The sequence below is a fragment of the Moschus berezovskii genome, chromosome 3, assembly GCF_049115385.1.
Source record: "Moschus berezovskii isolate FMDL1 chromosome 3, NW_MosBer_1.0, whole genome shotgun sequence".
Taxonomy (NCBI): domain Eukaryota; kingdom Metazoa; phylum Chordata; class Mammalia; order Artiodactyla; family Moschidae; genus Moschus; species Moschus berezovskii.
The window spans coordinates 59,834,218-60,087,197 of record NC_142462.1 but is presented as its reverse complement, the minus strand read 5'-3'; the positions used below and the strand labels follow the sequence as shown (position 1 = coordinate 60,087,197).

The window sequence follows — 252,980 nt, the reverse complement described above, 5'->3', positions numbered from 1 at the left end:
GGTTGATTTCTCCAGCTCCATTCTTCTTTCTCAAGACTGCTTTGAATATTTGGGGTCTTTTATGTTTCCATATGAATTGTGAAATTTTTGTTCTAGTTCTGTGAAAAATGCCATTGGTAATTTGATAGGGATCACATTGACTCTGTAGATTGCATTTGGTAGTATAGTCATTTTCACAATATTGATTCTTCCTACCCAAGAACATGGAATATCTCTCCATCTATTGATGTCATTTTTGATTTCTTTCATTAGTGTCATAATTTTCTGTGTGCTGCTGCTGCTGCTGCTGCTGCTGCTGCTGCTAAGTCACTTCAGTCGTGTCCGACTCTGTGTGACCCCATAGACGGAAGCCCACCGGGCTCCCCTGTCCCTGGGATTCTCCAGGCAAGAACACTGGAGTGGGTTGCCATTTCCTTCTCCAATGTGTAAAAGCAAAAAGTGAAAGTGAAGTCGCTCAGTCGTGTCCGACCCTTAACAACCCCACGGACTGCAGCCTACCAGGCTCCTCCATCCATGGGATTTTCTAGGCAAGAGTACTGGAGTGGCTTGTACAGTTCTTTTATCTCAGTTGGGATTAAGTGTGTGATCTAAAGGAAGAGCAAATTTGATCATCCACTGGATATTGTGAGGAAAGTCTTTTGTAGCTAATTTGAAAGACAGACTTAAAAGTAACTGATTTGTGTAAGAATAAGTTATTTACAAACCATATTTTCACTTCCAGTCTTATAGCTTTGTGCCGAATGGTCAAGTGGTAAAACAACCTACTTGTGTTCTAATCCCACTGAATTGTCTATTGGCTAAAAGATTTTGGAGCTCAGTTACCCACTCCAGTACTCTTGCCTAGAAAATCCCATGGACAGAGGAGCCTGGTGCAGGCTACTGTCCATGGGGTCACAAAGAGTCGGACACGACTGAGCGACTTCACTTCACTAACATAAAAAGCACTTTACTTGTTTTTTTACCTGCAAAATGAGGGAATTCTATCTGCCTTGCCTGCTTCCCAGGATGTGGTCAACAGCAAATAAGATTACATGTGTGAAAATATATAATGCTAAGCAAAAGTAGATTAATGTTATTTATTTTGAATTAAGTAACATTTAAAAATAATTATTATAGTAATGATCTTGTGCTATTAGCAAATGATTATATGTACTTTCTTACACAGGAAAAACCTACACGTGCCCTCCAAAAAAGGTCAAATTACTTTTTTCCACTTTGATTTCCACTTTTTTCTCTTCCACTTCCTATCTCATAAGGTCACATCCTGCATGCTGGATGACTTCAAGTGAAAATTCTGCAGTTATTCCTCTCACCCATCGCTCAGCATTATTCGATGTGGCTGTTGCCACAAGAGGGTTGCATTATAGGATCTGTGTTTATAGGGGGAAAAAATTGTATTGGCATATCGTTTCCCCAACAACTCCCCTAAGGGAGCTTCCCCAATGGCTCAGTGGTAAAGAATCCATCTGCCAATGTAGGAGACCCAAGTTTGATCCCTGGGTTAGGAAGATCCCCTGGAGGAGGAAATGGCAACCAACTCCAGTATTCTTGCCTGGGAAATTCCATGGACAGAGGAGCCTGGCAGACTACAGTCCATGGGATTGCAAAGGAGCTGAACACTATTTAGTGTATAACACACACTAGCGACTAAGCAACAACAACTCCCCCAAGGAGGAAATTTCATATTGTGTTTCTGAAAGTGAAGTGAAAATGAAAGTCACTCAGTCGTGTCTGACTCTTTGCGACCCCATGGACTATACAGTCCATGGAATTCTCCAGACCAGAATACTGGAGTGGGTAGCCTTTCCCTTCTCCAGGGGATCTTCCCAACCCAGGGACTGAAACCAGGTCTCCCGCATTGCAGGTGGATTCTTTACCAGCTGAGGGACAAGGGAAGCCCAAGAATACTGGGGTGGGTAGTCTATCCCTTCTTCAGGGGAACTTCCTGACTCAGGAATCAAACAGGGGTCTCCTGCATTGTAGGCAGGTTCTTTACCAACTGAGCTATCAGGGAAGTTTCTGAAGGTCCTCCTGAAAAGTAATTATATGAACTTCTTTCAGAAATGAAAGAAATGGAGAAAGAAACACTGGAAGGCAATCTGGAGAGAATCCTTCAAGATTAGGGAGATAGCAGAGGTGTGTGGACTCCACAAGCACTGGGAGTTCCTCCTCTGAAGTCTTGCAGTGCTTCAACATGTGGTAGGTCCTCCTCAGAAAGGATTAACTACCTATAGATTCCAAGGAGGCAGGACACTGGGCACTTGGCTCCTGGCCTTGGCTAATGATCCCAGTCCCCCAGAAGAATCCCCAACCTTGAGGAATGGTACATATCTGAACATTGACTACTGCCAACAGCTCTGATCTTTAGAGACCAAATACAAGAGACCCATGGGGCGTTCACATGGAACCAAAAAGGACTCTATCATGACAAGGTTTGATATTTCTATTAGTCAGGCTAAATGGGAGCTTGGAGCATATTAAATTTATTTAGAGAAAGGAAAAAATGTAATATTACTCACATCCTGTGTTCCGAAGAAAAATCATGCTGCTATCAACTTTATGACTATGTCTCAAAGCAGGGCTTCCTTCCACTCCACATTTTTTATAGAGGCCCTAGTGAGGTGGCTTTTTGACTCATCCTTTGTCAAAGCCTCTATTTCCACAAAACTATGAGGGCTGAGCTAGAAACAAGCCCATTTATACTCACTAGACTTGTTTCAAAACCACCATTTCTCTTCATGCATGCTCAGTCACTTCAGTTGTGTCTGTCTCTTTGAGACCCTATTGACTATAGCCTGTCAGGCTCTCTGTCCCTGGAAATCTCCAGGCAAGAATACTGGAGTGGGTTGCCATGCCCTCCTCTAGGAGATCTTCCCAACCCAGGGATTGACGCTTAGTCTCCTGCAGCTCCTGCAATGCAGGCAGAATTTTTATCACTGAGCCACCAGGGAAGCCCATTTCTCTTCAACCCTCAAACAATTTCCTTAGATCTAGAGAGTGTATTGATAAGCAAACTGTTTTGCTCATGAGTTTTAAATTATTCTGGCAGATATCAGTTACCTCCGGTAGCTATGGGTGAGAATTGTAATTATCCTCCCCCACAATCTCAGTACCAAATGATATATTATACTGAAAACATTTCAATCAAAAAAGCCACATTTTCAAATACTCAATACAAGAAGGCCCCAAAACATCTAGATAAGCTAAGACATGTGCAAAATCCCAGGAAATATTATATATGTATAAAATGGTCACTCAAGGCAGTGTCCTAGTAAAGAATTCAGCTAAATTTCCAGTCAGAAGTCAAGTCATAGGATTCTATGCTAAGCTGTTGAACAAAGTCTGAATGAAGGTCTGTCCAAGAAGGTTCCTATGAGGCTCTCTCTAGATTCTTACTCCCTGATGTTCATACAAAGGCATGTATAATATTTCCAGCTAATCTACATAACATATCCATCATTCTTTCACTAGTGAAAAATTATTCTAGTATCCCTTATGCAAACTAGCAAATCTTCTTGTCCTTACTGGAGATAAAGTTTTAATAGGATTGTAAGTTATGGTTTTTCAATGCTAACTGACTACCCCAGGGTGTAAATTCCTTAGTCCAGTATTTCAAAAGTTAACTATCCACCACGATCCACTCTAAACACACATGCATACACACACATATCCCTCTGTTAGTACTAAAGAATAACAAAGTAACTCAGATAATATTATAGTACTGCTCTCTCTTCTGAAGAGTTCTCTCCTGGATGGTTGAGAGGTTTGAACTCTTGCTTATTCCCAGTCATAGGGCTTCATTTTAGAGTTCAATGTTTCCCTTCCCTTCAATGTCTTTCCATTAAGACTCCCATACAAATAAGCCTCTGGTGAATCACAGAGCTGGCTATTGATAACCACATCTGTGTGAGACAATTATGATTACACAGCTTATGTATGCCCTGTTCCTGGTTTTTCCAGTTAAAACACTGTAGCCATTCTTAAAAGCAAGGGCAAGCCCTACAGGTGCCATTCCAAAGCTTCAGGAGTCTCCCAATTTCCCATTATTTATTTGTTCCATTTAACACCACAGTGCTTGTTCTCATTGGAATGTTGACACCTGGAAAAATTCTCACAGGAGAATGCCTGCCATGTATTGATTTTTTTCTTTCTTCCAGAACAGAGGATGTTAATAAATTTTGGATTGTATCGCCAAAGGTCACTGCACAGCTATCCTGAAGGACAGAGAATAACAGTTTTGCAAATCCTCTTCTTGAACATTCGTCCTTTGAGGATCCTGTTACACCAGTATCTGCTTTGGAATGTGTCTGTTTCAGCTAGTGTTTCTTAAACTGTGGATGCAGACCTAGCACAGCATTTTAAAATTGATTTAATGGTTAATCGTCTTAATTTTTAAATAAAAATAAGACAGAATAGAATGGGATGGGATGGGATGGCATAGGAAGACATGGGATGAAATGGGATGGCATGAGATGGCATGGGATGGGATAAGACAGGACAGAATAGAAATAACAAAGCAGATCACAGACAGCAAGGGTAATATAATGACTTTAATATGACTTGTTTCAGTTTTATGAGTGTGGGTGAATGTTTGTGTGTGTAGTGAGTTGCAAATTAGAACATATTTCTTACTGAGGATAATACCAAAAAAGTATTTTAAGCCACTATCAAAATTTACATGGAGATAAATTTTCTTTGGGTCTCAAATAAAATAAAAGATAGTTATAATGGGAAGCTTCCATGTACCTACTGAAATTAACTAGGAAGGAAGGTTAGGAGTAAATATCATCATGATCCCAAAATATGTGCCTGGGGAAAAAATGTTATTTTTAAAGTGTCAGAATAAACCCTTCATGCAGCCCAGGCTATTTTCTGGAATAGTAGAGTTTTAGTTTGCTTTTTCCCAGAGGCAGACACTGAGACAAAAGTTCACACGATTTATGTGAGAAAAGCAGGAACCATCAGTTGGGAGCTGTGAGTGATCAACCATGGTCAGTTTAATGCACATGGGAAAACTCAGGGAAATGGTCTACTAGACACCAGAGAATTATCCCACTCAAGGAGCAAGAGAGTAGGCATTTATATTTAATTTTCGATTCTGCTGAAGCCTGCTTCTAGGGCTGGGAGGTGGAAGTGGCAGGTGCTAATTCCCTGGCACTTCCAGGCTGCCCTACTCCTGGGCAAAGCAAGCCAGAGAAGTTTCCACTTTTCCCACCCAAAAAAAAAAAAAAAGCATATACTCTGGACCAAAAAAAAAAAAAAAAAATGCAGATACTGGGACTCTGCCAGCATGAAGTGGAGGAGAATTTGCTGAAGTTCCATAGTCACCTAGATTTCCCTGAGTTAAGATGGACAGAGTCAAAGCATCTCCAAATCCTGGGCAAGGGAAGGCCTCACCGGCAGGGGGTGTTACTCACAGGTGTGGAACAATTCCTCAGGGCTACCCAGGTGACTGGTAATTTCATACTTTTCCATCAATCATTCAGCTGCAGATTCACAAGGTGGCTCCTGGCTCTGCCAAGTTGTCTGGCCAGATAAATAAATGGAAACCAAGATGGGTTTAGATCTGTAGTAAAATAAACCTTGGAGACTCAACCACAATGTCAACTAGACTCAGAGAGAAACTCTATATTCTTCAACTCCAACTAACTGAAGAAACTCAACACCTTTGCCCTAGTCAGCTCCAGGGTTAATTCTATCAAATCTGATAGAGCATCAGAGACTCCTTTCCATCAAGTGGTGTATGTGAGTCTGGACTAGTTTGTGCAGGAGACTCTTTTCCCTTTCCTCCTGGACCCACAATGAGACCAAATTTCCCAACTTTTCTTGCAGTGGTCCTGTGACTCAGATCTGGCATTGAAACGTGGCAAGAAATTATGTGCTCTATTTCCTGGTCTGAGCTATAAAAAGTCTCACATGTTCCTCCATTTTTTAGCTGGATGTCTGTAGACTAAGGGCATCTATGAAAATCACATGTTGAAACAAGATTATCTCTCAGCTTGGGTCCTCCAAAGACTGTGCAGAGGAAAGCACCATCCCCTACCCCTCCCACTCTCCAGCACTAATGGGCATTTACATGAGTAAAATCTGAGTTACCAAAATTTCAGGGTTTATCTGTTACAGCAGCTGCACTTAGATTAAACAACACAGCCACCCATGACAGAGTCTAGGCTCACAGCCAGATTGGTTACTCCAGCTGTTTGCTGCCTGCTCCCCTCTCCCTCACGGTTGTAGGGGTGCCAGTATTCTTTACTGCCCAAGAAGGTAGTTCTAGACATACAGGGTGAGTAAGATGGCTAGGAGACGCTGTCTTGGAGATGTTTCTCAAGGGAAAATCTTTCATTTTTGCATGTTTTGTGACAAGAATTTTCCATGGCCATGCAGTGAGTCAGAAGCAAAGCAAGGATTCATGTTCTCGCCTGCTAGGGCATCTCCCTGCCTCTAGGATGGGGTCTAGGCTCTGTGCTGTGAGATGTGGGGAATAAATCACAATAAGGGTCAGGAAATCAGGATTCTACCTTCTGTCATAGACCACTGAGAAGACTTAAGCCCACCAGCCTCAAATAGTTTAAAATCAGCTGGAAAATCCCTTTTTGGTCTAAATATAGCACCGCTCAAGCCCTCTCCCAAGTAACTGTATCCCATTACTATCTGCTTGTCATTAGAAATGCATATTCTCATTGTTTAATCTCTGAACTACGTATTCTGATTCACTTATACAAAGCAGAAAATTGAAAGTTCTACCCTATAGTGTCATCACACTTAGCAGCTAAGTGCTGCCACCAAGATGTACAAGCAAGTTAGTTTAAGAATTGGGAAGGAAACATGTTCTAACAGACTCTGGACTCTGGGTCTGGTCACCAGGACCAGCTTGTTTCCTCCCGAAAAGAGTTCATGAAGCTTCCGCAGTTTTGTGTGTCCTCAGAGAGTTTAGGAACATTTCTTCAACCCTACCCTGAGGAGAAAGATCGCTCAGAGCAATGTAAAAAGCACAGGGCAAAGAATGGGGGAGGAGGCTCATGACATGTAGCAGGCCTCCGTTTACAGAGAAACAACTAAGCTGGGAGTGCCTTGCTCAGCCTATATTTAGTTCGTCCAGTGACATCTTTGCACCTCAACACCATCTCTCACGCTAGCAAAGGCCAGAGACCAATCATTTTTCTCATTGTAACCAGGCTCTGACTCACTAGTTCTAAAAAGTATATGAGAACAATAAGACCCAAGGGGACAAGAAAATTCAAAAAAATACTGATTAAAAAAACAGCTGAGCATTCCCTGTAGGCTGAATAAAAAATATGATGGTCCTAGTTTTCCAAGAGGCCTCTAACAAGCTCTTTTATCATTAGAGCACAAATTCAAATGGCATCAAACACTAGTTTATAATTTCCAATGATGTATGGAAAACACAAACCTATTTTTATAATGAGTGTTCGCAAAACAAAAAAACTGTTAGCACCAACCACAGACCAACACTGTGTCTCACTGCCAATAGTCTTTGAGGGGCTGACTGCAAATGGGAGAGGTGCCACATTCAAGCCAAGTAGTGGCCTGTTTTGGTTTCGTCTTCACCCCCAAAAATGGTTAGAGACAAACCGAATATTTTTCTACAAAATCTCTTCTAAATCTATGCATAACTTATTGCAGAGGCTGGCAAACTTTTTCTGGACCAGATGGTAAATATTTTTAGGCTTTGCAGGACATAGGGTCTTTGTCACTACTGGTCAACTTTGCCACTCCACACACTGGCTGTGTTCCAAAAATACTCTATTTTATTGGGAAAAAATAGGCAGCAGGCTGAATTTAGCCTGTGGCCATAGTGTGCTAATCTCTGACTTAGTGGTCAGAGCCACCATTGATGAGGCCAGACTCACAAATACTACTAGGGCTTAACCTTGGGTCCTATGGCCAGGTATGTTCCCCCATCCCCACCCCAGTAAGCTCTTTCAAAAACTCTGTCCTGGTCAAGAAAGCCAAGCAAGAGAAAGTGAATCTATCCCTGTTTTTCTATCAGCACCACAATATTATCACTCAAATTCTAACTTTGCAGGAAACAGAAAGTTACTGGAAATCTGAAATAACCATATATTCTTTTAAGTCTGAACCTGAAAAGAGAATGAAATCTCTGGCAACTCCTGCATCCATCAACAGGAATTGGACTCTAAGCCAACTAACTTCTATGAGGTTGGGCCTTTGTAAGACCTGGCTTTTGTGGTGACAGATAGACCAAGTTCCAGGGCCATAATATAAGATTTGGTTTCCAGGAAGGACTGACACCAGAGATGTGCAAGGAATATTTGTGGCATGAGGCACATGGGAGACTTAATTAGTTCTTGCATTAAAAAAAATAAGAAAAGGAATGGTTGAGTGTTCCACCCAAGTGTGGTCATTTCTGATTTCATAGTACTTGATTGAGGTTCTTTAGCAAAATAACAAAAAGAATTACCTACCTGATTACAAAATGCAGGTTTACAAATAATTCATTTAAGCAAGTATAACTAATACCTTTTTCCCAAGGAAGTGGTAAACTCTTAACTTCCGAAGTAAAATCTCAAAATCTAGGTCTTGGTTCTGTCTCTTCTCATAAGGCAAAAAGCATGGAGTTGAATGAGAAAAGAGGAAGGCCTTTTTCTTTTTTAGTCAGAATAATTTTTATAAAACAGGAATTATGAAAGAGATCAGGACCTATACCGTATATATAATAAGGCTGTAAGGATTCAATGAGTTAATTGATATCAAAATCTCAACACAGTTCTTAAACATTATCTCTTAGTACCAATTATCTTCTTCTTGGCTTCTCAGTTTTAGTACTTTCCAAATGGCACTAGTGGTAAAGAACCCGCCTGCCAATGCAGGAGAGACATAAGAGATTATGGTTCAATCCCTGGGTCGGGAAGATTCCCTGGAGGAGGGCATGGCAACCCACTCCAGTATTCTTGCTTGGAGAATTCCCATGGACAGAGGAGCCTGGAAGGCTACAGTCCATGGGATCTCAAAGAGTTAGACACAGCTGAAGTGACTTAGCACAAGCACTCACCTTTCAAACACTTAAGCTTTTCCTCATCTTCTGTGTTCTTCTGTATCAAGTTGCTTTAGGTATGGCTCTTGCACTGCCTCTCACTCTAGGTTGTGCAGCTGGTACTCTGGCCAGGCTCACGCTTGCCTCCACTGAGGGCTATTGGAGGGTCCAGTGCCAAAGAACACACTGACAGACTGAAGATAGTTACACGCAGGATTGCTCAGGACCAAGGAGTCTCACAGGATACGGGGGTTGCAGTGCTAAGACAGAGACAGTCTGGGCTACCCTGGGTGGTTGGTCACCCTAGCTGGAGCATCTGGGAAATCAATGCAGGCAAGAATTATTTTTAAGGAAGTCAATTGGCAGGATGTCAGGGTCTCAATGGAGAAGGCAATGGCAAGCCACTCCAGTACTCTTGCCTGGAAAATCCCATGGATTGAGGAGCCCGGTAGGCTGCAGTCCGCGGGGTCGCTAAGGGTCAGACACGACTGAGCGACTTCACTTTCACTTTTCACTTTCACACACTGGAGAAGGAAATGGCAACCCACTCCAGTGTTCTTGCCTGGAGAATCCCAGGGACGGGGGACCCTGGTGGGCTTCCGTCTATGGGGTCACACAGAGTCGGACACGACTGAAGTGACTTAGCAGCAGTAGCAGCAGCAGCAGGGTCTCAAGGTCAGGCTTCATTTCTGGGCAAGAATGAGGTTTAAGAAGAGAAGGGATGGAAAGAATAACGCAAACCCCAGCCCTAGAGACATTAGGCCAGTGCTTTTTAAGGAAAGCAAGAACCTAGTTAACAAAACTGAAATTCAAGAAGTCAATGTCATAAGGTCAAGGCCCAACTAGAGCATAGGTGGCATGAATATTGTGCTATAAATGCTTAAATCTCAATGATTTCAACAAGGCTGAACTATCTCAGCCCCAAGCAAAACAAAGATGCAGGTGCTGGGTGAGGCAATCTACCCTGCACCATCCTCTTTTTTTTTCTTTTTAACACTCTTAAAATTATGATAAAATACACATAAAAAGTACCTTCTTCACCAGTTTTAAGTGTACAGTTCAATAACATTAAGCATATTCACATTGCCCTCTTCCAATCTCTAGACTCTGTCACCCTGAAAACTGGAATTATGTACCTATTAAGCAACAATTCCTCATTTCCCCCTTCCCCAGCCCCCCAGAATCACCACTTTACTTTCTGTTTCTATGAGCTTGACTACTCTAGATACTTCATTTCAATGGAATCAAACAGTATTTGTCTTTTTGTGACTGGCTTATTTCACTTAGTATAATGTCCTCAAGGTTCATCCATGTTATAGTATGTGTCAGAATTTACTCCTTTTTAAGGCTGAATAATATTCTATGGCACATACCAGATGTTGTTTATCCATTCAAGTGTCAACGGACATTTGGATCACTTCCATCTTTTGTCTATTGTGAAAAATGCTACTATGAATATGAGTGTAAAAATATCTCTTCGAAACCCTGCTTTCAAATTTTTTGGATAAAAACCGGCACATGGAATTCCTTTGATTGCTTCTTAAGCTCTCAACCTGACCTCCACACCTCCTTACAGAATCTCTGTGGCTTTTCTCAGGGTGACAAGAGCTTGGTACCCTTCCCATGGAACAGCTCTGCCATGTTACTGTCACCAAGGCTGTAGTTGCTGCCTCTGCTGTACTTTCAAACTCTTGGGACTGGAATGTTAATTTTTTCTGCATGGTCATCCATTCATTCATTTACTGAAGAAATACTGACGATAAGGCTGAGACATGAAGACTGAGAAGATAACAGCCAGTGAAAAGTAGAGGGGAGAAGAGTATTAGAAGTCAAGCAAGCATCATGTGAGAAGTCAAGCAAGCATCACGTGTGAAGACTTACACCTGATACATCTTTTCTCACCTTCCCTGATTTTCTACTACTCTTCCACATCAGGGCATACCCTCTTTGGCTCCATACAGTCTGCCTCACCTAGTACCTTCCTAATCATTTGGCCAGGAAAGATTCCTCCTTGACCTTCCTTGGACCCTCACCACCAGGCTGCAGCCACCTCATCACCTCCAGCAGCCTCATATCTGCTTATCTCCAGCAAAACCCACAGCAGATTCTCTGAACGCATTGACTCCTGGAAACAATGATTCTTCCTCTCTGCTCTCCAGTGGACTGGGATAGGTTTTTTATCTTGCCCAAGTCTTTTGAGATAGACAAGAACAGCCCCTAAGGCAAAGGACCCTCTGGAAATTCCTGTCCCTTAGGAGAAAACATTCCATTATCATTTCTCTCTCTTTTTAAATTTCCCTTTTATTAAATCATATTGAAACTCTATGTAAGCCAATTTTCAGTATTTAATACTAATAACTCTTCCTACAATTACCTATGAATTGTGTTTTCAACAGATAAGGCATCAGGTGGTATGCTGCTAGTCACATTCAAAAGGAGAGCATCTTGATCTGGAATCACATCCTCTAGTCTGATCCTTTCTAACAAATCAAGAAACTCAGAAAATTTTCTTATTAACTTTATCATTCCAGTTTTTGTGGACCTTTTAATTTAATAATACCTCTTTTTTTATGTCAAAATTGTTTTCAAACAAAATGAAACAAAAAAGCAGGTATATGTTCCATTTATATTGGTCCTCAAATGCCAAAAATGAATCAGGAGGTAGCTTAAAGCTGACTTTCAACTTCATTGTGTGAAACTTCATCAAAATTTCCAAAATGCATATTTTTAACAAGCTGCAATTAGGGTTTAAGAGGATGGTGTTCTGTGAATGCTAGTGCATAGACTGCCATCTACTGGGCATTTGTGATTTAAAAAACTAGCTAAACTGATCTAGGACCAAGGGATTTAATAACAAGCAGGACCTGTAAAAGAAAAATATGTCACAAATATTTTTAATTTAATAACAAGGAAAGTATCTACATGGCTGAATGGAATAAATCAGTAGAATATGCAATCACAGCAATATTCCATATGGAAATACTTGTTACTAAGGAGTTTTCATTTGCCACTCTGATGAAAATAGAATAGCAATGTTCACACTAATAAAACGACTTTCAAAATGTGATACGGCAGACAGCAGAGATAATTCATATCATGCTTCCTGTGGTAAAGTAAAAGTAGAAGCGTGAAACTTCCCTTTTTTCCAAAATGATTGCAGAATAGGACACTGTCTAATCATACATTCTGAAAACATACATTATAAGGATGTACACGTTATAGAAATTTACAGAAGCTTACCATTTTCTAAGAAGTTGAAATTAAATCACATTTACAATGCTGAATTTTTCATAGGTTAAGTTCAACCTTCATTTCAGAAGCCAGTTCTGGGTTTTGTAGTGCTTTGTGATCATTATTAAAAACATTATTTTTTATAATATTGCAAAAAATACATTTAGTTGAGCTTTGACCTGTTGTTACTCTAGATAAGTGCTAGACTGATGGCAGAAAAATACAAGAGTTTTGCATTTTTAAATGCTCAAAGTACATAAACATGGGAGTGACAAGGTGGGTTCTGAATATTTGGCATACAAACGGGAGTAGCAAGGTGGGTTTTTTTGCACAGTAATTTTATAATAAGGGGGAAATTTGGGATAGGGCAGACTTAGGGATGAAAAACATAAAACTCATTATAGATACTACAACCAATTTTTATAAGTCACATATCATTTTTCTACTTATTTTGGAGCAAATCTTCCCATGCATTTGTACCTTGTTAGAGAGGTCCTTTCAAAGACAATATAGTAAGTTGCTCCCAGTCATCCTAAGTCTTAGAAAGATGTGTGTATGAGTGTATATATGTCTATGTGTTTGTGAATATGTATGTGTAATATGTGGGGCTTCTCAGGTAGCTTGGTGATAAAGAATCTGCCTGCCAATGCAGGAGACGCTGGAGATGTGGGTTCAATCCCTGGGTTGGGAAGATCCCCTGGAGGAGGAAATGGCAACCCTCTCTAGTATTCTTGCCTGGGAAATCCCATGGACAGAGGAGCCTGCCTATCTGGTGGAAAAGAGTCAGACACGACTGAGTGATTGAACATGCACCTGTGTAATATGTATGTCTGTATGTATGGGTGTTTGTGTGTTGTTGGAGGTGTTGCTTTATCCGGCAATAGCGGTTACATTAAAATATGTTCTATGATGCCATAGAAATCAAGATATTATACACTAGTGAAAGAGTTAGATGAGTAGGTTAAATTTTAACTGCAAGAGCACAAGAGAAAGTATATCTAATGATAAATAATTTGGAATGAATAAAATGGGATGAAGTTTCTATTCAAAATCTTTTAGTATTTTCAGAGTAGAATTCAAAAAAACTAAAATTTAAGTTAATCAACTTTTTAAAAAATCTGTCCATTTTTTCTTTGCAGACACTATAATAAAAAGAAAAGCCTATGTTTCAATATCTCATGGGGCTCCTGAGCTTTTTTTTAACCTGAACTTTCAAACACAAAAAATTCGCTTAGAAAAATAATTATAGGGGCTGGGCACTGAAATTCATGCTTACTAATTGTTACAAAGTGTTCTCTGTTTTTTAAAGTTTTCATCCTTGTTGTGAACCAGAAGGAAAAAAAAATCTTCGCTTTACCTTAATTCTATTAAATCAGACTCCTAAAGCACTTGTATAGTGAAATCTGCACCCCCCCAAAAAAATGGGAGTGGTGAATATGAAATAACAAGAGTCACATATAGTCAATCAGCATACAAAGCACCAATTTAAGTATATTGGTGAACATCACTCCAAATTTATCAAGAAGTTCCCATATTTCCTACACTCTATAAATCTATATGGTCTAAGATGGCAACCACTAGTCATATATGACTATTTAAATTTAAATTAAACTTGTTATTTGTTGTTGTTTCACCACTAAGTCGTGTCTGACTTTTTTGCAAACCCATGGGTTGTAGCCTGCCAGGCTCCTCTGTCCATTGGATTCTCCAGGCAAGAATACTAGAGTGGGTTACCATGCCCTTCTCCAGAGGATCTTCCCAACCCAAAGATTGAAACCAGGCCTCCTGCATTGCAGGCAGATTCTTTACCCTTTGAACTACAGCAAAGATCTAAAAGTACTTGAGGAGATTGCCATTTCCTTTTCCAGGAGGTCTTCCCGACCCAGGGATCAAACCTGTGTCTCCTGCAGTGGCAGGCATATTCTTTACCAGTGAGCCACTTAAAATTAAAATTTAGTTCCTCAGTCTCACTAGCTTCATTTCAAGTTTCAAGTATTGGGTTGGCAAAAAAGTTCATAAGATAGTACAGAAAAACTCAAACTTTTAGGCCATCTCAATATTAAGCAAAGCAGATATAGATTAGACAGTGTTACTACAAATCATTAAAATTCTTAGTTTTCGTTAAAACTTGTAACATCAGTTTTTTTTTTTTTTTTATCAAAAGAATAACAATACTCCTCCAACTAACAACTGTTTTATTTACTGGTTTATTGGGTAGACATATTCCAAACTTCAAAATGGAGTTGGCTGGCATACATATCCAATGCTTAAGAGATCTTACAGGGTACTAGAGTTTGAAAGAGCCTAGAGATACATAAGATCCATCCCTCTCATTTTACCAATGAGGTTATTCAGACAGATTTGAAGAGGCAAACAGTTTGCACAAGAACACAGGAGCTACAATGTTATGTGGCAACCTGGAGAGGAGGGGAGTTTGGCAGAGCATGGACACGTGTTTATGTATGGCTGACTCCCCTTTGCTGTTCAGCTGAAACTATCACAACATTGTTAATTGGCTATACATGCATGCTAAGTCAGTCGTGTCGACTCTTTGGGACCCCATGGACTGTACCCCACCAGGCTTCTATGCCCATGAGATTCTCCAGTCAAGAATACTCGAGTGGGTTGTCATGCCTTCCTCCAGGAGATCTTCCTGACCCAGGGATTGAAACTGCGTCTCTTATGTCTTCTGCTTCGGCAGGCAGATTCTTTACCACTAGCACCACCTAGGAAGCCCATTAATTGGCTATACCCCAACACAAAATTAAAAGTTAAAACACACACACACACACACAGGAGCTACCCAGCTGCATATCTAGAATCCAGCCTTCTGACTTCAAATCCCATTCTACAATTTGGATACCAAAGAGTAAGTTATAGCTTTCCTGAGACTATATCATAACCTGAATAAATCTCACAAGGTATATAAAGAAATTAAATGAAATTTTTTTAATGGAGACTCAATACTTTGTATTCAGCAGTACTCAAAACTAACACTAGGTGTCATATCATTAAATTTGAAAAGCTAAACCTGATGAACACACGGTTATATATTTGATCAAAAATTATCTGTCTTCTAAAACTCACTACAAAATTATATATATTGCATGGTAAAGTGGCTTTGCTTGACTTGGTTGTCCCTACAGATTGGGCCAATATAATCAGTCAGTCCCTACCTCTGATTTGTGTTCTTAGAAGAGAATCAGTTCAGTTCATTCGCTCAGTCGTGTCTGACTCTTTGCGACCCCATGAATCACAGCACGCCAGGCCTCCCTGTCCATCACCAACTCCCGGAGTTCACTCAAACTCACATCCATAGAGTCGGTGATGCCATCTAGCCATCTCATCCTCTGTCGTCCCATTCTCTTCATGCCCCAATCCCTTACTAAATTGATTTTTGTTAGCTATTTGGGAACATCTTTAATTGTTCTCTGCATTTGAGAAGAAACCAAAATATCCAATGCTTCTTAACTGTAAAGAGACTTAGAGTGGCATAATAATTCACCTTTATGTTGTGTGCTTAATATCTGAAAGGTAGCATAGCTCCACAGCAAACATAGAAAGTCTCTCCTTTAGATGATTTACAGAAACAGATACAAATATAAGCCAATAAATAGAGCTCTAACCCCAGCTGGCAAAAGACAACATAGCAGGTTGAAGACCAGGGACACTGGGGAAGGATTTAAGCAGAGGAAGGAGACAATCCATGGCAAACAAATTAGGATGTGGGCTTAACATGCAGGGCATGTGGCAGAAAAGCTTATGAGTCCAAAGCCAGTTCAGGGACTGAAGGGCAAAGTGAGGAGTGAAGCCTGGCAAGAGAAGGAAACAGGAAGGAGTGTAGGTAGAGATAAGGGCTACAATCTAGCCAGCCATGACTTTGCTCCTCCCTCTGAAGATGAGAACTTGATATAAGGGAAATTAGGGGACAAAGTCAAGGAAAGAGGCAATAGAATTAGAAAACCTTGAAAGGAAAATGAACCAATGAACTCACTGTAATTCTAGGGAAAATGGGAAGAGTGAGAGTAAAGAAATCAGAGTCCAGATCACAAGAGAAATCAGATGAAAATATTAAAACCAAAATATGGGCACATGATATCACTTTAGCATTTGAGAACAGGAATTCCACAATCTGTGATAAAGTTAACTTGGTAAGTTTTACAGCAGATCATGTCATGCATGCTCCTGTTTTCTGATGTATAGACACTCTGGAAACATCAAGGGCACCTCAAACATATCACTCTAGATGCCTAGACTTATGCCTGACAGTCTATGAGCCTATGACCCTAATGATCCTCCTAGGGGAGTTTTCAGATACTATAGGAAACAGGTCATGCACCTGAAAAAAACAAGTGGACAAAGTTTGCCCTTGGGGAGTTATCCTTTTAAAGCCCTCTCACCATTTTTAGGAGCCCATCCAAAAGTCCGTGAATCATTTAAAACTGTCTTTCCATAGCCCTTACTCCACACATGACAACATTCCACCAAATCTTATTCCCTCAGGGTATCGAGTTTCTAGTCTAACAAAGAAAAAGAAAGGTAATATGCTAATGGAAAGGTCTGAGGTTTATAGCATGTAAACCTATGACTACACATCGGGCTAGCCCTGCATTACAAGAGAAAAACCACAATTACATTAAGAACACTTACAAAGTTAGGAAACTCATTGTTTCCTATGAGTTTCCTATGTGCATTTCTTTTTGTATTTATACGAATCAGATTTCCAATGTTCTCAGACTGATCCCTTTGGCTTTGCATTTTAAAGACAATCTTATAAAACTGGAGGAAACCCTGCTGTTTTCTGTCTGTATTCTTAGATCTAGGAAAATTAAAATAATGGCTAAAAGAATGCAGTCATAGTGTGAGTAAAAAGGATTATCTTCCCAGAGGTTTTTAAATCCCATGGAGTTACAGGGTGCCACAGAGAAGCCTTAGAGCCTTTTACTGGGGAAATAAGCACCCTGGCAAGAAGGGAAGATCAGTGGGTATGGCTTATGGCCCCATTCCCCTAGCTTTATTCTTCATTTATCTGTTTTATGCACCGAAATTCACATAAAAAAATTTTTTTAATCGTTCTACAGGTAAATGTTTAACAGACAACTTTCCAGACAATGCAAAAAACCCTGATCTTTAGTGTTTTTCCATTTTTCATGCTGTAAGTAATCCCAGTATGGCCAGTTTCAAGCTGCCAACATGAAGGCTCTGAATGCAAACTTGGGAAGAAATGCACACAGTCAACTTGCACAAGCTGGTATGAGTCAGTTCCAATACACTTCTATATACCTCATTAATGAATGGACTAGAACTGGAACTCAGAACAATCACAATAAAGCACAATACCATTACACACTCCAATAACCTTGGGCTAAAATCACCCAGATCAATGTCTAAATCTCATATGTAAAAATTTGAATTTGGACCATCTTTGTCATGGTGACTCAAACATTTAACAAGTAAACAAATGTGTAATTAGGCAAGTAAATGTAAGAATCATGTATTTAGGATTTTCAGCTTCAATAGGAGCTTGGAGTTTGTTAGCCCAATAATGCTTATTAAGCCTAAATCCCTACAGTAATTGATTTTTTTCAGCTTATGAGTAAATCCTCCCAATGACAGAAAATTTACTACCTCTCAGATTACCCATTCCATCTTTAGTTATGAAACACCTTTTCTTAAGTAAACCAAATATTTATCACCTTGAAGCTTTACCCATTTGTCATTATCAACCATATGGAGCCAAGCAGAATAAGTAAAATTAAACATTCACATTAACAGTCTCTTGGCTGGAACATAACATGAATATGAGTTTTCTCTTTCCAGTTCAAAAACCCTTGATTTCTTTTAATTTTAAGCCCTATAGGACTTCCCCAGTAGCTCAGCTAGTAGAGAATGTGCCTGCAATGCAGGAGACCCTTGTTCAGTTCCTGGGTTTGGAAGATCCACTGGAGAAGGGATAGGCTACCAATTCCAGTATACTGTCCTGGAGAATTCCATAGACAGAGGAGACTGGCAGGCTACAGACCGTGGGGTCGCAGAGTCAGACACAACTAAGCAACAAAACTACCACCACCTCCATCTGCATGAATAAGTCAGCAATTCGCACTATCTCAGGGTAGTTGCATTTGGTCAGGAGTCAGAACAAATGCCAGAAGATGAATGCCCACTAGCCTCAATTTCATGCTACATAACAAACCTGGTCCAAGGGTAGGGTGACTAGAGAAAGCTCTAAAACAACTCAAGGGTTTCAAACAGAGAATTCAAAAATCTGAGTGGATTTTGTATCATTATGAGGCACTAGGGTCTGGAGTGCAGCTTCTTTAAGTTCAAGGAAACCTTTGGGTGCAGCAGAGGTTGAACCAGGTAAACGCTGAGGCTAGTCTGAGCTCTTAGATTTAAGCACTTTGATCACAGGGAGCCCTTTAGTTCCTGGTCAACCAATACATACTGACTGTGACATATGCTGAGAACTTGGGTGCTCCTTGTGGGATACCTAATTGTTTCCCTGGAGGTAGTGATGCTTTACCAACCAATGAAAACAAGATAAAACGCTTAAGCTTAACTGTTCTCTAAACTTATCCAGTTCCTCCAAGGTGGAAGTTGAGTGATGAACATAAAGGCAGAGCAGGCCTCAAATGGACACACTCCAAAATTTACAGGAGGTGACCTTGTTCCTGGATAAAGGAAGGAAGTGAGTATGGCCTCTTGTGTTCAGGGAGATTTGGGGAAATTCAGTCTAGGAAATGTGGACAGTCCCAAAGAAATCCTTGTCAAGGACAGTGTCACTCAGGAAAGGTAGAGAGGAATACATTTGAAATTCCCCAGGAAGTTGGAACTATAAAATGACCATGTATTTTTGATGAGTGTGTAGTAAAGGGAAGATAAAAAGGATATTTAGAAAATGGGTGGAAATATCATTTTATTCAGTTTTTATCATTTTATTTTAATGCTACTAAACTTACAAAATAATCCATTTTGAATCATTTTTTTAATGACAAAACTAAGTCTCAGAAAGGTAAAGACTGACCCAAGATCACAACTAGCAAATAAAAAGTCAGAATTCAAAAATCAGATTTTCTTGACCCCCAAATTAATGCTTTCTTCCCATAAGAAAGAAGAGAGGAGAATGGGAAGGAAAAAATGTTAACTGAGTTCCTCAGGTCAGTTCAGTTGCTCAGTTGTGTCCAAATCTTTGTGATCCCATGGACTGTAGCATGCCAGGCTTCCCTGTCCATCACCAACTCCCAGAGCCTACTCAAACTCATGTCCACCGCATCAGTGATGCCATCCAACCATCTCATCTTCTGTTGTCCCCTTTTCCTCCCACCTTCAATCTTTCCCAGCATTAGGGTCTTTTCCAATGAGTTGGTTCTTCACATCAGGTGGCCAAAGTATCGGCGTTTCAGCTTCAGCATCAGTCCTTACAATGAATATTCAGGACTGATTTCCTTTAGGATTGACTAGTGTAGACCAATTACTATGCTAAGCACTTTACACATATATTAATTTTTATTATGTACTCTTTAAATCAACAGATATATTTGGCATTTTTGTTCTGCTTTACATTTGTGGTTTCCTGTGTAAGTTTGAGAGTCTGACAGCACATTAATCCCCTCCTGTCCCTTTTCACTCACCCCCAGACTCTCTCCCCTGATATGCTCAAGGTTTCTAGTCAGTAGCTAAAATATTCAAAGGCCCAGACCTGTTGATGTCTCTCAGACTACAACTCAAAAGAGCCATCTTTAGGTTGGGGTTCTCATAAGTGACATGAGAAGCACACTGCTCCAGAGTAAACCAGGGCTCCTGGTGCTGCCTCAAAAATGAGAGGCCACTGAACCAAGTAGGCAGACCAAGGGCTTCTCCTCCACCGCTAGAGGGCATTGTTCTTGCTTTGTCCATGGTACTGCCACTGCAGGATGCTCCGCATCCCTAAGCTCTGTTAAGGAACAGCAAAAGATATCTGTCCTCCTCGCCTTTAGTACAAAGTACTACAGTCACTGAGACTCCAAGCCAAACCACCTCGGGCTCAACCTTGCAGCCCTCTCAAGTGGCTCACAGAGAAATCTCGCCAAAGCTAAAGTAAGTTTCCCTTCACTTCCCTGAACCACTGATCATGAACTGCTCAGTAGTCCTCTCTTTCTACACCCATCATTATTTTATTTGAGGAGTTGTATCACGTATTCCCATCCCTGGGCCTTGCTCAAGGAAACCCTGGGCCACTGTGATAGAGTTCGTGACTCGAATCACAGAAAAATTGGAATTGAGTGGGGACAGGGCACGGGCAGTAAGTTATCCTGGTCCCTTCTCTTTCTGGAGTCTTCTGTGCTCCTTATGCAAAATTACAAACTGAGCTACTCTATTCCCAAATAGTCATTTTTCATCTCACAGGGGAAGAAAAAAAGTTGGCCTACCATATTTTCAGATTTTCCAAACATAGATAAAAAAACTGAAGTTATAACAAAAAAAGAAAAAAGGAAGGAGAAAGAAAAAAGCATACCCAAGTTCTTTCAGCTAGTTAGTAGAGATTCAAACCTGTGTCTGACTCCACAGTAACATGTGCCTCAAAGAAAACAATTTTCTGAGATTCAAAATTCAATGTGTACCATTCATTCTTGTGGTACACACCCTGGGAACCCAGCCACCATGCCATGAGAAGCTTAAGTCAATAGAGAGGCCACTGATAGGTACTGTAATCCAAGGTCCCAGCTGAGGCTAGCCTTTCAGTCTTCCAGCCCCGCTACCCGCTAACCCCGCCACCCCTCCGACCCCCGGGCATTCCAGTCACCCTCAGCTATTTGAGTCTTCCCAGCTAAGGCTCCAGACACCAAAGAATAAAGAAACCATCTCTGCTTGTGCCTTATGAATTACTAACCACCACAGAATCAGTGTGTAAGATAGCTGCTGCTTCACCCCCAACCCCAAAGCTTGGCGAGATTTGTTACGCAGCAAAAGGTAACAGGAAATCATCAGAAGGACTAAGAGATCAAAGGCCTTAAAAAGTAAGGTTTTAGATCATCCTAAACAAACAGCATCAAAATGCTGGAAACTGCATTCTGTCACATAAGTTATCCAAGAGCAAGTCTCTCCATTATAACTTTTGGCTGAGGGACTCAATATGCACATTACTAGGTATTGTTACCTAAGTGTTGTTCATGCTGGGCTGGGAAAACCTTTACTGGAAACAGTGGAACATCTGAATGTGGAATTCTCTGCCATGGAAAATACAAAAACCATTCTTCAGTGAAAAACACTGATCATCTGGAAAAAAGCTTTATCAGTATCTTACTGATGTTTTTCACTTTCTTTGAGACAAAAACTGTTTCTCTTAGGTTTATATGACATTCATAACTTTAAATAAAGAGTCCCCTGTGTGCAGAAAACACTGAATAAAAGAAGAGAAACTGTCCAAATTGTGGAAAAGATTAGAAAAATCTATGAAGTGTAAGACAAAGGCCCATAAATATGGAATTGACTTTCATATTTCTTGTTTCCTTAGCATATATGGAGTGTCATATATCACATGTGTTGAATATGTGCATGAATTTATGACTGAAACAAAACAAACAAAATGAACTTCTGCTATTAAATCTCTTGGTTCTGTATAACTGAAATATAAGGATAAAATTTTTGATAGCCCTATTTTCATCATTTCTCTCTCATAGTAGCAAGCAGTTAAAGTCAAGCAGGACAAATAACTTTATATATGTATTTATAGACTTGTAACCATATACATTTATTTACAGACTGTCTCAGTTCATTTATGATGCTGTAACAATACCATTGACTGGAGAGTTCATAATAGAACTTTATTTCTCATAGTTCTAAAGGCTGGGAAGTCCAGGATCAAGACACTGGCAGATTTGGCATCTGGTGAGAGTTCACTTCCTGGTTCATAAATGGCTATCTTTTTATTGTGACCTCACATGGTGGAAGGAGAGAAGCTCTCTGGGGTCTCTTTTATAAGGGCATTAATCTCATTCCTGAGGGGATTAGTGACCTTATCAGATTTCCCAATGGTCCCACCTGCAAATACCCTCATAAAGGGGGTTAGGTTTCCTCACATGAATCTGAGGCATACACAAACATTCAGTCTATAGCAGAGACTGTCTACTGCCCATTTACTCATGTATTTATTATTAAGAAAATATATACTGAACACCAAGCGTGTCAGGCAGTACTGGAGTGGTGAATAAGAGAAACAAGATCCCTCTCCTCATTAAGCTTACATTCTGGAGAAGAGAGTTAAATTACAAATAAGTGAATAAACATATGGCTGCTGAGGATTCAAGAAAAAAGCAGATTAGATACAAAATTTTTGAAACATGACATCACACAGCAGAGAAGTAGAGTAGGTATTTGTTCTTCACCTGTCCAGAATATCACCTCCCTCCCTTTGAGCAGCTTGACTTCCATTTAAGCGAAACCTCTTGATCTTGAAGGAACAGCCACCTCCCACAATTGAAACCAATGGTCAAGAGCCTCCCTCTCCTCACCCTGCTGTAACAGGGAGGTGGGTGTATTACTGAGGTGCTGCCAATCAAGACTTTGATTCTTGATGACAGATTCCTCACAAATCTCAAGGGTGGCAGGCTAACCAGGCCACATCTGTAGAGAGGATTTTATCATTTGTGATGGCTAATTTTATATGTCAACTTAGCTAGGCAATGTTAGCAGATACTGGGTCAAACATTATCCTAGATAGTTCTCTGAAGAGAATTTTTAGATGAGATTAATATTTAAGCTCCAACACTCTGAGTTTCTGAGTAATGTGGGTGCGCCTCACCTAATCCGAAGAAAGCCTACTGACCTCCCATTGAGACAAAAGGAATTCTGCCAGGAGACTGCCTTTGGATTCAAGCTGCAATATCAATATTTTCCTTTATCTCTAGCCTTCTGACCTACCTGCAGATTTTGAACCTGTCAGCCTCCACAGTCATGTGAGTCAAGTCCCTAAAATAAATCTCTCTGGATAGGTGGATAGGCAAGTAGGTAGACAGAGATTTGGATAGATAGATTTCTATCTCTCTTTCTCTGTCTCCTGCTCATGATAGATAGAGGAGCTTGAAACTATGTACCTTGGCTGATGCAGGAAAATTGTAACTTTTGCAGCTTGTGGTCTCTTCAATATCTTTTGTTTAACATCATTTGCCTTATCTTCCTTGGAAAAAGTCTCCTCATACCAGTAAATCACATCCCTACTTAGAACATTTTTAGCAGCCTCACATTAATTCCGTGTAAAAATAAAAGATTTCCTTGTCTCCCCAGCTAGGTCCTTCAGAGCAGAGATCATGTTATATACCCTTCATGCCACCCATGGCAATCCTTCAAGATCTTGCCCGTGGTGGCTTTCCAGCAACAGTCTCTTGAGGTGGTGGAAGTGCATTGCCTGAATGAGAGACCAGCTTTCACTTTGAAAATGCATCTTTGTCCCAATGAATTCTAAACATCTGAGCACATGATTTCATGCATGAAAATAACTTTTTAGCAAATTATTTACAAATAGACATCCAATAAAGGCAAACCATTGCAATGATTTTTACAGGAACACAGTTAGCTAAAAGTAATCTGAGAAAAAGGCTACAATTGTCCTTATATTTAGTAAGCTGTGTTTTAAGCTCTTTGTCTGGGTGATTATCTATAGCCTTTTTCTCTCATTGAGATTACATTTTGTCAATATTTGAGGTGAAGATAAAAAAAGAAACTGGGGTATCTGCCCACATATCCCTTACTGACAGTGAAAGGACAAAGAGAGAGGAAGAGAACAGAAAGTGGGAAGGGCATTAAGGCTATTCATATCCGTTCAGAAGGTCAAGAGACAGAATCAAAGATGCCAAAAGGAGACTGAGCGCACCATCTTGCTAGCTCCAACTCTGTATTGCTATGCATTAAAGAAATCAGGTAAAGGATTGAGGCAAGTGGTAAAGGTTTATAGGCTGAACACAGCTAAGTTGTGACATTTAACACACTAATAATGAAGACCTCTTTATGAATTCCTCTTAAGAACTGTAGTTTTAAAGCATTCCTATTTAGGCAAAAATGTTCCCAAGGCAACTCCCACTTTTCAGTAATTTTTATGAGCTTGAAGTTAAGCTGAAGAATCACAAAATAAGAGGTTGCATATATGAGTCCCACTATTATTTGTTTGTATTTTTTTGAAGTTTTAGAAGTTGGTAAGGGGAAGCAGCAAAGAAAGAGGAATCAGCTAAGGAACTTCAAATTCTTAAGGGTTTATTGCCATCTGCTACTGGCAACTAATTCAAATTTTAATTAGTAAATTATTAATTATAATGGCCAGAAAGTTAAAAGGATCAAGTTGATGAAAATTGCTAGGCCAGAGCCTAAGTAATAATAGTATGATGGTCTTATGCAGCCACTGAAAAAGGAAAATTCAGCCCCCATAGTTTTAAACTCTCTTCTTCAAACTTATTACAGAGACCATTAACCACCAAGCTCAAATGCAAAATGCTATGAGACAACAAAGGTAAAATTTAACACAGCTGAAAGGGAACTTGGCTTCCAGTATAACTTACCCATTAAATTACTACTATCATGGACTCATTTTCACCACAATCCAAGTTACTGGCTTTTACTATGCGATTCTAATAGGCAATATAGGAAAATTCTTATTCTGTTACAGAGTTCCAAACATGGTGATTACACTATTTCAATGTCTTGAACACATCAACAGCAGTCATAAAACCCCATCATGAACGGTTCTCTGCATGCAGTGCCTAATAAGTGTTATACAATGTGAGTTTCTGTAATTGCCTAAAACATGGGCAAAACAAGGAAAGAAATCCAGGTCTTTAATGTGTCACTTCCAATTCTTATCCGAGAAGTAGGGCTTATACCTGGGCTTTAGGTATGTAAGAGCCACTGAGGCTTTGAACAACTAACATTACCTCTCGAGCTTCAGTGCTTTTATGAGCAAAATAAAGAAAGTAGTGATAACAATAACAAAAAGATAATAGTAATAGCCAACACTTATATAGCTGCCACTGTCTGCCAGGCACTGTTCTGTGCAATTCACAGGTATAACTTGACACTCAGAACAACTCTATGAGCCAGGTACTTTTATCAATGGTCCTCCTACCACCACCACTCACCCAGCACCTCCCCACCACCCCTCCCACTATGGCCCTAAATCTCAGGCCACCCTAACTTCACCTCTTATAAATACATGAAGCTGATCTCAAGTGGTGCCAGCTAAAGGAATAGGCCTTAAAATCTAAGAGAGAAAATAGCACCAGCATTCTACAAACAAAATGTATGTCTGTGGTATAATAAAAAAACATATAATTTGGTCTTTGCCCCTGGTTTCTGACACAAAACTCCTAAAACCCTTGGAATTTCCTGAGTGATAGGAGTGCCTTGTTTTTCATAGCCAGCCCCTGTCTACTATACCTGAGTTGGTAAGGAGGTAACTCATAGTGGGCCCTGAGATAGTTTCAGAATGAGAGCTGTTCACCGGGAAGTCCAAGGACATGACTAGAGGATTGAAACTTTCAGCCCCACCCCTCGACCCCTGGGAAAGGGACAGGGACTGGAGACTGAGTGTAATCAGGTCAATGATTTAATTGATCACATTTACACAATGAACCTTGAATAAAAACTCTTAAACAACAAGATTTGGGAAGCTTCCTGGTTGGTGAACACATTGAAGTGCTAGGAGGGTGACATGCCCAGAGGAGTGTGGAAGTTCTAGACCATCCACCCTGATACCTAGCCCTGTGTATCTCTTCCACTTGATGTTCCTGACTTGTATTGATATCTTTGAAAATAAAAATGCAATTGTAAGTATAGAACCTTCCTGAATTCTGTGAGTAGTTCTAGCATATCTGTGAACCTGAGGAGCAGTCATAAGAACCTCTGAACTTGTAGTTAACTGAGCAGAAGTGTAGATAGCCTGAGGGCTCTATTTATAGCTGGTGTCTAAAGTCAGGGCACAAATGTGGGACTGTGATAATTCCTTATAGTTAGTGTCAGAATTGAAATCTAGGACAGATGGTTGGTGTCAAAAAAGCAGAAAGTTGGTTGTTGGTGGAAAAAAACAAAGAATATCCCCAATGACTAATTAATTGGCTAAATCAAGCTCAGTGGCAGAAATAGATAACTAAAATGAAGTGGTATAATTTGCTCTGTAACTTGTGGAATAACAAGTTACAGTAACCTGTATTTCTAGCAATTAGAAAAAAGAAACAGAAAATTCTTACTTATGACAATACAAGAATTTCCCCAGTCTCATTTGCCAAGGTCATCTGACCCTTCTTTCAATGAGAAGACATATCATCTGTTATTAAAGCTATATTTGAAATGTTCCACAAGGAATGTGCGTCTTCTGAAAACATCTATTTAACGACTCATACCTCATGAAAAAACAGATACACATATATTGACATGGTTATAAAAGATTTTATATAGTTATGAAAATTATTACAGCATTTCTTTGTAAAGTGTTCTCTCTACCAACTATTGTCCTATTACCCACTGAAATATACAGCACTCTAAATATCTATAAAAAATAAAGAATACTTGGCCTTAAGTCACCACTTCTATCTAAAATATATTGACAAAATGTGAAATATTAATAGATGAAGGAGAAAAGAAGAAAGAGACAGAGGCAAGGTGGGAGGGAGGTGGGGAAGGGGAAGGAGGAGAGAGTCTGCCTTCCCCTTACACTAACCCACATAGTAGCAGGCTTCCCCATTGATTTGTAGTCATCCTTTTTGTCAGGTATTAATGTGATCTAATGAAACATCAACCTCTATTTTGATCTGTTGCTGCTGCAGCACCCTCAATTTATTAGGTACTTGCTTGCATTTCAAAATACAACAATGCTTTGAAGGATGATTGGCCTCCTCTGATCAAAGCAAATCTCATTAGCTGAAATAACTTGACTTATAGCTGGCCTGTAATCCAGAATTGGAAAAAATTTTAATGTCTGTATAAAAATACCAACAAAGGCCTTTCAATTATGTTTTTCTTCAAAAGACAAAAGGAAGATAGGATAGCTAAATAATTTCTTATCTAATTGAAAAACCTGGTACCTAGAAACCATTCAGAAAATTTTCATATAAACCAAATAAAACACCTTTGAAATACTATCACATAAACTGCAAAATCTTACTTAACAGAACTGAAAATTATTTATAAAAAACAAGGAAACTACAGAGTTAATTCTTTTCAAGCTCACAATTCATAGAATTTAAATACAGTAAGTTCTTGGTGATTTACTAATTGATAATTCAATCAGAGATTTTTTTTTTAAGGCCTTGTTTCTCTGGAATCTTCTTTCCTCGGCTGCATTTTGAGGCATTTTACTGCTTTTAGTCACAACCACTGAGTTTGAATAAGGAGTGCAAGATCTAGTTCAAATTTCCAACTCAGCATTTATTTAATTACTTAGTAACTTGATTGGAAAAGTCCAAACCATGGACTAGCATGGGTTTCTAGATTCTCTGTCTTTATTTCACATTATTTCACTCTTCTTCTGTTACTGTTTGATAAGAAAAGAATGTTGGGGTTATTAGTAATAACTTTACAATGAAAAATCTTAGCTATTTTCCTACTTAGGCAAAATGAAAAAAAAGTGATGTTCAAATAAATTACTCAAATAGTTGATCAGGATAAGTTAAAAAGAAACAAGCGCCTCAATCCAAATGCTAGTTCACCTAAAATATTCTATTACTTGAATTTTTCTGTAATTTTGTCTTCATTTTATACCTTATTTTTGTTAACTGTTTTTTGAAAATATACAATTATGTGAACCTGATGAACACACAGAAATGATTAGCTTTCATCAAATTCTGGCACATGAGATGAGGAGCTATCCCTTGAAACTTGAGAAAGCTGGGACTTTATGACATATCACAACAAAGTTTGATTCATCAAAGTGGAAATAGATTCAAAAAATAAATATTCTTACAGAGCCACTGGCACTTCCCAGGTAGCACTAGCAGTAAAGAACCCACCTGCCAATGCAGATGACGTAAGAGATGTGGGCTCGATTCCTGAGTTGGGAAGAACTCCTGGAGGAAGGCATGGCAACCCACTCCAATTCTCTTGCCTGGAGAATCCAATGGACAGAGGAGCTTGGCAGGCTCTGGTCCATAGGGTCCCAAAGAGTTGGATACAACTGAATCAACTTAGCATGCATGCACAGAGCCATTATATACCACAAGCTAAAGTTATATATGTGTTAGAACATAAATATCTGAATATCTGAGATCTGTTATATATAAGATCATGTCATTCTTTTACAGTTTTCCCCTAGAGAAAATGCAAGAGGTCAGATTCAGACCTGCACATGATACCTTAAATGCTCATCCTGCAATGGATGGCAAAATTAGTAAACAGATAATCTTTGGCTTTGGCAAGTAAAATTCTAAGTTATTTTTTATGTCTCAGACTATTGACACCACTTCATATCAGAAATAGTACACATCTTTTGTCTTGTTAAGGAAAGGGGAAAACAAACTCTAGCAATGAAATTAAAGAGTCTAAGTGATAGGTAACTTAGGAGCATCCAAGAACCGTATGTTTAAAGAAATTTATCACTTAAAGACTTTTCTTAGCCAAGTTATGAACAAGAAAATAATATAAATAAAACTTTTAAAAGAGGTATTTAGAAAACAGAATATTCATTGAACATCTGCTTGATCCTTTAAATTTATGAGCACACTTCTATTTCTTTAGCTTGGAAATAAAGAGAATATCCAAATCTAGTGTATCTCTAATAGAGTACAAAAGAAGCATGATACAAAGTGGTTTTTACATTAAAACTTGTGTATATTTGCCTTTCACATATATTAATCAGGATATTTTACTGGAACTCACATCACTAAATAGCTAAGCATGTTCAGAAAACTAGTCTCCACAAAACTGAAGAATTCTCCAGTTTCTTCATTCTGACTCCAACTACCACAAAATTCCTCTTAATAGCTTGGCCAGTTCTATACTTTATTTTACTTATGCAAATACAACACATACTATGAATTTTTTAAGTTTTTCTCATTTTTAGTAACTTTTGCTATGTGCACTGAAAATTATCAATAATTGGAAAAGTTAGATGACAATTGCATTTAAGTCATTTAATAAAACTGTATTGATTTAAAACCAAATTTGAAAATACATAACCGGGTAAAATCATTTGACGGAGAAGGCAATGGTAACCCACTCCACTACTCTTGCCTGGAAACTCCCATGGACGCAGGAACCTGGTGGGCTGCAGTCCATGGGGTCGGACACAACTGGGCGACTTCACCTTCACTTTTCATTTTCATGCATTGGAGAAGGAAATGGCAACCCACTCCAGTATTCTTGCCTGGAGAATCCCAGGGACAGGGGAGCCTGGTGGGCTGCCGTCTGTGGGGTCGCACAGAGTTGGACAGGACTGAAGCGACTTAGCAGCAGCAGCAGAAGCAAATCATTTGAAGATTTGCCACTGTTCTCATTAATTAAATAACTCAAAATTTAGACCATTAAGAACTCTGCCCATGGACTGCAGCATCAGCTTCTGCCTAATAATTTTCAGTCTGCCCTTCCTGACAGCCAGCCCTACTGATTTAGGATTTGCCTAGTCAGTCCCTACAATTTCATTAGATCAATACCTTGTAATAAGCCTCTTTAAATATTTTTACTGGTTCTGTTTCTCTGCTTAAATCCTGACTGATACGTGCCGCAACACTCTTGCTAACAACTCCCCGCCCTCCCCATTCAAAATTCCCCACCCTATCACCACTTCCACTATTCCTCTCTGAATATGCTCCTTATATCCCATTCTCTGTCTTCCCTGGCACCATAAAGGCAGACATATCATAAAAAAAGAGAAATTCACCACTAATAAAGAAATAGACCAGAAGCCATTTTTAATTCTACCTGCATCTCATTATAAAAATTTTCAAACTATAGAATATTTGAAAATTTTTATGGTAAACACCTGTACACGTTAGATTCTACTATTAACATTATACTGGTAAAGAACCCACCTGCCTGCCAATGAAGGAAATAAAACAGATGCGGCTTTGATCCCAGAGTTGGGAAGATCCCCTGGAGAAGGAAATAGCAATACACTCCAGTATTCTTGTCTGGAAAATTCCATGGACAGAGGAGCCTGATGAGCTATAGTCCATGGAGTCACAAAGAGTCAGACATGAATGAATGCACACACATACACACACATTAACATTTTATTATAGTAACTTCGGGCTTCCCTTGTGGCTCAGCTGGTAAAGAATCCTCCTGCAATGCGGAGACCTGGGTTCAATCCCTGGGTTGGGAAGATCCCCTGGAGAAGAAAAAGGCTACCCACTCCAGTATTCTGGCCTGGAGAATTCTATGGACTGTATAGTCCATGGGGTCGCAAAGAGTCGAACATGACTGAGCAACTTGCACTGCACTTTCACAGTTACTTCATATGTTATCTATTCATCCATGTATCCCTCTGCTCACCTATCAACCCACCTTATTTTTAATGTCTTTCAAAGTAAGTGACAGACACAAACACTCTTTTCCCTAAGTGCTTCAGCATGTACATCATTAATTACAATTGAATATTTATTTATAACTTTTTAAAGGAAGATTTAATATAAAACAAATGTACAAATGTTAAGCGTACCATTTGATGATACTATTTGTTGCTGCTATTGTTTTTAAAGATTTTATTTTTTAGAGCAGTTTTAGGTTCATAGCAAAATGGAGAAGAAGGTAGAGATTTCTCATATCCCCTCTACCCCCACATATGCATAGCCTCCACCATTATGAATTTCCCCCACCAGAGTGGTACATTCATTACAATTGAGCCTACACTGACACATGATAATCACCCAAAGTCCACAGTTTACTGTGTAAATTACCCAAAGTCCATTAGGGTTTACTCTTGGCATTGTATATTCTGTGGGTTTAGACAAAGGTATAATCATGTGTATCCATCATTATAATATCATACAGAGTATTTCCACTGCCCTAAAAATCCTGTGTGCCCCACCTAGTCATCGTTCCTCCTCCCCAATCCCTGGCGACCACTGATCTTTCTACTAGTTTTGCCTTCCTTTCAATGAGTTTTGACATATGTATTCAGCTATGTGATCTGAACTTTATCAGTGAGGCATTTATATGACCTTAGAGTTCCCCTTTGTTTTTCCCAGTTTGTCTCTCCTCCCTAGAAGCAATTATTCATATGATTTCTTTTCATCCAGATACTAGTTTCACTTTTTCAAGAATTTCATAAAAACAAAATCATCAGAAGATCTATTCTTTTGTGTTTGGCTTTTTTAAAAATTAATTTGTTTATTTGGAGGCTAATTACTTTACAATATTGTGGTGGTTTTGGCATGAATCAGCCATGGGTGTACATGTGTCCCCCATCCAAAACCGCCCTCCCCCTCCCTCCCTAACCCATCCCCATGGGTTGTCCCAGTACACTGGCTTTGAGTGCCCTGTTTCATGCATCGAATTTGGACTGGTCATCTATTTCACATATGGTAATATACATGTTTCAATGCTATTCTCTCAAATCATCCCACCCTCACCTTCTCCCACAGAGTCCAAAAGTCTGTTCTTAACATCTGTGTCTCTTGCTGTCTCATGTATGCTGCTGCTGCTAAATCGCTTCAGTCGTGTCCAACTCTGTGTGACCCCATAGACGGCAGCCGACCAGGCTCCCCCGAACCTGGGATTCTCCAGGCAAGAACACTGGAGTGTGTTCTCATTGCCTTCTCCAATGCATGAAAGTGAAAAGTGAAAGTGAATTCACTCAGTCATGTCCAACACTTAGCGACCCCATGGACTGCAGCCCACCAGGCTCCTCCATCCATGGGATTTTCCAGGCAAGAGTATTGGACTGGGTTGCCATTGCCTTCTCTGTCTCATGCATAGGGTCCCATCTTTCTAAATTCCATATAAATTCATTTATATACTGTATTTGTGCTTTTCTTTCTGACTTACCTCACTCTGTATAATAGTCTCCAGTTTCATCCACCTCATTAGAACTGATTCAAATGTGTTCTTTTTAACAGTTGACTAATATTTCATTGTGTATATGTACCACATCTTTGTATCTGGCTTCATTTCATTTGTTCACAGTAATGTGTGGAGATTCATCCATGTGGTTGCATGTATTAGTTGTTTATTCTGTTTTGCTATTGAGATGCAATTCATTGCATGGATAGACCACGGTATGCTTGTACATTCTCCTATTAGTAAATATCTGGTTTGTATCTGGCTATTACAAATAAAGTTGCTATGGACATTCTCATATTAAAAATAAATAAATACATAGAAATCTAAGACCTAATCACACATTCTATTTCTCACATGAACAAATATTTAATAGACATCTACTATGTATAAAGCACTGTTCTAGGTACTAATATCATGGAACTTGAAATCTGACAGTAGAACAAACTATGTACATAGATTATTACTGTTCAGTTCAGTTCAGTTACTCAGTCGTGTCCAACTCTTTGTCATCCCATGAAGTGCAGCACGCCAGGCTTCCCTGTCCTTCACCAACTCCCAGAGTCCACCCAAACCCATGTCCATTGAGTCGGTGATGACATCCAACCATCTCACCTCTGTCGTCCCCTTCTCCTCCTGCCCTCAAACTCCCCAGCATCAGGGTGTTTTCAAATGAGTCAGCTCTTTGCATCAGGTGGCCAAAGTACTGGAGTTTCAGCTTCAACATTAGTCCTTCCAATGAATGCGCAGGACTGATCTCCTTTAGAATGGACTGGCTGGATCTCCTTGCAGTCCAAGGGACTCTCAAGAGTCTACTCCAGCACCACAGTTCAAAAGCATCAATTCTTCGGGGATCAGCTTTCTTTACAGTCCAACTCTCACATCCATACACGACCACTGGGAAAACCATAGCCTTGATTAGATGGACCTTTGTTGGCAAAGTAATGTCTCTGCTTTTTAATATGCTATCTAGGTTGGTCATAACTTTCCTTCCAAGGAGTAAGCATCTTTTAATTTCACGGTTGCAATCAGCATCTGCAGTGATTTGGGGGCCCCCAAAAATAGTCAGCCACTGTTTCCACTGTTTCCTCATCTATTTCACATGAAGTGATGGGACCAGATGCCATGATCTTAGTTTTCTGAATGTTGAGGTTTAAGCCAACTTTTTCATTCTCCTCTTTCACTTTCATCAAGAGGTTCTTTAGTTCTTCTTCACTTTCTGCCATAAGGGTGGTGTCATCTGCATATCTGAGGTTATTGATATTTCTCCTGGCAATCTTGATTCCAGCTGTGCTTCCTCCAGCCCAGTGTTTCTCATGATGTACTCTGCATATGAGTTAAATAAACAGGGTAACAATATATAGCCTTGATGTACTCCTTTTCCTATTTGGAACCAGTCTGTTATTCCATGTCCAGTTCTAACTGTTGCTTCCTGACCTGCAAACAGGTTATTACTGTTAAGAACTTGAAATGCCACAAGAATGATGTGAAACTGAATTCATCTCGAGAGGCCTCAGTAAAAAGAATATCAGTGGATGAGTCTACAGAAGTATATTTGGACCCCATTTCAGAAGGTTTTAACAGAATAGGAGGCTCTCTACTGACTTCAGCAAATATTGAAAGGAAATAACTGAAAGATTTTGAGCAAAGAAGTGATGCTCAGAATTGCATTTTAGCTAGATTCTTCCAGCGGTTATGTCATATTGAAAAGAGGATAGCCTAGAATTAAGATATAAATTTGATATCAATTAACATATCAATATCAATTTATATCAAATATCAATAAATATCTTAATTAAATTAAGAGATCAAGTTGCCAACATCCATAGGATCACAGAAAAAGCAAGAGAGTTCCAGAAAAACATCTACTTCTGCTTTATTGACTACACCAAAGCTTCTGACTGTGTGGATCACAACAAACTGGAAAATTCTTCAAGAGATGGGAATGCCAGACCACCTTACCTGCCTCCTGAGAAATTTGTATGCAGGGCAAAATGCAACATTTAAAACCGGACACGGAACAACAGACTGGTCCCAAATTGGGAAAAGGGGCTGTACAAAAAGGCTATATATTGTCACCCTGCTTACTTAACTTATATGCAGAGTACATCATGTGAAATGCCAGGCTGGATGAAGCACAAGCTGAAATCAAGATTGCTGAGAAATAAAGAACCTCTTGATGAAAGTGAAAGAGAAGAGTGAAAAAGATGGCTTAAAATTCAACATTTTTGCCTGGAGATCCATCTGCTCCACACACTGGGGTGTCCCTCCAGGACTTCAATACAGTAAGGGGAGGTTTCAGTGACAAGTCTGCGGTCTGAAAGAGGGTCTTCACCTGATCATACTGGGCACCTTGATCTCAGACTTTCAGCCTCCAGCACAGCTCTGTTGCAGCTGTGACCTGGACATGTGACCTGGGCCTGACCTATGAGCTGTGTACACACCAGACTTCAAATCAGTAGCTAGAGATGTAAAGAAGCCGAGACTAAGAGATCAAGTCCTGAGCTTCTGGAGTGGGAGCACTGACTCCAACACCCTAGACTATCAGAGAACTAACCTGAGGGAATATCAAATAGTGATAACTCACACAAAGGAAACCACTTGAATACAAGACCCAGCACCACCCAACCACCACTAGCACCCTGTGCAGGATGGCACATCTAAACAACAAACAAAACAAAAATAAAAACCCAACCATCAGCAGATAGGATTACCACCTCACTCAGCCTTGCCCCTCACAGGAAAAATGAACAAACAAGCAAACAAACGAAAACTCAGCACAAATCTCACCCTATATGAAGTTTATACAAACCACTGGGCCAACTTTAGGAGGGCAGAAACCAAAAGGAAGAAAGAATTCAACTTTGAAGCCTAGGTAAAGGAGGCCTCAAATACAATAAATTTAAAAAAATAATAATGAAAAGACAGAGAAATACAACACAAATGAAGGAACAAACATAGAAACATAGAAGTCCAAATAAATGAAGAGGAAAAAGGCAAAATACATGAAAAAGAATTCATAATAATAATAGTAATGATGATCAAAAATCTTGGAAACAAAATGGAGAAAATGCAAGAATCAGTTAACAAAGACCTAGAAGAATTAAAGAATAAACATACAGAGACAAACAACACAATTACTGAAATTAAAAATACTCTAGAAGGAATCAATAGCAGAATATCTGAAGCAGAAGAACAAATCAATGAGCTGGAAGATAAAAGGGTGGAAATAACTTCTGAAGAGCAGAATAAAGTACAAAGAATGAAAACAACTGAGGATAGTCTCAGAGACCTAAGGGACAATATCAAAAGGACCAAAATGTGAATTATCAGGGTCCTAGAAGAAGAAGAGAAAAAGAAAGGGTATGAGAAAAATTTTGAAGAGATTACAGTTGAAAATTTCCCAACATGGAAAAAGAAATAGTCAATCAACTCCAAGAAGCATAGAGTCCCATACAAGATAAATCCAAGGAGAAACACGCCAAGACACATACTAATAAAACTAACAAAGACTAAACAGAAAGAAAGAATATTAAAAGCAGCAAGGGACAAGAAACAAGTAACATACAAGGGAAACCCATATGCTTAACAGCTGATGTTTCAGCAGAAATTCTGCAGACCAGAAGGGAATGGCAGGATATATTTAAAGTACTGAAAGCAAAAAATCTACAACCAAGATTACTGTTCCCAGCAAGTATCTCATTCAAAATTGATGGGGAAATAAAAACCTTTTCAGACTACCAAAAGTTAAGAGAATTCAGTACCACCAAACCAGCTTTACAACAAATGCTAAACAGACTAATATAGTCAAGAAATATGAGAGAAGAAAAATGATCTACAAAATCAACCCCAAACAATTAAGAAAATGAACATATATATCAATAATTACTTTAAATGTAAATGGATTAAATGCTCCAACCAAAAGACACAGAGTGTCTGAATGGGTACAAAAACAAGACCCATATATATGCTGCCTACAATAAACTCACTTCAGGCCTAAAGACACATATAGACTGAAAGTGAGAGAATGCAAAAATATATTCCATGCAAATGGAAAGCAAAAGAAAGCTGGAGTATCAATCCTCATATCAGACAAAGTAAACCTTAAAATAAAGAATACTCCAAGTGAACTCCGGGAGTTGGTGATGGATAGGGAGGCCTGGCATGCTTGATTCATGGGGTCGCGGAGAGTCGGACACGACTGAGCGACTGAACTGAACTGAACTGAACTGAACTGAACAAGAGATAAGGAAGGACACTACATAATGATCAAGGGATCAATCCAAGAGGAAGACATAACAATTGTAAATATCTACGCACCCAACATAGAAGCACCTCAGTAAGTAAGACAAACACTAACAGACATAAAAGGAGAAATAGTAACACAATAATAGTAGGAGACTTTAACACCCCACTCACACCAATGGACAGAACATCAAAACAGAAAATTAATAAGGAAGCACAAGTCTTAAATGATACATTAGAAGAGATGGATCTCATTAATATCTTCAGGACATTCCATTCAAATGCAGAAGAATACACCTTCTTCTTGAGTGCACATGGAACATTCTCCAGGATAGTCCACATCTTGGGTCATAAATCATACCTTAGTAAATTTAAGAAAACTGAAATCGTATCAAGCATTTTTTCTGACCACAACAATATGAGACTAGATTCAATAACAAGAAAAGAACTGTAAGAAACACAAACACATGGAGATTAAACAACATGTTTCTAAATAACCAACAGGTTACTGAAGAAATCAAAAGGGAAATCAAAAAATTTCTAGAAATAAATGACAATGAAAGAGTGACAACGCAAAACCTGAGAGGCAGTAAGGGCAGTTCTAAGAGGGAAGACTGTAGCAATACAATCCTACCTATGTCAAGAAACAAGAAAAACATTGACTAGACAACCCAACTTTACGTCTAAAAAACTAGAAAAAGAAGAACAAAACCCCCAAAATTAGTAGAAAGAAAGAAATCATAAAGATCCGAGCAGAAATAAATGAAAAAGAAATGAAAGAAACAATAGTAAAGATTAATAGATCTAATAGACAGAGTGTCTGATGAACTATAGACAGAGGTTCGTGAAACCATACAGGAGACAGGGAGCAAGACCATCCCCAAGAAAAAGAAATGCATAAAAAGCAAAATGTCTGTCTGAGGAGGCCTTACAAATATCTGTGAAAAGAAGAGAAGCGAAAAGCAAAGGAGAAAAGGAAAGATAGACCCATTTGAATGCAGAGGTCCAAAGAAGAGCAAGGAAAGATAAGAAAGCCTTCCTCAGGGAACAACACAAAGAAATAGAGGAAAATAATAGAATGGAAAAGACTAGAGATCTATTCAAGAAAACTAGAGATACCAAGGGAACATTTCATGCAAAGATGGGCTCAATAAAGGACAGAAATGGTATGGACCTAGAAGAAGCAGAAGATATGAAGAAGAGGTGGCAAGAACACACAGAAGAACTGCACAAAAAGATCTTCATGACCAAGATAATCACAATGGTGTGATCACTCACCTAGAGAAAGATATCCTGGGATGTAAAGTCAAGTGGGCCTTAGGAAGCATCAAGAACAAAGCTAGTGGAGGTGATGGAATTCCAGTTGAGCTATTTCAAATCCTGAAAGATGATGCTGTGAAATTGCTGCACTCAATATGCCAGCAAATTTGGAAAACTCAGCAGTGGCCACAGGACTGGAAAGGTCAATTTTCATTCCAATCCCAAAGAAAGGCAATGCCAAAGAATGCTCAAACTACTACACAATTGCACTCATCTCAAACGCTAGTAAAGTAGTGCTCAAAATTCTCCAAGCCAGGCTTCAGCAATACGTGAATTCTGAACTTCCAGATGTTCAAGCTGGTTTTAGAAAAGGCAGAGGAACCAGAGATCAAATTGCAAACATCTGCTGGATCATGGAAAAAGCAAGAGAGTTCCAGAAAAACATCTATTTCTGCTGTATTGGCTAGGCCAAAGCCTTTGACTATGTGGATCACAATACTGTGGAAAATTCTTAAAGAGATGGGAATACCAGACCACCTGACCTGTCTCTTGAGAAACCTGTATGCTGGTTAGGAAGCAACAGTTAGAACTGGACATGGATCAACAGACTGGTTCCAAATAGGAAAAGGAGTACGTCAAGGCTGTATATTGTCACTCTACTTATTTAACTTATATGCAGAGTACATCATGAGAAACACTGGGCTGGAAGAAGCACAAGCTGGTATCAAGATTGCCAGGAGAAATATCAATAACCTCAGATATGCAGATGACACCACCCTTATGGCAGAAAGTGAAGAAGAACTAAAGAGCCTCATGATCAAAGTGAAAGAGGAGAATGAAAAAGTTGGCTTAAACCTCAACATTCAGAAAACTAAATCATGGCATCCGGTCCCATCACTTCATAGCAAATAGATGGGGAAACAGTGTCAGACTTTATTTTTTTGGGCTCCAAAATCATTGCAGATGCTGATTGCAGCCATGAAATTAAAAGACGCTTACTCCTTGGAAGGAAAGTTATGACCAACCTAGACAGCCTATTAAAAAGCAGAGACATTACTTTGCCAACAAAGGTCCATCTAATCAAGGCTATGGTTTTTCCAGTGGTCGTGTATGGATGTGAGAGTTGGACTGTAAAGAAAGCTGATCCCCGAAGAATTGATGCTTTTGAACTGTGGTGCTGGAGAAGACTCTTGAGAGTCCCTTATACTGCAAGGAGATCCAACCAGTCCATCCTAAAGGAGATCAGTCCTGGGCGTTCATTGGAAGGACTGATGTTGAAGCTGAAACTCCAGTACTTGATGCAAAGAGCTGACTCATTTGAAAACACCCTGATGCTGGGGAGATTGAGGGCAGGAGGAGAAGGGGATGACAGAGGTGAGATGGTTGGATGGCATTGGTGATGGACAGGGAAGCCTGGCATGCTGCGGTTCATGGGGTTGCAAAGTGTCAGACACGACTGAGCAAACTGAACTGAAAAGCTGGTTCTTTGAGAAGATAAAATTGACAAACATTTAGCCAGACTCATCAAGAAAAAAGGAGAGAAGAATCAAATCAACAAAGCTAGAAATGAAAAAGGAGAGGTTACAATGAACAATGCAGAGATACAAAGGATTATATGAGACTATTATAAACAACAATATGGCAATAAAATGGATAATCTGGAAGAAATGGACAGATTCTTAGAAAATTTAAATCTTCCAAAAGTTAACAAGGAAGAAATAGAAATTATGAACAACCCAATTACAAGCACTGAAATTGAAGCTGTGATAAAAAAACAAAAGCCCAGGACCAGATTGCTTCACAGAAATTCTATCAAACACTTAGAGAAGAGTTAATGCCTATCCTTCTAAAACTCTTTCAAAAAATTGCAGAGGAAGGAACACTTCCAAACTCGTTCTATGAGGCCACCATCACCCTGATACCAAAACCAGACAAAGAAAACGCAAAAAAAGAAAACTACAGTCCAATGTCACTGATGAACATAGATGCACAAATCCTCAAGAAAATTTTAGCAAACAGAATTCAGCAACACATCAAAAAGTTCATACACCATGATCAAGTTGGGTTTATTCCAGGGATGCAGGGATTCTTCAATATATGCAAATCAATCAATGTGATATACCATATTAACATTGTATCTGACTCTCTGCAACCAGTTCATGGAATTCTCTAGGCCAGAATACTGGAATACTGGGATACCAGAATACTGGGTAGCCTTTCCCTTCTCCAGGGGATCTTCCCAACCCAGGGATTGAACCCAGGTCTCTCACATTGCAGGCAGATTTTTTACCAGCTGAACCATAAGGGAAGCCCCCATATTAACACATTGAAAAATAAAAACCATATTATAATCTCAATAGATGCATAAAAAGCACTTGACAAAATTCAGCAGCCATTTATGATTAAAACTCTTCAAAAAATGGGCATAGAAAGAACCTACCTCATAATAGTAAGAGCCATATATGATAAGCCTACAGCAAAAATTATTCTCAATGGTGAAAAACTGAAAGCATTTCCCCTAAGATCAGGAACAAGACAAGGGTGTCCACTTTCACCACTATTATTCAACATAGTTCTGGAAGTCCCAGCCACAGAAATCAGAGAAGAAAAAGAAATAAAAGTAATCCAGATCAAAAAAGAAGAAATAAAGCTCTCACTGTTTGCAGATGACATGATACTCTACAAAGAAAACCCTAAAGATAGTATCAGAAAATTACTAGAGTTCATCAGTGACTTTAGCAAAGTTGCAGGATACAAAACCAATACACAGAAATCACTTGCATTGCTATATACCAACAATGAAAAATCAGAGACAGAAATTAAGGAATCAATCTCCATTGCAACAAAAAGAATTAAATATCTAGGAATGAACTTACTTAAGGTGACAAAAGAACTGTATACAGAAAATTATAAGATACTAATGAAAGAAATCAAAGATGACATAAAGAGATGGAGCAATATTCCATGTTCCTCCATAGGAAGAATCAATACTGTGAAAATGACTATACTACCAAATGCAATCTACAGAGTCAATGTGATCCCTATCAAATTACTAATGGCATTTTTCATAAAACTAGAACAAAAAATTTCGCAATTCATATGGAAACACAAAAGACCCCGAATAGCCAAAGCAGTCTTGAGAAAGAAGAATGGAGCTGGAGAAATCAACCTTTCTGACTTCAGATTATACTACAAAGCTACAGTCATCAAGACAGTATGGTACTAGCACAAAAACAGAAATATAGACCAATGGAACAAGATAGAAAGCCCAGAAGTAAACCCATGCACCTATGGGTACCTTATTTTTGATAAATGGTGCTGGGAAAACTGGACAGCTCCATGTGAAAGAATGAAATTAGAACAGTTCCTAACACCATACACAAAGATAAATTCAAAATGCATTAAAGACCTAAATGTAAGACCAGAAACTATAAAACTCAGAGTAAAACATAGAACACTCCATGACATAAATCGAAGCAAGATCCTCTATGACCCACCCACTAGAGTAATGGAAATAAAAACAATACTAAGCAAGTGGGACCTGATTAAACTTATAAGCTTTTGCATAGCAAAGGAAACATTAAGCAAGGTGAAAAGACAACACTCCGAATGGGAGAAAATAATAACAAATGAAACAACTGGCAAAGTATTAATTTCCAAAATATACAAGCAGCTCATACAACTCAATGCCAGAAAAGCAAAAAACCCAATCAAAAAGTGGGAAAAAGACCTAAACAGATATTCCTCCAAAGACATACAAATGGCTAACAAACACATGAAAAGATGCTCAACATCGCTCGTTATTAGAGAAATGCAAATCAAAACTACAATGAGATTCAACTCACACCTGTCAGAATGGCCATCATCAAAAGTCTACAAACAATAAATGCTGGAGAGGGTGTGGAGAAAAGGGAATGCCCTTGCACTGTTGGTGGGGATGTAAGTTGATGACAGCCACTATGGAAGATGATATGGAGATTCCTTTAAAAACTAGGAATAAAGCCATCATATGACCCAGCAATCCCACTCCTAGGCATATTCCCTGAGGAAACCAAAATTGAAAAAGACACATGTATCTCTTTGTTCATTGTAGATTATTTACAATAGCTAGAACATGGAAGCAACCTAAATTCCCATCAACAGATGAAGGATAAAGAAACTGTGGTACATATACACAATGGAATATTACTCAGTCATAAAAAGGAACACATCTTAGTCTGTTCAGATAAGGTGGATGAACCTAGAACCTATTATACAGAGTGAAGTGAGTCAGAAAGAGAAAGATAAATATTATATTCTAACACATATATGGTCATAACTTTCCTTCCAAGGAGTAAGCGTCTTTTAATTTCATGGCTGCAATCAGCATCTGCAGTGATTTTGCAGTCCCAAAAAATAAAGTCTGACACTGTTTCCACTGTTTCCCCATCTATTTCCCATGAAGTGATGGGACCAGATGCCATGATCTTTGTTTTCTGAATGTTGAGCTTCAAGCCAACCTTTTCACCCTCCTCTTTCACTTTCATCAAGAGGCCTTTGAGTTCCTCTTCACTTTCTGCCATAAGGGTGGTGTCATCTGCATTATTGGTATTTCTTCCTGCAATCTTGATTCCAGCTTGTGCTTCTTCCAGCCCAGCGTTCCTCATGATATACTCTGCATATAAGTTAAATAAGCAGGGTGACAATATACAACCTTGACATACTACTTTTCCTATTTGGAACCAGTCTGTTGTTCCATGGCCAGTTCTAACTGTTGCTTCCTGACCTACATACAGGTTTCTCAAGAGGCAGGTCAGGTGGTCTGATATTCCCATCTCTTGAAGTATTTTCCACAGTTTTTTGTGATCCACACAGTCAAAGGCTTTGGCATAGTCAATGAAGCAGAAATAGATGTTTTTCTGGAACTCTCTTGCTTTCTCCATGATCCAGCAGATGTTGGCAATTTGATCTCTGGTGCCTCCTTTCCGTTCCGTTCAGTTCAGTTCAGTTCAGTCGCTCAGTCGTGTCCAACTCTTTGCGACCCCGTGGACTGTAGCCTACCAGGTTTCTCCGTCCATGGGATTCTCCAGGCAAGAATACTGGAGTGGGTTACCATTTCCTTCTCCAGGGGATCTTCCCGACCCAGGGATCAAACCTGCTTGAACATCTGGAAGTTCACGGTTCACATATTGCTGAAGCCTGGCTTGGAGAATTTTGAGCATGACTTTACTAGTGTGGAGATGAGTGCAATTTCCAGTGGTCATGTATGGATGTGAGAGTTGGACTGTGAAGAAAGCTGATCGCCGAAGAATTGATGCTTGTGAAGTGTGGTGCTGGAGAAGACTCTTGAGAGTCCCTTGGACTGCAAGGAGATCCAACCAGTCCATTCTAAAGGAGATCAATCCTGGGTGTTCATTGGAAGGATTGATGCTAAAGCTGAAACTCCAATACTTTGGCCATCTCATGCGAAGAGTTGACTCACTGGAAAAGACTCTGATGCTGGGAAGGATTGGGGGCGGGAGGAGAAAGGGATGACAGAGAATGAGATGGCTGGATGGCATCACCGACTCGGTGGACATGAGTTTGAGTGAACTTCGGGAGTTGGTGATGGACAGGGAGGCCTGCCATGCTGTGATTCATGGGGTCACAAAGAGTCGGACACGACTGAGCAACTGAACTGAACTGAACACATATATATAGAATCTAGAAGAATGGTAGTGAAGAACTTATTTACAGGTCAGTAATGGAAAAACAGACATAGAGAATAGACTTATGGACATGGGGAGAGGGGAGGAGAGGGTGAGATGTATAGAAAGAGTAACATGGAAACTTATATTACCATTTGTAAAATAGATAGCCAATGGGAATTTGCTGTATGACTCAGGAAACTAAAACAGGAGCTCTGTATCAACCTAGAGGGGTGGGATGGGGTGGGAGATGGGAGGGAGCTTTAAAAGGGAGGGGATATATGTATACCTATGGCTGATTCATGTTGAGGTTTGACAGAAAACAACAAAACTCTGTAAAGCAATTATCCTTCCATAAAAAAAGTAAAAAAAAAAAAACACTCAACATTCAAAATATGAAGATCATGGCATCTGGTCCCATCACTTCATGGCAAATAGATGGGGAAACAATGGAAACAGTGAGAACTACTTCTTGGGCTCCAAAATCACTTCAGATGGTGATTGCAGCCATGAAATTAAAAGACGCTTACTCCTTGGAAGAAAAGCTATACCAACCTGCTGCTGCTAAGTCGCTTCAGTCGTGTCCGACTCTGTGCGACCCCACAGATGGCAGCCCAACAGGCTCCACCATCCCTGGGATTCTCCAGGCAAGAACACTGGAGTGGGTTGCCATTTCCTTCTCCAATGCATGAAAATGAAAAGTGAAAGTGAAGTCGCTCAGACGTGTCTGACTAGTAGTGACCCCATGGACTGTAGCCCACCAGGCTCCTCTGTCCACGGGATTGTCCAGGCAAGAGTACTGGAGTGGCTTGCCATTGCCTTCTCTGTATACCAACCTAGACAGCATATTAAAAAGCAGAGACATTACTTTGACAACAGAGGTCCGTCTAGTCAAAGCTATGGTTTTTCTAGTAGTCATGTATGGATGTGAGAGTTGGACTATAGAAAGCTGACCACTGAAGAATACTTTTGAACTGTGGTGTTAGAGAAGACTCTTGAGAGTCCCTTGGACTTCAAGGAGATCAAATCAGTCCATCCTAAAGGAAATCAGTCCTGAATATTCATCAAAGGACTGATGCTGAAGCAGAAGCTCCAATACTTTTGCCACCTGATGTGAAGAACTGACTCACTGAAAAAGACCCTGATGTGGGAAAGATTGAAGGCAGAAGGAGAAGGGGATGACAGAAGATGAGATGGTTGGATGGCATCACCAACTCAATAGACATGAGTTTGAGCAAACTCCGGGAGTTGGTGAAGGACAGGGAAGCCTGGCATGATGGGGCTGCAAAGAGTCAGACATGACTGAGCGACTGAACTGAATTGAACTGAAGATATCAATTATTAATAGAAGGCTGTTATACTCAAGTGAGGTAGTAGATGACCAAAGATGGAGGCAGTGAGAAGGAGAGAATACATTGTTACAAACAGGCCTATAGAACTTGGCCACCATTTTGTAATGTGCCCTCTAATTATATCATAACTCAACACATATACATATGCATAAATAACTAAGAAAAAAAGTTCCACAAAAACATACCCCTTATTATGTTTAATGCACACTAATACTTTCTATTTTCTATTCTCTTCCTTTTCTTTAATTAAAAGCTGAGAATAAACCACTAATCTGATTTCATAATCTGTTGGCTCATGACCTGTGGTTTGCAGAAGGAAATGGCAACCCACTCCAGTACTCTTGACTGGAAAATCCCACGGACAGAGGAGCCTGGTAGGTTACGGTCCATGGGGTTGCAAAGAGTCGGACACGGCTGGGCGACTTCGCTCAGACTGGATAATGGTAGTAAACATGACTCAGATTAAAACGTGGGCAATTGGAAGAATGGTGGTTTCATGCACTTGAAAATATTTTATTGAAAAAGTCTTAACTTGTTGGGGAATGAACGTATGACAATTTAATTTTTTCCAATAAATGCCTTTATCATGATCTGTCACTCACCTTTCATTCTCACTGAATTCATCTCCATCTAACTTTATAACTTTTCTTTTTTATATTTTTAATGGACTTCAGGAGTACACCACTGGAAAAAGCATAATATTTCTTTCATTAAATACTACAATTGTTTATAGCCTTCTTCTTGGTTATTAATTAATAATAAAATAATCAATACCCATAAATCAACCACCCAGTTAGAGAGTTAAAACAGTGAAAAAACTTACATTTATGTTCACTTCCCCATTCTACTTCTTGCCTCCTCTTATCTGACATGACTATTATCCCTCTGATTAAAAAAAAATAATGAATTGCAAATGTTAGCTTAGAACAAAGTAATCAAGCTATATACAGTCTTCTAGGTCTGGCTTTTACTCAACATTATATTATTAGTATTTGTGATAATTTTGGGATATTGCTTTAATTAATTCATTTTGATTGTATAATATTCTTTTGTGTGAACAACTGCCATTTATTTATCCCTTTTTTGCCATAAGTATTTTTGTTAGCCAGAATTTTGTTTGTTTTTGCTACTGAAGTATTGCTACAATCACTTTTACACCTGTGTCCTGGTGTACATATTCACAAGTGATTCTTGGATAAATATCCAGGAATAGAATTACTCAGTCATAGGAATGTGCATATCTTCAACATCATGCGATAATTCTAAATGAGTTTATCAGTTCACTTCCCTCTAGCAAGATATTAGAAATACTGCTGCTTCATATTCTCTCTAACACTTGGTATCTGATTTTTCCCCAATAATTTTCATTCTACTTCTTTAAATTCAGTCCTGGTAATTTAGACACCTTAATGTCAGATGGATTTAGAGATCTTTTTAATATCCCCTTCTATCCATCTTAGATCTGCAACTTTAGAAGTTTGGGGTGGAGGTTGGTGCGTGGTCTCTTTAACATATGTCTCTCACCCCTCATCTCCCATGTTTCTCCTCTGATCTTACAGTGGGGAGGAGGGACAGAGGAGATAGAAGTTTTCTTACTTGATGACTCCAGTCCAAACTTTACACTTTTCTTTTGCTTCCAGGACAAAGATGGAAAAATATCTTAGAGAGAGAAGGAGGCAGGTGAGAGGTTATAGAGTTGGAGAGGACTGGACACACAACAGATTCAGATGAAACCATCTCTCAAGCCCTGAGGAAAAGTGCCTGACTCCTACAATAGTATGCTCTCTGCATTTAGAATGAGGACTACTTAGAATACTCTGTTTCCAGCTTTGAACTTTAATCACAATTTTGAAATAAGTCCCATTCAGCACATTTTACCATCCTATTAAAGAGAAGAAGAAGCAGTCTGAAGAGAGAGAAGATTTACCTTCAGAATGTTCTGAAAACATCCAGTGAGAGGTCTAGGATTACTAGAAATTAGTAACAGAGTCCTTGACCTTAGGGGGATGAGTAGGGCTAGAGAGAAGAACATGGCAATTAGCCACAATGTCAATGTCATTAAAAGGTAATTATTATTATAATCCATTTTACTAATGAAAAAATTGAAGTATTATAGTATAAATAATTTACCCAAGATCTCATAGCTAACCTGAGACAGAAAGAATATTTGCCTCTGAAAACTTGTGACTGAAAACCTATGTTCCTCTGACTACAATGACAACATCACATGAAGGACACCACAAAACAGGAAAAGGGGGACCTATGACCATGATTATTTCTCTTGGAAATCATGGAAATAAGATCACAAATTAAATTTCTAAAAGTTAAATTAGCTATCCTTTATACAGTCTGCTTCTAATAACTCAGAAGATAGAAGGATTTCCATATATGTTAAGATAGGACTGTACTGAAAGAGCATTCATAAGAAACGATGATAGTGTGGGGATATGTACAAGGTGTATGAGGGGCATAAAATGGGACATGGTATGATGGGAATCAGCTAATGAAGCAGAGGTGAAAAAGAGCTACAGAGACAAATAGTGACTGTGCTCACACAACTCTAATCACTACCTATGGGGAGAAAGAACACTGACCCATGAACTCATCCCTTGCCCAGACCAAGACTATATATCCCCATTGGGAAGATCAACTGCATAATCTGTATGTCATTTTCCTGCCCCAGGCTCACTATACAACCTGCTGATGATAATTTGGCTTCCTCACACTTTGTTTTAAAAGAGGGAATACATTGACCAAGAGACAAAAGTATCCAGCACTCAGTGTTCTTCCAAATCTCACTGCAGTTTGACTCAATCAAGGTTATAAGCATGAGTTTCTGGTGACATTTCCTTGGGGATAAGGTTTGGTAAGTCAATTTTGGAAGCTGATACAGATACTAATCTCATAGGACTCTGAGCAATCGTCATTCCACCATGATAAAGATTTGGTAAAGCTCCATGACCATCCAGTGCCCTCCATCCCACTTCTTGCCTTCACCCTGGGCTTCTTGGTCAAGTAAGGAACCACTGTATATAGTCAAAATAATTTTACAAAGGAAGAATAAGAGCCTCAGGACAGAGAAATTAATGGTTAAATGAGCAGAGGGTTGGTATCCACTGTGTAAAATACTACTGAGGTAGTCAGATCTGAGCACAGAGAAAAGAGTTTACTTTCTCTATGTCATACATTTTGATGACTTATATATATAAAGCTAATGGATAGCAATGAAAGAACTGCTTCTGAATGAGGATCTTAAATGAGGATTATTTAAATGTAGTAGGTAATTTAGAAAAATATTATGGATAATCTTTAAAAGAAGGAATTAAAAGGAGTAAAATTAAGTGCTTTGACTTTTTAAAAGTATGAGTTATTAATTCATTCAATTATACACAGGCCGGGCTTGCACATTTAATAACACCATCATGAAACTAGCTCTATAAAATGAAAAGAAACCGAGATGCTCTCCTGAATGTTCATCTTTGTGAAGCCCTTTCATGTGAAAACATGAAATTCCTGCTAAAACTGCACACATTGATCACAAATAGGAATGGTTGGGGGTCATTTTTTTATTGTCAAATTCAGTTCAGTTCAGTTCATTTCAGTCGCTCAGTCATGTCCGACTCTCCGCGACCCCATGAATCACAGCACGCCAGGCCTCCCTGTCCATCACCAACTCCCGGAGTACACTCAAACTCATGTCCACAGAGTCGGTGATGCCATCCAGCCATCTCATTCTCTGTCGTCCCCTTCTTCTCCCACCCCCAACCTTTCCCAGCATCAGAGTCTTTTCCAGTGAGTCAACTCGTCGCATGAGGTGACCAAAGTATTGCAGTTTCAGCTTTAGCATCAGTCCTTCCAACGAACACCCAGGATTGATCTTCTTTAGAATGGACTGGTTGGATCTCCTTGCAGTACAAGGGACTCTCAAGAGTCTTCTCCAACACCACACTTGAAAAGCATCAATTCTTCGGCGCTCAGCTTTCTTCACAGTCCAACTCTCACATCCATACATGACCACGGGAAAAACCATAGCCTTGACTAGACGGACCTTGGTTGGCAAAGTAATGTCTCTGCATTTTCAAATTACTGAGTCCCAAATCACAAAACACAGCTTTCCCCTAAATAACTGTTTTTAAAAAAACTCTGCCCTTGTCTTAGCAGCTCAAATTTTTTCAAAATAATAGCATCTCAAATGCAACTAAAAAAACGTAAGCCATAAGACCACTGATAAATGATGATATGTCCAACAGAACACATACCACCGTCTCTCCTGTGTCCAGTGATTCATATTAAAATCATACATGAGATTTGGATGGGAAACAAATTTTCAGCCCTGATTTCCCTTTCTGATGTATTTGTGATTTTCTCAGATAACCTTTATTTAGAGTGAGGACAGAAACATGAAAAAGGATTACCTAGCAGTCTCAATTAGATAAGAACTGTATAAGACTGTATTTCATTTGCCTAAATGTGTCTTGGATTATCACACTGCCCAGGTTTCAGCTTCTCTGCCAGTTAGTAACAAATGAACTGAGAAAAGTTATGTTCCTTTGTCCCAGCTGAGGTCACAGGGGTAGAGGCTGCTCATGCAAGGGAACCACAGAGCAGAATAGCAAGTGTCCTTTGTGAGCCCCGTGTGTCCTTCGTGCCCACTCACATTTCATGGGAGCCTCCTGTATGACCCAGGGTACACTAGGGGAAACAATACACTTAAATGATGAAGGCAGTGTCAAGATTAAAGGTTATTAACAACCAGGGAAAACTCAATTCTGGGCCTAGTAAACATTACACAGATAGTTCATTTAAGGCAGACACATATGAATATCAAAAAGAAATCTCTGTGATGTCATTTCCCTAGTGTCTGAAACCCAAACAATAGACAAATCAAATGTTTGGCAACCTCAGTAGTGTTTTTTTAATTTGATTTGGATGCTGTACTCTCAATATTGACTTCTGAGCTTTATCTTGACTTTCTTTTATTGGCACAGCCTTCCCAAGGAGCTGGTTGTCTAGGTGATGAATGCTGCACACTATAATAAAATAAAGTACTTTTGAAACAAACAGTAATTATTGCATTTGCTTTGTAAATTTAACCTTTTCCCTGATGGAGAACAGGAACAGGGGCACCTTCCTTGTCAATAGTCAAAATGAGGTTTGGTGTCATTGATAATTTACTCACGTGTTTGTTCGTCTTCAATGGGCTGCAATTAGCCCACATTACGAAAATACTTTCAGTAAGTTCAATTTAAAAAAATAAAAGAATGCTACATCATCTCTTGCCAATTGGCACGTGATGTGTATAAACCATTTCTTTACAATTCTTTTCATAACTTACCAAATTCACATTCTAAGAACTTCCTAGAAGTATACATGCAGCTAGATTTGGATTATTATGCCATTTTCAGTTTCAGCTCAGGTTTCTGTCTTGCCCCAACCTGAGACTGACATGCCAGTCCCCAATTATCAGCAATTCCATCGAGTTAGCATAAAGGGTTCTCTCAGGTACAACTCAGTGATTCAATGACAAGCAGCAGTTTGAGAGAGGTGGGAATGCACAGCAATGCAGTGCCTAACCCTTTTATACTTTTAGAAAAAGTAATGAAACTGAAGAGAAACAAAAGTCATATATAAAAGAATGAAAGTAATACCAGGATGTAGTGGCTGATTAGGCTAGCACAACGGATTTTCACATTTAGGAAAAAAAGAGTTGAAGACCTAGAAATAAATGAAAGGAAATTGTTTTCAATTTCTGTGCTATTATTCACTTATAAGAGTATGTGCACACATACCATACACACACACACACACTCACTCATCCATTCACACCTACGTACACACCAGAGAACTTAGGAAGTTGGTGTGCTGTGCCCAAGAAAGGAAAGGGTAGAAACAGCAGGAACAGGTCCGTTGGCAGAACTACACAACAAAAGACAAATACACACTGCATGCAGTATCTGTGCTTGGCTCAAGTTTGTGCAATTAGCACTGCTATTTACAGCAAACTCCTTGTACCAGAACTTTAAAAGTAAATGACAACTAGATTGAAACTGTTTAATCTGAATGCAAAACTGAATCACGGCAGGTTCCAAAGATGATTAACTGGCTCACTTTTTTTCCCCCTTCTGCTAATTGCTAAGTACATTTGCTGGTTCCTGGCATTGATTTGCTAGATTCTAATTCAGGGTATGAGTTTAAAATATTAATCCACAAACTTCTCATTTTCTATATTGGTCAATACAACTCATGACAAACTATACTCCATAAATTCTTCATCTTAATGCTTCCACTTTGATTTTTTTTCTGATTCTTCCATCAGCAAAAACAAGACCGGGAGCTGACTGTGACTCAGATCATGAACTCCTTATTGCCAAATTCAGACTGAAATTGAAGAAACTGGAGAAGACCACTAGACCATTCAGGTATGACCTAAATCAAATCCCTTATAACTATACAGTTGAAGTGAGAAATAGATTTAAGGGACTAGATCTGATAGAGTGCCTGATGAACTATGGACAGAGATTCATGACACTGTATAGGAAACAGGAATCAAGACCAGGTCCAAGAAAAAGAAATGCAAAAAAGCAAAATGACTGTCTGCGGAGGCCTTACAAATAGCTGTGAAAAGAAGGGAAGCGAAAAACAAGGGAGAAAAGGAAAGATATACTCATTTGAATGCAGAGTTCCAAAAAATAGCAAGGAGAGATAAGAAAGCCTTCCTCAGTGAACAATGCAAAGAAGTATAGGAAAACAACAGAATGGGAAAGACTAGAGATCTCTTCAAGAATATTAGAGATACCAAGGGAACACTTTATGCAAAGATGGGCTCAAAAAAGGACAAAAATGGTAGGGACCTAACAAAGCAGAAGATATTAAGAAGAGGTGGCAAGAATACACAGGAGAACTATACAAAAAAGATCTCCACGACCCACATAATCATGATGGTGTGATCACTCACCTACAGCTAGACATCCTAGAATGTGAAGTCAAGTGGGCCTTAGGAAGAATCACTATTAACAAAGCTAGTGGAGATGATGGAATTCCAGTTAAGCTACTTCAAATCCTAAAAGATGATGCTGTGAAAGTGCTGCATTCAATATGCCAGCAAATTTGGAAAACTGAGCAGTGACAACAGGACTGGAAAAAGTCAGTTTTCATTCCAATCCCAAAGAAAGGCAATGCCAAAGAATGCTCAAACTACCGCACAATTGCACTCATCTCACACACTAGTAAAGTCATGTTCAAAATTCTCCAAGCCAGGCTTCAGCAATATGTGAACCGTGAACTTCCAGATGTTCAAGCTGCTTTTAGGAAAGGCAGAGGAACCAGAGATCAAATGGCCAACATCTGTTCAGTTCAGTTCAGTTGCTCAGTCGTGTCCGATTCTTTGCGACCCCATGAATCACAGCATGCCAGGCCTCCCTGTCCATCACCAAATCCCGGAGTTCACTCAAACTCATGTCCATCGAGTCGGTGATGCCATCCAGCCATCTCATTCTCTGTCATCCCCTTCTCCTCCCGCCCCCAATCCTTCCCTGCATCAGAGTCTTTTCCAGTAAGTCAACTCATCGCATGAGGTGGCCAAAGTATTGCAGTTTCAGCTTTAGCATCAGTCCTTCCAATGAACACCTAAACATTCTCCTTTAGAATGGACTGGTTGGATCTCCTTGCAGTCCAAGGGACTCTCAAGAGTCTTCTCCAATACCACAGTTCAAAAGCATCAATTCTTCAGCACTCAGCTTTCTTCACAGTCCAACTCTCACATCCATACATGACCACTGGAAAAACCATACCCTTGACTAGACAGACCTTGGTTGGCAAAGTAATGTCTCTGCTTTTTAATATCCTATCTATGTTGGTCATAACTTTCCTTCGAAGGAGTAAGCGTCTTTTAATTTCATGGCTGCAATCAGCATTTGGGCTCCAACATCTGTTGGATCATTGAAAAAGCAAGAGAGTTCCAGAAAAACATCTTTTTCTGCTGTGTTGACTATGCCAAAGCCTTTGACTGTGTGCATCACAATAAACTGTGGAACATTCTGAAAGAGATGGGAATCCCAGACCACCTGACCTGCCTCTTGAGAAACCTGTATGCTGGTCAGGAAGCAACAGTTAGAACTGGACATGGAACAACAGACTGGTTCCAAATAGGAAAAGGAGTAGGTCAAGGCTGTATATCGTCACCCTGCTTGTTTAACTTATATGCAGAGTACATCATGAGGAACACTGGGCTGGAAGAAGCACAAGCTGGAATCAAGACTGCTGGGAGAAATATCAATAACCTCAGATATGCAGATGACAAAACCCTTATGGCAGAAAGTGAAGAAGAACTATAGAGCCTATTGAAGTGAAAGAGGAGAGTGAAAAAGTTGGCTTAAACCTCAACTTTCAAAAAACTAAGATCATGGCATCCAGTCCCATCACTTCATGGCAAATAGAAGAGGAAACAGTGGAAACAGTGGCTGACTTTATTTTTCTGGGCTCCAAAATCACTGCAGATGGTGACTGCAGCCATAAAGTTAAAAGACGCTTACTCCTTGGAAAGAAAGTTATAACCAACCTAGATAGCATATTAAAAAGCAGAGACACTGCTTTGCCAACAAAGGTCCGTCTAGTCAAGGCTATGGTTTTTCCAGTAGTCAAGTATGGATGTGAGAGTTGGACTATAAAGAAAGTTGAGCGCCGAAGAATTGATGCTTTTGAACTGTGGTGTTGGAGAAGACTCTTGAGAGTCCCTTGGACTGCAAGGAGATCCAACCAGTCCATCCTAAAGGACATCAGTCCTGGGTGTTCGTTTGAAGGACTGATGTTAAAGCTGAAACTCCAATACTTTGGTCACCTGATGTGAAGAGATAACTCATTGGAAAAGACCCTGATGCTGGGAAAGGCTGAGGGCAGGAGGAGAAGGTTACGACAGAAGATGAGATGGTTGGATGGCATCACCAACTAAATGGACATGGGTTTGGGTGGACTCCGGGAGTTGGTGATGGACAGGGAGGCCTGGCATGCTGCAGTTCATGGGGTCACAAAGAGTCAGACATGACTGAGTGACTGAAATGATCTGAACTATCCCCACATAGTACATTTTTTTCTTTCTTCTGATAAATTTCCTTAGACAAGTCCAACGTCAGTTAGAAAAAATGAGAATATGAGTAACAGAGATTAATAGATACCTGTTATAGCCTAGGGGCTCAGTACAATGGACTTTGCTAAAAATGGAAGCATATTGGAAACCTTAGAGAGACTGGGACCAAAGGTAGATGTGGGCCGATTTCTTCCTTTCTACAAATGCTTCCAAATACTTTATTTAGGAAGCACTGGGTCTTACGTTAATCAACATTTTCTTTTGGAGTTTGTGATCCATCTAATTTTACAAAGCAGCCCCTTCGCCTGTTGGGAAAATGATACTGGTGTGCTATGAAGAGGGTAATTGATCCCAGCAAACATAATGCCTGATCCATTAGTCTATTCTTTACTTACAGGGAATAAGCTAAACTCTGCACTGTATAATGGCTTACAATGATAATTTTTCCAATAGATAATGGCATGAATACTTCTGTATTTCACAGCCCCTTTTGATAAGAGTTATTGTTTGCCAAAGAATTTTAACTGCAATTACACTACATCAGAAAAAAAATAAAATACACCTTTCCCAAATAAAAGCAAAACCATTACAGGAAGTTGTACTTCTAAAACAAATATTTCAGACAGAAAACATAAAACAAAAGTTACTTGGAAAAACTTATCAACCTCTTAAAAGTTATACTTCATATTAATATGATAATGCAGGTTTTTTAAAAGCTACCATTTTATTTACAACAATCTAATTACTCATATCGCTTGCAATTCAGAGAAACTCTGACAAGTTTTGAAAATAAAGAGAGTAGGGTAAGGTATATTTTAAGATCGCCTGTAGGCAAGGTGCTTTACATATTTCAGACATATGATACATGAACAGAACAACCATGTAAGGTCTATATAGAATTACCTGACAGGCAAAAATTGAGACTCAGAGAGACTAAATAAGTTGTCCAAGATCACGCAGACATTAAGTTGTACATTCAAGATTTAAACCAAGGAATATCTGCCCTGAACAGCCATCATAAACTTTCCAGCATATGTATCAGTCCCCAAAGTTGTCTTTTTCCCTTTCCTCTTTTATTGCTAAAGCAAATTTCTCGTATCACAATTACTAGGAAATTATTCAGGGATATATCACTTAACTTAGTAAAGGTGCTCTTATGTATAAATTAAATTAATTTTGATTATAACCAAGAATGATTTTTTCTGCTATAATTTCTTTAACAAATAATTTTAATAATGTTTTGTTTATATTATTAAATCCTCATATTTAAGGCACGTGTACTAATTTGGACTTCAGAATAACAAATTTTAGCAGGGTACAAAATAATTATGAGCAATTCTTCATATGTAAACATAAAGGACACTGGTGAACAGCCATAAGTAGGTAATATTATTCAAGGTGTTTTTCCAACAGCAGTGATGGATTTGCACTGATTCATTCTTTCTCCTTTTTTTTTTTTTTGCTGGTTCCCTTAGGACCATGTGTAGGTACTCACATTTGCTAGAAAATCTGTTTAAGATTGAGAGCATGAAAACAGTGCAAAGTGAACTAGCCCATGAGGGAATTAAACCTATGACCTTGGCCTCATTAGTATCATTCTCAAATCAACTGAGTTAACCAGCTGTGTTTTCTTAAGTCCAAGTACATATTTATTTGGCACACACAGGAGTTCAAACTTCTTCAAGCCCTTTGGGGACCATTATGTGGACTTCAACATTCATTCATTCAACAGATATTAACTGAATACTTAAATTGAGCAATTTGTCCTCAGCAATCTGTGAGCTAGCAAGCAGCGCAAGACATGGTTCCTGGTAACCAGGAATTACAAGTTAGTAGATTAAGGGAAGGAGATATATGCACAAGTAGAGTCTCATGTACTATTAATACTCATGCAATATTAATAGTTAAGAACCTAGGCCTGGAGACAGAGAAACCTGACCTTGAAACCTGGCCATGCCACTTACTGGCTGTACAATATAACAGATTCTTCAAGAGTCCACATCCCTACATGTGAAACAGAAAGAATACTATCACAGGAAGGTCTGAGAACTAGACGGGAGCCCATTCTCAAAGCCCTCCACACAGTTGATGACGTATAAACACCCAATGAATTGTAGCTACTATGTTAAAGACTAGAAAGATGAGAATGACTATTTTCTATTCTCATAAAATTACACAATTTGTCCAGAACCAAATTTGCTCCTCCCAACCCAAACTACCCATATTTTTTTCTCCATTTCTAATGATAATTAATAGTATCACCATTACTTGAATCAATTTCTGTAAACTCTTGTGTTTTTTCTACATTCCGCTTGACCAGATTCCAACATCTCAATATTACTTCTTGTCACTTCTCTTGCAGAACTCCTTTAATTCTCCTCTGAGCCATCTCTTCAACTACTGCCCAATTAAAGCTCTTGATTCCTGGGCAGGGGTAGTCTCTTGCCTACTTTAGTAGCCTCCTGATACAGTATATTTCTTTCCATTTTGCCATGCATTCCATCAGTCCTCTGTGCATCTGTTCCCAGCAATCTCTCTAAGCACAGTGTTGGTCAAGTTCTGATTTAACTTTCATTGGCTTTCCACTGCCTACAGAGTACACGGTAAATAATCAACAACCATATCAATATCCCTCTTTTTTCTGCCCCCATTTCCCGTAGTACCCTCAATATTTGCCATTAGACATATCACAAATAGGTCAAGCTTCACAGCTTCCACCCCCTCACCCGTCCTACATCTTTCCACCTCTGTGTTTTCACCTGCCCCCTGAAACTCTGCCTGTCCTGCAAAGTTCAATTTAAATACATATTTCAAACCAAGCTTCTTATGATATTCTCAGCATGAAATGAGCTCCCCTGATCTCATGTTTCAGCTACACTTCATTTGTAGTTTCACAAAACATTTGCTGAAGTACACTTTGTATTGGAGTTATTTGTATATGCCTTTCTTCCATTTCTAAAGTAAATTGTCTGAAAATAGTCATAGTACCTTATATATATATTTGTATTACAAAATCGTAGAGCAATGACTGGTTCAACCTGCAGGATCCTTACTCCTTTACATATTTTTAGCATTAATGCTATAATTGATAACTTTCTACACAAGTTCTCTCTCTTAGCTCCTAAACCCTATGACACATATTGGTTCTTATTTTTACTTTTTTTTTTAATCTAGCCCCTCTGAAGCACTTGGCATTATTCACTCCTCCTTTCGTTCTTTAAATCTCTTTTCCAATGGCTTCCATAACCCTTGTTGTTGTTTAGTTGCTAAGTCATGTCTGACTCTTTTGCAACCCCAGAGACTTTATTCTGCCAGGTTCCTCTGTCCATGGGAAATCCCATGGTAAGAATACTGGAGTGGGTTGTCATTTCCTTCTCTATCAGCCCTTCCTGACCTAGGGATCAAATCTGCAGCTCCTGCATTGGTAGGTGGATTCTTTACCACTGATCTACCAGGGAAGCCCTCCATAACCCTACTCCCTCTCAATCTTACCCACTATAAACTTTCTTCTTCCAGTTTCTTTCATAGGGGTTACTTCCATGCCTACCCCTAAAATACTGATATTCTCACGTTTCAATGATCAGTTATGTTTCCTTTTCATTTTACATGCAATCTTCAGTTCAGTTCAGTTGCTCAGTCGTGTCTGACTCTTTGCAACCCCATGAAGCACAGCACGCCAGGCCTCCTGTCCATCACCAACTCCCGAAGTTCACTCAGACTCACCTCCATTGAGTCAGTGATGCCATCCAGCCATCTCATCCTCTGTTGTCCCCTTCTCCTCCTGCCCCCAATCCCTCCCAGCATCAGAGTCTTTTCCAGTGAGTCAACTCTTCGCATGAGGTGGCCGAAGTATTGGAGTTTCAGCTTTAGCATCAGTCCCTCCAATGAACACCCAGGACTGATCTCCTTTAGAATGGACTGGTTGGATCTCCTTGCAGTCCAAGAGACTCTCAAGAGTCTTCTCCAATCCATCCAGTTCATCCCTCACCAATCCTATTCCTTCCTTATTGAAAATCTTCAACATAAACTCAATCACACAAACTGAAAACCTATACATCGTCCTAGAGGTTCCTCCACCCTCCATGCCAGCTATCAATGTCTTGCCTTCAAGTTCCAAATTCATCCTTCATTGCTCTGTTTATGATACTGAAGCTGGATTCAGTGAATATTTCTGAAGAAATGTTGGCCCAAAGTTAAACCTCATCACTGGAGGGAAGTGGAGGTACACTGCAGAAGGAAGCAGCTTTTTTTCCTGGCTCCAATTTTCTTTTCTCTCTTCCTACTCCTGTGTTGCCTGTCCAGTGTGAATGACACACAGTGGTGTGCACCCCCAAGAGTTTCAGTAGCCCCCATGTGGACAGTTTTCTAGTAACTTCCACTGGTGCCACAATCAGCTTCCCAATGAGGTCAGCCATGAAGTGGCTTCCCAGCAAGTTAGGCAACAATCCTCCAGATAGCACCCCAGTAAATTTCACCAGAGTCCAGCCTTATGGAAAGCTTTATCAAAAACCTAGCAAGTGGTTTTCTGCTTGCCAGCCTCAGGCTTCTGTACTTCAGCAGACTTCTTCATTATCAGTGGGCCACAGAACCCCTCTCTGCTAAGACTTAAATCTATATTCTATAGAGTTTTCTTTACCTCTTAGTTATTAGTTAATAAAACTTTCCCTGTTTGAATCATTGTGTGGTTTCTGTCTCCTGACTAGAGCTTGATTAATAACCCCTACCCATCTCAATTCCATCTCCTGAGCATCTCTCAGATCTTGACTTCTCTTCAGTCCCAGAGCCCTTGTTTGAGTTTAGACCCCCATCATCCTTAGTATAATTTTTGGCATAAGCTCCCTAAGTAGTTACCTACTTCTGGTTTAGATGTTTTCAAGTACTTCTTCCAAACCAGAGAAATCATGTTATAATGTACAATAGGTGTGAATTTTGACCCACCAATTCAAAAGCAGATGTAATGCCAAATTATTTTCCCTAAAACTAACTCTGAACAAAAAATATAGTTTTTACTGAGTTTCTCCTAATCACTCCAACATTTACTCCAAGACTATATGAGGATTGCAAAAGTCTTGTGTAGATTAAAATATGATCTCTTGATGGTAAGTGGCATAGCTAGTTCTCTCAAAGGATAGGATTTTTGCTGAAGCTGGCCCATTAACCATTGGCCAGACTCATTACCATGAGTTCAACTTTCTAAGGGCACTCCACCCTATCCCCTGCTAAACCACATGCCTTCCTAGGACATTATAAAAGAGTGGAGCACAGGTATGAATGGACCCTGAAGAGGTGCATCCCCTCTCAGGTTGGAAAACCTCTTGCCTCGCTCCTCTTCCCCCGCCCCCCATACTGAACAAGGTGAGGTGTCATTTCAGTAAGGTTTCTTTCTTCTGATAGCCCTACTTTAGGACACTAAGACCCAAAATTCCCTAAGGCCAAGAAATATAAAATCCTGGCCACCTTCAATAAATACAAGAGGAGAAAGAAATATATGGAGAAAAAAAGACTTACCTTAGTATCTCACAGAGGGTTATGATCATATTAGAAAAAAATTTCATCTCTTTGTTTCTGGCCAAAGCATACTGAGTATATGCTGTATCGTCTTAAACTCTTTACCTTTTCTACAAATCCTCTGAAACTTTCAATAAAAGGTTTAGGTTTCAGAGGCAAAGTTTCTTATATTTTTGGTACTTTGTTTCGCACTACAACCCTAAGGCAATGCGGACAGAGGCGGTAGTCTGAATTTGTCAGGTTGGGGTAGACAAGCAGTAGAGAAAGGGAAAATACAGGAAGAAAATAAAACATGAGCTGGTTTCTCATTTTATCCCACCAAATACTAAATAATCATTCTAAAAATTTAACTAACTTGTCCTCCCCTGTTTATCATCCTTCATTATTTCTCAGTTATTGCTAGAACAAAATTCAGTCTCCCTGCATTTGAGCAAGTTCCTTCCCAGTGTGGCTCTTGATGACTTCTCCAGAATCCCCAGGTACTGCCAGTTTCCTGCGAGCACTTTCCCCTCCTCTTGCCTTGTACTTTTACTATTTACATCTTAGAAATGCCTGGATTTGCCTTTTAAAACTCAGTTCAGATGACATCTTCACCAAAAAACCTGTAGGCATTTTCCCCACTAAGTCAGCCAGTCCTTCAGAGTGCGTCTTCATACCCTGTGCATTCCACATCCTGCACTGTGTTTATTATGAACTGCTTTTTTGTTTGTTTGTTTTAACATTCTGTTCACTTTTCCTTTTTGCTTTCCCCTGTAGATTATGAGTTACTTTTGAAGGATAGACACAGTACTTCTGATCTTTGTATCCTAGAGCTAAGAACAAAGATTGTTTTTGAATGTTAGCATGTTTGTTTAAGTCATTTTACAAATTACTTTGGGTTGCTACAAAGAAATCTGATGACAAGGGTGACCTGAAAGATGCATTGTTCCATGAGGTACCAAAACTAAGACGTCAAGTATTTTTTTTTTATCTTTCTAAGAATACACTAAACTCATCTTTAATTTCAGCTATAAAGAAGAGCAAATTAATTACTTAATCTTTTCAATGTTACTTATAACAGCTGCTATGATGTAGTCTTTGGAACCTTCTAAATATGGAAAAGCATGGAATTTCTCATTCTCCACACTTGAAAATCAGGTGTGTGTTATGCCATATGATATTTTAAAAGGGCATGTCTTTTTAAATAATCTAATGACCAATAGGTGAACTTGCTGATGATTTGCATTTTTAGGCTTCCAGAATTTGAATTTTGAGTTTTCAGAAGGAGGAAGATATTTTTCCCTTAAAAATGAGATGTTAATATCTTTATGTTGCTTGTGTATTTTGGCAGTCTCAAGAAATGCCATCTGGATTAACAAAATGAGGTATATTCTTAAGAACTGAAAAATAGCTCACAATTCAAAATGTTAGTGTTGAAAATGTAAGTTACTTCAAAAAACAACTAAAGACTCAGCATGTGGCAAAAAATATGGAAAGGATTCAGTATAATTTATTGAATGCTTAGTTATCCAAAAGTGAGGTTATCCAAGTGCATTTCATTTTGCACACAAAACAACCATTCTTTTGTGATTATTATGTAAACTGTTTTCACATTTCTGCCTGGTTCAAAACTTGCCTCTGCCATTTTCTAGCTGTGCAGCCTTAATCACTCTGTGCCTCAATTTTCTCATCTGTAAAATGGGGACAATAATGGTATCTATTTCAGACGATCATGGTGATAAAGTAATAAATTGCACTCAAAAATATTTACTGATTGCCTGCTGTGAATCAAATGCCATTCACTATGAATAAAACAGGCAAAAATCTCTGTCTTCATAGAGCTTCATAGAGCTAAAATGAGCAAGGCTTTGAACAATTCCTTGCATGTGAAGCATATAAAAGGAGTTATCACTATTATTATTATTAACATTAATACTAACACTGTGACTAGAAAGTAAGCATGTGTTCACTGGTAAGTATATACAGTCCCTAAGCAATTGCTCATGATCTCAAGTCATGTCTCTGTAGCCTGTCACACAAGGCTGCTGGATAAAGGTTGTAAAACACTGCCCAGTCAAGCCATGTCCTGAGTTGGAGGGACGGGGAAGAAGGGGGCGGGCAGAGTATCACCTACTTCAAGATGCTTAATATTAGCACTAGCAGTTGAGTCCGGAGAAGGCAATGGCAAGCCACTCCAGTACTATTGCCTAGAAAATCCCATGGATGGAGGAGCCTGGTAGGCTGCAGTCCGTGGGGTCGCTAAGGGTCGGACACGACTGAGCGACTTCACTTTCACTTTTCACTTTCCACTTCCACACACTGGAGAAGGAAATGGCAACCCACTCCAGTGTTCTTGCCTGGAGAATCCCAGGGACGGGGGAGCCTGGTGGGCTTCCGTCTATGGGGTCACACAGAGTCGGACACGACTGAAGTGACTTAGCAGCAGCAGCAGCAGCAGCAGCAGTAGCAGCAGCAATTGAGTCGGAGAAGGCAATGGCAAGCCACTCCAGTACTCTCGCCTAGAAAATCCCATGGATGGAGCAGCCTGGTAGGCTGCAGTCCGTGGGGTCGCTAGGGGTCGGACACGACTGAGCAACTTCACTTTCACTTTTCTCTTTCACACACTGGAGAAGGAAATGGCAACCCACTCCAGTGTTCTTGCCTGGAGAATCCCAGGGACGGGGGAGCCTGGTGGGCTTCCATCTATGGGGTTGCACAGAGTCGGACACAACTGAAGTGACTTAGCAGCAGTAGCAGCAATTGAGTATCACAGAATGTATTTTTCCACTTCACAAAAGTCTAGGGAAGAAAAGACGAAAATGTTAAAAATTCAACTCAGGACACAAAGACTGGTCCAATCCTGAGTGATTCTACTTTTGCCAACAGAACTTCTGGGACATTCTAAAGAAGTTGCAACCCATGGTACATGAACCTGAACGGCAGCATCAGGAGTGCGTGGAAGTTTTAGGAATAAACTAATCTGCCCTAATCCTCCATTTCCTCCACAGCTTTGTACCAATTTGAACTTCACAGAGTACTTTTTTCACAAAGTATGACTGATACAGGTAGCCTGAAACTTGCTTGCTCTCCTATCTTGGCCTTATTCTCCTTTTGCCAATATTTGGTCTTTCCCTTCACAGCTTTTATCCATCTCTTCCTGCTCTCCCAATGCTTGCTTCACAGACTCTCCTCTATACCCTTAATTATTTAATAGATCATAATTTTGGAGAAACTTATTAGATTCTTCTAAATCATTTTTTGAAAACAGGCACAAATAAGAAAAGCATAAGCAATGGTTGTCTTTTCAGATTGAACTTTACCGCATTAATATGATTTAGACATGAATTTTATCCTGTCTAAAATACTGTGGGGATAGTGTGCTCTCATCCCCACCCTGCACACTATCATGGATGACTTTCACTGCCCCCAAGCTTCTTATCACATGAGACCAGATATATAAGTTGCCTGCTGCTGCTGCTAAGTCACTTCAGTCGTGTCCGACTCTGTGTGACCCCATAGACGGCAGCCCACTAGGCTCCCCCGTCCCTGGGATTCTCCAGGCAAGAACACTGGAGTGGGTTGCCATTTCCTTCTCCAAGTTGCCTAACCGCTTACTATTGGAGAAGGCAATGGCTACCCACTCCAGGATTCTTGCCTGGAGAATCCCAGGGACAGAGGAGCCTGTTGGGCTGCCGTCTATGGGGTCGCACAGAGTCGGACACGCCGGACGTGACTTAGCAGCAGCAGCAACCACTCACTAAGCCTACACAATCCATCCAGACCATGGTTGACAGTTTAAAGAAGTAGAAAGTATCCCAAATAAGACCAATGTCTCTCAAAAGTGCAATTCAACTGACACCATCCTCCACAGTGATTCCAGAGGTATCTGAGGGTCCCTGAGCCTCTTTCTTGCAAACCATAGCCAAACTCCAAGATACAAGCTTCTCCGATCATTTGTCTGCCCAAGGATACAACCCAAAATACTCATTCCTTCCTCTCCACCAACCCAACTTGCCACTGTTCTTCTCCTCCCACATCTTCCATGGTTACCCCTAGAACTCCTTTCAGTGGTTAACAAACTCTACCAGCTTCCTCACTAAACATTCCTTCCACCTCCAGGCCTGTCAGAGAGAACAGGGTTTTCCCCACACCCTCCCAAGCTAAGTTGGCAGCTGTGGTTAGTGTCCTTGAGAACTTTCCAGCTTCTTTGAGGTTCATGGCATTTTGCTACCTAACCTATTACCTACCAGCTTGCAGTCACTTTTCCTTTTTCACCAAAATCTTGGGAACACTGTCTCCACCCACACTTAGAATCAAAATTCTGGGAAAAATCAGTGCCCATAAGAGCCAGCTGGCCAGCACTTCAGCCACCCAACACTTGGATCTGGTCATTGGCCAGAGCAGATCCATCTTTTTAAATTACAAGTGTGGTTTTACAATAACCTGAACTTCCTCAATCACAGCACATACCACACTGTTGACTCTCTTCCCAATCAGACTGTAAGCTCCACGAGGGCAGGGATTTTTATCTGACTTATTTGCTGCTGTCTTCCTAAACTCTATCACAATGTCTGATACAGAACAAATTTCAAATAAATACTTGTTAAATGAATAAGCAATAACCTGTGCTTGTCCCAGTTTACAAAAATGGTTTCTCACAAGCAACACAGTTTAAGAAATTCAAGAATTCATGGGACTTGAGCTAATTTTTATTCAGTAATACGGCAGAAATACTTGCCAAGTCACTGTATGTTAGCTGTCCTTGCAACAGTTAATAACTAGAGGATCATTTTATGGGCTAGTGAGAATTTTATCCCAAAGAGAGTTTCTGATGGTGTTTATGGCCATTAAAAAAAAATCTTCATGTAGATTTTTCTGATTGCTAAATAAATTGCTTTCTTGTGGACTAAGACAAGATTAATCTTGTTGAAAATAACCTGGCTGAAGACCACTAGGCTGCATGCTAGGTACCCCATGAACTCAAATCTAACCACATCTCACTTGTAAGATAGCCAATAGGCACATGAAAAGATGCTCAACATCACAAATCATGAGAAATTCAAATCAAAGCCACCATGAGATATCACCTTGCCACAGTCAAAATGGTTATCATCATAAAGTCTATAAATATGAAATGTTGACTAGGATATAAAGAAAAGAGAACCATAGGACACTTGGTAGGAATGGAAATTGGTGCTGCTGCTGCTGCTGCTGCTGCTAAGTCGCTTCAGTCATGTCCAACTCTGTGCGACCCCATAAACAGAAGCCCACCAGGCTCCCCCGTCCCTGGGATTCTCCAGGCAAGAACACTGGAGTGGGTTTCCATTTCCTTCTCCAATGCATGAAAGTGAAAAGTGAAAGTGAAGGTGCTCAGTCGTGTCCAACTCTTCGTGACCCCATGGACTGCAGCCTACCAGGCTCCTCCGTCCATGGGATATTCCAGGCAAGAGTACTGGAGTGGGGTGCCATTGCCTTCTCCGAGAAACTGGTGCAGCCACTATGAAAAACTACATGGAGGGTCCCCCCAAAAAACTATATATATGGTCTTTCCTGCCTGCAATGCAGGAGACCCCAGTTCTATTCCTGGGTCACAAAGATCCACTGGAGAAGGGATAGGCTCCCCACTCCAGTATTCACAGACTTCTCTTGTGGTTCAGCTGGTGGAGAATCCACCTGCAATGTGGGAGACCTGGGTTCAATCCCTGGGTTGGGAAGATCCCCTGGAGAAAGAAACGGCTACCCACTCCAGTATTTTGGCCTGGAGGATTCAATGAACTCTGGAGTCCATGGGGTCACAGTGAGTTGGAGACAACTGAGCCACTTTCACTTTCATACATACATATGCACAATGGATTATTATTTGGCCATTAAAAAGAGTAAAATTCTGCCATTTGCAACAATCATGGGTAGAGATAGAGGGTGTTATGCTTAGTGAAATAAGTCAGACGGAGAAGGACAAATTCCTGTTATCACTTTTATGTAGAATCTAAAGAATGTAACAAACAAATGAATATAACAAAACAGAAACAAACTCACAGACACAGAGAATAAACTAGTGGTTACCTGTGTGGATCACAATAAGCTGTGGAAAATTCTGAAAGAGATTGGGAATACCAGACCACCTGACCTGCCTCTTGAGAAACCTGTATGCAGGTCAGGAAGCAACAGTCAGAACTGGACATGGAACAACAGATTGGTTCCAAATAGGAAAAGGAGTACATCAAGGCTGTATATTGTCACCCTGCTTATTTAACTCATATTCAGAGTACATCATGAGGAACGCTGGGCTGGAAGAAGGGCAGGCTGGAATCAAGATTGCTGGGAGAAATATCAATAGCCTCAGATATGCAGATGACACCACCCTTATGGCAGAAAGTGAAGAGGGACTCAAAAGTCTCTTGATGAAAGTGAAAGAAGAGAGTGAAAAAGTTGGCTTGAAGCTCAACATTCAGAAAACGAAGATCATGGCATCTGGTCCCATCACTTCATGTGAAATAGATGGGGAAACAGTGTCAGACTTTATTTTGGGGGGCTCCAAAATCACTGTGGATGCTGATTGCAGCCATGAAATTAAAAGATGCCTACTCCTTGGAAGGAAAATTATGACCAACCTAGATAGCATATTAAAAAGCAGAGACATTTTCTTTCTGGCTTACTTCACTCTGTATAATAGGCTTCAGTTTCATCCACCTCATTACAACTGATTCAAATGTATTCTTTTCAATGGCTGAATAATACTCCATTGTGTATATGTACAAAAGCTTTTTTAACCATTCATCTGTAGATGGACATCTAGGTTGCTTCCATGTCCTGGCTATTATAAACAGTGCTGCAATGAACATTGGAGTACATGTGTCTCTTTCAATTCTGGTTTCCTCGGTGTGTATGCCCAGGAGTGTGATTGCTGGATCATATGGCAGTTCTATTTCCAGTTTTTTGAGGAATCTCCACACTGTTCTCCATAGTGGCTGTACTAGTTTGCATTCCCACCAACGGTGTAAGAGGGTTCCCTTCTCTCCACACCCTCTCCAGCATTTATTGCATGTAGACTTTTGGATAGCAGCCATTCTGACTGGTGTGAAATGGTATCTTATTGTGGTTTTGATTTGCATCTCTCTGATTATGAGGGATGAACACCAATACAGTGTATTAACGCATATATATGGAATTTAGAAAGATGCAAATGATAACCCTGTATACGGGACAGCAAAAGAGACACAGATGTATAGAACAGTCTTTGGGACTCTGTGGGAGAGGGTGAGGGTGGGATGATTTGGGAGAATGGCATTGAAACATGTATGTTGTCATATGTGAAACGAATCACCAGTTCAGGGTCGATGCATGTTATAGGATGCTCGGGGCTGGCGTGCGGGGATGACCCAGAGAGAGGATAAAGGGAGAAGGGAGGTGGGAGGGGGGTTCAGGAGGGGGAACTTATGTACACCCGGGGCGAATTCATGTTAATGTATGGCAAAACCAACCAATTGTAAAATAATTTGCCTCCAATAAAAAATAAATTAATAAAAAAAAAAGCAGAGACATTACTTTGCCAACAAAGGTCCGTCTAGTCAAGGCTATGGTTTTTCCAGTAGTCATGTATGGATGTGAGAGTTGGACTATAAAGAAAACTGATCACCGAAGAATTGATGCTTTTGAACTGTGGTGTTGGAGAAGACTCTTGAGAGTCCCTTGGACTGCAAGGAGATCCAACCAGTCCATTCTAAAGGAGATCAGTCCTGGGTATTCTTTGGAAGGACTGATGCTGAGGCTGAAACTCCAATACTTTTGCCACCTCATGCGACGAGTTGACTCACTGGAAAAGACTCTGATGCTGGTAAGTATTGGGGGCAGGAGGAGAAGGGGACGACAGAGGATGAGATGGCTGGATGGCATCACTGACTTGATGGACATGAGTTTGAGTGAACTCCGGGAGTTGGTGATGGACAGGGAATCCTGGCGTGCTGTGATTCATGGGGTCGCAAAGAGTCGGACACGACTGAGCTACTGAACTGAACTGAATTAGGTGTCAAACTCTGTGCTCAGCACCCTTACATACATAAGCTTTCCCTAATGTTGAAAACTTCACCAGTCCACAAAAAAATGATGGGAATCTAAAAGAAAATTTGATTACAAAATACAAGCATGGCGTGCTGGCTCTGAAAAATAGTGGGCATATGGGAGGTATTATTAAGGTAATAGGTTTTAAAGACACAATCATAAAAACGTAAAAGAGTTGAATCAATTTTTCCTTCGGATCAAAACTGCAGTCTCTGTAGACTGAGAGCTCAGAATCCTTGAGAAGTTCTTGGGAAATGTCAGGGCAGGCTTACCACTTTACCTTCCACCCCCTTCTCCCTCTCCACCCTCCACTCCCAGGCCACTCTCTCCTCTAACAGAGACTTCTTGGCATGATTGGTAGACTTCCCAGACTGACTTAGGAGTAGTGGGTAAATTTGGAATGACTGAAATATTATTACAGGAAGTATTATTATTATTGTCAAACAGTTGCTAACAAAGTAAAATAATAAAAATGAAATATAAATCACAGGTGACTGTTGAAGATCCAAGCAAGAAAATAAAAACAACTTTAACAATATTTATTAAGTAAAAAACTTAAAATCTTGAATGTGAAGAAATTCCCTGATTATGCACACACCAAATCAGTACAACCAATCTATATAATATTAACCATGAAATAACTAATGATAAGTTTAAAAGGATAAACAAAAAAATTACTTTCATCACAATAAAGACCAAGTACATTCACATGGGCCGATGTATGAGGTTAAAAGTGAAAACAAAATACATTTCACTGTTTGGAGTACTAAAAGGAACTATGAGTAATTAAGGAAAAATTAAAAGTAGAGCACACCTAGTAATTACTACAACTAGCTGAAGTCATAAAATATGAGCAATTATTAGGAAAAAAATCACAGCCACAAAAGAGATTACCTGAAGTTATATGTTGCAATAATGAGAAATACTAAGCTAAAGAACATAATTCCAATTGTTAAGTTAGTTCAGGTGCTCTTTAAACTATTTATACTTAAATGATCTAAACCACACCGGATAGCAGTTGGAGTTTCTTTCTTTTTTTTTTAATTTCTAACCATGATTTAGCTGGGTACACATTAACTTATTTAGCAGAACAGTGTGAGGATCAGCCCAATGAATAACTACAGAGCCCTGTTAGGGTTTTCCAAAAGAAATCTTTTATAAGAATAGTAAAAAGCACACAGAGATTTATGAAAACTGGCATTAATTTTTCTCCATAATTTTGCTAGGAACAACTGTCCTTGGTCAACGCTGGAAAGAGGAGGGGAGTTAGCCTCTGCTCACCTTAGAGTCTGCTTCTTCAGGACATGTAGAACAAAGCCATCTCTTAGAATAGCAATTATAAGCCTAAGACCTTAGGACAGGGGTCTGCAAGCTTTTCCTGGAAAAGGCCAGGTAGCCTTTGTGAGACAAGAAGCAAAATCAAGCGTAATATGTGGATACTTATATTAGGTTACACACTGCAAAAGTAATTGCGGCTTTACATTGTTGAAATTTGCCATTTGATATTGGAATACATTCTTAAATAAATATGGGTATGTTATACATCATTTTAATACACGTTTCTTGCCTTATTTTTTTGCTAATGATTTATTATTGCTGTTTATTTTATATTTATTTTAGACTATAGAAATGATGTTAAATAAAAAGCAAACTTGAATGATTTTTTTAATTCTAGTTCAAAATGAGTCATAAAGCAGTGGAGACAACTTTCAAAATCAACAACGCATTTGGCCCAGGAATTGCTAACAACCATACAGTGTGGTGGTGGTTCAAGAACTCGTGCAGATGAGACAAGAGCCTTGCAGATGAGGAACACCGTCGTCAGCAATCACAAGTTGACAACAACCAATTGAGAGCAATCACTGAAGTTGATCCTCTTACAACTATGACACTGAAGAATTCAATGTCAACAGTTCTAGGGTCATTCAGCATTTGAAGCAAATTGGAAAGGTGAAAATGCCTGAGAAGTGGGTGCCTCACGAGCTGACTAAAAATTTTTAAAAATCGTCATTTTGAAGTGTCATCTTCTCTTATTCTATTCAACAACAATGAATTATTTCTCAATCTGATTGTGATGTGTGATGGAAAGTGGATTTTATATAACAACCAGCAGTGGCCAGATCAGTGGTTGGGCCGAGAAGAAGCTCCAAAGCATTTCAGAAAGCCAAACTTGCACCAAAAAAAGGTCATGGTCACTGTTTGGTGGTCTGCTGCCCGTCTGATCACTACAGCTTTTTAAATCCCGACAAAACCATTACATCTGATAAGTATGCTCAGCATACTGATGAGGTGCACTGAAAACTGCAATGCCTACAGCTGGCATTGTTCAACAGAATGGGTCCCAAAGCTCCCTGACAATCAATGCCCAACCGCATGTCATACAACCAACACTTCAAAAGTTGAATGAATTGGGCTACAAAGATTTGCCTCACCCACCATACTCACCTGACCTCTTACCAGCCGACTACCACTTCTTCAAGAAGCTCAAAAACTTTTTGCAGGCAAAATGCTTCCACAATCAGCAGGAGGCAGAAAATGCTTTCCAAGAGTTTGTCGAATCCCAAAGCACAAATTTTCACACTACAGGAAGAAACAAACTTATTTCTTGTTGGCAAAAATGTGCTAATGGTAATGGTTCATATTTTGATTAACAAAGATGTGTTTGAACTAAGTTATAATGATTTAAAATTCACAGTCCAAAACCACAATTACTTTTTCATCAAGCCAAAATACTTGGAATGGTAAGAGTTTACCATTTCCTTGGGAAAAATGTATAAGTTATACTTGCCTAAATGAGTTATTTATAAGCCTGAATTCTGTTACCAGGTAGGTAATTCCTCCACTTCCAACCTCCTCTTGTCTTACCTTCTTGCACTATGAGTGTCGGGAACTGAAATACCGTTTTCCTAGTTATCTGGTCATAGGAGGCCATGGGACACAGTCTGGCCAAAAGATGCAACAGAACCTGGAAGGATTTCCTTTCTTTAAAAAAAAAAAAAAAGTCACAAGAGGAGGTTTTTACTTCTTCACCTTTAACCCTGCCTGGAATATGGGCATACTGAAGTTTCTTAAGATTATTAGAAGAGAGAGACAGACAGCAGACAGGGAAGGAGGAAGAGAGAGAGAAGAGAAAAGAGACCAAAAGTTATAGATAAAGGATGTGAAAGCAGAAAGACAAAAGGGTTCTAGATAGTTGATGACATAGGCAGCTACATTAGCCCTCATCTGCCCACTTCAAGGCTTCTTGTTACAAGAAAAATAAACCACTGTAATAGGATTTTCTGTTACATGTAGCTAAATGCTTAATTGTTGACAAGTGTGTCTGCTTAATTGTTTCTATTCACTTTCTCCTTTCTCTCTAAGAGGAGGTTGGAACTGGAGGCCAAACGAGCTAATCCATACTCTACACCTTAACTTCTCTATCCTAAAACCTTGGTAGAAAGGGGTTTGGAAGGAATGAGAGAACATAGGAACACTGTGACAATTAGGCCACTTACCTGAGTGCAGCATAGGAGGGGGCACCTGTAAACCTGGAAAAGAGGCCTGGCATGGACCTAGAGCCACATCCAGTCTGACTTAGAAGCACTGAGAAAAGGTATATAGGAGATTTGCATGAGGTATGAGTCTTGGTTTCTACCCGTGCATGATTTGGGATCCAGAGACTTCTTCCATTCCTATTAAATAAGTTGGGATACTGAGAGGGACGTTAGAGGAATAAAGGTTTAAGGTCAGGGCACTCTGGGAATAAATGTTTAGTGCTCAATCTCTTTCCCTAAGATTCAAAATTATTGAAATAAGCTGTGACAGATCAGCATGGCTTCAATCAAGGCCCAAATACATGAAAGACAACATATAAATAAAATTACTTTGGAAACAGGGTAAAGCTCAGTCCAATATTCTGGCTGATGGGAGTCAGATGAAATGACGGTTATGGATTTATGATGGAACTAAGGGCAGATGGCCAAGCCCTGCCCTCCTGGATCAATCGGGCTTGGACCAAAGAAGTGGCTCTGTGAATGAACCTAAGGGCTTAGGAGTGGAGAGAAAGCAGGGGAAGGTGGTAAATTTCCCTTAGCACTTTGGAGAATCACAATGCCCTAGGAAAGATCAGAACAAGTGCCAATAGCAATGACGCCTACGGGAGGTATATCTACAAAAGATAAAGTTACCACCACGGACAAGGTTGTGGCTGTGGATCTCATCTTATCTCCCAGCTGTCTGACCCTGGTGGTTCAGCTACCCCTGCTTTACCAGCCTCATTCTAGAGAGGGGGAAGCATCCTTTATCACTAGTGGGGATGCCTGAAACTAACATAAAAACAATTATGAAGCTAGGAAGCTTCTAGGGTTTATCTCAGGAGGATATTCTCTCTCTAGGTAAGATGAAAACTCAAGGTATTAATAGAACTACCTTATCTTGAACTTCTTGAACTATCTTATCCATCCTTCCTCTGCAACTGGAGGAAAAGAAGGCTTTTATTCTTTTTCTCTTCTAATGAGCAGAAAAAATAATTCATCATATCTTCTTATTTATATAAATGACAACATAAATTTCAGTTTTGTTTTTGAGGAATGCTGAGTTAACAATATTTTAATTATTGTGATAATAGCTAACCTTGGCCTGTAGCTCTTGAAACCTTTTGGATAATAATGATGAAGAATAGGGTGCAGTGGAGATTTGTTTATAGAAAATGAATTTTGTATTAATTGCCCAGCAATTTTTTTTGCATCTTAATTTTACATTTTCCATAGGAACAACTGGAAACAGTCATTACGAATGTACAAGAAAGAAGACTTCCCTTTATAGTTTTCTCCAATAAATGTGAGAAGTTGCCACCCTACAACAATACAGTCAACCCTCTATATGATGATCCTGTTGGGGAACAAGGAGAAGGAGAGAGAAAGTGAGAGTGAGAGAATTAAAATGAGAAAGAGAGGAGAAAGAAATAGACTAAATGGCCTACCTCTAATACCCTGAAAACAAGAAGCAGGAAGGCAGTAGAACAGAAGTACATAGGTTCAAATCTCAGATCCCACAATTTATTAACTGTGTGACACTGAGCACTATTTGACACTCAGTGTCTTTATCTGTAAAATGGAAATAATACTTTTACTTCATATCATTATAATGATGATTAGAAGACCTAATGAATATAAGTTTCCTTGGTGGCTCAGACGGTAAAGTGTCTGCCTGCAATGCGGGAGACCTGGGTTCAATTTATAAATGGATATAAAGCATTTTCCAGAGTGACTGTCAACAGTTCGTGGTAAACACTGCATTATTATTTTAGTAAATAATCAGTCTATCTCTACTCATTACCTGATGGTATCAATCACATCTGATAAAATCTACAAAATGGATTTTTACTTAAAGGGATTTACTCTTTTATAATTATCTGCCATTGATTTTTCTACCCATCATTTATACAAAGCTTACTATCCTGTTTTCTTATAAATTCCTCTTTCATGTGACTCCTCACTTACCCGCTCCCCATTCCCACCTCTCTCTCTTCCAGTCATCTAGTAGGTCAGTCAGCCAAGCACAGTCACAGGCTTGATTTCTATGATGGAATCCTCCCAAGTCATTCAGTAGTTACAAGACTATAATGCATGCACTTAGGAACTCTTGAACAGGGCTCATCAACAAGCCTCTTCCTTTCCCTCAAGCCAGTTAAGAACCCCAAACTTAAAAATTTCCCTTCAGGCAAAGAAAAGCTGTCCCATACTTGGAAGAAACTTGCTACCTCACGCATCTCCTTTCAGTAGAGATCCAAAGGATCTTGGAAAAGATTCTATTGTTGTTCACCTCGACTTGCAACATTTTAATGGCAACCCACTCCAGTGTTCTCGCCTGGAGAATCCCAGGGACGGGGGAGCCTGGTGGGCTTCCTTCTATGGGGTCGCACAGAGTCGGACACGACTGAAGCGACTTAGCAGCAGCAGCAGAGCTGAACAGGGTGCAGTTCTTTCATTTTACTGAAGAGGAAACTGGGGCCCAGAGAGGCTGGTAGCTTGTCTAAGGTCACACAGCTAGGTCATGGTGCAGCTGGGAGGGACCTGATTTCTGGTCCAGGATTTTTCCATTTGATCCGACTACTCTCTTACTGTTTGATCCTAGGGCAAAGAGAGAGTGTTGGATTATGTCACACAAGTCTCTTTGTAAATAATAAAATCTAAGCAACTACCATATTATAGGGACAGTTCACAAAAGGGGGAATACCCTCCACTTTGAGATACACATATGCTGAAATCAGTAAATGTCTTACATTTAAGGTGATTGCCTAGAAATTGAGTTTACAGCTTTATGAACACATTCAAAATTATGATAAGAGCAATGCTCACCGAAAAGCATGACTTTTATCTATAAATTTTACTTTAAGGATCCTGAATAGGGGCATGAAAAAATCTAAGATGTCAACTCTTACCCACCTGATGTGTGTGTGTGTGTGTGTGTGTTTATCCTGACAGCGTATGACAGGTCACAATTTTCAATTGATGAAGTTTCCTGCAAACAAGGAAAGGACTCGCCCTGTTGTGAGTTTGCCCTAATGACTACCCCTTCCTTTCCATTTGCCATTGGTCAAGCTGGAACTCCAGCTGGGATGAGATCCAGTACCAAGGACTCTGCAATCAATGTTGTACAGGCAGAGCACAGATTAATCAGGACACTGAGCTCATCTAGACTTTGGTTAAATATAAGGGCTGAATATAAAGGAAGAATGCACCATGGCAAGCATGGTCAAATCCATTTAAACTCAGCATATACTATTCTAAACTCTAATCTATAGACATTGACTGATTAATCTTCAGTTTCACTAGTGAGTAGATGATAGCACACAGAGTTACTGTGAGACTTGGGGTAGTAAATCTTCAATTCATTCCCCACATATATACTAATGTTCAATACACGTTAGAACAAAGAAACATATATAAAAGAAGACTATAAAATATAGGTCAAAAAAAGATGGAGGAAAGGAGAAAGATAATTTCATCAAAAACCCAGGATGAGGCAGTTGCCTCACTTGAACACTAAGTTTATCCTGGGCATTCTGACCAAAATAATATTGATGAAAGTAAGCACTTTATTTTTATATATTTACTCCCACATAGTACTGTGATTATCTCATAGAATTCTCTTTGGTTCTACACTTTGAACTAAAAGGAATCAGATATGTTAAGGGATTTCTGTGTTGCCTGATGACTATAAGCCAAAACTGTCTAAACTAATATAATACATTAGACAAATTGAAGATCCACCTTCACCTATACAAAACCATGGGGGCCAGAATTCAGAATAATTCAGGGTTTGAAAATGTAATAAATTATATAGCACTTGCGTGATATATCATACCCAGAGTTGTAGGTGTACCCTATAATCAAACTTATTATAGCTGTACCCTATAATCAAACTCTTATTTCTGAGAGACAGTGCATGAGATGTCACACTCTCTGGTATATATGAAGTCTACAAGTAGTCTCACATTATTCATACCAGGTTTCACCACCCATAAAGTCTGTCACAGATTTATGGGAAAAAATTGAATTCTCAGAGCTTTTTGGATTGGGGGATGGTGAATAAGAGGTTGTGCATCACACTCACATATGCACACACACATACATATACGTACATATCTAAAGAAGTACACATGAGAAGTATGACTGCTGAAAGCTTTACCTTTTTCCTTAATATCTCTTTGAACTGGAGCAAACCATTACTCTGGGCATTTCTGCAGTCACAAAAACAGGAACAAATGTGGAATTAACCAAAAGATAAACTGTGACTAAATGTTATAAATACTCTATATAGCTCTGTTAGTGAATGAGCATAGCCAGGAGGTTAGCAGATCTGAGTACCATTACAGCTCTGCTATTGACTTTTGATGTGACCCCAGGAAAGTCACCTCATTTCCCTGGTCCTCAGATTCCCCTCCTTTAAAATGAGGTGACTGGAAACACTGATCTCTAAGGCACTTTTCAGTTCCACAATCTGTGCTTCTAAGGTTTTTCATTTTGCCCATTTAGCTCATTTCATTTTGCTAATATTCATTTTTAAAAATTAAAATCCAATAACAAAATGCTTTAAATAATCTATGGGTATAATATGTCTATTTTTACACAATTGTATATGTTAATCAAACTTTAGTCACTGAACTACAAGTTTTGGGTCGATAATTTCCCTTACCAGTTCTAAACACTTTATGTTGTTTTACATGCAAGCAACAGGGAATAACTAAACATGATAATAAAAATAGAACACTCCAGAAAGCTGAAATTTGCAAAGTAAAACTTTGTATTATTTTAGATGCCTTAATGTTCTCAAAAGAAGAACAGAAAATACCACAGATTATTTCTCAACTATGGAAATATTTGAGTTATTTTGCCAAAGTATTAGTCAGAAATGCTAATTGAAAACTCCAGATGGCAGTATCACAGTTACCTTGGTTAGCTAGTTTTCCTCTTTGAAATCTTGCCCTCCTAAAAAAACACATTGAAATCTCTTTGAAACATTATCTTGGACATGGAAATTAGCTTCTCAAGGGTTTTAAACAGCACACTCATGGCCTCTGTGCTATGTCTTTTTTTCTAGTCACTGTTTTAATTTGTAGCATGTAAATTTTGGAATAGCCCAATGGTAAGAAATGGTGAGTTGACTTTCTATACAAAAAATATTTACCAACTTTGAGTCTTACTACACTTCTGGCTCTCAGGGGAACAATTAGTATGTTATCTAATGTCCTCTTGGAGCCAATCCAGGTTCAAAGTTTCCAGTGACCTTGAATAGGACTTTGTACCCATGTCAGCAGCTTGGTTATAAAGAAGAAAATAAGAATCTAGGTCAGTACTGCTTGTGCTAACAGCATTACAGCTTTTAAATTGTCGTCATGTGAATTTCTCCATGTCTTATATTCTTGCTAATGTATATTTTCCCCCTTAGCTGTAAAATATGTCCTTATATTGTGTGTGTGCACATGCACACATAGACACATTTAGGAACCTCTCCATCTTCTGTCCTCAAGACATGCAACTTAAACCACTATAATTAATTTATTGATTAAAATGAAAAAGAATCTAAATATCTTAATATATTTTATTTTATAGGCCAACTCCTCCAAATCCTAGCTTTATTTTTCACTTCTAATATGTATATTTCCAGCCTTAAACTAATCTCTACAGGTTTAGAATGGAAGTTGGAAAGAAAGAATAAGGATTGAAACATTTTATCTCTTCACTCTTTTAACTCTTGTTCCAAGTTCTGCCCTACACATTTATGGTATCTTGAACAGTGGCCTGAGTTACTATACTAGGATATTGCAGTATGTATTTATAACATCAAAAACAAAATTTGATGCATAGTATATCCAAATACATATTATTGTAGGAATCCACTTACAATTTTTCTTTTTTTCCCATTTAGTTAAGGAAAACGTTCCCTATTCCCATAAGTATGAAAATGTTAATATATATATTTATATATAAGAAATATGTTTATGGTTTCTCTAATATTTTTGTACATTGCAACTCATTTCCTAACACAGTAAACTTTTAAAAAATAGCTATTACTATTTCTACCCACTGTTCTACTCTTTTGAGTGATAGTATCACTTTAATTTCTTTTAAAGTTCAGTGAGCTATTTCTGTATAACTTGTCTGCTTTTTCTCTAAAAGTATAGTTTTGAAAATACAAAAAATATTACATATACCTAGGATGACACCACCCTTATGGCAGAAAGTGAAGAGGAACTAAAAAGCCTCTTGATGAAAGTGAAAGAGGAGAGTGAAAAAGTTACACAAAGCTCAATATTCAGAAAACTAAGATCATGGCATCTAGTCCCATCACTTCATGAGAAATAGATGGGGAAACAGTGGAAACAGTGTCAGACTTTATTTTGGGGGCTCCAAAATCACTGCGGATGCTAATTGCAGCCATGAAATTAAAAGATGTTTACTCCTTGGAAGGAAAGTTATGACCAACCTAGATAGCATATTAAAAAGCAGAGACATTACTTTGCCAACAAAGGTCCGTCTAGTCAAGGCTATGGTTTTTCCAGTGATCATGTATGGATGTGAGAGTTGAACTGTGAAGAAAGCTGGGCACCGAAGAATTGATGCTTTTGAACTGTGGTGCTGGAGAAGACTCTTGAGAGTCCCTTGGACTGCAAGGAGATCCAACCAGTTCATCCTAAAGGAAACCAGTTCTGGGTGTTCATTGGAAGGACTGATGCTGAGGCTGAAACTCCAATACTTTGGCCACCTCATGTGAAGAGCTGACTCACTGGAAAAGACCCTGATGCTGGGAGGGATTGGGGGCAGGAGGAGAAGGGGATGACAGAGGATGAGATGACTGGATGGCATCACTGACTCGATGGACATGAGTTTGGGTGAACTCTGGGAGTTGGTGATGGCCAGGGAGGCCTGGCGTGCTGCGATTCATGGGGTTGCAAAGAGTTGGACACGACTGAATGACTGAAATGAACTGAACTGAACTGAACTGAGGATGACTATAAAACATATGAAGAAATATTTTGCTAAGTTCAGAGATTTAAATGGGAGGATGAAAAAAAGGCAACCTATTTCTCCCAGCTCTACTCTCACCAAACAACAGCCCTCATCTATCACCACCCCAACCTGCCTCCCAAAGCTTGTTAATTCTTCCTACTGGTCTATCTGCCAGTATGCAATAAAAGAAAATCAAGGAAGGGCTATTAAGGAGAGATAGAAATGAAGCTAAAACATAAAAGGAGATAGATGAGAAAAGTACGGCTGTAAGCTACTGGACTCTTGAACTTTTGGTGCTAACTAAAAAAGTAATGTACACACTTTAAGCAAACCAAAGCATAGAAGAATTTTTAGCATCTGTGTTCCCTAACCAAAAAGTTTTCCCTTCCTCTCTAAATTTAACCACCTACCCAATTTCTTTGTAAAAATTTTTCTTTAAAAGGGAATAAACAAAAAAGCAATTATGCATAACATCAAACCTAAACTATTTTTTATGAGTTAGTCTAATAGATCTGACATGCTTAACTGTGACTGTAGATTATGGTGGAAGTAATAGTGTAGCTTATAATTTACAGTCTCTCCAGTGTACACTAAAAATAATAGTAATAACAGCTGACACCTATGGTATACTTCCATGGGCCATACACTTTCATGTATTCTAAACATTTTCCAAGTATTAAATTAACTTAATTGTGACAACAATCACTGTTGTACAGAAAAGGAAACAGAGACATTGAAAGATTGAATAACTTGTCCAAAGTCAACTTATAAAAAGTCAGCTTATAAGTAGCAAGCCCAAGGTCACACACATATAAGAAAAAAATTTTCACTGACTTGAGAAACTTGAGAGACTTACTGAAAATAGATAATTGTGTAAATTAGCAAATAAACACAAGTAAAGATAAATAACAGTACATTTCATTAAATGGAAATTGGTTTCACATCCTATATTTAAATAATTCATTGCAATTTGGGGGAGGAGAGGGGTTAGATTAATCGAACACATACAAAAGAAAAACAAAAAATCTTTAACCACATAGTAAATAAATAGTCATGGAGCAACCATTTGGGGCCAAAAATTATCCTATGGAATGAAATGTTTTTACTATTTCCTTAAGCTTAGACAATATATGAGTCGAATATTCACATGCTCCAGCAAAAGATACAAAACAAAATGTGTATATGTGAGCATTATATATAAAACTGAAGTTGTTTATATCCTCTAACACTGAAAATATTCATTAGGAATGTGCATTAATTCTCAAGTGTCCCCCGTCAGCAGTATATTAAAGTCACGGTCCTTCATGGCTTTATATTGATAATTTAAACTACATGTGTTATTTAGCTCTAATCTTACCACCACCTCAGATGTTCTGTTTGTAAACTTATACCTCCTGGTTCATTTTATAGGATGCAATTAAGTGGATAGCTCAAAATGGTTGTGACACAGTAATATATTTCAGCATGGCAATCTGATTTAAGGCTATTAATATGTTTGTTCAAAATACTGAAGACTAAGTGTTATACTAGACATTTAAAGGAGGTACAATAAAATCAAATTTTAGAAAGCATAATGGTCAATATGCCTATCATAAATGCTCTGCTTTGCTATTATTTTGAAGACCTAAAATAACTTGCAGAAAACATCATAGCTTTAATTTTCTTTACAAAATAAAACAAAATAACTGCACTAAACCTAAGCACACTATTAGAGTTTGAACACTTTTAAAAACACGAAATGAAAGTTTTATTTACGTTTTTTAAGTAAACTTTTTAGGACTATTTCAACGAAATTAGGAAAATAATAATGTAAATGTGTATAACCAAAATGAATTCTGTCAAACACTAAAGAGTCCAAGTGTCATAGGCATTACTCTCCCCCTCCAAAATATTCATTGGGGTATCAAATAATTTGAGGAGATGCAAAGTTTCTTTATAGGTTTATTTTCTATAGTTCATCATATAATTTTCTAATGTTAATTGCTTTATGAATCTCCAAGAATGGAATATACAGAATTTCCTAAAATGTTTGACTATAAAGTCCCTCTTTTCACAGAACATCTCAGATGACTCAATTTACACAGAAATCATCCCGGGATTTTTGATTCAGAAACAAAGGAATCTAACCACAAATATATTTGTTAGCCTCTAGTGGAAAAATTTAAGTCTGAATTTGGCAATAAGGAGTTCATGATCTGAGCCACAGTCAGCTCCTGGTCTTGTTTTTGCTAACTGTATAGAGCTTCTCCATCTTTGGCTGCAAAGAATATAATCAATCTGATTTTGGTGTTGACCATCTGGTGATGTCCATGTGTAGAGTCTTCTCTTGTGTTGTTGGAAGGGGGTGTTTGCTATGACCAGTGCGTTCTCTTGGCAAAACTCTATTAGCCTTTGCCCTGCTTCATTCCATGCTCCAAGTCCAAATTTGCCTGTTACTCCAGATGTTTCTTGACTTCCTACTTTTGCATTCCAGTCCCCTAAAATGAAAAGGACATCTTTTTTGGGTGTTAGTTCTAAAAGGTCTTGTAGGTCTTCATAGAACCGTTCAACTTTGGCTTCTTCAGTGTGACTCATTGGGGCATAGGCTTGGATTACTCTAATATTGAATGGTTTGCCTTGGAAGCGAACAGAAATCATTCTGTCATTTTTAAGATTGCATCCAAGTACTGCATTTCAGACTCTTTTGTTAACCATGATGGCGACTCCATTTCTTCTAAGGAATTCCTGCCCACAGTAATAGATATAATGGTCATCTGAGTTAAATTCATCCATTCCAGTCCATTTTAGTTCACTGATTCCTAGAATGTCTATGTTCATTCTTGCCATCTCCTGTTTGACCACTTCTAATTTGCCTTGATTCATGGACCTAACATTCTAGGTTCCTATGCAATATTGCTCTTTACAGCATTGGACCTTGCTTCTATCACCAGTCACATCCACAACTGGGTATTATTTTTGCTTTGGCTCCATCCCTTCATTCCTTCTAGAGTTACTTCTCCACTGATCTCCAGTAGCACACTGGGCACCTACCGATCTGGGGAATTCCTCATTCAGTATCCTATCATTTTGCCTTTTGATACTGTTCATGGGGTTCTCAAGGCAAGTATACTGAAGTGATTTGCCATTCCCTTCTCTAGTGGACCACATTCGGCTGTGGTCCATGTGATCAGATCGACTAGTTTTCTGTGATTATGATTTCTGTGTGTCTGCCCTCTGATGTCCCCTCGCAATACCTATTGTCTTATTTGGGCTATGGTTTTTCCCGTGGTCATGTATGGATGTGAGAGTTGGACTGTGAAGAAAGCTGAGCGCCGAAGAATTGATGCTTTTGAACTGTGGTGTTAGAGAAGACTCTTGAGAGTCCCTTGGACTGCAAGGAGATCCAACCAGTCCATTCTAAAGGAGATCAATCCTAGGTGTTCATTGGAAGGACTGATGCTAAAGGTGAAACTCCCAATACTTTGGCCACCTCATGCAAAGTGTTGACTCACTGGAAAAGACTCTGATGCTGGGAAGGATTGGGGGCGAGAGGAGAAGGGGACGACAGAGAATGAGATGGCTGGATGGCATCACCGACTCGATGGACATGAGTTTGAATGAACTCCAGGAGTTGGTGATGGACAGGGAGTCCTGGCGTGCTGTGATTCATGGGGTCGTAAAGAGTCGGACACGACTGAGCGACTGAACTGAACTGAACTGAGTGGAAAAATGCAGAGAAGGCAATGGCAACCCACTCCAGTACTCTTGCCTGGAGAGTCCCATGGGCGGAGGAGCCTGGTGGGCTGCCTTCTATGGGGTCACACAGAGTCAGACATGACTGGAGTGACTTAGCAGCAGTGGAAAAATGCGGAGAAGGCAATGGCAACCCACTCCAGTACTCTTGCCTGGAGAGTACCATGGGCGGAGGAGCCTGGTGGGCTGCAGTCCATGGGGTCACTAAGAGTTGGACACGACTGAGTGACTTCACTTTCATTTTCATGCATTGGAGAAGGAGATGGGAACCCACTCCAGTGTTCTTGCCTGGAGAATCCCAGGGATGGGGGAGCCTGGTGGGCTGCCATCTATGGGGTCGCACAGAGTCAGGCACAACTGAAGCGACTTAGCCGCAGCAGCAACAGTGGAAAAATGCTCCTGAGTCTGGGCTCTCCTTTCTTATACGATTTCCACTTGACTCTGCTCCCTTTAGGTAGGAGCAGTGTCACCTATCATTGACTCCCTAGCCTAGCAGATTGCTTGATAAACCTGATCGCCGAAGAATTGATGCTTTTGAACTGTGGTGCTGGAAAAGACTCTTGAGAGTCCCTTGGACTGCAAGGAGATCCAACCAGTCCATTCTAAAAGAGATCAATCCTGGGTGTTCACTGGAAAGACTGATGCTAAAGCTGAAACTCTACCTCATGCGACGAGTTGACTCACTGGAAAAGAGTCTGATGCTAGGAAGGATTGGGGGTGGGAGGAGACGGGGACGCCAGAGAATGAGATGGCTAGATGGCATCACCAACTCAATGGACATGAGTTTGAGTGAACTCCAGGAGTTGGTGATGGACAGGGAGGCCTGGCGTGCTGTGATTCATGGGGTCCCAAAGAGTCAGACATGACTGAGCAACTGAACTGAACTGAACTGAACTGAAGTATTTGCTAAACATTTCTATTCAAGATATTATCATTATACAGCTTTCTTATTATCCTTCTCCCCCTTTTTTTTATCTCCAAATCAACTCCCTGAAGTTGATCCCCTGAATGATCAATTATGTCTCAGCCTTTCTAGTTCCTGATTCAGAGCCAAGATATGGTTAAAAGCCTAAACACAGCTTCTGGGCACCCACAGTCTCCTTGACAGACAATCCAAGTGCCAGGAACCAGAGTTAAATGTGTAAAAGGACCTCCAGTTATACCCTCCCAATACTCTTCTAGACTGGCACAGTCCAGAGATCTGGTCCTCTTCCTAGGATTTTTTTTCTCTTATTTCTTTTATAAAATATTTTAAATATACAAAAAAAATAAAGAGAGTAATATTTTTTAAAGTACCAGTTCAAATGAATCACCAGTTCAGGGTCGATGCATGTTACAGGATGCTCGGGGCTGGTGTGCGGGGTTGACCCAGAGGGAGAATAAAGAGAGGAGGGAGGTGGGAGGGGGTTCAAGAGGGGGAACTCATGTACACCCGGGGCGGATTCATGTCAGTGTATGGCAAAACCAACCACTATAATATTGTAAAATAATTAGCCTCCAATAAAAAATAAATAAATAAAATAAATAAATAAAGTACAAGTTCATGACTTAAAACATTAACATTGTGTCATACTGAATAAAACATTACAGATACAGCTGAAGGCCTATCTGTGTCGTTCCTAACCCTGTTCCTATTCTTCCATTCTGAAAGATGACGATTATCCTAACAAAGTCACTGTGAATTCACAATTTAATATCTTTACTACATATTGTGCAACCATAGCAACACATAAATATTCTTCTTTGTGTTATTAATATACATAAATGATATAACCTATGCTGCTGCTTCTGCTGCTGCTAAGTCACTTCAGTCGTGTCCGACTCTGTGTGACCCCATAGACGGAAGCCCACCAGACTCCCCCTTCCCTGGGATTCTCCAGGCAAGAACACTGGAGTGGGTTGCCATTTCCTTCTCCAATGTGTGAAAGTGAAAAGTGAAAGTGAAGTCGCTCAGTCGTGTCCGACCCTTAGCGACCCCACGGACTGCAGCCCACCAGGCTCCTCCATCCATGGGATTTTTTAGGCAGGAGTACTGGAGTGGCCTGCCATTGCCTTCTCTGGATATAACCTATATGTACCATTTTTCAACTTGCTTTTTTCATTCAGTGTTGTGCTTTCAGGATTTAACCATGTCACACAGGTAAATTTCATTCACTCATTTATTAACTTTTATAAAGAATTCCATGTTATATGGCATAAGACATAATATTTTACTCATTCTCCTATTAATCAATAAAAGGTTTTATTGAATTACCCTTTTTAGGGGAATTGCAGTGTCCTACCCTTTTCCTCCAGACACTGCATTTACCCCCAGCTGCTTGCTCTAAGGGGTGACTGCTGACAGCTCACAGTTGCCCGTTTATCCAGAGATCACTCTTGGCTGATGGGAGCTACCCTGCCCTAGAGATGACAGCATCTCACCCCATACACAAATCCCAGGTATGGGGTACAAAACATTCACCTTAACTCAAGGGAGATAAAATTCAATATGATTTGTGTCCCAGAGCCCTTCTTGGATATGACACAAACTACAGTTTTTTACCTGAGACCAAATCCTGGCTGGCATTTCTCCATCCTGCGCCTGCTTTCCTCACTCCTTCAGAGTTCAGTTCAGTTCAGTTCAGTCACTCAGTTGTGTCCGACTCTGCGACCCCATGAATCACAGCACGCCAGGCCTCCCTGTCCATCACCAACTCCCGGAGTTGACTCAAACTCATGTCCACAGAGTCAGTGATGCCATCCAGCCATCTCATTCTCTGTCGTCCCCTTCTCCTCCCGCCCCCAACCTTTCCCAGCCACCTTCAGAGTTAGCACACCTATAATAAATGGCATACATATTTATGGCTGTCTCAGACTTTGCTCCTGAGGAATCTGATCTCAGACAGGGTCCCTATCATAAAAACTATTATAAAATGATGTGACAGTCCTCATGGGTCTCCACGTGCAGATTTGCCAGGGGGTTGGTTGTATATTGTCACCTTGCTTATTTAACTTATATGCAGAGTACATCATGAGGAACCCTGGGCTGGAAGAAGCACAAGCTGGAATCAAGATTGCTGGGAGAAATATCAATAACCTCAGATATGCAGATGACACTACCCTTATAGCAGAAAGTGAAGAGGAACTCAAAAGCCTCTTGAAGAAAGTGAAAGAGGAGAGTGAAAAGGTTGGCTTGAAGCTCAACATTCAGAAAACAAAGATCATGGCATCTGGTCCCATCACTTCATGGGAAATAGATGGAAAGACAGTGGAAACAGTGTCAGACTTTATATTTTTGGGCTCCAAAATCACTGCGGATGCTGATTGCAGCCATGAAATTAAAAGACACTTGCTCCTTGGAAGGAAAGTTATGACCAACCTTGATAGTATATTAAAAAGCAGAGACATTACTTTGCCGACCAAGGTCCGTCTAGTCAAGGCAATGGTTCTTCCCGTGGTCATGTATGGATGTGAGAGTTGGACTGTGAAGAAAGCTGATCGCCGAAGAATGGATGCTTTTGAACTGTGGTACTGGAGAAGACTCTTGAGAGTCCCTTATACTGCAAGGAGATCCAACCAGTCCATTCTAAAGGAGATCAATCCTGGATGTTCATTGGAGGGACTGATGCTAAAGCTGAAACTGCAATACTTTCGCCACCTCATGCGACGAGTTGACTCACTGGAAAAGACTCTGATGCTGGGAAAGGTTGGGGGCGGGAGGAGAAGGGAACGACAGAGAATGAGATGGCTGGATGGCATCACCGACTCTGTGGACATGAGTTTGAGTGTACTCCGGGAGTTGGTGATGGACAGGGAGGCCTGGCGTGCTGTGATTCATGGGGTCGCGGAGAGTCGGACACGACTGAGCGACTGAACTGAACTGAACTGAACTGTTTGGGTATATACCAAAATTGTTGCCAAAGAGGATAAGCTTAACTTCAATTCAATTGAAGTGAAGTGAAGTGAAGTTGCTCAGTCGTGTCCAACTCTTTTTGAGACCCTGTGTACTGTAGCCCCTAGGTTCCTCCGTTCATGGGATTCTCCAGGCAAGAATACTGGAGTGGGTTGCCATTTCCTTCTCCAGGGGATCTTCCCGACCCAGGGATCGAACCCAGGTCTCCCGCATTGCAGGCAGACGCTTTAACCTCTGAGCCACCAGGGAAGCCCCTTAGATGTCCCCAAATTGCTTTACAAAATAATATCAATTTACAAAACTACTCTTACACCTCCAATTTGGCCTTGGAGCACGAAATGAAGCAGGGCAAAGGCTAATAGAGTTTTTCCAAGAGAACGCACTGGTCATAGCAAACACCCTCTTCCAACAACACAAGAGAAGACTCTATACATGGACATCACCAGATGGTCAACACTGAAATCAGATTGATTATATTCTTTGCAGCCAAAGATGGAGAAGCTCTATACAGTTAGCAAAAACAAGACCAGGAGCTGACTGTGGCTCAGATCATGAACTCCTTATTGCCAAATTCAGGCTTAAATTGAGTAAGGCAAACCATTAGACCATTCAGATATGACCTAAATCAAATCCCTTATGATTATACAGTGGAAGTAAGAAATAAATTTAAGGGTCTAGATCTGATAGAGTGCCTGATGAACTCTGGACGGAGGTTCGTGACATTGTACAGGAGACAGGGACCAAGACCATCCCCATGGAAAAGAAATGCAAAAAAGCAAAATGGCTGTCTGAGGAGGCCTTACAAATAGCTGTGAAAAGAAGAGAAGCGAAAAGCAAAGGAGGAAAAGAAAGATATAAGCATCTGAAGGAAGAGTTCCAAAGAATAGCAAGGAGAGATAAGAAAGTCTTCCTCAGAGATCAATGCAAAGAAATAGAGGAAAACAACAGAACAGGAAAAACAAGAGATCTCTTCAAGAAAATTAGAGATACCATGGGAACATTTCATGCAAAGATGGGCTCGATAAAGGACAGAAATGTATGGACCTAACAGAAGCAGAAGATATTAAGAAGAGGTGGCAAGAATACACAGAAGAACTGTACAAAAAAGATCTTCACGACAAAGATAATCACGATGGCGTGATCACTCACCTGAAACCAGACATCTTGGAATGTGAAGTCAAGTGGGCCTTAGAGAGCATCAGTATGAACAAAGCTAGTGGAGGTGATGGAATTCCAATTGAGCTATTTCAAATCCTGAAAGATGATGCTGTGAAAGTGCTGCACTCAATATGCCAGCAAATTTGGAAAACTCAGCAATGTCCACAGGACTGGAAAAGGTCAGTCTTCATTCCAATCCCAAAGAAAGGGAATGCCAAAGAATGCTCAAACTACCGCACAATTGCACTCATCTCACATGCTAGTAAAGTCATGCTCAAAATTCTGCAAGCTAGGCTTCAGCAATACGTGAACGGTGAACTTCCAGATGTTCAAGCAGGTTTTAGAAAAGGCAGAGGCACCAGAGATCAAATTGCCAACATCTGCTGGATCATGGAGAAAGCAAGAGAGTTCCAGAAAAACATCTATTTCTGCTTCATTGACTATGCCAAAGCCTTTGACTGTGTCGATCACAATAAACTGTGGAACATTCTGAAAGAGATGGGAATCCCAGACCACCTGACCTGCCTCTTGAGAAACCTGTATGCAGGTCAGGAAGCAACAGTCAGAACTGGCCATGGAACAACAGACTGGTTCCAAATAGGAAAAGGAGTACGTCAAGGTTGTATATTGTCACCCTGCTTATTTAACGTATATGCAGAGTACATCATGAGGAACGCTGGGCTGGAAGAAGCACAAGCTGGAATCAAGACTGCCGGGAGAAATATCAATAAGCTCAGATATGCAGATGACACCACCCTTATGGCAGAAAGTGAAGAGGAACTCAAAGGCCTCTTGATGAAAATGAAAGAGGAGAGTGAAAAGGTTGGCTTGAAGCTCAACATTCAGAAAACAAGGATCATGGCATCTGGTCCCATCACTTCATGGGAAATAGATGGGGAAATGGTGGAAACAGTGTCAGACTTTATTTTTTGGGGCTCCAAAATCACTGCAGACGCTGATTGCAGCCATGAAATTAAAAGACGCTTACTCCTTGGAAGGAAAGTTATGACCAACCTAGATAGCATATTAAAAAGCAGAGAGATTACTTTGCCAACCAAGGTCCGTCTAGTCAAGGCTATGGTTTTTCCCCTGGTCATGTATGGATGTGAGATTTGGACTGTGAAGAAAGCTGAGCGCCGAAGAATTGATGCTTTTGAACTGTGGTGCTGGAGAAGACTCTTGAGAGTCCCTTGGACTGCAAGGAGATCCAACCAGTCCATTCTAAAAGAGATCAATCCTGCGTGTTCATTGGAAGGACTGATGCTAAAGCTGAAACTGCAATACTTTGGCCACCTCATGTGACGAGTTGACTCACTGGAAAAGAGTCTGATGCTAGGAGGGATTGGGGGTAGGAGGAGACAGGGACGACAGAGAATGAGATGGCTGGATGGCATCACCAACTCGATGGACATGAGTTTGAGTGAACTCCGGGAGCTGGTGATGGACAGGGAGGCCTGGCGTGCTGTGGTTCATGGGGTCGCAAAGAGTCGGACACAACTGAGCGACTGAACTGAACTGACTCTTACACCTCAGAATTCCCATTTTCCTCACAGTATCTCCAGCACATTGCTATTGTCAGGTATTTTAAATTGTGCTACCAGGTTGGGAGTGAAATGATTCATCTACTTCACTCTCTTATTCTGGGTTATTTCATTTTTGTTATTTAACAAACATTTATATAACACTTACTAGGACGGAGAAGCCTGGTAGGCTACAGTCCATGGAGTCGCAAAGAGTCAGACACGACTGAGCGACGGAACGGATCGGATGACTCATATTTGAAGCACTTTACTAATATTAATTCAATTACTCCTCATTAGAAGCCCCTGAGAAAGGTACAACTATCTTTATTTCCATTCTTATACTTGAGGAAACAGTCACAGGGGCCATGGAGGTAAGTAACTTCAAGTTTGCATGTGGAGTTTATTTCTTTACTGCTTGGATTCTGGGCTCAACTGTACAACTTGCTGTACAGAAAGTGGAGGAACTTGTATTTAAAACAAAGTAGTTTGTCTAAAAACTCCCTGTGCTTAATCACTATACTAATGCTATCTATTAACTATAGCCTTTAGTAGTTCTTTCAGTATCTCTTGATCTCTGATTCTCTGAAAAAAATAAATTAAAATTAAACTCTATAGAACAATTGTGTTCTGCTAAATCATGCCTGTTCCCCAAAATGTCCACATCCAGTGTCCACATCTAAATTCTCAGAACGTGTGAATATTACATTATATGGAAAAGGGGGCTTTGCAGATATAAGTTAAGATTCTTGAGATGGAGAGATTATGCTGGATTATTCAGGTGGGCCCTAAATGTAATAATAAGTGTTCTGTAAGAAGAAGGTAGAAAGAGATTTGACCACAGAAGCTGATGTGACAACAGAACAAAAAAATGGAGTGACAGGATGGATGAGCCAAGGAATGCAGTCTGCCTCCAGAAGCTGGAAAGGCAAAGAAACAAATTCTCCCTTAAAGCCTCCAGAATAAACAGCCCTGATAACACTTTGATTTTAGCCTACGTGACACATTACAGACTTTCAGAACTATAAGAGAATACATTTGTATTGTTTTAGGTCACTAAATTTGAGTTAATTTGTTACATCAGTAACAGGAAAATAATATAGTAATCTACTCAAGAACTTAAAAAGCAGTGATTTATTTTCATGTATCTGTGGGTAAGCTTATCTCCACCACTCTCAGTTTAGAGCGGCTGTGCTTTTCACGTCTCTCATTCTCCTCCTAGGACGAGTGGGTAGCATAAGCATGTTCTTCCCCAAGGCAAAGGCATCATTACAGAAAATACAGTTCCGGCCTAGGTTTGAAACTGGTACATCATCATTTTCATTTCATCCTATTAGCTACAGCAAGTTGTACAGTTGAGCCCAGAATCCAAGCAGTAAAGAAATAAACTCCACCCTTTATTTACTTCAACATTTACAAATGCATTCCTTTGTCTCCTGAATATAGTTTTTCAATGAGAAAATTGCTTTCAGTCTAAATGTCACTTCTCTTAGTTTTTTTTAAATTTTATTTCTGATAGCTTTTAAGCGTGTTTGTTCTTGAGGAGCCTAGATTTGGATTTGTTTTCATATATTTCACTTAGATGTTAGGTTTGTTGTTTTTTTTTTTGGGGGGGGGTCAAACTGAGGACTCCTATCTTTCTTGAGATCTAGAAAATTTGCAATCAAAGAAACTCATTATCTCAGTGTTATACTACCAAAATCCCTATGCTGGGCCTTCTTATCTACTCTGCATCTCTCATCATTTTTTAAATATCTAAATTTATCTTCCTGTGCTACATTTTAATTGATTTTTTCAGACTAGCTCTCCAAACACTTATTTTCTTTTGGGCTGGGCTTAATCTGCTACTTAATATTTGAATTTTCATTTAACTTATTATGTGTGCTTTATAACTATGCCTTTTATTTTTCCATTCTACTTTCTTTATTTTTATTATAGATTTTAATTCTTTCTTTTTAAATCTTTAAGCTTGTGTAATGTGTCTATTATGTTTCAGATCATTCTATAATCTCTAGCTCTTGGAATGCAAATTCTCCTGGTTATTGCAGCTGTTTTCTCACCCTCATGGCATTTTATTTTCTAATATTTTTTTAAATCTCATGTGCTCTGCTTTGTAGGATGATCCTTTAAGAGCTGTTCCACTTGTTTCTTCCAGAGACCTGGGAGGTTCATGAGTTCTAGTGCCAATATTGAAATGAATTTCTCAATTTGGAATTCCTACATCCTAAGAGTCGTATAAGTTCAGGACTCACACCTGTTTGTGCTGACTTAAATTTCCAATTCCTAGCAGATTTCTTTACCCAACCCACCTCAGGCATGTCCCAGAGGGTGGAGTTTCTGCAGTCTCATTTCATACAAGAGGCAGCCCTTTAAGCCTTTCAGAGACGCATGGGACTGTCACAATATCTGTCTTACTGAGCCTCCATCTCCTGTCTCTGACTAGACTCTAGCCCAAACTTTCAAATCTGTCTGGTTGGGAAACCCCTCTGAGCCTCTATGGCTTGAACTTCTCCTAGCAAATCTGACTTTGTGTTCCTTCTTTATTTCTGGCACCAGGGATTTTTATTTTATTTCTTCCAATCATGGTTTACATTTAAAACGTACATTTTCCCCCCATATTTCCATAACTAAGACCAGGAGGAACAGACGTTCATTGTCATCTCCTTTCACTACTTACAGTTACATTTGGAATTCCCTGATTTTATACTGGATGGTTACATCTCAGTTCAGTTCAGTTGCTCAGTCACATCTGACTCTGCAACCCCATGGACCGCAGTACGCCAGGCTTCACTGTCCATCACCAACTCCTGGAACTTACTCAAACTCAAGTCCATCGAGCTGATGATGCCATCCAACCATCTCATCCTCTGTCATCCCCTTCTCCTCCTGCCTTCAGTCTTTCCCAGCATCAGGGTCTTTTCCAATGAGTCAGTTCTTCGCATCAGGTGGTAAAATATTGGAGTTTCAGCTTCAGCATCAGTCCTTCCAATGAATATTCAGGGCTGATTTCCTTTAGAATTGACTGGTTGGATCTCCTTGCAGTCCAAGGGACTCTCAAGAGTCTTCTCCAACACCACAGTTCAAAAGCATCAATTCTTTGGCACTCAGCTTTCTTTATAGTCCAACTCTCACATCCATACATGACCACTGGGAAAACCATAGCCTTGACTAGACGGACATTGTTGACAAAGTAACGTCTCTGCCTTTTAATATGCTGTCTAGGTTGGTCATAACTTTTCTTCCAAAGAGCAAGTGTCTTTTAATTTCATGGCTGCAGTCACCATCTGCAGTGATTTTGGAGCCCCCAAAAATAAAGTCTTGCACTCTTTCCATAGTTTCCCCATCTATTTGCCATGAAGTGATGAGACTGGATGCCATGATCTTAGTTTTCCGAATGTTGAGTTTTAAGCCAACTTTTTCACTCTCCTCTTTCACTTTCATCAAGAGGCTCTTCAGTTCCTCTTTGTTTTCTGCCATAAGGGTGATGTCATGTGTATATCTAAGGTTATTGATACTTCTCCCAGCAATTTTGATTCCAGTTTGTACTTCATCCAGCCTGGCATTTCACATGATGTATTCTGCATATTAGTTAAATAAGCAGAGTGAAAATATACGGCCTTGACGTACTCCTTTCCTGATTTAGAACCAGTTTGTGGTTCCACATCCAGTTCTAACTGTTGCTTCTTGACCTGCATACAGATTTCTCAGGAGGCAGGTCAGGTGGTCTGGTATTCCCATCTCTTTCAGAATTTTCCACAGTTTGCTGTGATCCACACAGTAAAAGGTTTTGGTGTAGTCAATAAAGCAGAAGTTGATGTTTTTCTGGAACTCTCTTTTTCGATGACCCAACAGATGTTGGCAATTTGATCTTTGGTTCCTCTGCCTTCTCTAAATCCAGCTTGAACATCTTGAAGTTCACATTTCACGTACTGTTGAAGCCTGCCTTGATTACATCTGGTGATCCTATTTACTTTCCCAGTCCTCCTTTAGCACTGGAACTGTCTTCTAAATCCAGATCATATGTATGGGCCCTAATGTGCCTTAGCCTTTCTTCCCCATGTTGAATCTTCCACTCACAAGAACCAACATTAAAAAGTCTTTCAGGACCAATTAACCACCATCCATCTGGTTAGCTTTCCTGGTGGTAGCTATCCAGCCATATCTGGACTCCTATTTCCAAAGTCAAGCCAGAGTTTACAACAGTTGTTGTTGCTATTGAGTCACTAAGTCGTGTCTGACTCTTTGTGACCCTGTTGACTACAGCATGCCAGGCTCCCCTGTCTTTCACTGTCTCCCAGAGTTTGCTCAAATTCATGTCCATTGAGTTGGTGATGCTACTTAACCATCTTATTCTGTGCTGCCCCCTTCTCCTTTTGCCTTTAATCTTTTCCAGGATCAGGGCCTTTTCCAATGAGTCAGGCTCTTTGCATCAGGTGGCCCAAATATTGGAGTTTCAGCTTCAGCACCAGTTCTTCCAATGAATATTCAGTTGATTTCCTTTAGGATTGACTGGTTTGATTTCCTTGCAGTCCAAAGGACTCTCAAGAGTCTTCTCCAGCACCACAGTTCAAAAGCATTGATTCTTTCACCCTCAGCCTTCTTTATGGTCCAACCCTCACATCCATACATGATTACAGGAACAACCATAGCTTTGACTAGATAGATCTTTGTTGGCAAAGTGATATTCCTGCTTTTTAATACACTGTCTATGTTCATCATAGCTTTTCTTCCAAGAGCAAGCAGCTTTTAATTTCATAGCTGCAGTCACCATCCACAGTGATTTTGGAGCACAGGAAAATAAAAGATCTGTCACTGCTTCCACTTTTCCCCCTTCTATTTGCCATGAAGTGATGAGACCAGATGCCATGATTTTAGTTTTTTTAATGTTTAATATCAAGCCAGCTTTTTACTCTCCTCTTTCACCCAGTGCTTGGATGTTAAATAAACTATGTTCACTCAAGGTCCATTTCCACATCCAGTTCACTTTCTCCTAGCCAGTCCCCAACTGTGAGCTACACCCTGTTGAGTGAATCACTGCAAGTGTATGAACTAAGCCTCTGCAGTCTAGCCCTGCAATCACAAAGTCCCACCAAGAACACATAAAACCCTACTTGCATAAACATCTATCTATCTTCCTGTCTAGGATTTTAAGCCCCTGATTAAACAATGCCAATCCCAAGCCATTACTAGAACTCTATTTTGACAAAGATGAAAAAGAAGTACATTCGAAGAAAGGAAGTTTATATGAAGCATTTATTCAAATAATAAATACCATGGTAATGGAGAAAGCAAGAGAGTTTCAGAAAAACATCTATTTCTGCTTTATTGACTATGCCAAAGACTTTGACTGTGTGGATCACAATAAACTGTAGAACATTCTGAAAGAGATGGGAATCCCAGACCACCTGACCTGCCTCTTGAGAAACCTGTATGCAGGTCAGGAAGCAACTGTTAGAACTGGACATGGAACAACAGACTGGTTCCAAATAGGAAAAGGTGTACGTCAAGGTTGTATATTGTCACCTTGCTTGTTTAACTTATATGCAGAGTACATCATGAGGAACGCTGGGCTGGAAGAAGCACAAGCTGGAATCAAGATTGCTGGGAGAAATATCAATAACCTCAGAAATGCAGATGACAATACCCTTATGGCAGAAAGTGAAGAGGAACTCAAAAGCCTCTTGATGAAAGTGAAAGAGGAGAGTGAAAAGGTTGGCTTGAAGCTCAACATTCAGAAAACAAAGATCGTGGCATCTGGTCCCATCACTTCATGGGAAATAGATGGAAAAACAGTGGAAACAGTGTCAGACTTTATTTTTTGGGCTCCAAAATCACTGCAGATGCTGATTGCAGCCATGAAATTAAAAGACGCTTGCTCCTTGGAAGGAAAGTTATGACCAGCCTTGATAATATATTAAAAAGCAGAGACATTACTTTGCCAACCAAGGTCCGTCTAGTCAAGGCAATGGTTTTTCCCGTGGTCATGTATGGATGTGAGAGTTGGACTGTGAAGAAAGCTGATCGCCGAAGAATCGATGCTTTTGAACTGTGGTGTTGGAGAAGACTCTTGAGAGTCCCTTATACTGCAAGGAGATCCAACCAGTCCATTCTAGAGGAGATCAATCCTGGATGTTCATTGGAGGGACTGATGCTAAAGCTGAAACTGCAATACTTTGGCCACCTCATGCGACGAGTTGACTCACTGGAAAAGACTCTGATGCTGGGAAAGGTTGGGGGTGGGAGGAGAAGGGGACGACAGAGAATGAGATGGCTGGATGGCATACCGACTCTGTGGACATGAGTTTGAGTGTACTCCGGGAGTTGGTGATGGACAGGGAGGCCTGGCGTGCTGTGATTCATGGGGTCGCGGAGAGTCGGACACGACTGAGCGACTGAACTGAACTGAATGTGCTGAAGTTATATATATCCATCCTAATCTCTGACCAGACAATGATTACTGACATTCAGAAAGCAGATAATGGAAATTTACAGTGGTCAAAGAGATTAATATACTTTTTGTACTCCGTGTGACAGTTAAGATTATGAATACTTTTAAAAAAGAATTTCACTGAGATTTAAAAGTGAAATACTGATTTGGGAGAATGGCATTGAAACACGTATGTTGTCATATGTGAAACGAATCACTAGTTCAGGGTCGATGCATGTTATAGGATGCTCGGGGCTGGCATGCGGGGATGACCCAGAGGGAGGATAGAGGGAGGAGGGAGGTGGGAGGGGGGTTCAGGAGGGGGAACTTATGTAAACCCGGGGCAAATTCATATCAATGTATGGCAAAACCAACCAATATAGTAAAATAATTTGCCTGCAATAAAAAATAAATTAACTACCAAAAAAAAAAATAAAAGTGAAATACTTAATTTTAAACTAAAAATAAAAAAGTAATTAAACAAAATAGCATATTACCCAAATATTGCCATCAATTGAGGCATTTCTGTACATTTCTGTTAAGAAATTAAAGGAATTTTTTTCATTTAAAGGAATTTTTTAGTTTCCTGCAATTGTTCCCTATATATGTTTTAAAATTAGATTATAGATTAATTCATCTGGTGAAAACCTACAGAAAACACTGGTTTTTGACTGCAAGGAGATCCAACCAGTCCATTCTAAAGGAGATCAATCCTGGGTGTTCCTTGGAAGGACTGATGCTAAAGCTGAAACTCCAATACTTTGGCACCTCATGTGAAGAGCTGACTCACTGGAAAAGACTCTGATGCTGGGAGCGACTGGGGGCAGGAGGAGAAGGGGATGACAGAGAATGAGATGGCTGGATGGCATCACCGACTCGATGGACATGAGTTTGAGTGAACTCTGGGAGTTGGTGATGGACAGGGAGGCCTGGCGTGCTGTGATTCATGGGGTTGCAAAGAGTCGGACACAACTGAGCAACTGAACTGAACTGAACTGAAAAATATCAATAATGCCATTTGAAGTTGACTTTTCAAGAAAATTGTGACCTACATCAGGATAAATACTATAGAAAAATCTTCAGGAATTATAAAACAGAAAAAAGAATACAAGTAAATCTTAATCTTTTTTAGAGTAATCTTACCTACAAAATAATTATCACACATGAATAAACTATCCCTTAGCCTTTTTCCCTAGAATTCCTTGAAAACATTTGCTTATTCAAGTGTTCTTCAGGTCATTTCAGTTGTCTCTCTTCTGGAAAAAAACTTTTTAAAGAAAACTTTCTAAACTACTGTCTATTAAATAAGCCTTTTATGTATGCTATGCCATGTTTTCTATTTGATTATTTTTTAAAAGTTATACCACAGAATATTTAGTAACATTTTCTGGGAGAAATTTTCCATGATTAGAACTAAAATATTTCCAGCAGTAAATATAAACCCTCTATTTCTTACAGCTCATCTCTGTAATATTAAATATTTCTATATACAGTTTAAAGTAACTGAAGATATGGTTTTATACATGGTATAACTGAATCATGAAATTAACTCTATGATAAAAATAGGGGTCTATGTTACTTATAAAGATATGGAAAAGAGAATATTCTTTTAAAACAGGTAAATAATGAGGCATCTGTTATAATATTCCTAAACTCATTTTAATGGTCAGTCCCTCTGGATTAGAAAGCATCTGATATAATTCATTCTTACTCTAGAATAGATCAAACTTTAATATATTTGCAGACCACTGATATTTATGGATCAGAAAGAATGCCCAAAAGTTATCTAGATATGCTTTGTCTGGGGTCAGTTTATTGTAATAAATTCCAGTAATGATAAACAGACCTTGTTTGTGATCAAATTTCCAAGAGTTGCGGCAATGGTAGAGTCCCTCAAATGTTTCAAGCTTTCATGATTCTTCCCTTAAACTGAGCGTGTAGATCCTCATTATTTTCCCTATTCTAATGAATGTTCCCACTATATAAAAAGACATTTTTTTAGCTAGACCTTACACTTTACAATATGACTTTCTGTTAAAATCAAATTAGCTTTTAAGGGGCTTTGCCCTTTTTGTCTAAATATGATCAATATTTGTATAGTCAGTACTAAATAATTTTAAACAATTTTACTGATACTGCCTCATTTAAGTTTCTCAGTGTTTTCTAAACTTCCAAATCAAATGCACATTCATTTTAGACCGGTGATAAAAGAGTGAGTTTTCAAAAAGAAAACACCATAAAGATTTTCCTGTCATTTTTGCATAGACAGCCATAAAAATAATCAGAGGGCCTTTGATATAGTGATACAGTTCAGACTTTGGAGCCCGAAAGACCTGTTGTCAAATCTGTACTTACTTACTCTACAAGGTGCACCGCTTAGAGCATCACTTTCCTCATCTGTCACATGGTGATAATAATTAGCAACATTTACAATTAAAAGGGGCTTCCCCACTGGCTCAGTGGTAAAGAATCCGCCTACGATGCAGGAAACTCAGGTTGGATCCCTGGGTCCGGAAGATCCCCTGGAGAAGGAAGTGGCAACCCACTCCCTGACCCGATCCCCCCGCACCCTCCCACCCCAGTATGCTTGCCTGGAAATCCCATGGACAGAGAAGTCTGGCAGGCTACAGTCCATGGGGTCACAAAAGAGTCATATGTGTCTTAGCAACTAAACAATAACAATTAAAAGAGACAAGGTAATAATAGACAAGAAAAGATAAATTCTTCTCTCCCTTAGAACCTAAGGATGTCCATGCTTTTTGCTTCTGACAAGAAATAATTGACATACTATAGATGATCAGTTTGTCTTCTGAAAAATGTAGCATGCTTCCCATTTATTCTGGCAAGTTACTTTCTATTAGTAAGAGTCGCCAGGAGCAGATGGATGACAGTTTATAACATAAACTAAGGAGAAAGCAGATAGTTATTAGTCTTACCTTAACTTAGCTCACATCAGTTAATTAAATGCTAACCAAGTACCATGTTGCATCCTCAAAGAAGTGTCCACACCACAAAGAGTAAACTGGAAGGAAAAAGCCAAAGGCTCCAGAGAAGATAAAAGGAAGGTATGAAAAATCACGGTCTGTGCCGAATCTGCATTGCCCTCCCTTTGACAGGGTCTATTCTAAGTCACTGAAATTTTTCTAGAAGATAAAAAAGGTATTTTCCTTTAAAATTCTCACAATTTTCCTTGTGTAAGAGAATTGCTGCACTTCATGAGTCTTCAAGCCTCAGAGCCTGGGTCACTAATTCTCTGGAAGTCCAGAGAGATCCAGATAGCATATATAAAAGATTGGCCTGTCTAAAGGAGATACTGTCTCAATTTCCAAGTGTCCTAGTGGGATCCCTTTATTGCTACCCTGACTTTGAGCAGGTGCAGCCTGTGGCCTTGTCTCCTCCTGAATTCTAATCCTGGCCTGTTTCACGGACCTTGGTTACTGATCTCAAGTCAGAGCATCTGCCATAGTCTCACCCAAGTTTCTGTGATTTCTTAATTCTGATCATTCACATAAACTTCACTTATACTGTTGTCTTCAGTTCAGTTCAGTTCAGTTCAGTTGCTTAGTCGTGTCCGACTCTTTGCGACCCCATGAACCACAGCATGCCAGGCCTCCCTGACTATCACCAACTCCCAGAGTTTGTCTTAATAAAAATGCTACCCCAGGGACTTCGCTGGTGGTCCAGTGATTAAGACTGCCTTACTTTGCCAACCAAGGTCCGTCTAGTCAAGTCAATGGTTTTTCCCATGGTCATGTATGGATGTGAGAGTTGGACTGTGAAGAAAGCTGATCGCCGAAGAATTGATGCTTTTGAACTGTGGTGTTGGAGAAGACTCTTGAGAGTCCCTTATACTGCAAGGAGATCCAATCAGTCCATTCTAGAGGAGATCAATCCTGGATGTTCATTGGAGGGACTGATGCTAAAGCTGAAGCTGCAATACTTTGGCCACCTCATGTGACGAGTTGACTCACTGGAAAAGACTCTGATGCTGGGAAAGGTTGGGGGCGGGAGGAGAAGGGGACGTCGGAGAATGAGATGGCTGGATGGCATCACCGACTCTGTGGACATGAGTTTGAGTGTACTCCGTGAGTTGGTGATGGACAGGGAGGCCTGGCGTGCTGTGATTCATGGGGTTGCGGAGAGTCGGACACGACTGAGCGACTGAACTGAACTGAACTGAACAATGCAGGGGGTGTGGGTTCAATCCCTGGAAAGGAAACTGAAATTCCATATGTCTTGTGACCAAAAAACCAAAACGTTAAAAAAAAAACCAAAACCAGAAGTAACATTGTAACAAATTTAATAAAGACTTTAAAACTGTCCACATGAAACAAATTAAAAAAAAAATGCTGCCCCAGAGCTGCCAGCCTTCTTGGAATTTCTACTGAGAATTTTAGATATTTCAGTAACACTTTTTAAACACAATTTATCAACCCAAGTTGTTAGAAAACTAAATTATATAAACTGTCTCAAGAATTTCAACTCTAGAACTTCAAAAGCAGTATGGGGCAATCCTTGATAAAATCCTATGGGTCAGTGATTCTCAGAGAATGGTATATGGTCCACTGGTGAGTAAGTGACAAGGATTCTCCTCATGAGCCAAGAAAGAACAAAAATCGTTCCTTAGTCCCTTATGCGGAATGATACACACCTCTATGGATTTTCATCTGCATATAGGACCAAGGGCCAATTTCCAAACCCACTGTCTTAGCCAGGTTCCTCAGAAAGCAGAGATAGAAGTTAAAGCATATGTGCAACTACTTTATTAGAGAGTGCAGTCCAGCAAAGCAGGAGACTTATGTCAAGAAAATTAGTGAAACCAGTTTCAGTTCCTATATCTATTTCTAGTCTCCTGAGACCATAATTGGTGTTCATCAGCTCATCCTCCCCCTTCCACCATCCATTCACTCATTCTTGACCGGCATTGAATGGCCTGGTATTCTTGCCTAGTGCATGACCCAGAACAAACTACAGGGTATAAGCTCCTTCTCATTTCCAGGTCACAAATATGTGGGCAGCTCACAGATCCCATGGTGTCTTCTTCCTCACCATCAGCAAGGAAGCCCCAGAGCAGACGATAAATAGTACATGGGAAGGCTTAAAGAGAGGGACTGTAAGGAGAGCTGTACTCTCTTGAAAATGGTTGAAACTCTTACTAAGATGGAGTGAGTGAAATGAGAGACCACAGACTTGGGGACAACTGATGGCAAAGGAATCTAAAATGATACAGAAGTGTCTGGTACAGACAACCACATGAGTTAGCAAAGGTTAAATTTTTTAATTTTTCATTCTTAATCTAAAAAGAACATGTACACTGGGTTATTTTTCCCTTGGAAAGTAGAAATGAGTAGGGTAAGTGGTCCATAGGGCCTATTCCCTTATCTAACTAGTTGGGAAGGGGAGTGTCAAATACACTGCACACTATTGCCTTAAATGACCTTTAAGTCACTTGTTTAGTTATTAACAATCAACTCATTTTTTATCTTGACTCTTTTTTAAAAGGATTTGAAATGTCTTATAAGAAAAGATGATATGATAGACATATAAAATGGCCCACGCAATGACAGAAACATAGATGTGCTTAAAGTATGCTTAACATAATTGCAATGATAGAGCTGCAAATTTGGCTTGGAATTATATGGTTCAGCAAACATGATAAGTTATATAGCTTGTGTTATCAGAAAGGAGGAAGCATGCTTTAGGAGAAGCAAAGTTTTTCTGAACTCTAAAAGAACTTTCTGATGTAGAGCTTTATAAAGGGAAATTGTGTAATGCAATGGACAATGTCCCCAACAATATTTTTACAGGAAATACAGAAGTTGACTTTGTTTTATAATAAGGTATGGAAATTTATTATTTCCAAAAAATGGCACTATAATTCCTTTAAAGGAGAAAACAACTTTTGCTGGGATAACAGTTGAGGTAGAAGGATCCAGTGTGGGCTGTGAAGGCCTCAGAGGAATAGGAAAATAGTTCTGTTTAACAGAGGAAAAGGAATTTGGAGGTCGTTGGGACAACTTGGAAATGAGTAGATGAACTAACCTCAGAGCTGAGGTGAGAAGGGAAAAAAGGAAGAGCAAAAACTACAGAACAGGTGCAATGTTCTGTGAACAAGTGATCTCTTGTCACTTACCACCACCCCCAGTCCTCAGTAAAGTTTGCAAACCTCATAATTTCAACACACATATTGAAAGCAAAAAGTGTTAAGTTTCAGTCAAGATGGCAGTGGGGCAAGACAGTGACAAAGGGAAGGAATCCAGAAGCCAAGAAAAAAAGGAAATCAAGCAATTCTAAACCAACTGTTTTTAATGAGAACTGGAGAGCAAAAACAATGCTGATTGAGGGCAGGTCCACTGGATATCAGTGCTCCCAATGCAGGGGGGCCCAGGTTCAATCTCTGGTCAGGGAACTAGATCCCACATGCTGCAGCTAAGAGTCTGCATGCCACAACTAAAGATCCCATATGCTGAAACTAAAGATTCCATATACCACAATGAAGACTGAGGATACCACGTGCCTCAACGAAGACCCAGCACAGCCAAATAAATAAATAAATATTTTTAAAAGAATACCAGTGTGTTCACTTTAACATTTCCTTATAAAAACCTAAAGTCTAACATTACCATAATGATAGACCATCCCCCCGCTGAAGGCAGATAACATATTCATTATAAAAGTGGCAGGTAGCTGTCACCCAGCATGATTTTTTTAACCCTTCTTCTAAGATATAGAACTTCCTCTTTGTAGCTGGACACATGGGGTTCCACCTATAGCCATTTCTTAACAGACCATTCAACTGGTTGCAGCTTCTTTTTAAAAAAAAAAATGGCCAATGAGATTTAAGTGGAAAGGATGGGGACAATTTCTGGACCAGATTCTTATCTGGCTACTTAGCCATTGTGTCTAACTTCTCCCATTCCTGAAATCGACAATATGGACATAGCGGTGGTAAGCCAGCTTTGACTATGTGGATAATGACAACCTTTATAACCTATAGATGGCCTAGTAATGATACAGAAGGAACCTGGATTTCCTGGTGAACTAGAACTGTCTATCCTCCTTCTCTGACCACCTACCTCTTACACGTTACATGAGAGAAAAATAATTTATCAACTTTAAGCCCCTGTTGTTTGGTCTCTGTTAAAGCAGCCATGTGTTAAAGCAACATCCGTTGGATCAATAAAAAAGCAAGAGAGTTCCAGAAAAACATCAACTTCTGCTTTCTTGACTACATCAAAGATTTTGACTGTGTGGATCACATCAAACTGTGGAAAATTCTGAAAAGGATGGGAATACCAGACCACCTGACCTGCCTCTTGATAAATCTGTATGCAGGTCAAGAAGCAACAATTAGAACTGGACATGGAACAACAGACTGGTTCTAAATCGGGAAAGGAGTACGTCAAGGCTACATATTGTCACTCTGCTTATTTAACTTATATGCAGAGTACATCATGAGAAATGCTGGACTGGAAGAAACACAAGCTAGAATCAAGATTGCCAGGAGAAATATCAATAACCTCAGATACACAGATGAGACCACACTTACGTCAGAAAGCAAAGAAGAACCAAAGAGACTCTTGATAAAAGTGAAAGTAGGCTTAAAACTCAACATTCAGAAAAATAAGATCATGGCATCCAGTCCCATCACTTCATGGCAAATAGATGGGGAAACAATGGGAACAGTGAGAGACTATTTTGGGGGGCTCTGAAATCGCTGCAGATGGTGACTGCAGCCATGAAATTAAAAGACGCTTACTCCTTGGAAGAAAAGCTTTGACCAACCTAGACAGCATATTAAAAAGCAGAGTCATTACTCTGCCAACAGAGGTCCATCTAGTCAAAGCTATGGTTTTTCCAGTAGTCATGTATGGATGTGAGAGTTGGACTATAAAGAAAGCTGAGTGCCAAAGAATTGATGCTTTTGAACTGTGGTGTTGGAGAAGACTCTTGCGAGTCCCTTGGACTGCAAGGAGATCAAACCAGTCCATCCTAAAGGAAATCAGCCCTGAATATTCATTGGAAGGACTGATGCTGAAATTCCAATACTTTGGCCATCTGACGCAAAGAACTGACTCTTTTCCAGTGACCCTTTTCCATCTTTCCTGATGCAAGGAAGGACTGAAGGCAGCAGGAGAAGGGGACGACAGAGGATGAGATGGTTGGATGGCATCACCAACTCAATGGACATGAGTCTGAGCAAGCTCCAGGAGTTGGTAATGGACAGGGAAGCCTCGCATGCTGCAGTTAATGGGGTTGCAAAGAGTCGGACACAACTGAGCAACTAAACTGAAATGAAAGCAGCCAAATCCATACACTTTACTTCAAATATATATTCATCTTTTGATACTACTCTACTCTTTGGGTATAGCTCTTAAAATTTATGTAGTATAAAATACCTTCCAAACTTAGCTAAAATTGTATCTCACCAGTTATAACAATGATTCCATCATTGACATACTGTAAGCATTTTGTCAAATTTATTTTTGCCACAACCAAGCATATTACTATTAGACGGAATGTTCCGCTAATAAGACCTTTGTGCACAGTATGAAGCAGGGTTAAATATGCTGCAAATAAGAAGTAAGAAGCATGTCATAATGTCATGCTGGCACAAAGAGCCCAAACTTATTAAACATGCAAAAGCTTTCCCTCATAAATATAAGCAAGAAAGCAGTCAAAGCAGTAACAGCTCCATTCATTAAAAAAAACATAGTGAACAGAGGCAAATCTGCCTGTACAGATTCTATGGTATACTATTAATCTCTAGCAGTGATTATACTATAATTATTGCTGAATAGTTTAGAGGAGTAAGTCCCTTAGAAACTGGATTTGACTTTATGCAACAGAAATTCTATTGCTGTGGTTTAACCACATATAAAGACACTTACTCTTTGGAAGGAAAGTTATGACCAACCGAGACAGCATATTAAAAAGCAGCGACATTACTTTATCCACAAAGGTCCATCTAGTCAAGGCTATGGTTTTTCCAGTAGTTATGTATGGATGTGAGAGCTGGACTATAAAGAAAGCTGAGCGCCTTAGAATTGATGCTTTTGAAATGTAGTGTTGGAGAAGACTCTTGAGAGTTCCTTGGATTGCAAGGAAATCCAACCTAAAGGAGATCAGTCCTGGGTATTCATTGGAAGGACTGATGTTGAAGCTGAAACTCTAATACTTTGGCCACCTGATGCGAAGAGCTGACTAATTTGAAAAGACCCTGATGATGGGGAGATTGAGGGCAGGAGGAGAAGGGGATGACAGAGGATGAGATGGTTGGATGGCATCACCGACTCAATGGACATGGGTTTGGATAGACTATGGGAGTTGGTGGTGGCCAAGGAGGCCTGGTGTGCTGCGGTTCATTGGGTCACAAAGAGTCAGACACAACTCAGCGACTAAACTGAACTGAACCACATATAAGATTAGTTACATCACATTTAAATAAATCTAGAGTAGACCGTAAGGACTACTTTCTCTTAGTAGGGAAGAAGGATAGTAGATAAGAGTAGGGAACCATCTGTTTCTACCATTAGTTCAGATCAGTCAATCATTCATGCCCAAATCTTTGCGACCCTATGGACTGTAGGACGCCAGGCATCCCTGTCCATCACCAACTCCCAGAACTTACTCAAACTCAAGTCCATCAAGTCGGTGATGCCATCCAACCACCTCATCCTTTGTTGTCCCCTTCTCCTCCTGTCTTCAGTCTTTCCCAGCATCAGGGTCTTTTCGAATGAGTCAGTTCTTCGCATCAGGTGACCAAAGTATTGGAGTTTCAACTTTAGCATCAGAACTTCCAATGAGTACTCAGGGCTGATTTCTTTTAGGATGGACTGGTTGGATCTCCTTGCAGTCCAAGGGACTCTAAAGTGTCATCTCCAACACCACAGTTCCAAAGCATCAATTCTTTGGCACTCAGCTTTTTTATAAATCCAACTCTCACATCCATACATGACTACTGGAAAAACCATAGCTTTGACTAGACAGACCTCTGTTGGCAAAGTAATGACTCTGCTTTTTAATATGCTGTCTAAGTTGGTCATAGCGACGAAGCATCTTTTAATTTCATGGCTGCAGACACCATCTTCAGTGATTTTGGGGCCCAGAAAAATAGTCTCTCACTGTATCCATTGTTTCCCCATCTATTTGCCATGAAGTGATGGGATTGGATGCCATGATCTTAGTTTTCTGAATGTTGAGCTTCAAGCCAACCTTTTCACTCTCCTCTTTCACTTTCATCAAGAGGCTTTTTAGTTCCTCTTCACTTTCTGCCATAAGGGTGGTGTCATCTGTATATCTGAGGTTACTGATAATTCTCCCAGAAATTTTGATTCCAGCTTGTGCTTCATCCGGCCCAGCATTTCTAGTGATGTACTCTGCATATAACTTAAATGACAATATACAGGGTGACAATATACAGGATGACTTGAGGTACTCCTTTCCTGATTTGGAACCAGTCTGTTGTTTATGTCCATTTCTAACTGTTGTTTCTTGATCTGCATACAGATTTCTCAGGAGACAGGTCAGGTGGTCTGGTATTCCCATCTCCTGAAGAATTTTCCACAATTTTGTGATCCACACAGTCAAAGGCTTTGGCATAGTCAATAAAGCAGATGTTTTTCTGGAACTCTCTTGCTTTTTCTATGTTCCAGCAGATGTTGGCTATTTGATCTCTGGTTCCTCTGCCTTTTCTAAATCCAGCTTGATAATATGGAAGTTAACAGTTCATGTACTGTTGAAGACTGGCTTGGATAATATTGAGCATTACTTTGTTAGCATGTGAGATGAGTGCAATTGTGCAGAATCGAACATTCTTTGGCATTGTCTTTCTTTGGGATTGGAATGAAAACTGACATTTTCTACCATGTAGTGTCACTAAAATTTCTGCAACTCTCTGGATATCATGTGCTCAGAAGGACTAGAACCTCTGGTATACAAGATTCTGAACATTTTTGAACAGTCACCAATCCACTCTATTACTTCTTTTCACAATATTTTATCATTTTTTCATAGGAAGAATGAGCACAACTGCTCATTATCTTATTTTTCTTTGTTATGTCTTCATTATTAATTTAAAATGCTTAATACTAAATTAAAGACATTCACCTTTGACATTCTTACATTCACAAGGTGTGCGCCTTTTCTTGAATCTGAGTGAGCACTCTGACTGCTTTTCAAATAGAACATGACAGAAGCAGTGCTGGGCCAGTTTTCAGGTCACAGCCTTAACAGTCTGGGATCTTCCTCTTCCTGTCTTTTTAAACACATACTCTAGGAAATTCGTTACCATATTGGGAGGAAGTTCAAACAACACTGTGGAAAAGCCAACAGGGAAATAAATCAAGGCCACTAGTGCATACCCCTGCTAATCTCCCAGCTCAGAACTGGCACCAACTTGCCAGCTTTTACAGTGAGCCATTTTATAAATAGATCCTTTACCTTCAGTTGAGCTGTCCTAACTGATGCTTCATAGAGCAGAAATGAGCTGCTCCTTCTGAACACTGCCCAAATTTCAGATTTGTGAGTAACGTAACTGCTATGTTTTTAAGCTGTTAAGTCCTGGGTGTTTGTTACACAGCAATAAATTACATTCAGTGAAAGAAATGAATGATGCCTCATGCTCATGCTTAGTCACTCAGTCATGTCTGACTCTTTGCAACCCCATAGACTATAGCCCACCAGGCTCCTCTGTCCATGGGATTCTCCAGGCAGGAATACTGGAGTGGGTAGCCATTCCCTTCCCCAGGGGATCTTCCTCACCCAGGGACTGAAATGGGTCTCCTGCACTGCAGGTGGATTCTTTATTGTCTGAGCTACCAAGGAAGTTCCTTAATGATGCTTAATGAAATGTAAATATAAAATGAATTTCTAGTAGTCAAATATTGTGAAGAATATAAATATTATCATGAACATGACACTTATCTTTATTTAGTACAATAAGCCAAACTGTATTTATTACTAGTATTTGACTTTGAGTTTATCTTGCTATATGCACAGAGCCATTGACACAAATATTTGGTAAAAAAATTGAGAGGGGTAGATATTTTCCTTGTTCATATGAAAGCAAAAAAATATTTAGGAATCAAATGAAAACTATACCTGAAAAGTATTTGATGTAACAGTATCACCTTCCTGAATTCTGAAGAATTTAGAATAAAAACAGCCTATATTTTTAACAATGTACAGCTAGCTCCATTGTGTTTCACTATTTAGAGGATTGGTTACTGACACTAAGCCACTCAGCTCATAAACAAAAGAATGACACAGCAGGATAGAGTGCAATGGTCAGTCAGGATGGTTTATCTGTCTAATGTTTCAGCATAGTATAATTTCAGCTTACATATTTTCTTTTTAGTCTACTACATATATAATGTTCAGGGTTTTCAGCAGATGAAGTCATTTCAAAGTAGAGCTCCCTAGTCTGCTTAGAGGTGCAACTAGAGATACTTTTCTTTATCCATCTTAGGATGAGTCTCACCCATAAATTAAAACTTTTAATGCACCCAACATACAAATAAAAATTACAGTTGATTTTTCAATGAGACCTGGTCCATGAGTGGGCAATTTGGTATGAGATCTGAAAACTGAATCACATTTTGCCCTCTCACTTTCTGTAAAAATAGACATAAGTTAGGATATAATAGGTGGTTTATAACCAAAACTCAAACTAATAATGTCTTAAACATGTTCACAATAGACAGTATAATGTTACTATGGCAGCTGTGTTCTGCAAGTTGTTCAGGAACCCAGACTCCTTTTGTCTTGTTCCTCTATCTTTAGGCTATTTTCTTCACCCAAGATGGCTTGTCACCACATCCACATTACAAGCAATAGGATGAAAAAAAGGGCACGCCTTCCCTTTCAGGATGCAACCTAGTTTCACAGATCAATTCTGCTCACATTACATTGGCTGGAATTAGTTAACACAGGCCACATCCAACTGAAAGAAAGGTGGACAACATGTAGACTTTATTCAGTATGGCCATGTGTCCAGCAAATAAAAAAATCAGTATTCTACTGCTACGAGAAAGAAATGGAGATTAGATGTTGAGCAAAACCCACTCCAGTGTTCTTGCCTGGAGAATCCCAGGGACGGGGGAGCCTGGTGGGCTTCCATCTATGGGGTCGTACAGAGTTGCACACGACTGAAGTGACTTAGCAGCAGCAACAACTAGAATGCCTTCCACGGGTGCACTCTCTTTGAAGGAAGGATGAATCTTCCAGCTAATATTTTACATTATACAAAATCAGTGACTTGAATTTTCTGCCTGAATGAACAGTAGACAAATGTTTTACCTAAACCACTCTGACCAAAATTTCATAAAGAATTCTTAACTATCAAATGAGATGATGTATTTTTAAGTCATCTTTATGTACTACTCATAAAATACTATAATATAGCAACCAGAAGTCATTGATTCAGACATGGCTAATAGATATTCACAGCACTTTTATCTTTGCTAAGCAACAATTTCTAGAGTGCTCTACATGTTTGCTTTTTATATAACTTTAATGCACATAATATCTTTCAGCAGACAATCTCAAGAAGCTTTTATAAACATTAATTAACTGAACTTCACACCACTCTTGAGAACTGAGAATTAATACATCCATTTACATGGCAGGAAGCCAGATGAACATTACAATCAAGCAATATGGAGCTTACTTAGTTTCAGCCATGTAACAATATCAAATAGGCAGTACTAGAAACTCAATGTTAATCTGAAAATTGGATATTTAGCTATTTCTAGGCTGGCAAATGATTATTACCCTATATTCAATTCAAGGAAAATCACATTACTAACAAACACAAAAAGAAACACTATTTTGAAGGGATACTTCAATTTAAATGCAACTGATACCTAATCTTCTATATATAAATCTAAATATAAAAATAAAATTGAAAAGATTCTCACCAGATAAACTTTTAGCACGAAGCTTGATGCAATTTGTTTCCAGATTTGCTTTAAAAAATGTTATTCAATTCATGTGTAAGGGAAAGATAGCACATATCAGATTTCTCTGAATAAAATAACCAAACTATATAAGAATACATGTTATATGTACTGTCTCAACATATCTTAGAGTTATTGTGATGAATAAATAATAAAAATATGGTAAAATATATTACTGTTAATACACTATCCAAAGAGCTAACTTCTCAGTATGACTGAAACATATTGATAACACTTAAAATCCCAAAACTGTTATTCATTGGAAAAAATTAATTATATGATTTTATTTGTTGTATGGAATTTTCCAAATAAACAGAGATATAACCATGGTCCCTTAATGAGGCAGATAAGATTAGTTTAGTCACTAAATAAAAGCTTTAACATTACACCTATTTCTTGCAATCTGATCTAGGTCTGAAAAAAAGTGAGGTCTAAGCCTCACATTAATGGAAGCTAAAATACAGAAATAAAGGCAAGAGCATTATTTATTTTTTATAGGGCTGGACAAGTGTACAGTGCAAGATTTACTGATGACAAACAGTATGAAGACTAATGAAATATGAACCAATAGCTTTTAGCTCAGACTTTCATCAGTGATCTTTCCAAAATGCTCCTTGAATAGATTTTTTCAAACCCTTCAAATAAAAGCAATTCAAAGTTTAGATATAGGAGAATATCCTGAAAGATCTTTTGAAGCTGCTCATTTTTCAAATCACAAGAAACTTAAAACAAATTTTTGGAAAATTTCTCCTAGGACATTTATCCTGGCTAGGTTAATAAAGAGAGGGAACTGGGATTCCATTCCACCTGGCTCACCCTTTCCTATGGACTGACACACCCAAAACATTAGTTTTAAGCCAGCTAACTAACGAAATCCATTTCAGAGCTAATAGTTTAAACTTATTTTGTTTGGTTGAAGGGGTGTGGGGAGTACTTTTCCAAAGGAATATCAAGTTACTTTAGTAACTTACCCAAGGAAAAGAATTTTCGTCATCAAAACCTGATAAACATGCAAAGTCTCTGCCAATAGTAATGATGGAATAGAAAGATGATAATAATTTATGACAGAATGGGAAATAGCTTTATCTAGGGTGCTGGAGAAGACTCTTGAGAGTCCCTTGGACTGCAAGGAGATCCAACCAGTCCATTCTAAAGGAGATCAATCCTGGGTGTTCATTGGAAGAACTGATGCTAAAGCTGAAACTCCAACCTTACTGGAAAAGACTCTGATGCTGAGAAGGATTGGGGGCGGGAGGAGAAGGGGACAACAGAGAATGAGATGGCTGGATGGCATCACCGACTCGATGGACATGAGTTTGAGTGAACTCTGGGAGTTGGTGATGGACAGGGAGGCCTGGCGTGCTGTGATTCATGGGGTCGCAAAGAGTCGGACACGACTGAGCGACTGAACTGAACTGAACTGAACTGAGGGATATAATAACTCTTTTTAAGAAAGATACATATATATGTTTTCTAATACATATTAGAACGCTTTATTGGTCTCTTTTTAAATAAAACTAAAAAATTCTTTCTAAATATGTGATATGAAATTCATTTTAACAACAGATGTTGAGAGTCTTCTACTGTGTATAGTAAAAGATATGGAAATTAGCAAAGTAAGTTCTGCCCTCAAGAAGCATACACTGAAAAGGAAGATGAGGAATTATATTTTCAGGGAGAAAAAAATAAGTATTGCTCGAAAAGGAGAACTTTAAAGGAGAAAAAAAAATGAGTTTCTTGGAAGATTCAGGAAAGGTTGATTAAGCAAGGAAATATTTTATGGACTTTGACGGATAGGTAAGATTTTGGTGTTTGGAATCTAAGGGTGCACAATAGTGATGGAAGGATTCCAAGTAACAAAAACAAAAACAGGACAAATGAATGTCTAAAACATACTGAGTGGTATAGGGTAGAATGTAGAGAGCCATGTAATAGAATATAAATTTGCAAAAATAGGTCAGGGTAAATACTGTTCTTTTTGGCTTGCAATATGTGCATCAAAAGTATTGGGTACAGGTACTTCCCTGGTGGTCCAGTGGTTAAGACTTTGTGCTTCCATTGCAGAGGATACGGGTTTGATCCCTGGTCAGAGAACTAAGATCCTACATGTTGTGTGGCAAGGCCAAAAAAAAGTGTGGGTACAAACTCCTGAGACTGGATTTGATTTTAAGAACTTGTTCCATACACTCTTTATTACTAAGAGTACTCCTTCAATGCTTGTGATAGTGAGCTGTGCCAAATAATTGTACATTAAATGCTCTGAATGTTTTATTAATTATGCACTTAAAATGATCATAGCTAAATTAAAACTTCATTTATATTCTTCAAATGAGAACTACATTGGCTGAGTAGCATCTGTGATCTTTTTCTCTTTGAATATATAAATATATTGTAGAAGAACTTTAGAATCTAAAAATGAACCTTAGAGGTGAGGATCTCTCCTAACCAACCCTTCTCCTGAAATGCTGAAGGAGAACCAGTATTAAATGACTTAAGTTTGACTTCCTCTCTGTGCCCTTTCTTTTAATAGAATTATTAATTAGTATTGAGATAACCCAATGCAAGCTCAGTTTTTAGAGCCAAATGTGATATAAAAGATTGTGTGCTACATCTCTCCATTCAGGTTTGACTCACTGCAACCCTATGGTCTGGGGCCCACCAGGCTTTTCTGTCCACGGGATCCTTCAGGCAAGAATACTGGAGTGGGTTGCCATAGCCTCCTCCAGGGGATCTTCCTTACCCAGGGATCAAACCCCCATCTCTTACATCTGCTGCATTAGCAGGTGGGTTCTTTACCACTAGTGCCACCTGGGAAGCCCAATATGAAAGATTGCTGCTGCTAAGTCACTTCAGTCATGTCAGACTCTGTGTGACCCCATAGACGGCAGCCCATCAGGCTCCCCCGTCCCTGGGATTCTCCAGGCAAGAACACTGGAGTGGGTTGCCATTTCCTTCTCCAATGTGTGAAAGTGAAAAGGGAAAGTGAAGTCGCTCAGTCATGTCTGACTCGTAGCGACCACATGGACTGTAGCCTACCAGGCTCCTCCGTCCATGGGATTTTCTAGGCAAGAGTACTGGAGTGGCTTGCCATTGCCTTCTCCGATATGAAAGATTACACATACCCTATTGCTTGTTTAACATCCAGGAAATTAAAACCCATAAATTGTGACTCATCTAAAGTTACCCAGTGAGTTACCCTAGCAAATTTTCAGAGCTAAAGATGAACAGATAATATTCATAGCAAGAGAGAAAACTTGCTGGATTTGCCAAAAAAGTAATTTTTTTCTACTTATGTTGTCAAAGATTACTTACTAAATTAAGACCTCAATTTAGCTTAAATAATTAAAACAATTATGTTTGAGACTGTTTTTATCACTTATGTTTCTTTGTCCACATTTGTTTCTTTGTTAATCCTCAAAGATGCTACGATGCCTGGCATGTTATCTATTTCATATATACATACATATTTTGTATACATATGAAAAAATTTTATGATAAATCCCACAGGTTTAACATCTCAATTCTGGAGGCCCAGAAGAGACAGCAGAGGAGATGAAAAGGAGGAGAAAAAGTCACGTAAAATATTATCAAGTTTTTCAATAACAAGAATGAAGCTAGAAGATAATAGATACTTGTCTTTCAATCTAGACTTCTACATCCACACAACCTATCAATCAAGCAACAGGGTAAAATAAAAACACATCCAGACTTACAAAGTCTTAAAAAATTCCTGTCACATGCATCCTCTTTCTCCTTCTTTAATTTTTTAATTGAGATACAATTGGTATTAAAATGATATGTTTCAAGAGGACAACATTATAACTCAACACCTGCATACATTACAAAGTGATCATCACTAAAGGTTCAGTTACCACCCATCACCATATAATTGACTTCCTTCACCCATTTCACCCACCTCTCAACCCCCTGTCCCTCCAGTAACCACCAATCTGGGGTTACCATACCACTATACAGAATGCACCAATCACATGCACCCTTTTTCAGGAGGCTACAGGAGGCAGTGCTCCACCAAAAAATGAAAGAGTAAACCAAGAAAGAGGAAAACAAAGGACCTGGGAAAGCTAAGAGGTAACAGAGGTACAGAGGTGAGAGGTAACAGAAGTGTCAATCATCCTACTTCTCCCCTCCTGGCTCATGCCTAGGATGTAGCATTGCTTCATCCCTTAGTCCTGACACATAGTACCGCTTCTTAGTTTTTAACTTTGTCATTCATTTTTCAACCTTAATTCAGATACTCTGGCTACATTACCATAGCCACCACAGATAAATAAGTAAATCTTTAATTTGACCTGAGCTGCCAGAGAAGGCAATGGCATCCCACTCCAGTATTCTTGCCTGGAAAATCCCATGGACGGAGGAGCCTGGTGGGCTGCAGTCCATGCGGTCACTAAGAGTTGGACACTACTGAGCGATTTCATTTTCACTTTTCCCTTTCCTGCATTGGAGAAGGAAATGGCAACCCACTCCAGTGTTCTTGCCTGGAGAATCCCAGGGACGGGGGAGCCTGGTGGGCTGCCATCTATGGGGTCGCACAGACTCGGACATGACTGAAGTGACTTAGCAGCAGCAGCAGCAGCAGCAGGACCTTATGCTACATGTGATCCCTCATGAATGGACTTCTGTTGAAGTTACATCAGCCCAGTGACCAAGTTACAGATAAGTCCCAGGAGACTTGAATCATATAACCATGAAAGGCTGCAGCAAGCACCTTTTCAGAAGGATTATGCTGTCATTCAAAAGCCAAACCTTTGCTACATATTTTAGAATATTGCTAAAATTAAGGATCCTTTCTAGGTAAGGTTTCATTTCATCTCTTTTCATTACAAAGAGGAAGTAATTTCAGGAGCCCAAGAAACAAACACAGGCCAGTGGAATTTTGCCTGCATGAGCAGTACAGGACCTCTGGCAGGCATGGCTCACTTAGTCTTAGCGTGATAAGAGAGTTTCTTCTCACCCTATAGCCAGGGGCCATGGGCATGATCAGCAAATGCATCAAAAAGACAGGTGTACTCTGAGTCCTGGGTGACATCCAAGCACAACCCTTCTTCCCCATGCCCATGAGACTGGTTTATTGATACCTTCCAGTCACACACACACTCAACCTCATTTGTGATTGGACTAATGGACACATCCAGTTCCCTACATTTTTGCCTCCTCGGTACCAAGCAGTGGACTGTGAGCATCTGATAGAAAATAGCTAGCAAGCATATTATCTGGACAAAAAAAAATTGCCCCAAGAATTTTGCACACTGCATGGTTCTCCCTTTGTGTAGTACATATAATACATACTTTGCGGAGTTGATACTTATCTCAGTGTGACTTCCTTAAGAATAATCAACACTGGCACCCTTTGCTAATCCCATTTGTTTCCTAAGAAATGGGAAAGGCATGGATCAAAGGTCATGAGACCCATAAAACTGGCTGCTTATGAAGGCTCTCTCTTGAGAGCACATCTCCAATGCTTGCTATGCCTTCAGAGAAGTCTACAGAGGATACAGCCCAATTTCCAGACTTGCTTGTGCATTTTTAAAACTTTATAAATACATAGATACCAAGGATTTTATACAAATGGATTAAAGGGCATTATTTCTGGTGTCTGGCCTAACCAAGCAAATGCAAAGCTGGGTCATACTGTATTTTCAACATGGAAGCCCCTTCTGAATGTACAACACTCTAAGAGATGTAAAACCTTCTACCCTCAATGGCAGCTTTTCTTGTTATCTTTGCCCTAATAGCTTTCTGATCCATAAAGGAGGAGACAGGAAAAAAATCACATGAATTAATACATCACGCAGTTACACTATCAACAACAACAAAAAAGAGTTATAATACACTGTGAGATATGCTAAATTAGGAGTATGAAGTGCCACTGCAAAATAGATGAAGCAACCTGTTGGCCAGCCCAGGGTGTGGGACATAGTGTAGTGGGAAAGGGCCAGTCAAGGAAGCACTTCAACATTAGTTTTGTACCTTGAAGAATGAGTCAAAATTTGCCATGCAAATATAAGAAGGAAGGCCATTCCCACCAGAGAAATAAACAATGCCTTTGCCGACAAGGTCGCCAACACTGCCTCCTTCACCATTTTCTTCTTAGAATAGAAGACATCCATGTTCTCCATTTATGGCCTTGGAAAAAGGCAACACACACACACACACACACACAAGTATTCTCCAAGATACACCTCTTTCTAGGTCAAGTCTCATTTCCCAATACTGACAACAAAGTCAATACCTCATCACTATCATTCTTGAAGTTAAAATTCACCCTCTTCCCAGGGTAGGAGTGGTCTATGAAGAGAAAAGCAAATGTTTATTCCAGAGTTCTTGAATGGGAGCCCCTTCTCCTCATTCCTGTTCTTGACCTGCTCATGATGGGATAATCACTTAGCCAACAGAATCAGGAACTCTATTCCACGGCTGTTCTTTCAAAAAAAACCTACATGCTATGGACTTCACCCCAAGAATCGCTCAACGTGCCAGCAAGAAGAAAACCTCTTTTCCTGCCACAATCTGCCTTAGTCCTTCTCCCTGTCTCCAAGGCATCTGGGATCTTCCTGTCTGGCTCTCTTTGGCCCAGACAATTCTAGAACAGTAGATTGTATTAAAATGTTCAAATCCAAATAATAACGATGATGATTTCTTTTGAAGGCATAAGAACCAAATGGTGAATTTTCATGAAATTCCTCTTAGTTATCCTGACAATTTCTCCTACTTAGATACAATAAGATCATCATTCCGCACTAATGATCACTATCAAGTCAGGAAACACAACAGTTTCTCAAAATCAAAGCAACTTCATATGATAAAAGTTTCAATAATTCAGTTTAGTCACTCAGTCATGTCCAACTCTTTGTGACCCCGTGTACTGCAGCACACCAGGCTTCCCTGTCCATCACCAACTCCTGAGGCTTACTCAAACTCATGTCCATCGAGTCGGTGATGCCATCAAACCATCTAATCCTCTTTCGTCCCCTTCTCCTCCTGCCTTCAATCTTTCCCAGCATCAGGGTCTTTTCCAATGAGTCAGTTCTTCGCATCAGGTGGCAAAAGTATTGGAGCTTCAGCCTTAGTATCAGTCCTTCCAATGAATATACAGGGCTGATTTCCTTTAGGATTGACTGGTTTGATCTCCCTGCAGTCCAAGGGACTCTCAAGAGTCTTCTCCAACACCACAGTTCAAAAGCATCAATTCTTCAGCGCTCAGCTTTCTTTATAGTCCAACTCTCACATCCATACATGACTACTGGAAAAACCATAGCTTTGACTTTTGTTGGCCTTTGTTGGCAGAGTAATGTCTCTGTTTTTTAATATGCTATCTAGGTTGGTCATAGCATTTCTTCCAAGGAGCAAGCATCTTTTAATTTCATGGCGGCAGTCACCATCTGCAGTGATTTGGGAGTCCCCAAAAATAAAGTCAGCCACTGTTTCCACTGTTTCCCCATCTATTTGCCATGAAGTGATAGAACAAATGCCATGATCTTAGTTTTCTGAATGTTGAGCTTTAAGCCAACTTTTTCACTATCCTCTTTCACTTTGATCAAGAGGCTCTTTAGTTCTTCTTTGCTTTCTGCCATAAGGGTGGTGTCATCTGCATATCTGAGGTTATTGATATTTCTCCCAGAAATTTTGATTCCAGCTTGTGCTTCATGTAGTCCAGCATTTCACATGATATACTCTGTATATAAGTTAAATAAGCAGGGTGACAATATACAGCCTTGATGTACTCCTTTCCCAATTTGGAACCAGTCCATGTTCAGTTCTAACCATTGCTTCTTGAACTGCATACAGATTTCTCAGGAGACAGGTCAGGTGGTCTGGTGTTCCCATCTCCTGAAGATTTTTTCACAGTTTGTTGTTATCCACACAGTCAAAGGCTTTGGCGTAGTCAATAAAGCAGAAGTAGATGTTCCTCTGGAACTCTCTTGCTTTTTCTATGATCCATCAGATGTTGGCAATTTGATCTCTGGTTTCTCTGCCTTTTCTAAATCCAGTTTGAAGAACTGTCAAGTTGTTCAACCTCCAAGCGTCTCTGGTGGGTATAGGGTTTGATTCTAAATGTGATTTCGCCCCTCCTACCATATTGCTGGAGCTTCTCCTTTGCCCTTGGACATGGGGTATATTTTTTTGGTGGGATACAACATTCTCCTAATGACAGTTGTTCAGCAGTGAGTTGTTGAACAAGTGTCAACAGTGACAGTTGTCAAATTGTTCAAATATTAAAAGTAGTATTTTTTTCAAGGAGTTATGTTTGAAAATACACTTTGGTTGCAGCTTTAAAAAGATTCAATTTGGGAACCTGAACCACTATGAGTGATATGGAAGAAGGAATTTATAATAAGAATTAGTACCTACCCAATTGTGGGAAGAGCTGAGAAGATAAAGATCCAAAAAAACTGCAGTTGAAGGAGCAGGGGAAAAAGTCACAAACATGTCAGAACTTGTAAGGAGCCAGCACATCCTGTTGTTGGGATAGGGACCACACAGTCTGCGGAAGGTTGCTGGCTCTTCACAGCTACCACCCATTGGGTTGTCAAAAAAGCATCCAGTGGAAGCCTGAGGTCACTTCTGATGGGCAAGGACAGCATCAGGAAGGAGGGAAGAACAAGAACAAACTAGCACCCAGCAGAACCCCGGGCTCGATGATAAGTTTTAGAATATAATGACTGCTGCTTCTCTTTTGCCTCCCACACTCACACAGTTTTCCTTTAGACCAACTCCAGTCTGGAATTACATGTAGAAGGAGAGTCTAAGAAATGTAGTTCTCAGCATAATGAAATAGACAATAGAACAATCAGGCACATTGGTATTTTGACTTAACTACCAGGCCTCCAAAACCCAAAATGACAAGTTATTATGTCTCAGACTTTCAATAAATAACAACAACAACAGAAAAAAAGATAAAATTTCCTTTAAGTCAAAGTGATCTGTCTAAAATGTAAAATTCTAATTATTTTAAATATTTTAGTGGCTCCTTATTAACTACCACACAGATTTTCTTTCTTGGTGTGGCATATGAGACCCATCATATTCTGATGCTCACCTACTTATTGAGAAGGGCATGGCAACCCACTCTAGTACTGTTGCCTGGAGAATGCCATGGACTGAGGAGCCTGGCAGACTACAGTCCATAAGGTCGCAAAGAGTTGGACACGACTGAAGTGACTGAGCTTACACACACTCACCTACTTATTTAGCCTCATTTTCTGTCCTAGTCTCAAACACACCATGCTTTCAACTATTTTAAACCACTTGCAGAACGCTGAATATATCATTATTTTAAGCCTGTTTGCCTACTTCCTCTCTTAAGAATGAATTTCCTCACCACCATCCCCCTGTAAATACAGTCACCTGGCAAACTCCTGCTCATCCTTTCACATGTGGCTCAAATGTGGCCTCCCTTGCAGTGTCTTCCATGTTTCCTCACCTCCTCCTGATCCCCACAGTCAGTTCATAATACTCTCCTAACAGTGTTTTGTATTTGCCACATTGTACCAGGTCTGCTAATTTATATGCTGGCTTTCTATGCCAGACAACAAGCTCCTCAGTGTTAAGGACCATATCTCATTCATCTTTGTAGCCCCAGACACCAACACTTCCCTGGCACATGGCAGGGGCTCAATAAACATTTGGTTAGAAATTTACTTGATGGATTACAAAACCTGACATGTTTAAATATTTTATTCCATATTTATAACTGCTTCTATACAAATTATGATTCTCATAAAATATAGGTTTATATTTATAAAGAACTAACTTGGAAGTAATTCAATAAACGTAGATGGCCAAATATTGAAATTCAGTCTAAATCTTCAAATGGCCCTAAATCATATGACCTCACAGACCAGATTAATAAGATCTCAATTTCTACATCTCACTTTCACTGGTGCTGTTTAAACAGGCTCCTGACCTGCCACTGGGATATAGAACAACAAAGGAAACATCTGGTTTTTCTTAACTTTGGGGTGACAAATCCATTTGTTAACAGTAGCAATGGGAGAGCCGACAGTACTTGATAACAGCTCTAACATGGGGATCTTGGGCCAAAACAGATGGCCCAGACACTTCAGGGAAAGCTTTAAAAAGATGTCTTTTCTAATTCAGGTTGCACATTCCTTGAAAGTTCCTTCAACACAAGCAGAGGTTTGCAGATGATTTTATTGGCTCTGACAAGAGGTCTGTCAAAAGGTTAGTTTGCATTTGTCTCTTGGGGGTAGCTTGGTTGGATTTTGTTTTTCAAAGTAAGTAAAGGCAGGAATGTTTATAACAGACCAAAAAACTGGAAGTCTGAAGCAGTTTGCATCACCACTGATTTTCTGAACATGACCTCTGACTGGTCACAATTTTTCTGTGCACTCAATTTTTAAAATTCTTTGTTGGTAAACCAAAGTTAATGCAGAGTTAGAGCCTTTCGTTCCACATATATATATATTAATAATAATTATGTTTAGACTCTGAGGTTGTTAAACAAAAGGTCAAAATCTGGCCAATGGAAAAGCATTGGAATTATCTTTCTTATACATCAGGATACACTAGTTATGTGTAATAGTTACACTGACTCTAATTAAACATTTCAAACATTCTATCACTTTTCAATGTCACTAAAACCTAGATATTCCCTCTCAACCTGTTACATTTTGCAGTCATTTCTGAGATGCCAAATTTACTTTTGGATTCACTAAATATACTCTTCTTGAATTATTAAATCAATCAGTCACTGGAACAGAAAAAATAATTTTATCATATTTGAACAAGGCAATAGTTAATAAGAACCACACACTGAAGTACTTTCTTCCTAGTATAGTGTCCCTTTATATACAGTACAATTAGCAAATTGTTTGCTATATTCACTCCAAATTGACTTGTTTCAGTAAAATTTTGGTTGATATTTAATTTTTTAAAATCATTTATGTCAGACATTGGAACTGCTATTATAGCTGAAGAAACTAATCCACAGGGGTTCAGTGCCAAAGTACCCATCTAATTAGTGGTAAAACCTAGAATTAAAGTAATTACACAAACATACTCATATACACATTTTTAAAGGGTTATTCACAAAGAAAAGTTGATCATTGAAGGAAACACTTTTTTAGTACACTGTTTCACAAAATGGATTAATCCATTTGTATTACTGCCAAACAGTTTAGATTAACAGATGAAATGGATCAACTAGTTGAGAAATAATGCCATACTATTTTATATAAAAATGAAAGATTTCTTCTTATATTCTTTACCAAAATACTTTCAATAGAGGAAAACAATAGAACAGGAAAGACAAGAGAGCTCTTCAAGAAAATGAGAGATACCAAGGGAACATTTCATGCAAAGACAGGGACAATAAAGGACAGAAATGGTATTGACCTAACAGAAGCAGAGGATATTAAGAAGAGGTGGCAATAAAACACAGAAGAACTATACAAAAAAGATCTTCATGACCCAGATAACCACAGTGGTGTGATCACTCACCTAGAGCCAGACATCCTGGAATGCGAAGTCAAGTGGGCCTTAGGAAGCATCACTATGAAAAAAGCTAGTTAAGGTGATGGAATTCCTGTTGAGCTATTTCAAATCCTGAAAGATGTTGCTGTAAAAATACTGCACTCAATGTGCCAGCAAATGTGGAAAACTCAGCAGTGGCCACAGGACTGGAAAAGGTCAGTTTTCATTCCAATCCCAAAGAAAGGGAATGCCAAAGAACAGTCAAACTACTGCACAATTGCACTCATCTCACAGGCTAGTAAAGTAATGCTCAAAATTCTCCAAGCTAGGCTTCAGTAATACATGAAACGTGAACTTCCAGATGTTCAAGCTGGTTTTAGAAAAGGCAGAGGAACCAGAGATCAAATTGCCAACATTCGCTGGATCACAAAAAAAGCAAGAGAGTTCCAGAAAAAAAATACCTACTTCTGCTTTATTGACTACACCAAAGCCATTTACTGTGTGGATCACAATAAACTGTGGAAAATTCTGAAAAAGATGGGAATACCAGACTACCTGACCTGCCTCCTAAGAAACCTGTATGCAGGTCAAGAAGCAACAGTTAGAACTGGACAAGGAACAACAGATTGGTTACAAATTGAGAAAGGAATACGTCAAGGTTGTATATTGTCACCCTGCTTATTTTACTTATATGCAGAGTACATCACGTTAAATGCTGGACTGGATGAAGCACAAGCTGGAATCAAAGATTGTCGAGAGAAATATCTATAACATCAGATATGCAGATGACACCACCCTTATGGCAGAAAGTAAAGAGGAACTAAACAGCCTCTTGATAAAGGTGAAAGAGGAGAGTGAAAAAGCTAGCTTAAAATGTATTTTTTTTAATTGGTGGAAAATTGGTTTACAATGTTGTGTTGGTTTCTACCATGCAACAATGTGAATCAGACATACTATATATCGCCTCTCTTGAGACTCCCTCTTCTCCACCCATCCTCTAAGTCATCACAGAGCACCAGCCTGGGCTCGCTGTGTCATATAGCAACTTAGTAATAACCATTTTGCACAAGACAGTGTATATATATCACTGCTCCTTTCTCAATTCAAGGAAGGAAAGTATTGACAGAAAGAATTATGAGGGCAGGCTTCTGGGACTTTCTGCAAGTTTTAGTCTTTATTTCTTATCTTCTGAGGGGACAGAGAGTCCCCAAAAGACCCTCTATTACTCCTGACTCTCTGTCACCTGGTACTCCCCTTTCTTTCTCACATTCCCCCGTGTCTCCAAAGGAGAGCTCAGGAGTTGTGAAAACAGAGACATTGGGCAAAGAGCATTCCAGTTCCTCTTCACACAGGGAGATCTTGGTCATAAGCACTCAAAGTCCAACACTTAGGCCACCCTGACTGCCCAGGACCCATGCTCCAACCTGGGTATTGTTTTATAGATGGACGTAGGTGGTGCTAGCACCTTTACTATGCATGGCAACATTCAGTTCCTGACGGCCAAACAGAGGGGTGGCCCTGTCTTAGGTTGTGACTGACTTTGTAGACAGAGGAGATGGGAAAATGAAAGGAAGCCTTGATTTCCCCTGCCCCACATTAAAGACTGCACCATTCACCACAGGACCAGGGACAGTTTATAATAGTTGCAAGGGGGCATGGCAACCCACTCCAGTATTCTTGCCTGGGAAATCCCATGGACAGAGGAGCCTGCCAGGCTACAGTCCATGGGGTCACAAAAGAGGTGGATATGACTTAGCCATTAAACAGCAACAACAACACGGGGAAAAGCAGGAGTTCTAGAAAGAGACAGACTTATGCCTGTTGTGTGACCATGGGCACGTTACAAGATTGAATTTCATTTCCCTGGATGTAAACCAAGAAGTATGATACTCATCTTGGAGTTTTGTTATAAGGACCTAAGTAGAACTCAAACACATGACAGATACATAGTAGACATTTAATAAATAAGAATGAAATGCATCATATATTTTCCTGATTTGGGGAAAGAGGCAATAAGCTGGAATGAACAAATAATAAGCTGGAACAAGCGAAAATGAACAAAAATAAAGCAGCCGGTTGGAGATAGTATTTTCAATTTTTCTGCCTCCAGTTTCCTAGACCTTCTGATTAAATTGTGAAACTTTAAGAGCCTAGCAGTCTTGTACTTGTTCTCAGTATTGAATATGCTTACTTACAATTTTAGATAACTTTATTATTGCATATTTTAGAGAGCCCAGCCACAAATATATGACCAATATAAATGGACATAAAAGCAGATCATAAAAAAAAAAAGCAGGTCATACTGAAAGCATCATCTTCTAGTCCTTTGTAACTGATATTTTCATTCTTTAAGGCAAGGGTTCCCAAAGTATGTTACCTATTAAACTAATTTTATAGAAAATTACTACTAAAGATGTTAAGAAGGGAAAAAAGCATGTTTTTCCTTTTGTTCTGTTGTGGTTTTTCCATGTGAATTTTCAAAATCTTCAATAGTCTAATATGCATGAAAGGCAATGACAAAGAATGCTCAAACTACCGCACAATTGCACTCATCTCACACGCTAGTAAAGTCATGCTCAAAATTCTCCAAGCCAGGCTTCAGCAATATGTGAACAGTGAACTTTCAGATGTTCAAGCAGGTTTTAGAAAAGGCAGAGGCAGCAGAGATCAAATTGCCAACATCTGCTGGATCACGGAGAAAGAAAGAGAGTTCCAGAAAAACATCTATTTCTGCTTCATTGACTATGCCAAAGCCTTTGACTGTGTGGATCACAATAAACTGTGGAACATTCTGAAAGAAATGGGACTACCAGACCACCTGACCTGCCTCTTGAGAAACCTGTATGCAGGTCAGGAAGCAACAGTCAGAACTGTACTTAGAACAACAGACTGGTTCCACATAGGAAAAGGAGTACATCAAGGTTGTATATTGTCACCCTGCTTATTTAACTTATATGCAGAGTCCATCATGAGGAATGCTGGGCTGGAAGAAGCACGAGCTGGAATCAAGATTGCAGGGAGAAATATCAATAACCTCAGATATGCAGATGACACCACCCTTATGGCAGAAAGTGAAGAGGAACTCAAAAGCCTCTTGATGAAAGTGAAAAAGGAGAGTGAAAAGGTTGGCTTGAAGCTCAACATTCAGAAAACAAAGATCATGGCATCTGGTCCCATCACTTCATGGGAAATAGATGGGGTAACAGTGGAAACAGTGTCAGACTTTATATTTTTGGGCTCCAAAATCACTGCAGATGCTGATTGCAGCCAGGAAATTAAAAGACGCTTACTCCTTGGAAGGAAAGTTAGGACCAATCTAGATATTATATTAAAAAGCAGAGACATTACTTTGCCAACAAAGGTCCGTCTAGTCAAGGCTATGGTTTTTCCCGTGGTCATGTATGGATGTGAAGTTGGACTGTGAAGAAAGCTGAGTGCTGAAGAATTGATGCTTTTGAACTGTGGTGCTGGAAAAGACTCTTGAGAGTCCCTTGGACTGCAAGGAGATCCAACCAGTCCATTCTAAAGGAGATCAATCCTGGGTATTCATTGGAAGGACTGATGCTAAAGCTGAAACTCCAGTACTTTGGCAACCTCATGCAATGAGCTGACTCACTGGAAAAGAGTCTGATGCTGGGAAGGATTGGGGGCAGGAGGAGACGGGGACGACAGAAAATGAGATGGCTGGATGGCATCACCAACTTGATGGACATGAGTTTGAGTGAACTCCGGGAGTTGGTGATGGACAGGGAGGCCTGGCATGCTGTGATTCACGGGGTCGCAAAGAGTTGGACACGACTGAGCGACTGAACTGAACTGAACTGATCTCTAAAAAGGTAAGAGAAGTTCTATATCCCCAAATTGTATTTATCCACGAACTGATCTAAGGAACTATAACCTGAATTCTTCTTATCCGTTTGAGGAGACATCTTCCATAGGCACAATAACAGGGGCACTGGGGCCAGGGAAGGGAGGAGAGCAGAGAGAATCCAAGAATAAATAAGACAGGGGTCACAAATCCTAATGCCTAAAAAAGTGACATCACGATCAGAGGTAAGCGGTATGCATTAAAAGGGAAGATGGGAGGACAATGGCAAACTGTAGAACACATCCTCTGTCTACACAATTCCAATTTTTAAAAAGCACTTTATGGGCCTCCACATGTTTGTGGGCCCTGTCTCTCACACAGGGCCAATAAGAAGACACTGTTCTAAGAAGACTGCTTTCATTTTTGTTTCAAAAAATAGTACCATCAAATTACAAAAAAGATGGAAATGTTTTGTGTGTTGAAGGGAGAGTAGCAAGTGTGTGACATGTTTAGAGTAGAGCAGGTTTAGAACATGTTTAGAACTGCTGTTCCTCTTCCTCTTGACCATGGCTACCTTTAGGCCCATCTCAGGATTAAGAGATGGGATCGTCTTTATAGGTAAGCACTATGTGTTACTGACAAGTACACGTTAAAGAGTAACTCATGCCTTTTGAGCACTTATATTTTACCAGAAACTATTTCATATGTTTTACTTGTAGCTTCTCATTTCATCCTCACAATATCACTATTATTTTCCCCATTTTACAGATAAGGAACAGAGACTTTAAGCCACTGGCCTACAGTTAATAACACAGCTAACAAGTAGCAGAATTGAGATTGAAATCCAGGCTGTCTGGTTCTAAAACTGAAACTCTTGAACTACTATGCCAAACTCAGTCTTGGAGATGTCTTTCTTCCCATTTGAGGGGTATATCAGTTTTGAATGCTTCTAGCCCCAGGTGACAGAAACCCTGGCTAATAGTGCCTGGAACAAGTATTTTTTCCACAAAATTAGACATCTGGAAGCAGGTGTCAACTGGCATTGGTGCTATAGCTCTGCAATGTCAGAGTCAAGTTCTCTCCCCATGGCTAGCTCTGTGCTGAGAGAGAGCAATTTATAATTGTATTATAAATAAATTTAAAAAGTAAGAAATGGAAAGGCATGGCCCAAGTTTACTACATCCTTATAATGAGAAAACTGAAGTCTTTCCCAGAAGTCTCCAACAGAATTCAGCTTAACCTCCTTGCCAGAATGATATCACACAGTCATGTCTGCTAGCAAAGGAGTTTGGGAAAGCAAGTATTTCTCCTTTCCAGCACTAACAGTGGAGGCAAGCAAGGGACTCTCTGGTTAGAAACAGGTGCTGGTCAAGTCAGCCAACAGTATCAGCCAACAGTATCAGCCACAGGAGTTTGGTTTGGTTCAGAAAATACCAACAGAACTTCGTCATACTGTGTGTCACCCATGCGACAGAGCCAAGGAAAATTAAATAGCAACAATTAGAGTTTGCCACAAAACCAAAATGGAATTGTAGAATTCCTATTGCCTTTTTAAAGTATCTGCTTCTATCGAAATCCTTCTTCTAACACTTTTTCTGATCAAATTTATCTAGTGGTGTGCAAAACTGATTATTTGATTTTCACACACTCAGATACTTTTTGTAATATTATTCTTCACTTCAGTTCAGTTCAGTTGCTCAGTCGTGTCCGACTGTTTGTGACCCCATGAATCACAGCACACCAGGCCTCCCTGTCCATCACCAACTCCCGGAGTTCACTCAAACTCATGTCCATCGAGTTGGTGATGCCATCCAGCCATCTCATTCTCTGTTGTCCCCGTCTCCTCCTGCCCCCAATTCCTCCCAGCATCAGAGTCTTCTCCAGTGCTATTTTTATAAAATGTCTCTCCTTATTTATGGTTAATAAATCAAAATGATAATTTTTAATCCAGTTTCAAAATTGGATTGAAATTTGTTAGTAATTAGAAACTAGGAAACTTCAGGGTTGAAAATACAGATTATTTGGATTTATAATCTATTTCATTATCCATTTTGCAATGGTTTTGCTGGGTCTTTATACCACTTTAATCGTAATTTTTTTCTTTTATATTTTTATCATGGCACACAAACTCAGAAAACCTGTTACAGCAACTACATAATGCAATCTAAAAACCCAGTTAACATATTGCTATGGAAACCAGGAAATAGAAAAATAGAAACTGCACTCTAATCATTCCTTTGGACAGCTATGGCTACTTGTGTGTGTGTGTGTAAATTCATTAATTTATTCTTTTATTGAAAGTTTGTACTGAACCCAAATATATAATTGACCTGTCCATAAATAGGACCAGCGCCCTTCAACTAGTAAATTAGCATTTTAATATGATTATTTTAATGTGAAGTAGTGGTTGTTAAATTGTGTCATGTGATATCAGGAAAACTTCAGTAGAACTGGGTTGTTTAGGTAGCCTTGCCAGCCTGCAGTCTCCTGGCACGGTGTGAAAAACACCTGGCTGGGACTTGAGAGCCTGGTTCTAATCTCTCCTCTTTAACGAACCAGCTGGGTGAGGCTCTTAGGAATTCTTAGGTTCTTGGTTTCCTCATCTGGAAATGGTTCCATGCAGGGCGCTAGTATTACCTAAAATAACCAGAACTTTCCTTTTCCACAAAATTAGGGACTCATGAGGTAATCACTTTTGAGGGTTGAAAGTGCTCTGTGTACTGCCTGCCTCATAAGAAGCTCTCAGTGAAACGATAAGTATGCCAACTACATTTTTCTGTTTTTAATTCTGTGGTAAATAATGCGTGAACCTGCATAGTAAATGTTGTTTTGTTCCTTGACTCTCATTAACTAACACCCGCCATTATCTGACCAGCCCTTGAGAGAGTTGGAAAGAACTGCTAAGTCCTTACAGGCAAGGCTGTAACTTTTATATTTACAAGTTTTATATTCAAACATGTGAGATTTTTTTAAAAAGCTACCTTAACACAAAATTAATCCACCAAGCCCTCAACCCCCCTTCTTGATATCGTGATTCCTACATTTAAGAATTAAACTTTTGTTCTATTGCGTTGCTCACTGTTTGCCTAGTTATTTAATCAGCTTATTTCCTGCTATGAAGGGGGGTAAAGCGGGGTGGCGGGTAGCTAAAGAAGCAAGTTTCCTCAGGGTTAAACTCCTGTTGTTCCTCCCTTCAGAAATCTGAGTTATCACAGTAGGGGATAATCGTTGCATTAATGAAACCACTGGGACAATTTGTCCATCCACTCCTACCCCCGTATCTGACAAAGAATTCCCTGCTTGTGTGGTGCCCAAATCTCCGCGTCCCCGGGTCAGCGCCCCGCGGCTAACGGAGATGAAACGCGGGAAAGCTCTTGAGAGCAGAGCCTCGCGCTTTTCGCGCCGGTAGCGCGGGGGAGCGCGCCTCGTGCGCGTCGTGTGCGCGCCCAGCGCTCTCGGTGCGTCAGGGCCGCTAGCCACACGGGCACCAGGAGGGGGAGACTCGCTGCCGCGTCTCATCAGGCTGTGCTAACTTCAAACTGCCCGAGCTGAGGCGGGGGAGAATGCGAGCGGCCAGGGCGAGAAAACTACTCCACCTAGAAAGTTTCACCTTGTCGTGGGCGGGGAAGGGGCGGGAGCAAACGCGACCCCCCGCGGGGCCCGGCGCGGCGCGCGGGCGGCAGGAAGGGCGGGGGCCGGTTTCCCCCGCAGGGTGTTGCCAGTCCCCACCTCAGCGGTCCCTGGACCTGTGGACGGGGTGGACGGACCTCGCGCGAGGCGGGCGGACACGTGCAGGGCCGGGCGGGCGGGCGAGAGCCCGAGTCTGTTCTCCTGGCCGTGCCCGGGCCGCCCCGGGCCGCGCGCGCCGGTGCCCGGCTGAGTCACTGGCCGGGCAGCGCGCGGCTGGGAAGGGGCGGAGGGAGAGCGGGGCGGAGGGACAGCGCGGCCGCAGGGCGGACTAGCGCGCGGCCGGGACCGGCCGCAGGTGACCCGGACGCTCTCGCCGCCCGCGGCGCCCCGAGTGCTTTGTGACTAGATGCGGAGTCCAGCGGAGGGCGGGAGCCGAATGCGGAACGACAGCTGACTTGCTGCGAGGAGGCAGGGAGGCGCGGAGCGCGCGGGTGGTCCCTGCGCGCTTGACTTCTCCTCCGCCGGTTCCTGGGGGCCGCAAGGTAAAACTCCAGCCCCTTTCTGCTCTTGCACCCCCACCCCCGGCCCCGGCCGTTCTGCTCTTTGTTCCCCTGGAGACCTGACTGGTGTTCAGGAGGGCAAGATCAGGAAGGTGGGTGAGAGTTCGGGGGCTTCAGAAACTGAACAGTTGTGGCCCCAGAGGCTAGGTCGAAACTAGAATGGGGCTTTTCGTTTTAGGGGGTTGCTTCTCACAGCCACCTGTGTGACTCAAGAGAGAGGGGCGCTGGGCTAGGAGATGGTGTGTGACTGTTAACCGCCCGCAAGTTTCAAGGCTGTGATCTGACTCAGCCTTTACAAAAGGGATCGAGTCACCCTGTCGTAGGGTGATATGACCAGAAAGGATTGAGCAAGCAGTTTTCTAGTTCCCAGCCTTGCTTTATGCGCCTTACGTGGGGCAGCTTCCAAGGGGCAGGTGTTTCTCTGAGGGGCTGAATTTTTTAATTTATGGCAAATACACAGGTCTTGTGAGCCATCATTTTCAATCTTTCTCTCTTTGCTGGGGCTCTGTGGAGGACATCTATCTTACTAGGTGAAATAGATTATAACCAGAGGTCAGTCAATCTGGCTAGTAGTGCTACTGATCCAATAATTAAACCAGAAACGAAGGTATTTTCACAGACTGTTGCCAATGCAGAATTTACTCCAAAGTATGGTTTCACATTTCATACCTTTATGTTTTAAAAGAGCCATTTACTAATTTGGCAGTTGGAGAGAGTTCCTGTGGCTCATGCAATAATAGTTGCCCAGTGTGTTTTACCTTATCACAGTTTTATATTCAAAGGAACCCTGAAGCAGAATGAAATATTGTCAACTCTCTTAGGCAAAATAATCAGGATCCTTTAATTGCCAAGTTAAGACGGTCGATGAATATGAGAGGATTGTAAAAATTGACGTTGGAGAGAATATAGAGTATCTGGACCCTCTCCTGAATTTTAAGAACAGTGTTCACATTTTGTAGAGTTGGGTGGAGACTTATTCTGTCATTTCCATCAACCAGACACATGAACATTGCCATGCAAATGGATTCAGAGACATTATTTTCCTTTACAGCTAAACTATTATAGCTGACTAATGAATTTTTTCTGCATGAGGATGATCTGAAAATGATGTACATCATGTTTCTGTGTGCTTCTAGGGTATAAATTATGCTTTTATGTAAACTGTAAGTGGTACTTGGATTATTTACAGGTACATAGCTTTTCTTTCTAGATTTAAGCTTATTGGGTTTTGTTTTAACATGTAAACTTCCATAATGGAACAGAAAGTGAGGAGCTTTGGTTCCAGTTGTAGACTGCGTCTGTGATGTATTCAGTGTTAACTCTTTCTGAACTGCTGAATAATACAAGTAAGATTTACATCACTCATAAGAAATTTTTTAGTACCAAAACTGTGGCTAATTCCCTGTAAAATTTACTGGTGTTTAAAAGATTCTGATCAGGCCTTGTTTCAAACTTTACAGTGCATAAGCCTATAGTTATTAACCTCAATATATTTTGATTTTTAACATGATATAATTTATAACATTTAGAAGATGATCTGCTGACTACTGCCTTTTCAAAGATTGCCATGTTCTTAATACATCACAATAGAGGTTTACATTAAATGTACTCTGTGTCCCTTCAGAATTAGTGGATGAGGTTTTTCTGAATGATAAAGATGTATTAGATTAAACCAGTCAGTATGAAAGTTCATAAGTAGTATTTTCATAACTTTTAAACCTACAGTAGAAGAAAAATTATACTTTTGTAAACAGGAGAAAACCCCTTATAAATTCCTGTTAAGACTACAACTACTATAATCTTGAAATTCTTTAAAATTTGTTTAAAGGAGGATTAGACTAAGAAATGCAGTTCAAAAATCAATTTCCTTAACTGTTGTTAAAAAAGAAAAGTCCAAAATAGCATTAGTCTAATTTGCCTTTTGCACGTCCCTATGATAGCCTCAAGAAACTTTTTCTCAAATATTGTCACCTCACAACAAGGTGAATAATCAAAAGAGCTAACATTCTCTCAGGACACACACCTTTCTCTGACTGCACCGATACCCTTGGTGACACATTCATGATGACAGTTCCCTGCAAATTGAGAGCACTTCCCATCTCTCTGCCGCCTTCCTCCTCATCCGTCCCCTTTGGTTTGGTTAGAGCTGCTTTCAAGTCTTCTGTGCCTCCATATCTAGTGATTTCATGGTTTCTTCTTTACTGTCATTAGGTTCACCAAAATAATCTATGCTTTCCTTTCCCTGACATCCCCAGTATTTCTCTTGAGCTGCTAATATTTGTTAGGAAAACTGAATTTCCTAATTGTGCCACCTTAAAGGGAGAAAATATGCAGACTCAAGTGCCAGGGAATTAATCTCCTCTACCTCTCTCGTGTGTGTTGAAACCGATGTCTTTGACACTTAGCCCTCAGGGCAGTTTCTCCATGGGCTTTGCTCAGTGCAAAATAGTCACTTCTTAGTAATAAATGATGAATATACTGACTAATGTCAATTCAGGATCACTTTGATTCCCTGTTCTTAACAGAGTTGCTGCCAGGCCCACATTTCCTAGCAAAAAATAGCTGAGAACTGTAACTTAAACATCATGTGTGTTTGGTACTAGAGGAACACTTTTAAAAAGGAAGAAATGAAATATCTGCCCTTGAACGATTAGATATTCAGAAAACTCAATCACATGCAAAATGGAATCAAGGTCCATAATTTTTAGGGGGATCTCATAAGCGAATGACAACCTTAGGGAAAAAATTCTATTATTTAATAGCAAAGAGATCAACCTACTCGCTATTAAGTAAGATAATTTTTTTTAAAATCACAAGATTGAAACTTAAAATTTTGAAGCTGCTTCTGAGTGTATCATCTTTCTGATACTACAACACCATTACAAAATAGGCATAGTTGATACCAATATCTTAACCTCCTCATATTATAGACAAGGCAACTGTGCATGAGCCTAGCCCACATGCTATTTTCATGGCACCACACAGCCTCTGCCCAGTCATCAAGGAAGGTTTACTATTTGAACCATTTTCCACTGAGGTGTATGTTGGGATTCTTCAGTTAGTGATAAATGATGACTATTACATTTCTAGTCTCGGGTTTTTCTCATCTTCTTTTTTTCCAGTTCTCTTTTTCCTTTGTTCTTTCTGTAGTAAAGCGTACCAAGAAAGACCTCCATTCATATGTGTGGGGCATTCTCCTATTATCAGATTAGAGCTATGAGTAATTTTGTAATCTACACTTCTATCAGATATATTCTCAGATATCTCTTCAGCTGTGTTTAACAGTTTAGTATATTCCCCCTGGGATTTGTTTCAATAAAAACATCCAGTAAAATCTGACCACTTTGTTTTTCAAGGGACAAAATGAAGAATGTGTTTTTATAAGCTGTAAAATGTAATTGAGAGAAAAATCACACGTGTGGCATCTGTAACAGGAGGTGTGAGCATAGTGAAATAACAACAATGAACTAGCCAATCACATACCCAGGTATGCATATTTCTTTGTGATTGTGTGAATTTGTGCAAGTATGTTTATACAGGTTATTCATGTTGTTTTGTATTTCTATAATAAATTCTCTAGCTATAAGGCAATTGAAATGTGAAAGTTGCTCAGTCGTGTCCAACTCTTAGCGACCCCATGGACTATACAGTCCATGGAACTCTCCAAGCCAGAATACTGGAGTGGGTAGCCTTTCCCTTCTCCAAGGGATCTTCCAAACCCAGGGATCAAACCCAGGTCTCCCACATGGCAGGCGGATTCTTTACCAGCTGAGCCACCAGGGAAGCCCATAAGGCAATTAGAAATTATATAAAAATTTATGAGCCATATAGATTATATAATGGTCCATAGGATTTGAAAAGTATTTTTTCTAATATAACAAAGGATTGTTATGAAATTTGGCCTGAGCAATTATGAAATATGGTCAGAGAATCACAGGTTCAAGTGAAAGCCAGTTTCTTGTACTCTTAAGAATGTGTTTGAGGGTTTAGGCATTCAGGATAAATTGTTGTGCACCTACCAGGCATAATTCTAGACTCTGGCAATGCAGCAAAGAATAAAACAGACAAAAGTCTCAGACTTCCTGTTGCTCCATTTTATGTTGAAGAAGGCAAACTAAATAAAATACAGAAATAAAATGTATGTGAGGTGGTGTTGAGAACAATAAGGAAGCATAAAGTAGAGAGAGTAGTAAGATAGGAGGAAATGGACTGGTGACTGAAAAATTCAGTAGTGGGTCAGAGAACGCCTTGATTCAAAGGTGACCTTTGAGCTAGAACCTAAAGGAAATGAAAGAATGAGGCATGTGGATATCTGGAGCAGGACCTCTCCTTTGCATTCCTTGAGAGTATCATGCTCATTTTTTTCTCTCTGAAATTGTGCAATGCACAGCTGTACATGGACTCCCTGGTCATTTATGGGAAGTACTGGGACAGTGCCTGCCATACTTCCTTACAGTCTCAAAGGTGAGGTTGAAGGAGAGACCCACATCCCTTGGTTTGAGGACTATGAAAGAAGAGAACCATGATATTTTCTTGGATTTATTCCCACACCTCATCCTTGATCAGTGACATTGCTCCATTCAAACAATTTTCCTTCTTATTTTCTACACTGTGAGCCTGGCCTAATGGAATATGATGAGAGTAATACTCAACAGCCTTTGTCACAGATCGCTTTCATAGTATATATCTGGAGACAGTAAAGGAGGGAGTTGCTGATGGTTTACAACTTCTGTCTGCTGTGTACTTCTTTTCTTGCCTTCTCTCTCTGTCCTTTCTTTTCCCTTTCTAGTGTTAAATCACTATGTTAAATTTTCTTCTTCTTTTCTTCTTCCCCACTTTTGTTTTGTCTATATCTTGTATAAAGATTTGTAAACAGGTAACCTAAATGAGTGTTCTTGCCTGGAGAATCCCAGGGATGGGGGAGCCTGGTGGGCTTCCGTCTATGGGGTCACACAGAGTCAGACACAACTGAAGTGACTTAGCAGCAGCAACCCTTTTACTAGGGAACAACAATTTGCTCAGAAAAAGCCCTAACAAAGCAATGCTCAAAATTCTCCAAGCTAGGCTTCAACGGTATGTGAACCATGAACTTTAGATGTTCAAGCTGGATTTAGAAAAGGCAGAGGAACCAGAGATCAAATTGCCAACATCCACTGGATTATAGAAAAAACAAGAGAGTTCCAGAAAAACATCTGCTTTATTGACTACGCCAAAGCCTTTGACTGTGTGGATCACATCAAACTGTGGAAAATTCTTCAAGAGATGGGAAATTCTTCAGACCACCTGACCTGCCTCCTGAGAAATCTGTATACAGGTTAAGAAGCAACAGTTAGAACTGGACATGGAACAACAGACTGATTCCAAATCAGGAAAGGAGTATGTCAAGTCTGTATATTGTCACCCTGCTTACTTAACTTATATGCAGAGTACATCATGAGAAATGTTGGACTGGAAGAAGCACAAGCTGGAATCAAGATTGCTGGGAGAAGTATCAATAACCTCAGACATGCAGATGACACCACCCTTATGGCAGAAAGCAAAGCAGAACTAAAGAGCCTCTTGATCAAAGTGAAAGAGGAGAGTGAAAAAGTTGGCTTAAAACTCAACATTCAGAAAACTAAGATCATGGCATCTGTTCCTATCAGTTCATGGCAGATAGATGGGGAAACAATGGAAACAGTGAGAGACGATTTTGGGGGGCTCCAAAATCACTGCAGATGGCGACTGCAGCCATGAAATTGAAATACACTTGCTCCTTGGAAGAAAAGTTATGACCAACCTAGACAGCATATTAAAAAACAGTCATTACTTTGCCAACAGAGGTCCGTCTAGTCAAAGCTATGGTTTTTCCAGTAGTCGTGTATAGATGTGAGAGTTGGACTATAAAGAAAACTGAACACCGAAGAATTGATGCTTTTCAACTGTGGTGTTGGAGAAGACTCTTGAGAGTCCCTTGGACTGCAAGGAGATCCAACCAGTCCATCCTAAAGGAAATCAGCCCTGAATATTCATTGGAAGGACTTATGCTGAATCTGAAACTCCAATACTTTCGCCACCTGATGCAAAGAATTGACTGATTTGAAAGGACCCTGATACTGGGAAAGATTGAAGGCAGGAGGAGAAGGGGACGACAGAGAATGAGATGGCTGGATGGCATCACCGACTCGATGGACATGAGTTTGAGTAAACTCTGGGAGTTGGTGACAGACAGGGAGGCCTGGCTTGCTGTGGTCTATGGGGTCTCAGTCGGACACAACTAAGCAACTGAACTGAACTGAAGAGGGGGAAGCCAGTGCTTGGCATCATCAGAGTTGCTGTGAGGCTGAGTGAGTGGCGTGGGACCTTGTGATTTCTTTTAGAATTTTTAAACCTAGAAATTCCTCAACTTTAAAATTTTGACTCAATATCTTTAAAATTGTGCAAGCTAGAGAGCCAAAGTGTCTGCAGGCCAGATTTAACTCCTGGTGGTCTCATTTGTCATCTTGGCCACAACTCTGCCTGCCAAGTGGTCCCATGTCTTAGCTTCAGATACTGTTTAATTCAGCAGCATGTGTGGCCAAAGAACCCCAGACTACTCTGTAAAGTACTTTATCTTTAGAGGTCTCAGGCTTTTTACCTCACTGGAAAATTGGCTTAGCAATTTTAAAAAGAGATATTCTCTAATTCATCATCTATATTGGCACATACTTATTTTCCTAAACTCATCAACCCACATACTATCTATCAAACGATGTATATTCTGAACTAAAGAGTAGTGCAGTTATTTCATTCTTAAACTACAGCAATATTTTTTTGAAATCTAAATTCATTATAACTTTATATTTCACATCTTATTTCCATGTTCTCATTCACTCTCTGTTTGGAATACTGGTGCTTTCTTTGTTCTGTTTTTTACGATCTGTCTGAACTTCACCAGTTGTTATTCCTCTACTACTGAAATTCAAAACGTGCACTATACTGGTTTCGAGTGCCTTTTAAAAGCCCTCCTATTTTTGCAAACCTATTTTTTCCAAAGGAATAAAAGCTCATAGGTTGTGCACTAACTTGTTTCCTTTAATCCTAAAAACTCAGTGAAATACCCAGGCTAGTGGCCTTCCGGAAGGCTATTGTGTTAGAACGGAAGATTATGTACTGTATTTCTTCCTACTATTTTAAATGCAAATATAATAATATATCATGAAGCTGTGTACATATTAAAATCAGTGGCCTTTTCCTGTTTTGAAATGATCTCTTGTTCCTTGATAGTTGGAAATCTGAATCTGGCACCTAGAATCTTGGGTCCAGTTTTAAAGTTGTATGTAAAATAAGATTTGACTTGGAGGAATTAAAATGTACTTCAATTGTTCAATAAGATTATGAGATTTTTTGATATTTTCTTGAAAATATCAAGAGCATTCAGAGCTAGAGATTTGAAATAATGTGTCTTTCAAATCAGATAGAGGTGGAGTAAATTTGTTTAGCAGAAGGCAGGTTGTCTCCTTTGAGGCCTAATCATGTGGGAAAGGAAAATCTAGCCAAGTTTTACGTCCATAAGATAACTCAGACTTCTTTAAAAATAAATTTTGGCTTTTCTCGGGAGTAAAGTATGTTTAAACCAACATTTTGGCTCTTAAAATTTAAACCTAGGGGTCTTTTAAAGGAAATTTAATCCCTGTGTTTTTGATTCACTAAATCCTAAATCATTACCCATAAACTGTACGTCTATCTAAGCTCTTTGATGTCTAAGAAATCTTTGAAATAATGTAAGCCCCCTTTTGTTCCAGAAAAAATAGGAAGTTGGTTTTTGTTAAGGGTCAGTAAATAGCATCTTCAAAAATCTGAGTTAGGTCTAAAATCCTGCAACCATGACAAAATGGATGTTTGAATGAGTACTAATGCATTTTTCTGATGCAATGTGGAAAATGTAAGTGCTTCTAAAGACCTTGCTTACTATTGGTATTCCATTGTAATCCTTACTAATGCCAAGGAAATTATTTTGGAACAACTCCTCTTTTTTTTATTGTGATATAAAGTTCAAATGTTTATCATTTTATCCTGGCACACAGTAGGTGCTCAGTAAATATTTTGTTAAATGTTATGTGAATGACTTCTGCCCAGAACCTTCCAGCTAATGTCAATCTTTTTATTCAGTATCAGTTTCCATCTGTCATATCTTGAAATGAGATCTATTCTGAGTCAATGACCTGATTCAACAAATTTTAAAAATAAACCATTTAACTAAATACATGGCACTTATTGAAATTCATTCTGTACCATGAAGAAACAGCCTTACAAAGAGTGCTGAAAATAGGAAGGAATTTCTAAGCTAATTTGATTAAATATTCAGTTGTTAACATATGCTTTCTAAAAATTGATTTTTCCCCCCTTTTACTGTTCCTGCCATCCTTCCATTCACCTTGACATGCTCACTGATTGAAAGCTTTGCACAGAAAAGGACAGGTCATTTGTATCTGTAAGCAAGAGCAGCAAGTTCAAACAGGCTTGGAAAACGTAATGCTATAATCATGCTGCTGCTAAGTCACTTCAGTCGTGTCCGACTCTGTGCGACCCCATAGATGGCAGCCCACCAGGCTCCGCCGTCCCTGGGATTCTCCAGGCAAGAACAGTGGAGTGGGTTGCCATTTCCTTCTCCAGTGCATCAAAGTGAAAAGTGAAAGTGAAGTCACTCAGTCGTGTCCGACTCTTAGCGACCCCATGGACCGCAGCCTACCAGGCTCCTCCATCCATGAGATTTTCCAGGCAAGAGTACTGGAGTGGGGTGCCACTGCCTTCTCCATAAGTTGCCATAATATGAGGGGAGAAAGGGGTACTCCACAATAATAGTGGTGTTTAGTTTTGCTCCAGTTGCATAGGTGTCACATCTTTGAACTCTATTGTGTAGGGGGAAAATACCTTCTTACTGTAGTTAGATTTCCGGTTTATGAGTGTGTATTTTCTGGTAACTAGACTTCCCCATATACAGACTTGGAATAAACATGTAGCTCTAAGTACAATTGAAATTCACATGATTAGAGTATTGAAGGCTATGGAGACAGTAATTTCTCTTCAAAAGAAAAAAAGTGGTATTTGGACGAAGGCATAGAACTGAATCATGGTCGTTGACATTCTTCTTGATACCATGTTGTGAATTTCTAACAACTCATCACATTTTTTCCCCAGAAAAGCTTTCCTGGTCAAAAGTGTGTTGTTTCTATATGACATTGGGGTGCCAGAATTTGATTTATTGTTGTTGTTTTTTTTAATATATCTGGTGGGGACAAAAAGGAAATCTGTGCTATTATGGTTTTGAAATGGAGGCTTTTTAGGTGAATCTGAAAGTTTGCTAACTACATATATTATCATTAAACTTGTTTTGAAATTTGTTTGTAGATAACAGTGTATACAGAGTAACTTATTTGTATGGTTTTGACATTCTTAATTTCTATTTCTATGGTTGACCAAACCATCAGTAATAATTATATATTCATGTGTTTGTACACATTCTTATTTAGGGGATTTTTTAAACTCTAAAGGTCTCACAGCCTAGTAAATGAGCAGTCAAATGCTTCTGTATTTGTACATGTGGAAAATGTGATTCAATTTAAGACATTTTTGCAATAACTCTCATGCTGCAAGTATAGGAAATAGATAATGAAGGAGAAGACCTGCAGGTTTTGCCAGGGCTTTGGGTCAGCAAGGTTAAAGGAAGGGAGAGGTGGGTGGATACACTTAAGGGTCATGGATTTGGGTGCATTGCAAGTCATGGAGTGTCCCATTAGTCAGGCTGCCACCTTCTGAATAGGAATAAAGTTAGTCAAAACTGTGTTTGGAATCAAGGGAAGCTCACAGGAAAATGATAGGCATATGATAAGCAAAGTTGAAACTTCCTTCAACTCTGTCACTTGTGGTTTGATTCTGGGAGAAACGCTAGACTATCATCTAGCCATTTCTAAATCAAGCCTCTTAGTCTGTCTTACTCTTAGCTACCAGTAAGGATAACAGGAATATGTAGCAGAAAAAGAAAGAACTTTGATTCTGCATGTCTGAGGCATGTCCTGTGCACTCTTTTAGCTACTTAAGAACACTGTAAATGAAATTCTGAGTTCTCAGAACAAATTGTAGAGTATTAAAAGAAAAACCAAACTTACAAATGTTTTACACCATTTTCATGACTAAAATGTTCTAGCGTATCAGGGTATTATAATGCATTCATTACTGTTAGAACCAAAAGTTTTTGCCCTTAAAACTGTGGTGGTTGGTGGTTTAGTAACTAAGTCATGTCCAACTCTTGCAGCCCCAGCCTGCCAGGTTTCTCTGTCCACAGGATTCTCCAGGCAAGAATATTGGAGTGGGTTGCTGTTTCATTCTCTAGGGGATCTTCCAACCCAGGAATCAAACCCAGGTCTCCTGCTTTGCAGGCATATTCTTTACCCACTGAGCTATGAGAGAAGTGTATCAAGGTATTGTAATGCATCTGTTACTGTTAGAATCAAGAGTTATATCCCTTAAAACTATATCCATAGTTACTTTTCGATTTGGAGTATCATCTGCAGTGGACATATATTAGCTTTTCTTGCAAATATTATTTCGAGACCATTTCTTTGGGTTTCAATTGCACAGAATTCATGCTGGAGTATGTGTAAGAATTGTACTTCTCATGTTCTAAACTTCGTTGTCTAAGAGTTGAGGAAAGCTTCTCTCGGGAGCTGCCTTCACTTCCTGTCTTTATGCTCCTCTCAGAATCTTAGGTGAGGGTCATTTGACTCTGGCTTCACGTTCAGGCAGAATCCCTCCAACACTGTCCAAAGTGAGCTTGTGACCTGACTACTATCTAATTAAGATAGACAGCAGACAGAGAGAATCATTTAGGGCCTGTATGAAACTCTGGACCTAAAATATTACCCTAGCTAGTTTTTTAATTGAGTGTAAAAGTGTACAATAAATATTTTAAGTTCTGTCATTTTATTTATATATAAAGAAGCAGCCAAAGCAAAAGTTGTTGAGAAAAGGAAATGTTCTCCTAACCGATATGAAGGTGCGTTTTGGACTTTTTAAAATTCACTCATAGTTCAGTTGGTAAAGAATCCGCCTGCAATGCAGGAGACCCTGGTTGGATTCCTGGGTTGGGAAGATGTGCTGGAGAAGGGATAGGCTACCCACTCCAGTATTCTTGGGCTGCCCTTGTGGCTCAGCTGGTAAGGAATCCTCCTGGAAGGTGAGAGACATGGGTTTGATCCCTGGGCTGGGAAGATCCCCTGGAGAAGGGAAAGGCTAGCCACTTCAGTATTCTGGCCTGGAGAATTCCGTGGACTGTATAGTCCATGGGGTCCCAAAGAGTTGGACACAACTGAGAGATTTTCACTTTCTGTCATATCAGAATTAAGATACCTCTAAATTTATTTCAGACTCACTAACCCATTTGGATTGTTCATTGAATTCTGTAAGTTAAGGTTCAATGATTTTAAACATTCTTCTGGTTTTCAAATAGCTTACCAAAAAAAATTGTTCTTTAAATCACTAGAAAAGTGCAGATATAACCCTGAAGAGTTTCACTATTGACAATGAAAGGTGACAGTCCTAGAATCTATGTCATAACTTGATTAATTGCTTTTCAAATGTTCTTAAGGATTCTGAATGAATAATGAGATTGGTGTTTAGTATCAAGGCTCCCTCACAATTCCTAAATGGGTTTTAATTTTCGGAGTTAAATAATCATTGTATCTAATTCATTTCTTTAACATCTTTAGACTGTTGGTTTTATTGAGAAGAGAACAGAGTATCTATTTCAATATGTTTTTCTTTTCCCTGATGTTATTCCTTATAGATTTCAATAATAATGGTTTTGAAATAAAAAGAGTCCAATTCTGGCATTTCCTCTTAATAAAGGTTATTAGATCTGATGAATTATATAAACATTACAAGGAATTCACTACAGAGATTATGATTATGGTACCATTTAATTCTCAAATCTGCCTTGCTGCCTGTTTAGATACTCAGTAAAAATGAGCATTGTGCATTAGGATAAATATTCCCTTGAGAACTTTTATTCTTGTTTTGGTCATTACTCATTTTGACCAGTCTATAGCACCTGCTTCTCTTATCAGCATATCTGTTTACTTGTCTGTAGTCTCGTTTTTACCTCTTGCCACCACAGTGATTGGGCTTCCCTGGTGGCTCATCTGGTAAAGAATCCGCATGCAATGTGGGAGATCTGGGTTCGATCCCTGGAATGGGAAGATCCCCTGGATAAGGGAACAATTACCTACTTCAGTATTCTAGCCTGGAGAACTCCATGAACTGTATAGTCCATGCGGTCACAAAGAATTGGACACAACTGAGTGACTTTCACTAATGCTTACAAGCTTCCATTATTCCTTCAAGTTCTTGAATCTCTTTGGCTCCCCTTCTCAGTGTAGTATCTTCACTTATAATTTAAAGAGTAAACAGAATCCTAAATGGTTTCCTATGTCCCCCATTATTACCTCCTTGCTTCTGTGTGAGATGATGAAATGGTCTTTTCACCTTATGGTCTTGATCTCATTCTTCCCCACATCTTTAAGTACCTTGCTCCATCTGTGCCACCTTCCCTACCAACCCCTCTCATCTTTAAAGCCTCTATCACTGTTTCTCACTCAGCCCTTACGCAACTTGCTTCTTCTAGGAAGAAAGAAAACACATATGTCAGACACCTGATAAGATCCTTAATATACAGTTACCATTAAGTGTTCACTCCTATTTCTGCCTTATCCTTTAAAGAATTTTTGAAAATCTGTAACTCATTTTTTTCTGCTGCCATTCATTTTTTAACTGATTTAACTCAAGCAGTCTGTTCCCTGCACTCAAGAAAGTATCCTCTAAACACTGGAAACCTCACTGCCAAATCTGACAGATAGTTCTTTTATACCACTTGACCCTTCTGTGAGATCTGATACTATACATCTTGCTTTTCATTTCTTGAAATTTCTCTTCAAGCTTCTGAAATGCCACTCAAACCTTTTTTTACTTTAAATATAAAGTTTAGATTCTGGTCCTCTTCAGGGTTTCATCTGAATCCCTCCTTTCTCTTACTGAACATGTCCATAGGTGATATCACTTACCTCCATGACCTCAAATACTCTCATGGGTCATTTCTGACTCCCCCGTTTCTCCTGACCACTATGCCCATGTTGTTGACCACCTTAAAGACACTGCCACTTGAGTGACAGATACCTCAGTTATTAACTGAAATATTATTTTTGCCCCCGAACTCTTCTCTGCCTATTTTCCTTACCTTTGACTATTACATACAAGATAGACATTGTATAATCATCTTTGACTTCTCAGTCTCCTTTGTGGTCAAAATCCATGTTGAATCACTGTCACATAAATTTCTAATTTACTCCTTTTTTTCTGTCCTATCCATATTGCCAGGGTTTTTGTTCAGGATCATTCTTTCATTTCTTAATTTATGCCATTATCTATTCTTCAACAAATTCTTATCAAGTGCCATGAAGGACACTATCTGCTGTGCTAAGTTGCTTCAGTTATGTCCTGCTCTTTGCGAGACTATGGACTGTAGCCCACCAGGCTCCTCTGTCCATGGGGATTCTCCTGGCAAGAATACTGGAGTGGGTTGCTGTGCCCTCCTCCAGGGGATCTTCCCAACCCAAGAATCGAACCTGTGTCTCTAAAGTCTCATGCATTGGCAGGCAGGCTCTTTACCACTGGTGCTACTTGGGAAGCCCTAATGACACTATGCCAAGGGCTAAAGATGGAGCTTGTAGCCTGGCGGGAGTTATGAATAAGTAAATTACAACATTATAAAGTCTAGATAAGGGAAAGGCAGGTTTGATGTATTAGCACTTGGGAGAGTTTCTAATCCCATCCTAGAGGGCTAGACAGGCATTGGTGAAGCCTTCACCTAGAAGAAGTGTTTCCTAAGATGAGACTTGAAGAGACAGGAAGAGTTAACCAGTTGAAAGTGAGGGCAGAGGTGTTCCATAAAGAGAGATCTACATGCTGAAACCCAGAGTAGAAGAATACATGGCTTGCTTCAACAATTCATACAAAGACAGAATGGCTGGAGCCTGGATTTCTAGGGAGGTGATGGCAAGTGTCAAAGTGGGAGAACTAGGCAAAAGCCACATCATGCATGGCTTTTAAGCTGTGCTAAGGAGTTGATCTATTTTTAAACATAAAAAATGTATAATCAGACCATCTTTTTAGAATGATCTCTCTGTTACATTGGGGAATGGGTGATCAGGGATAAGAAGGAAGAAGGAAGATCAAATAATAAATACAAGCAAGAAGTGATACTGCCCTGGGGATAGATACAGGTAGACATATTTAAAATACTTGAAGGGAGGAGTTAGGCATGATGGGAATGTGGGAATGGAGATAGGATATGGAACAGCACAACAAGTATCATGGGAGTAGATGGAGGTGCCAGAAGGTCTATCCAGCTGCTCCTTTGTAGTCTCCCTTTTCACCAACCTGTTGGCGCTGGTGTGCCCGAGCACAAGTTCTCTCTCCATTCCCTACACACCTTCCCTGGGTGGTCTCATTCATGTCATGGTATTTCATACCACTAATATGCAAACAGCTTTATAATTTAAGTCTCTGGTCCAGATCTTTCTCCTTAACTCCAGGGCTCAAATATCCAACTGCAAACTCAGTATCTCATTTTGGGTGCCTAAGAAGTATCTCAGGCATGAACAAAACTAAACTTCTGATCTTCACACAGCCCTGCCACACTTGCTCCACCCTCCTGCTCCTCAATATCTGTGACTGGCAGAGTCATTCTCCCTTTACCTAAGCCAAAATCTTGTAGCTTATTCTTGACTCCTTTTTTCCTCACACACCTCATCTCCAAATCCATCTGCAAATCCTTTTAGCTCTGTATTCAAAATATGACCAGAATTCAGTCACCTCTCATCATTTACTCCTTTCTCTTGGCCTAGGCGACCGCCATCACTCACCTAGACATTACAGCAGCTTCCCAATCCCCAACCGGCATCATGTCTCTGTTTTAGCGCTATCCCATCCCTTTGCCACCGGAAATCTTTCACACCTAGTCAAAGTGATTCTATTAAAATATAATCACTTCCTTGTTTACCACTCTGCAGTGGCTTCACATTTCACTCCAGTAAAAGCTCAAGACTACAAGGTCCTGCTTGCTCTGATTCTTTGTCTTTTCTGATATAATCTCCTAGTCACTGAGGTACAGGCTTACTGGCCCCTGTGCTGTGCATTCTTCATCCTCTGACGCTGTTTTGTTGTGTGATTTTTTTGCCAGTAACATTCATCAACTTCTTTTATTCACATTCTGAAACTGCTTTATTTGTTGAGAACACTTAACAAACAATATAAATACTTTTCGTGTGGAGCCCTGCATTTTTTTCTCAACACTTATTCATCAGCTTCTAATATACTACATGATTGATTTAGCCGTTTTATGTATTTGTTGTCAGGAACCACCTGCCACAAAGTACATTCCACAACAGCAGGCATGTTTGTTTTGTTTACTTATATACCCCAACACATCTTGCATATATTAGGCTCTCAATAAATATTTGTCAAATTTAGTCTTAAATAGCTGTTGAACAGGACTTCCCTGGTGGCTAAAGAATCAGTGGTAAAGAATCCGCCTGCCAGTGCAGGAGACACAGGTTCGGTCCCTGATGCAGAAAGATCCCACATGCCTCAGAGCAACTAAGCTTGTGAGCCACAACTATTGAGACTGTACTCTAGAGCCCAGGAAATGCAACTACTGAGCCCATGTGCCCTAGAACCCATGCTCCGCAACAAGAGAAGCCAGTACAACTAGGAGCCCATGCATCACAGCTAGAGAAAAATTCCACACAGCAATGAGGACACAGCCAATAAATAAATAAGTGCTTTCTAAAAAATAGCCGTTGAACATACAAAACTGATGCTTGAGAGATGGACTTCTGGACATAAAGAGATGAAGATACAGATCTAGGGGTCTTTGCTTTATTGGAAGTCTTCATCCATTATTGCCTGGGAAGATGCAGTGACCTTCTGTTAGTCTTCTGACCTCTAACTCCTTTCCCTTCCAATCCATTCACCACACTGTCACCAAAGTTGTCTAATCACAGTTATAAGTAGGCTGGTTTCCATGTCCTGATTAAAATTTCCCAGGGACTCTCCACTACTAAAAGCGCAGACCCCTCAGCAGGATGTGTAAGACTTTCTGTGATGTGCGCCGCCTTACCTTCCAACTTCATCCACACCCAGGCCCAGCCCACACAGCTTCTGTGCCAGTTACAGCATCCTAAACAGCCCTGCACATTCTCCCCACGGCACTTGCATGGGTGTTGTCTCTGTCCAGAGTATCTGTCTCCTGCCTTGACTGTGCCTTAACAACTGCAGCTTATCCGATATAGTAATATACTCTGAAATACTCTGTGGCCCCTCCGTTACCGTAGTTAGCTCTCCTTCCCTGTATTCCTCCAGAGATGTGTACCCGTCTGGAATGCACAACCTAGAGGGCAGTAATTGGGACAAGAGGCCGGAACTGCCAACCAGTGGGCAGCACCTGTATGGTTAGCAAGTTTTTTTGATATCTTGACCTCTTTTCTCTGATTGTCTCCTTCAAACACACATACCCTGCCCTGAATTATTTTTCCTTGATCAGTTATATAAATGCAATCCTGAGCACACTTGTTTTTAAGTTGTCCTAACCTTTTGGTTTATTGATTTTTCAAAGATGCAGAGTGTTTACTGAGGTTCAGATACTGGATTCTGTTCTTATTTTTTGTTCTGTTCTATTTTTATGAGGATTGCTTTGTTTGGCATTCTTTATTTAAAAGTATTTAAGATTTCTGTAGAAGGTTTTATTTGGATCTTTTATTCTCTGATTATTGATCTCAATGTAGTGATATTTACACGCTTTTTTCTCAACACAGAATTGCGTTATGTTTACCCAAGGAATCCACATTTATACAAAATGTGGCCAGTTTTGTTATTTCTTCCATTCACATTATTTTCTTGTTTTCTAAAAGCGTTTTTATACTTTACCTGAAAAGAAAATGTTATATACTGACAAAATTCACCTTGAAAAGTGTCCCTGGTTCACTTTACTGCCAGAGAGTCTACCTGGTAACTTTGATTTCCAGAAAAGTTCTCATGTGTGAGCAAAATAAAATTCAGACTTACCCTAAGAACTAAGTGCAAATAGTGGTAAAGGAGTGCACCCACCTCACTTGACCACTGCATATTTCAGGGTCACAGCCTGGCCTTTGGCATCCTTATGTGTCCCCTCTTTTTCTGTTTTTCCCTGGATGCTGCTCTCTCTTTATGTGACAGTGGCCATGACATAAATAGGTCCACTTACCACCACCATTTGATTTCTGCTCTAGGTAACACCGGAAGAGATTAATCAGTTATATAAACTCACTCCTGAGCACAGTTCTCCCCATTTGGAATTCACTGTGTCTTATACTGAGAGCATTTTCAACCACCGAGGGAGGGAAATGTCTGATTCATTAATGAGTAATGTACCGGCTTCCTCTCCGTGTCTCCCTTCAGTGGTTCACATTCAGACTGTTCAGTCAGGTTCTTCCTAATCAAATCCTGTAATTGAGTGCAACTGGAGAAGATTGCTAGGCTATTTTTTTTTTATATATAATTCGTGTACTTAGATGTTTCTCAAAAATGACCTGTGGGTTTGAGTTATCCAGGATTTCTGGATTAATTGAACAAAATCTGATGGCACTTCTGCACAATCTGAACTATAAAACTGCATCTTTCCAGTAGGCTGAAAAATATTTTTAAATAGTTTTATGGGATTTTAAGAATCTTAGCACTTCAATATTGAAAGTTTAATCTTCACATTTTCAAGGGCAGTGAAACATTCTTACCTGACCTACAGCTTGTTAATGGGACAAAGGCTGTCCATCAGTCAAGACACTGACAATTCAATGTATTTTCTGAACAGGACTTTTTAACAGTATGCACAATGATAAAACAAATGTCCATTTATTCTTAATTCCCAGAAGTTGAATACTTTCAGCCATTCTTAAAAGGACAAAGATATTTACTAACAGAGTAAGACTATGTGAAGGATAATCTCGAGAATATAATGGAATTCGGTTCTTTTTATCTTTACTAGTATCATATCAGAGTTGAACAATGATCTCAATCATATGTAACAGCTGGAAATGCAAGTTGGCTTTTTCTTGTGCAATGATTCAGTCATTTTCAACTTTTAAAATGTTTATTGGAAGAAGGGATACAGTACTAGATAAAAATCTGAGTAAGAGCACTATTTGGGTCTCTTTCAAAGAAACAATATTTGTGTAATAATCAGGAGTAATTGTTTAGAGCAGCCACCAAAATAATATTTATAACACATTAAAATCATTTTGTGCCATGTTTATTTTCTTCTCCAGAAACCTATATATGAATTTTAATAAGCTTTTTATTATAAATAAAGTATGTGAATAAATATAGAAATTCTTTTTCTGTTTCAGAAATTTCATGTCAGTGACAGGTTGCCATATAGACTGTAATAAGCACACAAATCTTTTCCTTGATTTTTAGGAAAAAAAAAAACCTTTACTTTTATATGGTTATATCTTCCCAGGATATTTAAAACCACCTGTTATGAACAGGTTACCTTGATAATCACTTCAAAAACAGCATATTTTAGACACACAGCATCAAAACAACAACAGCAACCCCCGGAAAAAGCATGCACTTTTGCAACATGTGTGTGCTATAAAAACCTAAAAAGTACAGTTCTACTCCAACAGATCGGTTTGGCCAAAATAGTTTCAATCTAAGTTCTGTTAATAAAAACGGTAATTATTCCTTTATTTTTCTCCGTTTGCTTACAACTCATACTGTCATGTAATATACATTCATGGGACATAATTATACTAAAATTTTATTCATTGTTCAATATGAAATTCAATTAAACATTCTGTATACTCATTTGCTAAGCCTCAGTGGTGATGTGGATTTATTTTTCTTTAAGGAGGTAGAATAATAGTTCCTTCCTGGAGAAGGAAATAGCAGCCCACTCCAGTATTCTTGCCTGGAGAATTCCATGGACAGAAGAACCTGGTAGGCTACATTCCGTGGGGTCGCAAAGAGTCGGACACAACAGTGACTAACACATGTTAGTGTGGAAAGCCCTTACAGTGGCCTTTGTCTTAGAGTACAATTTAAGAAGGACTTCAGGAACTTGAAATAGCTTTAGAGGAAAACCGCAAGATGGCCAAAGGGTAGAAAAATAAGAAATAATACTATTTAAACTGTGGATGAGAGGGATAAGGTGATGAAAGAGTCAGCAAGTATTTGGAGTGGGCTTACCCAGTGGACTATGCCAAGTTCCTCATTTTTGATGAGGATAGGCAGAAACTGGCTAAGACACAACTTAGGAAGACGAGCATAAAAGCAGCATTTATTGAATGCCAAATTCCAGTGTCTCATAATTTATCTGTAACCCTCCTGTACAACCCATGGATGTGTACCCTAGATGAAGAAACTGATGCTCAGGGTCAGAAGGTATATAAATGGTAAAGCCCAGATTCTCATCACATTGAAGTGTGATGACACCGAAGCCTGTACTCTTTCCACTACACACGCCCTCTTCTCCAGAAGGCTTTTGAGTTATTGGAAGCAATGTTGTCAAGCAAAATAGTCTGTAAATATTAGACATAAAATTAAATTGTGTATTTTGATTCATTTAAATGTGGTCATATAAAAGAGTAGTCACGTGGGGAAAAATCATGAAGACTCCTTATGTCCCTTTGACTATTAGAAATCATCATCGAGGTAGTGTCTGGCTACATTAGAAAGGATTTTTGACATGTATTATTTTATCTTAAGTCAGTTTAGGTTTTTTGATGATAATAACACTTAAGTGTTAAAACTTTAGACCTAAGAATTAAATGTTCCACAAGGCATGTTTTAAAATTTGCTATTTCAACAATCCAGTATATCTGTCACTTTTCAATTTAGGTTGCACATTTAGATCTTTAACATTTATCTTACTGTCTTCAAATCCACAGACTGTACACTTTTTGAGGATAGAAACTCTCTATACAGGGGCATGGTACACAATGGGAGCTCACAAATATTTGATTAATATTTGATAAGATATGACTTCATAAGTGATGAGTGTTTATAAATATAATATTTTAAATGTCATCAGGAATCTCCTCCTGGGATCTTCTTTCCTTGACTTTGTTTTTATGGGCATCCTTTTTAAATTAATGGAAATAATATAAAAATGTAGAAAGGGCTAAGAATTTTCCTTAGTATTTCACTCTGGTAAGTCATCCTGGAGAATTTAGCCATGACTGTTTTTATGACTGCAATTTCCTTAATACGGGCCCTCAGCCATTTTCCATCATCATAAATCCCTTTTATATACTTAAAAGCAGGATTGAAGTGTTTTCTAGTTTTTATATCCTGACTCTTCACTTAGATACATTATTTCTATCATTGATAGAAATATTTCTATCAAATACATTATTTCTATTTTTATATTAAGTAAATATTGGGGAAGAATTTGAAACTATAGAGCAGGATAAAAACTACTATAGCACCTCAGAAATTTTACCTAGAAGATACTTTCCAAATGCAGAATGAAATATTTAATTATTCAAGTAAAATAAAGAAACCATCTTTTCCAGTTACTTGAATATTTTATATAAGGCTTTTTTTGTGCACTTGAGTTTGAATTCATGTTTGTAGAATCTTCGAATGGACATTATTTGGTCAAGACTTCTTCAGGCACAAGAAATAAAAAAATCCCAATGAAACTACTGATTAAAAAAAGAGAAAGAAAGGAGGAAAGGAAAAATTTACTGGTTTTTATTAGATGAAGACGACCCAGGAGAAATGGATACTTCAGCAATAACACTAGTGAGTTGCCTTTCTCCATGTCTAGGATATTCTGTCCCTCGGGTCATTTTCATGCCGAGGCAGGCTTTTTCCACACAGTGACAAAATGGTCATCAAACACTACAAATTAACATCATCCTTAGGGCTGGTGATATTTAAGAGAGAGAGCGATCTCCTCCCAGTATCTGTATTAAGCCCCAAAAGACTGTTTGCCTTGCTTTAGTCACATGCTCACTTCTGACCAGGCTCTGGGTCAAAGGAATAGAATTCACTAACAGACCAGCCTGGTTTGCAAGCTAACCTTCAGGTGAGGAGGTGATTGACAGCCTCATTAGATAGGGGAGAGTTTTCAAAAGAGTTGCCAGTAGTAGAGAGAGTTGGGGCTGTGCAAGTAAATACAGAAAATTTTTTCAAAATATTGTGCCTTTAGAACAGAAATCTTTTCCAGGAAATACAAATAATTTGAAACAGTCCAAATAAGCATCATATTTTTTGAAAAAACAGAAATACACTTATAAAAACTAGATTGCATGTTTTTCATATTTTACATAATATTTTATCCTCTTTGAATCTCAATTTTTTCATAAAACATGGGATTTTTCCATTTTCCTTAAAAAAATGTGAGCAATGCTTATTTTCTAAGAAAACATTCAGATTAGAAGAATTTATGTAATGGACCGAATCTTGTAAACTATAAAGCACCGACTTTATAGTTATAAAATATTATGATTTCTAAGAAAATTCCTAAAGAAAGCAAACTTACCCATTTCAAAGTTTTAAAAGCGTCTCCCTTACAAAACCTGTTCCATAACACCTGTCATATTTTTTCGTGGGCATTGGTACTTGCTTACAACATAGGGACTTCCTGTGGCACAGACAGTAAAGAATTTGCCTACAGTGCAGGAGACCTGGAGGCTCTCCCTGGGTTGGGACAATCCCCTGGAAAACCGAATAGCTACCCACTCCAGTATTCTGGCCTGGAGAATTCCATGGAAAGAGGAGCCTGGTGGGCTACAGTCCATGGGGTTGCAAAGAGTTGGACGTGACTGAGCAACTTTCACAACACAGGCATATATGCTTTGAGACAAGTTTTTGTTGATGAGGACAGTGATGGTGACAGTAGTAATGGTGATAGACACAGGTAGTTAATAAGTTCTTAGAGAATTAAGTATATTTCTAGATTTCTAGGGTATGAAAAGCCCAATGAAAGCACGTTACAATAAATGAGAAAACTAGAGGCAGATAGATGGCATACAGAGTTGAGTAGGTGGTATTACCTTTAGGTTAAGCTAGTATTTGTAGCTAATAGAGCAGTCCTCTTTAAAGGAAATACCCCTAAATACCAAAACTTTAATAACAAAGGTGCCATTGAGATAATCACTCCCAGGAAATATGTTGCCAGTGAGATTATCTTAACTATCAACTGAAAAGAAATACAGAAATGTTTTATGAATGATTCAGTTTCACCTGCTATGTGCATGACATTTTAATAGAATGAATTAGTCAGTCTGTTTGAATCATCTTTACGTGTTCCTTTTAGTAAGGATCTCAAAGTTGGTTAAATGGCCAGCACTATTTCAGAAAGAAAGAAAAAACAAACAGTAAAAAGACATTTTATATTGAAAGCCTGATCCAAGCATATCACAGGAATAAATATATCAAGGCAAAAATATATGAAAGATGAAAGTATTTCTGGAGTCACTCCCAACATAAATATTAAAATTGCTCACACAGCCTGATCTGGCAGATGATCGAGAAGAAAAAGAAATGCCAATTCAATGGAGTAAAACATAGTTGTAGAAAACAGTCTCAGAGTTGCATATTATTAGAGTTGAAATATACTTCAAAAGTTCATCGTTTCAACCGAGGGGTATGCTTGTAGGTATTTAATAACCATCCCTCCATGGGGGGAAGCTCTAATTTGTAGTGTTTGCAACTTCTATGGTGTAAATACTCCCACCACGGCCGATGTCAAGCTACCAAGATGAGGTCACTGAACATGAGTTGGGAAGAGATGCACACGATAAGCTCCCGTTAGCTGGTTCCAGAGGACTCCATCACACAACTTGTTCAACACTAATCTTGCAAATAAGAAAGCAGCTAAAGCCAAAGGAACTGGATGAGTGCTTTGGGGTCGTACAACTATGTAGCTATACTGCCACAACTAAAACTCAGGGTAATGCCCCCCACCCCATGCTGAGCTTCACTATTGTGAATGCATCGTGAGGAAAGGATCACGACTGGTTGATTGCTAGACCTGCCTGACTCCCTTAACCTGGTTAATTTTCCCTTGAGGGGCTCCCATAGACATTTCCATGTTGAGTTTAAACTGTCGTCTGTTTGCTTCCTTGAGATATCACTGAGATTTGAAAGTGTTTTACTTACTTTTGTATCTTCAGCACCCTGCACAGTATCTGGAACACACTACATGGTCGAAAAGTATTAGTTGAGCACAGGAGCAAACAATAATAGAGATATTTATTGGCTTAAAGTGCTGCTCATGGGGGTTTATGAGCATTCATTCACTGAATCCCCCTCTCAGAGTGACCATCACAAGAGACAGGTGCTGTAACCACTCCCATATTTCAGATGAGAAAATAGATGCTCCAAAAGATTTACCCACGGTCACAGGGACAGTGAATGGACTCAAACCCTGCAGTCTGTCTCTCGACCCTGTGCACTCAATCACTCAGATGTCAGTTTACTGGCAGTATCATCAGGGTGTGTAGCTCAGCAACATATATTTCCAGAAGTATTCCTCCACTACTTGTGAAGGACACATATTTCCTGGAGAAGATCTAATCTGACCAATACACACCATTGTTAATGGGGACTTTAATTGGAATGATCAGTAAAATAGGATGTTTGTTTTCTTTTTATCTGAGGATTAAACAGAAACCCATATTTTAATTTAAAATTCTGTTGACATGGGCCCTAGTCCTGTATTTTTGCTTTAATAAATTTTTTTAAATTAACCTTTCTTTGATTTCTCAACCTGAAAAACTGCATCACTCTTTGCTATCGAGAAAATGTAAAGAAAGTATAAGAGACTGAGTTACTAACTCCAGGGGTATTCTGCATGGTTTTTTCCTTAAATAGATGTTTTTTCCTCCTTCCCTACTGGTTTTCTTATGATTTGCCATCTCACTAAGCAAGATAACAAAGAAACCTATTAATGCATTTGTATATTTTCTTAGATTCTAGTTGATTGAGGTTTGTATCGTGAAAGACTTAATGTACCAGCCTTAAGATATGAACCTGTTTTTTAAACATAATATAATACTTCAGATTTTTTTAAAAGATCGTTTTGAAGGCTCCCTCAAAAAGCCTAGAAGAAAAAAGTCATTCACACTCCACACTATTAATGGGCATCAATTAAGATGCAATTTGGTTGTAGTACTTTATTTGTTCTTTTGGCAGTGATAGTTCATTTATATTCTTCCCTTATTATTTTTCTAGAGAAAATACAGTGATTAATTATGTATTAGACTAATATTTCCAATTTCAGGAGATACAGTGATACCATTTTGAGAAGTGCATTTAATTTTTCTGCATAATATATTCTAGAAGGTTTAGGCATATATTTGTAGTTTTGTATTGTCTTCTAATAGGACAACTTGTCTTGAATCCTTTTCTTAACAATCCTTGCTATTCCCACCACCAGCACCAAAAATTTTCTAGTATATTTCAAATTAATGAGAATTATATACAAAAACAGCACATTTAAGTGTTTATAAATATATGTACACAACACATGTAAGAGTCATATATATATATGTATATCACACACACATATGTAACCGAGCAAATTGCTTTCAACGATGAGATCTCTTTTTGATACTTAGAGTAGTCATGTGAGGCCATTGGACCCTGGGACTCAGAGGTGAATGAATGAATTGCCGAAAGTCACACAACCAGAAAGGGAAAGGGCCAGAACCAGAGCTCTGTCTTGCTTCTGCTCCGGTGCACTCTCCCTCTTAGCTCAGGAAGCTGCTTCAGTGTTAGTGAAGCATTCAGCAGACTGCACAGATTCCTGTCAGCCAGATGTGGGACCAAATCTGGTTCTGTGTGACTTTTGGCAAGTTTGCTTGTCTAGAAGTGGAAAATAGTAATACTTCCTACGTCACAGGGTGTTTATGAAGAGTATATCAGAGGTTCAGCAGAATGCCTGGCACGTGGTGTAGGCACTCAATACATATTATTGTTATTTTTACTATTACATGGTTTATTCCTTATTGAAGCTCTGCCTTGCCCTCTGGTCCAACTATAATTTTGTGGCCTTTAAAGCCTATATCCCCTAATCAGATGCCTTCATTTGGATCCTGAAAATCATTGTGTCCTTAACCTTCTTTCTTGTTTTTTTTCCGTATCTCATGAATGTGAAGAGGAAGTCATATACATTGTGTCTTATCTTCAGGAAGCCCTAAAAGCTACTATACAATCCTTTCTTTCATTTCTTGCTGACCTCAGTTTCATGCCCTGCTGTAGATATTCTAAACTTTCTCCTACACCCTGAAGTCCCTGGTAACTCCTGTGTATCCATCAATTTCAACAGATAATCATATACCCTAATTTATTTTTAGATATTGAGATCATATGCCCTAAACTCCTTAAATGTCCCTATATCTTTATCTGACATCTCATCCTCTCCTGCTGTCTCAGAAAGAGAGGCTTTTCTTACATTTCAGGGCTCTTGGAAATGCCTCGTCTTGCTCCCTTGGAATGTTGATCAAGTATTTTTATCTCCCTCACTTGCCCTTTTTGTTTTCCCCACTTCTCTAGGTTCAACTACTTGTATTTCTCCTGATTGTGTCACATACTCTCTCTTGCCACTGTATCTTTGCACAGTGGCTCTCCCACTAGAAATTTCCATTCCTCGTTGTCCTTCAAGACTCAACTCTAGCATCATTTCTAGTATGGCTGTTTGCCCTTCCTACAGACTGCCGTAATTTCTGTCAACCCCATGCTTCTACCAAGTGACTGTGAGGTTCCCAGGAAAGGTACCGTGTTCTGTATTCCCAGCATCTACCACAGTGTCTGGCCTTTAGTAAATACCCAACAAATGTTAGAAGGAAAAGAGACCTACAAATGAGTGTGTGTATTTCCTACAAATTAAAGTCCCCTCAACCCTCATTGTCCTTCCTTTGACAAGCATTCTGCTTTCTCATCACACATTCCCTTTCAATTCAGTGTCTGATACCACTGTTGAATCTACTGAAAGTACTCTTGTGAAGGTCAACAAGTAGCTTTCATATGGATTAAATCCACTTTCCTGAGCCTTTCACCCACCTTCTATGACACAGTGCAGTACTGGCTCTCTTGACACCTCCCTGAACTAACTTACCTCCCTTGACTTCTTCGCTACTTTTTCCAGTGTGCAAATTGCCAAGACCTGGTTCATTTGTCTTCTCTTTCTTCACCTCGTCCCTCCAGGAACATAGTCATTCTTGATATTAACCATCACCTCTGTGCAAATAACATGCAGTTTGTTTCTATTCCAATTACAATCCCATTTACCCCACTAAGATCAAGTTGTGGAGTTTCATTCTTTCTAATGCAGAGATGGCAGATATTTGGCACTCATGCTTCTGCTTGGCTCTGTCTCATCTAAGAGGGATATTATCTCACCCAAAATCAGTTGCGCTACTTTCTCAGTATGAGCAGGCTTCTCAGAATTTTCATTATTCTCCTCTGTCGCTTGGTACTAATGCTACCTGCTTGGAATCTTCATTCTTCACTTACTTCAGATACCTGCTTACTGGTAAGCAGCGTAAAATCTATTAGTCATCCCTGTAGTAGATCATTTGCATTCATTTCTCAACAACACATCAGACTCAACATGTTTAAAGTGAGCTTATCATTTTCTTCGGTCTTTAGCCTTACTTCCTCCTGCTGACTATCCCAGCTGTGTAACTTGTTCCATTCCGCTTTTTCCCAGATTATACTGCTTATCCTTTACCTTGTCTTTTGTGCTCCACCAATTTAGGTGTCAAACCTTATTTATTCAAATAACTCTCACTCATCCCTTTCTTTCTATTTTTGGGGCCACCATCTTGCTTCTGGCCCTTTTTACCTGGTTGTGGGCTATAATAACCTGTCATCTGATCTTCTCATTGCCAGGTTCTACCTGCTCTAAGTCACTTTGCCTCCAGATCACTCTTCCTAGAGTAAAACCTTTCTCATATGACTCTCTACCTCAGAATCCTTCAGTGACTTTCTATTATCTTCTAAATAATTCCCATAATTCCTGTCAATTTGGTAGGATAAAATTATCTTTGATTTTGGAATCAATAAGATTTGGATTCAGGTTCTGGCTACTACACTTATCTGTTCTGTGACTTTGAACTTACTGTTTAATTTTTATTCACTCACTTATTCAACATATATTTATTGAACACCTTCTTTGTTCTAGGCTCTATATGAAGCCCATGAGATAGAGTGATGAGCCAAACAGGCATTGTCCTTTTCTTCTGGATCTCAAATGTATTGGACTTGTCCATATTTCTCATGATCATAGTAATCCCAAGTACAGGCCATACTTTCCTCTCTTGATGCTTTTAGCTTCTGGTTTTTGCTAAAAAAAAAATCATAATATCATGTACTATAGTAATTTGCATATGTGCATCATATCTCAGCTTCAGTTTAAGTTCACTGAAGGGTAAGTGCCATGTCCCATTTCCCAAACTGCAAGCACAGAACCATGCACAGTGAATTCTGTTGTGTTTTTATGGACCTCAGGTTAGTCTTTGGCATAATTACAGTGCCCAGTATTTGTAGAGACTCCTTTTGTCCTGTCAGAATTACACATTTTTTAAAATGAAGGGGAAGTAGTAGCTATTTGGTTTCTGTTCCTTCTAAGGCCTCTCTTTTCCAAACCTGCCTGTAACTATTATAAGTAGAACTCACAATGTGCACCTTAAGTTTTTAAAATCTGAATAACAAGTCCACTCTTGCTTCCTAGTAGAAATACTGTCCATGCACATAAAATGGAATGTTAAAATAACGTTCTTTTAACTAAATAGCTTTTGACTTGGTAATTAACAATATGTTGTTTTTCCCTGAGAAATAATTCCAGCACTTTAGTGCTAAAGATTATATTTTATACATTTTTAGCTTGTTGTTTTTACATCCCCAGTGATCTTACATTAAGTTAAGCATTTGTCTATCCAAAACAATAGGTCAGTTATAGCCAAATTATAGCCATACCTTTTCTCTGCACACAAAATCCTATAAACAGCATGTGATCATATTGCTTCTAGAATTTATGATTGTTTTCTTCCAAAAGGAAGCTAAATTTAGCTTAGTAATTCTACATGCTCCCAAGGAAACAATGCCTGCTGTGATTTGTAGAGTAAATGAATCTGAACCACAGTTCCTTTACTTGACTAACTGAGAAAGTTTAAATATCACCCTAGTCATTAACCACAGATATTAAACCACATGAAACAACCAGCAAGGGGTTAAGAAAGAAATGTGCTATTTTTCTGACTTCACTGCTGAATGAGTCTAACTTAGTTGTTGTATCGTTCTTAATACAGAACATTGTTTGCATCTTATAATGGTTCTCTAAAATTACTTGTTTGTGGCTTGAGTTCTAAAATTAAAACTATGTAAAGTCATGTCCAACTGCACAATGCATCTTTATGTGAAGCCCAGCTAGAGTTTTTTGTTTTCACTCAATGTAAAAATTCCAGTTAGGAAGATTTGTTTCTAATAGTCTAACTGGTATAGTTCTCTCAGTTTCTTCTTCTTTGTTTCTAATGACAACTAAATTGCTCTTGCCTTGAACATCTTTTGGCAGATAAAATTCTCACCATGAAGGCCCCTGCTGTGCTTGCACCTGGCATTCTTGTGCTTCTGTTTACCTTCGTGCAGAAGAGCGATGGGGAGTGTAAAGATGCACTAGTAAAGTCCAGGATGAATGTGAACATGCAGTATCAGCTTCCTAACTTCACTGCAGAAACATCCATTCAGAATGTTGTTTTGCACAAACATCACATTTACCTCGGTGCTATTAACTACATTTACGTTTTAAATGACAAAGACCTTCAGAAGGTTGCTGAGTACAAGACTGGGCCTGTGCTGGAACACCCAGATTGTTTCCCATGTCAGGACTGCAGCCACAAAGCCAATTTATCAGGTGGTGTTTGGAAAGATAACATCAACATGGCTCTGCTTGTTGACACGTACTATGATGATCAACTCATTAGCTGTGGCAGTGTCCACAGAGGGACCTGCCAGCGACATGTCCTTCCACCCAACAATACTGCGGACATAGAGTCAGAGGTTCACTGCATGTACTCTCCTCAGGCAGACGAAGAGACCAGCCAGTGTCCTGACTGTGTGGTGAGTGCCCTGGGAACCAAAGTCCTACTGTCTGAAAAGGATCGATTCATCAACTTCTTCGTGGGCAATACCATAAATTCTTCTTACATTCCAGATCATTCATTGCACTCGATATCGGTGAGAAGGCTAAAGGAAACGCAAGATGGTTTTAAGTTTTTGACAGACCAATCCTATATTGATGTTCTACCTGAGCTCCGAGATTCCTACCCCATTAAGTATGTCCACGCCTTTGAAAGCAACCATTTTATTTACTTTTTGACAGTCCAACGGGAAACTCTAGATGCTCAGACTTTTCACACAAGAATAATCAGGTTCTGTTCCGCAGACTCTGGATTGCATTCGTACATGGAAATGCCTCTGGAGTGTATTCTGACGGAAAAGAGAAGAAAGAGATCCACAAAGCAGGAAGTGTTTAATATTCTCCAAGCTGCATATGTCAGTAAGCCTGGGGCTCAGCTCGCTAGGCAAATAGGTGCCAACCTGAATGATGACATTCTGTACGGGGTGTTTGCACAAAGCAAGCCAGATTCCTCAGAACCAATGAATCGCTCTGCTGTCTGTGCATTCCCTGTCAAATATGTCAATGAGTTCTTCAACAAGATCGTCAACAAAAACAATGTGAGATGTCTCCAGCACTTTTATGGCCCCAACCATGAACACTGCTTCAACAGGGTAAGTCACACAGGTTCCCTACTTGCAAATTATGAGGTACATGTCAGAATAGGCATCAGTCTAAAAGAGAATATCAAGGGCTTTTTGGTGCTTGGTAAATGGTATTTATCGAAATGTTTGCAAATTCTTTGCAAGAAAATTTAGAAATTGAATCTTCACTTAAGGATAGAATCATAACTTGAGAAGTTAATGTGATAGCTTAAAGAAAATATAAAATATTTTTACAGTTTGGGTTTGCATGTTTGCCAACATTTTTCTGATTATTAACTTTACTTCTCATATAAGCTTTAGTAGTTCTGGTCAGATGTACATAAAGTTAGTACAACAGCAGTTCTGTAAAGCACAATTATTGAAATGCCATGCAACCTTTACAACATTTAGAACAAGATACTTAATTGTAGGTGTTAAAGGCTTTTTTTTTTATTTTAAATGAGGTCCCATTCACTCACTGATGTATGAATTGTCTATATTCTTGGCTTTACTTAAAGAAACTTAACTAAAAACAAACAAAAAACTCTTCTAGAATGTTGATACATTAAACATTTTTAAGTGCATTAATATGCTTCTCTGAATTAATTAGAAAACTATGGAGAAACTTTGCTCTCAGATTCCTCCTTTGGATCTTGGCTTCAATGCATGAAGTCCTACTTGAATGGGCATGTATCTACCAAGTTCTGATATGGTGCTTTTCTCCTGGTTGACATTTGATGTCTATAGATGTATAACAACATGAAATGGTATTTTCACAGGAACTGTTAGGGAAATTCTTTGTTGCTTTGATTTAAATATGGTAAAGGATACCAACTATACACAGAGATTTATCCTGCTGGTCATCAGATCATTTAGGGCTAGCATCAAATTGAGAGGAAGAACATCAAATTGGGAGTCCATTGTGGCCTTGCACTTTCTTGGTGGGGACCCAGATTTGAATATTACAGACTCGCTATGCCTCCTAACATAAGGAACACTAGTGATCATAATTGGATGAACAAATGTTGTAGCTTTTCTAAAGACACCTGACTTTGAAAATGTACATCTCCCTTACTAACAGTTTTCAGTCTAAGTGGTAAAGGTTATAATTGCAAGCAGGAAGAATGTTACACATGTCCTTGATAAAAGAAAGTATATAATTTGCAGATGGGTACCAAGGACATATGAATTCAGAAACGTTTGTTTTACTTTTGCTTAAATGTCTAGGATACTTCTCCAGATGGAAACTCTACATAGTTTATTTATAAAGTTAGAAAAATGCTTCGGAGAAAATGAATCCATCTTTTAGTGAACTAAAGCCATAACTTACTTCCTTCCCTCTCCAAAGCCTATGAATATACATAATATACATACATATAAATTCCAACTAAGACTTATTTCTCCCTGAATACATTTTAATATGTGTTGCAAAATCTGTAAGAAGCAATAGGATTGCTCATGAGGCTACCCCTTTTCCTTACTAGAAAATGCAAAAGAATGAAAGGAAACAAATAAACTTTCAGAAACCTGGGAATTAGGAAATAAAATTGTAATATTAATAGCATTTCAGAGAAAACACTTTTCCTGCATCCAGTAAATTGCTTCAGAAACATAAGTTTAGAAATGAGTCTATTGGAAATTCCTGCAGAGCCTCTAAAGCACACGACTTAGTTATTTAAATCTTGTTTAAATTTGTTGAAAACTAAAGAGACTTTACCTTACAAGGATGTATTGATATCTTATCTCTTTGCTTTATTTTGTACATTTCAACCCCCAGGTATAAAAGTATTTATCAATTCTAGAAATTCTCAAAACACAGCTGAACTTTATCCTACCCCATTGACATTTTTAGTGTTCCAAGAGGAACAAAAAGGCAGGATTACCCAATGAAATTCAGGTCAGTTTTATCACCCAGGAAAAATGCCCAAAATGCACCAACCACACCTGAAACTATTATCACTCCCATCGCAAAAATTCTTGTGGGAAACAAGATGAAACTTGCCAACATAGTCTTCTTACGAGGGAAGCCAACTTTATTACTAGCCAAATTCCATAAAGACAAATACCTTCAAATCTCTTCATTTATTTGCCTGTTTATCTTTTCTGGTTACTGAAGGTCAGAATTCTTCCAAGAATGAAACTACCCACATTCTCAGTTTTCATATACCCGCCACAGAAAGACCTCAGGTTTTTCCAATAACCAACATACAGACATTTCCCAGCTTCATCTTAAAATGAAGGCACCTAGAGCCATTACTCACACAAAACCAAATGATTTACAGAATCAAATAAGTTTGGAAAGACTCTAAGCAACACAACTATTCCATTTTGTCTTGGCAAATTTACTTGGCAGAGATATCAGGTGACCCAACCATTTCCTGGAACTGAGTTTTTATTTTGGCATAACGTTTAGTGAATAGATACATATATTATAGTTTTAACATGTCTAATCAATCAGATCTTTATAGAGGAACCATTGTGTGCTCTGTGGACAAAGAAAGCTGCAGCGCTGACTTTCCATTGAGGCTTTGAGAGCATGTTTGCAGCAGCAGGGGTTTTCTGGCCCTCCTTGAGCTTCTGCCCTGTACAAAATGTATCTCTATCACAGGATCAGACAGAGCACCAGGAAAGGGTCTTTTAGATTTTAAGGGTCTGCTAAAGCTGAAACTGCAATACTTGGGCCACCTCATGCGACGAGTTGACTCACTGGAAAAGACTCTGATGCTGGGAAAGGTTGGGGGCAGGAGGAGAAGGGGACGACGGAAAATGAGATGGCTGGATGGCATCACCGACTCTGTGGACATGAGTTTGAGTGTACTCCGGGAGTTGGTGATGGACAGGGAGGCCTGGCGTGCTGTGATTCATGGGGTCACGGAGAGTCGGACACGACTGAGCGACTGAACTGAACTGAACTGAGCAGTATCAGACCTGACTTGCTTATTTTAGATCATGTATTATGTTGCTTTTTTCACTCTCACATTCTATAAAAGTGTATGTGCAAACTTTCATATACATCTTCTCATATTGATGACATCACTAAAACCCTCTTTCGAGTTATCTGATAGTTTCCAGAGCAGGTCGTCTTTACCTCTTAGTTATCTGTACTTCAAAACTCGTTGATTCCCCATATGATGCTGTTTCTGGAAATTTATCCCACGCCACAGATATCCATTCATGTACTATTAGTGTTGACTATTAGTTTTGTTCTTCATCTTTATAGTGTAACCATTTTCTTTGTTGCTTTTGAAAGTGACTGCTAAAGGGTTTGTTCACAGTGATTTCTGCCTTTTAGAATTAGAGATTCTACATCAAATAATTAAATCTTTGGTCTTAAAAGTCTTTACTGCTCTTTTTACACATTCATCATTCACCCTCTGTAAGCATTCTAAATTAGTATTGATTGAAGTTTAATGTGTGTTCCCTAAACACTACATTGTTATTCAACATAAAGTAACTGAGAAAATGCCACATAATCTGGAGACTTGGAAAATCCCCAAATTTGGGCATTAAAAAAAACCCTCATCTTCTATTTTGGGATAAACTATTAAAAATTCACTTTAAGCACATTGCTTGGATCTCCAGCAGTGTCATATAAGAGATTTAGTAACATGACAGTTATTCCAGGAAAAAACTAGAATCAGTATACATTGGCCTAATTTCTTCCAAATAATATTGAATAAAGGAATTTTTTGCCCTCAAATCAGCAAAGATCCTGTTCCCAAAATTACAGTATACTTACTAACAGAAGTGGAATTATGCGTTTTTGAAAGATTTTTAATCAAAGTTGAAATGAAAAAGGGGTCTTTGAAATATCTCTCAACTGTCTAAAAAATAGTTATGACATTATACTTTCTCTTGCAATCCCAATATCAAAGTTTTATTTTACATATAAGTATTTGAAAGAACATAAATAGACTTGTAGCAAATATTTTTACCAATATCTTGGTCATCTTAATGACCAGTGATTGATCATTTAAAGGGGAAAAGCATGCAATTTGGTGTCAGAGTCACCTGGTTGGAAGCCCTGGTCTGCTATGTACCACCTGTGTAACTTCTTCCACATTACTTAATTCATAGAGCCTCAGTCTCCTCATTTGTACCATGCAGATAGCAATACCTACTTCTCAGGCTTTCTGTAAAAACATGGGATAATAAATATAAAGTACCTGGCACGTAAGATAATCATAAATTTAGCTAGTTGGGAGGCAGCACGATCTCATAGAACAAGAGATCTGGATTCAAACTTGTACCCCATGATTTTCTATCTGCCTGTCCTGAGGTGCTGCTGCTGCTGCTAAATCACTTCAGTCGTGTCCAACTCTGTGTGACCCCATAGACAGCAGCCCACCAGGCTCCACCATCCCTGGTATTCTCCAGGCAAGAACACTGGAGTGGGTTGCCATTTCCTTCTCCAATGCATGAAAGTGAAAAGTGAAAGTGAAGTCGCCCAGTCGTGTCTGACTCTTCACAACCCCATGGACTGCAGCCTACCAGGCCCCTCCGTCCATGGGATTTTCCAGGCAAGAGTACTGGAGTGGGGTGCCATTGCCTTCTCCGGCCTGTCCTGAGAGCATTATTTAAATCCAGTGAACCCATTTTCCTCCATGCAGTGCTATGGTGTGGACAAGTGCAACAATGTTTATAAGAGGCTCTGACTTTGTCCTTGGTACATAATAAATAATAGCTCTCATTGTAAGGGGTATTTGTGTAAAGAAAGTCAAATTCAAATTACTGGATTGTTTTCTGGAAGAGGCACATTCTGATTCTATTGTTCATGGGGGTCTTTTACTTCCCTGGCTGACTGTTATGAGTGACCACCTCCATAATGTTTAATTTGTGTAAGTCCTCCTGAGTACTTAATAGTTTCAAAAGGCAAAAAGGAGATATGGAAGTGGTGGTGGTTTGGAGGGTGACGAGAAGGACAACTGAATCAGAATTGTGCTATACAGTCAATCTAAGCACCTTCTAAGGTATAAGGTGCTCCTTTCCCTGACTTTAATTCTGACTACCTATGGCACTATACGGAGAAGGCAATGGCAAGCCACTCCAGTACTATTGCCTAGAAAATCCCATGGATGGAGGAGCCTGGTAGGCTGCAGTCCGTGGGGTCGCTAAGGGTCGGACACAACTGAGCGACTTCACTTTCACACATTGGAGAAGGAAATGGCAACCCACTCCAGTGTTCTTGCCTGGAGAATCCCAGGGATGGGGGAGCTTAGTGGGCTTCCGTCTATGGGGTCGCACAGAGTCGGACACGACTGAAGTGACTTAGCAGCAGCAGCAGCAGCATGGCACTGTAAAATACAATGCTTATGTAATGCTTAAGTTATATGTTCAAGAATTTGCAGGTAATGAAGTTTTAGAAAAAGTCAACCTCAAGGTTGTTTGTACCAAGCTTCCTTGTTTTTAAACATCATTTATACTCAAATTCAAAGAGTAGCCAACTGCTTCCCAAAATAAAGGAAACTTAAAGTAGTAATTTTCCATCTCCGTTTCAGAGTGCCAAAGTTAAAGGGTCACCACTCAGAGCCATCAAAGGAAGAAAGCAAAATGATTAGAACAGTTTTGAATGAAAACAAAATCAAAACAAGATGCAAACAAGGGGTAATAGGAATAGGCATAAAAATAAACATACAGTAATGTTTCTTTATTATTATTATAAAGATGATAGATGAGTAAAATTGGGTTACATTTAAGTTGTAATGGAAGAAAATAATTGCAGCCTTCCATCAGGAAACCACAAGGACCATTATTGATCTGTCATCCTCAGGGCATGTCTCATAATATTTAATAAAATAAACAAAGATTTATAACTCTTTATAAGCCGTATATCTATAATCTCCCATACCACACCATTTGAACTGGAAATGTGGAGTCAGTGTTACAAGTAACATCCATATAATTATACTGGTTTGGCATGCTTATTTAAATAGTCTAGCACTCTCAAGAGAACACATTTCATATTAGGGGTGAAAAATGTGAAGTCCGATTTCAGGGTTTTTTTACTTCCTGTGCTTCAAAATGAGCGAATGTTATCCTATATGAAAAATGCTATTGAGGATTCTTCATTCTAAACACACTAAACATCTTGGCCATGTGCCAAATGTAATAGATTACCAAAGCAAAATCTTGCAAGAAAGAAAATCCTTGACATCTAAGGATTCAATCTACTTTTAAAAAAAAAAATCTAAGTAGAAATTCATTAATTTTACACTTGATTCCTTTCCTTCTGTAAACTCTTTATTGTCTCCCAGGCTCAGGGAGTTGCTTCTCCCTAACTTAGTTGAATTTTCCATGTTGTCGGTCTCATGAAATGTACTACATTGCGTTATTTTATTAAGAGGAATTTAAAATTATTTTCTTTCCAGAATTTTGTAACACTGTCTGAGATCACAGGGCACACCATTGGGGTATTAGAAAACATGTTACAGAGTGAGCCATTAAAGATGTTTGCTTTTTTTCTCATCTTTCTGATAACCCTTCTTTAAACCATTTTGTAGTTTATTCATAGGTACACCCTAGGAAAGAATGAAAAAACAAAGACATGACGTTTGAAATAAGTTAAAGAAACACAGTTAATGCTGAGATGATCACCAAAACTGCAAATAGGTTTAACCTGTGAATTATATTAATTTAGAATGCGATTGATAATATTTCCCACCTGTACATGGGTATTTATGCATTAACTGTGCCACATGCATTATAAATTAATTCTTCATTTTTCTCAATGTCCTTTGAAGCAAGTTGTGTGATCTTTTATTTAAGTAGTTGATTTCTACATGGAGATTCGCTTGGTTAAATTAATTGAGCAAACAATAAGGAGTTCGGGCAAAAAAACAAATCCTAAATAAATCTTTGAAAAGTTGAAGTGATAATAAAATTCTGAAGCTACAGCTCTGATACATACATTATTGCCATACCACCACATGATTAGAGACTTCTGAAAGCATATGAGACTTCACATTTTGATAAGAATATTCACCTCCTTGAGTAATAATGGATTTTTTATTCCAAATAATGTATCAAATTTTGAATGTTACATCCTTCCTTCAGACTTCTATCTTACTGATGGCATTCCATCCTGCATTATTATCTCCTCTAATAAGAAAAATGAGGAGCTGTCAGAAATTGGATAGAAGACCCACCAGGAATTTCTGTCGTTGCTTATTCATATGTTGGCACAGATACTGAGTCAGTGGGCACCCGGAGTTCAGGATGACTCAGTGCCCAGATATGTGCTGTTAAGTCACATCTCCAATGTCCAGAGAGGGCTGTAAAGGGCTCATTTATCAGGGAAATGAAACCAAGTGCTCAGCTACTCTTGATATCATTAAAACTCCTTTTGTTTTTTAAAAAATATAATAGTGAATGTGGTAAATGATTCTAGGATCCTGGATACATTCCAGTCTGCTCATTATGTATTTTTCCTCTAACTAAAATGGTTCATTTGCATATGAATGACTTGCTAAGTAAAAGCCTTGGAAAAGAGGTTTCTTGCACTTCACCCTAGACCTAGGCTAAGATGGGGCAGATGAAGTGTGTCTTCCTTCTATACTGCCAAAATACCTAATTCTCTCTTGTTTCTTAACAAGAGAACAGAAAAATATAAATGCATGCTAATATAGAATAAGGCTTGTTTTAACTATTCTTGGTGTTCACTAATGGAGGTGTTTTATGAACAGTATCTAACTATAAAACAAATAAAATAATTCTGAATTCAGACTAAAGTCTGACTTAAAGTTGTTTGATTTGGATAAATCACCAAAATGTTCATCAATCAAAGGACATTAAAATGGTGATATTTCAAATGATGCTGTAGGTAAAGGCATGGATTGAGGTCAGTTTTGATTTGTAAAGCATTCTCTTCTAGAACTGATACTACAAAAATTAAAGTTGCTGAGTTGTCATCTCAAAATATATGGCTTTCTCATGATTTGCTAGAATTTGAGTCCATGTACCAGAAAATGTAAATCTGTATACTAAATTTTCTGATGACATTTTAAATTTAAAATCCATTAAACACTTGCCTCTAGCAACTAGTCTACAAACTAAACTACAGGTAAAGTGCTACCCAAGGAAATGGGAAAAATACAAAGATTAAATTGGTATGTTAGCTCTGAGTGAATCAATAGTATTTAGTGCTAATGCACTAAGCAGATTACAAGCACTAATTCAGTGGCAGTCAACAGTAAAAATGAATATCTCTAAAAATTATCTTGGCAATAAAATGTGCAACATTTTCCATTTATTTTAAGCTAATTACATTGCATGCTAGTTCGTTCATTTTATTAGTTTAAACCAGGTAGTAGAAGCCTAATCATTTCATTTAGTGCATAAAACAGCCAAAAACTTGTAATCTTTGTTTTCATCAAGAGGCAGAGGAAAAGACTTATTCATTCAACTAAGATTCAATAAAAAATTCAACAGAAATTTACTGACTGTCTAACCCTACTGATCTTAAAATAATGAGTGATATAGGCATGGTTCTTGCCTTTATGAAGCAAACCTGCTGGGAGAGGAGATGACAATAAACAGTCATACCAGCAAACAAATACATCATGATAATTTATGAAATACAGTGTAAGGGAAATAAGCATCTGTGAATGCAAATGAAGAGGAAGATCTAAATTTGGTAGTATAGTCACAAAAGGCCACCTTAAAGAGGTGAAAGTTAACTTTTTCATGAAGCTAAAAGTTATCTTACATAAAGCTCAAAATTTTAGAAAAACCAATTATGTCTTTATTGCATGGTCAAGTACATAGCCAGTTTTTAACAAACTGATAGCCATTACCTATATCATAAGTTTGTGGTCTTAACTACATGCTGTGGCTTCTTAAAATGGGTTCTGACCGTAAGTGCATATTACTTTAAACGTAGAAATATCTATCACAAGAAGTAAAACTGTGCTGGAGAATTTACCTTTTTAAACACTTTCTCTTTTTTAAAAAAAGTTGTCAGTGTTTCCAAACTTTGTCTTTTCTTTGGTTTCTAAGAAATTGTCACTTTTTGCTAAGTATTAATAATTCTTATTATGAAGAAGATAATGTGTGGATTTCTAGAAGCTAAGGGCATAATTTAGATAGCTCTCATTTTCACTGCCTCTCATAGCCTATCACTTTAATCACCTTCTTTGAAAACAGAAATTTCTTATATCTGTCAAAGTTGTTTCTTTCTTCTCCCTCTCTTCTTTCTTCTGTGGCCAACACTTAGGACCCCACTCATCAGAAAAACCCATGTTTCTTATGGACAGATGGGATTGTCCTGTTACCAGTAAGTCCTATGACCAAAAAAAAAAAAGAGTCATATAATTATGAAAATACACAAAATAAGCTCTTTTGAAACTGTCAGAGTTGTAAAAGTTGATGGAATTGAAAGGAATGTGATGCTGAACCTCATTGTTTTTCTGCATCTGTGTACTGTCCTCTACACAACTACATCCATTTTACACCATTTCCTTCTCATGAGAATAATGTGGCCTTGAGTGCCAAGTGAGAGACAAGTGTTCCCAAGGACTCGTGAGATGTCATGGGCACCTGCTAAGTGTACATGAGTGTGTACATGCACATGCGCTGTAGTTCTAATGCATCTCTGGCTGCAGACACATATTGCCTTTTTCTTTCATGATAGTCATGTGTATCTGTATATATTTAATTCTGCAAATATCTAAATAAGTTTGCCTTAGGCACTTTGTCATGCTTTTTTGTACCTAAGGATGTGCTTTGCAGATCATAGACAATAGTATTGATTTTGACAAAAAAATTTGTATTCCAAACAATATGTATGTGTATTTGCACAGTAAAGAGAGACCATCTGATTTGCTACAGTGTTTGGGTAAGAGTCCTGATAAAATCAACAAATACATTTTTGTGACTGGATCACAAGAAGCATTGTTTTTGTCATCTCTGCAAGTCACAAATATTTGCAATGCAGGTGAAAAAATATGTATGAAGAGTGGAAAGAACTTTTCACTTTTATACTGTTCACTTTGTTCACATTTGTTTGGCCCTGAATGAAGTAGAGTTTGCCAAGGGAAAAGATGAGGAAATAGGAGGCATTTATTCTGTAGGGCTTATTCCTGTGCCTACAAGTCAGAGAGGTCACTGGCTTGCCCCTTCCTGAAGGCTATAATTACAGGCAGAGTACTATTTTCCAGTAAAGCGACCAGAATTTTGCATGTAAGAGATTGTTTATAAGAATACCTTGTGAGTATGGTTTATATAAAACCTCAGAAAAGTTTTTTTTTTTTTGAGAAGTCGCTCAGTCGTGTCCGATTCTTTGCGACCCCATGGACTGTAGCCTACCAGGCTCCTCCGTCCATGGGATTTTCCAGGCAAGAGTACTGAAGTGGGTTGCCACTTCCGTCTGTGAAATTATTTTTCTTCATGTGTTCACTAATCTGAGAAGGTCTAAGACACTGAAATATTCTACAGTGCAATAACAGAGGTGAATATGAGGTCAAGTTAGGTGATCCTGGTATTAAAGGAACTGAATTAAATTAATAAAGAAGAATTTATAATATAATATTCCTGATGATTCATCAAATATAAATTTATCTGTGGCTCCAACATCATGGTAAACAAGAATCAGTAAATATATTAGTAAGAGTAACTGAGAAATATTTCTAATTTGAAAAACACCAGTTACATTGGATTTATTTAGAGCTGATGTGGGGAAAAAATACACAGTGTTTTATACTCTCAATTAGGCTCACTCTCATTTCAAAAGAATCAGAGGAAAAGTATTAATTCTAAGTAGAACTGGTCAGACAAAGCACAAGATCAGTTCAGTTCAGTCGCTCAGTCGTGTCCGACTCTCCGTGACCCCATGAATCACAGCATGCCAGGCCTCCCTGTCCATCACCAACTCCCGGAGTTCACTCAAACTCATGTCCACAGAGTCGGTGATGCCATCCAGCCATCTCATTCTCTGTCGTCCCCTTCTCCTCCCACTCCCAACCTTTCCCAGCATCAGAGTCTTTTCCAGTGAGTCAACTCGTCGCATGAGGTGGCCAAAGTATTGCAGTTTCAGCTTTAGCATCAGTGCTTCCAAAGTACACTGACGATGTTACTGACCCTCTAATAGAGATACTAGTCAGTGTTTGCAGAATGATGAATAGTATTTAAGTGGTGGTTTAACAACAGTCCATGAATCAAGGAAAATTGGAAGTGGTCAAACAGGAGATGGCAAGAGTGAACGTTGACATTCTAGAAATCAGTGAACTAAAATGGACTGGAATGGGTGAGTTTAACTCAGATGACCATTATATCGACTACTGTGGGCAGGAATCTCTTAGAAGAAATGGAGTAGCCATCATGGTCAACAAAAGAGTCCAAAATGCAATACTTGGAAGCAATCTCAAAAACGACGGAATGATCTCTGTTCATTTCCAAGGCAAACCATTCAATATTACAGTAATCTAAGCCTGTACCCCAACCAGTAACACTGAAGAAGCTGAAGTTGAACGGTTCTATGAAGACCTACAAGACCTTTCAGAACTAATACCCAAAAAAGATGTCCTTTTCATTATATGGAACTGGAATGCAAAAGTAGGAAGTCAGGAAACACCTAGAGTAACAGGCAAATTTGACCTTGGAGCACGGAATGAAGCAGGGCAAAGGCTAATAGAGTTTTGCCAAGAGAACGCACTGGTCATAGCAAACACCCTCTTCCAGCAACACAAGAGAAGACTCTACACATGGACATCACTAGATGGTCAACACCGAAATCAGATTGATTATATTCTTTGCAGCCAAAAATGGAGAAGCTCTATACAGTTAGCAAAAACAAGACCAGGAGCTGACTGTGGCTCAGATCATGAACTCCTTATTGCCAAATTCAGACTTAAAGAAAGTAGGGAAAACCACTAGACCATTCAGATATGACCTAAATCAAATGCCTTATGATTATACAGTGGAAGTGAGAAATAGATTTAAAGGACTAGATCTGATAGAGTGCCTGATCAACTATGGAAGGAGGTTCGTGACATTGTACAGGAGACAGGGACCAAGACCATCCATCCCATGGAAAAGAAATGCAAAAAAGCAAAATGGCTGTCTGAGGAGGCCTTACAAATAGCTGTGAAAAGAAGAGAAGCGAAAAGCAAAGGAGAAAAGGAAAGATATAAGCATCTGAATGCAGAGTTCCAAAGAATAGCAAGGAGAGATAAGAAAGTCTTCCTCAGCGATCAATGCAAAGAAATAGAGGAAAACAACAGAACAGGAAAAACAGAGATCTCTTCAAGAAAATTAGAGATTCCAAGGGAACATTTCATGCAACGATGACCTTGATAAAGGACAGAAATGGTATGGACCTAAGAGAAGCAGAAGATATTAAGAAGAGGTGGCAAGAATACACAGAAGAACTGTACAAAAAAGATCTTCACGACCAAGATAATCACGATGGTGTGATCACTCACTTAGAGCCAGAAATCTTGGAATGTGAAGTCAAGTGGGCCTTAGAAAGCATCACTACGAACAAAGCTAGTGGAGGTGATGGAATTCCAGTTGAGCTATTTCAAATCCTGAAAGATGATGCTGTGAAAGTGCTGCACTCAATATGCCAGCAAGGTTGGAAAACTCAGCAGTGGCCACAGGACTGGAAAAAGTCAGTTTTCATTCCAATCCCAAAGAAAGGCAATGCCAAAGAATGCTCAAACTACCGCACAATTACACTCAACTCACACGCTAGTAAAGTCATGCTCAAAATTCTCGAAGCCAGGCTTCAGCAATACATGAACCGTGAACTTCCATTTGTTCAAGCTGATTTTAGAAAAGGCAGAGGAACCAGAGATTAAATTGCCAACATTCCCTGGATCATGGAAAAAGGAAGAGAGTTCCAGATAAATATCTATTTCTGCTTCATTGACTATGCCAAAGCCTTTGACTGTGTGGATCACAATAAACTGTGGAAAATTCTGAAAGAGATGGGAATCCCAGACCACCTGACCTGCTTCTTGAGAAACCTATATGCAGGTCAGGAAGCAACAGTTAGAACTGGACATGGAACAACAGACTGCTTCCAAATAGGAAAAGGAGTACATCAAGATTGTATATTGTAACCCTGCTTATTTAACTTCTATGCAGAGTACATCATGAGGAACCCTGGGCTGGAAGAAGCACAAGCTGGAATCAAGATTGCCAGGAGAAATATCAGTAACCTCAGATGTGCAGATGACACCACCCTTATGGCAGAAAGTGAAGAGGAACTAAAAAGCCTCTTGATGAAAGTGAAAGAGGAGAGGGAAAAAGTTGGCTTAAAGCTCAACATTCAGGAAACTAAGATCATGGCATCTGGTCCCATCACTTCATGGGAAATAGATGGAGAAACAGTGGAAACAGTGTCAGACTTAATTTTTTGGGGCTCGAAAATCACTGCAGATGCTGATTGCAGCCAGAAAATTAAAAGACGCTTTCTCCTTGGAAGGAAAGTTATGACCAACCTAGATAGCATATTAAAAAGCAGAGACATTACTTTGTCAACCAAGGTCCGTCTAGTCAAGGCTATGGTTTTTCCCGTGGTCATGTATGGATGTGAGAGTTGGACTGGGAAGGAAGCTAATCATCGAAGAATTGATGCTTTGGAACTGTGGTGCTGGAGAAGACTCTTGAGAGTCCCTTGGACTGCAAGGAGATCCAGCCAGTCCATCCTAGAGGAGATCAATCCTGGGTGTTCACTGGAAGGACTGATGCTAAAGCTGAAATTCCAATACTTTGGCCACCTCATGCAAAGAGTCGACTCACTGGAAAAGACCCTGATGCTAGGAGGGATGGGGGCGGGAGGAGAAGGGGACGACAGAGAATGAGATGGCTGGATGGCATCACTGACTCGATAGATACGAGTCTGAGTGAACTCCGGGAGTTTGTGATAGACAGGGAGGCCTGGCGTGCTGTGATTCATGGGGTCACAAAAAGTCGAACACGACTGAGTGACTGAACCGAACTGAACTGAATTTAACAACAGTAAGTACTACTTGTAATTAATATTGAAATGTCAAAGTTCAGGGTTTTGACATGTACAAAGTGGAAGGACTAAAATATGTGCCTGCTTTTAAAAATGATATGGTTAATTTTGACAGTTATGGTATTTTCTATCTAGATACTTTTTTAGAATCAAACACTTATGAAAACATAAACAGCAGTTCCAGATTTTTAGGCAAACAACGCTTTTTATGATCTTGGGTATGTGGTTTGGTGGTGTAGTAATTGACTCCAGGCCTCCCATCCTATGTCCATTGTTTTTAGTGGATTCTACACAGGAAAACATAGTCACTTCAGTGTTGAAAATTTGAAGTTCATCTTTTATGAGACAGTTACAGGTCCTGGGAAAATACATACCAGGACTTTACCATACCTGTCAAAAAAAAAAAAAATTCTGTATTAAAAAAAAAACCTCCAAATTATTATAGGATCTAGGGTAGCCATGATATGAACTATGTGATATTGAGTATCTTATCACACTAGTGATAAGATAACAAGCCAGTTGAATGAAGATGAACTCATGAAAAAGGAAGGATTATTAAAGATTTGAAATGTAAACACCTAAATTTTCATAAGTAAATATTAATTTAGTATTTGTATGAGCTTTAGATATTAAAGTTCTCCCTGTACTCTCTGGGCCCTCAGAGCCAGCTGTTAGAGCTCCCTGGTTCCTTATTTAATACTCTGTAAACTGGGTATTCAAAAACTGGTTAAGAAACAGTCAATGTTTCTATTTTCTCTGCCAATATGTAATAAAATCTCTGATCCAGTGAGTGACTGGACAATTATTTTAATAACGTTGACATAGCTTCATCTTACCTTGTTTTGCTACTAGCACAACTTTCTAAATTCCAGGTGAATCACAAGTTTAACTGAACTATTGTTTGTTTAACATTCTGTTTCCTTCTAACCTTATTCTTGTCTGTCAACCTCAGCTCAGTCCCCCATGGCTCAGGAAAGTCTCAGTCGGGATTAGGTAATAGTTCACGCAGCCTCTCTCACTCATTAACCCATGTTGACATTCCCGTTCAGTGCACTGACCTTATTTAAGACCTCCGTAAGTACCATAACCAGTTGCTGGTTTCAGTGCAACTAACAACACCTATGTAATCAAGAAATAATATTTCCAGAGAAATTATTTCACCTATCTAAACCTTCTTCAGGGCTTCCCTGGTGGCTCAGAGGTTAAAGTGTCTGCCTCCAATGCGGGAAACCTGGGTTCGATCCCTGGGTCGGGAAGATCCCCTGGAGAAGGAAATGGTAACCCACTCCAGTATTCTTACCTGGAGAATCCCATGGACGGAGAAGCCTGGTAGGCTACAGTCCACGGGGTCGCAAAGAGTTAGACACGACTGAGCGACAGAACGGAACGGAAACCTTCTTCATTAGCATGACCTAATTAAGTCTGTTTCTTCTGTTCCTTCTCTAGGAGAAAACCTGGTCATAGGAAATATGAACTTTAAAAATCTTCACTTCTCTCCTTCTGTGTATGTGGTTTGGTGGTGTAGTAATTGACTCCAGGCCTCCTGGCCTGCTATCCTATGTCCATTGTTTTTAGTGAATTCTACACAGGAAAACATAGTCACTTCAGTGTTGAAAAAAAATTGTATACTGTCATTCTGTACAGGTTTTGTTTTTATTCATCTGTTGAAAATGATACCAATGGGATAAGACTAGATCTCCCTGGCTCCATCTTCGTCTCCAAGTAGTCTGAATGGTTCCAGACTGCTCCTGGAGTAAGGAATCTTTCTTGAAAGCCAACCCATGTATGTAACTGCATCCCTTAAAAGTAATTTGAGGGTTCCACAATGGTTTCAGTGTGAAGACCACACTCTCCAGTATGGTATTCAAGGGGTTTCTTACCTTGGCCCTGGCTATTTCCTGGTCTTCCTTTACACTCAGTGGTGATCTGGCAAATGTAACTCTGGGGCCAGGCTTTCCCAGTCCCTCAGCAGTAAACAGTCACTTACAGTGCAGGAGACCCAGGTTCGACCCTTGGGTCAGAAAGATCCTCTGGAGAAGGGAATGCCTGCCTACTCCAGTATTCTTGCCTGGAAAACTCCATGGATAATGGAGCCTGGTGGGCTACAGTCCATGAAGTCTCAAAGAGTTGGACACAACTGAGCAACTAACACACCCACATTAGGAGTAGAAGTCCCTCATTTGTGATCTTTTATCAAGTTGGGTTGTGTAAATACCTGCAGCAAGCCAATTTCAAGTCACTGAATAAAAATTAAGAAGAAATGTTCACAATTGTCTCTGTAAGTTGGTACAAGATGCCTCAAGCATACCACTGCCGCTCTACCCTACTCTCAACTTTCTATTTTCTCTCATTCTTACATTTTCCTTTTTTCTACTCTTTTAGCAAATTTCAATTATACATTACAGTGTTATCAACTGTATCCATGTTATGCATTAGATCCAAGACCTTATTTATCTTTTCATTGAAAGTTTGTTTGCTTTTACCAAACTTTCTCTATTCCCCCACCACCCTAGGCCCTGGCAACCACTTTTATATTATCTGTTTCTATGAATACAACTTTTAAAAATAAAATTCCACATATAAATGATCCAAAGAAATACTTGTTTTTCTTTGTCTGATTTATTCCATTTAGCATAGTACCCTCCAGGTTCATACATTTTGTCACAAATGATAGGAATTCCTTCTTTTTTAAAAGATTAAATAATATTCCATTTGTGTGTGTGTGTGTGTATATACACACACATCTTGTTCTATTCATCCATTGATGGACATTTAGCTTGTTTCCATGTCTTGGCTTTTGTGACTTGTTCTGCAGTGAACATGGAAGCACACGTATCTCTTAGAGATAATGGTTTTGTTTCCTTTGGATATATACTCAAAAGTGGGCTCATGTGATAGTTCTATTTTTAATTTCTTGAGGAACCTTTATACTGTTTACCATAGCAGTTTATATTTCCACCAAAGGTGTACAAGAATCCCCTTTTCTTCACATTCTAATAAGTATTTGCTATCTCTTGTCTTTTTAATAATCATCATCCTGGTGGGTATGACCATTGTGGTTTTAATTTGCATTTCCCTGATGATTAATGGTATTGAGCAACTTTTCATGTGCCCATTGGCCATTTATATGTCTTTTTTTGAAAAATATCTATTCAGGTTCTTTGCCTGTTTTTAAGTTATATTTTGTTTTGCTTTTGAGTTGTATGCATTTTTTGCATTATTAACCCCTTATTGGATATGTGTCAACTTATCATACTTGTAGTTTCCAGGATTCTTCAATCTCTCTCAGAACCCTGATTTTACTCAGATTATTTCACCTACCTCAGTTTCCCTTTGACAACTCATTTTGTCAGGTTAACATTTTCCCCCTATTTTTTACAACTCTATTAAGGCATTTCCTTCCCTAGAAAACCTCCTCTAACTTTTCCCCAACTCCTCAATCTAGATAAGTTGCCTTTCCTGTATACGCCAGTAGCACTCTTTGCTTATTTCTACTATATCTTTAATCATATTTCATAGTAATGTGTTCACTGGTCCCTTATTAGCCCCTTGAAGATATGGACTATAGCTTTTACCTCCATATCTCCAGTACCTACCAAAATAGCTTGAACAAAATATATATTTATCAAAAGAACAATTAGTTGTGACAAAACCTCATATTTCAAATAATGTAATAGAATGCTGATTAGCAAAAATAATCTTATCTGTAGATAAAACAGCTTTCTTTCTCTCCCGCAAATCCTTGAAAGCTAATTGATAAAACTGGGAACTTTCCAAGAGTTAAAGAGCACTGAAGAAATTCTGGAAAGTTCCATTCACCATTACCTATGCCCTTTCCTTACACTCACACACACACACACATATTCACATGCACACACCCTCCTCCATCTACCAGTTTGAGATGAAGGTGAATCAAAGAACAAAAGGGGAAAAATGAAAAAAGAAAAGATGAAGATAAGGACAATGAATAGACAGAAATTCCAGAACTTTGTACTTAACCAAAATTGGGAAAACATAATTAAAGCCATTTAAAAATAAAAGAAAGACAATGTAACCTCTGAGCTCCTTAAAGCTTTCTCAAGCCTATCAACAGAGCATCTCCTTTGTGTGGCTGACATGGTCTTTATGAGGGACCTTATTGCAAAGCCTTCTGGTGGTTATTGCTCAAGCAGTGGTACCAGTAGAAGCATCCTTCCATGAATTTTGCTTTTGGAATCCATAGATTTTTTCACCACTGATCACCAATCTGTGATTTCAAGTTGAAAGTACAGGCTAAGGAAAAGAAGTTTGAACATGAAAATCTTTTTCAGTACCTCCTTTACCATGGCCACAGGATTAGACTCCACAGTGACACGGTTTCATAGGCACTTAAGTACATAAGTTAAACTTTCTTGAGTTTGGCCTTGATGTAGCTGCAGTCAGATTAGAAGAGAGTTTTGACAGGGTCTCAAGGACCTTGGCCAGTAAGTAGGGTGGCCCACAGATTTTAGGCAGGAACAAGTGGAAAAGGGCCTCACTGCACAATGATAAGATGGAAAGGAGTTATAAGAGGTAATGACAGAGATGGCAGGCTAGAATACAGTTCTGGGTTTAAACAACATTTGGGGCATAACTGAAGGACTCTGGTCTCATCCATCTTTCACCTCTCCTGGCACTCCACGAAGACATTCATCAGCCTGTTTCTATTGAGCATGACACTGTTAGACACATAAACAGACCATGGCACTTTTATTCTTCAGGAGGAACTACTTCTGTTTTATTGGTTAATGCAGGGTAACTGCTGTTCTGTCTTTGAATATCTCTTATACGTCTCTGAGTAAGTATACATTGAATTTTTTTCTGTTAATAAAAGCAGAAAACCTCTATGCACTAAGCATTAAAATCTGCCTCCCTTGGAACAACTTTTTTTATGAATCACTCTGTCACTCATGAAGGTGATTGAAAGGCACTGTGAAGGCTGCTAACCAAAACCACATGGACATGGTCTGTTTCAGATCTGAATCAGCCTAGGAAATGATGATAAAGAAGCAAACGTTTTAACATTCAAAATTCCAAAGCCCCTATCATTGTAAACTTGAATCATCTTTTGAATCCTCACAATGTCTCAAGAGAAAAATAAATATGTGTATTTATTTCATTTATTTATAAATGCATTTGTGCACATGTATATATAAATCCATATATACATACACATAAAATATATTCTGCTCCAAGTATTTCTCTCTTCCCTCTTCACTAATTTAACTTCTGTCATGGCCAGGCTCAACTTTGGCCTCTGCCATGAGCTGTTTAAGCCCACTCTGATCTCATCCTTATCTAATCTTACAACATTTAGTACCTATACCAATGTTTTCAGAACTTAGCTATCAACAGTAATTTTTGTACTTTATATTATTAGTTAGCTATAATGTAAAGTACAAAAAAAATGTGCCTACCTCTTGTTTCCCTTCGTGCACAGTGCCTTGAAGTGATATTGAGGGAACAGGCTGGACTTTGGAAACATTTGCTAGGGTTGTTAAACTATGACCTGTTTTTGTGCACCCAGCAACGTAACAATGGTTTTTACATTTTTAAAAGGTTAAAAAAATACACAGACTAAACTAGAATATGCTACAGGGACCCAGTGGCACTCAAAAGCCAAGATTTTTGCTCTCTGAAAAAAGAAAGTGTTAGTCAGTCATGTCCGACTCTTTGTGACCCCATGGAGCATAGCCCACCAGACTCCTCTGTCCATGGAATGCTCCAGGCAAGAATACTGAAGTGGTTACCCATTCTTATCTCCAGGGGATCTTCCCGACCCAGGGATTGAACCCTGGTCTCTTACATTGCAGGCAGATTCTTTAGTCTGAGCCACTAGGAAAGCCCCTTTTGCTCCCTAACCCTTTACATAAAACAGATGCCAAGCCCCCCTTTAAGAATAATGAAAAATAATAGTGGATAGATAATAAGTCCGACCTTACTATATATAGATAATTCTATTAAATAGGTATGAGTGTTTCCATTTTACAAGCTTCTTAACCTATATAATTAGAATTTTGAACTTTTTCTTCTAGGCACGATGAAGATTCAGTAGACCAACCAGCAACAACAGTAATAATAATGACAACTATTTATGTTCTTAAGTATAAGAGCATAGACTTAGGCCTTTTTTGTTTGCTTCTATATCCTCCAATATCCAGGACAATATCATGGCCTGGTTTTGCATTAGTTTCCTAGAACTGCCACAATAATTAACTACAAAATTTGTGACTTAACAGAAATTTATTCTCGTGTAGTTCCAGAGTCCAGGAGTCTGAAATGAAGATGTCAGTCAAGGTCATGCTTCCTCTAAAGGTTCTAGGGGAAAGCCCTTCCTTGTACAGCTCTTACAGTTCTGGGGGTCCCAGCCATTCCTTAGGGTATAGCAGCATAACTCCAATCACCAACTTCATGTTCACATGGCCATCTTTCCTGTGTCTCTCTGTGTCTTCTCCTTTTCTTGGGAAGACACCAGACATTGGACATAGGACTCACACTAAATCCAGGAGTGTTTCATCTCAAGATTCTTAACTAATTAATTGGACAGAGCCTATTTCCAAATAAGGTCACATTTTGATGTTCCAGGTGGCTATATGACTTTTGGCGGAACTCTGTTCACCCTTCCACAGACCTCATTAAGTGTTTTTGAATGACTAAATGAATGAAGGAAGTGACCATTTAATATATTGCTGACACTGGAATCATTTCATTTAAACCTCAAAACAGTTCTATTAGGTATGTGTTTTTCTGTTTTTCAAGTGAAGAACTGAGGTTTCAAGATCTAAGTATCCCCTCTAGTTCACACAGACAATGAAGGCAGGGTCATCCCTGAACCCATGCTTGTCTCCACTAGGCTTGTGTGATTGCCACTGGGCATGACTAAGAAGTGGACTTGAGGAAGGAGATTTTGGAATCAAGGAAATCAGATTGTAGGAGTCTTAGTATGAACTTGCCTTTAATTCAGTAGAAAAAAATTGAGTAGATAGGTAGATATAAACAATAAAGGAAGAGGAAGAGTTAAAGATGACTGAGACTCAGGCTTAGGGAGAGAGTGACTATGATGCTGTATAGAAATAGGAAGCTGGAAAGGAAATCAGTTTGGAAAGAAAAATGATGAGTTTCCATGTCATCAGTGGTACATTCAAACTTGGCCTTAAGGCAATTGCAGAGACAGGGCTGGTCCTCAGAACAGAGAATGCGCCTGGGTGTGTAAAGTTGGGTCATCACCACGAGACAGCTCCATTACCTCATGAATCACCAGAGCTGAGCCAGCAGCTGGCTAGTCAGAAGTCTGGTTATACTATGTTCATGACTGTCTGAAGCTGCCCTTTATTCCTTCCTAGAGATGGTCAACCTTTCTTTAACTGCTCACTCATCTGCTCCCCTGCTAGAGCTCCAACTGAAGTTTCAGGTTATTGAAGCCATGAGGCAGGATCACTTCAAGAGAAGTTCGTGGCAGCAAAAATATTAAGGAAGCTTCTTTCTTTTAAATTATGACTGAGCCCAACATCAAGCATCCCCTTCATAGCACAAAACAATGAAGTCACATTCTTAGGGTTTGACCATAGCATCCTAATAGCCTGAAAGTGAAAGTGTTAGTTGCTCAGTTGTGTCCATTCTTTGCAACCCCATGGACTCTAGCCTACCAGATTCTGTGTCCATGGAGTTCTCCAAGCAAGAATACTGTAGTGGGTTGCCATTCCCTTCTCCAGAGGATCTTCCTGACCCAGGGATTGAACTCAGGTCTCTTGCATTGCAGGCAGATTCTAATAGTCTGGCATTGCATTTAAGACCCCAACAGAAAGGGGCTGCTCTGCAATAGAGCTGACTCTTCGGCATTTTTCAGAGAATCCTGGCTTGTTTACGTCTTAGACATCTGAGAACAGACTGAGAGAAGTTGAACTACGTCTGAAAGAAGCATAAGCAGACACTGAAGTTCAAAGCTGTGTGCCTCTGCCTGTGGTCAGCTCTCAATACCACCCACCTCCCAGTCCAATGTAACAAATATAAGAGAGCACATGAATGAAATTTAGGGAAACAAAGGAAGTGGAGTTCCTGAAATTAAAGCAGTTGAGTTTTAGCCAACTTTTAATAAAGGCTTAGAGAAAGAACTTTCTATTTTGAAATATGTATCCCCCTGAAAAACATTATTACATGTCCATAAAATTCGTCCAAAATATAATTATGAATAAACTTAATATTAAATTGTCTCTGTTAATTTAGTCATGGGCAAGGAGGGAAGACAGCTGGTATGAGTGAACTGGCAAAGATCTCACAAGATAGAACATTTTTAAAAATCTCTCTGCAAGACTGATTTAAATTATCTATAGATGAGCTAAATTTGTCCTATAGATCAATTAGAAGAATCACTATTTTAAATATATCACATACTTAATTATACTGAATTAAGTGTAATTGCATATTCACTGCATGCATCATAATGTTAATTAGGGAAAACATTTTGAATCAAATACATTGAAGTATATGGCACTTCAGTTTTCTTTATATATATATATATATATAAAATAGTATATGTTTCAGTCAGGTTAGAAATATTTGTCGAGTACTCATGAAAAGGTAAAGAAAGACTAAATTAAAGTATTACTTCAAGGCTTACGGATTGTTGAGTAATTCCGGTTATTTAACTCTGACAGTATATGGGCTTCCCTGGTGGCTCAGCAGTGAAGAATTCATCTGCAATGCAGAGGACACAAGAGACACAGGTTCGATCCCTGAGTGGGGAAGATCCACTGGAGAAGGGCTTAGAACCTCTCCAGTGTTCTTGCCTGAAGAATCTCATGGACAGATGAATCTGGTGGGCTACAGTCCATAGGGTTGCAAAGAGTTGGACACAACTGAAGTGACAGAGCACACATGCATATGGCAGTATATAAGGTTCTAGGTTAAAGAAACAAGCCTTTAACAAGTTTAAAGAAAAACCAAAACAATGTTTACCATTGTTTCTCAGAATTAACATCACACAACATTCAGAAAACAAAGATCATGGCATCTGGTCCCATCACTTCATGGGAAATAGATGGAAAAACAGTGGAAACAGTGTCAGACTTTGTTTATTTGGGCTCCAAAATCACTGCAGATGCTGATTGCAGCCATGAAATTAAAAGACGCTTGCTCCTTGGAAGGAAAGTTATGACCAACCTTGATAGTATATTAAAAAGCAGAGACATTACTTTGCCAACCAAGGTCCATCTAGTCAAGGCAATGGTTTTTCCCGTGGTCATGTATGGATGTGAGAGTTGGACTGTGAAGAAGGCTGATCGCCGAAGAATCGATGCTTTTGAACTGTGGTGTTGGAGAAGACTCTTGAGAGTCCCTTATACTGCAAGGAGATCCAACCAGTCCATTCTAAAGGAGATCAATCCTGGATGTTCATTGGAGGGACTGATGCTAAAGCTGAAACTGCAATACTTTGGCCACCTCATGCGACGAGTTGACTCACTGGAAAAGACTCTGATGCTGGGAAAGGTTGGGGGCGGGAGGAGAAGGGGACGACGGAGAATGAGATGGCTGGATGGCATCACCGACTCTGTGGACATGAGTTTGAGTGTACTCTGGGAGTTGGTGATGGACAGGGAGGCCTGGCGTGCTGTGATTCATGGGGTCGCGGAGAGTCGGACACGACTGAGCGACTGAACTGAACTGAATTATTTTAGAAGAGGATAAACCTTTAAAAGCTAAATGCTTCTCGAAACTTCTTATAAAATGGCTGTGTGTATCCAGAATCTATGTATGTTTTGAAGCAGCCTCTGGTGGTTGGGGGACAGTGATCACTCATGGCATCTTAAACATCATGAGCAATCATTTCTTCCAACAGTGGGCCAGTGGCAGCTTGGTGATTCCAGGCCCAGGGAAGCTTTGGAAAGTCACGCAAAGACCCACAGCATGGTAGAGCTGGAAGAGAAAGTTGAAATCAGTTCTCTCCATCTCTCCCTTTATAGATAAGGAGCAGGTAGCCTAGAATAGTAGTGAAGACCCTGGGGCACAATGGCCTCAGTTTAGTCTTAGCCCTGCTACAGCTGGTCATGTGACCTTTCAGTCCTTCAGGTTGCTCCTAGGATTGTTAAGAGGATTCAGTAAATGAATATTTCAAGAGTGCTTAGAACAATGTCTGACACATTATACACACTATGAACAAATGTTTGTTAAATAAGTAGAACTCAGACTGAGATAGATCAAGCAATTTACCTGAGTTCATGGGATTCATCAAATCTTAGCTAGGGTAGAACCATTCCTCACCTGTTCTCATTTTTCGTTTCTCCCGGGTCCTTATTAGACTATCCTTAGAGTGTAGGTTTGCCTCAGAAATACTGTGAGAACCAATAAATAGCACGATGCAATATAGGGAATACAGAGTTTTTAGATCAGCACCTTGGATTCAGGTTCTAATTGTTGTTGTTTAGTCACTAAGTTGTGTCCAAATCTTTGCAGCTCCATGGACTGTAAACCCCCAGGCTCCTCTATCCATGGGATTTCCCAGGCAAGAATACTGGAGCAGGTTGCCATTCTTTTCTCCAGGGGACCTTCCCAACCCCAGGGATTGAACCCAAATTTCCAGCTTTACAGGTGGATTCTTTACCACTGAGCCACCAGGGAAGCCCTCAGGCTCTGATACTTAGCATCAACTCTCTGAACCTCAATTTCTTCACCTGTAGAAATATGATAATCATAACAAACCCAGCTGAGACTTGTTGAGAGAATCAGATGAGATAATGTACTTTGAAAATCATAATGCACCATGCAGATGTTATTTAACATCAGTATTATGAGCTTCTGTGAGCTGAGAAAAGCTATGAGAATTGTTTCAAACCTGCTTAGGACATCAAGAAGTTGGGTTGGAGAGAATATTTAATGTACTCTCTCCACTTTGTTACTTCCCATTTATTCACTGTTTTCTTTTAAAATTTTTTTTAATTTATTTATTTTAATTGAAGGCTAATTACATTATTGTATTGGTTTTGCCATACATTGACATGAATCTGCCCCGGGTGTACATATGTTCCCCATCTTGAACACCCCTTCCACTTCCCTCCCCATCCCATCCCTCTGGTTCATCCCAGTATTTTTAATGATTATATTCATATACACAAAAGAATAGTGTATACATGTATGTGTTGTGTGTGTGTGAAAAATACTGATTCTCTACCATGAAGTTTAAAAAGAGAATATTACCAATGCCTTTGACGCCCCCATGTGTACCGCCCAGTCATATCCCTCCCCTCCCGCCCCAGAAAATTGGGTAAATGGCATTTGCGGATTATTTGTTCATCTTCCCCTTGCCTTTAGTTGTGCTACACATGTGTATATACCTAGACAATGTATTGTACTGGGTGATTTTCTCTCTTGACTCAAATATCTCAAGCTGTATGGTATCTTCCCCGTGCCCTGTAGTATCCTCTACTCTTAGTCTTTGTCACTGTCTCCCCTCCCCCATCCAATAAAACACATTACTTCTTTAATTGAAAAGATGTTGCAAAGAGAGACTTTGGAAGAGAGTCAGGCTTAAGGTTTACATGAGCAGGGAGTGGGTGTCAGTGGCCAGCGGGAGGGGGATATCAACTGTCCAAGCAAATGCAAGAATACAAGAATGGGAAGGCTCTTGTGTCATTATAGCCATTTTGAGATTCGTTTGGTGTCCTGGATGGTCACTTGACCATCTTAATGAGAAATCTTAATGCCTTAAATGGAAAAAAAGGACTAAAAATGTTAATAGAGGCAGATTTGGATGTCATACGGCTTTTGGGAAGCAACTGAAATATTGAAGAATGAAGTGACAGCTCATAACTGCTTCAAGGCTGATGAAATGGGACACAGGTGAAAGGGGAACACCTCACCTGGGGCAGAGGGGCAGCGGTGGGTGGAGGTAGCACTGACGAGACACTGTGGGTTTAGCAAGACTTGGTAACTGGTTGGCTGTGAGAGATGCTAGAGAAAGAGAAGTTGGTGATGGCTGAAATTTCAAGTTACCAGGTGGAAACCTCATAATGTTCACTAACCAAAATAGGTGACAAAAAACTAGATCTGAGAGTCACACTGACTAGAACAGCCCAAATTGCTGGAGGTCACCTCTGTCCCATGGTCCAGAAAATAATGATTAATTCCAGCCTTTCTCCCAGAAAAGGAATCAGGGAGGGCAAATCTCCATTTCCTACTTTGAAGAGTTGTGGGTTTACATGTCGAATGGTAACTTTTGTTAAGTGATTCTTACTCTTGAGAATTACAACTTCCCTGACTTTCAATTTCTTGTACATAAAATGAGGGAGCTGGAGTAAGATGGTCTCTAAGGCCCTTTCCATTTTTGTAACTGTGAGATCCTAGGAACTTTGCCCAGAATAGTTAACGGTAGCAAAAGCAGTTCTTGAGGTTGAGAATCAGAGAGAATTAAATTTGAAGGCCTGTTCCACTGTGAACCTGTGGCTACCCTTGGCTGCCCTGAGTCTCCTGCTGAAACTCAATGTGATAGAACCTCACCGGCCTACTCTGTTTCTGCTTGTATGTGAAAATGCCCAACTCAGTTCCTGGCACAGTGTAGGTGCAGGGTAAAGACTGATTTCCTCCCTTCCTTCCTTCCTTCTTCCTCCCTTTGTTACCAAAAAGAGAGTTTCATCTGGCTCCTCAACTGGTGCTGGGGTGAACCTTTCTTGTTAGACTCTGCTGTGGTGTCCCAAAGCAGCTGTTGTACCAAAGAACTGCTCTCCACGAGCTGCATTCACTTTTACCCCAAAGCACAAGACCTCTGGGTTCAAGAGAAGCACAGACCACAAGTGGCAAGGAGACCCCTGGTGGTGGGTCTATAGTTGTTCTTCCAGTTGGATGCAAATCCCACTCCAGATGTCACATCCAGAAACTAACTGTTGTAAAGTGGTGAGAAGTCACCTCATCTTCCCTGAGCAAATGAGCAAGGAACACATTCATTCATTATCTGTAAGAGACAGAGTGAATCAGATGGATATCTCGTCGTATTTACACAATACTTTACCTTTGTACTGCTGAGAGTTTAAACCAAGGCTCCTTAATAGTTAAAAGTCTACTGTTCAAGCTCAAAGACAGCCTGCAGCTCTGTAAGCTAGTTCCTGCAAACCTGACCACAGCTGTCAAGTTTATCTGGATTCTCAGCAAGAAGAGACAAGAAGTAGTCCCTCTCCTGAAGATCTCAGCTGTGGAGAAAAGGAAAAGGAAAAAGGTTGAGTTGGGGTCCCCTGGCTTATGAAATCTGAATGCCACTCAAACCAGACATGATGTTTGTTGGCTTTGGCTCCAAAGTACACAATTTTTCAAGATCAAGGAATGCTGTGCCTTTATTCCAACATTGTACAGAGTTTCTGTACTTTGGAATTAGTTGGGGGGTCTGGGGGTTGGGGAGAAGAGGGAGTGGAGACATAACTTAATCCTCTCAGTCCTTGAGGAACTACCATTTAGAGAACTTACTATTTCCTGAAGGAGAAGCCTTGAAGTGTGCAATGTAAATATTACATTAATTCTGATGCAGAGTTCTACGGTTGTTAAGCCTTACATGTGATAAAGCCAATAAGCAAATGAAATTTCACTATTTTAAAGCATCATACCATATGTTTACTTGGTACATTTTTAAAATCAGTTATTAACTAATGGTAAAAAAGAAAAAGCCTTACATGTGAGAAAACAGACAAATAGAAGCTAAGGTTCTGGTCCTGTTTTTCTGCCTTATTTAGAGAAGACCAGTGAGGACCTGCAGGCTTGCAAACAATCTGAGATCCATCTAACCTCTGTTCTCCAGGTTGCCCCATTCAGCAACACAGATCACAAAGCAAGCTGGGTAGGCAAATGGGCTTTAATCTGGGTTACTTTGCAAATGCATTAATTTTTCAGCAGACTTGTTAAACACACACAATGTGCTAGGCAGGGTACACAGTGAGGTTAAAAGATGAATGAGACAGTTCCTGGACTCTTGTTGATTGGTGTTCAGTCAATAACTAAGTCATGTCAGAATCTTTGTGACCCCATAGACTGCAGCATGCCTGCCTTCCCTGATCTTCAGTATCTCCTGGAGTTTGCTCAAATTCATGTCCATTGAGCCAGTGATGCCATCCTACCATCTCATCTCTGTCGCCCCCTTCCCCTGTCCTCAATCTTTCCCAGCCCTAGGGTTTTTTCCCAATGAGTTGGCTTTTCACATCAGGTGACCAAAGTATTAGAGCTTCAGCCTAAGCATCAGTACTTCCAATGAATATTCAGGGTTGATTTCCTTTAGGATTGACTGGTTTGATTTCCTTGTTGTCTAAGGGACTCTCAAGAGTCTTGTTCAGCACCGCAATTCAAAAACATCAATTCTTCAACAGTTAACCTTCTTTGTGGTCCAACTTTCACATCCATACATGGAAAAACCAAAGCTTTGACTATATGGACCTTTGTTGGCAAAGTGATAGCTCTGCTTTCTAATATTCCATCTAGGTTTGTCATAGCTTTTCTTCCAAGGAGCAAGCATCTTTTCACTTCATGGCTGCAGTCACCATTTACTGTAATTTTGGAGCCCAAGAAAATCTGTCATTATTTCCATTTTTTTCCCCGTCTGTTTGCCATGATGAAGTGATAGGACCAGATGCCATGATCTTAATTTTTTGAATGTTGAGTTTTAAGCCAGCTTTTCCCTCTCCTCTTTCACCCTCATCAAGAGGCTCTTTAATTCCTCTTCTCTTTCTGCCATTAGAGTGGTATCATCTAGTAGACTGCTACTGATAGCTTACAACCTAAGACTGTACTCCACAATTTGCCAGTTGTTTTATATCTTGATGAATCAATCATATCTCCACCAGCACTGAATCCCAAGTCAAGTCTGAGCCTTTAAAGTTCCTAGAATGCCTCCTAGACACAGAAAACAGTTCAACAAGAAATGAACAAAATCAGAGAAGCTGACTCTGAAGAGCAGGCTCCTCTATAATAGAATATTGGAGAAGGCCTTTGATTTAAAATTGGCCTCTGTTCCTTTAAGAAGCTTTTGTAGTTCCAACCCTCTTCAAAATGGATGATTGATCACCAGTGGAAACCTAATTACCAATTAATCAGTTACTATTGAATTGATGGTACATCTCAGTTATCTGCTACTCCTCAGAGCAATCTATAGCGCTTTAGTGAAGAAAAGCTTCTAATTAAATAGTAAAAGAGTACTCACTAATATATATCAAAAATGTCTAGAACTAGAACATCTTATTAATTATAAGTCATACGTTTAGCATCTCTGAGACCCTCTGTTCACTAATTTTTCACCCTTTAAAATAAAAAAGTAGTTGTTGCTGTATAAAATAGCACGTTAGGTTATATTTAGCCATAAAAGTTAATAGATGTAAGAACTTTGCATTCTGTATGACCTAAGTTTGACATTATGGAGTAAGGTTATTTTATATGTTGTTGTTTAGTTGTGTCCAACTCTTTTGTGACTCCCATGGACTGTAGCCCTCCAGACTCCTCTGTCCATGGGATTTCCCAGGCAAGAATACTAGAGTAGTTTTTCATTTCCTTCTCCAGAGGATCTTCCTAACCCAGGGATCGAATCTACATCTCCTGCATTGGCAGGCAGGTTTTGTACCACTGCGCCACCAGGGAAGCCTATTTTACATAAGGATACTTAAATTTTTTATTTCAGTTTGTTCTTAAACACTTAGTTGTAACTAAGTGTAACAACTTTCTGATTATGACAAATATAATAGGACAAAAATAGAAAATCTCTATAATCTTTAAATCATTTTCCAGACTTCTGCTATATACAAAAATGTGTAACACTGAACTTTTTCTCACTTTCTTCCAAGTTAGGCTTTGTTTTACTTATACACCTTTTTGCCCCAGTTATCTGCCTCAGAGTTACCAGTATGCAATCATTTTGTCAGAATAGTTGGAGTCAGTCTCTCCATTTGTCTCTTGTAAACTTTTAAACTACCCCCATTCCCGAAAAAAAGAAAATAAGCTTTAGTAATTTGATTCATATCTTCACAGTCATTCCCAGTCTACCCATAATTTATTTACTTACTTGTTCATTCATTCAATTAATATTTATTAAACATATACTGTGTGTGGCATTTCATCTACTACTAACAATAAGTAGTGAACAAGCAGAGTCTCTGATAGGAAGCCACTTGGGAAGTCTCACATCACTAATATATTACAAAAACAAATTGGTTGCAGCTTTAAGTGCCATTTCACATAGGTAAATGGTATTATGGCAGTCCATCATAGGAGCATTTTACCTACATATTGAGATCAGGGTAGACATTTTGAAGAATTGACAAACTGAGATCTGAAGGAGGTATAGGAGTTACCAAGGTGAATGGAGGTGGAAGGAGCAGAAGGAACAGCATGTTCAGAGACTCTGTAAGGAGGACATTTGGCTTATTTGGAGAACTGAAAGATGGCCAACTCACTGGAGCATAGGGAGGAAGGAAGAAAACAATGCAGGCTGAGTCTGGAGAGTTTGAACAGGGGCTGGATGAGGCAGGATCCAACCGGGCATGTTAAAAATATTGTCTTTGATCCTAAGAGCAATGGGGAAATGTTGAGCATTTTAAGCAGAGTGACATGATGAGATATGTGGTTTAAAAAGAAAACTTGGCTGCAGTGTGGAGAATGGATCTAGAAAGAGGTTGAATGAAATTGGATTGGTCAGGTCCAGTTAAGCCATTCTCATAGTCCAGGAAAGAGATGGGGGTGCCTTGGATGAAGTTGCTATGGTGGAGATAGAGAAAACTGGATGGACCCAGGAGATGTTTAGAAAGTGCAATTGATGGGACTGGACAGTAGACTGTTTATGGGGAGGAATCAGGGATGACGCTTAAATTTCTGAGTTGTGCACCTGGAGAAATGGAGGAGCCATTTGCTGGGGTATATTGCATCATAAGACCAAGCCAGGAGGATTGGTGTTTCTACTTTGGTCATGTTGAGCCTGAGGTCTCTGAGACATCTGAATGCCAGTTTCGTAGGCAGTTTGATAAATGTACAGTCAGAGGAGCATAAACCTGGAGGCACAAATATGAGTGTCAACTAAAAAGAATAAAACATATCCTGGGTAGAGAGTATCAAGAGTGAACAGAGGAGCAGCCCTAGGATGGAGCATTGAGAAACCCTAACATTGATAGGCAAGCAGGGATGGTCCTGCAGAGGGGACAGATGCTACAGTTTGAGAAGTAGTAGAAGGGAAAGGGGAGAAGGCAATGGCAACCCACTCCAGTACTCTTGCCTGGGAAATCCCATGGACAGAGAAGCCTGGTAAGCTTCAGTTCATGGGGTCGCAAAGAGTCAGACACAACTGAGTGAATTCACTTTCACTTTTCATTTTCATGCACTGGAGAAGGAGATGGCAACCCACTCCAGTATTCTTGCCTGGAAAATCCCACGGACGGGAGCCTGGTGGGCTGCTGTCTATGGGGTCACACAGAGTCGGACACAACTGATGTGACTTAGCAGCAGCAGCAGCAGAAGGGAAAGGAGTACATCAAGGCTGTATATTGTCACCCTGCTTATTTAACTTATATGCAGAGTACATCATGAGGAACGCTGGGGTGGAAGAAGCACAAGCTGGAATCAAGATTGCTGGGAGAAATATCAATAACCTCAGATACCCAGATGACACCACCCTTATGGCAGAAAGTGAAGAGGAACTAAAAAGCCTCTTGATGAAAGTGAAAGAGGAGAGTGAAAAAGTTGGCTTAAAGCTCAACGTTTAGAAAACTGAGATCATGGCACCTGGTCCCATCACTTCATGGGAAATAGTGGAAACAGTGTCAGACTTTATTTTTTTGGGCTCCAAAATCACTGCAGATGGTGATTGCAGCCATGAAATTAAAAGACTCTTACTCCTTGGAAGGAAAGTTATGACCAACCTAGATAGCATATTAAAAAGCAGAAACATTACTTTGTCAACAAAGGTCCGTCTAGTCAAGGCTATGGTTTTTCCAGTAGTCATGTAGGGATGTGAGAGTTGGACTGTAAAGAAAGCTGAGCACAGAGGAATTGATGCTTTGGAACTGTGGTGCTGGAGAAGACTCTTGAGAGTCCCTTGGACTGCAAGGAGATCCAACCAGTCCATTCTAAAGGAGATCAGTCCTGGGTATTCATTGGAAGGACTGATGCTGAAGCTGAAGCTCCAGTACTTTGGGCACCTGATGCAAAGAGCTGATTCATTTAAAAAGACCTTGATGCTTGGAAGATTGAAGGCAGGAGGAGAAGGGGATGACACAGGATGGGATGGTTGGATGGCATCACTGACTCAATGGATATGAGTTTGAGTAAGCTCCAGGAGTTGGTGATGGACAGGGAAGCCTGGCATGCTGCAGTCCATTGGGTCGCAAAGAGTTGGACACAACTGAGCGACTGAACTGACTGAGAAGGAAAAGCAGGAGACTGAAGAGTCAAGGAAAAGGGAAAGATCCAAGTGCTTGTCATATATTAGTGAACAATATTCTTTAAATCCTTTCTCTTGAAGTTAAAACTAAAAGAAAAATTACTACCTGATTGGGTGGTAATTGTCTTTTAGTTAGCTGGTTAATAAAGCATTTGATGTATAACTTTGCATTTTTTGAGCCTTTCACCATAATGAGGACAACTTCTCTGTGTTCTCTGTGTACTGGGTTCTTTTATAAGAGATCTCTATAAAGTAGCTCATTTAATCTTTATAGCAGCTCTGTAAGGTAGGTGCATTTCTGTAATTTTCTGTTTTACAAATGGAAGAACTGAAGCAGAAGTAACGTGAATGTCACAAACATACAGATAGCTGCTGTATGATGCAGGCACCTGGGTCTGCAGTTGGTTCTCCGCTGCTTTTCCATGGATTATCTATAAATCATCACTTCTCACCACCTCACTGTACACTAGTGCACAAAGGCACACAGTTTAGAACATAGTGTCCCAGTATGACTCCCACATTTATGATTATTCCAGTTGATATCCATCTCATTGGACTTGTCTGCTAGAAGCACTGCCTTTATGTCCAGGCCTGAGACATTCATAGTTTTGTTTTTCTCCTACTAGTGCCTGCTGAATTCTGTTTTTATGTACTTACATGTGGAACCGTGGTACAAACTGTGATGATAAGATCTGATCCTGGTTTTAGAAAGTGAAAGTGCAAGTATTAGTCACTCCATCGTGTCTGACTCTTTGCAACCCCATGGACTGTAGCCCACCAGGCTCCTTTGTCCATGGGATTCTCCAGGCAAGAATACTCAAGTGGATTGCCATTCCCTTTGCCAGGGGATCTTCCTCACCCAGAGATCAAGCCCAGAGTCCCCTGCATTGCAGGCTGATTCTTTACCATCTGAGCCATCAAGGAAGCCCTAGTTTCAGAGTCTTTGTATATACAACAGCACTTACTGATACTGGAGTCATTTAGATCACTGGAACTGTTTCTGCCTATCTGGGGCTATATGTCCATTTTCAGATTGTCTGTTATCCTTGCCATTCCCTCTAACCTCTGAAAAGACACACCAGAAAGTTTCTTAAGAGCTTGCTCACATATGGACTCACATTAATTCTATGAATATATTTTATTTCAGACACTTTTGAGAAATTCATCAGGATGTGAAGTCCGCAATGATGAATATCGAACAGAGTTTACCACAGCTTTGCCGCGTGTTGACTTATTCATGGGCCAGTTCAACCAAGTCCTCTTAACATCTATATCCACCTTTATCAAAGGAGATCTCACCATCGCCAATCTCGGGACGTCAGAGGGTCGATTCATGCAGGTACATACTTTATGAGCATGGCTGTATCTGTTTTATCCAGTGTCATACAATTAATTTGCTTCTCTTTTTACAGTAAGGTGTTGGCAAATACTGTAAAGTGAAAATCACAGTGGAAGCTAAAGACACAGACTGAAAGCAAAACAATGAAGCCTAGTCCCTTTCTTGAAGTGTATGGCCTTTTTTTGTTAAATTCTTAAAGCTTTCAGTTTAAATGTGGTTGCTTTAATTTTTTTGCCTGGAACAGTTTGAGAGTTTTTTTTTTCCATTCATGATTTAAATCACATGATTGGAAAATAAAATGAAACAATTAAAGCACTTCCAGGCGATGTTTTCCTATTTCAGGGGAAGCTACGGATCAAAGGAGAGCTATTGTGTGAACTGTGTGTCTCCATGAGAAGAAACATTCACATCACTGAGAAATATTGGCAGGCGTTAGGAAGGGACGTTATCATCAGAATCCCATTGTAACTCCAGCTCTTCTGATTCTGCAAAATGATGGGGTCAGACACAAAGAAGTGCAAACACTGGGGGAAAAAGATCCAGATTTTGTTAAGAAATGCTTTTAATGGATAGCAACAGTATTCCCATACAATAGAAGTTCACATTTCAGAGTCGCAGTTTTCGTGTCTCCTAGATACAAAAACCCTAGCACTTTGCAGAAATTAAGATGCTCTCACGTGGGTCTGTTTTACTGTTTTAATAGTTATTGGTAGTGCTTTCAACATGAGTTCATTAGTAGATTATTGGTTAATGCACAATGACGATGGTATCTATGGAAATGTTGACTTTCCACAAAGACTAGAAATTTCTTTAAAAGGGAGATATTTATTTCGTGATCATCTGACATAATTAACATCCTGGTCAGGATATGACTTTCAGTAAAGCAATTGAGGATGATGATGTTTTCCTATGACTTGCTCATTTGTACATTCTCTATCTGTATTCTTTAACAAAACATATTTTTAAAAACTACCACTGTCTTTATAGCAGTCTGGATATGCATCAAATGTTCTTGTACTAGTGAGCCTGGTGGGATTTTTGCAAAATCATAAAGCGTGTAAATGAAACTTTCCCACTTCACAACGAATCATATAGATCTAAATGATTCCACACTTAGTCTCCCCTCCTCCCACTGCTTCACAATTAACTATGCTTTTTCTTCCTTGCTCCCTCTCTCCCAGTCCAATGTTCCTATTTACCCACTTCAAACCATAATTCTGTCCTCAAAATGTTAAGGAGAGATGCCAAGCCCCATCCCACACAGACAAGCACTCTTAACAAATTTGAAATATGGTCATATCTACTATCCTTGTAAAATGTGTGTGGTTATCTGGTGTTTTTAGTTGATATTGATGTTATTCTAGAGAATTCCAAGAAAAATCTGAAGGAAAATGACTGAAGCTAGCATCTATTGAATTCTCACTGGCTTCTGTATGTTCATTTGCCTCCTTTTATCTTTTTTTCTGCTTTCGTTTTTTTATTTTGTGTATTACCTCACCAATCCAGTTGCGTATTAATAAGCTTTCTACTATCACTTTAGGTCTGACACTTTTTCACATCACAAGGTTCCTGGCCTATTTCCAGATTCTGAAGTTCTAATAAAATTCTGTTTTTGTATAGATTGCTTTAATAACTGAGTAAATTCTGCCATGTGACAGATTTCAGATTTCATCAAGTGGTATGTTATATATATCAGTTTCATTAGAATAGAAATGCTGTAACAAATGTTTTATTCTTATCTCCCAGCATTTTCATCAAAGAAGCTATAGTATACCTGTGCATCCATAACACCAAAGATGAAAATAAGTATTTAAATAAATACTTTTCTTATGAAAAGCACTGATATCCTTGATTTTTTGAAACCAGGTAGCTCTCAATTCATTCCTTATATATCAGGAACATACTAACTATGCTTTACTAGGCAAATACGTGAAGCAAAGGAAGCTGTGACAGAGAACCTTCCTCTGAAGAACTAAATTTTTAGTAGCGGAGATAGAAATATGTACCTGATACCTAGAGAAAACAAAGACATAAAAAACACAAGGCTATTGAGACTCACCAAGAGAGGATCTGTTTCTCTGCCAGTTGCCTAAGAGAATTCCATTTGGTAAAATTTTATGTAAATAATCCTAAACCATTTAAAGGATCAAAGAATCACCATCACTAAAATCCAATTTGTTTACAGCAAATAATGTTGGAGATGGAGTCAGGAGTACAGCAAAAACTTGGGGACCATCCAGCCTAATCTATCCAAGCAGTGACTTAACTTCTGTAAATGTTTTGACTGCACTGAAGTGCTGAATCTGTGGCCAAGCCTAAGTTTCTACAACCCATGTTTCAATAATACTATGAAGTTTCTGTTACAAAATAGAAGGGACATAATTTTTTTCCCCAAAGACAGCTGCCATACATGAAAAGGAACAGAAGAATGATTTTTACTTCCTTCCTACCCTGAAGCCTAAAGGCAAAGTTGCTCTGCAAATGTTTTCTCCCAAGAGTTTGCAGCTGTTTCTGCCTTTCCTATTGTGCTTATGTTCAGCTCTGGCTGGAAATACAAGCTTCAGCTCCAGCTGTTGGGTGCAAAGTGAATCAGGTATTTCACAGTGGTTATTTGATTAGCAAGACTTATATTGTTTAGCTAACAATATTATATGTATGGAAGAGAAGACATTTTTGACATGTTTCTAACATTTAAGCATGTAACTTATCTCATACAGGTGCAGCTATGTCTAAATATACTAATGTGTACATATATTCAAGTCTATCTGTAGAGCCATGTCAATGTAAATCTAGATTTCAAAAACAGTTTTTATTTGTGTGATTGCTCTCTTGGGATGCTTTGAAGTAAAATAATATGATAAACAATGTTGGAGATAGCATAAGTAAACAGTAAGAACAGGGCTTCTTACAAGTTGTGGAGGGGGTGGGGATGTAGAAAAGAACAAGGCTGGAGAACATGAGCACAGAGTGCAGGGCTACGTGGGAGAGGGAAGCGGGATACTCATGAAGATCACAGGACTAATCACAGGGATTGCCCACATCTCCCCTTCTGAGCTCCTCGTCTAATCTACATCCAAAAACAATGCTTGCTTGATTTTTTTTTACAGCACTTATATAAGGCCTTTAATCTCTAGATGCAAGCATTGCTATTAAAATATTTGTGCGTGACTGTCAGGCCAGGGAGAGTGAGGGGATGGGGATGGGGTGGGGATGGGGTGGGGGTGGGGTGGGGGTGGGGATGCACTTTCCAGACTTTCTGCAAGTTCATCTCCACATTCACTGGCTTGTCTGCATACAGTGGCCACTGCCTGAGTGCTGTCATAGATGTCATTAGATTCTTTGGTATCATCCTTCTCTTCCCCTAACCCCCTTTCTGTGATGCTGTTACCACCCATAAGCCCTTTTCTCTTAACTGGACTGGTTGATCTTAAGCAGGAAAGTTCAAGAGGTAGGGATCACCTAAAAAGACATCCTTAGCTCATGGTCATTACTTACAACCATTAGCTAAAGGATTATGTTAGTAATCAGTGAACCTGAGAGTGATTACTCACTTCCAGTAAGAAGAATCAATTTATTTACTGACCTCCTGTCTCCAAATTCCTTTGGTTCCTGTGCCACCGTCATGGTATTTCAGTGCTTTGTGTTGAAGCCTGCAGCATGTTACATTGGGGATTGCTGCTATTTTAGACTATGCAGACACGGATCATCAACTCATCAATGCTGTGAGCAGCCTGCAGGGACACAGCCAAATGAAGTTTGAACTTCCACATTCTCTTCAGAGATTGCTGACTTACCTATCTCCTTTATAAAGTGATCAAATAAAAATATCATCTGCCTTTTTTTTAAGGCATACATCGTTTAGTTACGTCCATAAAAAACAGTAACTTTGGTATATTTCTTTAGAAAAATATATGTTTCATGGATTCTGAGATTTCTTCTGTGAGGAAAAAAATATCTATTGTAAATAATAATTACAGAGTTATGTCCATACCAAAAAATTAAGCCCAGTTCATATATAGTCTCCTAAAATGAATTAATGCATGATCTTGACATACATACATCTTATAAATTGTTATAGCATAGAAATTTAAAACATCATAAGTATTTGAAACATTGGAAAATGCTAACCTTTTGGGTTTTTGGGTGTTTTTTTTTTTGTAGCAGGGAATAACTGGAATTTCTTATTTAGATGCTTACTTGAAAGAAATGGAGAGGCATTTTAAAACGAAATATATTTATCAGTAACCATTTTGAAATTCAGACAGATATGCTCTGTGTGTAGATTAACTAATCCTATAGTCATTATATTTGAAATATTGATTTGAAAGTTTTGGATTTTTAAAATTGTTACAAATTTACTAGCTTATATGTTTCTTAGATGCTTGAATTTTTTTACAGAGGTCTCAATTTGGCATTGACTCATTTTGACTCATTTTGACTCATTTCAAAAAGTTGAGACACACATTGATATTATAATCATAAAGAAAATTGCTATTTGTACATATCCTGGCCTTTGTCATGTCGGGTTGGTATAGAAACACTTGTGCCCGTTTACCAAAAAGAGTGACAGAACAAAGCAAAGTTTCATTTAATTCAACTTTTGCCACTGGTTCTTTGTCTTACTACTTCTAATTTTAAGTTGTCAGCACCAATCAGCAATTTCCACTTCTTATGTTTCATTTTTTTTAGTTCTAGAAAGCTCGATGTTTACTTGGTTGAAACAAAGCTCTTCGTATCCGATTCCTTTCTAGACAAATACCAATTTCTTCACATACTTAAGATATAAACCTATTGCTGGTGTTTTAGTCAGTTTGGGCTGCTGTAACAAATTAACATACTAGGTGGCTTTAAAAAACAAACATTTATTTCTCAGAATTCTGTAGGCTGGGAATTCCAAGATCAAGTTGCCAGCAGATGTGGTGTCTAGTGAGAGTCTGCTTCCTGGTCCACAGATTGCCATCTTTTTGCTGTGTACTCACATGATGGAAAGAGGGCAAGAGAACTCTCTGGGATCCCATTTATAGGGCATTAATTGTCAACACAGTAGAAACTCAAAATATAATTGCTCGTCTCTATTTCTTACTAATTGTTCTAAAACTGCCAGGTGATTTATCATAAGAATTAAATTTAAATGCTGGATTTTGTTCTGTCCTTAGAAATATCTCCATGACAACCAAAAGGAACTCCTTATTTCTTACAAACATTACTTCAGGAGTATTTTGAGAGTTAAAGTGGTTACCCAATTACTTAGAATTTTGGCAAGAAGAGAAAGTGAGGAGTTAATGATAGAAACACATTCTTGGCATCTTATAGCAATAGGTATCCTTCCAGAGAAAGGGCTAATGATCAACTGAAAAGCTATTTGCGTCTGTGACATGACCTCTGCTCGAAACTCCAGGCAGTCATCTCACTTTTCCCCAGCCTTCCTGTCTTCTCTGTTTCATCTCATTTTTTATACCAACCCACACTCATCCTAGTTCATGATCAAAAGTTGAACTTGTTGGCTTAATAATAACATTTCCTCTGTGCTATCAAAAACTATTTAGATGTGGAGTCTTTCTCTTTAGGCACACTTAACGTGTGCAGCCAAGATTACTGAAACAAGGAGTATCTGGCAAAGCAAATATATTGTGAAATTTGTTTTAATGCTTTGACTCACAAGTGGCTCTTGGGAGCTCAGAGTTGAAGTTTTTTATTGGCGTTTACTCTGGTGCTCCAAGAGTATATTTGAGTGTTTAAGAAGAGGTCAAGCAAACAGTTTCTGGCATGAGAGAAAGTTCTTTGGAAACCTGACTCGTACTTTCTAGCTAAAATTCTCTGTCATATTTTCTTTATGGAAAATAATAGTACCTACCCTGTAGGCTTATTGTGAAGACTAAACAAAATACCTATTTAAAGCACTTAACACAATGCCTGGCTCAGTTACCATCATATATGGTATTCTCCAGATAAAGAGTCTTAACGGGTAATGAACCAAATCAATCTATCCAAGTTCCAGCGGTGCAAAGAGCATCTTTATGAAAAGAGAAATATTACTTCTTTCTGGGAAATGGATATTTGAATGGGCTTCAGATATTTGATAAAGTCAAGGGTAAGTGTTAGTTGCTGAGTCGTCTCTGACTCTTTGGGACTCCATGGACTATAGCCTGCCAATCTCCTCCATTCATGGATTTTTCCAGGCAAGAATACTGAAGTGGATAACCATTCCCTTCTCCAGGAAATCTTCCCAACCCAGGGATCAAACCCAGATCTCCTGCACTACAGGTGGATTCTTTACTATCTGAGCCACCAGGGAAACCCAAAGTCAAAGATGATGACCTATTAAATTAAGAAGAGATTGCATATTATAGAGATGGGAAATTATATTAAGGAGATCAAAAAGATAGAAAAAAAAGTAGGAGCTGATTGTTATGTAGGAGGTCTGATCTGAATAGAATGGAAGATATAAGAGAGACAGACATAAAATTCAAATATCTATAGGAAGGTTCAGAAGGATGAACAATCTCCAGTGAAGTAGAAAGCACAGAATGAGGTAGAGAACAGAATCAGGTTATGAAAAGAGGCTGATATGTTGTTTTGGTTTTTACTTGTGTGTGAGAAAAGGAATTTTGTTCGCTTTGCAGTTTGAAGTGACTGACAACAATCAGAGAAATATTTTTTTAAATGGTGAGCAGGGGAACATGAGGGGTAGGAAAAACAAGAGGTGATGAGCACCAGAAGTAAGTCAAGATAGAACAAATTGGTTAACTGAAATAATTTGGTGGAGAAGATTTAGATGTCTGGTGTTCTGTATTCTGCTTGAAACCAGCACCAGCGGGAGGTAGGACTGGTAACTGATTTTTTTTGCATTCCCTGCAAAAGTCACAAATAACTATTTGGTCGTAAATTTAGGAATAACAGTAGTTTCCATTCTTTCCCATTCCAACGAAATGACCTTCGGTCTATCACTTAATTTCTGTGCAAATATAGCCACCCTGCTTAATGGAGTTGTTTTGAATGTGTTGAGTGTTTGGTGTAGAGCAAATGTTTGAAAAAAAAAGTCATGATGTTTAACTTTTACAGCTCTTTGTGAACTTGGTTCCTTTCTCTATCAACAATCCACTCTGTGGGAGCAAATTAGGGATTTTGGGAATCTTCCCAAATTGTTTCAGGGTAAATAGCTCCTTTACTGTGCTGAAGAAAAAATTTACTACTGGTTCCCCAGAACATTTTTATGTTGTGTGTTTGTTAGAGTACTAAGCAGTTCATTCCCATTTTATGGATAAGAAAGCGGAGGGAGAAGTGGTTTATTATTTAATATCAATCTCACAGATGCCCACATTTGTCCCATGATTCAAACATGGCAAACAAATGCCCTTTCAATGAAATGTAAAAGGGTATTTTGGTGTCAAGCAATTTCATAAAGTTAGTTTCAAGCCCAGAGCTATGCTCAGCATTTTGCACCTTCCTGCAGATAGAACGTTATGGCCTATTTAAGAATGAGAGTGCGTCTAAGCTCTCCTGTAGTCTGAGTGTTCACCTTCTTAATTATACCTGGACTTAATTATTACTGGGTTCTAGCAACTGGACTGATGGAAATTGTATAGCTGAGAACCATCCCAAATTAGAAATACCTGACAGCAAGAATGACACCACTCATCAAATCTCCTTTCTAAGACATTGTTAAAACCATCAGGTCTTATTATAAAACCAGACCAAGAAGCAGAACCTTATTTATAATCAAAGTAATAATGTACGATGGGACAATGGTTTATAAGAAATGACAGCACATCATTTCAAAGTTAGCTGAGGGCCTATTTCAACCTCAAAAGATCTATAGATATGCTAAAGGGTAGCGAAGCTGGAACCAGATTCAGGTCTCCAGACTCCCTGTTCACTACACTTTCCTGTACGTCAAGGGAAGCTACCCTGTGGGAGGGTCAAGAGGATAGATTTAAAACTAATCCAGAATCCTTGTAGCATAAGCGAGGACTTCTGGGGTGAGTTTTGGCTCCTCCAGTTCCCAGTACAATCGTGAGGATGTGTCTGCATTTGCTGGCTGATTGGCTAGAAGATCTCCTTTCCTAGAAATCATTAAAAGATCATAGGCAAAACTCTGTGTTGGGGGTCCAAATGAATTGTCTTCAAAGCAGGAGATTAGAAGACATATTGATTTACAGTGCAGTAAACTGTTGGGTATATCGTTCAAACACCCATGAGCTCATCTAATCTGGTATTACCATTATCATCCATGTTTTTTCCTGATAGTATATTTAAACTGAGTTTGTTGGACTCTTGGACTAAGAATGCTTTCTGGTTTACTTCTCAGGTTGTAGTTTCTCGATCAGGATCATTAACTCCTCACGTGAATTTTCGCCTGGATTCCCACCCTGTGTCTCCAGAAGTGATTGTGGAGCACCCGCTAAACCAGAATGGCTATACACTGGTTGTCACTGGGAAGAAGGTAAGCCCTGTTGCATAGGAAGTTTCTATCAATGTGGTTACTCCTGAGTGGATATTTACAGCCAGTGTCACCTGGTCCTTTTTAACTTCTCCCTTCATCTGGATTTACCTCTCTTCTATGAAGCTTTTTCCTGAGTATTCCTGACATCTCCTAAAATCAAGTTAAATTTTTATTTGGGGAAAATGGACCTATGGGAAGTCATCTTCATGAGGTAAACTTCTCCTTTTATCCTATATTTCTCAATGAGAAACGCAAACACACAAAATGAGAATTGCAGTCCTAAGGGCAGAACTCTAGTGCAGGCAGATAACTCCTGAAGTGTACATTGGAAGAGATTATGCTGGCCAGTAATCCCTTTTCCCTGAGAGGAGGTACATTTTGATGCCAGAATGATATGTAACCTTACTTAGAATTTCCCAGAGCTTCAAGTATGTTTTCCAGCAGCTTAAATTATACTCTCTTGTTATTTTAAAATCATCTCAGCAGGGGAAGGATAAATTGGGAGATTGGGTCTGACATATATACACTACTATGTATAAAATAGATAACTAATAAGGACCTATTGTATAACACAGGGAACTCTACTCAATAATCTGTAATGACCTGTATGGGAAAAAAATCAAAAAAGAGTGGATATATGTGTATGTATAACTGATTCACTTTGCTGTATAGCAGAAACTAATACAACATTGCAAATCAACTATAGTGAAAGTGAAGTGAAGTCGCTCAGTCGTGTCCGACTCTTAGCAACTCCCTAGACTGCAGCCTACCAGGCTCCTCCGTCCACGAGATTTTCAAGGCAAGAGTACTGGAGTGGCTTGCCATTGCCTTCTCCGAAATCAACTATACTCCAATAAAATTTTTTTAAAAGAGTAAAATCATCTCATACTTTCCCCACTAAATAGAACCTCTAACATTGCGTGATAATGCTTGTGTTCACTGGACAGTAATAGTTACTTTTATCACATATGTGCCAAAAGTGGAGGGAAGGAAAAAAAAATTTTTGTTTTATCACATTAGCATTATTACATGATGTACACACATAAGTGGCATCTCTGTTAGACTCTGTAAAATTATATTTATAGGTATCTTTGATGTGTTTAGTTTTTATTTAACAAGCAAACAAAACCCTCCTCTGGAAGCTCTTTCCATCACTTGTCTTCACAGATCACCAAGATCCCGCTGAATGGCCTGGGCTGTGAACATTTCCAGTCCTGCAGTCAGTGCCTCTCCGCCCCTTCCTTTGTGCAATGTGGCTGGTGCCATGATAAATGTGTGCGATTGGAGGAATGCCCCAGTGGAACATGGACTCAAGAGACCTGTCTGCCAACAATCTACAAGGTAGGAGTCTCTGTCAACTGTCGTATGTGTTTTGTTTTGGAAAGCATAAATCCCATGGATTAAAAAATTCAAAAATCAAAGTATTCATTTGTCTATGAGGCATCAGCCCAAGGCACCACCTCCCTCCTTTAGGGTGTTTTTGGGCACAGACCCCTGGACCCTGCACTTGAACTGCTTGCTTCACACTCTCCTTGGGCAGTTGCTCTCCCTTAGCAGATAAGTGAATACAAGAGTAGTGGCTAGAGAGCAACACTGCTTCGCGTTTCCTCACACTGGGACCTGTTCCCTTCTGACCTACCCATTCTGATTCCTCACCAGCTACTTTATCTACCAGGTGCCCAGACATAAGCCTCTGTCATACATAGGGATATAGTCATCATAACACAGAACCCTAACCTGGACTGTGCAAGCTAGAGGTCCAAGCCATGCTGGAGCAGGCAAACAAGGGGTTTTGTTCCTTCTAACACATAGATGGTGGCTGTCTCATCATTGATGAGAGTAAAGGTTACTTCTCAGGGCAAGTTGGGAGGCAAGTGGATGGTGGACACATAGGAAGCTGTGCGCCTTCTCTCAAAGTTCGTGGAAGAGAAGTAAAGACACAGCTGATAACCTCACTAACCTCTATACTCTGCAAGCCAATTCATTCTTTAATTCATTCCAGAAACATTTATTGAGTGCTGTGATTCATGGGGTCGCGGAGAGTCGGACACGACTGAGCGACTGAACTGAACTGAACCACACAACTGGCTCTCTTCTAGACACTGGGGGGACACATTCCCAAACAAGACAAGAGTGCCTTCTGCTCTTAGAGAATTGAGCTTCTAGCAGTGGACTTCAGCCATGATATTGTAGACATACTGTCTCTCTGTTGCCTTGTTTGCTTAAGCATGTATTTAGTGCTCTGAAAATCTCCATGGCAATTTGTAAAAATTTCTTTCTTGATTCAAACACATTTTGCTTGAAGCTACTAAACTGGTAAGGACTCTGTGTGTTTTCTCTTCCTGCATGTGGAACAGTTGGACTTTGGTAATAATAAATGATGCATGTGAAAGAATCAAGTTAAAGATCTTGGTCGGTCGCCTGGTTCAAGCCCAAGTAAACAGAGTGTGCAAGTTAGAACAGGATCTGCCCCCAAGCACATGGCTGTTTTCATTTAGCTACGGTTTGGGCAAAGATTTGTACTGGGTGACTGGGTTTTAAACCAAATCATTTTCTGTTAGGTGTGACACAATTATTAAGCCTCAGCTTGATCAGCTAGAGAATAAATGAGAAGATATTACAACAAATTTAAATCTGTAGTGTTTATGCACTTTTTGTTTGTATGTTTAATACACTTTTAAAACCACATGCAGTTTTATACTTTTAAAAACATGTAGCTTTGGCAGTTTGAGACATCAGGAATCCGAATGCAGCTATTCCATGAAAGGTATAGGGAGTGTGTGTGTGTGTGCACGTATGCATGTGCAATTAAATCATAGCAATTTCATTTCAAAAACAACCAACCTGCTGTTTTAAATAAAGAGCAGGTTGAGAACCTGTACAAATGAAACATCTACTTTTGACCAGTTTACAACCTTTTGTTGTTAATATTAATGAAAGCTACATTAAAATGGTTAAAAACAGTAAATATTTTAGAATTTTCTGGAACCAGAGACTCTCTCATAATGTTTGAATCTCCCCTCCTCCACCTTCCCTAACTCCAGCACTCTAACTGGAAATATTTTAAAAGGTTGGGTTGTATCACGCACAATTCACTGAGGCTTGGGCTGTACAGTTAGAAAGAAAGTAGTGCAGCTGAGTCCATAAATCCCTTTTGGTTCATAGTTGTTAGGAAGATTTCATGCTGCACTAGAGCATGACATTTAGCATTCTTACTGCAAAGAATAAGACAGATTATTCATCTTTTTCTTATCTGTCTTAAATGCTGCAGGCACAAAACCCAGCTAATGTGTAGAGTTTCACTTTCCTATAAATGTAAGTCAACCTGCTTTTCAAGGTACATGATGTTCAGTGGCTGAGATTCTCTGCAGTTCCACGTATGAAATATTTCAGGAGTACAAGCCCATTATTTTGTTTCAAACATGTTATCTGATCTTGTACTTAAAGAGCAATGAAAAATGCTTCAGAAAAGAAAGCACTTTCCAATATATTCTGAATTTATTAGGATAAAATTGTCGTATCTTATAGGATTAGAGTTCAGTCCCGTGAGACAGTAAAACAGTTTATTAATTGATCAGAAGACTCAGATAAGAAACAGCAGTGATATCTTATGAGGGACTTGAGATATTTTATCTCTTGTCTGCAGTACACTGCCACCAATATATTCATGACATTTACTGAAGAGACAGATTTTAATTTTCCAAGGTTGTTGTTGTTATTTCAATTTTCTCATGTATTATCCTGATGGGTTTTGAAAACATGATCATTTAAATTATTTTCACCTGTTTAAGGACAATAGCTATTTTTGTGGCTATTTCTACCCTATCCAGACTCAGCCTCTGTGGCTTTATGCCGTACACTCATTTCCTTCTCACAGAGTTTCTCTACCCTCAGGATAACACAGTTTGCCAGCCCATTGTTGGTTCTGTCCCAGGGTGTGTAGTCCAAGACTGTGTCTTTCCTTTTCCCCCGGAAGAGTGAATGTTACCCCGTAAGCTAAGGCAGAAAAGCTCAGTTGCCTGCCTCTAATTTTCAGCCAGGAGAGAAAAGCTAAGAAAAGCTGGCCTTTCAAATCATGATGATCTCACGGAGGTTTTATATTAATAGCACCCATGTCTGTTGCCAGCACACCAATTGAACAACTCTCAGTGTCTTTTCTGAAACCATTACACAATCCCTTTGTCTTATATAGAAAGTGATGATGAACAGTGGAGTGACAGACTTCAGTTTTTACATAGAAAGGGGAGATCTAGGCAGTGGGATCAGGCCAAACATCAGCCTTAGGCAGCTGTTTTCAGTGGGGAAGACTCCTCATTAAAAGAGGAAATAGCAGCTGTGTGACTGCCTCAGGCTGAAGAGAGCCCTGGAGGGTTAGATGTCTTTTTCTCTCCTACTGAATTTCTAACATAATAATAAGCAGATTTTTTTTTCTAGCAATTCTCATTGGCTAGACATGGACGAGGTAAATTTTCATGAAAGGCACAACTGTATAATGGATTTCATGGGTAAAGTAGCTATATAAAGGCATTAGGCTAAGACTTTTACAGGGGTTTGACAACAAGGGTATGACGTTGGTTTGCGATTACTTGGGAGGGATGGTAACATTTGCAGATTTGAATTTTGCTAAAAGCTCTTCTAAAGTGTAAAGGAATCACTTTTACACTTTCACTAACTAGTCTTTAGTGAATTCCCTTACTGATTTTTGAGTTGCCTGTATAGCAGTGCTGTTTTCCCACCATTGTACTTTACAGTACAATTTACAATATGTCCCCCCAAAAGAGCATTTCCTTTCTCAATTGTCACAAAGCTGCTGAGGAGAAGCTTATTTTTAACGTGGAAATTTGTTTTGTTTTAATAGTTTTAGCCTAAAAATAGTTGTCTTATAGACTTCGTAAGAGCCTAATGCTATCTTATATCACAGTTGCCAAATTATTATTAATGAATTCATTTTACTTTTAATACACCAAAGATAAGCCTGCAATAATAAAAGGAACCTGTTATTATTTAATACTGAGCCTGAAGGAAATAAGTCAATCCTAGAAATTAAATATACAATGATGCCAAAAGAATTAATTAGAAACATTGCTATAATACAGATCACACTTGAGGCCCTCTCCAATTCTGTTTTTATCTATTTCTAACAGAATATGTTGACTATATTAAATGTTACATCATTTTTAGCTTGTTAACTAACCAGCAGGTATATATCAAATAGCGACTATATTTAAAGGAAAAAAATGGCAGTTAGTAGTAAATGTGAATTAAGAATAAGTAATTAAGTATTAAGTAAAATAAGTTCAGTTATTCATTTATTGAGGCCTGGCACATAGCAGATGATTTATAAATATATAGTGAATGAATAGGGGCGTCCCTGGTGGCTCAGTGGTAAAGAATCTGGCCTGCAATGCAGGATACCCAGGTTCGATCCCTGGGTTGGGAAGATCCCCTGGAGGAGGGCCTGGCAACCCACTCCAGTACTCTTGCCTAGAGAATCCCGTGGACAGGGGAGCCATGCAGGCCACAGTCCATAGGGTCGCACAGAGTCAGACACGACTAAAGTGACTAAGCAGCAGCAGCAGCAGTGAATGAATGAATGGCGTATGTATTAAATACCATACACGTGACTGATATTCTGACGGCTGTTAAATGCAACCGTGAAAACACTGGGTACCAGAAGTATTTTTACTGTGTGACTCTCTCCTCTGGGTGGGGAATACCATAGCAACAATATGCATGTAGCACACACCCAGCTGGTACTCAGAACAAGGCATGTATCGGTGCTCGGCTTCTAGGATCCATGAAGGAGTTTTGATCAGAGTTCAATCTGGAGGCCCAGATTATATAAGCTTATAAAAGTATGGGTTATATAAAATGTAAAATTTGGGCCCAAAGTGTGTCTACTTCATCCCAAAAAGGCCTTTCATCCCTACCTAGGCTGAATTTGCCCTCTCTCCCATCTCTGAATCTTATGAAAACAGCTTGTTTCATCAACCTGACAGATAGTTTTAATGTTTGTTCCAGATTCTCTGAGATTTGTGTCCATTTTTCCTATGGTGAAAATTCATTTTTTTAGATACTGAGAGAAGGGAAGGATTTCAGATTCTTTGAGGATACATATTTGTCTGTTTGTTTTCCACACATATGAAAGATAATAATGTACTCGTTTTTTTTAAGTTCTGTATTGTCCTTATAGGTTTTTCCAACTAGTGCCCCCCTTGAAGGAGGGACAACACTGACTGTTTGTGGCTGGGACTTTGGATTCAAGAGGAATAATAAATTTGACTTGAAGAAAACCAGAGTTCTCCTTGGAAATGAGAGTTGCACCTTAACCTTAAGTGAGAGCACAACTAACATGTAAGAACCTAAAAACACTTGGCCAGGGTGTGGTTGGAAAACAGGTTTTAGTTTTGAATGAATCCTTGTAAAACTTGCCCCAAAAGTCCATCTCTTGAGTTAAAAAATGTCTTGGTCCCCCACTCCCCTTGTGGATTTATTTTGTTTTAAAAACTATTTACTCACCAGGATTAAGGAGGGAGAAAGTGACATTACTCAGATGAAGAAAAGAAAAATCTAGCATCTGGGAATTTTTCAACCATTTTTGTAGCAACTCTTGAGAAACTGTCTGGGTAGATTTGAAAGAGTAGCACTGGTTGGGGTTGGTCCATCTGAAGTCTTCAATAAAGAGACTGTTTCCAGCAGTTTTTTTCTATAAAAATCAGAGCTCAATATGGACCCTCTTTTCTAAATTCACTTTCTGAATCTCAGAAATGTAGTGAAGCTGCTGTATCACACTTTTGAGACTCATTGTTTTTGATGAGTTTATATTTAGCTGATCTTTATTGACACTGTAATGAAAAGTTAAAGTGTTAGTCACTCAGTCGTATCTGACTCTTTTCGACCCCATGGTCTGTCCATGGAATTCTCCAAGCAAGAATACTGTAGAATGGTTTGCCAGAAAGGAGTGTATCTCATGTAGTCATTCCCAAATCTCAGGAAATAGCAATGTTATCCCTATTTTACAAAGTGGTAACTGAAGTCCAGAAAGATAGATTAGTAGAGGTCATTCAGAGAGTAAGAGCTGAACAGGCCTTCAAACTCAGCTCTCTTGATTCGAGACCTGTGCCTGTTCTACTATATCCTGCTTGTAACTTCTATAAGATCTGAATCCTATAATAAACAGAGAACCCAGAAATTTTTAGTTATGTAGTAACAATAACCAAACATTTAAAGTTTTATAGTTTGACCTATTCTTTCAAGTGGTTATTTTATACCTAGTAGAATTCCAGGGTTATGCAAAGATCTAAATCTACTCTTCTTATTTTACTGAGGCCAAAACATCAATTAATGTCATACTTGTTTAGTTTAATGGCAAAAAAATTCATTCAAGAAATCCCCCTTGTAAGTTCTTGCTCATTGCTTATAAATTAGAGCCTATAAAAGTGAAACACAATTCATCCTCATTTTTAAAAGTTTCTTAATAAAGCAAGTTATACTTTTTAGGATTATAATAAGATTATTAATTTAAAAATAATTTTGTGGAAAGCCTATCTTTATTTTATCATTATCGTTATTAAATAAATGTGTATAACCACAAAAATGCATCTTTTGACATACTTTGAAGAAGAGATTTCTGCTTAGTTGTAATCAGCCCATTGTTTCATATGCTATCAAAATACCATTGCTTTAAGTATGCCAAACATTATTCCTACAATTATATAGGATCGCATGGACAGAGGAGCCTGGTGGGCTGCAGTCCATGGGGTCGCTAAGGGTCGGACACGACTGAGCGACTTCACTTTCACTTTTCACTTTCACACATTGGAGAAGGAAATGGCAACCCACTCCAGTGTTCTTGCCTGGAGAATCCCAGGGATGGCGGAGCCTGGTGGGCTGCCATCTATGGGGTCGCACAGAGTCGGACACGACTGAAGTGACTTAGCAGCAGCAGCAGCAGCAGCAGACAGATTATTATGAACTTTTCGATTGGTGAGTTCTACATCAATGATGTTTAACATTTCCTATTTTGTCTGTATGAATAATACAAGATAGTCAATATAAAGTTTAGCATAATAGTACAGAAATAGAGCTATACAATTTTCAGTCTTGATGCTTACTTGGAAACCCTGCTTGCTATTTCAAGTAGTCAGCTCACTATTTGGAGATAATAACCCTTAATATAAAACACCCAAGCCAGAAAATGCCTTTGGACTTATATAAAATTTTGCTTTTTCAGGTTGAAATGCACAGTTGGTCCTGTAATGAATGAACATTTCAATATGTCCATAGTTATTTCAAACAGTCGTGGGTCAGTACAGTATAGTACATTTTCCTATGTGGTAAGTCTAAGCATTCATTTTATCATGAACTAGGATATTTAATTATTACTTAATCTATTTAGAGTTATAAAATTAACAGGTTATTTTGTTTTTATCTCTCATTCAGGATCCTATAATAACAAGTATTTCTCCAAATTATGGTCCAAAAACTGGTGGCACTTTACTTACATTAACTGGAAAGCACCTAAACAGTGGAAATTCAAGACACATTTCAATTGGTGGAAAAACATGTACTTTAAAAAGGTGTTGTAGTTTATCTTTTGTTTCATCAGTCAAGTCAGATTAATATTTGTACCTAACAAATCAAGAAAATATTGTTCTTTTGTGGCAAAAAGTCAAGATGTTTATTATTTACTGTCCTTACCTTAAAAAACTTCTTCCTTCCCGAATCCCTCTACTCCTTTTTGCTGTTTTTTCTACCCTTCCCTTATGGTTTGTTAATTCCACTTTTAAGTTTGTCTTCGCATCCATCTTCTTTATTGTTATACTTAGTATCCCACCTATGCTATAAACTGTGAGTTTCTGGTAATTGACAATAAACATTTCCATCAAGATTTGCAATTAGATCAGATCACTTTGGGGTGGTGAGAGCCATGAGGGAGACTCAGGAAGTTACGTTTCTGCTTCTTAAGAGTTGGGAAAGCTTAAATCAAGTACCAAAATTTTAAAAATTGCTTAAAATCCCAAATATTTTTAAGTTGGATGGCTTGCCTACAACAAAGCTAAGTCTGGGATCTAGTCAAATGCAAACACCCTACATTAAAAAGAGCTTTTTTTTTTCCTAGAAATTCCCATTTAGATGCTATTGACTGATGTCCTTTTTGATTTATGGATATAATTCTAATATATCTGTGTCTTTAATAACGAAGATCTATTTTCTTAATTTTTTGTTCAGTGTTTCACATAGTATTCTCGAATGTTATACCCCAGCCCAAAGCGCACCAACTGAGTTTTCTGTTAAATTGAAAATTGACTTAGCCAACCGAGAGATGAACAGCTTCATTTACCGGGAAGACCCCATTGTCTATGAAATACATCCCACCAAATCTTTTATTAGGTAAGTAAAAGTTTCTGATGGGTATAAGAAAATAATGAACTTGAGGATGATTGGCTGCCAAATAGTCAAAAGGAAGATAGTTTTATCTCTGGATTTTATACTATTGCATTTCTTTTAAAGGATACCTTTCCAATTCGGGAGTGAAAACTACATTCAGCTTCTGAGTACAATTTGACTTTATCAGCGCTAGTTCATGCCATTGTATCCTATTCTAAATAGATTCCGTTAAAACAATTTAACTGAACATTACAGTATTTATGCACTTATATTATGTACATTTTAATTCTTTACTAACCTTAGTGCCTAAAAATGGAATCACCTTTTTCTGTCCATTTTACAGTGTATTTTTCCTTGCCTACTTTACACACAGCTTTTCCCTATACCAGTGTGTTAATCGCTCAGACCTGTCCAACTCTGTGATCCCGTGGACTGTTGCTTGCCAGGGTTCCTCTGTCCATGGAATTTTCCAGGCAAGAATACTGGATTGGGTTGCCATTCCCTTCTCTATGGGATATTCCTGACCCAGGGATCAAATCCAGGTCTCCCACATTGCAGGCAAATTCTTTACTGTCTAAGCCAATACCAGACTCCCTCTAAATCAGTATCTCATTGGACCCATTTCAATCTGCCTTATTTCTGTTATTTCAATCAGTCTAGCGACAGTAGTTAAATTCATTTTTCTTTGTATTTTTTTCAAACAGAAAAAAATATTTCTTTTGCATGTTTGGTGAATAAAAAGAGAAATTCATTCCTTCAGCTTATGAAATAATGAATTTTTAAAATACTTCCAGGTTAAATAAGTTATTTCCTAAGAAAGTTTACCACTGAACTTTCATTTGACTTCAGTTGTGGCTGTAACTTGTAGTTACTACATGTGATTTAATTTCATTTCTCTCTTAAAATACTTGATAGAGAAAGAAGCTCTCATTGCTATTTTTCTATTTTATCTTGCCAGTGGTGGGAGTACAATAACAGGTGTTGGAAAAAACCTGAATTCAGTTAGTATCCTAAGGATGGTGATAAATGTGCATGAAGCCGGAAGGAACTTTACAGTGGTGAGTCCTCTGCATGGTAGTTGTGCTTAGAACTCTGCATCTCTGCCTCCGTTGCCAGCTTCCAGGGTACCAAAGACATTTCAGTTTTGCCTTTAATGTCTGCTAGTTATCTTCCTTGCAGTGTAGTCAATAGGACTTTTTTAATTCAACGACTAAAAATATCTCGTCTCAGGCTAACATAAAACACACTCACACATAATGTTTAGACACAAATAATGATTATCAACTTGAGGCAGAATTTTTTAAAAACAGTCAGTACAAGTGCAAGCTACATCATCTCTGTCGTAGTCTGTTCAGGGTTCTATAACAAAACTACCGTAGACTGAGTGGCTTACACAGTTCAGTTCAGTTCAGTCGCTCAGTCGTGTCCGACTCTCTGCGACCCCATGAACCACAGCACGCCAGGCCTCCCTGTCCATCACCAAATCCCGGAGTTCACTCAAACTCATGTCCATCGAGTCAGTGATGCCATCCAGCCATCTCATTCTCCGTCGTCCCCTTCTCCTCCCGCCCCCAACCTTTCCCAGCATCAGAGTCCTTTCCAGTGAGTCAACTCGTCGCATGAGGTGGCCAAAGTATTGCAGCTTCAGCTTTAGCATCAGTCCCTCCAATGAACATCCAGGATTGATCTCCTTTAGAATGGACTGGTTGGATCTCCTTGCAGTATAAGGGACTCTCAAGAGTCTTCTCCAACACCACAGTTCAAAAGCATCCATTCTTCGGCAATCAGCTTTCTTCACAGTCCAACTCTCACATCCATACATGACCACGGGAAAAACCATAGCCTTGACTAGACGGACCTTGGTTGGCAAAGTAATGTCTCTGCTTTTTAATATACTATCAAGGTTGGTCATAACTTTCCTTCCAAGGAGCAAGCGTCTTTTAATTTCATGGCTGCAATCAGCATCTGCAGTGATTTTGGAGCCCCAAAAAATAAAGTCTGACACTGTTTCCACTGTTTTTCCATCTATTTCCCATGAAGTGATGGGACCAGATGCCATGATCTTTGTTTTCTGAATGTTGAGCTTCAAGCCAACCTTTTCACTCTCCTCTTTCACTTTCATCAAGAGGCTTTTGAGTTCCTCTTCACTTTCTGCCATAAGGGTGGTGTCATCTGCATATCTGAGGCTATTGATATTTCTCCCAGCAATCTTGATTCCAGCTTGTGCTTCTTCCAGCCCAGCCTTCCTCATGATGTACTCTGCATATAAGTTAAATAAGCAAGGTGACAATATACAACCTTGACGTACACCTTTTCCTATTTGGAACCAGTCTGTTGTTCCATGTCCCGTTCTAACTGTTGCTTCCTGACCTGCGTACAGGTTTCTCAAGAGGCAGGTCAGGTGGTCTGGGATTCCCATCTCTTTCAGAATGTTCCACAGTTTATTGTGATCCACACAGTCAAAGGCTTTGGCATAGTCAATGAAGCAGAAATAGATGTTTTTCTGAAACTCTCTTGCTTTCTCCATGATCCAGCGGATGTTGGCAATTTGATCTCTGGTGCCTCTGCCTTTTCTAAAACCTGCTTGAACATCTGGGAGTTCACGGTTTACATACTGCTGAAGCCTGGCTTGGAGAATTTTGAGCATGACTTTACTAGCGTGTGAGATGAGTGCAACTGTGCGGTAGTTTGAGCATTCTTTGGCATTCCCTTTCTTTGGGTTTGGAATGAAGACTGACCTCTTCCAGTCCTGTGGCCACTGCTGAGTTTTCCAAATCTGCTGGCATATTGAGTGCAGCACTTTCACAGCATCATCTTTCAAGACTTGAAATAGCTCAACTGGAATTCCATCACCACCACTAGCTTTGTTCGTAGTGATGCTTTCTAAGGCCCACTTGACTTCACATTCCAAGATGTCTGACTCTAGGTCAGTGATCACGTTATCGTGACTATCTTGGTCGTGAAGATCTTTTTTGTACAGTTCTTCTGTGTATTCCTGCCACCTCTTCTTAATATCTTCTGCTTCTGTTAGGTCCATACCATTTCTGTCCTTTATGGAGCCCATCTTTGCATGAAACGTTCCCTTGGAATCTCTAATTTTCTTGAAGAGGTCTCTTGTTTTTCCTATTCTGTTGTTTTCCTCTATTTCTTTGCATTGATCACTGAGGAAGGCTTTCTTATCTCTCCTTGCTATTCTTTGGAACTCTGCATTCAGATGCTTATATCTTTCCTTTTCTCCTTTGCTTTTCGCCTCTCTTCTTTTCACAGCTATTTGTAAGGCCTCCTCAGACAGCCATTTCGCTCTTCTGCATTTCTTTTCCATGGGGATGGTCTTGGTCCCTGTCTCCTGGACAATGTCACGAACCTCCGTCCAGAGTTCATCAGGCACTCTTATCAATCAGATCTAGTCCCTTAAATCTATTTCTCACTTCCACTGTATAATCATAAGGGATTTGATTGAGGTCATATCTGGGTTTTTTTGCCATTTATTTTTTTTAATTTTTACAATGTTGGGTTGGTTTCTGCCATACAACAATGTGAATCAGCCATAATCATACATCCCCTCCCTCTGGACTCCCCATCATCCCATCCCTCCAGGCCATCACAGAGCACAAGACTGGGCTCCCTGTGCTATACAATACCACCTCACCAGCTATCCATCTTACACCTGATAGTGTATATATGTTGAAGTTGCTTTCTCCATTCATCTCACTCTCTTCTTCCCATGCTGTGTAAAAGTTATGATCTTACATGAGAAAAGATTGCAGAACGTTTTAATCTGTTGCTGCTGCTGCTGCTGCTGCTAAGTCACTTCAGTCGTGTCCGACTCTGTGTGACCCCATAGATGGAAGCCCACCAGGCTCCCCCTTCCCTGGGATTCTCTAGGCAAGAACACTGGAGTGGGTTGCCATTTCCTTCTCCTGATTGAGGTCATATCTGAATGGTCTAGTGGTTTTCCCTACTTTCTTCAATTTAAGTCTGAATTTCGCAATAAGGAGTTCATGATCTGAGCCACAGTCAGCTCCTGGTCTTGTTTTTGCTAACTGTATACAGCTTCTCCATCTTTGGTTGCAAAGAATATAATCAATCTGATTTCGGTGTTGACCATCTGGTGATGTCCATGTGTAGAGTCTTCTCTTGTGTTGTTGGAAGAGGGTGTTTGCTATGACCAGTGCATTCTCTTGACAAAACTCTATTAGCCTTTGCCCGGCTTCATTCCGTGCTCCAAGGCCAAATTTGCCAGTTACTCCAGGTGTTTCTTGACTTCCTACTTTTGCATTCCAGTCCCCTATAATGAAAATGACATCTTTTTTGGGTGTTAGTTCTAAAAGGTCTTGTAGGTCTTCATAGAACCGATTAACTTCGGCTTCTTCAGCATTACTGGTTGGGGCATAGGCCTGGATTACTGTAATATTGAATGGTTTGCCTTGGAAACGAACAGAAATCATTCTGTCGTTTTTAAGATTGCATCCAAGTACTGCATTTCGGACTCTTTTGTTGACCATGATGGCTACTCCATTTCTTCTAAGGGTTTCCTGCCCACAGTAGTAGATATAATGGTCATCCGAGTTAAATTCACCCATTCCAGTCCACAAGCAAACAGTTATTTTTTTCTCACAGTTCTAAAGGTTGGGAAGTCCAAGACCAGGGTGCCAGCAGATCTGGCTTTCTGGGGAGGGCCCGCTTCCTGGTTTGCAGCTGATTATGTTCTCTTTGTATCCTCACATGGAGGGGGAAGAAAGGGGAAGCAAGCTCTCTTGTGTCTCTTCTTATGAGGGCACTAACTCCATCATGAGAACTTCACTCTCATGACCTACTTACCTCCCAAAGGCTCCATCTCCAAATACCATCATGTGAGGGATTAAGGTTCCAAATATGAATTTGAAGAGGATCCAAACATTCAAACATTTCCCTATCCCCCTTTTTATAATGCCCCATAGAACATCAACATTTTTGGTCTAATAAAACCCCTGGGTAAAGCCTTTAATCTTGCCAAAGCATCAATGTCTTCCTAAGTGGTACAGTGTTTTCTTTCATATCGCTTCTTAACTATGCCACTTGTCCTTTTGTTAGCATGTTATCAAATAATGAAAAAGAACATTAAAACACTTATGTCCTAGAGTGGGTATGATATGTAACACTTCTTCACCTTTTTTATTTGCAAGGTCCGTCAGAATTTAACTGAATTCCTCCTTAAATTGACCTATTTTGTGCTCTGACAGTTTTGGGTCACATTGAAGTGGCAGTTTTACTTCAGACTTTAGGAAGTTTGAAGTTATTTACAAAGATTATATATTTTGTTGTTTTTCTTTGATATAAAATACACATAATCTAGTCAGACTTGGACACGCAACTTAGAATAAAAGTTCTAAGTGCCCCCTCTCAGGCAGGGTCTTGATTGGGGAGGTAATAGATTGAATTACAGCACTTCCTTTTAGATTCTCATCCAATATTTCTTGAAGGCTAAGGCCACAGTGTGCTTTAATTACAAAAACCAATTTGGGGCTAAAAATGTCAAGCCAAATCACCAAACAATAAGGTCATCTTAAATGAGATTTTTCTTGACCTTCTCAATCAGCCACATTGCATCACCTCTAAAGAGTATTATTAGATTTTTATAATATTCCTGAGAGATTATACTCTAGGGAGTCCCCATATGAAGTAGAGAGCTTTGAAACCAATCCCTGCGCATGGCCACAAACAAAGTTAGAATACCACCACTATTAATTTAAAGGACGTCAGTTCTCCACAACCAAGCATAGCAATTTTTCATTAACCAAAAAAAAATAACAGTAACCCCCTTTGGTGTTGGCATGCGACTTTTTAAAGTAGAAGTCTGAGAAATTATTAGTTTATCTAATTCACACTGAGCTTACATTATTAAAATCATGACTAAGATTTCTTTCCTCTGCCTCCCCAACATTATGATGACATGTGACATCATTCATTCATTTGTAATCATGTAGTTTTTAAAAACCTCCTAGGTGTGACAAAGAAGATTGAAACAATAGAAGATTAGAATATTATCTGTTTGCATGTCTGGAAATTTAAACTTTGTTATTTTAACCACAAAGATATTAGTACAATAGAACAATGGATTCAATTTGTTGAATCCATTAAAAACAGTCAGTACAAATGCAATTTGTTCAATTCAGTTCAGTTCAGTTCAGTTCAGTCGCTCAGTCATTCAGGAATGAAAAATTCAGTGGGTCTATTTGACTATTGTTTGCAAAAAATCTCATAAAGAGACCCATGTTTTTTCCATATTCCCTGCTTCTTGTTGAATTTGAAGCTGACCTTGATGAATTGAAGCCATTCATTATTTAACAGATAAAAACTTTTGGTCAGGTCTGATTTAGATTTACTGATCCAGCCAGAGTAAATTTCCAGTTTTACAAATTCAGATCTTTTAAAATAAAAATATTGATCATCTTCTTAACAAAATGCATACTAATTTGTTAACATACATTATGCCCCAGAAGCCAGAAGTTTGTTAATTTTCAAATTTCTTGTTACATAGAAAATTATTGTAATAGCAGTAAAGTTGTTCATTTACTTTTTTCAAGATCATAGGATAGCTTTTAGCATTATAATATGGATTTGATACAAAACTAAATAATATTTTATTCATATTATATCTATATATCATTTTTATTTATCTGCATATATTATAGCACACATTCTTCAATAGAGGACAATTTTTTAATTATTTTTAAAAGAAAATATCAAATATCCAATGTTGCTTGTGCTTTTTCTGTATATCCTGAGTATTTTTCTATTGTGGACATAAGTAATTGTTTTATCTCCAACTCTACTTGTCAAAGAAAAGGAAATCTAAGGGATGTTGTTGCTTGTTTGTCTTTTCCTTGGGGGGAAAATGCAACCATTTAACCTTAAATGCACCACTTTGTGTTGCTGGTTTCATCTAAGCACAATCAAGAGGAAACCACATTTTCCAAACTTCTATAAATCAGAATTACAAAGGGGAAAATTTTTAATGAAAGATGAAAGGACATGAAATAATAATAGCAGAATCTTTGTAAAATAGAGAGGATAGGAAAAGTTTGACCAATGTAGAATACAGAGTGAACAAGAAACCACACAGCATGGGAGTCATGTGAATTTTAGAGCCAATAGTCTAGGATTTATGTTCTTTACTTTGCTACTCAGAGCTTTGTGACCTGCTCTGATGATATCAGCTCAAAAAGCTCTAGCACCTACCTCATAGGATTATTGTGAGAATTAAATGACACCAGCCTTGTAAAATATTTTGCACAGAACCTGGCTGTCAGTAATTGATAGCTTAAAACACACTAATAAGATGATCTTACTATATAATTAATTATAGTGTGAACCATATGGTGCTTGGCAGTTGACAAAGCACTTTACCTTGTAGTATTCCACACTGAATAACATTTTAATGTTAATTTCTAAATGAGGCAACTGAGTTTCCAAGTAAGGGCTTTGCCCTAATTCTTAAAGCTTGGTTTAAAACTAAGATGTGAACAGGACTTTAATTGCACAAAGTTCAGCTTCCCACTCTGCAATAGATGTTTCATAAGCAGCCACCCTCCTGGTGACTGTCCTATCTTCTTAAGGAAAATAAAGTGACAGAGGAAAGAGACAGCTTCAGATAGAATAGCATACATCTTCCCAGCAAGTGAAGCTTTGTTGCTCCTTTAAGGCTGAATTGTTTAGATAATCTTACATCCCTCAAGTTTCCAGAAATGTGTTCTTCAACATTAGTGAGTTAAATGGAGATTTTTTTTCATATAATGTATATTTTCAGTTGATTGTCTGAAACAGTGAAATGTGAAAGTTGCTATTGATGATGTCAAGCTGTGTTCTGTTTACAGTGAATAATTGGTGTCTTACTATAGGCATGTCAACATCGCTCTAATTCAGAGATAATCTGCTGTACAACTCCTTCACTACAACAGCTGAACCTACAACTCCCCCTGAAAACCAAAGCCTTTTTCATGTTAGATGGGATCCATTCCAAATACTTTGATCTCATTTATGTACATAATCCTGTGTTTAAGCCTTTTGAAAAGCCAGTGGTGATCTCAATAGGCAATGAAAATGTACTGGAAATTAAGGTAAGAAATGCTTAAAATGCTCTCTTAAATCATCAAGTTGCACTTAATTGACTTCATAGCTATGTGAATAAAATTGTTGTGCTTGGTCATTATCTTATATTATATTAGCAAATATCTAAGTTCTGAAAAGCAAATCTTTTGACATAGGACTGAAAGGTATGCATAATCATGTACTGCTTTTTAATGAAGCATTTAAAAATTCTTTCTTAATGTATATAATAAAGAGTAGTAAATGTAGGGCACAGATCCTTTAAGTAAGTTGCCTGTGATTTATTCTTCTGCCGATGTTACTTACATATTTCCCTGGACACCTAAATGTGCTCATTACAAGATAAAAGGTAAAAGTCATAAAAGTAAAGACATCAATTGTAATTCTGTACTTCCTTCTAATACTTGGAATTTTGTATCTGGGTGCGGTCATCTCTAAGCTGATTTATAAATGGAGCTGAATTTCCTCTACCTCAGGAATATATTAGCCTCTAAATATAATTTAATTGGATGATAAGAAATCACCTTTTCTAAACCAGCCTGTTGCAAATAAAGAATACTAAAACCCCAGAGAGGTTACATGGTTTGACACGTGATCAGACTGAGGCAGAACAGAGGCTGGAATACAGCTCTTTTATGTTGCTTCAGTCATTTTTACCGCAAATAAAAGAGGCAACGTGATCAAAACTGTAATTATCTGTAGTCCCAGTCTCTAGAAACAGCAAAATATTTATATTTCAACATGATGTTTTTAGACTGCAGTATTTTCCCCCAAGAGATAGCCTGAATGCAAATATGAGCAAACACAAAGTAATAGGGTAGTCCTTGTTTAGATGTACTATAAATTCCCATAGATCATCTCCATGTAAGTAAGAGTATGTTTTTACTAAAATTATTCTGCTTTTTCAACAAGACTGTCTACAGCCAAACCCATGTACACATTCACACTCATACAAGTTTACTAACCTCCCAATTGTGTTTTGCACAATAATTAAGCAAGCCCAGCATGAAATTAAATGGAAGCCTGCTTCAGTGAACAGCATGTTTACCATAGCAAAGTTCTTTCATCTGCTTCTTTAATTAGTTTTAGAAAGGGAGAAAGAGCTTTTATCACTTTTTTTTTCAATAAAATTAATCTAGTGTGACCTTCTGCTTTCAACAATTACTGTGTTTGCCATTTCAAAGATTCCATTTGGTTTTTCTTGATGAAAACAAAGGTTTATTTGCAAATACTCCTACACCCAGATAAATTCTATTTTTCTGTTCCTGTATCTGTCATGGAAGGATTAGAGAATAATGGTTCTTTACCTACCCTTTCTAGTAGTCTTACAAGGAGGAGAAAACTCCTTTTTCTATAAATTACATACCCATTATTCAATGTCCTACAAAATTGTTGGACCAAGAAAAATATGATTTGACATCATCCTCAGCCTTTAATGCTATTTCCAACCTGGCCCAAGAAGTCTCTGGAAATAGACACAAGAGACTTTATTTTCTTGTCTATATACAGAATGACTCTTTTCTCTAACAAAGGTCTAGCACCTGTCATGTCACAGAGTGGCAATCTGGGGAAAATAGGAATCGTTTAGGAGGACTGTTTTGGGAGTGTCATGATTTAGTCATCTCCCATATTCCATTTTATGTATGTGTAAGAGGAAATCTAAGCTATATGAGAATCTTTGTGTCACAGCACTTTAATCCTTTATCAGTTTCTAAAGTTGACCATATTAAAACCTCTGACTCTGTGAAATAAGGAACATAAAGCAAGAGAAGAGAAAAGGCCTCTTCTGGACAAGCAGTAAACTGTTTTTTGCAACAGAAAGGGTGCTATTTTATTTCATGTTGTGTGTGTTCAATTACCATTCAAAACATGAATGTGAAATATATTTGTGTTCCATCAGTGAAAGCACTATGGAGAGAATTGTGTTTACAGTGAAATTTGCTTCTTTTTGCCAGGAAGAGTTTTGTGCTGCTTAAGCAGCCATGCATATAAGAATTATTTGGCTAAAAAGAGATTGTGATAGTTTCCAGCCCTAGTTGTAAGAATTGCCTTAGTCAGTAGTTGGCCCAGTGATTACGCCATGGCCAAGAGGGCCATCCAGGTTTGGATCAACAGAACATAATAGAGATTAGGGATCGGTCTTCCTCAGCACGAATCAGAAACCCCGTAATGTGGGCAGTAGTTTGTATCTAAGGCTTAGGCACCAGTGTGGTCAGTGGTCATCAGAAGTAGACATCTCTTTGGGGCTATACATGAAGGCACAGTGTTCATGTCAGCAACAGCTCACGTTTTTGTGAAATTGTAGTTAACACAGTACTTTGACAAATATTGTTTCATTTGATATTCATGTGGACATATGAGGTTGGGAGGTCAGTGATGATTATCCCCCTTTGTTGCTGCTGCTGCTAAGTCGCTTCAGTCGTGTCCCCCTTTATAGATAAGTAAACAGAGGTTTAAAAAGATTAGATCATTTGTATTGGGTTACGTAGGGAACAAACAGTATAACTTGGGCTCACAATCAAATTTCTGGATTCCATATTTGGTCTTCTTTCTACTACATTACAAAGCTTTGTATATTAACTTTCCTTTAATGTATACCAAAATAACTTTCATAATAGGGAAATTTTCTATCATTTGGTATGTAGATGTCCATGCAATTCTTTAAGTAAAATAGCTCTAAACTCTTTACAAATACCTGAAAGTCAATTCTGATGAAAAGAAACCCTATATTTCCTAATTATCGTAGTATATGACTTTTTATTCATATTTTGTGGAAACTAGAGAAGCACAGTATTTAATTCTGGAACTAGAACTGCCTGACACTGCCCTGGGGCTTTATCATATTCTTGAGCATATAGAGATGCTTCAGAAATTCAGTTTGGAGAAGTTGGTTAAAACATGAAAAGGAACAGGAAGATCAGCTAAGTCAAGGAATAGGAACTTGGGCTATGATACTGGGAAGGAGCCTAAGAACAAGATAGAGCGCACTCAGATGGAGGTCTGTGTCAGTGTCTTGGCATTAGAAGGATTTAGAAGGGAGAGTCATTCTAAGCTAACTCAGTCTACTTCCGGCCCAGAGCCACCAGAATTTATCTTCCTCCCACTTCTGGCTGATATACCTGGAATTACAGGCCCAAACCCATTCACAACCACTGTGAGGCCAGTTCTGTCTACAACAGGGTAGAAATGAAGGGCTCTTTTCTTAGAAGTCATTTGGCCCAGTGTCAAGACCTATTCTTATTGATGGGACTCATAAATTGACACTTAACCCTTGAACAATATAGGTTGACCTGCACAGGTCCAACTTACATGCAGGTTTTTTTTCAATAAATATATACTGCAGTCCTATGTGATCCACCATTGATTGAATCCATGGTTTCAGAAACTCAGATACAGAGGGCTGACTGTGAAATTATATGTGGATTTTCAAATACACAGGGTCACCCCTAACCCCCATGTTATTCAGGGGTCAACTGTTTTTCTTTGTGCTATACACTTTAATATGCATTCTGGGGTAGGGAAAGCCATATTCCAGAGATCATAGACAGCACCTGTGCTATCCTACTGACCCAAGTAGCCAGTGAAGAAGCCAGTTTAATTTTGGTTCCCCCAGTTTTTCTCAAATGACCTGGGAACTTTTCTCCCCAAATGCCTGTTAATGTCCTGCGCACTTAGTTTTGAAGCTTTCCTTCAAGGTTCTTTGTCCTAGTTCCAAGCTGAGGAGGCTCATATTCTCTCAGTAGAGTGTAAATGTCCCTCTACCACCACCTCACTGATTTTTCTGCTGCCAGCCTCCCCGAACCATGGCTGAGTCCTACTGCCATCCCCCTACATGGCCTTAGCTGACTTGCCCAGACTCAACATTGTGGCCACCTGGACACGTGAAAACTTGTAAGATCCCTTGTGTACTCCTATCTGCTTTGTTCTGTAACCAGCTCAGACATGGATTCCCAGGCCTGAGTCCTAGGTAGAAATATGTCATACCTGGCCAGAGTTGCAGAGGAAAGGGCAAGAGACATACTAATATGACACATTGGGAGTAATAGTTTTTCACTTTAGAAATGTATTCATTTTAACATTGCAGTGAGAAAAAAACGACTCTTACTCATCATTATATTCTCAGTAACTAGCGTTTTTTCATACAGTAGTAGATGGTAAGTAGTGCATGCATGCAAAGTCACCTCAGTTGTGTCTGACTCTTTGCAACCATATGGACTGTAGCCCACCAGACTCCTCTGTCCATGGGATTCTCCAGGCAAGAATACTGGAATGCGTTGCCATTTCCTTCTCCAGGGGATCTTCCTGACCCAAGGGTCAAACCCGCATCTCCTGCAGCCCCTGCAGTGCAGACGGATTCTTTACCACAGGGCCACAGGAAGCCTAATTTTGTATCAAATGGAATTGATTTGCTTCAAGACCAAGTCTCTTCTTGAACCTTAGTTCTCAATGTGTAAAGCAGTAATGACAATAATCCCTATCTCAGGGAAGTGTCTTTACAGGATAAAATGAGATAATTACAACTCTGGATTGCTCTATGTATGTAAGGGATTGAAGACCAGAAATCTCCTTTTATATTGCTTTATTTAGAAACCTATAAGACTAAGACTTTGCATTCCCAGTGCAGAAGGCCTAGGTTCAATCCCTGATCAGGGACCTAGATCCCACATGCTACTACTTAAGAGTTTGAATGCCACAACTAAAGATGTCACATGCCAGAGCTAAGACTGGGCACAGCCAAATAAATAGATAAAAACAAAAAAGCCTTATATATAATGACTGAAAGGTCAACAAATCCAATTTTGTTCTACTATTTATACTGTTTAATAATAGTTAATATTAAATAATAAAAACTAAATAAAATTTCTAAACATATACATTTTTTTCCACAGCTTGATAAAGCTATGTTTATTTTAAATGACAAAAACTAGCCTATACCTTCTTTTTTTTTCCTCCTGATTCAGTCCTCTCTGTTATATAGTAGTGGACTTCCAGTATCACATTTTTGATATCTTGGATTGTAGACTTTTAAAATAATCACTATACATACAAAGCTGATATTAATTTCTAACATAAGTCACTAATCATTGTGCACTTCTTAGGCACAAATGAAAAAGAGTTTCGTTGTTCAGCTTTGTCATCTGTTTTTGTTTTGGAGATGCTTTTATGCAACATCCTAGGCAACCCTGAGCCTAAAAGGAGTACTGAAAATGTAGATGCAGTATGTTCATCCCTTCCCCCAGCCTTCATCATTATCTAAGCTGGCAAGACACGTTTTAGTCATTCCCTCATAAATCAAGCCCTCCAGCTCTTTAATCTCTTTCCTTTGTCATTTCCTGAATTCCCTCCAATATGTGGTCCAGGGCTACCCTCCTCAGTCCTAACCAACAAGTTGTCATTTGAAGCCTCAAGGTGACCTGTTAGATTTATGTGCTTCTGAATTGACTTGCCCTGTGTGGCTGACCTGGTTCAATGGAGTACACGTACTGCCTCTAGAAGTATCATAAGGATAGAGTTTGTCTATATCCATATTTTAAAACTCCAAATTCGTGTTAGAAAGAAGAATTTTCTTCTAACTTCTTTTCCCAGGATATCTTACCTAGCACTCTATTGAGATCTATATGAGGCAATGTAAGACTAGTTTGTCAAGTATTAAAGATCATGTTAAATAAAGTGGAAAACAAGGGAGCAATACTATAGTTGTTACTGGCTGCTCTTTGTTCCTCAGAAAAATGCAATTGTGTTTTGATATCTTTCTCCTCAGACTGATGGCTTTTTAATAAATACTGTAACCATACTCACTAAGTCTTCATATGAGAAATTGTATCTCTGTTTTCATTTCTTTCCCAAGGGTAATTATTGGTTTCTTAAACAAAACAGTGATATTTTAAATGCCTAATGGTGACTTCACTTAACTAAATATGTCAAATTGAATAATGTTTTTAAAGTCCTCATGTAACTGTATAATTGTTCAAAATAATCATGCTCTCGTCATAATGAGAGTCTTACGGCATCTTATAGGAATGTCTTTAAAAATGGATTCGTTTTTGTATAGGATTCAACTGTGTAAGAAGGATGAAAAGAAACTGCCCAACTCAAACACCAAAGAAATAATTGACTTTTAGATCCGTACATCAAAATCTCTGGAAATGGGACCTGGGCATCAGTATTTTATATAAAGCCCTCAGTGTGATTCTAGAAGTAAAACCAGAACTAAGTGTCTCTTCATTAGGCAGCTCAAACTAAATCTCTAAATTATTTCCCTTTTGCCAACCATCAGTACTCCCTGAAAACTTTAATAAGTTGATTACGAAAAAGACATCATTTGACGTAAGAGTGTGAGTCAAGAATCTCTCCTTTTCTCCAAAACCCAATTTGATGGAAAAGCTTAATCCTATGATTCCTGACTGATTAGTACCCTGAAATGGTCACACTCTGTTTCAACCATCCAAATCCCCATGAAAATGAGTGTCAGATAATCATGTGCCTTGATAAACAACATGGCCTGTGTTTGCAGTATATTTATATTCCTTCATAATTGTTTGCATTCCTTCAAAGTTGTGAAGTGTTAACAAGCTCCTTTTTTTTTTTTTCCTTCCAGGGAAATGATATTGACCCTGAAGCAGTTAAAGGGGAAGTGTTAAAAGTTGGAAATAAGAGCTGTGAAAATATACACTCACATTCTGAAGCTGTTTTATGTACGGTCCCCAATGACCTACTGAAATTGAACAGCGAACTAAATATAGAGGTGGGATTCCTGCTTTCCTGTCATGATGTAAATAAAGATACCAGTGTAATTTTGTCACTTGCAGGCTTAAAATAAATCATTAAAGCTCATTTGTGTGTAGGCTTTAGCTCATCAGTTCAGCTTGATTCTTAGTTGTTATTTTAGAAATAGTGATGTTTTTATTGCACTGTCTCCTTCCCAAGCTTCAAAGGGTAGGTCTCGAAAGTCCTTGCTGGATACACTCTTCTCCATCATGCCACACTCTTGCTGAAATTTGCTGTAATCCTTAGGAGGGATAAGGACACATTCAGTGGTGCCTTTTCCCACCTCTCACCACCCTAGGAGGCCAGAGCCAACACAGCACTGCCAGCCACAGTGATCTCAAATGCATAGTCCCATAAATAAAAGAATGTGTATGTACTGGATGAAGTGAAGTAAGAAACTATTTTATAGTAACCTTTTTCATATAAACAGCTATCTTCATTCCTTTAAAAGGCTGAGTAATATTCCACTGTGTAGATATACCACATTTTGTTTATCCAAATATGTGTGATTCTTAAAGGGCTCCTGAAGTTTTCAAACAGTTAATGAAATGGGAACATATGAAAAATTTAAAAATAAAAAGCTAAATCTGAGATCAGAATTTGGAGTTCAAATGGACCATAAATCCTAAAAATCATACCATGTTAGAGCTGGAAGGAGCATCAAAAACTTCTTCTATGTATCAAAACAAAGCAAATAATATTCTGAGACTTTATTATCCCATAATAATAACAAATTATTCACTTCTTAATGGGGAGTCTCCTGTGCCCTCTACCCTATCCTCTAGGACAGAATTAATGTTCTGTTGTCTCTGCTTCTTATAATATGTTCATGCTTCTACAGTACATGTCATCGTGAACTATAACCATTTATTTTATTTTTTTAATCATTTACTTTTGTGTTTGTGTCCCTTTCATACTTTAGTTCCCCGTGGTCAGAGACTGATTTTTATCTTTTTATTTCTAGTACCTAGTTATAAGCACAGCTAGGCATCATGTAAGTATTTCAGTGATTAGTAGCCCCTAATTATTTGAACACTGAACAAGAATTGAAGAATGTCTTAGTACTCTGGAGGCAATTATTTCACTTCTAGAACAGTAATAACCAGGTATTATTTTGAGCCTAGAGAGATTATGATTCAACTGTGTAGTGTATTTTATACATATCATGGTTAATTTCTGACTTTTATTTGTCATTTATAGTGGAAGCAAGCAATTTCTTCAACTGTTCTTGGAAAAGTGATAGTTCAACCAGATCAGAATTTCACAGGATTGATTGTTGGTGTTGTCTCAATATCAATAATACTCTTACTGTTACTTGGGCTTTTCCTGTGGCTGAAAAAAAGGAAGCAAATTAAAGGTGCATATTTTTTTTATTGTCTGTTTTAAAGGCGTTGCCTTAACAATACAATCATTACAGTTTAAAACTGTCATAGATTCATGTGTGTGGTCTTATGCAATCCATAAAAGCCATGAGTTCTGGTCACCAGGTCAGAGTCTACTGGGACCCATGATAGCCAAGTCTTTAACGAGGTCTTTCTCTCTTTTTTAAGATCTGGGCAGTGAATTAGTTCGCTATGATGCAAGAGTACACACTCCACATTTGGATAGGCTTGTCAGTGCCCGAAGTGTAAGCCCAACTACAGAAATGGTTTCCAATGAATCTGTAGACTACCGAGCTACTTTTCCAGAAGGTATACTTCAGTTTATTTTTCTGAAAAATACCTATACATTCACCTCAGTGGGTTGTGGCAGTGTTGTTTATTTTTGGTTTTGCCTTTATATTTTTATAAAAAATATAAAAGAAGTCACCTCTTCTTTGGCCAAAGAAGTATTTAACTTGACACACTACATGACTCTTATTTTTAAATGAACTCATATATGAGATTTTTTAGAGTCTTTAAGCTCTTCTCACAAAAAAAGTTAATTTTAAAAATCATTTGAGCAAAGGTAAGCTGTTTATCATCTGAGTGCAATGCTAAGAAACTGTGAAGCTCTGTTTAACAACCCAGGAAGAGTTAAAATACAAGACATATTTACTGAAACAGAAGTTGGTACTGCTATATATTTTTTTTTACCTGCTGATCCTCAAACATTTAAATTATACCTTTAGCACTCCTTTGAAGGAGTCTCAATGAACTGTTAGCACCCAGTCTTTTATCTACAGCATCTCAAAATATATTTTGAGTCTTAACCAGTGTGTGCTTTGTTGTTCAGTCATGTCCAACCCTTTGTGACCTTCTGAACTATAGCCCACCAGACTCCTCTGTCCATGGGATTTCTCAGGCAAGAATATTGGAGTGGGTTGCCATTTCCTTCTTCAGGGATCTTCCCAGGGATCAAACCCAGGTCTCCTGCATTGTAGGGGAATTCTTCACCATCTGAGCCACCAGGAACCTTCAGTTATGCTGTTTAAAAAGGAGAGTTAACGTTAGGCCTAATAATTGTCAGATTAACCACAGTATTTCACATTGTTTTATTTAAGCTCTCCTGGTAAAAGCAGAATGTCTGTATTGTATCTGCTCCGTTATCTTTAGAAGTTACAGGACGTGAGTCAAGTACAAACATTTTCCTGGTTGAATATTTACCATTGGACAAATAAAATGAGTCACAGATCATTGAGGATACTGCAGAACTTAGAAGTTGCTCATCAAAACAAGTACAAGAGCAACGAGGCACTTAACATTTTAATTTTTTCAACACTTATTGCCTCTTACTTTTTCAAGTTTATGTTAGTTCTACAGACACCATTAATGTTGTCTTTTCCCACATGACTCCATTCACCTTTAAGAATCCAGGCCCTTAACAACATGGGAAAATCAAATCCAGTTTATAGTTTTGAAATTTAAACCTATTTATTATTTTTTATTCACATTTAATGGCTCTAGTTTGAGATCTTTAAAATTCACAAGTGACTTTTTTGAAGAAGCATACTTAATCTTCCTTCAGCCTCATTGCTCACCAGACCTCTGTCATCATTGCTAAGGAACTTGAGTTTCATCCTCTTTCCCACAGTGAACCTACTCCTTGGGGACATGGAAAAGTAAAATAGGTAAAAGAAGGTTACCCAGAGGAAAATGAGGAAATGCACAGACAGTACCTAATAAAGAGGCACTTAGAGAGCTTCTTTGCGTGTGTGTGTGTGGTGGGGACAACCTCCTTGCAGACTTAGACTACACTGTGTGTCAAACCAGAATCACAGTGGTGGTTTGTGCACGTTTGAACTTAACGGAAAGGTCAGACAATTTCTGTGCCAGAGAACTTTTTCTTGTGCCTCATCAAGGATTTCCCTCCATCTCTGAACCTCTGAGAATTTAGAACCCTAATCTTTAGGTGCAAAAGTTTGAGAAGTGAAGGCAGAGGAACTGAGTTTATAGTTTCCATCATCTGGCCTATCTGCATTTCCCTCCTAGGAAAGGTTTGGAAACCCTGACTCTGGGATTAAAACAACAGATACCCAGCGAGGCTCCTTCCATCCCTCACCCATCCAACATCTCAAGCACTCCCCTAAAGTTGTACACCCTTTAAAGAAGGATGTAGAATGCATCTGTCTCATTTCTAGCTAATGATTACTATAACTTACAATTTTCATAACTACAGGTGATCCCAAAGCTCTTCTGGAACCACTGCTGAGTTTACTGCTCTGGCCAAATTGATGTAGTAATCAAACTGTCCAATGTGGCAAACACTGAACATGTTTAAGTGGGTTTAGGAATAATCAGAGGTACCATCAACTTTCTTTTTATGCCACTCTCTTAAGTTCTGATTTTCCTGATCATTTGCAAGCAAACAATATTTTCTTTTGGTGCTAATGAGGAACCTCCCCCCACATAGGGAGCTTCTCTGTGTGTTATATATTAATACATTTCAATACCCAACCTAATTTATCTTCAAATCAGTTGCTTCCAATATAACACCCTCTCCTTGACATGTGTGGATTCCCATTGGAAAGGGCAAAGCAACTGGTGCCTTCTCTGCCCCATTTGACATTAAGAAATGTGCTCTCAGCCCCACAATTTCTTACCTAGTAAAAGGGAACCTTGCCTGAGACTTGTTATAAAGATCACCTTACAAGGAATGCTGATCTGATCCCTTTCCAAGTGCCTCAACTAAGCAATGAGGATGGCACAATAACCCAGTCCTTAGCTGCTCCCTGTAAACAATGATAATACTAGATCTGCTGCCGCCACCACAGGATGGAAAACTTACCATGAATATGGAAAGTTTTCATTTCTAAAAGTTTAACCATTACATATTTCTAGTTGTTTGTATGTATGTGTGTGTGTGTATAGAGAGAGAGAGGGAGGGAGAGAGAGAGAGAAAGGTATATAATATTTCATTATACATATTTGTCTTTGACCAGGAATCCACATACATTTTGAGCAATACTAATTAATTCCATTAATAAACAGTAGTCTCTCAAAAGGCTTCTTTTTTCCTTTTCTTATAGTTCAGTTGAATTTTTGTGGGACAAGGCAGTTGCTTGACTACTTTTGCCACTTTTCATTCTTACGAGTATAGTATGTTAAAAAACAAACCTCAAGCTTGACTTTTGCTATTTAAAAGAGAAATGTCTAAGGAAATGAAAAGGAAAAAACAAACTTTCAAAGTTACTCCTTAATGTAAGAAAACCAATAAATGTTTTTTACAAACACATACACACATACCCATATCTTTTCTCAGTTTGCTATTTTATTAAATCAATTCCTTTGTAAAGGTTTTTCCTAGCCTCATTTAGTGATACAGTAATTATTTCTTTACATGTAAATTTAAATTTTGATTTTGTTATTAATTCAGTTTGCTCCTCCTGTTGCAGTCCCCACTAATTGAGGTTTTGCTACTGTTTCTAATAATTTTGCTTAATCTTGCAGACCAGTTTCCTAATTCATCTCAGAATGGGTCATGCAGACAAGTGCAGTATCCTCTGACAGATCTATCCCCCATCTTAACTAGTGGGGACTCTGATATATCCAGTCCATTACTGCAAAATACCGTCCACATCGACCTCAGTGCTCTAAATCCAGAGCTGGTCCAGGCAGTTCAGCACGTAGTCATTGGGCCAAGCAGTCTGATTGTACATTTCAATGAAGTCATAGGAAGAGGTAAGTATTTCCACTCAGCTTTTTGTTAAACACAATTTTCCAGTAAGCATTTTATCTTCTGCCTTTGCAGATTAGGAATTAGACAATGGTGAAAGCAACTGACAGAGCAGTGATAACAAGTGCACTTGATTTCTGTTCTGCAGAAATACAACCCTGCAAATCACATCCATGGGGATTTGCCCCTGTGCATGGAGACAACTTGATAATCTCCCAGACATCTTACTAATGAATCACATTCCTTCCTCACCTTTTTCATGATGACAACTATAATTTCTTGAAAGTGCCTTTTACTTCTGTCTAAAAATCATTCTATTAAATTCTAATATTTTTACTCATATCTCCTTCCAGTCTTTCTTTACCCTGAGAATATTGACTAACTCTATGAAGTCCTGGTTTATAGCAGTTTGTACACTGCTGGACAGCATCAGAAGACAGGGAATTTATAGCCTTCCCTTGATCTGAAGCAGTATACATCATCTCCACAATGCACTCCAATTTCTTATACAAAGAGGAATGAATATTTGTATTAAGCCAGCCAGAGCAGCAATAACAGCTAGCATATACAGTACTGGAGGAAATATTGAGCAGGAAAAGAAACCAACCAGAAGCCAGGAAATGAACTCCACTGTTCCCTTTTTTTCCTAAAAAGCTTTTACCTTTAATACCGAATGGCCTCTGATCCTTTTATTCAGTATGTGCTGCAAGAGATAGCACAGACATCAGCCAGCATGATGCAGAGGAGGCTGAAGGGACAGTTTGCCTTACGTGTTCACTAGGCCTTCCCCTTTTCCTGTGATAGCATCAACACATTCCTCTATCATATACTCCAGATTTTAGTCCTTAGCATGCTCCCCTTCTCAAATAGCAGCCTCACTGTTAACAGACATCTTTCACATCAAAGTAATACATAGTTCTTTTACCAGTCTATAAATCCCAGTAACTACCAGTTTTAGAACGTGTGACTAAACTAATTACGTTCAAATTCTACATATTCTAAAATTAGTATTTTGTATTTTTATCATAAAAGGTGCTAAAATGGCAGTTATCTCTCTTATAAAGTAGTGATATGAATGATTCTGTGACTACTACTGTTTATTTATATGCTTTCCCCGAGAGAATGTGAGCCCTCGAGTGTAGGTTTTATTTATTCATCTCTGCATTACAAGAGGGTAGACTAATGCCCAACACTCACATGCTAGGCACTCAGGGAGTCTTAGCCGTCTGGATGAATTAATTAATGACTTACACAGCTATCAGACATTTGGCACCTTTGGGGAAAATTACTGCCACTGGATGAAAGGCTGCCACTGGGAAAGTGACGTGGCTAAAACCAGAGAGAGCTGGATGAGATGACTCAGAGTGGATTTGCTTCATTCAGGCCATTGTCTTTCAGTTTCTGCCAGCCTGGATTACATATTAACCAGTGACTAATGGGGGAAATCCTTATTCTATAATGCTCATCTTATTTCTAATGGTGACATTTTTATTTCATCTCAGTTTATTGGAATATAGAGAGCTTATTTTATTGTAGTGTTTCATGTGGATAAAACTTTACTTTAATATTTAAAAGATATTTTTTGATCCTTAATAATAATATTCCTTATATGAGGTAGATGTTACTCCTGTTTTCACTGGTTTCACTGTTATTGAATACTTTATTTTCTTAACCTCTAATAACAATTACATCACCTAAATATTTTACCATGTATTAAATAATCATATTGCTTTTTAGGTAAAATATATTACATCTACATATTTTACAAACACACACAAGTAGTGGTACTGTTAGTCAAAAGCATAAGAAACAATGTACTTTTTTGCCATGTGAAACAAAAAAGAAATGAAGATCATGAAGAGCTTAATAAATAATATTAAACAAATAAAACTAATGCAGCACTAACCAGGTTTCCTCTATCACGTAGGACATTTTGGGTGTGTATATCATGGAACTTTGTTGGACAACGATGATAAGAAAATTCACTGTGCTGTGAAATCCTTGAATAGTAAGTTGTATTTTATTTAACAGTGGAGTACACTTCTGTGGTTGCAGACTAATGAACAGTTCATAATAAAATGTTGATTTACACTTTCCCTTGTGGAAAAATCAGTGACTAGCTGTAATGATGTATCTAATCCTGAAATGTTTGATCGAAATTCTTATTGAAATATTTCCTCAGAAATTATCCCTCAGAGCTCTCATAAGTAAGAATGAAAGAGAAATGAGATTCTTGGATGAACCTAAGTATCATTTAAATATGTTTGGCTTACAATATTTGTTTTGCAAGTGACACTTATGGAAACTATTGGAAGCATTTTGGCACATACAGTAGTAATGACTCATTGTACCCAGAGGCATTACTATAATTATTTCTTTAACCACAACTTCCATCAAAAAGATAAAAAATGAAATAAGTCAAACAAGAGAAAACAGGAGAAAATTGAAAAATTATAAATGTGGTAATACCTCATTTATCCACATTTTTGATGAATGAGATAATCCATTAATTAAATGAACTTCCTTAGCAAGTGATACTTACCCCCTTTTAATGCTAGAATATATATATTTTTTGGTATTATTTACTATTGAGAAAAATCTGCTTAAAATGGAATGCATACTCTTTTTAAGAAGCAAGGAATGCTAGAGTTACTCAGTTTTCCTGGGTCTTTCCCATGTATATGTGTTATTAAACTTTGTTTGAAATTTTTTCCTGTTTAAAAAAAGAAATATGGAATGCTTCCAAACATAAACTAAGACTTTATTAATGACCCAGAGCCATAATTATGGCATGAATTACTATCTTGTACAACCCACCATACTCCTCATAATAGAATTTGCCTGGCTTCACCTTTGCTGAGAGGTCTCACATGTCAAGTCAACATGCTTGCCTTTTCTTCCCCCATTTCTAAGTTTCTGCTCATAGTTAGAGGCAGCCTAAAAAAATGTTAACAAGATATATTACAAATTTATATTGGAATTAATGTTTCCAATGCATGTGTGAAAGGTTTTCCTTCAAGATATGTTATCAACAGAAATATTTCGGCCTTTTTGAACATAAATCTGCATGCTGAGTAGTGTTCTGTATGGTTCATTTTGTTGGAAGTCTAACCACAAGATAATTTAAGCAACAATTTATATGAACTCTAACTACAAACTGTGATGGATTAAGTGTAACTGTCAATAAATTTGCCTCAGTAAAGAACACTACTGCCAGTTGTAGTAAGAAGTCCTAATGCCAAGAAATCTTTCTCTGTCCCTGGTGTATGTTGATCTCTATTTGGTCCAGATGGATGTCCAGGTCTTGGAATGCACTGCATTTGTAAAAGAGTATCATCACTGGCACTAATACTAATCAGATTAATAAAGATTGCTAACTCTTCATTAGTGCTGACTAATATCAGGCCCTTGGGATCTCTGTTTGGAAACTATTATAACAAAAGAGTCTACTTAGATAGCATAGGCAGTGTTTAGTCTTCAAATCCTTCTATTCCAGGGAAAACTATGGCCTGCTGCCTGTTTTTATAAACAGTTTATCAAGACTCAGCCACTATTAGCAGCCACTAGTAGCTGCTTTTGCAGTACAGTGGCAAGAGTTATGTATTTGCAACAGAGACCGTGTGGCTTACAAAGCCAAAAATATTTACTGTCTTGTCCTTTACAGAAAAGTTTGCCAGCCCATGCCCTAGACAGTCGCTACAGAAATGGACTGGCCTGCTTCCCTCTCCTTTTTCTGTGTGAGACAGACTATGGTTCTACATGAGACAAACTGATTGCTAGACTCTTTCAAAACCAAGGGCAGGTGGTGACTCAAAAGTACAGCACAGGTGACATCATTCACTCAGTTGTATTCTAAAAAAACACTCTGAGGATGAGGCATCAGGGCAAGATATAGTCCAATGGTTTTATATTCTGTGCTGTCTCTCCCTGAACCTGATGAAGTAATCATTGTCCCTGTAATGAAGTTAATGTCTCCACTGCTGGCTTTCTCAGGAATCACTGACATAGGAGAAGTTTCCCAATTTCTGACTGAGGGAATCATCATGAAAGATTTTAGTCATCCCAATGTTCTCTCGCTTTTGGGAATCTGCCTTCGAAGTGAGGGGTCTCCACTGGTGGTCCTACCATACATGAAACACGGGGATCTTCGAAATTTCATTAGAAATGAGACTCATGTAAGTATATTGCCAAGCTTACTAACTCGTGAACTAGCTGTAAGCCAGCCAGCCTTCCAAAATATGCTATTTTGAACCTTTTTAAAATTTTCAGCCAAAGAAACCCATGTGAAACGTTGACACCGTTCAAATGCACAGAGGCCCATTCAGTTCTCTGGTTTCTCAAAATCCTCTGTCCTAGTGGGAAGACAGTGATATGTAGAAGGGTTTCCGGGGAAAGTGATTCTTACCTGCCCCGCAGGCAGCCTTGCTCTGCCATCCCCCGGACAGGTACACATCTTTCAATGCCTACTATACACCACAAAAGCACTACACAGGAGACAGAGAGCCAGAATGAGCCTCAGCCCAAAGGGAGTTTTAACCTTAGAAGGAAATACATTGAAAATTAATTATGAATGAATCTCACTATTCTTCAAAGTTGCTGCCCACTCTTCCACCTCAGGACCTTTGCACTTCCTAGTCTCTCCACCGAGACTACTCTTCTCCAAATTATCCACATATCTCACTTTGTTTTTCAGCTTTCTGCCCTAATGTCATCTTCAAAATAAAGCTTCCCCGACTTGTCTAAAATTGCAGCTGACCACTACACTCTCATGCCTTCTTTCTTTCTCGTGTCCCCTGCTTTGTTTTTATCCATCACACCCTCATATGGTACACTAGGCCTGAATTGTCCAAAACTGTGGCCATAAGCCACACGTGAAATGTGACTAGTGTAAATTGAGATTTGCTGTAAAAACATCCCACATTTTTAATATTTAGTATAAAAAAAGAAGGTAAAATATATCATCAGTAATTGTTTATATTGATTACATGTTAAAATGATATTATTTTGGATATGTGGATTAAAAAACATACTGTGAAAATAATTTTTGCTTATTTGGCACCCCACTCCAGTACTCTTGCCTGGAAAATCCCATGGACGGAGGAGCCTGGTAGGCTGCAGTCCATGGGGTCGCTAAGAGTTGGACACAACTGAGCGACTTCACTTTCACTTTTCACTTTGATGCATTGGAGAAGGAAATGGCAACCCACTTCAGTGTTCTTGCCTGGAGAATCCCAGGGACGGGGGAGCCTGGTGTCTGCCGTCTATGGGGCCGCACAGAGTCGGACACGACTGAAGCGACTTAGCAGTAGCAGAAAAATTTTAACTACATATGTGGCTTGTCTCATATTTCTATTGAACAGTACTCTACTAGGTAATAAATAAATGATAGCTGTGTATATGTGTATATGTGTGTATATACACACACACACACATATCTTATTAGAGCACAAGCACATGAGGGTAGGTAATTTTGTGTGTATTTTGTTCACTACTGTAGCTCCAACACCTAAAATAGAGTTAAGTGCATAGACTCTTAGGAGATATCTGCTGAATGAATGAGTTCACGGTTACAAAAGAGGTTCTTAGATGTTTCCAAATGACAGTTTTGTTAGGGACGTTTATGCTAGTTCCAAAAAGGCTGAGCAAGCAATGGCTAGACAAGGAGTAGGAGGGAAGAAGAAGTCTCCAGAACTGAAGTCACAGATGGCCCCAGGCTGCTTTTTGGCTTCTGTGAACAGACCTCTTTAGACGTTATGGAGTAGCTTTACTCTTGATCAAAAAAACTTCATAAACATGGGATCAGATTCTTAGAGAAATGATTTCTAGGATAGTAAAGAAATATTTTGCATTCAGTCAAAAGAGAATACTCTCTTGCTCTGAATTTTTGCAAATAAGGTGAATTTACCTTACAAAATACCATTGCCTTTCTAGTCCAAGGAGTCTGTACTTATTACAACCACTAACAGATATATCTTAAAAAGAGGCCGAAAATATAGGAAATGGCCTCTCTACATGCTGGGTGCATTAAGGGGAGCTGTAGTCCTCCTTACAGGGTCCCCACTGGCTGCCTCGTTAGCTCACAAACTCCACTGTGGCTGCTGAAGAAGAGTTATCCTGTTCCTGATGACCAGGCACCTCAGTGACATCTGGGTGACTTCAGATACAGTTCTTATAGTTACTAAAGCCATTATGCTGTCCATCCAAGTTTGTGTGTTGAACATATGGAGAATGAGATCTGTTTTCTGTGTGGGTTCAGGCCACTGTTGCTTCAGTACCAGTAGAAGGGCCTCTAATATGATTGATTTCACTACAGCATAAGCTTTGGAGTCTTAACAGATATAGGCTAAAATCCTAACTCCACAACTTACCATCTGAGAGGTTTAGAGTGATTTATTTCTCTCAAAGCTTGTATTAACCATGTATTTCTGGAGACCTGCCGACCCTGGAAGGACTGCTTTACCCACTTCCCACAGGACTGGCAAATTCCCAGAGGTATTAAACAGCTCACTTTCAGAGAGCATGCCTTTCATCACTAAACCAACTACTCCAGAGCCCATACCCCAACCACCTCCTTTAAAGGGTGCCAACACCCTGGGCCACCATCTACCTGCCTTCATCACTTCAAGACCAGGTACCAGACTTCTAGGGACAGTCCTTACACCCCAGAGCCCACTGAAAGTATTCAAACTAGCTGATTCTAAGCTGCTTCCTCTGCCGCACCCATTCCTTCCCACAGAAATCACCATAAAGGCTCTTGCCTATGTTTTCCCCTTGTTTCCTCCGCCTCCTAACCAACACTGGTGCTGCCCTGTGTGGCCTTGCATGACATGCCATGCCTCCTCCTCTTGGGAATTGTGAGTAAGTCTTTTTGATGGCCTTTGTTCCCATCTGCTGGCTGTACCATACCTGAATAATAATAAACTCCACATTTTAAAACAACTCCAGTTCCCCATCTGGAAAATGGACAGAAGTGAGGGTATAAGGATTAGCCAAAATTTATAAAAAACCTCTAAGATGGTATTTTGCAAATAACAGATACTAAGTAAATGATGATTATTAACAGGAAGCAAGTTATTATTTGAAATAGGTAATTCTTTGCTGTTGATAAGAAATTGATAAGGTAATTCTTATCAATATTTCAGAATTCTAAGACCATAGCTAGAACAGTAAATGCTTATTAGTTTATGGGTTTCCAACTCTCTTTGATTACAGAACCCGACTGTAAAAGATCTTATTGGCTTTGGTCTTCAAGTAGCCAAAGGCATGGAATATCTTGCAAGCAAAAAGTTTGTCCACAGAGACTTGGCTGCAAGAAACTGTATGTAAGTATAAGAATTTCTGTGCCTGCAGTCCAAGTTAAGTGACAGGGAGGAATCTGTTTCCCACTCTTCAAGGCTAGTGAGGATGTTTTTTCTTCTCGTGTAAAAGTCCTTTATTTTCGTCACAGTTCTAAATCGATATGTAAGCACTGGGTATGTAGGTGGAGCTTTCAGGCTTTATCAAACAGAATTTAAAAGGAATTCTCCAGAGGGGGGTCTTAAACAGCTGTTGTGCCCTCTAGCTTTTCTTTTTCCTTCCCACCCATAGCCCCCAGTGTTGTGGTTTCACACTGCATTACTGTTTGGAAGGGACAATTCGATCTGCAGCATTTTACAGTGAAACAGAGAGGGGCTGGTAACACAAACACCAACATATTGTAACTTCCCAAGAGTGGATTTGAAGTCAGCCTGCAGAAACCCTACCAAAAATGGTATTTGAGAATGAATATACAAAGAGGTTTATTTGTGTCTGGCTGCCTGGGCTGTATAATACAACAGTCAACAGTTTGTAATTGATTCAGTGCTTTCCCTTCCATAGCACTGATTCATGACTTATGGTATGTGTGAATGAAAGAACTGTGTTATTAATTTCCTACCTTAGTTTTGGTCAATGTGGCAACATAAAAGCCAGCTTAAACAAAGGATACATAGTCTCAGATAGAAGAATTGATTTTCCTGGAACCTTGCTGTTTTCCTAGACGCTTTACTATGTATCCATTTTCTCTATTACCTCACTGGTGGAAGAGTTGTATGTACTAGCCTACCCCTTTGAGAAGGAAAAAATAAAATAACAATCCCCTGTCATATCTCCCCCATAAAACTAAGTATTACTAATAAGTTGACAAGTGGTAATTACTGATTGCTTTGGGTAGTCAGTTGGCATACCCGATTTAGCAACCAAAGAAAGCTGGGAGGGTGGCCAATTTTACTACTTCTCCAGATCTACATTAAAGCAAAAAAGATTTCTTACGCCACATCATTCACCATCTCTTCCCTTGGCCTGCTGAATTTGAAATGTAAATGTCAAGCATTTTTATTCAAGGATTCCATTGTGATTTAGCGCTAGTCAATACAGGCCAGATGAAGCCCTTCCTGCAGAAATTATGGATTTCAAATACTGAAGCTGCTTGTTCTAATCAATAGAGATTCAGAATCACTATAAATTATTCTCTTTTAGCCACTGGTAATAATTTTTGTTTTTTCTGTAGGCTGGATGAAAAATTCACCGTCAAGGTTGCTGATTTTGGTCTTGCCAGAGACGTGTATGATAAGGAATACTATAGTGTACACAACAAAACAGGTGCAAAACTGCCAGTGAAATGGATGGCCTTAGAAAGCCTGCAGACTCAGAAATTTACCACCAAGTCAGATGTGGTAATGTATTCATCACCTCAGCCTCCTCTTTACTTTCATATCCAACTTTTTTAGTAATTTTATGGGAACTTAATTTTTAAAAAATTCTTCAACACCATAATTTCAGCTTTTTTTAATAAGTAAAAACGGGCTTGATTGTCTAACAGATACCCATACCATGACCTCATAAATTCATTCATTTATTCAAAAAATGTTTGAATAAATGTCCAGCAGAACAGCATGTTAGGTCCTTGGGAACCGGGTGTAAGCCCTGCCCTCCAGGAGCTTTGTTCAGCAGGAGAGGGAAGCCATGTTCATCTCTAACTCACACAAAGTAGACTGGGATTAGTCTAGTCACTCATAGCTCAAGGGCAGAAAAATTCTACCTAGAGAAACCTGGAAGCTCTCCCTGAGGCCTATCTAGCGGTGAAGACATTATCCCTTTGCCTAGCCCTCCTTTATCTGCAAAGGTCATCCTCCTGTCACAGAACAAGCATCTGAGGGCGTGCAGAAGAGCTCTGAGGGTGGGGAAGACACTCACCTGGGTCCCTGGATCTACCACACTGCCCTTTCACCTGGTGGAGAAGGTGATTCTTGAAATGGTCTTTAAAGTAAGGATGATGGAATGGACAGTGAAATAAAAAATGCCAGTCCAGGTGAGATAAAGGGGCAGGAAAGTATACACTTCTTCTTCTTTAAAGAAGTATACACTTCTTTAAAGTTCTAAGCAAACAGTAAGCAGTGGTGGTTTGGCAAAAATAGAAGGCACAGAGGGAAGTTATGAGAATAAATTGAGAAAAATATTTTCATAGTAGATCATAGAGATCCTTGGAAAGCAAACTAGGCAGTCTGGAATTTATTCTCTGGCCACGTGGAAACATTAAAATGTAATCAGATTATACTATAGCCTTTCTTCGTTCTGCAAAATGTTTTGAGAGGAGTAGTCACAGGAAGACAAAGTGAGGGGTAGAATATGAAATAACATCAGTTCAGTTCAGTCGCTCAGTCGTGTCCGACTCTTTGCGACCCCATGAATCACAGCACACCAGGCCTCCCTGTCCATCACCAACTCCCGGAGTTCACTCAGACTCATGTCCATCGAGTCGGTGATGCCATCCAGCCATCTCATTCTCTGTTGTCCCCTTCTCCTCCTGCCCCCAATCCCTCCCAGCATCAGAGTCTTTTCCAGGGAGTCAATTCTTCGCATGAGGTGGCCAAAGTATTGGAGCTTCAGCTTTAGCATCAGTCCTTCCAATGAACACCCAGGACTGATCTCCTTTAGAATGGACTGGTTGGATCTCCTTGAAGTACAAGGGACTCTCAAGAGTCTTCTCCAGCACCACAGTTCAAAAGCATCAATTCTTCGGCGCTCAGTTTTCTTCACAGTCCAACTCTCATATCCATACATGACCACTGGAAAAACCATAGCCTTGACTAGACAGAACATAGATACTGTATAAACGAAAAGATGGAAGAGAAGGCATCTCAGAGGTAGAAACAGCAGTATTTAGCAAGAAATTGATGAAAGTCATAGCTGAGCGAAGTTATATACTGGTGCAATTACAGTTATGTGAGATAGAGGTGCAAAAGCCAATTTAAGAGGAAAAATATCAATCGTGCCTTGCACAGGCCGAGTTTGACTTGGGAGTAGGACATACAAGCAAAGGTGTCTTTCATGCAACTGGAAGTGTGGATCTGCAGCTTGTACAAATACTTTGCTTGTCTTAATCAACTCGGGCTGCCATAACAAAACACCATACGCTGGGTGGCTTACACAGCAGACATTTACTTTTCACAGTTCTAGTGGCTGAAAGTGGGAAATGGGGATTCCAGTGAGGTCAAATTCTGGTGAGGCAAACATATGGTCACCTTCTCACTATGCCTTATGCTGGGGAAAGAACAAGAGTAAGCTCTCTGGGTCTCTTCTTGTAAGGGCACTAATCCCATCCTCATGACCTCGTATAAACCTAATTTTCTCCCAAAGGCTCCCCCTCTAAATACCATCACAATGGGAGTTAGAGCTTCAACATAGGAATTTTGAAAAGGATAGTGCACAATTCAGTCCATAGCAGAGGTCAAGGCTGGAAATAGGCTTTTGAGACTCCAATACAATTATTCAGAGGAATCTACACACATGGCATGAAGTTGAAAAGCAGAGAGGTGGGAGACCCAGAGGGAGAGAAAGTGTCAAGAAGAATTGGGGTATGGTCAGCAGAGGCTCCTGCTACTCAGAGCACAGGAAGGGTCTTGGAACCTGAATGATTTGGTCTAGAGTGTGCGGAGGAGCCTGGGTGTAGAATGCAATATTCTACTTCCTTTTCATAAGTCAAGAGGACTATGATATGTGGAGGTAGGGAAACAGTAATGTCTCAGTCCTTGAGGATAACAACCAAAAACAAGAAAAGCGTTAACTGGTGACATCGGCAAACAAGGTGGGAAGAAAGCAGCATTAATGGAGGACATAGAGCGCAAAAGAGAAAGGATTGGCAGCATTAAGATATAACAAGGGATGGGGATCTGAGTACGGCTTTGGGAGGTGAGAATCCTCCCTGTGAGTCAGCAAGAGAGAGAGGTGTGGCCTCCATTGGTAAGAGTTTTGAAGACGTTGTGGTCTTTAAGTGAAAGCAGAGTTTCAGTTCCTGAGGAAGTGGAGGAGTCATTAGAGAATAAGCTGAGGGTGACTGAGAGCCTGTTTTCAGTGAACACATATATCACAGGACATGGTGGAGGAATGGGACTTCAGGGTGGATAAGATTGATAAGTGGATATGATAGCCCATGCTAGAGCTTATTTCCTGGATTTTGATCCTGAAAGATTGTGAAAAGGATGAAATAAAAAGGTGCTAGAGAGGGAGGCTGAGAAAACATTAGTGATGGTGACAGGTAAAGGCATCAGGTAAGGAGAATTAACCCATCCTGAAAGCATGTACATTTCATCTAGACTTGACTACCATTAGGAAGGAGAACCAACTCTTAGAACTCAATAAGAAGGCAAAATAACCCATTTTTTAAAAATAGGCAGAAGATTTGAATAGACATTTTACCACGGAGATGTATGAATACCTAGCTCATAAGCACCTGAAAACATATGCCCACACACAGACTTGCTCATGAATGCTCACGGCAGGATTATTCATAACAGTCAAAAACCCAGGAGCAATTTTGATGTCCATCAACTGGCAAATGGGTATATAAAGCGTAGTATATCTGTACAACAGAATAATGCTATTCAGTAATGTGAAAGAACCACTGATGCATGCTACAATGTGGATAAACCTCAAAAACATTTTGTCAGGTGAAAGAAGGCAGACTTAAAATTATTACACATTGAGTAATTCCATTTATGTGAAATTTCTAGAAAGGGGCAAAAAAATTGAGACAGAAAACAGATCAGTGGTTGCTGGGACTGAGGGTGGGAGCAAAGATTGACTACCAAAAGGCATGAGGAAAGTTTCTGGGATGTTGGAATTGATCTAAAACTGAATTATAATGATAGCTGCACTACTATATAAATTTACTAAACATCACTGACTATACACTTAGAGTTGGCAAATTTTATGACATATAAACCATACCTCAGCAAAGTTATTAAGACAAGTCTGATGAAATTTTGGATGCTCAAGGCAAGAGTTGGGATTCTGAGCTTTTTGATAGTCCTGTACCACTCACCACTATCTCCGCAAAAATACACATGCACAGCAAGGAGTTTAGCGCTTCTTGTAAAGCAACTGTCCCTCAGATACTTAGGAAATTTACACAGGCTTCTATAGGTTCAAAGTACTAAGTCTTTCTCCCTCTCATTGAAAGACTCTATACTGTACTGTATAAAGGGTGAACCTGAGTAATCCATACCATGCTGCTTTGACAAACTGTTATTGATTGGATGGTTATTGATGGATTTGTAAATTTGCATAAAGTTTTCATTTCTAGGACAGCAGAATTTTTTGAACGTTGACATGGAACATATCCAAGCACCTGTAATAAACTGTATTATGTTGAGACCTACAGACAAAAACTTGCCTATTTGTAGGAAGGTCTGCTTTCTCACAAATGCCCAGATGCAGTTCAGCTAAAATCTGAATATTCTTGAAACCCTTTCCAACAACTGAAGTGTCTTCTATACGTACAGTTATTCATATTCAGTATTGCATAGTGTTTGTGCTTAGCACAAGTGCTTTCACTAAAGTCAGTACTGACTTCTTTGTTCAGCCAACTGGCTTTCTCATCCTGCTTCATCGTTCTGCTGCATTTAATATCGTCAGCTGTCCTTCTCTTCTTGAAATTTCCTTCTCCTTTGTTTTCAGGGCCACTGTACCATCCTGTTTTCCTCCTGCTTTTAGACTATGTTTTCTTTACCTTGACAGCTTCTCTTTCTTCTCTCACAGCCTACATACAACAGTACCCCAGGATTCCGGTCTTAAGGTGTCAGCCTCTCTCAACAGTTTCAACCGTTCCCATCAACAGTTACCTTTGCATCTCTCTTACTAGATGTTTTCATCAGCAACACAAATTTACTGTGTTCAAAGTTAAGTTCTTCCCTGCCAGCTGTCGATGTCTCACTTCTTTGTTTCTATTAATGGTATCACCATTGTGCAATATACCAATTCTTCATGCTTTCTATTTATGCAGTTCTTTAGGTTTTAAAGGTTGCATCAGTTGTATCACCCAAATCACCACAGCCAGGATATGAAACAGTTCCATCACCCCAGAAAATGTCCTTACACCTCTTGGTGGTGTAACCTGCCCTAAAAAACCTGGAAACCACTGGTCCATTTTCTCTCTGTAGTTTTAGCTTTTCTAGAATGTCCTATAAATGGAATCATACAGTAAATAGCCTTTGAGTCTGTCTCCTTCACATAGCATAATGCATTTGAGAGGATCTGTAGTATCGATATATCCACAGTTATTCATTTTTTATTATGATAAAAAACATAAAGTTGACCATCTTAACCATTGAGTGTATCGTACAGTACAGTTGACTATGTGCACAGTACTATGCAACTGATTTCTAGAACTTGCAAAACTGAAACTCTATCCACTGAACAACTCCCCATTTCTCCCTCCCCCAGCATCTCTGGCAACCGCCATTCTACTTTCTAAGAGTTTGACTACTTTAGATACCTCATTATAAGTGAAATCATATAGTATTTGTCTTTTTGTAACTGGTTTATTTCACATAAGTAGGCTTGCTGGATCATATGTATTTTATTTTCTAGTGTTTTTAAATTGGGTTATTTTTTATTTTATTGTTAAGAGTTCATTATGTATTCTGGTTATAGGTACGTGTTATCAGATATGTGTTCTTACAAATCATACTTTTTAGTCTGTGGCTTGCCTTTTTAATTGTATCTTTCAAAGAGCAGAAGTTTTCAGTTTTATTGAAAAGATTATCAACCTACCAGTTGCTAAGTTTTATCAATTAATCCATTTTTAAATCAGTTATGCTTTTTTATAAAGGTATCTGTTTACTTTTTTAATTTATTTTTTTATTGAAGGATAATTGCTTTTTTGAATGCTCAAATTTGGCTATATCTATTCTTTGATTCAGAGAAGGTAATGGCACCCCACTCCATACTCTTGCCTGGAAAATCCCATGGACGGAGGAGCCTGGTGGGCTGCAGTCCATGGGGTCGCTAAGAATCGGATATGACTGAGGGACTTCACTTTCACTTTTCACTTTGATGCATTGGAGAAGGAAATGGCAACCCACTCCAGTGTTCTTGCCTGGAGAATCCCAGGGACAGCGGAGCCTGGTGGGCTGCCATCTATGGGGTCGCACAGAGTCGGACACGACTGAAGCAAGTTAGCAGCAGTAGCAGTATTCTTTGATTGCTGCAGCAATGTGCCTATCACTTTTTATAGCTTATAACAGTCTCTTACCTCTAATAACTGCTTTCAGCTTTGTCTTTGATAAAATTTGGCAGAGATTCTTCAGATGAGCTCACTGCTGGTGCTCAGATATTCAGAAAGCCTTGATCATTCACACAATAAGCATGAATGACTGCTCTCCTGTCTTGAAACTAAAACTGACTTACTTCCATCATTTTTAATGCACAGGCATCGTACACCTCCCCCACCCCTTTGTCTCTCTCTCTCTCTCCTTCTCTATCCCTCCCTCCCATGCCCCACCCCCAGCCTCTCTCTTCTTGGTCAGTATCATTCTCTTCCTTCACTTACCCACCCCCTACCACCCAGTCAGTCCAAGCTGTTAAGGGGAGTTTGGAATGCAGACTGTTCATGAAACTGCCTCCCTCTCACGTCTTCTGTCCCACGATTTCTCCAGTCCTCCTCTGATACCAGTTGTCTAAGTCCTACAATTCCTTGGGTTTCCCTGGTGGCTCAGCTGGTAAGGAATCCACCTACAATGTGGGAGACCTGGGTTCAATCCCTGGGTTGGGAAGATCCCCTAGGGAAGGGAAAGGCTACCCAGTCCAGTATTCTGGCCTGGAGATTTCCATGGACTGTGTAGTGCACAGGGTCCCAAAGAGTCAAATACAACTGAGCGACTTTCACTATAATTCCTTATGGGACTAAATTTATCCAACTCTTCCCCCTTATTTTTCCAAATTTGCCTCCAGACCTCCTATAACCTAGGCTGTCAATTAGGGAGACCTGATCACTCACTAGTAATCAGCCTGTCAGAACTTTGGTTCCTCACTCTTGAAACCTCTACAAAACTGAATACATTACAGACTTATTATAAGGATTAAATAAGACAATATTTTTTAAAGGGCTTGATGCCCACCCATGCCAAGCTCATTTGATGACATGTGCTCTCTCCCATCACTCTAATTCTGGAGAGCAAATTAGAAAGTTTGCTCTCCCAGCAGAGTTCAGTCTCTCCTGGGAGAGAGAGAGTTCAGTCTCATAGGATTCCTTGTTGCCAGTATTCAGTAGCAGCCCTCACCTGCCCCATTCAAAAGTGTCCTAACTGGTCTCCATATTGTGGATGAGCTTCCCCTGTTTGTTTAAAGCAGTGTTTACAGATGCAATCTCCTGGAGCTCAACCCTAGTCACGTCCCATTGATTTCAGTTTAACCCATGATTAACATTCAGAAACACAGTCCCCTTTCAACCTTATTCAAAACACGGTCCCCTTTCAACCTTATCTGTCCTTCATCCCTTCGTCTGCTTCACACATCAAGCAGAGTGACCTGTTGTCCTTATGGTTCAAAAAAACACGTTTGAGTGTCTTGCCCTTTACCCGTGGGCCCACTGCCTTCATCCAGAATACTCTTTTCTGCCCTCACAGTACGTGTATCTACAGGACAAACTCTCGCTGTTCCTCAGGACCCGCTCTACTGTCACTTTCTTCCTGAAGCCTCTCTTAGTTACCCCACTATTATCCCTTTGCCTTTTCACAACATCTGTACCTCTTTTGTGTAATTTTTCTGTATTGTAGTTATTAGATCTTATTGTTCTACATGACAGTTAATTGCATAACTAATTGCATAATTCTCTTAACCCTGTTAAATCAGCCTCAGGGCCTGTCTAGTAACTTGGACCTACCTGGAGGAGCTGACTGTGGCTCAGATCATGAACTCCTTATTGCCAAATTCAGACTGAAATTGAAGAAAGTAGGGAAAACCACTAGACCATTCAGATATGACCTCAATCAAATCCCTTATGATTATGCAGTGGAAGTGAGAAATAGATTTAAGGGACTAGATCTGATTGATAGAGTGCCTGATGAACTCTGGACGGAGGTTCGTGACATTGTACAGGAGACAGGGACCAAGACCATCCCCATGGAAAAGAAATGCAAAAGAGCGAAATGGCTGTCTGAGGAGGCCTTACAAATAGCTGTAAAAAGAAGAGAGGCGAAAAGCAAAGGAGAAAAGGAAAGATATAAGCATCTGAATGCAGAGTTCCAAAGAATAGCAAGGAGAGATAAGAAAGCCTTCCTCAGTGATCAATGCAAAGAAATAGAGGAAAACAACAGAATAGGAAAAACAAGAGATCTCTTCAAGAAAATTAGAGATTCTAAGGGAACATTTCATGCAAAGATGGGCTCGATAAAGGACAGAAATGGTATGGACCTAACAGAAGCAGAAGATATTAAGAAGAGGTGGCAGGAATACACAGAAGAACTGTACAAAAAAGATCTTCACGACCAAGATAGTCACGATAATGTGATCACTGACCTAGAGCCAGACATCTTGGAATGTGAAGTCAAGTGGGCCTTAGAAAGCATCACTACGAACAAAGCTAGTGGAGGTGATGGAATTCCAGTTGAGCTATTTCAAGTCTTGAAAGATGATGCTGTGAAAGTGCTGCACTCAATATGCCAGCAGATTTGGAAAACTCAGCAGTGGCCACAGGACTGGAAGAGGTCAGTCTTCATTCCAATCCCATAGAAAGGCAATGCCAAAGAATGCTCAAACTACCGCACAATTGCACTCATCTCACACGCTAGTAAAGTCATGCTCAAAATTCTCCAAGCCAGGCTTCAGCAGTATGTAAACCGTGAACTCCCAGATGTTCAAGCAGGTTTTAGAAAAGGCAGAGGCACCAGAGATCAAATTGCCAACATCCGCTGGATCATGGAGAAAGCAAGAGAGTTTCAGAAAAACATCTATTTCTGCTTCATTGACTATGCCAAAGCCTTTGACTGTGTGGATCACAATAAACTGTGGAACATTCTGAAAGAGATGGGAATCCCAGACCACCTGACCTGCCTCTTGAGAAACCTGTATGCAGGTCAGGAAGCAACAGTTAGAACTGGACATGGAACAACAGACTGGTTCCAAATAGGAAAAGGTGTACGTCAAGGTTGTATATTGTCACCTTGCTTATTTAACTTATATGCAGAGTACATCATGAGGAACGCTGGGCTGGAAGAAGCACAAGCTGGAATCAAGATTGCTGGGAGAAATATCAATAACCTCAGATATGCAGATGACACTACCCTTATGGCAGAAAGTGAAGAGGAACTCAAAAGCCTCTTGATGAAAGTGAAAGAGGAGAGTGAAAAGGTTGGCTTGAAACTCAACATTCAGAAAACAAAGATCATGGCATCTGGTCCCATCACTTCATGGGAAATAGATGGAAAAACAGTGGAAACAGTGTCAGACTTTGTTTTTTTGGGCTCCAAAATCACTGCAGATGCTGATTGCAGCCATGAAATTAAAAGACGCTTACTCCTTGGAAGGAAAGTTATGACCAACCTTGATAGTATATTGAAAAGCAGAGACATTACTTTGCCGACCAAGGTCCGTCTAGTCAAGGCTATGGTTTTTCCCGTGGTCATGTATGGATGTGAGAGTTGGACTGTGAAGAAAGCTGATCGCCGAAGAATCGATGCTTTTGAACTGTGGTGTTGGAGAAGACTCTTGAGAGTCCCTTATACTGCAAGGAGATCCAACCAGTCCATTCTAAAGGAGATCAATCCTGGATGTTCATTGGAGGGACTGATGCTGAAGCTGAAACTCCAATACTTTGGCCACCTCATGAGACGAGTTGACTCACTGGAAAAGACTCTGATGCTGGGAAAGGTTGGGGGCGGGAGGAGAAGGGGACGACGGAGAATGAGATGGCTGGATGGCATCACCAACTCTGTGGACATGAGTTTGGGTGTACTCCGGGAGTTGGTGATGGACAGGGAGGCCTGGCGTGCTGTGATTCATGGGGTCGCGGAGAGTCGGACACGACTGAGCGACTGAACTGAACTGAACTGAACTGTGCATCATCAAAGGTCAGTGTGTGCTAGTCCAACTCTTTGTGACCCTATGGACTGTAGCCCGCCAGGCTACTCTGTCCATGGGATTCTCCAGGCAAGAATAATGGAGTGGGTTGCCATTTCCTTCTCCAGGGGATCTTCCCAACGCAGGGATTGAAACTGCATCTGTCTCCTGCATGGCAGGCCAGTTCTTTACCTAGTGCCACACCACGTGGGAAGCCCTCAAGTGTCAATAGATATTTGTTAAATTGATTTAAATTCTAATGCAAATTCTGGGACTTAACACAGCGGTGTCATCAGAAGTGACTCAGAAGATTTTGAGGCTTTGAAAACTTTGAAAGGCTGCAGAAGACAGCAAATTTATCTAATATCCTGCTCCGCCTCCCCCCACCCACCCACCCAAGGAGTTTGTTTTCTCTATTTGGATCAAGGAAGTCAGTGGCCTTAAAGCATTCTTGAACTTGGGCGAAAGGAAAAAGTCATTCATGGAGATTTGTATCAGCAACTGCAATGTCTGCCTGCTTGCTTCCTTTCAGAAACACGTGCTTTAGTCTCCTTGCTGAGTTATGAGCTACACTTGCATCTCAGTTTTATGTTTTCCTGCTCTTCATGTCTGGGCTGTATTCTCTTTCCCCTCCATGCTGCTTTTTCCTCAGGGCCTCATTTCTGCCCCCATGTGCTGCTATGTGCAAGTGTCTTGGAAGTGTCGTGAGAGAACTGATTTCCTGGGTCCTCTGCCCGGGGGGTGACCCACACATGTTGACTTACTCTCATTGTGTCATTCTCACCTTGGCACATGTCCAGGGTGAGATAACATGCATGACCTGATCTATTCCAAGGAGAGTGTTCTACATCAAGAAACTGCATATTTAGTGAAGTTTAGTAGACCAAGCAAAACCCAAGAGTCATGAACTCTGAAATGTTTATCCCTGTGGGAATTCAAATTTATTGAGGAATTTTTAGCAAATCAGTCAACCTCTCTGTGTCCTTGTGATCATCCTATAAAGTATTGTTACAGCTGTTTTATATTAATTTCCTCCTATAACTTTTTCAAAATAGAGTTATTTTATTGAAATTCATTTTCATTCAAGAGCCTTGATGCTGAGCAGTCTTATTACTTCTGATTTTTAATATAGATTTTTACTTTTACTGACTTAGACCTTTTAACATTAACTTTTAGATATGGTTACGTTTCTTAAGGAGTGTTTCCATTCATTTGGAAATCCCACAGATTTAAATTTTGGAAGCCTTGTCTTTTTTTTTTTTTTACTAATAGTCTAAAATTGTGATGAAGCCATTGAATAAAGAAGGACAGAAACATGTTAATGCTTTGACTCTATAGGAAAGAACTTGGAAAATGCACTGTGCTAACTACCGATGAAATTGTAATCATTATGTGGACTTCAGGCATCCTTTTTGAAAACTTTACATTTACTTGTAATCTAAATTTTAATTCTGGTTTAAACAAGTCATAAACATTAATTACTAATTGTCTTCAAGGAAAACTTTGCCTAAAACAGCAATACTATAGAATACCAAACCAAGTTTTGTTATGAAGACCTACTGATCACCTTTCGTATTTGTGCGGCCACCCTTTCCTCACCTGGGTTTTCCCTTCCCTTGTTTGACCAGTGGTCCTTTGGCGTGCTCCTCTGGGAACTGATGACAAGAGGAGCACCACCTTATCCTGACGTCAACACTTTTGACATAACAGTTTATTTGTTGCAAGGAAGAAGGCTCCTACAACCTGAATACTGCCCAGATCCCTTGTAAGTAAGAATTCCAGTAGCGTCTTCTGTAGCTCTTATGTTCTTTACTTTTGCAGAAGTACTTGCCTTCAGAGTCCTCACAGCATTGCGTCCTTTCTGAAACAGGTATGAAGTGATGCTGAAATGCTGGCACCCTAAAGCTGAGCTGCGCCCTTCCTTTTCTGAACTGGTCTCCAGGATATCCGCGATATTCTCTACTTTCATTGGGGAGCACTATGTCCATGTGAATGCTACTTACGTGAACGTCAAATGTGTCGCTCCGTATCCTTCTCTGTTGTCATCACAAGATAATGTCAGTGGCGAGGATGATGATGACACATGATGGATGGAGGCACCTGTGCCACCGACTCCCCTTCTGAGAAACGTCACTGAACTGCCTGAACAACAGTCTACCCTTTGTCCAACATTCTTTTCACTGCCTGGCCACTGAAAGGCCACCGGGTATCTTTTACTTTTGCCAAGATTGCACTATTATAGGACCTTATATTGTTATTAAAATGACTGGATTCTACAGAATTTCTCATCTGACAAAGCATCAGAGCAAGCAGCTTGGTCTCGCAACAGCAATCCTGCAGCTGTGATAATGCTTCTGTCACATTCAGGCCAAAACCCAAATGCTGGGTCGAAATTTTTAAAAATCAAGATCCCACTTGATTTCATATGGGGAACTGAAGCAATGCATTTTGAGGGCTTCTTAATGACAGAAAATTCAAAAGAAATGGTAATGTCCCAATAGGGCATGGCAACCCTGGGGCCAAACCACTCATTTAGAATTAAAAATGTTTCAAAGAACTTATGTGTTGTATGAAAAACACATTTTTTTATTACCGATGTTGTCATTTGCCCATTAGGTAAACATTCCCTTTTAAATTTTTGTCTACACATTCCTTTAATTGGAGAACTATCCATAGACAATACAGTCAACATTTCAAAACAGCAGGACATGAAATATGTTTATAAATTTATAGGAATATTTACATATTGTACATAAACAACATTAAGGTTTTCATAAAATAGCTTAGTCGCAGTGAAATATTTGCCATTTTAAAATCAACTGTTTAAGAATGATACTTTTCTAATCTGGATGTGGACATTTAGAAGTTTTGTCTTTTTTTTAATGACAACTCTGAAAATAAAACAAGTAATTTGTGATGACAGTTGTTTTTAAAGGTAACTCAGCATGTTTTTAAAACAAATAACCTCTGACTAAAAGCATTATTGGTTCCAATCATGGCTCATATTTAGAGCCTTGGAAAGAATCAATGGACTGGAAATATCAGCCTCTTTGTCAGGTGGCAGCTTTCCACCCCACAAACAATTGGAAACAACCAAATCAGGGGGAATCCAGTTTTGTATTAGAACATTATGTGTTATTAAGCAAAACATATTTTAGGGAAAAAAATATGTTGATTGAAAGTTCTGACCATTTCACCTGGATGAACAGTTACTCTGGTCAGGACTTTTGTGATATTTTGTTCTGTGGGGTTTTGTGCTTACTACTGTATAATGCATGTGGCACAGGATACTCAAACTGGTTTTGTTGATGTAAACATTTAAAGTATTATATTTTTATAAAAAGGTTTATTTTTAATGATGTGATAAAACTTTTGTTAGGCCACAAAAATACTGCACTGTGAACATTTCAGAAAAGGTATGTCAAACTTGGATTAATAACAGCATGGTTTTAAATGGCTGTGAATAAGTGATAAGGAAATGTACTGACTGCCAGAACTCCCCACCCTCATTACATCACCAGGACTTGAAGCCAAGGGTTAACACAGCAATCTATAAAGAGGGTGTGTTTATAGTAGAGTTGAGCTAAAACCCAATAGTAGAGTTAAGCTCTTCTTGTGAGACAGTGATTACAGCTGAAAATTCTTTGACAGTGGTGGAGCTTACCAGAAGACCCAAGGAATAGTACTGCAGAGATATTCCAATTCAAATATTATTATTTCAGAAGTGTACAGAGTGATACTAATTATAGAATATTGTAAATAATGGATGAGGAAGAAAAAAATCTGCTCTGCAGAAAAAAAACTGTTTCTACTAATGTCAGGAGAATGAATACATCAAGAATAGAGCTTATGGAAACAACTCATCAACAAGACTGCACACCTGTATATATGCTTGAAAAAGCTACAATGTGAATTTCATGTTTGCTATTTATAAACGTGTCCTTAGGTTAATATGTCTGGACAGACTATGGGAGTTAAGTGATTCTTCTAAGAATTAGATACTTGTCACTGCCTATACCTGCAGTTGAGCTGAATGGTACTTTGTATGTTAATAGTTGTTGTTCTGATAAATCATACAATTAAAGTGATGTATCGTCTTGTATACTGAAAGTTGGTTATTGCTAGTCATGCTTGATTACCTGTCCATTTACATAAGGACAGGGGAAGCCTAAGATTGATTTCACCCGGCTACATCAAGTCATTCATTAGAAGAGTGTTGTTAGTCAAGTTAATGCATCCGTACCTAAAAGAATTTTCTTCCCTGAGTTTCAGGAAATCTCTGCCTTTGTAAACAGTGTTTCCCCTGACCTGCTGCATTTCCTAGCATTTCCCTAACAGTCTTTCAGCTGCCAGAGCACTTGGCCCCTTCTTCAGCTTGATGCTCTTCTCCAGTAAGGTGCATCCTTGTACCAGAAGATATGACAATGGAACTGCAACCAGCAGTTGGCACAGAGATATCCAGTTGGGTGTTGGAGGAGAGAGAACTTCTTAGCCCCTGTAAAACCTCACTTTTCATCCAGGGTTTCCACTCTTCAGGTGTCCCCAGGAACTAACGAAACTATCTTCAGGCTATATCTGTGAGTATTGTTGTAATGGTAAAGGAATTCAGAGGTGAAATTTCAGTTATCTTAAGTCTTGGGGCAATCTGATTTTAAAAAAAAAAGGTACAGGTTTAAACCAATGCCTGCAAAGTGTGGCGGGGGTTGATTCTTTAGTGAGAGAATTTAGTGCCCGTACCCAGTCAGACTCCTTCTCTGCCAAGAGATGCATTTCCATAGGACGTTGTCAGACTGCATACCCCCGAAAGAGAACTTGTCATCCTTACATCCCAAGTATCTGGCACTTAGCAGATCTTCAAACAGTTGCTCAATTGAAACAGGATTTTCTTGTCCACAGATAACAGAGTTGCGTATGCAAGTCCCATGATATTTGGTGAATCACGTACATGGGGGTTGGAAGGGAATCTTTCTAGGGAGAGAGGGATAAGAAGATATCCCTTTGCAGTTTTGCTGGGTGCTCTGAATTTTTAATTATCACAAGATTTTTTTATTCCACAGTGTAGGTATCAATTATGTTTTTGCTCTCTGACCTACACAGGAGATTGCCTCCTTAGAGAAATATGTTGAAGAGATAGAAAACCTGTACAAGCACATTAAATGTTTAATTGCTGACATCTCGCTTTGTTAATTTACCCAGTTTAGTTAAGGAAAAAAAGTAACCTGTAAAAGAAATTAATTCATTTAAATGTTTAGTGAACATCTACATATGTCAGGCATTATACTAGGTAATGGGAATACAAATAAACACTCTCCCACTCCAAGAAATTTAAT

At 39.2% G+C, this 252,980-nt stretch overlaps 1 protein-coding gene across 3 annotated transcripts; it reads left to right on the top strand.

Annotated features, from left to right (window-relative positions):
* The first annotated feature begins 127,555 nt into the window (after positions 1-127,555).
* On the top strand, positions 127,556-251,752 carry MET (MET proto-oncogene, receptor tyrosine kinase). 3 transcript variants are annotated; one of them, XM_055420819.2, is made up of 22 exons: positions 127,557-127,970; positions 131,345-131,475; positions 156,625-157,841; positions 191,322-191,513; positions 199,822-199,956; positions 201,124-201,297; positions 206,150-206,310; positions 208,190-208,292; positions 208,399-208,535; positions 209,188-209,349; positions 210,305-210,404; positions 217,227-217,445; positions 224,033-224,179; positions 225,403-225,559; positions 225,753-225,893; positions 229,071-229,301; positions 231,224-231,304; positions 233,290-233,471; positions 236,509-236,618; positions 237,824-237,989; positions 249,279-249,415; positions 249,521-251,752. In XM_055420819.2, the coding sequence occupies exons 3-22, from the start codon at positions 156,639-156,641 to the stop codon at positions 249,735-249,737; spliced, it is 4,155 nt and encodes a 1,384-aa protein (XP_055276794.1). In that variant the 5' UTR covers positions 127,557-127,970; positions 131,345-131,475; positions 156,625-156,638; the 3' UTR covers positions 249,738-251,752. The 3 variants fall into 3 exon arrangements, with proteins under 3 accessions (XP_055276795.1, XP_055276794.1, XP_055276793.1); XM_055420818.2 differs by lacking the exon at positions 131,345-131,475; XM_055420820.2 differs by lacking the exons at positions 131,345-131,475; positions 225,753-225,893 and having other exon boundaries at positions 127,556-127,970.
* Positions 251,753-252,980: the final 1,228 nt, after the last annotated feature.

Bases quoted from the DNA above. Each gene is read 5' to 3' on its own strand.
- MET (XM_055420818.2), top strand. From the start codon at position 156,639: ATGAAGGCCCCTGCTGTGCTTGCACCTGGCATTCTTGTGCTTCTGTTT. The intron at 225,560-225,752 runs GTGCATATTTTT...CTCTTTTTTAAG, and splicing joins AAAAAGGAAGCAAATTAAAG to ATCTGGGCAGTGAATTAGTT. The intron at 249,416-249,520 runs GTAAGTAAGAAT...TTTCTGAAACAG, and splicing joins GAATACTGCCCAGATCCCTT to GTATGAAGTGATGCTGAAAT.